The 288,358-nt window shown below is 37.9% G+C and overlaps 1 protein-coding gene across 5 annotated transcripts; it reads right to left on the bottom strand.

The window, feature by feature from the left end:
* Positions 1-56,521: 56,521 nt before the first annotated feature.
* PDGFD (platelet derived growth factor D) lies at positions 56,522-286,234 on the bottom strand. 5 transcript variants are annotated; one of them, XM_063092827.1, is made up of 7 exons: positions 285,736-286,234; positions 128,202-128,406; positions 124,331-124,511; positions 86,444-86,506; positions 82,082-82,280; positions 68,445-68,659; positions 56,522-59,052 (listed from the first exon to the last, which is right to left on the bottom strand). In XM_063092827.1, the coding sequence occupies exons 1-7, from the start codon at positions 285,857-285,859 to the stop codon at positions 58,927-58,929; spliced, it is 1,113 nt and encodes a 370-aa protein (XP_062948897.1). In that variant the 5' UTR covers positions 285,860-286,234; the 3' UTR covers positions 56,522-58,926. The 5 variants fall into 5 exon arrangements, 4 of the variants coding, with proteins under 4 accessions (XP_062948897.1, XP_062948898.1, XP_062948896.1 ...); XM_063092828.1 differs by having other exon boundaries at positions 128,202-128,388; XR_010023358.1 differs by lacking the exons at positions 56,522-59,052; positions 68,445-68,659; positions 82,082-82,280; ... (1 more) ...; positions 124,331-124,511; positions 128,202-128,406 and adding exons at positions 165,150-165,603; positions 167,239-168,604.
* Between the last annotated feature and the right edge of the window lie 2,124 nt (positions 286,235-288,358).

The following is a 288,358-nucleotide window of genomic DNA, read 5'->3' as shown; positions in this document are numbered from 1 at the left end:
CTAGGTACAAAGACTGTTAAAACTAAAATTAGTTGCCAAGGGGGCTGTTTGGTCTCTGTGTCTGGAAATCTTCTAAACTAGGGCAAATTGTCCTGTACTTGGTGGTTTGGGCATAGTTCTGCCTGAAGCCAAGGCAGAGACAAAGTGTTGTATTCATCCTTCCAGTCCTGTGATTCTGTGCCTAAGGAGGCAACCCGCCTATTGAATCAGTGTTCACCACCGGGCCCATTGCAACACTGAACTGTGTCTGTGAGAGAGAATAAGGTTGTCAGGATTCCTTGATTAAGACCAGTTAATATAAACACTGAAAAGCTCGTGTGCTGCCAGGAGAGCTTTTGGCAGCAACAACAGAAAGAAGAAAGAGCTGTAACAGAATAACAACAAAACAACTTCTGGTCCCTTCCTTCCCCTCCCCCCACCAAATCCCATTTGGCATGTGAGGATCTCAGTTGTGCAGAACTTAGATGCTTTTCTCTCACATGTCATTGTTGTGTTGAACCTTCCCTGGCGTGTACAGAGCTCAGGAGATTAACTTTCCGAAGCCAAAAGGCTTGACGAACTTGAAATCTATTTGTGGAACTTATTGTTATTTTCACCACTGAACCATGAAAAATAAGTTTAACAAATGGAGTCCTAATACCCCTGTCCATCACAAAGTATCTCTAATTTCTTGAAGTGTCTGAGAGGTAGAGAGAACTGAGAGAGGTATTGTTATCTTTGTCTATTTACATATATTCCTTTCCTTTTCCAAATCTGGGATATTTAACTTGAGACAAGAGTTGTTCTGGTGACTGTCAGTTTTTCAGGCTGATGTGGTTTTCTCATCAGAAGCCTCAAACACGTTTCCTTTTAACTTGATAGCAAAGAAAAATGACGACAGCTTTCTTTAACGTCACTTTAGACAGTAACAGACAGAACAAAACAAAAATTCTATAAACTGGTAGAACAAGAAGACACGACATGTAAAGAACAAAGCAACGATGTTCTTGATTCTAATGAGGTACATGATTTTCTTTTACCATTGACAGTTCAAATATCTGGTCTTGAACTTCAGTAAGCATTTATGACTTGTTGATCTATTTATAGATTCTTCTAACAAATATTGTCTCTACCTTTAAGTAATTCATTAAAGATTAAAGAAAATGGAACATTAATGTGAATATGACAGTCATTAAGAGCTTGTGGACACTGAAGAAGAGTCTCTGAATAAATGATCTAACAACAAAAGAAGGGTTATGAGTATTCTTCAGACTAATGACTGGGTATTCTGGAATATATTTTTGGTGAGTGGGTTCAAGAGCAAAATAATAAATATTAGTAAAACCTCTTACAATCTATAGAACCCCTTTTATTTAGATCATCTCACTTAACAGGAGGAAGGAGATGAGTATTTGAGAGTCAGTGACGTTCAAGCACACTGTGTGGCAGTTTTCATGTACTGTCTCATTAATTTCTCACATTGACTCTGTGAGGAGAAATGATACCTCAGTTTTATAGATAATCCTTAAGAGCCTCAAAGTCTTTAAGTGACTTGTCACTGCATAAGAATTTCCCCCAAATTTAGGAGTTTTAGACAACTCTTCACCCCCACTTCAGACTTCTTGGTCAGGAATTTGGAAAGAACTTGGCTGCGTGGTTCTCACTTACAGCCTTTTGGGTGGTGGCAGCCATTTGTCACTGGACTTCAGTCCTTTGAAAGTTAGACTGGGCTGGACTTCCAAGAGAAACACTCACATGACTGGCCAATGCTACTGGCTGTTGGTTAGGAGCTCCCAGGGGACTATTGACCAGAACTCCTACATACAGCTTCTCCAGCATGGTGGTCTCAGGTTAGCCAGACTTCTTACATGATGACCAGCTTCCCTCAGACTGAATTTTGCACAGGGCCACATAAAACTACATGACTCTTCTGACTAGCCTCAGGAATCCCATAGCCATCAAGTGTGCCATATTCTATTAGTTGAAGTGCTCAGAAGCCCATCAAGACTCCAGGGGAGGGGACATAAATCCTACATTTTGATGAGAGGAATGCCAAAATATTTGGGGGTCATATTTTAAAATTATCATACTTGCTCCAAATACAACAGCAAGTAAGAGCCCACTAAAATGTATTATAAACACCAAAATCTCCTATTACAACTCAGGGTGTATAGTGAAGGACTTTCCTTATTTGCAAATAGCAGAAACTTAACACCAATAAGGTTAAGACAAAAAGAGTTCATAGTTTTGTGAATCAAATCATAAGAAAGGCAGGATGAATCTGGCTTTAGTCAAGAGTGGCACTGGGTACCACTGTGGGAGCATTTTCCTTCAATCACATCTGATTCTCTCTGCATGATGGCTGCTTTTCATCCACTGCAGACCATTTCCTTCACAATACTCCAGCATTAGCCAATGTCACCTGAAAGGAAGGGACTCCTGCTCCTTGGTTCAAATTTGACATATTGCAGGGAACGATTCTGATGTCCAGTTTTTGTTGCATATGTACACCTGTTCAATCCTTGTGGAAGGTCCTATTTGAGTCAAGTGGTTAAAATAATTATTACTAGGAGATTGAGAGGTGGGAGGAATGGGAGGAAAAATAGTGATATATGTTCACTGTACAAATTAAGAGTGTCTACAACTACTTACTACCAACTTCTTTTGTTAAGAACTGCTTTGGTAAATTTCTCTAAATCTTGCACAGGAAGGAATCATTCTTTATCTCTCAGTAAACCTTTTGTTGTCCAGAAAATCCATAGAAAACTGAATGAGGGGCTATTTGATTGAGCTGATAGAGTAGTGAGCCAGAACTCATAGCGCACACACACCTTCATCTACACATTGCTTAGTAAGTAAGTATATTCACGTGATTATTTCCTTTATCCACCCAACAGCTAAGTGTTATAGGACAAGTTTTATCTTCATTTTACAGACAAGAAATCTGAGACCCAGAGAGTTTAAGTGACTTAATCTAAGTCACAAAAGGAATAAATAAATGGCAGAGCTTGGACTTAAGCTCAGAGTCCTCCTCCTGGTCCAGTACACTTTGAACTATGCCACAGATTCTCCTAATGTAAAACCTCAGTTTCTCTGATGGCACGATAGATAGGAAAGGTCTCCTCTACGGGAGGTTCCAATCACTCAACTATTTCATCTTGGAGTAACTTCCAATTGGAGCATTTTGGCTTCTAAAGACTAAACTAAACCTGACATTTCATGAATAAAATTCATAAAAGTAAAATTCTCTTGCCAAGATTATCTTTCTCAAACAAAACATGTCCTTTTATAGACACTGCTGATGACCTTCCATTGCACAAAGGATAGAGTCCAATCCCCTTATCAAGGTTCCCAAAGCCTTCATCAGGTCATCACCGCTCATGGTCAAGTTTGCTCTCTTACCCTCACCTCACCCTCTCCAATGGGCCAACCACATGGTCTCGCTTCTCAACGGAATCTCAAGGATTTCTCTGCATACCCTGCCCACCTTGCCAGCCACCCCTTTCACCTGGCAAAAAGGCCTCTATATAAGTCAAGAACAAAATGGACTTCCAGGAAAAACATCACATACTGTGCTTTGGGAGAAATCTTCTAGTGTGAGGAGGAAGGATTTTATTATTACAACTATGAGCAATGATTGCTTTAGTTTCTTGTGGATTGTTTTACCTTTTTACCTGTTTTTTTGTTCATATTTGCCTAGGTAGTAAAATATGCTTGGGATGCTTTCCACCTAAAACGGACACCTGAAAGGGCTAACGGGACCAGAAAAGAATCTAAGGGAGAAGGCGCGGTGAGCATATCTTAGGCCAGCTTTCTCTAGGCCTCACAGAAAATAAATAAATAAATAAGCCTTCTTTTTTCATTCTCTCATCTTTTCTTTTCTCATTGAAAGAGTAGTAAGGTTTGGGGGACCAAGATCAGGGTGTAAGCCTGAAGGAAAGAGCCTGAGTCAGTCTGCCTCTAGTCATAGACTGTGCTAAAGGAATAAAAAGGGATCCAGTAGACCATCTGCAAACAGAACAGCTCACCAGGTTTGGGATCTTCAAGGGCCAAAAGGCAGCTAGAACTAAAACAAGTTATTTTATTTTTGAGTGTCCAATGTGCATACATTTCTCCAGAAAACATGGAAGCAAGATAGATTTAGAGAGGAGAAAATGCAGCCAAGAGTAATGCAGCATTTTTGGTGCATGGAGCATTTATAATTTCAGACACCCAGTACTTTACTGGGGAAACCAAAATATACCCCAGAATTCACTGAAGTCAGTATCACATGTGTGTGGCTCATAAAAGTTTGTTGAATATATGAATTAACAATATCAAATAAATAAAATGCATTAGCTTTACTTCTCTGTGCCTGGTTCTCAAGAATACCAGATTTGGTCTGTTGGGGTCCATGGCAATGTAAGGAACTGACCTTGGACAGACCTCACAAATTACCTGCAGCTCCTGAAGTCAGATGTGGTTGGCTCAAGGCCATTTAGTAGGTTCTCAGAACCTCAGCTAAATGTGAAACCAAAAGATCCTCCCAATTTTCTAAGCTCACACTGTGAAGTAGGCTCTGAAAACATTTTGTTTGCATGTAAAGACACAATGAAAGGAACATATAACCACTTTTACTTCCACAGGTTGTGTTATAAAATATAACATAGGTATTGTTCTGCTTTTGAAAGATTTTTTTAAAAATCAAATGATTGAAAAGTAATTAATGGTAACTTTGATATAAACATAACTGTCATCGAGGGTTTCTTTATTGCAATTAAGTTTTGTTTTGGTTTGTTCATTTATTTTAATCCATGGGCACTTAGAAGAGTTTTGGTTTGGTTAACAGAAGCCAGACTAATCATCTGCCAAACTAGGAAGTCTGAAAAATTTTTCCTTTGGTGTTCCAAATCTCCCTTTCTGTACCCACTTTCCTTCTTCTGTTACTTCAAGTTCCTCCCTCCACTGGAAAGAAACTGTCCCAATAAAACTCATGGATGGAAATAAGGATGAAGGTGATGATGGTGGCATCTCCTGTTTATCCAGTGCTTACTATTTGCATGTTATTTACTCAGTGCTTATTAAGGGACCATGTCAGGCTTTACATGCATTATTTTGTATAAGTTTATCTACCCCATGAGATAGATACCGCCTTCTCCCATTTTACAAGTGATAAAACTGACACTTGTAGATGGAAATTACATGTAAAAAGTCCCACAGCTGGTAAATGGTAAGTTGAAATTCAGTTTCCTATTTAATGGAGTCCTAAGTCTGTTTCTCTTGTTATTTCGATAAATGTAATAATGGACTGCTAAATTAATCTATTACCTGTCCCTGTAACACTTTTATTTTAAAAGAGGACGAGCAGTAGAAAGTAGAATCTAAGAAAGAAGCTTAACAGAAAGTTAAGAATTAGAATTGGTGTGGTTCCTGGAATGAATAACAAGATAGTGCAAAATATATTTTCAAGTTGCTGAGAAAGGATTTCCTAGAATCTCCCAAATCACACCATGTAGAGAAATTTTCTGTGCTTTGCGTGATGGAAATGGGAATTAGGAGACCCAGATAACAGCACCAGTTATGTTATTACCTAGCTCTAGGCTTTGAGTTTCTCATCTGTAAAATGAGGAAGGGTGACAAGATCACCCACAGGGATTATTCCAGCCCCAACACCTGATTTGTGAAGGATTGATTACATGCTGAATGAGTATAGTGAATGGATCTTAAGGCTATTTGGTAAACCTAAAATCCTGCTTTCCTCTCCTTTAGGAACTCCAGTTTCTTGGGCTTCATGTAAGTCTTCTCTGAGGTGAGAGATATCCTGTAAAGCACCATGTAGGCAATTTTTCAGTGAATGTCATTACAACATTACAGACCTGACGCTAATTCATCTCTCAGTCTACTTTCCTAGGACTTGGTAGTAAAGACTTAATGTTGCTTCCAGCCCTTTTCATCTTCAAAGCTCTTACTAAAACATCTAATTAATCTTCAAAATGTCACTGAGGTAGGCACAATCCAAGTGCTGTCATTCCTCCTGCATTCCTTTCATCTGTCCTTGTCAATCATATTCTTTGAATGATGCCATAAGAGGAGATCTGGGAGGGTGCTTAGTTGAAAATCATGTCTGATGCTTGATTCCCACAAACATTTTTCCAAGCAGGGAATAATTTGGGGGTGTCTTCCCAGCCCAAAGGTTAAAAATTGCCCCCCATGGTCTAGAAATTGTTGTCCTACCCAAGGAAAACCCCACACAACTAAGTGAATACAGCATGACTCCCTGATCCATTGCTGTTGATTGAACAGCAGCAGAAAGCTGGGTCAATCAGAGTACCCTCCTCCATGACAAAGAATGAGAAGGAAGGTACTACAGTCTTGGTTTGGACTATTTTCTTGAATGCACTTGATAACCTCAGAAATGGTGTGAGCCAATTAGAAAAATAGAAATATGAAGCAGATGTGCCACAAGGAACAGAGACATGATCTGGAGAAAAGAGTACTCCCTAAATTTCCAGTCACTTTTCACTTATTGGTTCCAATCTCTGGCTAAACTTCTGCATTTGTGTCGAATTAACACCCTCACTAATACCTCCGGGCTGTTCTTGAATAGATCTAATAGTAAACAATTCACTAGATTTTTTTCCTACCACCTCTTACAACTCCCTGTTCTTTACTTTTGAGACTCTTTGGGTCCAAAGAACAACTTAAGATTCAAGATTAAAAAAAAAAAAAAAAAGATTCAGCATATTTTCTCCCTTCCTCCAGTTGTGATGGGGTGGAAGAAGAGATAAGGGGAAAAGAACTATGTACTTTCTCTGTACCCGCTGGCTTCTTTTGAATTCACTTTTTGCTGGTAGCATGCTGTTTTCTTGCTTCCTATCCAGGATGACTGCTACAGGATTATATCCATCCCCTGCAGTACTATAATAGAAAATAGAAAAGGTAACTACATAAACCCACAACCTAACTGATTTGCAGATATTCATATAAGTAGAAAGAAAAAAATTTTAAAATAGCAATGAGCGTTAATATCTTCCCACATTTCCAAATTTATAGTTTGACTTTTCTGCTTTAATCAATTCTTTAGGTTTTTAGAATGAGTCGAACCATGTCTTCAAATCATGAACTGTCAGGCTAAATCAAGAGAAGAACATTACTTAAAGTGTATACCACTGTAAATAACCCCTTCCTGAGTCCCCTGCCTGATGCAATTTGGACACAGCTGTCACTAAAGTCTTAAGAATGGGGTTTCAATTGGTAGCAATGACAACTTAATCAAGTCTAGAAATTAAGTATTTAACCCATGGTGAAGGTTTGAAATGTCCTTTTGCTTGACCTGAAACTGAATTGTCTTCACACCCGTTCTTCCACCTCCAACTGCACTTGTCTGGGTGTAGCCTAGGAGGCCAGGTCTAGTGATGTCACTGGAGGATGAGGTAGTGACAACACACGGCTGCGTCCCTCCCTGCAATTGCCATCAGTCTTCAGGATCAGCCTTGCCAAAAGTTACACTCTCACCTCTCCCCCAAAAGGGAGCCCACAGCCAACAATATGCAGAAGTAGAGAGACATAGGCCCAGTTCTCTTGGAACTCAATTTGAGACACTGGGAAGGACATTCCAGCTCCAAAACACTTGATAGTTGTAAATCAGCTTCTCCGTCTACCCAATCCTGCCTTTCTCACTTCCTTAAAGTTGTATCTCCTGAGAGCCAGCCCTCTCAAAACCCAATGCCCACCTGTCCATCTTGGTATCTGTTCTCAGAGAACCCAATCTAACTATCAGAAGCAGTTTGGGGAAGCAGTCTCTCCATGGGCTTTTGGAGAGAGACGATTCATTGAATGGCTGGTGATGAGGACTACTAGAGGGGATCGGATGAAGAATAAATAGTCCCTAAAAGGATGTGGCTGTGCAGTGGTTAAAACTCTCACTGGTGGTGAATTGGCATAGGATTTTGCTGGGAGAAAATACACTGACTAATGTCACATTTATGGTGCTGACAATACGTGAAGGAAATGATAGCCATAAGAACCATGGAATTGGTGGTTGATGCTAAGTATTATTGATGGTTAATTGAAGATGTATAAGTCTCAGAGAGATAATTCAACAATTCAAGACACAATGTGAAGGCAGGAGAGGACTCCCTGGGAGCATTTAAGGTCTCTCCTGTGGCTGGAGGATCAGACTCAAGATCAGGCTCAGGCTTTTTCCACTTAGCAGTGGAGCTTAAAAAAAGATTGAATTTTCTCCACAGAAAGCTTCCTATGCTGAAATTAGGAGTCTAATAGGGAAAGAGTGGGACCCTAAGATGGGACAGGGACAACTGAGTAGATGCATTTGAGAACCTTGAATTCCCAGATTCCCCCAAGTGCAGTGGGTGTACAGAAGTGACCCACTCACACTTGTTGGAAGATAGTGGCCCCTTCTTTACTTAAAGATAATGAAGAGGCCTCAGATGAGGCAGGTACCTTGCAAGATAAGTTTCACTTATGCCCCTCTGGAAACCATACCGATAAAAATGGTCAAATCCCAGCACAGCCCAACTTGGCAGGTGCTGGTCCTGCTAAGGAAAAATAAGAATGGTACACCGAAGGGGCTGAAGAATTTGACTAGCATGCTCTGGCAGGAACTGGAAAAACTGTATGGAATTAGATCCTGAGAGTTCTAGGTCAAGAAGGATGGCATATAAGGTTGGATGAGAGAGAGTTTTTGATATAGATGCACTTAACACCCATAGGACTTAACACTCTAGCAAGGTCTTTAGGAGATGGTGTTAACATGCTGCTGGAATGGCTCTGGAAAGCCGGGAAGAAGTTATGTTGCACACTAAGTGAAGTAGAAATGCCAGAACTGACATGGCTGTATGGCTGTAGAATAAGTAAACAAAACACTCAGAGAAGAGAGCATGCTAGAGTGGATTTACTATGTAAAACTGGAAAACTCATGAGCCAGATAAATTCCTCAGAGGAGCCCAGAGGATACTCAGTTTATCTAAGCAATATGCAATTAACCAGGTCAGGGTGCTGAGAGACCACTTTCCAGCAGGGTGGTGTGAGATCTAAGGCGTATGATGTCTGTGGATAGGGCCATAGTGAGGTGGTCACTGGGCTAGGGTGAGGCACGTAGACTTGCAAGGAACTGCATGTTCTAGACAGTAGCTGGAGTGGAGCACCGTTGGATTTTTTCTGTGTCCACTTCAGAAAGCTGTGTGATAGGAGCAGTGAAAATACAATAAAGCAGCACTCCTGAACCAAAGAGAAGCTCCTTTGTTCTGAAATATCCCTCCATCATCCTCTACTGATAAAGCTTAACATCATGCCCACTTTGGAGGACAAATTTTAAAGGGTCCAGCTCCACTATCACAGAGCAAGTGATGTATGATAGATTTGGAGATGAGAATCAATAAATTGATTAATAGCACAGTCCACTCCTTGACAACTCAGATTCCATATGTACCATTCTACACACATTTGAATTTCCATACAACAGTTAAATAACTCTATATTTCCACCCCAATAAGATACTGCTATCCTTACAAGTGAAGAATTCTCACCCTTTTCCAAAAGTGAGGAGATACACAGTCCCAACAGTCATTGTATCTGTTGCTGACTATATTAATGACTTCCAAATTACATCACAGTCCCACTGAACGTTCTGTTACCTAAAGAGTGAATTTTAAAGTTAACCCACAACAGCTTCATATAAATTTTCAAAATGGGACAAGAAGACAGAGTAAAATGGTTATCATACAAGTAAGTGCACATAACAAGCAAAGAGAAAACACTCAAAACTACTCCAGTTCTTATGCCCGTAATTGGTTAAATATAATTGATATTTAATTATTCCTTCTTTCACTACCAGTTTTGTATTTCCCCCACTCTTGGCAAGAATCTCAGCTGGTTGGGATTATTTATGGGGTTATTTATCTGGCAGAGTGGCCCAAATGTTAATTCCCAAAAGGTCTGAGTTATCAATTAACCTGCCTTTTTTCGTTGCTTTAGTTTTTATTAACTTTTACTGGGAATAGAAGTACTAAGAGGCACTCCAGAAAGTCCACTGGGTTCTAAACAAAATCCTCCTTGACCTCATTGTATAACAGTAACTCAATTTCCTCTTGGCATTCTGAATTAGTAACTCCATCAAGTACAGTAACTCCAACAAATACAGTAACTCTCTTTTTCTTGTTGGATCAGTAACTCCAAGTATAGTTACTTGTAACTGTACTTGCACAGTAACTTCAAGTACAGTTTTCTGCTTGTTTGTTTAAGTGTCATAAGGAGTCCAAAATGGCCAGGTGGAAGTCCCATCTTCCAATTCAATGGAAATATCATTGTGTCCCCCAGTGATGGAAGTATTCCTTTTTTAGGTACTAAGACCTCCAAACTCACAGAGCAAAAATTCTGTGAGTGGGTTATTTAAGCACAGTATTGAGTAAAAGCACCCTTACACCTTGATTCCTGGAACCATGTCTTCCTGCTATGGAGAAAACTGTTGTATACAGGTTTGTGATTTGAAGCACACACTGAATCCTATAAACAAGATACATTTCAGGTTGTGTTTCCCAACCTATGGAGTCACTGTGTAGTCCATAAGCAATCCAATATTTCAGTGATCCCAGCTGCTTCCAGGTGATGTGATGTGTAGCAAAATGAGTTAATGCCATAGGCATAAGCCCATTGCTGCATTTACTTTGCTGTGAAACGAGTTCCTTCATCCTATGCAATGCCATGCAGCATTCCATGACAGTACTTAAGGCATTCTCTGAGTCCATGGGTGATGATGTTGACAGAAGCATTATGGGTAGAGAAAGCAATTCTAGAATATAAATCTGTCCCAATGAAGATTAATGTACATGTTATAAGATATCAAATGTAATCAACCTGTCACCAGGTGGTTGGCTGGTCACTCTGGGGAATGGTGCCATATTAGGAGCTCAATTTTGGTCTTCGCTGTTGGCAAATTAGGCAGTGGCATTACCCAGTTAAGTCTTGGAAAGGGGAGGCTCATGTTGTTGAGTCCTTCTGTCCTTGCTACCATGGCCATTTTGTTCACTGGCTCATTGAACAAGCACTAGTATGGCTAGAAAGAGGCTAACTGATTATTATTTGAGTTTGCCACTTTATCCACATTATTTTACAGGGCCTCTTCTGCAGTTGATGGCCTTTGTTGGGTATTCACATGAAACACCAATATTTTCACTCTATGCCATTGTCAGAGGTGTATCCCCATAGCTCTTCCCTAGACCGCTCGTCACCAACTTTCCAATCTTGCTCCTTTAAAATCCCTGACCATCCTGTTAAACTTAGCAACTGCCCAGGAGTTAGTGTGCATCCACATTTACACATCTCTCACTCCAGACATAGTAGGCAACCAAATGTCAGGTCAGACAATACCCACTTTATGAGGATAAGCTCAGATCCCATGGTCACCTGATATTTCATGTTTAGGCATTCAGTTTCTACCAAGGCCCAACAGCAAGTCAGAAGCTGTTTTTCAAAAGGAGAAGTGTTACTTGCAGAAGTCAGCATAGATTTGCTCCCAAATCTTAGAAATATCTATTGTTATTTTCCTATTGGTGTTTGCAAAAGCTCTGTACAGCATCCCTATTTGTTATGGCCACTTCAAGTATCATTGGATTTGTCAGATCATAAGGACCAAGTGGCAGCTTGGCTTGTACTGTAGACTAAGCTTGTTGCAAGCCTTGTCTTGCTCTCATCGCCACTTGAAACTGGCAGCCTTACAGGCGACGCTGAGGATAGGATGAAGTAGCACATTCAAATGTGGTACAAGTTGCCTCCCAAATCCAAAAAGTCCTGCCATGCTTTGTGCCTAATTTTCATGATAGGTGATATGAGGTGAAGCAACTCTTCTTTCATCTTAGAAGGAATATTTTTTTTTTTTATTTCTGTCCTTTTTAAAAAATTTATTTCCTTATTGATTATGCATATTCATGAGGTACAAAGCTGACTGTTACTACCTGTGCCCAAGACGTGATGATCAGATCAATACTATCAGCATGACCCTTACCACAAATTGCAATTATTCCCCATGTTCCCCACCCAATCTCCCTTCCTCTTTCTCTCCTCCCACCCCCTGGCAACCCTAGGTCTGTTCTCTCCCTCTGCAAGTCCAACACAACACTGTGATCTTTCTTCCATTAGAAGGAATATCTTGACATACTGCATTCCAATGAACCACCAGAAACTTCACTGAGGTTTCAGGAACCTGCATTTTGTGGGGTTTATCTCCCATACTTTACTTGGCACATATTTTACTAAAGTATCTAGGGTACTTGTTAATTCCTATTTATCAGATCTAATGAGCAAAATGCCATTGATATAGAGGACCAGTGTGATGTTTTATGGAATAAGACAGTCGAGATCTCTGCAGGCTATTTTACCCCTTAGAGAAGAAATGATGGAGCCCCAATGCAGGATTGTGAGTGTCTGTTGTTTACCCTGACAGGCAAAAGCAAAGTTCATCTTGTGTTGCTTTGAGTTGGTACAGAGAAAACAGCATTGACCAAGTCAAAAGCTGCATGCCGAGAGCCAGAATTCCTGTTGATTTGTTCCAGCAAAGATAATATATCTGGAATAGCAGCAGCAATTGCAGTCACTATCTGATTAAGTTTACAATAGTTCCTGGTCATTCTCCAAGATCTATCTGACTTCATCACAGGCTTAACTGGTGAGTTAATAGCAGATGTAATAGGTGGTATTTGCACTGGTGCTATTTCCAAATCTTTGATGGTGGCATTCGTCTCTGAGATTTCCTTAGGGATGGGATATTGCTTAGTTTACTATCTTGACAAAGAAGGGATATTTCAGGGACTTTCACTAGTTATCCCTGCCATAATGACCTTCACTCTATAGTCAAAGAGTCAATGCAAGGACAAACTGAGGCCATTGTGAGTCATATTTGAAGTTAGACTCCATCTGTTATTTGATCACTGTAAGCCCCACTTTGACTGTCAGGCCACAGTGGCATTTTGGGTCCCCAGGGATTATCATCAATTCAGAACTATTATCTAATAGTTGCCCAAAGGTCTGGGTATTTTCTGTTCCCCAGTGTATTCTCTAATAGATGGCCACAGGATTCTGTTTACGGTATGTTCTTGCAACAATGGCAAAGAGTCCTTCCTCGGGTTACTCGGGTTACGTGGCCTCTCCTTCAATCAACGGGATCTGGGTCTGTGGATTGACCGAAGCTGGGAAACTCAGTGAGAGGCCATGACTTTTCACTGTGGTGACTCCAGTCAGGTTTTTGATTTCAGATCTAGAGTTTATTAAATCAGTCAAGAAAAACTGTAGTAGGTTACCAATCCACTTAATTCTTTGGGACACCATGATCAATTAGCCCACTGTCATATATCCTTGTGGGTCAAAGCATTTTGAGTACTGGTTCATCTCTGCTCTGCCTTATTGAAAATATTTCCACCTCGTCTTTGTGTCTAAGTGTTGCCACTTGGTCTTACAACCTAGAATTCACTCCTGCAGAAGTCTCCTGAGTTTCTACCCATGTGCAATAGCAAAGTCTTGCAATTCCTTTTGTATGTAAGCTATTTTGTTCTGGGTTATAGTGTGTTATGGCCTCTTGGTTCAGGGTGAGATTGGAGCCTAGTTGTGGGTCTAGTGGCAACAGAGCACGGTTGTAGAGTGTTTTCAGGGGAATGAATGTCCATTTTCAAGGCTTCTGCTCCAGATGAAATTATCACAGGATTTTCAAGCAGGATAGGCTATTTCCTCAGACATCATAGAGGAATCTAATTCCCTTGGTAGGGGAAGCTCAAAATGACACGGGCATTCAAAATTGTCAGCTTTATCTGGTTCTAGTCATAAAACATTCTAAGTTTTATGATTCCATTCTTTCCTAATCAATGTCCTAAATTTCAAGTGAGAAATTCTATGAGTCTGTGAATTTAACTGTTGTAATTCAGTAACCCATACAATTAAAGTTTGCATTTTATTGTCAACTATATTAGCCCTGTGGCTACAAGAAAAAGAAGATCCTTTCGAGGCTTTCATGGAAGCTCTCTGGTTCTCAGTTAGCAACTCAAACTTAAAGTTAAAGGACCTGAGCATGTCGTTTTCTTTTTGTTAGTACCCAAGTGCATTAAAAACATCAATCCCAAATCATAGCCCTTGTAGTCATTGTCATTGCCGTAAAGTTAAGTGCAGCAACAACTTGGGATCCTAAGGCACCTCTTTTACTCGGTCCTTAACTGCAGTCAGCTGCAGGCTATAATGCCACAGAATGCCATGGGATACTAGGATCCTGTTCCCCATCATCAAGGAGCTCAAAACAGCATTTCAGCCCAAGGGCCTGACCAAACCCATTCCCAAATCCCGTCATTTTTGTGACTACTCCCCCTACCAATTCTTCATCTGTTGGCTTCCAGTTAGGAGTCGGACAACACCACAGAAAGTTTAATATAAAATATTACTCACTACAATAGGGGAGTAACTGTGAGCAGCTATAAATATGTAAAGAGGACTCTAAAGAATTCCCTAGGCTGAGGGAGAATGCCTGAAAAAAGAACCAACTTGGAAGGGAGGTCCCCTCCCTAAGCAGGGATTTAAACCTCATTTAGGTATGATTAAGTCCACTTGCTGGCTGAGGCTGGGGGCTGAGCAGGCAGAAGGCCGGGCATGGGAGCCCCCTCACTAAGAGGGCAACGTGAAGCCTGGGCTGCTGTTATCCACATGGAGAGGGCTGTGGCAGAGTGGCCACCTGGCCAGGGTCAGGGCTGGGGCTACAAACTACCAAGAGAATGAGCACTTGAGTAGAGTGGCTGGAGAAGACAGCCACCAGATTTTCCTCACTTATCATGGCAGCCATGTGGTAGGAGCAAGAAAGAAACAAAACAGCAACACTCAGACCAGAACAAGAAGCGCTTCCTCTGCAGTATTACCCCACTCCTGGGGCCCTGTACTAACAAAGTTTAATATGTGCTCTCTGCAAAGTGGAAATGTTTAATAAAAGGGTCTGGTTTCCATTATCACAGAAGCAGGTAATAAATGGTGGATTTGGAGCTGACAGGCAATTTATAGATAATTGACACAGATCCTGTGAGGAAAATGGAGTAGTTTAGTCAGGCCCCCTGCCTCAGGTCCAGCTGGGTATGATTCAGCACATCCTTTGTAAACAAGTCGTGAGGGGGTAGAGTTAGTGCGCATGCGTGCCCATGTGCTCTTTGACTTGTCGCTATTATTGTGTACTCTTCGGTATGGAAGGCATAGGCTCTGAACCGCTGGTAGGCAGAGCTTGCGTCTAAAAATAAAGTATGTCGGAGTTTCAAGATGGCGGCGGCTGCGGCGGCTGGCGCGGAGTAGCTGAGGTGGAAAAGGTGGCCACTGGGCCTCAGGCAGTCGGGAAGCTTGTGGTCCTTCCTCTGGCCATCTCTTAAGGGAGGACTGCTGCTGCTGGCCGGCCGAGGGGGCTCAACGCCACTTTGCCCCCGGCAGGAGAGGCTGCCTCATTTACAGGCAACAGCTTTGAAGTGTGGAGCAGGAAAAGAACTGATTCTTAGCTGCAAAAGCGAGTCTTGAAACAGGGAACACGGCGCCAGGGCTGCGGTGGATGCAGCCAGGATCCCGGAGGCTGGGGCCGCACTGAAGGCGGCCAGCTGCCCTATTCAGGATTCGAGGTTTCAGGCCGGCATTAAAGAAGATTCCTGGGAGCGCCCGAGCGGCGCCGCGACTGAACAGCCCGAGGCGGCAGCACCGAGAACACGGAAGGCAACAAACCAGAGACAGAGCGAGCGCCCGACCTGGCACAGCACTGTGAGTGATCCCTGGCACAGCTCTGTTTGGGGGGTGGATGCCCATGCGGCTCCCGCCTGCACCACCAGGCCACTCATTGCCCCGGTGCTGCCTCCATTTTCCCAGGTGCGGGCAGCTCCGCCCTGCTCGGCCATCATTGAGCCCATTTGCTTGGCCTGGCCCGGGGCTTTCTGGACCCTGCGGGCCTGCCTCCTCTCCCACTCCCTCCGCGGTTCTCTGGCGGGGCTGGGGGTGTGGGGCGTCCCAACCAGTGTTGGGAGGGCTAGGAAGTACGGGCGGGCCGACTGTCACTCCACCACACCCTGGACTCCGGCCCCGGTAAACTTCCTGTTACTGGGAGGCAGATACCATCTCTGCGACCACCAGTTTGGAAAAAAGCCTAACGAATTTCTGGTTGGGAATAGTGTGGTAGGAGAGTTCCCAGGTCCGCTTGAACCTGCCGGAGAGCAGGCTGCAGGCGGGCACTAGACTCGGTTTATACCGGGGGGATACAAAGGTGAACAAGACCCGAGAAAGATCTACACAGTGCTACAAAGGCACCCAGAGAGACCGGTCGTCTGTGCCTAGCAGAAACCTGGTAGACTTCCTGGGCGAGGCGGTGCGGAGCAGGGTCTTGAAAGCCCAGCTGATAGACGAGGGGTGCAGAAGACACACCCCACCCCAGCACAGTGTGCACAGAGGGGGGAGACGTGCAGCCAGGGAGGCGGAGACTCGACAGAAACCACACACCCGGTGGGGTCGCCACTGCACGATCTAACAGCCTGGGCCAGAGCACACGGAACGGGGAGAAGTCCTGTACAGAAAGTGAAAGCTCAACAGAGATCACACACCCTGTGGTACGTGATCCACCAGCCCAGCAGAGTACAAGCTGACCAGAAAGGTGGATCCCCGGAGAAGCCCAAGACCCGAGGCAACCACACACACAAGACACTAGAGGCCAACTGAGCAGTCACGGCGGGAGCCATACCAAATTGGCAACCACAGCAACATCCTAGTTAGTCTTTAGTCTCAAACCGGTGGACTGTGAAACCCCCTGCCACAATGAATAAACACCAAAAAAAAGACACCAGAAATACAAAAAATCAAGAAAGTACACCACCAAAAGTTAATAAATCTCATACTCTAGATCCTATAGAACAAGAAGCCCTTGAAATAACTGACAAGGAATTTCGAGTGATAATTCTAAGGAAACTGAATGAGATACAAGAAAACTCAGCTAGACATCATGATGAAATGAGGAAAAGTATACAGGATCTGAAAGAGGAAATATACAAGGAAATCAATGTCCTGAAAAAAAATGTAGCAGAACTTGCCGAACTGAAGAAGTTATTCAGCGAAATAAAAAACACAACGGAGAGTTTAACCAGCAGGCTTGTCGAAGTTGAAGAGAGAACCTCTGAACTTGAAGATGGGCTGTTTGAAATAACACAAGCAGACAAAAAGAAAGAAAAAAGAATCAAGAACATGGAAGAAAATCTGAGAGAGATATCAGACAACCTCAAGCGCTCAAATATCCGAGTCATGGGTATTCCAGAAGGGGAGGAAAATGGAGATTCCATTGAAAACATATTCAACAAAATAGTGGCAGAAAACTTCCCAGGTATAGGAAAAATCACAGATCTTCACATCCAGGAAGCTCAACGATCTCCAAACGTATTCAACCCAAAAAGGCCTTCTCCAAGACATGTCATAGTCAAATTGGCAAAACTCAGAGACAAAGAGAGAATCTTAAAAGCTGCAAGAGAGAAGCGTCAAATCACCTATAAGGGAGCCCCAATCAGATTAACATCAGACTTTTCATCACAAACCCTAAAAGCTAGAAAGGAATGGGATGATATTTTCAAAATACTAAAAGACAAAGATTGCCAGCCAAGAATACTCTACCCTGCAAGGCTATCCTTCCGAAATGAGGGGCAAATAGTATATTTCTCAGACAAACAAAAACTGCGGGAGTTCACTACCACACGACCACCCTTACAAGAAATCCTCAAGGGAGTACTGGGTTTGGTTCCTGAAAAATAACTACCACTGCCATAAAAACCTAAGAAAAATCTAAACCCGCTAGTACAATAAAAATGGCATTCATGAAGAGAAAACAAGCTAACAAAAACACTATCTACAACCTAAGGAACCAACAAACAAAGAAACCAAACAGTAAATCAGAAAGCAAGGAACAAAAGACACCTAAGACAACCAAACAACCAATAAAATGCTAGGAATAAATCAACACCTTTCAATAACAACTCTTAATGTTAAAGGCTTAAATTCCCCAATTAAAAGACACAGACTGGCTGACTGGATCAAAAAACAGGACCCAACTATATGCTGCCTACAAGAGACCCACCTCACCCATAAAGATTCACACAGACTAAGAGTGAAAGGATGGAAAAAGATTTACCATGCAAACAGAAAAGAAAAACGAGCTGGAGTGGCTATTCTTATATCTGACAAAATAGACTTTAAACTAAAAACCATAAAAAGAGACAATGAGGGACACTACTTAATGATAAAAGGACTGATCCATCAAGAAGACATAACAATCATAAATATGTACGCACCCAATGTTGGAGCAGCCAGATTTATAAAACAAACTCTATTAGACCTAAAGAAGGAAATAGACACTAATACCATAATAGCAGGGGACCTGAACACTCCACTGTCAATATTAGACAGATCATCTAGGCAAAGAATCAGTAGAGAAACACAAGATCTAAACAAGACTCTAGACCAATTGGAATTGGCAGATATCTACAGAACATTCCACCCAACAACCTCAGAATATTCATTCTTCTCATCAGCACATGGATCATTCTCCAGGATAGATCACATATTAGGTCACAAATCAAGTCTCTATAAATTCAAAAAAATTGGAATTATCCCATGTATCTTCTCAGACCACAATGGATTAAAACTAGAAATTAATAACAAACAAAACTCTGGAAACTATACAAACACATGGAAATTAAACAGCATTCTACTTAATGACATATGGGTCCAAGAAGAAATCAAGCAGGAAATCAAAAAGTTTATTGAAACTAATGAAAACAATGATACATCATACCAAAACCTGTGGGATACTGCAAAAGCAGTATTGAGGGGAAAATTTATTGCATTAAACGCTCACTTCAGGAGAATAGAAAGATGGCAAGTGAACAACCTAACACTTCACCTTAAAGAACTAGAAAAACAAGAACAATCCAATCCTAAAGTTAGCAGACGGAAAGAAATCATTAAGATCAGAGCAGAACTGAATGAAATTGAAAACCAAAAAACAATTCAAAAGATCAACGAATCAAAAAGTTGGTTTTTTGAAAAGATAAATAAAATTGACAAACCATTAGCATGGCTAACAAAAAAAAGAAGAGAGAAGACTCAAATAACCAAAATTAGAAATGAAAAAGGCGATATTACAACTGATTCATCTGAAATACAAGGAATCATTCGAGACTACTATAAACAACTATACGCCAACAAATTTGAAAATCTGGAGGAAATGGATAAATTTCTGGACACACACAAGCTCCCAAAACTGAACCGTGAAGACGTAGAAAATTTGAACAGACCAATAACAATAAAGGAGATTGAAGCTGTTATCAGAAGGCTCCCAACAAAGAAAAGCCCAGGACCAGATGGATTCACAGCAGAATTTTACCAAACATTCAAACAGGAATTGACACCGATTCTTTACAAACTATTCCAAAAGATTGAAACGGACGCAAATCTCCCAAACTCATTCTATGAAGCAAACATCATCCTGATACCAAAACCAGGTAAAGATATAACCAAAAAAGAAAACTACAGGCCGATATCCTTGATGAATATAGATGCAAAAATCCTCACTAAAATACTAGCAAACAGAATACAGCAACACATACGAAAAATTATTCATCACGATCAAGTGGGATCCATCCCAGGGATGCAAGGTTGGTTCAACATACGCAAATCAATAAATGTGATACACCATATTAATAAACTCAAACACAAGGACCATATGATCATCTCTATAGATGCTGAAAAAGCATTTGATAAAGTTCAGCACTCATTCATGACAAAGACCCTCTATAAGTTAGGTATAGAGGGAAAGTATCTCAACATAATTAAAGCCATATATGCCAAACCCACTGCCAATATCATCCTGAATGGGGAAAAGCTGAAAGCTTTTCCTTTAAGAACAGGAACTAGACAAGGATGCCCACTCTCACCACTCCTATTCAACATAGTGTTGGAAGTACTAGCCAGAGCAATCAGAGAAGAGAAGGAAATAAAGGGCATCCAGATTGGAAAAGATGAAGTCAAACTGTCCCTGTTTGCAGATGACATGATCCTATATATCGAACAGCCTAAAACCTCTACAAAAAAACTGTTGGAATTGATAAATGATTTCAGCACAGTAGCAGGATACAAAATCAACACACAAAAATCAGTAGCATTTCTTTTCTCCAATAGTGAACATGCAGAAGGAGAAATCAAGAAAGCCTGCCCATTTACAATAGCCACCAAAAAAATAAAATACTTAGGAATTGAGTTAACCAAGGAGGTGTAAAATCTCTATAATGAGAACTACAAACCACTGCTGAGAGAAATTAGAGAGGATACAAGAAGATGGAAAGATATTCCATGCTCTTGGATTGGAAGAATCAACATAGTGAAAATGTCCATACTACCCAAAGTGATATACAAATTCAATGCAATCCCCATCAAAATTCCAAAGACATTTTTCTCAGAAATGGAAAAAACTATTCAGACATTTATATGGAACAATAAAAGACCACGAATAGCCAAAGCAATGCTCAGCAAAAAAAATAAAGCCGGAGGCATAACACTACCTGACTTTAAGCTATACTACAAAGCTATAATAACCAAAACAGTATGGTACTGGCATAAAAACAGACACACTGACCAATGGAATAGAATAGAGAATCCAGAAATCAACCCACACACTTACTGCCATCTGATATTTGACAAAGGCACCAAGCCTATTCACTGGGGAAGGGACTGCCTCTTCAGCAAGTGGTGCTGGGATAACTGGATATCGATATGCAGGAGAATGAAACTAGATCCGTACCTCTCACCGTATACTAAAATCAACTCAAAATGGATTAAGGATTTAAATATACACCCTGAGACAATAAAACTTCTTAAAGAAAACATAGGAGAAACACTTCAGGAAATAGGACTGGGCACAGACTTCATGAATACGACCCCAAAAGCACGGACAACCAAAGGAAAAATAAACAAATGGGATTATATCAAACTAAAAAGCTTCTGCACAGCAAAAGAAACAATTAAAAGAGTTAAAAGACAACCAACAGAGTGGGAGAAAATATTTGCAAAATATACATCTGACAAAGGATTAATATCCAGAATATATAAGGAACTCAAACAACTTTACAAGAAGAAAACAAGCAACCCAATTAAAAAATGGGCAAAAGAGCTAAGTAGGCATTTCTCTAAGGAAGATATCCAAATGGCCAACAGACATATGAAAAAATGCTCAACATCACTCAGCATCCAGGAAATGCAAATCAAAACCACATTGAGATACCATCTAACCCCAGTTAGGATGGCTAAAATCCAAAAGACTATGAACGATAAATGCTGGCGAGGCTGCGGAGAAAAAGGAACTCTCATACATTGTTGGTGGGACTGCAAAATGGTGCAGCCTCTATGGAAAATGGTATGGAGGTTCCTTAAACAATTGCAAATAGATCTACCATACGACCCAGCCATCCCACTGTTGGGAATATACCCAGAGGAATGGAAATCATCAAGTCGAAGGTATACCTGTTTCCCAATGTTCATCGCAGCACTCTTTACAATAGCCAAGAGTTAGAACCAGCCCAAATGCCCATCATCAGATGAGTGGATACGGAAAATGTGGTACATCTACACAATGGAATACTACTCAGCTATAAAAACGGATGAAATACTGCCATTTGCAACAACATGGATGGACCTTGAGCGAATTATATTAAGTGAAACAAGTCAGGCACAGAAAGAGAAATACCACATGTTCTCACTTATTGCAGGGAGCTAAAAATTAATATATAAATTCACACACACACATACACACACACACACACAAACCGGGGGGGGGGGGGGGAGAAGATATAACAACCACAATTATTTGAAGTTGATACAACAAGCAAACAGAAAGGACATTGTTGGGGGGGAGGGGGAGGGAGAAGGGAGGGAGGTTTTGGTGATGGGGAGCAATAATCAGCAACAATGTATATCGACAAAATAAAATTTAAAAAAAAAAATAAATAAAAAAAAAATACAGTATGTCCACTTTGCCAGTGGCTACTGGATTTTGCTTTCAACTACCTGACTCAGGACCTGCACAGGATAGAACAGAGGGGTTTGTGATCTAGCCTGACAGATCCCTATCTTGAATTGCCTTTCCTGCTTTGAACTTGACCTTTCACACCCTCCTTTGCTTCCCTTCTCCCACTCTCCACTCCACTGTGACCTTGGTGCAGCCACACTTACAAGTATACACAATGACGGCTCTAGTTTCCTGAGTCCAGTGACCCAATCATCTGAAAGGGGAGGTTAGAGAGGAAGTGGACGGAGGGAGACAGGCACAATACATTAGATTTTTAAACATACATAATTTCATTAAATGATACTGAGACTAAATCTCATGGTAAAAATTTGGTTATGACTTTAATTCTCTCTTTTTCCTACTCCTGTACTGTAGCACAGATAATGCAATTCTAAAAAACTGAAGATGTCTTTCCCACTCCTGATTTGCAGCAGCAATGATTGGAAATTTAGCCCAGAAATATTGTTATCATTAACTGATTCCCTGATGGCCCATGGAAGTGTTATCAATTTAACAAAAGAGATTCTACTAATACTGGCTGCCTGTTTATGTAGGTCCCAGAGAACAGGTATCTGCCCACGCAAAATCTGGCTTGAGTTTGCCTTAAGGCAAATCACTCAGGAAACCTTAAAGGACTTGTTAACGGGAGGTCATTACTGAGGAGAGCCTGCAGAAGATTTCCACGACAAGTCTTTTCTGTTAAATTGTGTCTTAATTTCAACTGCAAATAAACATTTTCCAATTTCAGAGTCAATAAGCAATGTAGTTTTCTAGGGATGGAAATCATGCTCTTGGACTCCCAAACTGAACCACTGCTATTTCTACGAGAGTGAATTGTATAGTAATTTCAGTGCTGTGCTTATTTCAGTAGATGGTATCTGACAGAACTGCTGTAGCAGGTAGAAAAAATTATATTGGAGTCTGGGTTCTATGTTGTAGATTTTATGGCTTTGGTGCCAGTGAGGGTTAAATGCTAGCCATTTGTTTTTCACTGCTCATTCTTTTCAAGTGACTCACATGATTTGTATCAGTCGGGGTTTTTGATCAGCCTGTAGAAAATGTCTGGCCATCTTAAGCTAAAAAGGGAAAATATTGGAAGGGAAACCAGGACTCACAGAACTAAGAGGAGACTGGAAGCCCAGAGTGAGAACATGAGTAGATTCCAAGAGTGCTCTGGAAGTTGGCAAGAGACACAGGTTGACCTGCTGCTGCCAAGAAAACCTCCACCAGCTGCAAGACCCCATCTCATTCACGGTTACATGAGAGTGGGCCTGATTGGCTGAACTTAAGACACTGTCCTTTGGGGAGAAGGACACTTGTTCTCTCCAAGACTGCACATAATGTGGGATTACCAAGAGATATCAGGTGCTCATAGGAATGGGGGACTAGATGCAAGACTGTCAAAGAATGACAAAGGTCTCCATGCAATTGCTGTTCATTACACTCCTTGCAAGTGATTGGGAGACACGGGTTCTAAGAATTATCCATTTAAGTCAAAGTATGGTGTATGTGCAAAAGGTCAGTTGAGGTAAGCAATTTTTAATCCTTCATTCAGTCAGTCATCTATTTTTCACACATGCATCCAATGTGTATAAAGTGCAAAATCCTGCTCTGGATCAATTGAAGCTCACTGCCACCCATGCGCCCCAATGCCTACCCTTCTCCCCTCATCCCTCTCATTTCTACTCTTAGATTTTTAAAAAATTTATATAATGGAGCTGATAAATCCTCAGTTATTCAGTCTCGGTCGATTTCATTAAAGTTCTTTTTCCCTGAACACTCTCCCTTCATCCTTCCTTGCTATTGCCCAGCCTTGGTCATTTGCAAATCAGTTTGAATCCCTATTCCAGGAAGGACAGGGAAGGGAAACAAGGCCAACCTGGACACATCTCCGGGACTATGTTCAACAGCTCTGGCAGGAGATTTTAACACAGGACAGCGTGTAAAATATGTTTTAGTGATTATTTTTGGATTTCAGTGACCCATGTTCTCCCTGGCCCCAATCATCAAAACTAAATTGGAAACTGGTGTTGATGCAAAGAGCCTGTTGGTTAAAGTGGCAGCCACAAGCACTCAGGAAGGCAGCCTGGTATAACGAAGAGTACAGAGTCTTAATTCAACTTCTGGCTGTGCCTCTCTCTAACTGTGTGAGCTTTTTCATTGCTTTTTGAGGCATGGTAACATATAATGTGCACATACAAACATTTGCACGCATGCATGCGTGGGTACTTTTGTAGACACCAAACAGCAGAAGGTAGCAGTTAAGCATGTGGGCTCTGGATTCAGATGGAGCTGGCATTTAAACCTGGCTCCACCATTTAACTAGCTGTGTGACTTTGGGCAAGTTACTTACCTTCTTTAGGCATTAATTTCTACAGATGTAAAATGGGAGTAGAGTGCTTATTTCATGAGGTTGTTGCAAGAATTAAAAGATATAATACATGTAAGTACTTGGCATATAACAAGCACCTGATAGTAAACAGTAGCTATTATTATATACATATACATATGAAGGTACTTCAAAAAGTTCATAGAAAGACTTGTATTATCTTTCTTTCTGAGTACCTCCATACACTTATTTCCTTGAATTACTAGCTTTGTGACCTTAACATCCCCCTTAACTTCTCTGAGCTGCCTTTGCAATTTGATATTAATAACCACCTCCTACGTTTGTTGTCTGGATTAAAGAAAAAGAGTAGCTAACGTTTACTGAGTCCTTACTACTGTACATGAAAGGGCTCCATACAACATGAAGTACTATCAAATATAACATTATTGTGCACAGTAGCTGGTTAGAGGATTCTCAACAGAAGAACAAAATTCACATTCATTTCACAATCACTTCTGATTAAAATGCCACTTGGGAAGTGCAGACCTTTCATTCTGAAATGCTCCACATTCCAAACAAAAGGTTAAATAGCAAGTCACCACTTTGACTTCGCAATCAAAGGTAAGTTCAATCTGTCAGCCTGTATTTATGAGGAAGAGAGGGAGCAATGAAATGCTCTGAAATGAAGTTCACCTTGTTCAAGAAACGCTTTTCTGTGGAACATAGAAAGCTAGCACTCTGAAGCTTCTGGCACAGTTGAACTCTCACTTCAGGTGAGAGAGAGGGCACAGAACCAACTAGGATATGTATGTGTGTGTGTATGTATGTACGTATGTATGTGTGTGTGTATGTGTCTATACAGCGAGAGAGAGAGAGAGAGAGAGAGGAGAGAGAGAGAGAAAGAGAGAGAGAGAGAGAGAGGGCTCCCACATTTGCAAGGAAGCTGCTGGTAAGTGCAAAATCTGCAGGGCAGGCTGGCAACTCTGGCAGGTTTTCTACATTGCAGTCTTGAGGCAGAATTCCTTTTTTTTCAGGAAACCTCAGTCTTTGCTCTTAAGGCCTTCAACTGACTCAGTGAAGCCCACCCACATAATGAAGGGTAATCTGCTTTACTTAAAGTCAACTGATTGTAAATGTTAATCATATCTACAAATACCTTCACAGCAACATCTAAACTAGTGTTTGACCAAACACCAGGGCACCATAGCCCAGCCAAGTTGACACATAAAATTAACCATCACAGTGGGGAAAAAGAGTGACTCATTTTGCTTGGGGTAGTTAAGGAAACTCGTAAAGAGGATGATATAGGAGTCTTAGTCTTTCAAAAGTCGTAGGAAATAGGCGATGTTTGTTTTCTAAGAAAACAAAGAGAGCAAAAAATTCCTGTCAGAAGGAGCCACGAACCCACAGAGGCCTGACAGAGAGCGTGCTCTGGGAAGAGGCAACTTCTCAGTGTGGCTGAGCAGTGCGGCCCATAAGCCAGGGGGAAAGGAGACTGGAAAGGCCGCTTGGTGCACCCGATTGTGAGCAACCCAGAAGCCCGTTTCCACCAGCTAGATTTTATTAACTGGACAACTGAAACCCACTTAAAGCCTTTGAGCATGAGACTGAGATGGTAAAATCTGAATTCTAGAATTGTGATTCTCAAACTTGAGTGCACAGACAATGATCACTTAACACGGTAAACATGCCAATTCTCAGGAGGCTCCCCTAGATCTTACTCTCCTGCAGGCCCCGTTTGAGGTCCAGCCTCTGAACGGTTTTTTAACACGTACCTAACGATTCCCGTGCAGGTGTTTTGGAGACCATCCTTTGAGAAGCACTGCTCCAGAAAGATAGCTCTGGCAGCAGAGCGTGAAATCAGTGGAGTGGAGCGAGGCGGCGGGCTGTGCTCACAGTCACTGGGCTTCACCAATGGGCAGGAGCTCTGCCCGTGAGCCTCAGGCCTCCAGGGTACAAGGGAGTGGTGGTCTCCTCTAGAGACAGAAGGTGACACCAGCTCACACACTCTCTCCCCACTTGGATGTTATCTTATTACAATGATATAGAGAAGTGTTCCATTTGCTTCAATGTCCTATAGTAACCCTTGCTTTAATTCTTTTGCTCAGAACCTGCCCCCTCAGGTAGTCCTCAGAAGGACAATGATGAGGGACAAATCCAAGGGACAGAAACCATGCTGAAAGGAGAATTCTTACCCCCACCCCATCCAACTAGTCTAAGCCTTCATGAATGAGCAGAACTGAGTGCCTCAATTCTCTTTTTATAGAGAGAGTTTGCTCCCAGATTCCTTGGCTCCTGATACAAATAAATTCCTTATGGTCTTTTCTACCAGTTCATCCAAAATGACTAGATATTTCTGAATCCCAGTGGAGAACACAGCTTAGGCTCTGGTGGGAACCCCCAGCTCATATAAATACCAGTAATTCTGTACAGTGTGTGATGAAAGGATCTGTCCTCCTGTCTTCCCCTATGTAGTTCCAGAGCTAATCTGGTACAAATCTGAAGCCTCAGACCCACACTTAAAATTGGTCTTGCTGCCAGTGTCCCTAGATTGAGCCCTTAGTTCAGGTTTACTGACCAAGTCTTGTCTTGGAGTTCTCCACGGTCACCCAGCTGTTGCTTGGGCCTTTGTTTGCTGATGGGGGCACTCATGATTTTTTCTTGAGACTGGAGCTCTGCCCTGAATTATATTCACTTCCTCAGACCCTTCATTTATAGCTGGCTCTCTCTCTCTAGCTCCTTCTCCTACAAGCTGGTTTCTGCTCCAAGCCAAGAGGGCCATCAGAGGCTCCATGTTGCAATCTGCCTCACTGTGTGCCTGTACCTGTCCTGGAACTGTACCAGATTAGAGCCCTTAGATGGTGATGTTGGCATGGTTAAACCATTTGCTTATTTTGTTCCTTAGGACACTATAGTTTGCATTTCTGATCACCCCACTCCACAGTTATATTAGTCTTCAGCTCAAATTCTTCCTTTTCCCAGTTCCATCCCTTTCAAGGCTCTGGAGAAAGAGGTAATGGGTCTTACTTCTAAGCCCAAAGGTGATGTAGCATCACATGAGTAATCAAAGTGCTGTGGCAATTCAAAGAGATTAAAGTTTAAAATTATATTTTGTCAATCATTATTCAAACTCATGTGAAATTTCATTAAATGCCTTAAAGAAAATTGAAACTTGTATATTATTTTTCTGGGAAGACCCAATCAGAGCTACCTCCATTTCTACTTCTCCGTTTGAAACTGGGCAGGCACAGCAGAATAGAATCTGCTCTGCAAACCTGTCTTAAATTCAAGGAAAGAGGAATAGGAATCTTTACTCAGACTTCCTGAGATCATGTGCTCCAGCACAGACTTTGTTAAAAAAATGATATTTTGCTTTCCATTAGGCAATTATCCCTTGTGTGTCCAGCTCTGTGGGTTAGGACTGCAGGGGGAGATGGGGGCAGTGGTAGGATGTGGGTACCAAAACCCCACTCTGAACTTTAAGATTATGCATGTGAATATAATTTGTGAAACCCAGAGCAGTCTTCAAACTGTGATGTCCCAATCATTTTAGACTCAACATAAATGAATCAAGAATGGCCAATCTGTCCTTGATGATATGGTCTATTCATTATGTCTCTGTGAGGTTTTGGATGTACCCCTAACTCAATCCCCAGAAGAAAGAGGAGATCGTTACTTTCTACAGAGTCCTGGAGAAGGTATAGAACAAGGAGACATTGTTAATAAATATTATGATCTCTTTGGCAGGAAGTGCCATATGAATGCTGAGTTTTGTCATCACTTTGCAATGTGCACAAAGGAATACCTTTGCACTGTCACCTTAGGGGCAGGTAATAGTACCATTTTATGAGCACCTGTAATGCCCTGCCACAGGTTCTTTCTCCAGAAAAGCTTTTGCACTTTGATAGACCATCAATCTCAGCTCTTGGGCAATTGGCCTCCACCTATGCTGATGTGAAAAATCAATCTTGATTCCCAGAAGGCAGAGCAGCTGTTACCAAAGGTCACAAAACACTCACAATTGCTTTTCTTCAGCGGCAAGTGTAAAAGGACTTCTACCAGCCTCAGATAAATTTGTCTTTCTGCTCTGCCTTCAGCTCCTCTCCTGGCCAATTTAGGAGAAGGAATGAAGGAGTCCAAATCACTAATGGTGGGAAAGTTGAAAAAAAGGGCTGTCATTTTTTAAAAACTGTAACAGAGGTTAAACTGAACTTAGAAATATGGAAAATTATACTATTTTGAGTTTCTCATATATCTGCCATAGATTCAGCGTAAAGATAGGTTCAATACATTGTAGGTCTCTTGCACACCCTGATTTCTGGAAATAACATTAGTATTCCAGGACAGCACTTATAATCATCAAAAGGAACTTTGTCTCCATACTTCCTTTACTTAATCCAATAGACAGCCAATTTCTGTCATTTTTCTTCTTCAGAACATCTCTCCTATGTATCCCTGAAAGTTTTCCTTTCTCCAAGGTGAAGTAATAATCCTGTACTATAACTAGATTACTGAAACAATGTGCTCAAAGAGCACTTACTTCAAGACTCTCCCCCTCCCGTCCACTCATTCAACTCACCACTGCAGGCCAGCCTTGTGCCAGGCATTTCTTTCTACACCCTGAGAGGTACATACTATATTTCCATTTAACTGAGGAAGTTATTAAGGCCTAGAAAGGTTAATTGTGTTGAACACTCAAAGTTACATGCCTAATACTTGCCAGGTCAGAATTTGAACCTGGTTCTGCAGATGACAAGTTTCTACTGTTTTCCATGCCACCACAACCATGTCCTAACTGTCTTCCCTACTGAGCTTCGCCAGCAAAACATTCATTATTTCAAACTCCCCTCAGAAATCTCCAATGATTCACCTATTATCAAGTTCCCCTGTCTGCTGTTTATATATCCCAGTGCCAAAGCCTATATTAGTCTGATCAGGCTGCTATAACAAAATACCCAGACTGGGTGGCTTAAAGAACAGAAATTTATTTTCTCACAGTTCTGGATGCTGGGAAGTCCAAAACCAAGGTGCCAGCAGGGTTGGTGTCTGGTGAGGGCTCTCTTCTTTGGTTGCAGACAGCTGCCTTCTCTATGTATTCATATGGCCTTTCCTTGGTGCATGCATGCAGAGAGAGAGAGCTCCTTAGTGTTTTTTATCATAAGGGCACTAATTTTATCGGATCAGTACCCGACCCTTATGACCTCATTTAACCTTAATTCCTTGCTTAGAGGCCTCATCTCCAAATATATTCACACTATATAGGTTGAGGATTCAACATATGAATTTTGGGGGGACACAAACATGCAATCCATAACAAAGTGTCCCAGTAATCTTGCATTCCTTGCCTCTTTCTTAGAAACTTTTCACCTGAAAAGCTGGTCTGCAAATTTGCCAGCCACCTTGGACAGTTCATGTATTTTGCCACTTCTGAACCATGTTCTTATAATTCCTCTTATAATTTGGAAGTGTTTTTCCAACTCCTTTCTACCTATTCAAATCATACCCATCCTTGAAGCCAAGCTTAATCCCACATCCTCCTAGAGGTTTTTATGAGTTTCCTGATTCCTAATGACTTTTCCTTACTCCGAACCCTGGAAGCACTTACTACCTCCACAGATGGCTGGATACAGACTATACAAACTTGTCTCATCGTAGGTCCCTCCTGGGGAGCATCTTGCCAGCAAATACTCACTGCTCATAGGGAATCTCTGTACGGACAGTTTGATGTTACTTGAGATAACGTGGACTAATGATTTTCTAAACCCTACTTCCTGCATTCTTACAACTTGCTCCTTTTCTCATGGTGTATATTTCACTGATTTCCATCAGGCTCACTCACACTGAGTCTCTTGGAATCCTCTTTCTCCTTCGTTCCCACATCCAACTCATGTTTAAATCATTACTTTTCCCCTGCTGTGTTTCAGTCTACTTGCTCCTTCTCTCCTTTTCCAAAACTATCATTTTAATTTCAGTTCCTTCACCTCACCTGGATTCAGTACCCGGAATTCAGTCTTTCCTTATCTTAATTTATTCCATATATCCCTGCCTGACAAGTCTCCCTCCAAGATGCCTGCTGTGGTCTGAATGTTTGTCCCCTCCAAAGCTCAGGTAGAAGCTTGATTCTCAATGTGGCAATGTTGAAAGGTGGGGCCTTTGGGAGGTGACTGGGTCATGAGGGCTATCTCCTCATGAATGAATTAATCCACTCATGGATCAATGGATCAATGGGTTAATGAACAAGTGGGCTATCACTGGAGTGGCACTGGGAGCTTTATAAGGAGAGGAAGAAAGCATTTTAGAGTGCGTTCTTGCTCAGTCTCTTCTCATATGTCACCCTGTGTTGCCATGGGATTCTGTAGAAAGTCCCCACCAAGAAGAAAGTCCTATCAGATGTGTCCCCTGGAACTTGGATTTCCCAGCCTTCAAAACTGTTAAGAAGTGAATTCTGTTTCTTTGTAAATTACCCAGTTTCAGGTATTCTATGAGGAGCAACACAAAGCAGACTAATACAATACCTTATTTTATTATAGTTTTAATGCATGGCTCGGCTCCTAATTTCATATCATCTGGTTCTCAGGTATGGACATGTTTGGAAGCCTCATTTGATATCACTGAATTGTAAATTCCATATGACCTGTTTCTGCTGCTGTTATCACATGGTTTGTGCTTCATAGAAACTTGGTGCTTGGTTGAACACCATTCTCATCATTTCACTCCTCATATCGAAGTCCTACAGCACACACATGGCCCATTTTAGTATCACCTTTCTACTTGCTCAGCTCATTGTTAAAATCTAGAATCAATTCTCTGTCTTCATATTTCAGTCATGCTTTGCCAAATTCCTTTCACATTTTTTTCTACTATGGCCTCACTGCTCTAAACAAATGAATCTGTGTACTCTCACTTACCTTTGCCTGCCTCTCACCTAAGGGGTCTCACCTTGTCTTCTCACCTAAATGTTCGAATTTATGATGTTCCAGGCAGTATGGGTGGTAGCAGTTGTATGCTTCTTGTGTGCAGCACAAAGACAAAAATAATCGCAAACCATAGTGAAACACGATAGCGTGACATAAACACACAAAAGCAAAAATTAACAGAATTTTTGTTTTATGTATGTTTCCTGATAATTCAATTAGGAAATGTCTTAATTGAGATGAATCCAGTCCTCAAACCAAGCAGAGCGGAGTCACATTTTACACAGGAGTTAGGTTTTAAAGACGGCATTAAGGTGGAAAGTATGCAGAACATTCCTTAGAAAATGTTGGATGGACACACAATCCCTTAGTAAGTTTGACATGGCAGTTTCTTCTATTTTGTTTTGTTATTTTTAATTGGAAACCAGATGGAGTAGCTGGCTTGAGTTTAGGACACGTGTCGTACAAAAAAACCCTGTAACTTTAAATAACTAGCATTATTCAGCTCAAAAAAATGCTCATGCTATAAAAGTTACATGAGAAACAACATAGGCCTTGAGAACAGCAGATTTACATTCATTTTAGAGTGTAAATTCATTGTCATGAATAGCAAGCTCTTTCCACTTTTTACTCCACACAGAGTTGGCTGCTACTTTTTCCAATGCATAGTATAGATCACATAGTAAGGACTCAGTAAATACCTGTGATTAAATTCATTAGTGTCACCTTTGAACTTGAAAAATCAGGCCTCTCTCTGGTCTCACACTCTTTTCCCCATTTCCCCACTTTTTACCATTAGTCCCAATGGCAGCGCAGACTTCATATTGCCATCACTTCCACAGCCTGGCAGAACACTCAGGGCTAAGTCAGGCAGGAGTATCTCCTGTGTGGTCTGGGGACGTGGGGATATTTATATGCATTTTCTTCATTCAAAGCTAGGAAAAAGAACTGAAGTCTCACCCAATTAGACTCCATAGGAAAGTGCATGCTAGGGAGAGAGTTGTTTATGGAAATGTTGTCTGTGGTAAAGCTCTTCAACAGTATCGTTATTTTAAGTCTTAGATAAAACACATTACCCTCATGTGATAAAAGCCCATTGTATTAGTCTGTTATTGTTGCTTATAACAAAATACCTGGAACTGAGTGATTTATAAAGAAAAACAAAAATTATTGCTTACAGTTTCTGAGACTGGGAAGTCCAAAGTCCATCTGGTGGTGGCAACAGTGAATCAGGGGTCTCACGTTGCAAGATGGTGGAAGCAGAGAGAGCAGAGAGAGAGAGAAAGAGAAAGACTTCCCTCTCCTTTTAAAGCCCCTGACCACCATTTTTAATCCATTCACTACTGCACAGTCCTACAATCCAATCACCTCTTCAAGGATCCACCTTTCAGTTACCATAATAGGATTTCCCACCCTCTTAACAGTCACAGTGGGGGCTAAGTTTCTAATACGTAAAACTTGGGGACACAATTCAAGCTTCAGTGAGTTTTGGGGGCATGTAATTCAATCCACTACACCTGTAGAGCTAAGGCTAGGGTCTGGAGCTCACAGCCCCTCAAGCCAGTTCACAAACCCTTCACATGCAGGTCTATGAGCTAGGTAACCAGCAAAAATGTCCGTGGAGCCTTGCCTGAAGTAGGAATAGTCTTTATTCAGCACACACACATCTAGGAGCTAGGCAGTACAAAGGAGAAACTCAGAAACTCAACTGCTACCAGCAAAGTCCAAAGAAAAACTGAGCAGCTGCCAGCAGAGTAAACATGCTCTATTTTTAGACATGAGCTCTGCCTGCCAGCTCTGCTTCACAAACTCAAGGACACACAATAACAATTAACTAAAAAGATACATTGATGCACATTTGTACCAACTCCACCCACACACAACTTGTTTACAAGAAATATGCTGCTCCACCCCCAACTGGGCCTGAGTTGAGGGAGCCTGACTGAACTATTCTATTTTCCCCACAACTATTATGGTAATTGAAAAGTGGAGTCTTCAAGATGTGATTGGATTGTAGGACCATGCAATAGCGAATGGTCAGGGGTGTGGTTGTGAGGGCTTTAATAGAAGAGGAGGGTCTGTCTTCCTCTCTCTCTTGCTCTCTCTGTTTCCACCATCTTGCAATGTGAGACCCCTGGGTCACTGTCGCCATCATCAGATGAACTTTGAACTTCACAGTCTCGAAACTGTAAGCAATAAATTTTGTTTTCTTTATAAATCACCCAGTTGCAGGTATTTTGCTATAAGCAACCTTAGAGAACTAATATAATAGGATTTCCCACCCTCTTAACAGTCAGTAGGGGCTAAGTTTCTAATACATAAAACTTGGGGAACACAAATCAAGCTTCAGTGAGTTTTGGGGGAACATAATTCAGTCGACTACAATGACCTTAGCTACCTTTTTAATGCTTGTGTTCTTTCATATGTCATATGGATATAGTAATATCTAACTTGCAAGTGGTAACAAATACAATTTAGTTGTTACACAGAAATATTTTAACTCATAGTAGCTAATATTATTATAACGCTGCTTTGCCTACTAAATTGTCATAAGAACTTGAAGACTTATGCAGTTTTTACAGGCAGGAAGCTTTGCTATTGTAGTATTTCTTTAAATTTTATGTTTTATATATTAAAACAAAGTACAGGCAGCTCTGGAGAGAAAGAACAGAAAGAATTACTTGGAATGCAAAATATGCATGTTGCACCACCCTTGCTTAGGACAACTCTGCTGACCCTGCTAATGATGAGCAGCATCTTCAAAAGAGAGAGACTACCCTGGTCAGGGCGTAGGTTCTGAGTTGCTTCTGCATTAGGGACCTGGGTTGACCAGAACCCCCCATCCTCATGAAATGGCCTATCATTAAGATCATTTGTGAGATGAAGGTGCTGAACCAGTGACCTTGTCTCATTCATCCTCAACATGATCTCACCTCTCTCATCGACCTGCTGGAGATGCTGCCCAAGCCCACCTTCTGCATGCTAAATTTAGCCTCATGGAACTTTCAGCTTAGCCTCTTTGCCTTACAGGCAAACCCTCTGTTTCTGATTGTCTTGTGCTAGGGAATCCTGGAAGTGATAGCTATTTCCTATCTCACTGCTCAGAGCTATGTCTGCTGCTCAGAGTTCTGTGTTAAGTCTTCAATCCTCACTTCCCTATCAACCTGGCCATTTCCACTAACCTCAGAGATGTGGAAGTTGCAAGAACAGTAAGAGCCCTGGGAATTGATTAGTCGGTGTAACTGAAGAAGATGTTGGTGAACCCTCCTCTTTCTAAGCTTTTACTTTGGAGAAGCCCATGTGTCACATGTATGATAGAGAGATGACAGGTTCAAGGCATGAGGTGGTGCATAATCACATACAGCCTACTGCTCAGGGGAAAGGGCACTGGGTTCCTAATTAGGAAAACTGGGTTCTAATCTGTCATTGCTTAAGGTATTACCTCAAGCAAGTACTTAATCTCACTGGACTTCAATTTCATTATCTGAAATAGAAATCATGATTCCTGCTCCAACTATTTCTGTATTGTTTCCTGGATCAAATTAGATAACAGGTAAGAATATATTTTGAAGAAACACTGCCTATTAAGCAATCGTAAGGAATTATAATGTTCATCATCACCATCACTATAAAACTATTCCATAGCCTTTTAGCTTGTTCTGAAGACAAATGCCATGCTGACCTCCACAGTATGTCAGCTACTTTCCCAAAGGATACACTGACCTTTTTGATACAGTTTTCTATTTCTTGGTCTATTGCATTCCCTGTTTATTGGCCTGTGACGTGCTTTACCAGCAGTGATCAGCTTTCAGCTTTATTTATAAACTCCTAATTGCACTTATTTTTCTTTTACTGTATGTTGGCATCAATTAATAAATGTTCACTCAGTACCTACTATATGTGTTAGACACTTTAGTAGTTCTGGGAATACAAAGATGACCAAGGCACAATCTCTAAATTAAAGGAATTTAAGTTGCCACGGTAAGGGAAGGAAGAATAGGAGGTTCACAAATGTTGTTCTCCAGGGCTATGTCTAGGAATAGTTTTTATCACTTCCACAACCCACATACAGCAATAAAGGAAGGTTGGAAATATGCTCTTTCTGTGTGTCCAGGAAAACAGCAAAACAGAATGTGCTGACCACTTGGCATTGTCTCCGCTGTATGATCCTCTAATAAAGTGATATTGACTACGGCGTGTACATGGCACTAAGAGAGCAGAGAGAATGCAGTCATTTCAATCTGTCGAAAGGTTGGGAAAATGGAAGTTGAAATGGATCCCAGAAAGACGAGAATGCTTTGCTAGGTGAACAAAGTAGAGGAAGGCACTTTTCACAGAGGAATAGTGTGGGATAACTGTTGAGCATTGAAATACTCATGCTTTTTGGGAGAACAGCAGACTTATTAAGTTGAATGCCATAGCTTCATGGAATACGGCATAATATGAAACTGAAAAGATAGACTGGGGGTAGATTTCTAAAGTCCTTGAAAGCCAGGTTGAACTTTAAATTCATTGTACCATGCCATGGGAAACTACTGAAGATTTTTAATAAGAAACTTTAACCTGATTTGAAGAAAAAAAAATCCTCTGATGGCAGAGTACAGAGGAAATTGTACAGTGGGAGACTAATTTAAAAATGAGTTATACCAATGGTTTTCAAACACAGCTGCACACTAGAATTTCCTGAGGAGCTTTGAAAATATAGATACATTGAACCAACTCAATCAGAATTCTGGGGTAAGTACTGTATTTTTCAAATGTGACCTGGTGATTCTCATGTAGAGCTAGTGCTGAGAGTCATTGATCTACGAGTATACCAACAAAATTATAAATATTTCAAGAGAAGTCCTATGTACCAGACATTTTTAAATTCTGAATTTGGCAAATAAGAGACCATGATACTTTAATTGGCCAAGTATTGAATACTTCTGGTTACCAGCAGGGTTTGGCTAGCCCCAGGCTGTGTAAAATCTTGTTTCGGGCTCTGTTCATAGGAATAAATAACTCTGGACAACAGTGTACATCACGTGGGAGAAGCAACTACTATGTGCAGTCATGGGCTAGGCATTGCACATACAATCGATGTCATTCGCAAATGCTCTGTGTGTGTGCATTGTTAGATATTTTAAGTGTAGAATCTCATCAGCAATATTCAAACATCTTCTGAAGTATTGCCTGTTTTTAAATATCTAATTCAATAACAAGAAAAAAGGACTCCTCGGCTACTTCCAAATCATTTTGACACTTTATCAGCGTCTTCACACCCTCCCCTTTAAGGAACTTCGTGGGGCTGTTACCGTTTGCATCCCTGACAACTCCCCCGAGTTCTGGGATCTCCAACCCTCCTTGTCACCATTTTCCTTTTTCTGGTGGCACAACTGCTACCCTACCCAAGAGTGCTCACAATCAAAAGAGGAGTGACTTGCCTTTTCCCCTTAAGAATGGGGTTCACTAAGCCTGGGGCCCTCTCTGGAAACTCCTTAAACAGATGGGGGGTCTGGATGTTGTTAAAGTGCACCTTTTCCCCTGGGATACCCTTGCAGTCTTGAACTTGTCTCCTTGGATGGTTCTTGCTACCCTGTTCTACTAGCTCCCACATGGCCCTTTTGCTCACTTACAGTTCTAAATAGTTCCCAATAGCCGCGTTTAGCATCTGGTGCACAAGCTCTCTCCTCGGCAACTAGACCCATTGACGACTAGACTGCAGTCTTACTCTCTCAAGACCAGTATCTTTAAGGAATTCCCAAGAGAGTTGAAGTGCTGCCCAGCTTTGAAACAATAAAATTCTCCTACACCTTTATAATTTCATTAGGGAATCCAGCCTGCATTGTGCCACTTGGTCTCACACTCTGGGCTGTCCCCTCAGCACCAGGATGCTGTGCCCTGGTTTGGTAGCAGAGTCCTCTGCCACTTTAGCACCTACAGTCAAATAGAGCCAAGAGCCACATTATTCTTCACATACTCCCTACAGGTCACAGGAAACATATGCACATATTGGCTGCATGGAACACCAACAGGCATTTCAAGGTTCCCCACAGTTAAAATTCAATAACACCCCTGGTTACAGCTATATTTCTCTATTAACACACCGGCTTCTTTTGCAAGGCAGTTGTGTATTTTAGGATTTGTACTATATTTACAAAATATAAAGACTCACTGAATATGCTTTAAATAAAACATGGTCACTAAAATTACCTAAATTTTTCTTAGTGATGCCTGGAGGACTGTATTTGCTCTATGAAAATAACAATCTCTGTATGAAGAATGGTGCCAGATGCTGCTGTGGCTGCAGAATTTGCAGCTGTGTTTTAGTGTTCAATAGCTTGTGACTGGTTGTCACTTCTGTATGGCTTTTCTCCCCTCCTGGGAGTGTGAGATGCGGAGGAGAATTGCAGCTGTTTTATCTCCAGAGCTCTGCGGAAGTAGCTCAGTGCCTACTGCTGTGTTCGGGGGTTGCATATCAGCTGCAGTGCTGAGCAGCTGGAAGTAAAGCTGCTGAGAATTTTGACTGTGGTTATTCAAGAAGTTATGGGTCTTCAAGTCCTGAGCCTTTTGAGAAAACACGAGTGGAATACAAAAAGCTGACATCACACTTACATCTCTTGCAATCTTTCAACACTGCTTTCAAAGCAAAACATTTCCACTTCACAGGGATAGGAAGCTGGCAAGTGTGGAGCCCGGTGTTCTCATCTGCATATCTGTCCCAGAAGGCCTTCCCAGCCTCAGCTCTTCTGAGCTTGCTGTTTTAGCAAGAATAAACAAAGGCTGAGGTGTCTCTGTGCTTTTTCAGTTTTGTATAATTTGTACTTATGATGTGCAAATGAGAGATGTAGGAATTTTTCTCATTGTCCTAAGCTTAGTGTGACTTCAAATGAAAAAAATGAGAGTTTGGAACAAGCAGAAATGACATCATGGTCACGTATCACCCTTTGAAGTAACATTGGAGTGTTTGGATTCTAGTGACCTCCAATCTGTTTTCTCTTTCATTTCAGTTGCGTGTGTTATAGACTCAATGATGTTGAAAACTGGAAAGGACTTTACAGAGCTTCTAACCTAGGGCACTTCTAGTCAATGGGTCATCATCCTCTGCTGCCAACTCTGCTGTCCATTAAGTGTCCTTGTTATTTGCTTCCAATAACAGCGGAAGTGAGCATATAGTCAGCAGGGACCATGTCTCACTGACCGTTCTGCCATCACCACCTTCCTTAAGAATGCATGACTTCAGAAGCATCAAATGTCTACATCTCTGACAAAAGTGAAATGTATACTTTTCTTGATCTTGATTGCTATTTTGGTGGGGGGGGGGGGAGCTGGCTGGATGGTACAGGGATTCGAACTCTTGACCTTGGTGTGATCAACACTGCTCTAACCAACTGAGCTAACTGGCTAGCCTTTGATTGCTATTTTAAAGGGAAGAAAACTGAGGCCAGAATGGGTAAGGCTTTCCCAAGGTTTTACTGAAAGTTGGAAGCAGAATCAAGATATAAACCCAGGTCTCCGACTCTGAGATCACTGTTCGTGCTGCACTCCATGTGAACTGGCCATGAGCACCTACCATGTGTGGGTTACTGCCCAGGTCTGAGGATACAGCAGTGACCAAGAAAGAGACAGCAAGAGAGTTTTACTTTCAGGGAGCTTATACTCTAGCAGCAAATACAGACATTAGTTACCCGTAATTACAATCAATGATGAAGACTGTTATCATATTTAAGATAAATTGATTTTTTTGGTCCTCTAACTTCCAAGGAAGGAAAAATTCCCCTGTATTTATTGTTCTTGTGGAATCTAGACAAAACATCTAGTTAGTGAAATACAATACTAGTGACTCAAATTCCAAGAAAGATAATGATTTTCAGGACATTTCATTGATTGCTTAATTAATTCAGTTGACTGACCACCTTTTATTTGTCACACACTGTATTAGGCATTAGGAATTCAAAGATAAGAAAGATAGGATCTCTACCCTAGAGGGCACAGAGATCAGCAAGAGAGTCACATGAATGAGTGGATAATTAGAATGAAATGTCATGAATACTATAGGAAGTAAAGGCTTGTAGAGGACGCCATGACAGCACAAAAGAAAGATCAGTCCAGAAGGTGAATGGAAGGGGGACGAACAAGACTTTGTCAGGTAGTGGCATTCAGCCAGACTTTGGAAAATGTGAAGTGGGATGGTGGGCATGAGCTGAACTTCAAACCAGAAAAACAGCACGAGTGAACTACGGGCGCATAGGGTTTGTTCCTGCCCCTCAGTTTTGGTCTGTATTCTGCTGTAATAAATCCAGCTGAATCTATTCCTGGAGTAAGGAAAAGAGACCAGAGGAATGACTTCTTCAAGGTCTGTGTGGTAGTGTAGCATGGTAGTTAAAGGCACAGGCTCTAAAACCAGACTGCCTGGGTTTAAGTTCTGACTTTGAACCTTTTGAGCTCTGATCTAAAATTTTCCGTCTCCTAGTTTTCTTATCTTTAAAAAAGACATAGTAAAAGAATAAGGTTTTGTAAGGGTTAAATGAATTAATGATGTGAGGTACTTAGAACAGTTCCTAGCACACGCTCTATAGACTCAATATATGTTAGCTATTACTGCTTGGACTATGATGAGAATTACTAGTATTAAATGCTTTGGGGTCCTGCTGCCGAGGGCATGTATTGTAGTCTCTTCTCCCAGGAGCCTTGAAGGAAAGGTCACTATTGTGGAGATCATGGGTCAGTCAATCTACTCTGGGGGATACGGGAGAACTGTTCCTTATTGTTTGAAAACCATGTGCTTCTATCACCTGGGGCTGGGGCTGGCAGGGGTGGGAATGTGTTTTTCCTTTTCTCCATTTCTAGTTTAGCTCATTGTTTTCAACAACACCTATTTGCAAGGTATGAAATATCTGAATAAGATTTGTGGGCAGGTCAGAGTACCCACCAGAGGGAAATTTGGGAAGTGACAGGTCTCATCAGCTCTGCTCAGATCAAGGAGACACGGAGGATACCCCACTTCCTCCCTGTCCTTCCCAACCTCTCCAAAATATGTTTTTGTTTGGTCTGATTTGGCCTGTGGCATTCTTATCCCACCTTTTACGGTCTTTGGTCCATAAAAAATAAGATACTCTCTGTAAGTCTGTCAGAGGCCTGGATTCCTATTTGGCTTCACAACAAAACTATTCTCATAGCTGCTGTCCGAAGCCTAACTCGGGCCATGGTCTTAGTCTGCTTGGGCTGCTGTAACAGAATACCATAGACTGGGTGGCTTAAACAGCAAACATTTATTTCTCACAGTTCTTGAGACTGAGAAGTCCAAGATCAAGGTGTTGGCTGATTCAATGTCTAGTGAGGGCTCTCTTCCTGGTTTATAGATGGGTGCCTTCTTGCTATATCCTTACATGGCAGAAAGAGAATCTCTCTTGTATCTCTTTCTAAATGGTGCTATGGACTGCATGTTTGTGTCACCTAAAAATTCATATGTTGAAGCCTAATCCTCAATATCATGATATTTTGAGGTAGGGACATTGGGAGGTAATTAGGTCATGAGGGTGGAGCCCTCATGAATGGGATGAGTGACTTTACAAGAAGAGACCTGAGAGAGACAATCTCTCTGTCACATGAGGACTCGGCATGTCCATGTGTAAATAAGGAAGATGGTCTTCCACCAGCAATTGCCACCTTGATTTGGAATTCTCAGACTTCAGAACTGTGAGAAATAAATTTTTGTTTTAGTCACCTAGCCTATGGTACTATTATTACAACTAACTCAAACTGACTAAGAAATAAGGGTATTAATCCCATTCATGAGGGCTCCACCCTCATGACCTAATTATCTCCCAAAGCCCTCACCTCCAAATACTATCACACTGAGGATCAGGGCTTTCATATGTGAATTTTGGGGAAACACAAACACTCAGTCCATAGCAGGGCGATCTTCCTGGACTGGCCTCTTCTATCTGGGTGCAAAGCTCCTCATTCGGTTCTTTGTTCCATTTCCTTTCCTCAGAGCTCCTTCTATTCACCTCCCCGTAATCTCCTCAATATTACCATTCAATGTGCCAACCCAAATTTTCATCCAACTAAAACAACACATGCTACAAAAATTATATTCACAATGTCTACATCTAATAATTTATATTAGATGGAGCAACGCTTCTTTAATGCAGAGCTTGCATTTTCTTATTGAACCATAATTGATTGTACATGTCTGCGGGGTACATCATTGAATATCAATATCTGTGTGCAATATGTGATGCTCAAATCAGGATAATTAGTATATTCAACATTATACCATGTAATCTTTTTTTTTGTGGCCCTTTACCAATTTCTTGCTAATCCTCCTCCTCCTCCTCCCCCTTTCCCACCTCTGATAGTCTCAGTTCTATTCTCTCCTTTTGACAGTTCAAAGAATTATTGTGATTGTTGCATCTTTCATTCTTTGTTTATTTTTTTAGCTCCCACTTATGAGTGAGGACATGAGATATTTCTCTTTCTGTGCCTGCCTTATTACATTTAACATAATTTTCTCTAAGTTCATCCATATTGCTTCAAATGGCACAATTTTATTTTTTTTATGGCACAGCAGTATTCCACTGTGTAAATGTATCACATTTTTCTTATCCAGTCATCTGACGATGGGTATTTAAGTTGGTGCCAACTCTTAGCTATTGTAAGTAGAGGTGTGATACACATGGGAAAGCAGGTATCCCTTTGACATGATGCTTTCCATTCCTTTGGGTATATGCCCAGCAATAGGATTGCTGGATCGTATGGCATTTCTATCTGTAGTTGTTTGAGGAACCTCCACATTGTTTTGCAGAATGGCTGTGCTATAATTTAAAGTCCCACCAGCAGTGTAGAAGAGTTCTCCTTTCTGTGCATCCTCACCAGCATTTGCTATTCCCTTTTTGGTAATAGCCAGTCTAACTGGGGTGAGATAATATCTCAGTGTGGTTTTGTTTTGCATTTCCCTGATGGAGCTACTTTTATCTTCATCAATTTTTAAGTTTTTCATAAACTCATACCTAATTAAAGGACTACTAATTATTTTTAAAAAGAGACCAAATATACTTTTTATCAACAATAATTTCCTTCTTTGGACAGGACACCCGAAAACCTAACAACTCGGTTTTCCTTGATGAGTTGCTAACTCTCGCATACTCTCGGTGTCTAGCCATTAGCTCTTCTCAGATAAATTTTAACACAATCAGTAGCCTCTCTACAAATTAAATGCTTGATCTTGGCCATTTAGGGGATAATTCCAAATAAAGATATAATTTTACAGAGATTGAATATTTATCTTTTCATAAGGATTTTTAACTATCTTTATGCAAGAAAGATTAGGTTCGCTATATACATACTGACAGCTTAACACGGCTGCATTTCATCAGCAATACAGAAACACAAAAATCCTAGAATATATTCTATCTGGAGAGATAACCTTGCTTTGTGCTTTACCAAAAGATGACTGGTTTATTTTCCTTAAAATGGTGAGCACTATCTCACTGAAAAAATGGACTATTTGTACAAGATGAGTTTTGAAGAGGGAGCTTCTTTGAAATAGTGATGAATCACATAACAAGTAAGAAAAATGATTAAAGGACTCAAACATAATTATAAAAACTCCTTAAGCCTAGTACTTTCAGGAGAGTTTTGAAGCCATGTTTTCTTGGACAAGTAAACAACTCCAGCACTCAGTGTTGGTTTTCCATTCTCTAAAGGTAACTTTGAATGTTTACCTTAATAGCTTTTCCCGAGTAGATGAAAATCATCCCCGGCCTGCGAAGTCAGAGATACATTGCACCCCCCTTGCCCCGCCCCACACAGACACACACGCACTAAAAAGAAAGCCAGACAAAGAACTCCAGCACATAAGCCACCAGATTCCCCAGGCCTCCTTTTCCTACTCATTTTTATGTCTGGAGAGTCCCATCTCCTGGCCTTCCGATCCATCACTCAGCATTTTTCAGAAGCTCTCTGGCTTTCGTGCCTCCCAGTTCTAATGCAAAATTGCAGTCAGAGCACATGTTCAGGCAACAAATTTACCTTATGAATTGTACAGTAAGTCTGGGGAATAGAGTTGTGTGATAGCCACATGATGAGGGCTTGTGCTGAGGGGGTGAGCTGTACACAGGACACAACTTGGATCCCCTGTGCCTCTGGTCCCAGTCTGGTCTTTACCTCTTGTCTAATCTTAAATGCATCAATTAATCCCTCTGTTAAATATGATTTTTGTTAAATGCAAAGGAGAGAAAAATTCAATGTCCCTGACTACCAAGACCAGTTCCACCACTAAGTGACTAGTGAGAACCTAACTTTTATAAGTTGTTAAATACTGTAATGGGGCTGTCATTTGGGGGGATCTGGTTTATTATTTATACTCATATAGAATCAGAAATTTCTTGATGAGTTTATGAACTTCAGAAAGTATAGAGAGTTAAAAACTTGATTTTATTTACTTATCTCAATAAAAGCCATTGTATCATGAATAGAAAAAAAAGGGCAAGGAATTGTATCACAGAATTTATGAGTTTAGACAAATTGAATCTTGAAAGCAACCTATCTATGTTAATTTTTGATAGCACATCATTGAGAATTTCCAAAATTTAAGGGTATAAGCTGAGTTTATCTATCCCTCTTTAATTTTTATTACTCCTGTGACATTATTAGCTCACTAAAATATCGATTAATCAGGAAATACGTTGTTATGGTTTATTGATTTTTCCAGTTTATTACAGGTTATCTAGAAAATGGCTTGTGCTTCAAACCTTATCGAAATTCTTACTAAAATGCTCACTTTTATGACATAATATAAGATCATTCACTTATTATTGAACAAACAGTGGTTGAGGGCTTGCTCTCCTATGAGCCAGGCATGGTACTGGGCACTAGGGACACAGAGCTGGCAGACCTGTCCTCCCAGAAGTCAACAGGACAACTTGCCTGTGTAACACAGTGGCTGCAGGGTCTGGGCTGTATGACTCACAATGTATACCAGGGGTTCCCAGAAGGGAGGCATCTGCTCATACTGGGCACTGAGGGAATGAGATTCATTGGAAAAAGGGCCTTCCAGAGATAGGAAAATGCCATGTGTGAGGCAAAATTGTATTCAGGGATGTGAATAATCCAGCAGGTCTGGAGTGAGTTAAGAGTGGGAAATGGTGAGAGGTGAGAGTGGAAGGTTGTGCTAAGGATTATTCTCTTTATTCTAAAGACCTTGGGCATGGATCCTTGTGTTTTAGCTGAGGAAGTAGTATAATCAAACTTGTATCTTAGAAAGATCTCATAGGCAGTCTTGTAGGAGACTTCTAGGGAGGGACAAAACTAGGAGTAGGGAGATGAATTTGGAGAATGTGGTGGCAGTTCAGGCAAATGTTGTGAGGGTCTGGACTTGCTGGGGATGGAAAGGGAAAGTAGGATAGGAGAAATCTCTTACAAACCAGTGATTTCCAAAGTGTGGTCCCATTACCAGTAACATTAGCATCACTTGTGAACTTGTTAGGCATGCAGATCCTCGAGTCTCACCGCAGAATGAGTTAAGAATCAGAAACTCTGGGTGTGCAGCCCAGCTCTCTGTTAACAATCCTTGCAGGTGATTCTGATGCATCATAAATTTTGAGAGCCAATGAGCTAATCTCATTCCCTTCCTTCTAATCTCTTATTGGGCTTCGTCCCACTGGTCAAACCCAACCAGAAACTAGAAGAAACAGAAGCTAGTTAGTTCTGTTAAGATCACTCTCCTGAGACAGAGGGTCTGGTGAAAAATATTGGAGAAACACTTGCCAGGTTTCTGGTTTCTTGCTATTCCCTGATTTCTTAATGAAGGGTGTCCCAAGGCTCAATCCTTAAGTGTCTTTTATGTCTACTTTCACTCCCTTTGTGATTTTCTCCAATCTCCTGGCTTTAAATGCAGTCTCTACACACCAACAAACTGTCAAATCACAACTCCATCCGAGATTTTTCCTGAACCCTGGACTGATAAATCCAACTATTTACCTGACTTTTCTACACTTACGGTTAACAGGCACCCCTAACTTAACATATCCAAAGTTAAGCTCCAGATCTCTGCAGAGCCAAACCTCTTCCTTCCTTAGTATTCTTCATCTCAGTTAAAGGCAACTCTATCAGACCTCCCTCAACCCCCAATCCTTCAAGTCATCTTTCATTCCATCCCTTTCTCCCATATCCTGTTTCTAGCCATAAATAAATCTTGGCAGCTCTATTTTCAAAATATATCCAGGATCTGATCACTTTTTACCTTCTCTACTGCTCCCACAGTGTTCCAAGCCATCTTGTATTATTGTTACAATAACCACTTTCTAATTCATCTCCTAATCTCTGCCCTACCCTCTTCAGTCAATTTTCAACATAGCCAGAGTCTTTTCCATATGAGTCAAGTGGTGTCACTCCTCACCTCAGCATCTTATAGAGACTTCCTGTACCAGCCAAACCGGGTTATGCTGCACTGTGAGAAACAGAAACAACATCGGTTAACACCACATATTTTTATTCCTTTTTCATGCTGTATGTCTAGTGTGGGTCAACAGGGGCTTCATATAGTCACTCAGGGAACCAGGGTGCCAGAGGCTCTGACTGGACATGTCCTTGCATCCTCATTGCAGCAGGGGGGAAGAAGATGGGGAAATATATAGTGGCTTTTAAAGATTTTGCTCCCACCCAGAACTGACAAACCCTGCTTCCACTCTCATTTTGTTGGCTAAAGTGAAGTGCCTTGCTGTGCAATAAACCACCACAAAAGCTCAGTGGCATGAAACAATTAATATTTATTTTCCATTTGTCTGCAGGTGAGCTAGGGGTAAGGTGATCTAGACTGAGCTAGGTTGGGTGGTCTCCTTGAACAAGGGTAGCTCTGCTTATCATGTTTCTCACCTGCCTCCTGGATTTAGCAGGGTAGCCAGGGCATGTGGTTTTCATGGTGGCAGCAGAAGCTCAAGAGGGCAAGCCTCCGTGGGCAGGCACATCTCAAGCCCTTGCTTGTACTATGTCTACTTACATCCTGTTGTCCAAAGCAAGTCACATGACCAAAACACAGCCAAGGGGTAGAGAAGTATATTCTGTCTACAGTGAGGTCAGGGCATGTGTGTAGATGAAAAGAAAGGGTGAAGAATTGGAGCAAATAACCCAGTCTATCACCAATGGCCACACCTCACTGTAAGTGGGCAGGAGACTATAATCCTCCTGTATGCCTGGAAGGACAACCGGAAATATTTGTTGTCCACCACTAAACATCTTCAGTGGTCAAAACCAAAGTCTTTACAATGGCCTAAAAGCTTCAATAAAATCTGGCTCCTGCTAGCTTCCTAACTTGATCTCCTACCATTTGACCTACTTCACACCATTCCCGCCCCATACCAAGCAAGCTCCTACCTCAGGGCCTTTGCATGTATTGTTCCCTCTGCCTGGAATACTCTTTTCTTAAGATATTTGCATGGCTTTCTCTCTTACATTCCTCAGGCCTTTACTCTAGATGACCACCTTATGTAAAATCGAATTTCCCTCCATTGCTGATCCCCTTTTCCTGCTTTTATTTATCTATAGGCTTACATATTTCCTTCTCACATATTATATACATTTTACTTATTTGTCTGCCTTCCCTCACTATAAGCTACACAAGGACAGGGGTTTTGGTCTATTTTGTTCACTATCCCCAGCACCTATCATCGTGCCTAGCACATAGAAGAGTAGGCATTTACTCTTTTTTGTTGAAAAAGTGAATATTCCCAAAGTTCATATTTTTGTCATCAGAAACAGTTATTGTCTTTGTATTTTGAAAATTGACTGAGGGATTCAGATGTTTTCTAAGCCTAATTCAGACCATTCTGATGGGCTGACCTCTCCACATTAACCTCAGATGCCTCTCCAAGAAACATCATCTGGGCAAGGCCCCTTTATAGAATGCATGAGGAGACCTCGGTGAAAGAGGATTTTATTGCTCATATCATCCTTTAAAGCCAGTGGTTCCCATATGGGCATGAATTTTTCTCCCAGGAAACATTTGCCAAAGTGTGAAGACATTTTGTGATTGTCACTAATAGGGGAAAGAGTGCTACTGGCATCTAGTAAGTAGAAGTCAGGGATGCTGCTAAACATCCTGCAATTCACAGGACAGCCCCACAACAAAGAATTATCCAGCCCAAAATGTCAATAGTGCTGAGCTCGAGAAGTCCTTTTGTAAGGGGAACATAGAGGCCCTGGTCTCAGCGCTTCAGATAATGTTTTACTATCCATTAGTGTCAGACTGTAAGTACTACAGGCAAGAATTAAAATGATATCATTCATTGGTGCATTCTGAGTGCCTTATACGTTGCCTGAAATATACTAGGCTCTCAAAAAAAAATTGTTGAATGCATTAATTTAAAAAAATGTCATATCAAAACACTAAATATATTCTAGACACCGTGCTGTGCTGATGATTAAACTTTGCCTCACTTCCTTTATTCTAGTTTAAGCTCAGCTATAGACCTATAATATTCACAGCTCCATGGCTTTTAGTATGTTTTCAATTACTGTGAGAAGAAAAAGGAACATCATAGTAGTCCCAGTCTTGTTCAAAGGCTTATATATTTTGTTAAAATGTCTCCTGGGGAAGTCTGCTTCCTTGTATGGATAAAACAGGAAATGATTTTAGTTCCTATAGAACCTAATGTGGTGAGCTGGAGGTATTGAAATTCAGAGAGTTATTTTTAGTTTGTTTTTTAATTCATTTTTGGGTAAACAGTTAACCAAAAACTTTCCCCCACCCCCCTTTTTAGGAAATTAATACACTTGCTGACTGGGTCTGGGCTTTTCTCCACTGCAGGCTTTGGGTGAGTGCAAGCTATATTTCTCACCAAAGCTAATTTGTTCACCTCTTCTTGTAGAGCTTTATATTATACCCAAGTGTCTTCATTTAGACATGTGTGTATATGTGGACAAGTAAATTTTCAAATAAACCTTCAGTTTTCATTTATGTAATAACCAGGATTGTATTTAGTGTTCAGATAAAATTTAATTGGGAAAAAAATTAGTTTTTTTTTTAATGTAGTTTTCAGTGAATAACCAAGGTGATTCATTCCTATGTATTGAGGGCAAACTTTCCCAGGAGACCCAGAAATTAACTTTTTTTTTTTTTTGGAGAGAAAAACCGACCCCAAGAATCTAGGATTTGACTAAAGACTGTGAAAATCTGAAGTAAACTGTGGATTCTCTCATTGTACAACCCTCTTTCTCTGTCTTCCTATTGAGGCAAAAGACTCCACCGTTCACATAGGAGTCCAGCCTGGATCTTTAGCTATGTTCTTGATTCCTCTCTTTCCCTACATTTAGAGCTTTGCTTTTCAGATGTGCCCTATACCTGCCTGCTTCTCATATTCTCCACTGGGACCTCCCAAGATGAAGCCTCCTCTTCCTTCTGAGCCTGTAAATGGTCTCTTAGCTTCTCCTCTTGCTCTTGTACCATCAATTCTCTATAACACAAGAGATCTTTAACAACTTGTTAAATTATTTCATTCGCCCACTCAAAGCTCCCAAAGGACTTCCCAATATATTCAGAATCCAAACTCCTTACCACGACTTACAAGATCACATATGAACTGGACCCGCCTACTTCTCTCACCTTTTTTCTTACCATTGAGTTCCTTGCCTCCTCCAACCTCCCAAGAGGTTGCCGATCCTCACACCATTCCCAGCTTGTTTCTGCCTCAGGGCCTTTGTATGTGCCATTCTCTTTGCTAGGAGTGCTCTTCCCCATTACTCCCTCATTTCATTTAGGTCTCAGCAAAAGTGTTGTTCATTATCTTGCTCATTGTCCCTAGTGACTAGAAACATGCCTACCACATAGGAGATATCAATTACTATTAATTAAATGAATAAAGCATGACCAGAATGTTCAAAGATGACCTCAGGGTCCATGCTTGGGATTGTCCTGTAGGTGAGAAGACTTTTTAAAGACATTCTTTAGTTCTTCCTTTTATCCAGTGATGCAGACAGATGGTGTTGCAATGTGATTCAAGATATGGGTTACAGAGGCATTGTCTGGAGTTTGCTACTTGCTAAGCTTGAACTCTCTGTGCTTCACTTTTTCATCTTTATGAAACATAATAAATATAATAACATGGCTCTATAATAAAAAGCTTTTATATATATTAATTTATTTCATTTTCATAAAACCCATCTATCATTGGGTTATGATGACAATTAAATAAATATAAGTAAGCTTCAGAAAAATTCCTGGCATGCTCAAATGGGCACTATTATTTACAGTCAATATCCAGTCAAAACTTCTGCATTTGCAAATTTGCCTAGTCAAAATTTACTTGGATCCCCAAATCAATACACGTGGTATTTTTTCATGTGCAGAGCCATGAAAAATCTGTGTTGCTCATGTTCCCAATTGAGGTACAACGAGGTGATACTCTGCTTTATTGTTTCAGCTTTCATCACTGTCTGTCACCTCTCCCTCAGGGTGATAGAGACGCAAAGGATTACTCAAAGCCCATTTCTTCTGAGCAGTGAGAAGTGCTGAAGGGGTTAATTTCCAGGAACCCTCAAGAGAGAGGCATTCCTCCTTGGAAAATAACACCAAACTAGGGTCTTCTTTCAGTATTTATACTCTAGGCCAGAAAGTTACAGAAAAGGAACATAGGTGGTTACAAAAAAACAGTAAGATAATTGTCATGGCAGCAATCATTAGGTTTGGCTGCACCAGTGACATCTGCCCCTAGAGCCAGCAGTTTTGCTGTGTTACAATTCTTTATCTAAAACAGAGACTTTAGCCTGGGGAAAGTTTCCTGCCTTTTGCAAGCTTAACATTTCTATGTGTAATTCTAAAAGTTAGGCTATACCTGAAACCACAGGGCCTTGGAAGCTAGGCCCTGTGAAATACATTTGCTTTATTAATGTTAGTATACTCCACAACTGTCCTTTTCATGGCCTATTTAGTGCCACATTTTTTCACATTTTTGTGTTTTCTGCTGGAGATTTTGCTGTTTAAAATTGCCCTCAAGCATAGTGCTGAGGTGCTGTCTAGTGTTCCTACATGCAAAAAAGTCTTGATGTGCCTTACAGAGAAAATACATGTGTTAGATAAACTTTGTTCCGGTATGAGTTATAGTGCTGTTGGCCATGGGTTAAATGTTAATGAATCAACAACATATATTAAATAGGAGTTCTTAATCAGAAACACACATGAAGTTGTGTATTGATTGGTTGATGAAATATTTTTGCTATGAGCAGTGGTGCCATATTTGCTAATTCAGTGGTTGTGGAGACTTTATAGAACACAACTGCTGCAAACAGTGAGAACTGACTGCATTTTCTCCTTCCACTCACTTTTCAACTTCTGCAGAGTGGTTTCACTCAAAACCTCTGTTCTGTCACTATTCTTCCCCCCTACAATTTCTTATCATCTGACATCTCCACCAACTGACATTCTCAGAAAACCAAAGGACTAGATTTGGCCACACATCAGAACCAGTGGGTGCAAGGAGCTCCCTCAGGACTCTCGGCTACTTTCTGGGCATTGCTGTCTTTTTTCCTTCTCTCTCTTTAAAGATTTAAATCCTCTGGATTTTCTGCTCTACATGGCAAGAATGATGGCTGCGAATAGACACTGATTTTCACATTCTACCACCTACATAACCAAAGAGAGACTGTCTGAATCTCTTCTCAGATCCATTCGTCCAAGAAAGCTTGAATCAGGTGCCCTTACCGTAAATATTCAGCTGCAGCTAATGTGTGTGTGGTGCTGTGAAGTGGTAGTTCTGGCTACAACTCTGTGGGTGACAGCCAATTGTCTGATGCAGTAGCCACTAGTCACATGTGACGATTTACATTTAAATATAAGTTAATTAAAATCAAATAAAAGAAAAAACTCATCAGCTTCAATAGTCACATTTCACATGCTCAACAGCTACATGTAGCTAGTGGCTATAGTACTGGTCAGTGTTGAACAGATGCAGAACATTTTCATCATTGCAAAAAGCTATAATTGACAATACTGCTATAAATGAAGAGGTGTTTCCCAGAAAGGGAGTGGAGGTGGCTTAGGGAGCATTGTTTCTGGGCAGATAAATCAGTAGGTATCTTCTACATCTTCTCTGCAATCATTGGTAAAACCGACCCAGACCCCTTGAAACAATTTCTTCCTCTGGCAGTCAGGACATTTTTATGTTCTTGTAATTACCCTGTGATCCTTTCCCCTGTCAATCTTTGCTCTCTCCTAAGTGTCTGGACCACTCTGGAGGCTTTAAATAGCTATTTGTTGATGATTCCTAGGTTTACATCTCATTCTCAGACCCCTCTTCTCCTGAGCTTCAAACCCAAAGACTAACTGCTTACTTAATATCTCCAACTGGATATGTCAAAGTACTCTTAGCATTAATATTTCACATTGAATTTCTAAGCTACCACATATCTCCTCCTCATCCCATCTTCCCCATCTCAGTAAGTGGCTTCTCTAACTGCTCAGTTTGTTGTGCCAGAAACCTTAAAAAAATCCTTGACATTCTCCTTTGCCTTACTCTAATCCATCTAATCTAATCTAATGGTCAATTAAACACTCAATACATTTCTTTAATCTGGTCACAGGCTTGTTTTTTTTTTTTTTTTTTTTCGTTTCTAATACCACCATCTCTTTTCACTTTTCCTTCTGTCTGACACTCAGCTTTCTTTTCCTGCTCAAATGTCACCTTCTCAAGGAATCCCTCTCTGTTCTCTGATCTAGATTCCACCTTTTACTACCACATTTTGCGTTTTAGACACCACGTTTTGCGTTTGCTTTTCACAAATATAATGGATTCCTGGGTAATTATTTGTTTAGTATCTACCCTCCCTCTTCTAGTTTGAAAAGGAGAAGAAACACATCTGTTTGATCATTCTGTGAATCTGTTGTGCCTAGCCCGGGACTGGGCACTTAACTAACCCTCGGTAAGTACTTAGCAAAGTTTTGGACCCATTTTTGGGAACTCTGTGAACGTGTCTTCTTTCCTCATGTATAATGATGGATGTCCTTCAGGTTCTGTCCTTTATCTTCTCATGGTTTCAGATTCACCACTGTAAAGATGACTCACAGTCAACATTATAAGCCTGGGCTCCTCTTCTGAGAGACATGCTCTCAAAATTGGCCTCTGCTTCCTGCCTCCATTGTTTCCCCAGGAGAATACTCTTGAAATTCCAACGGACATGACTCCTTCTTTCAGGATACCCCAAGCCTGCACTCCCTGCCCCATCCAATCACTAAGACCTTAGAATTCTCTTGTTAACCTTCCTGTAGTTTTAGTTCATGCAAATAGCACCCCCTAGATATCTGCAATGCTCAGCCTGCACAACCACAGGAGCCACACATCCCTTCCTGTCTCTGAAATCTCATTTCCTCCCTACTGTCTGACCCCTAGAACTTCTACGAGTCTCATAACTCATATCCCTATCCACTTCATCCTGTAGATTGCCATTTTCCTAAATGCAGAATCGAAGATTTGTTGTGCTGGAAGAGTCCTATGTAACATTGTACATATCAGATTTTATAAAGGATGAAACATAGGTCTGGAAAGTTGAAGACCAGTCCCTATACCCAACACCTTCTAACTTTCTGTCTGGCGCTCTATGACATTTAGAGCCCTCACTATGCTCAGAAGCCCCCTGGCTTCCTCTCCTTAATGTAAAAGACTAAACTCCTTTGCTAGCCATCCAGGCAAGATGTTGTGTACTTAGTTGCTTATCTACTTTTCCACGCTTACCATCACTTGTTCCACTACAGATTCTTTTCCTTTCCTTTCTGCCACTTTACTCTGTATTCTTTCAGCTGCCCACATTCATTCACCTTGTGCATTTTGCTGGGGGATGTTTGTTCTTTCTGTTTATCCCACCTTCGATTTTATCCTCTGTTTGTATCTTCCTTGTGTTTTGAACCCCAAAGCATGCCTGATACATAGTGGGCTTTAATGCATTTGTTGTTGAATGAATGAATGAATGAAACATTTAGTTTAGTCAGTTTCCCCCATATTGACTGTGGCTAAATTTCCTTTGATAGAATCAATAAATAGTCATCATTATATTCTAAAGTTTGTACCAAAATGGACAATATTGGAAATTATTCACTTGATTTTTTCAACTCTCAAGAATCAGTATTTCTTAAAACAGTGGACAATTTTACCCTATTAATCATTCATTTGGGAAGCTGTGCCTTTGAGCTTCTCAAGTGATCTACCTTCTGTGCCTTCCCAAAAGCAGACATTGATCCTGGTTTTCTCTGCCTTGAAGACTGGTGGGTAGAGGCTGGTGAGAAAGGGGTGGAATGTGGAAGTCAGAGGGAGAAAAGGAAAGCCTAGAAAAGACTAAAAGGCTAGAAGAGAAAGAATTTGTAATATGGCCTCAACCAAAGAGACAGAGAGTATAACCCAGGAACTTTAGTTCTGAAAAGAAAATTTATATTGCAGGTATAATCTAAAATGTAAATTAAATCCAAGAACGACTTTAGAATTTGGTTTCTGGCCACTAAACCTGTTAACCAGTATCTAACAACTTCAAATAATTGGAAAGTCAAATGATTTTATTAGGAAATAAAGATTTCTTGGTCCATAACTTGCTGCACTGAGTACATTAACCTTTATTATGGACTTAGCTCCATTCTCTTCTATTGAGATCTGCTCAAGAATATTTAGACATCTCTGCAGAAATAAAATTTACTCAAAAAAGATACAAAATAATCTGTAAATTCAGAAATATAACTTGAAAAACAAGCATAAAGTCTGAAATTAAACAGTTAGTTGCTCACCCTTTGCTAATGTCTATTTTATTTGAGATATCCTAGTGTGCTATGTTAAATTTTGAAGACCTTGTTTGTAGTCTTTAACTTGATCTTTAAAAACAAAAGAATTGTCTTACCATTTTGAGCCCCGGCCGCTTCAAGGCTGGAGCTGGTGAGTGCATGGAGCTAGAGCTGGCAAAAACTACAGCTGTGTCCTTCAGATGCAGTTGCTTGGAGACTGTAAGGGAGAAGAGAGCCTTGGTGGCCCCCAGGTCAGCAAGACTACTAATAGGGTTCCCGTGGACCCACATAGAAACAAGGAGCCACAACAACTGAAAAAAAAAGAGCCACTCAGAGGCCAGTGAGTCATTGCAAGGGAATAGCGCATGGCCCATCCCATGGGAAGTGCTTAGAGTGCAGGCAGAGGAGATGGACCCACTGGTAGAACACTGGGGCATAGCAAGGACAGTTGATCTGCCCCCAATCAGTGTAGGACCACTCAGTGGAGATTGGTCAGGAATATAGAACTGCAGGGGGTGCAGTTTGCTGAAAAGACTCAGGTCCAGACCAGAGTTTCTACACAACCCAGGTGTACTGGATCTCACAAGAGCTGAAAGTAACTATAAGGTCAACCATTAAAACCTGAGCTGCATAAAAAGCCTTCCCCAGGGAATCAGTAGCAAAGCAACAATTTAGCTCAACCACAGAGCTCAAGTACTGGTCCCCACAGGAAGTTCCCCCATTTTAGAAGTAAGCAAAGGACAACAAATTAGTTCTAGTGCAGAGTTTAAGTGATAGGAACAGCAAATAACCCAACACGGAACTGAAAGAAAAAAACAAAATACCCACAAATCAGAGACAAAGTTTGATATTAACCAGTAAAGGTCTCATATCACCAAAGAACACCTATAAAACCTAGAGGGACTGGAAGTCCTCCCAGCTACTAAGCCAGGGAAGTTGGAGGGCTGGGGGGACCTCAGCCATGCCCCACCAACACTCGCAACCAGCCCAGCAATGATCACCAAGTCACCACAGGAAGCACCCTGAGCTGGGGTGCTGGGGGAGTGTGGGCTTCAGCCACACCCCTCTGACATCTGCACCCCATTCAGCAATGACTGGGCCACTACTGGAAGCTCCCTGGTCTCCCCTGCGGGAATGAGGGGGGTGCCATAGGCCTCAAGCCCACCCCTCCACCTTCCTCCTTCTCCCACCCTATTTCCTTCCCTTTCCCCTCTCCCCCTCTGCAACATCATAGAACGTAAAACATCATAGAATGTAAAAAAAGTTAATAAATAAACTTAAATAAATAAAATAATAGTAATAATGATAATAAAAAATGTTTAAAAAGTGAAAATAAAGAATTTAAGTGAATGTCAATAAAACCAGTTGAATTGTAAATATTCTGTCTGTCCATATATTTGATCAGGGATGTCAAAAAACAAAATTGTCATTCCTAGGATTTCAGGCGTGAATACTGATCTATGAATTTTAGTTTAATGTTCTACCAGGGGACACTAAAAGAATATGAACAATTTGGACATCTGTTGAGTTACTCTTAGAGTAAAAGTAGACACATGCATATTTCAGGAAATGAAATAAAATTCTTAATGTACCTGCATTAAAATGCTGCTTATATATGGCCACTATGACTTTTTACACAAAAACCTAACTTATCTGAATTAACGATTATACACAGGATTATTTGATCCTTTTCCCATCCCTCCTGCTCACTTTGACTCACACTTTAGCTGGTATTTCTGATGATAAATTTGATTCTTGCCACAGAATATGTCCTCACTCCCATTCCCTAAGCAACCTAAAACCACTAAACTCAAGTGGCAGAGTTTCGCCCAACACTGTGCAGCTGCTGTCCTCTCCGGTGGGATGATAATAAATACAAAGCTACAGGCAAAAGCAAAAATTCTTACAGCTAGAAGAGTTTTCTTTGTGCTTTGTGCTCTCTGACCCTTTTTGAAGGGTCACAAATAGTAAACTAAATGCTACAGGAGTGTAGCCCCTACACTGGTCTTCCAGAACGGCTTGCTGGGTTGTCCATCTACATGAGAAGAGGGGACAGGGCGGGCAAAAGGGAAATGAGGCTGTGATGTCAATTTCAGGCTCCAAGGAGGAGAGAGGATGTGAACTCTCTCAGGTGAGCAATGTCAGAGGAGAATATAACTCATTAAAAGACCTACAGGGAAACAAACAGCCATATGAAGAAGCAACAACAACAGCAACAAAACAACAAAACCCAAGTCCTATCTTACTGTGTGGCTGCAGAACAGGGACAGAACAGAAGCCTGTAACTGGGGAACAGGGTGTTGCAACACTCTCAGCATGATAAGAGGAAGCCCTGGGAAATCACCCAATCTTGTCATTCCAAACAGTTGGAAGCATTTGTGAAAGTAAGTTTGTAACACTGTGCACTTTAAAAACCGTAATTGAGTACTAAATAATGGAGTAGTTTTGTTCAAAAGCAATATTTATTTTTCATGAAGATAAGAGGCATATTACATTTGCTGTAGAAAATGCTATGAGAGGAAAAAGCTGCATGTTACCGATATGCCAAAAACCATAAAAACCTCTGCTCATGGAGGTGTTCTGCCCTATAAGAACATATTGAATGAAAGGCATTATTCCAGGAGAGTGAGCCATGCAGAAATGTGAATTTATTAGGGTTTGTTTTGAAATGTGTAATTTGTACGGTGAGCTTTTTATTTCTTGATGGAATGAAACAGATTTATTGGCTACATGTTGGAAGCGCAAGAGATAACAGATAACCACAGGAGAAGTTTTAATAAAACACTCAGAAAGACAAAGAAAAGTGAGTGAATATGCCTACTTACATTTCAGCTAATAAATAAGAAGTACAGATAGGGCTTTAACTGAAAACCGTCTGGTTATTGCAGCCTGGAAGGTTTACTGAAAATTGGGTAGAACACTCTAATTTTTCACATTTACAGCTATGATGTAAGCAATACAAACTAGAGTGATGTAACACACATTTTGATTTTGGTATAAGAAGCCAATGTTTTCACAGGAAACTTGCAAGCGGCCATGTAGGGGAAGAGTGATTCCTGATTATTAGTGACTGCCCAGGCTATTTCTGATTTTGCTCTGGGATTTTGGAGAACTAAAAAATAGAGTATTTAATTTTACCACTCACTCCCTGAATAAAAACACTGACACTTTTAGGAAAGTTTTGGAAGATACATCTTCAATAAGCATAGGTGTTTCATTTCTTCTCAAAGAGCTGGAAAGAAATGAGCTACTTAAGGATAGTTGAGAACTTGGACCATACTTAGTAATCCAAGTATATTTAGGCCACTCATCTGACACTGGGACTTAACCAGCCCAGTCACATACCTCCCACACAAACTAGCTAGTCAGTAGGGCCCTGGACTCACAGAAGAAATCGGCTTTCCTTTTTACTTTCAAGGCAGGCAGAAAAATGTAGTTCTCTGTGAGCAGCCCATGAGCTATCTTGATTTCAGCACCGCTTTCTTAAGCATCTTACTTTGGAGAATGATGAATCACTTCCTACTCCTGGAGTCAGTCTCCTTTAAAATAAACATGAAGGAGCCAGGGAGGAAAATTTAATCTAAATACTAATAACCAATGCAAAACAGTTTTCTAGTGGGAGATCAGGGCCAAACTTGTGCTCCCACAATTTACAGATGGCTTCTTAGAATGAGCTACATAGATTTAGAAAGAACAAAGTCCCCCAGATCTGATTTCACTTGGTTCAGAAACAGGAATTCAGGATGGGGAGTGAATATGTGATTAGGAATTTACATCAAAAAAATTTGGTTGTTTTACTAATACACAAAAGCTTTTAGGCTATAAATAATCCATGAAGGCTTGCTAAATATAAAATGCCACTGTAAATCCATGTCTATATATTGAAGATACAGGAACACAATAGCAAGATACATAATATTAATTGGCACAGTTTGGAGAACTTGAATCCATTATTAAATATAGATCATATCAAATACTCTAATTTCCAGTTATGTCAATGTTTCAATGCTCACTTTTTTGACTTTCAACAGCCCAAATCTTCCAGTGAACACCATTTTGAAAGGTTAATACAGAATCCCCCCCACCATCCTCGAAAGGATTTGCTTTTGTGGAAGGGTTTAGGAAAAAAAATTCAAAATTCTGCTACAGCTTATAAATTGTCTCTTGTAGGATAATAATAAACCTTCTGAGTAATTCTTTTGGGACAGGTGTTAAATGAATTAACATGCTTCAGCAAAATGCATAGAAAGAAAACTTAAGGATTTAGTTTCCAAAGCACCTATATTATCATGGTTAGGTATTTTACCTTTTTCCCAGAACCATATTTTTCCTTTTTTTTAAAAAAGTAATCAATGAAGATGTATACATAAGAAAAGCTCATCTTTTGGTTTTTAATGTACAAGATACTTTCTTTAAGAGAGCAAAACCCAAAATTGTTTCATGACTCAAAATTGAAAAATAAACAAAGTCGTCATCTTAATTTTCTAAAGACATGTTTTGACCTGTCCCTTATTTTGTCAAAACATTTTAATGGTTTACATCACTCAACCATATGTAAGCTCTGCTGCACCTGGTGATATATACTGAATAAACCATTTAATCTATTTACACATAGACATGGAGATATATATATATGTGTATATATATCCTCTCAGACACTATTATTAAAAGCAATCCTATAGTCTTGGATATAGAACTTGATGATTAACCTTTCTACTTGTCATAGCACTAACAAGGCTAGGTTGAAACCAGCAACCACTTCTGTTCATTGCATTGCAGGCTAGTAGTTACTTAGGCTGCTCTGGTGGGAAAAGGGTCTCTTATCACATTCTCCTTAAACTAAAGGTTCTTTCATGCTTAATGTACATATGTGCCCATTATTTTATCGAGGTGGTCTTGAGCTGCAGATACAATCGCACCGCTCATGGTGATCCAACTGGATGTCAACGAGAGCCATGTTCTTAGCTCTGCCCCGCCTCCTGAAGCTGCCAGGCTCAAACCTTAATACCTAGGATGAGAAGCATATTTCCTGTTAGAAAGTCTTTGAAATTTAACTCAGCCAGAAGCCACTTATTCCCTTTTGACGACTGGTTCTTAACCTTTTGAAAATCCCACAAAAGCTACGGGCTTACTATTAGAATGCACACATATACACATTTTTATAATTATTGACTCACTGAAGTGGAGGAATCCACTGATCACAGAGTAATGCCCCAGCATTGCTCGTCTGAAGTCCCAGGATAACCTCAGGTGTCTTAGCAGCAATTTACTTATAGCTTTCTAAGGGCCTGCTTTAGGCCAGGTGCTGTCTCAAATACTATCATAAAGATTCTCCCGACCAAGCATCTGAGTATGTGTTATAGATAAACCCAATACTGAAGATATTATCATCATAGACAGGGAAATGAATAAAGTCATAAACATAATATGCTAGACTGCTTAAACGTTTGGTTGAAGTAAAACATTTTGCCCTGATTAAGGTCATTAGTGGCCATAAACAAATAAAAATGTGTTTATATTCTTACATATTTGTTAAGATATAATACCCTTTACAGTTCAAAACAGATCAGGCTCCACTAAAATCTTTGTATGTTAACACCTGTGTATCGATACAGCATTTCTTAAATCAACAAGTATATCCCCAATTTTTAAAATTAAGTTTAAGCATAATTTCTTAAATTAGTAGTTTAAATAGAAGCTAACTCTTCTTCCCTGCTATGGCCTTCACTAGTCAAACATTAGCCATCACATGGACAAAATCTTGATAAAATTATGTACTTGTTTTCAATTATACTGTATAGTCAGTTTAATTGCTTCTTTTATGTTCTTAGATTCCTATTAGACTTTACTTTAGATTTTGTTCTGTTTAGACTCTAAACCTCATCATAGCACTACTGTATAATTCTGTAGCATTTTACAGTTTTTGAAGAATTTGCAGACACTTTTTTTTTTTTTGCCCTCAGACAAACCTTGTCATATAGTGGAGAAGGTATCATTATGCCCATTCTATAGATTAGGCAACTGAGATTCTAAAGCCTCCTATAGATAAGTACCCTGTCTTGGGTCTTCTGGTGACTTGGACCTGGAATGAGAGTTTTGTGCTCTAGGCTCCTAGCACACTCTGACCAAATGCCTCTCTAACATGCCTACAATTTCCTTTTGTGTTTCAAAGGTATTCCTGGCCCCATGTGTGAACAGGCATGGGGACATGTCTACACTTTGCTTGTTATGCTTTTGTCCTAGGTGAAGGTTAGATGTAGGAAAATTTTGCTTTAACATCTGCATACCTTTTCATGGCATCCCCACAATTCTTTACTATGCGTTGTGTTCCCAGCAATTTTCTCATCATTACATTATGTGTTTAAAGTCTTAAATAAACCAAAACCATCTACTAGGAAAATATGCCTGGAGTTCTCTGCGACTCGGCATCATAGTCTGCGCACCTCTCTCATTCGGCATTTAGCCATGCTGTTCCATGGGAGTTCCAGTGGAAGTCACTGCACTTGTTCAATGTTCAATCAAGCTAGGGATCCTGGACTCTGCTAACACAGAATGCAACTGGAGTCCCACTTGCAGCAAAGCTTCAAAAGAATTGTGAGTGCAAAATTGGGGGGAAAAGGAACACCATAAGAGAGTTCATGAGAAAGGTCCAAAGATTCAAAAGTATATGATATTGGTAAAGCTAGCTCAAATGCCAGTTTTGATAGCTAATTATATTGTCATCACTTTCTCCTACAATTCTGCTGTACTTACAATATGTATCATAAAATTTCACATGATATATTATGCATTCCCTCCATTAATTGGATTATAAGTGCTTTGAGTGCAAGGATAATCAATTGCTAACATTATTGCTAGATATCAGACTTTGTAAGTCATATGTGGCTTTGCAAATATTAAATTATTTGGACTTCACCACAACACTATGAGATAGGTACTTTCCTAATTTAGTCTGTAGATAAGGAAAGAGGAAGATTAAGTTACTTGCCCAAGGTCACGGAGCTAGTAAGCAGTGGAACTAGAATTTGACTCCACGTGTCACTCATTCCCTTACCCATGAAATCCAAGCTTTTGTTTGCACATCTCAGCAGCAAGAGGCAAAACAGGCAAGGAAGTAAAGCAGGGGCCAAAAGAAAGTTTTAATCCTTTTACAATTTTGAGATATATTTTAAAGTACTGAGAGCAGAGTCATAATGAAATTTGCCTTTTTCTGCTCCCATGTTCTCTCCTGCTGGGTATCTATAGAAAATAAAAGACATTGGTTCTCTATGAAAAAGTAAGTAACCAAAGCAGTGGACAAAGAATGTTTTACATTTTGGGGCATCCTCTGCCCATGACATATGAAAACCCTACTGTTTCATATTTACTAAAAGTGCCTTGCAAGGAAGGGGTAGGGGGTTGGAACCCCACAGCTTTGTCAAGAATTTCTCCAATATGAATTAGTAGCTATTGTCCAAGGCTATCTGTGTGTAAACCTTATTTGAGGGCTGGGGGATAGAGGAGGGGAAGCTGAGCACATGATAAATATTCTTTGTGTAAAGACCATTATCAAGGCCTAATAATTTGTGATGACTGGCACCTGTGAAATCAGTGCTCTGTCCATTTGCTTTCTCATTTGATGGCAAATAGAAGTGTGTGCTTTGGGATGTGAGCAGAAGCCTGGGCAGTTTTTCTCAGTGGTCTTCTGATTGCTCAGGGATTTTTCCCTGTGTTTTATATTAAGCAATGTGAGCACAGTATATATGTGTCTTTGCTGATAAGAGGAGAAAAATAAATTGGCAGACACTTTTCCCAGACAAGACAGGAAAGCACTATTTGAACAAAGTGGAAATTGGACTGCTTTACTGGCTGATCACAGCACTGATGTTCAAAGCTTTCAGATCATGTAATAGTCTTAGGTTCAGGTACACAGCCTTGAAAGAAGGAAGAAAGCAAGGCTGATTTGAGGCAGCATGAAAAGTTAAAAGAAAGACGAAAAGCCTTTATCTGAGAAAGCAAACTGGCTGGTTATGGGTTATCTGGTCACCTTTAAAGGGAAGGAACCATTGAATTAATTACAGCAGCTGAAGGACACTTGCTAATAGGTTCCATCACAAAACTCTTTCCTATTTTCCGAGCTATGACTCACAGCTGCTAGTGCACGCATGGAAATACAAATCCACTGAGCGGCAGCTGGCTATTTCTTAGCACCTATGGGTGAAAATCAGAATCTTGACTCCTCTCTGCACCCTAGGAAACTTCATGAAGCCAGGGAAACTTGACCTCTACTAAATGGAGAGTGACTGAGCCAGTTAGTAGTTTTCATACCACTATACAAAATCAAAGATACTCTGTTTTGCAAATTACCATGTCATGAAAGCTTATTTAACTAGTTGCTCATGTTGTTGCCAATAAACCACTGAATGAATCTGCCATAAAGCTATTACACTAATCAAACAATACCAGGCAGAAAAGCTATCTGCTGAATTGGGTTCTCATTTATTGGAAACATTAAAAAAGAATGTTAAGGCCTTGTAACGGTTCTCAAATTAATGGCTGACATAGGAATACAAGTACATATTTCAGGACAAATGCATTGTATAAACTTGAATCATTAAGAGTTTATTTAAGATTCTACCCAACTTCTAAGCAGAAATTATTCAGCACACACACATTTCTTAAGGCAAAAAAAAAAAAAAAAAAAAGCTTTCTATTTTTGCTTTTATTTTGACTTCTTTCATGCTTATAGACTTTATGAAAAACAGAGTTAACATTTTTAAGAGATGATATTGGATTATTCAGAAATCTAAGTGACTATGAGCAAAAATATTTTGAGAAGGCAAAACATATTATTTTCTGCCTGCGTAATTACTCAACTTGCAGGCAGTAGTCACAGCAGAGGCTGAGTTTTGCAACAGAAAGACTGATATCAAGTCATAAGACACAGCAGTCAACAAGAAAGACATAAATGACAAACAGTTCAGCAGCGTTACGCTAAGAAGTTAAGTTTGAAGATGACAAAAGTCTGGCTTACAGTGGAGGTTTATATAAAATGCTCATGAATTTTAAAAATGCAACCTTGACATCTGTGGATATTCACTTCTAATGGAAGTTTTCTGTGAGCACACTAGGGTTACCACGGGGTGTATTTAGCTGCAGTCCCACTTTTACACAACTAAATAGTTACTTAATTTTGACAGCACCTTAGAGGCTTAATGACTACATATCCAGCCTACCCATTACAGAAAACTTCATGGGAGGCTGGCTGGGCAATACATTTCAGAATATGACATTAGCATTGGGAATCATTCGTGACACAGATAGGCTTTGGCTGCCTGGCGAGCATCTTGCTTCATGACAGGTTTGCTAAGCTTTGGCAGGAAGGCCTGATGTGAAGCTAGAGAAGAAAAAGGATGTGCACATTTTATAGTGCATAAATGAAGAGTCCATTCGCTTGGTAAGTGAGTCATCAGGGCTGAAAGGTAGTCAGAACCGAGAAAGCCAGACCAATCTCTCAAATAATTACATCCACATCTGTCCTGTGCTTCACCGTCTTCAGATGCTTTTGTTCACCCAGTATCCCCATGGGGTAAGAAGCACAGTTATCATCACCATTGTAAAAATGAATGAATTTACTTTTTCATAAGCAGTCTATAAACATTAATTGTTCCAGATCATCTCTTTATTCTTTTGCATTTACCTAGCATTTCAGCTACCAATTTGTTTATATTCCTTACCCAATTTCAGTAAGAAAAGATTTTGAGGGTAGGAGAGAGTATAAAGTTAATGATATCATATCATTTCAGGGCTGCGTGGGAATTCAAAATTGCAGGTTATTGTGGGGATTAAGTGAGGAAACCTGAGGCCCTGGGAAGCGTTAAGTAGTGGGCCCCCGGTTGCCTCCCCATGTAGCAGAGCTGAACCTGAAACCCCAATCTTCTCTCTTCTAGTCCTTTGATTTTGCTCCTTTATTGCCCTCTCTCTCAGCAGGAAAACATAGGCAAGGCTTGACTCATGGTCTCACTGAAAGGTGGAGAAAGGGAAAGAGGCAGGGAGACTCTCCACAAGCTCTAGAAATGCTGTTTCCAGAGAAATAATAGAAAATAGATTTTCCTGATTTTTGTTATCACCCCAAAACTCACCGTCTTTTGCCACAGAATAGAAACTCCTTGAATTTTTTTTTTTTTTTTTTTTTTGTCTCTTTGGTCTCAATTTGCAATTTCAGGCAAATTCATTTCAATAACAGATGTTTAAAACATGTAAAAACCAAAAGTACTATTTTTTTAGCTCAAGTCTGAAGGTCAACACTGTATTATTCTAATTAATTTAATGTTTCGTATATAAATACCTACTTACATCTCCTAACTCTTAAACTGTAATGGAATGCAAATGTTTAATACAAAATTCTACATTAAAATAAAAAGAATCCTCTAGAGTAACTTTTTCTTTGTTTTGCCAGAGACAGAAATGATTCTAGATGCTGTAAATGTGCCAGAAACGGGGATGGGTCTAGGGTTGTGCTGTCCAATATGGTAGCCACTGGGTGTGTGCGGCTATTTACATTTCAATTACATGAAATGAAATAAAATTAAAAATTCAATGTCTATTTGCATTACACACATTTCAAGGGCCCAATAGCCACACATTGCTAGTGACCACCGTATTGGACAGTGCAGATTTGCAACTTTCCCATCACAGCAGAGAACGGAGGTGGCTACGTCAGCATCTTGAAAAAACCATGAGAGGAAGGACTTCCTCTTTCTGCTGCTTCCTAGGTTTTTAGCTTTTGACTGAATGGACATAGCCTGGGGACCAAATGATGAAAAACAGTAAATATTAATTTAAAAGGTCTCCATATTCGTAGGGAATGTTCGGTTCTTTCATTAGGCATTATCAAGGGATAAAGAGAACTGAAGTTAGAGTATCCACTAATTATCTACACAATATATTTTCTGGAACCTTCTCTTTTTAATAATCACTACCAAAAAATATCTTTTATATCCTTTGATGGGATTCAGGACACACCACCCCAAAATATTTTAGGCTGAAGGAATGTGAGAAAATGGCAGGAGGAGGAAGGTCACTCTGATCTTCTCTCTGCCCTTCTCCTCTGAAGTAGGTCATAAAACCTAGGAAGGATCTTCTGACTTTCCCATGAAGCAGGATATAAGATCCTCATGAGAGAGACGCCCTTCCTATTCCCAGAGGTAAGGAGCATCCTTACCTTTGAAGACAAAGGAACAACAGAGAAGAATCTGAACAAACAAGCCTTGCTAAGTGTCTCCCAGTTTGTTACTATTAGATTCACTATCTTTGCCCTATCATATTTCTCCATGACTATCCACTCTTCATCAAAACTACTATAAAAACACACTCAGGTTGAACTGTTTTTGGGGGGCAGTCTTAATTTCTTTGTGAAGGCTTGCATGTCCCATAAAACTTAGACTAAATAAATTTGCATGCTTTTCTGTTGTTAATCTGTCTTTTGTTATAGTGGCCTCAGCTATGAACCTAGGATGGAGAGAAGAAAAGATGTTTTTTTCTCCCCTCCACCTTTATATTCCAAGAGGCATGGGACAATTGTTAAGAAAGAAGAAAAATACTTTAACAGGGACCTACAAACTTTTGAGAGCAGGAAATAAGAGAGATGGTCACATTTTATTGCATGGTGAAGACTGCTCAAACCCTTACAGGAGAAGCAGCATGACCTATGAAAAAAGCAGTGCTATTCACTTCATGAGGATCTTTCTAATTTCTCAGACTTTAATTCCTTAATATTAAACACTGAAATATTTGATGAGAATCACATAGGCCTGCTATGTGACAAGTTCTCGTTACCCCTTTAAGGGTACTCATCTCTCTTAGCAACTCATTTCACATCTCATTGGTTGCAGCCGTGAGCTGGAGAAAGTGCTTTCTCATTTCTCAGAGGTAGGAATACAGGCAGAATGAATAGGATAAAGGACTAGGATTTTTTCCTAAATGAGACTAAGCTCAAGCAACCCCCATTTGTGGAAACAGAACAAGCCTTCTGCTATTTTCCACTGGGCACTCAACAGTGATAATTGTGACACATTTCAAGGGTATTTTAGGAGTCGAGGAGAAATATGACAAAAATGTTTGTTCCAGGTGTGCAGCTACTGACTGAGTGATTGAAGCTGTTTTGTCCTATAGTCCAGCACTTGACAGAGTGATTTTGTACAGAACTTTGCGGAGTCCTAGAAGTAAAAAATATTATGACACAAGTTTTAAAGAGATGCTTGAGAGTGCAGTTTCAAAAGGATGCCAGTATTTAGACCCATTCACGTGACCGGACAAAGAGATCAAAGGGTTTTCCCCTCTGGACATTAATTGTGAACAGAAACTTACAGGTAACAGCTATTGTGTACAGAGATGAGAAAGGAACTAAGAGAAGAAGGGTAGCTGGGCCTTGCAGAGTTCTTCAAAGTTAACTGTCTGGGAGGCAAGAGTCCTTTTGGGTGTATGTTTAAGTCTGCCATTTATTTCCACAATAAGCAATTTTAAAAACCAAGCTGAAACTTCTGAGCAAAGAGTCAGGATAAAATAAGGCACTTCACAAATACATCAAAGGTCTGAACTCAAATATTCTTCCTCAGTTATTACTAGGTAGATCGTGATCTTGTCACTTCCTAGATTATCTTAACTCCAACCAGATTATTGCATTCTGTATTTATTTCCAGGGAATGACTAAACATTACAAAATTCAGGTTCTTAGAAGTGAAGGACAACACCCAATCTAGAGTTCATCAGTGCATACAAAAATAAAACACAATGAGCACAGACGATAGCATTCTTTAGACATGAGAACATTTTTTCCCTTTGAAAACAGTGGGGTGGGGGGAGTAAGCAATTCTATGACTAAGAAAATATGTCCTATGTGGGCCTAAAATAATGTGTTTCCCTGCCTAGGGTAAGCATGGTCATGGTGGCACAGGCTCCTACATTTCCTAAGTTGAAAATATCAGTTATTATGTGCCTGTTTTCATTGAGCTCAGAAGCTACCTCCTAATTTATTATTTCTGTTGTATTGTTTTCAGGATAAAAAAGAAACAATCAAAAATGCCAAAAAACCAGTTTTACAAAGCTGGAGATTTTTATTTAGAGAGAACGAACTATTCTTTTCTTTTGGTGGATATTGATGGAAAGCAACTCAAACAGTAATTCCTAACAATAATGTTTGCTTCATATCTTAGTTTATATTTTTAAACATATTTCTGTATGATGCTTCACATTTTATAAAATGCATTTAGTATGCATTACTTTATTTGATCCCCAGAACAACTCTGGAAGGGGTTATCTGATATAATTTCTTAGTCTCATTTCCCATATGTGAAAACTTAGTATCTAAACTTTAGTGATTTGCATATACTCCCACAATCAGTAAGAAATTAAAGCTGCCATCAACGTCAGGAGCAGCTCTAACTCCTCTTAAGTCTACTGCCTTTTTTTTTTTTTTTTTTTTTAATGCTCAATAAAGTGCTCCATATTTAAATCGAGAGAGCACAGAGCACAGTATTGCTAGTGATAAGAACATAGACTCCGGAACCATTTGATTGGCGTTCAAGTCTAGGCTCTGCGATTTGCTGACTGTGACATACTGGTTAACTTATTGATCATCCTAGGCCTCAGTTTACATACACATAAAAAGAGAACAGAAAGAGCAACCTCTCTACAGCATTGCTGACAAGTTACTAAGTGAGCTAATGAGTACTTACTATAGTGTCTGGCACCCAGTAAATGCTCATGAAGGTTTGCTATTACTATTATAGGTAGATTTTTTGTTCTTTTATATTTATTTTTACTTTTGCATAATCCAAGAGCTGATTCCCCAGGTGGCACTCCATAGTATTTAGGGCGGGGGGGGGGGGGGAAGTATTTCCAAAAGAAAAATACTTTCATATTTAGAAAATGAAAAAGTTTCTGATGATTTATATTTTGCTGTCTTTAACTGTTCTTAATTTTTTTAAGGACTTAATTGAATTAAGGTTGGCTCATCATTTTCTTATCACAACCTAGATTGTCTGGTCATATCCTGTAAATTAATACCATCATATTTCTGCAAGTAGACCAAGTAAGCTCTGAAATAACTGTATCATGCCATCTGATTATCTCTTCTAACAAGGCTGTTGCTGACCCACCTTGTGTATTGTGAGAATTAGAAAAAGTGGTCCCTTCTTCAGGATGGAATTAGCCTCTCACCAGAACACTTGGCTTGTCAAGCCTAGCATGAGCAGAATTTCAGCTCCCTGTCATCCCCCTGGCTGGGTGCTCTTATGCAGTGAACAACCCAAACAACTGTATGCAATGGCCCTGCCTTCCAGTATCCTATCTATTACGTAACTGACGCAGCTAAAAAGGGCTAAGAGCAGTAATGCAACAATGAATTTGAGAATGACATACCTCATGATACTTTTTTACAGTTTTTCCTGAATTGCACGTGCAGGACTTCCAGTTGACTGTTCCACAGCCACAATTTCCTCCACAGCGCTGCACGAGGAGGCAACGTGGGAAGAAGACCACATTGGTCAGCCTTAGCTCTTCTCTTAAATTGACGGAGTAGTTTCTGGGAGTGCAACTGTAACGCTTGACGTCATCATTGAGCCTGTCCAGGTCAACTGTAAGCAAACACACACATGGTGTAAGCCCACACAGAGCTGTAGGCAAAAAAGCTCAGCATTAATTTTGGGGAATGGAGTGGGAAGGTTCTGTGAGAACAACCTTAACCCAGGGATTAAACGTGTCCTTGAGATCTAAATTACTGGGCACCTAAGGTAGAAAACCTAATTTTTCTTTTGATCCTATCTGCCCTTCAAAAGTGAAAACAAAAACAAAGCAAAGCAAGAACCTTGGCTAAAATCTTTATCTTGGCTCAAATTTCCTTGCACTTTTTCTTAATGCCAAAAAAAAAAGTTCTCAAGAAAAAAAAAATGAAACATTCGGCAATTTAAAATAATTGTATTTATCTTAAAAAAAATTGCTTCTTGATTCTAAATAAATCCTGACACTAAGCCATTACTTAGATATAATATGAATTATATTGAGGACACATTAGAGGGATAATCACTCTAATATATTTGACAGTGAAATTTTACAAGTAAGTGTGAGGAAGAAAAAGGTTTTAGTTTCATTTTAACTCCAAAGTCAACCAAAATGTTGTGGGAAATGGCATTTTTTGTTGTTGTGAATATGGTGCATATTTGTGCACGGGGTCCTAGGTGGCAGTATGCATAGTGGTTAAGCACTTGGGTTCTGCAGTCAGGCTGCAGCTGCCTTCACATCATGGCTTTGCCTCCTTTTAGCTGGAAAGTTACTTAACAGTTCTGAACCTCTGCTTCCTCATCTATAACATGCAAATATTTGAAGGACTAAATGCAGTGTGCCAGGCACTCAATTAATGCTAGCTATTATTATTCATCTTGACTCATTTGATTCTCCTCCTCCCACAAGTTTTTCTTTAAAGCCCAAGGGTCAAAATTAAAAAAAAAAAAAAAAAAAAAAAAAATCAGGTCTTTCTCCCTCTCTATTTTTCTCTTTTGGCCATTACTCTACATAAATAAATGATTGTTAAGAGGTATGGGTAGTGAGACTTCTATGAATTAAGAGCATCACACCATTTTCAAATCTAGGTCACAAATATTTACATGAATTAAATTCATTTTATTGTGTTACAGAAACAGTATTTTAATAAGCTTTCTCAATATCCATCCAATCATCCATCTGTCATCCAAACTTCTGACTGGTGTGCACATACGCAAATATCTTCTCACAAGAATGAAGTTAGAAGAAAGTCCCTTTGTCTGCACAGGTTCCACCATTTCCTGGAGTGCTTCCTTCGTCCACTAGCCAGGTCACCAGAGGAGGGATCCCACTGATGTCAGGCAGATACCACAGCGCCTGTCCTGGACTCCAGCCCCAATAAACATCTTAGTCATACTTCACAACTGCTTGAGGAGCAGTAAGGAGTGGTCTTTGGGGGTAGAGGTCAAAGGCTAAGGACAATGTCAGTAAAATGCATCTAAGGGAAAGTGATAGAAAAGAAGGCACAGTGTGGGCCAAGAGACCATTACCCCCATGAAGTCAGATAATTTCATTGAGGGTAAGAAAGGGAACAGCCATATGGCCAGATGACCTCTTGAATAGAGAATTAAATGGCAACTGGATTGGTGTCCTATCCTGTGTGGCTTTTCATATGTGCAACTGTACTTTGATTCTGAAGGGCAGGATTTATCCCTGACTATTATATGCTGAGCCCAGGATACTGTGCGGACTGAATAAGTGCTAAATAATCACTGTGCATAATTTATTGCTGTTTTTTAGTTCCTTTGTAAAGACATGTCATAAGTTTAGCTATAATCAATCCAGATTTAAATTGAATGAACTCTGTCCTGGGAAAGGAACCATTTTATTGTGGCAAAAGCCCTGAAAATAACTGCAAGCAAAGCAGGAAGGATTACATAAATGGATTAAGAAGTGCAGCAATCATCCATTACAAGTGTCACCTTGAGATAAATACTGAAGCTGGCCTGTGCATTACTGGGCTTTGGACAGGGCTGCTGCAGAGGGCCAAATCTGCTGCCTGTGATCATGGGAATGGATTTGTCTAACATGGAGGAATAGAGAGGTACTATTAACAGGAAGGGATTGTGATGCGTGGGAAGGCAGAGAGGGACAGGAAGGAAGTGACACTACTGAGTCTTTATTTTATAGTTCAGCCTTCTGCTAGGTATCTTACACATATGATTATATTTAGTTGTTCCTCACCCTTTTCAGGTGGGTTTTATCTACCCAAGTTGAATAGTAAAGGGTAAAACTGGAATTGAAGACTTTCTCTGTTTTGTTCCATAGCCTCTGCCACGTCAAGCAGAACAGGGGAATGACAGGGAACCATTTGAAGACTGAAGACCTTCACTGCGAGGGCTGTAACAGGTTCTCCTGTAGGATGATGAGCTGGTGTTGGGTGGTGCATGGCTCCAACCTTATCTCCAGGAGATATCCAAGCCAAATTACAGTGTGCTTTCTCTATGGGAATTTAGCTAAACCCCAAAGTGCCCTGAACAAACCAGGACAAAGCACTTAGGCTTCTTCTCCTTGAAACCAAACTCCTCACACTGTCACTGTTTTACTGACTAGCTGTTACTTCCGTTCTTACCCGCCATGAAGAGATTTATAATTCTGTCAGTTTTATGCATCAATTCACTGATGTGACTAAGAACTGTGGCCCAGTGTGACTGCTGTAGAATCCAGCTGCCCTACTTATCAGGGGATTGAAACCACCGAGGCACTCAATTTAGAACTAGAACTAAAAGGTTCTTCTGACTGGATGCAAATAACTTCAAAGCATGATCGGAGACTTTCTGCAGGGGATATTGAGTTTCCAGTCAAAGAAGGCTGATTAGGCAGTGCAGCAGAGCAGGGAGCCAGACAGAGGCTGAGCAGCAGTTAAAGTTTCCAGTGCTCTAGTTGGAAGGGGACGCTGCTGTGAGATTTCTGGAAGGAAGACAGGCCAAGTGGTACAAGTCCAGGCACAGGGCCTGCCCTTTCCATTCTTGCATCAATCTCCATAGCTGAACATTACAGAGAGCAAGGATGTTCCAAATTTAATTCAAAGGCCCATTAATTTAATCTAATTTCTTTTATTTCACCCAGATGTCCATAATGTTGTAATCCCTCTTTTGCTGTCCTTTTGAATTTGGGTCTTGCTTTTTCACGGATCTTTGATGTCGGTTAACTTTTTTGGGCACTGTACTGACAATCTTCTGGGAAGGCTGAGGTGGCTCCATTGTTGTCAAAGTGTCTGGATGCAGTGGCCTAGTGTAGGACGTTGGGGTGCACTGGGGAGCACCCTTCCTTCTGCGGCCCCAGCTTCAGAGTGCAGCCCAGTCACAGAGGTTCTTGGGCTGGGATAAGAATTCTGGGATCTGAGCACTGGGGTGGGAACATGAATGTACATCCTTGTTCAGTTTCTAATAGGTTAGGGCTTAGGTGTAGAAGGAAGGAGTCAGCCCAATCTTTGAGATCTTAGCTATCTAGACTAAGTTCCAGGTATTTGAAAAGTTCTTCACATATACGATTGCATGAAATCCTCATAAATGCTATAAATTACATTTCATGATTACCCTTTCTTTTACATTTAAGAAAATCGAGCCTTTGTGAAGTTAAGAAAAAAAGTGTCCATAGTGATAGAGCTGAGGTTTGAATCCTGGCTTTTTCATGCCTTTTGTATTCATGAGCCCCAGTGTGAAGATATGAAGGAGGATGTGAAGAGTAGCTTCTATAAGCCATGTTGGAGTCCTCCCACCAGAAGACCACTTTCTGTCTAAATGACTTGGCTTCCTAGGTGCACGGAGAGGCACTGACCTGTCATTTTCAAAATGTTGTCAATTACACATTCCCAAGCATGAGCTCCTGCACACACTGATTCATCTATTGGGTTCTACTGGAAAAGTATACTATGCTCTGACCAATAAACCAGGCAACTATACATTGCCTACTTTGTTCTTTGGAACTGTAACACTGTAAGTTTCATCCTTTCACTTGGGCCAAGGTGACCTTGGCTGATGTAATCTCTTCATTTTGTTTTCATTTCTCCTTGAACCCCTTCTTGCCTTCACCTACTTGTAGTCTTTGTCATGAAAACCTATCAGAGGATTGATAGCAATAATTTGTCCTCAGTGGGAATGAATGCTAGAATCCTAGAGATTCTAGTTTCTATAGGTCTGATAAAGACAGTATTATATTTCGCATACTTGGCAAGCACAGCACAGGTGGTGATCAACTTAAGATAAAATTTTAAAAGTCTATTTTTTTAAAGTGGTGCATATTTATTATTTTATGTAAGTTATATGTTCTGGAGGACAGTTCAAAATGGGTCTCACCAGGTTAAAATCAAGGTATATAAGAACAAGTCTGTGTTCTTTTGTGAATACAAAAATTCATTGTGAAAGACAATAATCTCTTCACTTTGAATATGGGAAAGCACTTTTTTTTCTCTCCACGGATGTTTAGTTCACAGCTTGTTTTGTTCAGGAGGAGGGTTTCCTTTGGTCAGTCAAGCTATCCATCAGCTTTCAATGTGCTGGTCGTTCATCAATCGCTATTCTGATCTATGTGTTATCAGTCTTTTTTCTTGTGATCTTACCAAGTGTGCTAGAGTGTCCAATTAAATTTCCTCATGTCCTTAAAGATAGTAATCATTTTTATAACAACCAGATCTAGCCTTTATAATGTTAAAATTCTTTATAAAGCCTTTTAGCAGGCATGCAGCAGCAGCCCATGTGTTAGTGCATGGTTGGCACATGGCAGTGGCATTAGAAAAGAGAGCACTAGAAGCAGGTCCATGCTCTTTTTAAATACCATGCTTCTGTCACTCTGTTTTGCCTCTCTGTCCTTTCATCCTGCTACATCTTTTTAATCTACTAGGGCCCAGGTAAAAAGCACATTCACCCTACATCTTCTCTGACCATTTCTCTGTATACTCACCATATTCCTCTGCCCTTGATTACAGCACTTACTTCATAGACCTTGCTTTATGTTTTTTTTAAAGACGGTTCCTGGCTTCTAATGGTTCAACTTAAAGAGTTTTCAACTTTATGATGGTGGGAAGGAGATATGTATTCACTAGAAACTGTACTTAAGTATCCATAAACAATTCTGTTTTTCACTTTCAGTATAGTATTCAGTAAATTATATGAAATATTCAACATTTTATTATACAACAGGATTTGTGTTAGATGATTTTGCCCAACTGTGGGCTAATGTAAGTATTCTGAGCATGTTTTAGGTAGGCTAGGCTAAGATATGATGTTTGGTAGGTTAGAGTTATTCAATGCATTTTCCACTTATTGATATTTTCAATTGATGATGGATTTATAGGGATGTAATCCCATTGTAAGTCAAGGAGCATCTGTATTTAGGTGTTTCTCTTCCACTGATCTCTAAGTTCTTAGAAGCAGGGAGTTAATCACTTTTTTTTATCCCTCCTCTTCTAGTGCTTTGCGTCTATATGGAAGGACCAAATGCAACTCATTTTAAGTCCATCTCTTCTAAAACCATTTGATTTCAATAATTAGAAGTATGGTGCTGCTGAAGGAAACAATATCATCATCTTTGTGCCAGATTTTCTTTGCAAGAAATAGGTCCTAAATAACTACTAGCTGAATGAATCAAATAAACTATTTTTCCTATTTAACTTTTATTTTAATTGAAATTTTCTTATAAAGAAAGGGAGAAGCAGTTCTGGAGTGGATAGATTATCACCTCACATGTCGCATGTTTGGCTTTTATCTCAAGACTAATCTGGATTGCGGTGAAGTGGAAAAGTGTTAGGCTAGAAATGAGAAACTAGGGTTCTAGAACTAGCTCTACACAGATGAACCATGATGCATGAAGATGATTGGCACTAAGACTCATGGAATCTAGGAGAAGTGCCACACAGGGTAGACATGGCATCAAGAAGACAGGCTCTCAGACACATAGGTCAAGGTGCTAAGGAACATATTCTTTGCCAAATAGAGAATGGTGAGGGGAATACATAATTGTATTATTATTATATCAAACAACCAGGGACTCTCAGCCTTTTTCAAGGTTCAATTCACCAGGAGAAGGTTCTTTGTCTTTATGGACATTATAACCTCACTGTGGTTTTAGATTTCCCTCTTCTATAAATCAACACATAACTGGGAAAACTGTTTTCACATTTCAACCCCACATTGGAAATGTAAATAAATCTGGAAAAAACAATTGTCTTATAATTTTTAATGAGGAAATATTGGGATATTTTAAACTTGAAATATTGAAATACATTCAGTTTCATAAATACGTTTGTAGGTTTAACATCTAAAGATGGAAATGTTTATCACTTGTATTTATAAAAATTAACCTAAATCACAGAAAAAGGTTCTCTGTCAGAGAATTTCCAACTTTTGAAGTTTAAAAACATTGTGAAGCAGTGAGTGACTGAAAATTTGCTGAGCACCTACTATGTGCCCAGCACCGTGTGAGATGTTTTCACAATGTTTCAAGTCTCATTATAATTCTCATAACAAACCCTCATCTTAGATACTACTATTCCCATTTGATAGACGTGGAAACCATGATGAAGGGGAGTTAAGTGACCTGCCTAACATCACTGGTCAGATAGTAGACATTCAACAAATACGTGCTGGAAAATCAACGGATGACCGAATGAATATGTGGAAGGCATTGAATTAGGCATGAAAGCAATTGACACTATCATCAGGCGATTCTCCGAATCCTAGGGACTTATGACCTGGGGGGATATATGAAGTACATCTACCGAAAAAAAGACAAGAAAATAAGTTAGGAGGTGAATAAGAATCAAGGAGGTCTTTACATGTCTCTTTTTTACTCAACTGTGAGTCTCTAAGCTTTAAATGCCATTGAGTTCCCTCCAGAGTGGGCTTTGTAGCCAACAAAGCCAGGTGCATGTCACAGCTCTCTACTTTCTAGCTGTCACAGAACCTTTCTGAATTTGTTTCTTTTACTATGTAAACTGGGAATAACAGTACTGTCCTGCCAAGAAATTTGTTAAGATTGAATGCGGTTAGAGTGTTTGAAGCACAGATCCGTATCTTAGCTCTCCGTAGGTATGCCCCACAATATTGCTGAAGTGAATAAAACAGGTCAGTGAGGTAGGGTTAAGAACAGAATCATCTAGAAGCAGAAGTATCTGAGTTTCTGCAATCGGTGATCACTAAGGAAAGGAAGGTCATGCCTACTGTGATCTAAGTATCAGAAAGCAATGATCATGTGTGTTCAGTTTAATTTCATGGGATTTAATGACACCCGTTGTGGGTAAAGATGCTTAATGAGCCAGCTATCTCAGCACCAGTGGTTCCTGCATAAGCGTGTGCTCTAGGAACAGTGCAGTGTCTCCTTAAGTTGAGTGGGGTACAGAGAGAAAGGATACTGTAATGGTTTCCCAATGCTTCACAGAAAAAAACGGTGGGCACAGAAAACAAAAAGCACATGTTTATCTTTAGCAAGAGTGATTGCAATGGAAAAATGCACATTTCTTTAGCCAGACACTAAAAATTACATATGGCTTTCCATCGCTAAATGGATTTTTTTCTATTGATCTGCTTGAATGATACGCCTAGATCTGAGGAATAACTTTGATGATGAGAGTAGGGTTAGAATACCCACAAAGATGGACAGCCCCATCTTGGAGAAAACCAGAGGCAGCACTGGCACTAGGAGGAAAAACAAGGTCCTTGTCCCTCTGCTGAGATTTCCGTTAAACGTTTTATGTCTGTGCCCTTGATAAAGAACAATATGGCTTTTATTAATGCTTGCTGACAAGCTGAGTAAGTGGAAAATCTAGATATTTACAAATCATATGGGTCATAAACAGTGGCTAAAGTCTAAAAAAAAGCTCAGCAGAGAAAACATCCAACAAACAAATGGTGCCAGGAAGTTTCTGGGTAAACAGTATCACAGAAAAGTTTACTACTTGGTGATTATTTTGTAAATTTTAATGAGTGAACTGATTATACAGATACTTAAAAATGACAATATTTGGATACTATGGGATGAGGCACTCCAGATTATTGATGATTATCTCAGAGCCTTACAGGGAAGAGAGCAGAGGAGTTCATAGAAATACCTTAGTTCCGCATAGAGTTTGTTCAGCAATTCAAGTAATAATGGTAGCGATCATTTGTTGAGGGCCCACCAGGTGTTAGATACTCTGCTATTATTTAATCATAAGACAAAATGGAAATAGGCTCATAAGCCACCCAATTGAAATTTGCATGTCATCACGTTCTCAATGTCTGCATAAGACTGACAAAACACTGTCTGTAAGATGTGAACCCTTGACCGTCATATTGAAACCTCTGGGGCTGATGCCCATTCTGCTTTAAATTTAACAGCAGCATTGGAATCACACATTTTTGTTTCACCCTAATGCAGGATTTGAGTTACAATTTTACCACAAATTTGCTTGATGCCAAAGTCCATGTTCTTTTTACAACACTCTTTTTTCTTTTATTCTATTTCTATACATGTTTTTGGTAAACAATTTTAATATTGATGAACAAAACTTTTGCTTGATGTATGCCACATGGTTCAGTAAAACCGATGAAGGTAACCTTCTTTCAATAATAGAAATTAGAAAAATAAATTCATTTTGATTTTATGTCCCTAGTATCTTTATTTGCTTAACTTATAGGGAAGCAATTATAGAGGGCTGATATCTCAAGACTGACTTATCTGATTCATCACTGGAGTCAGCCAAAAGCTTTTTGCAAATTCTCACCCATGCATCAAATACGTAGATAGATAAAGTTGCAAGCACTCAGTTTCTAAAATATGTTTATGTCTTAATACACTCTAAAATTATTTCCTACATTCTAAATCATTTTTGAAAAAGCAAATATCCCCCTGGGTAGCATGCAGTGACATGACAAAGAAATAGCAATAAATGATTAATTTTAAAAAATAAAATGTATTCTGACCTAAACTTATTCTGACCTAAAGCCAATTCAAACATCTTGATATGAAATATATTTATTTCATTTGTTCCTGTTTCTTATGCCAGTTATTTATCTATACATACTTTGCAAATCAGAGTCAAGTGTTTTAGATCTTACAGCAAAATGTCATGTAAAACATCACAGAATTGGTATTACATCCTTGGAAATGGGTTGGAATCTGTTCCAGAGTTACAACATTTAGCCACTTAGAGTCTGTAAAAATCATTTCAAGCCCCATCATTTGGAATTAATATTAAGATATTCACTGCACTCAATATTAAAATACAATTTTTTTTTAAAAAGAGGAGTACATGTCAATTTCGGAATATGTATCTAAAAATGATAACTCTTTGGGGAAGAATGTATTTTTATTAATAGTTCAAAACTACTAATTTAGAGTGCCCCCCAAATTCTGTTCATATTTTAACCACAACAATTACGAAAACAGCCTTCTCCTCTTTCCATTATGTGTTAGATTTTTCTATGGAAAATATGCTATCATTTTGGAAAGACAAGCTTTCCTGGAATCAGCAAAAGAACAGATCCCACTTAACATTGTTAATCTCCATTAATCACCTCTCAGTTACTGTCCAGTCTAGTAGAGCTCAGGGCTGATAATTTCTTAATTTAGAAATGTTGAATTTTATGCTATAAACTTCAATACATATACACTGCCCCTAATTTCATAGGTACATCTTTTAAATAAATCATAGTTTAGTTTTAGTTAAACTACAATGGTCATATAATGATTTAGGTAGTAATTATGTAGCTTACAGTAAGAACACTCATATTTTACCTAATTTTGTGCATATTTGCTATACTCATTAGCATGCCCATCGAAAAAAGCAAATGCAACCTGAACATTTTTTTTAACTGTTGGACAGCTTTGAGTTTGAAAGCATGAGGCTGAAATTATTGGCAAAATTGGGTTTTGGAACTGCAGTTATCTATACATGCCACCCTTTTCCCCATTACCCTCTAGGAAACTGAAAGTTGGATATATTAACTTGTTACATTATCTTCAGTCCAGAAGCTTTTACAGACAAGTTTGAACTTGAGACTTTTTTTTTTCAAAAAGTAGATCTTATGTGTTGGAGTTCTGGCTTTTCAATACTGGGCAATGTTTTTTGTCTCTCTCCCTTTTCTCCCCAAACTTTTACTGTCCTCTTGCTTCTCATTTTCAATCCTCTTTTTGAAGAGAAGTAAAACTCACTATCACCTAACCTCCCTTCTACTAAATAAAATGGAGAAACAAAACGTAAAATTTAATTTAAAAATATGATCTTTTTCTGCTTCACTACATAAGTTCTTCACCCAGTGCGTTTGGGTTATATTTTAGAGTTTATAAAACTGTGTGTTTTGTATATTCACATTCAAGTGTCATCTCTTCAAAATCCTGCTCTTCAGAATCATGAAAATTGCCACTTTTGATCAGTTTGAGCAAATCAGAAGAACAGATGCTCAATAGATATTCATAGATGACAAACTTGCTTCTGCACAACAGCACTAAGAAACTATTATATTGATAGTAGGAAACTTTTCTGGAGATCTTAAAAAGTTCATGTTTTATCTGACACCTAGAGAACTCCCATGATTTGTAACTATTTTAATTTTTTTAATCTTTTATTCACTGCTCCTTCCTCATACATCAGGATACAAGCCATGAATTTGTATTTTTAAATTCTAAGAGCGGAAAATACCAGCTGAAATACTAAACCTGACTTCCCTTGCTTTTGTGATGCATGGAGGTGGTTCAACATCAGTGGAATGATAAACAATTAAATCAGCACATTTATACAAATGCAGAGATGGTGGTGACTTGGCGGGATTAAATGAAATGGTACAAGGCTGCCTTACGGTCATTTTAAACAAGAGATTAAGAAATGGAACCTAAGCCAACAGGGGAGAGAGATGATGTTTTCTCTCACAAACATCAAGTAGAATGTGGTCTCGAATGCTCTTGCAAGGTGATTTCAGTATCCAAAGGCATTCTTAATAAAGCTACACTCCTTAGTCTATGGGGTGGGTTTCCGTAAATGGTAGAAATATACTAGTGCTGGATTATTAATATCTTCAATTCTACAAACATTATTGAGCATCAAAACCAGATATTGAGTCAAGTGCTAGAGATATAAGATGAACAATCTCTAAAACAGTGGCTCTCAACCGTGGCTGACTCTAAGGATGGATCTTTCAGGAGCCGTAGGACATCAATACCCTAGCCCTGCCATCCAGAGATTCTGGATCCATGTGTCTGCGGTGGGATTAGGCATCTGTAGTTTTTTAAAGCACCTCAGGTGATTTAATATACACCCCATATTGAGACCCATAGGAAGTCTTGGGATTGCACGCACACACACAAAAGTACAATAACTGTGCAGTACTAGGACACATAAAGTGCTGTGGTATCCCAGGTACTCCTAATTTTGCCTGGGGAGGGGGAGTATCACAGGAAGAGGACAAGGGACAAGAAAGCCTTCCCCAAGGAAATGATGCAAGCATATTTCAAATATCTAAGTAGCTAGAGCTAGCTAATAATTCTCCAACAAGTATTATGTGCCAGGCGCTCTTAATGGCACCACAAACAGTCCCCAGAAGTAAGTAATATTATACACACATTGCCAATGAGGAACCAGACTTAGGAAGCGTTGGTGACTTACTGAAAAAATTGCAACATTGTAAATGGCAGGATTAGGATTTGAATCCAGGCCTCCTGCCTCCAACTCAACATAGCTTTTTGGGGAAAAAAAAAAAAAAGGTAATGGATTTAGGTGATTTCTAAATTTTAATATTTGCAGAAATGAGGTGCCAAGTAGGGCTACCAGTTGAATAGCTGTAGTGGTTAACATGTTTGAAGACAGAGTCAGACTTTATTGCTTCTTTCTCCAAAACCATTTTTAATATTTCTTCTAGAATTTTTAAAACATGTTACTATTTTACTTTCCCTCAGGTTGACCTAGTAGAGATCCAAATACAGGAACACCACACAGAAAAGCAATTTCTTCTTGGAATTGGATCCAATCTGATCCCTGGGGAGATTCAGTTTGAGAGTTACTCATACAGTGATATGTATATGGCATATCTCTGTAACATCAGGGCCAGCAGTGACTTCTTTTTCTCCTCTTAGCTGTGTATTTTAGGTTTATAAGATTTATAACCTAGGCCATAAGCAGAATGCCCATGCAGGAGTTACCTAATTAGTCACTTTGGATCCAATTTTTTCTTTTCTTTCTTTTTTTTTTTTTTTTGCAGCTGGTAGATACAGAGATCAAACCTTGGTCCTTGGTGTTATCAGCACCACACTCTAAGCAACTGAGGTAACCAGCCAGCCCCTGGCCTAAATGTTCTAACTGGTTGTACTAAAGCAGTCCAGGTTCACAGTTCTTAAAAATATCCTTGATATTATAAAGTGTAGGAAATAAGCCCTCTCATAGCTAAATATCTTCGCATCTATGATACAAGCTCAGCCTTATAAGACTTTTTAGTGAAAATTTTAATGATAAAACTTATCAAATGAAGCAAGGATATGACAGACTAGAAATTAGAGTTTGATTCAACAGGAGGTCATTACATGTTATTTCTCTATTAATTTGAGTCTCACATTCCAATAAACATTTTCATCCTAAGATCATATCACTCAGATATGGATATTTATACTTTAAGTACTATTGTTTTAAGTCATGATATTCTCTCTGCCTGAATGTTCCTCTGTCTTCTCCCCTCATTGTGCTTTCCTGAAACATCCAATTGAGATGTGCTCTCACACACCTCCAAACTATCCCAGACCTTCTTTTCCTCTCCCTTGGGACATTTATATCATAAGCACCTGAATCACCCAGGTAACGAGTACACAGTAGATCCTGATAAAAAAATTTTTGAAAGGGAGAGGGGGAAGGGGAGTTAGGGAGATATTGGTAAAGGGCCACAAAAAATGTTTACATTGTGTAATGATAAAATTTAAAAAAAATTGAAGAATGGACATCAAGTGGGTAGAGTTGAAATCTTCCAATAGGATGCTGGCTGTTGCTTTAACAGGAGCATCTCCTGCCAACATTGACAGTCCTAGACTAAACCAACCCTCATATCTCAGAGAGTCATGGTAGACTATTACAGAAGCACTGTCATTGTAGAGAAGAGACCATGGCTCTCGTTTCTTCTTCATTGCTAACTAGTCACGCAGCCTTTGGCAAATTATTTACCTCCCTTGACTTTGGTTATCTCCTCTGCAAAATTTGGGCTAATCATGCCTTACTTGTCTAGAAGCAAGAAGCTGGTCCAGATGATTTCACAAGCATTCTTTGAGCTCCAAACTATGACATATCTGTGACTAGATCAAACCTTTCTTAGTCCCATCCAAATAACACAGGTCGGACAAAACATAGAACTTCATTTGAAAGTGCTGTGAAATAAATAAGTGATAACAGACTGATAGTAATCATCTGATTTAAGTGAATTAAATATGTTGCATGGCTAGTTTTTACTTATTATTGCTATTAACACTCCTGTCTGGTTATGAAGAACCCCCGGGCCTCTGTTTCTTACCTTTTGACTTCCGGTCATGGTATGACCTGCCTCGATGGTGAGCCGTGTCCAGATACAAATTCTCCAGATCTTCTTGCCATGAATCTGGGTGGAAGTGCTTGAGCAGATCTTCCACGGTATCAAATTCTGCAATTGTTTTGTCCAGAGCATCCGCCGTGAGATTGGGATCCGTTACTGATAGAGAGTGATAGGCTACCTCCTAAAAGTGACATATAGCATAGTGACATACTCAGAAAAAGTCCATTGCTATAAAATACAGCAGCCACACAACTATATGGAAGGAAGACAAACAGGCTCTGACTATAAGACATCATATGTCTAAATATCAGGTAAAAGCACTCTGCCGATGTCTTGCCATATTCTTAAATAAAAACAATTAATTGGTAAAGGTCCTTCACTTTTTTGCAATCAAAGCCAAGTAGATCCTAAAACTACTGGTTCATATAAGCTATAATCACGTAAAAAGATACAGGCTAGATGGAAATATCAAAATTAGTTCATCCAGTTTCTTGGTTCAAGGTCCTGAATTATCCATATATCAACAAATAATGGTGAGAATTAAAATTCCAAACTCCTTCCATGTAAATTTTGATCATTCATTCCATTCTCCCACATTTAGGTTCTGTATCTCCCTTTTACATGTCATCTAGCATTGCAGATGATGTGTGAGCAGTATTTGAGTCTGCTCTAGAGACATTTTGAGAAAATTTGGCACTTTAACCAATTTATTTACTGTTAACAAGGATAATTAGCCATAAAACTGGCTCTCTTGACTTCAGTGTGGAAGATTCATATGGGAAGCATATTAAAAAAGTGCTGCAGCTTGCTGGTGATCCCGGTTGCAATTAAAACATTCTTGGAAAATACTCTTTAAATGAGAAAGCCAACATCACTGTAAGTCTGGAAAGGATTTTGTATTTGGCCATGGAATGCATCCCCACACAAGATTTCTAACCACTTACTTCACTAACCCTTGTACAATCTAGAGGTAAATGAACCATGATTCAAACATCTCTGTAAAAATTCATGACCCATTAACAAGGAAATAGAGAGCACACAGCCTCAAATGATTTCTGAATGTCTTTAAAGAAATTGCCAAACAAATAAGCTCCCCCAAGGGTGAATATCTCTTATCACTAAGGGAAAATGAAAATTAATGAAAACTTGCTTTCCTGAAACTTAACTGCAGTATCCTATGGAGAAATAATATGTGCTACAGATTCTTAGGCAGCAAAGCCCACAGTTTATATCCTCACTCTCAGGTAATGTTTTCATGTTTTCTCTTCTAAACAACCAAGGTCCAAAGGTCAGTAAGCCATTCGATGATCACCTGCTCTCAGAGGAATGGTCCCTCTTTAGCAAAATTAAGGGGTATGAAAGCATTCATCTACCATTGGTGTAACTCAAGAGCAGTTTCAAATATGCCCTGTAAGGGAAAAGGAGTGGGGGGAAGATGGGAGTTGGAACGGAGGATGGGAGACATGAGATAAATTGGAGAATGGGTCAGGCTCTTCTTAAATTTTTATTTATTCTTTATTCATTTAGAGAAACCATTCACCTAATTTTCAGTCAGCTCTTGCAGAATAAGTAGACATCCTCATCCTGGACCAGACTTTTCCCACCATGCTACTTGCATTACCTCCTAATGAGTTCACTCTATATTCTGCACAGGTGTATCCAGGTAATACACTCAGTTATCTGGCATGGTCTCTGTCATGTTGAGTACGTTACTGAACAGTCTAGGGATTTGTGAATAGTTCAAGCCATGTTAAAGACAAGCTCTACAGTCATCTCCTTGATAGGATATGGATCCAAACTAGGTGCAACCATATTTGTTCCTTCTGTTTTTGATAGGCCAGCTCTTTAATCTAGGTGTGTGTGTGTATGTGTGTGTGCGTGAGTGTTTGTATCTGATGTGAGCTAACCCCTACCCGAAGCACATAATTTCTGTCTTTCCCATCATTCTGGGTATCACATGCTAAGGGTAGATAATACTTATAATTCAGTAGTATAATTTCAAATCCTCATTCAACTTATATCATCTGGCTCTATATAGTCTACTAGGCTTATTTTCACCAGATGATTTATAATTAGTCTGATATCATAAGAGTGCAGGTCTAAGATCCAGAAAATCAAAATGAGCTGACCCAAGTTAGGAGCATGGCAGCATATAAAAGCCTTGAAATTAAAATGCTTCCTTCTTTTTTGAAATAAAAGCAAGGATATCGATCAAGCATTCCTACACAAGTGGAAGCTTCTTGTGATAGCTCTGGGAAAAGTGGCTGCAAGGAATTTTCTGGAGTGGCACCTAATAGTGCCTACAGTGTAGTGTTCCCAGATAGCTCGCCAAGAGAAACCTGTGGGAGGCTCTCAGTCCCTGAGGGAGAGGGGGAAATCTAATCTCTTCTAACCTCAGGCGAAGAGCAAATTCAAACCACAGGTAAAATGTAAAACTGTCCTTATGTATGTCCTTACTGCTGTTTTCAAGATTTTACTTAGGGCATTTGGCAGAACAGCGGTGATGGTTAAGAAAATATTTATGAGTGATTAGTTGACAAAATAAACCCACGAGAACATTTTTGTTTCTGAGGTAATATTTAAAAATTATTTCTGACAGAAAGAACTAATTGGGTGTGCCTACTTCAGCTGCATTAGAAATATGATCTCATTCAGCTTTTGTTATATGAGGATACTTCAAAAAGTTCGTGGAAAAATAGAATTAAAAGATAAAGTGAATCTTTCAAGAACTTTTTGAAGTACTCTTGTGTATTTATAGAAATCAGTTCTAAAGTTAACTAAATTACTTTAAGATGATAATGATTTGTAAAAAATTATCTGAAAACTGTAAGTTGCTTTCAACAAAAACAAAGTATGGTTTATACAGAAGGTAATGGTAGGTCCAGTGGCCATTGCTCCTACTCTAGAAGGTTCTTGAAAAACCGAATACTGAAAAAAGGAGCTAAGTTGCCCTGATCTTCTAAGAGTGCTAAGCAGTATCTTGACTTGGAACTCAAACCAGAAGAGTTTCTAGAGGATATGGACCCAGGACCGAACTTCCTCAGATACTCCAAATGAACGGGATATCCCTCTCTTTTAATGGACATGGATTATATTTAATTAACTAAAAGTCCTTCCAGGCTTGTAATTCTGCATGTGGGGCAGGAAGGATTGGACAGCTCTCATGTATATGTGTTTGAGAAGCTGGAGGATCCCTTGACAGGAATAGCACACTGAGTCTTGGTTGCAAAATCTGCGGTTGGCAGCCACCTTGAGTCCTCAGCCTTGGGCTGTTAACTGCCCAACCCTCCTGCTTAGCCTGATCAGCTCCTCAGTATTACCTGCCTTATTTTAATTTTCACTGAACTAAGAATGATTGCCTACCCTGAGCTAGGTTCACAGCATGCATTCTGCACTGTCAAAAACAAACTAAGCACTCAATATTACCATCAGAAACCTCACCGATCTCTTGATCAGATGATTTTTTAGTCCAGCAATATACGAGGTGAATTAAATAGTCACAGAATCCAAAGCTGAAGAAATCCTGCCATAAGAGGGAATTAAAAAAAAAAAAAATCTCCCAGAAAGCAAAAGATAGCATATCACTGTTGGAAAAAAAATTCAACTCTGATTCAGCCACACAGACCCACTTTAGAACCGTGGACAAGCATTCTCCATGCTGTTGACCTTTTTATGAACAGCTGCATTTGTTATCGTGTATTTTCTCACTACACAAGTGCCACGCATAGGATTGGTGAAAAGAAGGTCTGCTCTTTCTGTGCAAAGTAAATAAGGAGACAAAATACTGAGCAGTGACTAAATTTGGAGAAAAAATTGGGGCATGAACCATGTTACAGCTTCAGGGTGAGTTATGTTTTATATCCAAGTCAAATAGAATACATGCCTGATTTTCACTTAAGTTATCTTACTGTAAACATTGGGATTTTTCAAGTCTGAAAAGACCCTTGAAAACGCAAAGGTTAACAGCTTCTCCTGGAATATTCAAAAAGCTATTTCGAAATTCCCCACTTGAGCATGGGCCATGGACAAGTTTGCTACGTTTGACATGTCTGGACAGTCCTCTTATTGGAATGCTCTGCTTTGAGACTGATGAATATTTAAATCAGTGTCTATCCTGAGTTCCTACAATAGTATACTGTAATTCCTGGAAACTTTTCTGAAAGAGAGGAAAAAAGTGTGTCTGACATAACCCACGGTAACCTGAATGAAATGATGGAACACATTCTGCTGAGATCCAGCTTTTGCTCAAGCCACAGGTCCTTAACGTAGCTGAAGTCCTTCTGGGGTTGACCTTAGCTATTCCATCAATTTCTTCCCCTGGCAACAGAGTAATAAATTACTTACTGAGATAGAGCTTGTCACTGATTCCCAGTTGGTTTCTGAGTCTGCTGCCGGTTGGAAATCTTCCTAAAAGGCAAAGAAACATCCATGTGAGTCAGTCAAACCTCTGTTCAATTCATTAAGTGCACAGTTTCCACATCTCAGCCTTCTAAATCTTCCAACTAAGTGACAACAGAAATAGGACTGTATTCCTGCTGAGCAGGTCTTCATTTGTCTTAAGCACCTCTCCTCAAGAACCCTTCTCTTTCCAGACTTGGACAGCTGCATTAACATTTTCTCGTAAGCACTGATGAAATGGGAAATGTGCAGACAGGAGTTCAAATTTTAACTCAGCCATGTACTAGCTATGAGACCCCAGGCAACTGACTTAATCTCTCCAATCCTCCCCTTCCTCATCTGCAAAGGCTGGATGGAAAGCTTACATTACAGGGTTGTTCTGAGAACTGAATGCATTAATCACATAATTATAACTGGCACTTAATAAATTAATAAAAATTAATAAAGAGTAATGATATTTTTATTATTGATGTTCATTTGGTTTAAACTAGGTTCTACATCATGTTCAATCTTGCCTGCTGAGCTAGCCCACTCTATCAGTGATCTTTTCAAAGCTAAACTTAACTTTCAAAGGGCTGTTCCTGACTCTATCAAGAAACGTCAGGAAGAAAGAATGACGGGGAAGAAAATCGCTGGGAATGACAAAGTACTGCCCACTTGAGGAAGAAAGTAAAGGCAGAGCTGAGAAAGCCAGTTATCTCATACAAACCTGAAAGGATTTGTGATAGCAATGGACCTCACAAAAAGAGACTTCTCGTAAAATTGTTTCCCATTTGTATGTGACTTTTATGTTAATTACTCCAGCACCAGTAAGTTTAAAAAATATAACGGGAAGGAAAGCTGATTCTACCATTTTTACATGTCAGGTGGCTTCTTGACCCTGCAAAAATAAATCACCTTGGTGAATTTCTTCCAGCCTAACCAGGGAGTGAGAGGTATTTTGAGATGACGCTGGGAAATATTCAGCCACTCAAGACTGACAGCTTATTTACCCAAGTATACTTACTGAATGAGAGCTAAGTATCGGGTCTAAATTTGATTAACATTTTGAGGAGCTGGAGGTGCTCCTGTTAATTGCTCACGATGAGATTGGTTTATATATGAATGCCTGTGTTGAAGAAAATTTCAGCTGTTTACCAAGAGAGAACTGAGTCAAATGTGGGGCTCAAGAAATGAACATACATTAAAAATGGACTAGACATCATTATTCTAACTTCAACCTCAGAGAAGATAGGAAAGAAACAGAAAATGTGGTCTCTGCACTCTGCAAAACAGAACATACATGAAACAGACATTGAATTCCCACAGCAGAAGGATGTGTGCAAACAAATGAAGGCTGGCATTTATATAGAGAGAATTCATAAGCAGGTGAACGTGGGCAAGAGGCAAGAGAGCCAGTGGCTTCTCCATGTCTTGACGAGACCATTGGTGGGATGACATATGCCAGGTAGGATAATGACATCAGCAATCTGCAGATCATAGAATTTTCATTTTCACTCGTTCATTCAATATGAATGTAATACATTCTAAGTTTGAGGTAGGATCCTGAGGAAATAAGAAACTATCCCTGCTCTTGAAAAGTTCAAAATGTAAACATGTAATAGACAGGTGCAAAAAACTCCTGTGGGTGCTCTGATAACCAGTCTAATCAGCATACCATAGCAGTGAGGAGACGATTGTTCCTGGAGAATTAGTGAGCTTGCAAAAATTTCGTATCAGAAGCTAACTTGAGTGGAGTCTTGAAAGATAAGAACATTATTACTTGCAAGAAAGGTGTATTAGTAGAGTTAAAGGGGGAGAGATGCTCAGACCATGCGAGGAAAGTATACCAAAAAAGGAGTCAGTTACCGGTTACTGGAGAAAGTTAACGAGTCATCTTGGATGTAACATGCTTGAGGTGCCTACACAATACACAGGTAGAGATGTTCAGGAGGAAGAATGGTCCTCATGAGAGATACTTCAACTTGAGATACAGATTTGGGAATTTTCAACACAAAAATGGCTATTAAAGCAATGGATTATGTTGACCACATGTGAAAATCAACAAAGAGTTTTAAAATCTTGGCAATAGTTTTAGGATTATCTAGTCCAATCTCCTTTTAACATTAAGAAAACCAGTTCTCAGAGAGAGAAATGGTGGGCTCTGTGCCAGGTAGCCATCTTCTGGCAAAGCGAGGACCCTCAGGTCTCATTCCTAAGTAGAAACTGTGTGGTGGTCTTTCACATCATTACAGCTGGCTTGCATAATGTGTGCCTGGGGGAAAAAAAGACCGAACCGCATCCAAAGGGGAGTCAATACAACTGCAGGAAGGGCTTAAGGTAGAGTATTGGTGGAAGGTTCCATGAGGACATCTTTTAAGTATTCGTAGTTACTTAGATTTGAGATCTAAACTTACTAAATTCTGTGACTTCAGTTCGTTTGCTTGCATAGACACATGGTAAACATACTTTGTGAAGCTTTTTTAAGTACAAGGGGCCTTCTGAGCACCAGCACCTAGACAAATGTTACACAAAGAACTTTTAGCTCTTCACTATTGGGGCTATAGGATTCCCGTCAGAAACTTGAATAGGATCACATGATAAAGGATTTCATTAAATTCCAGATAAAATGTAACTTTATCTTTTCTTAGCAACATGAATATTAGACATTGAAAAGAAGCCAGCTTTCTTTTATGTTACTTCAAAAGTTTGCCATTATTTAGAAATGACATATTTAAAATGAGCTTATCAATGGGAAAGATATCCCTTATGAAAATAAAACCTTCAAGGTTTTAGCTCTGAAAGGAGAATCTCAGCACAGGGAAGAACATTGTGATTTTAATTCTAAATATATTCTCGGTATGATCATTTCTCTTCTCTTCACCATAACCTCCCAAGTCCAAGATACCAGATACCACTGGCAAGTCTCCCAGCTGCCTGTTAGCATTCGCCCTAGAGTTCACATTCCACATGGCAGCCAGAATTACCTTTTTAAATAGTAAATCAAATCACTTCTGTCTTTTGCTTAAAATCCTCCAATAGCTTTCCATTGTACTTATGACCTGGCCTTATAAGATCTGAACAATGCTTGCCTCTGTGACCTCATCTCCTGGTGTCTCTCTCTGATCTGATGTCCTACATTTCCTGCTCCTGCTACACTGGCCTTCGAAGAGTCCTTCAGCTAACACTCTAACCTCCTTTCCCTTTTAGGTTTATTTTGCTGCTGTTCCCTCTGCCTGGACGCACTTTCCCCAGTCGTTCCAATGGCTGGCTCCTCATCATTTAGTTCTCTGCTTGAGTATCAAATCTTTAGAGAACATCTTTGGGTGCTCTGTTTAAAATACCCCCACCCTTGGCCACTCTATCTACAAAACATGCTTAATTTTCTTTAAAGCATTTATGGTTATCTGAAATGATTTTATGTTTGTTTTACTGTTGATTAACTCTTTCTGCAACTAGAATGTATGCTTCAGAATAGCAGGGACCTTGTTTATGTGTTCTCTACTCTATCTTAAGCTCCTAGTTGAGTATACACGCTCCAATTTCTTTGGCTTCCGGTGTGTATGTAGGATGAAGATGTTCAGTGCTACCCAGCAGTACAGGCCAACCTGTACATGTTTGTTTACTAGTTTGTCATGCTTTTAATTTTGTTTTTGATATGCTGTGGATTTAATCAACATTTTGTATATGAAAGGTGTATCAGCGTTTGTTTTCTGACTTTAGTATTCATACTTAGAAATATCTCTTCCACTCTATGCTTATATAAAAATTCATCTGTATTTTCTTATAGTACTCTAAAATTCTTATAGTAGTTTATAGCCAGAGTCCATTCAGTTGGTGCCTATTTCATACTATTTGTTATATATTTTTAGTATCATCCTGGGTATATGCTTGTTTTTTAAGCTCCAGGCTAATGAAAGACAAACTCCTTTTTTGTGGGTGCCTTTAGCAGGGCATTATCCTTACTATTAATTTAATGAATGCTAAAATAGAACAATCAGTAATTAATCATTTAAAATGTTTCAGAACGGTCCAGCTTACAAAGAACACATTTCAATTATGTTATAGAAAACTCATACAGGTTCTTTAAAAGCCATGTCCCATTCTTTGAAGAGAGAGAACTATTTTCTGGCTTCAAGAAGTTGGTACATATTCAGCTCTTGATTTCCTTACCTCAAAGGAGCTGATATTTTGTTTACTTTCTTCTCTCAGTCCACATAGGGAATCTTAGCACTTGGGGGCTGTGTGTACCTTACTGAAACCATCTAGGGGGTCCAATGACTTCCCCTGAGAGATGAGCAAACTGAAGCTCAGAGAGGCAAATGAATTGTCCAGTGTCCCCAAACTAGCTATTCCTGGAGGCAGGACTAGAATCCAATTAGCAATTGTACATCTTTTAGTCACATGCTCCTCCTGGGCCACCAAATAATGTTACATATCATTCTATAATTACAGGTGTCTTAATCTGCATTGCCCTAATCTAATTAGAATTAATTTATATCATTAAAAATAATGATTTATTTTCAGCTTATGTCCTCATATTAAAACAGTTCATAATTACATTTTGGCAGTGAAACTCCTTATTTGGCATTTTGAAATGAAAGTCCCTCATTCTCTGCATTTTACTATTTGGAGGACTTTTGAAAATATAAATATAATTCTCAGATCTTCACTTTTTAAGTAGCTCAGTATGCATAGTTTGGTTTGTATGAGAAAAGTGTTATGAACTAGAAAGTTGGAGAGGTATGTAAAAGTAAAATTTTAAAGTACTATAAGAAAATACAGACAAATATTTATAGAAGCATAGAGTGGAAGAGGTATTTCTAAGTATGAATACTAAAGTCAGAAAACATAAATACTGATACATCTTTCATATACAAAATGTTGATTAAATCCAAAGAATATCAAAAACAAAATTAAAAGCATGACAAACTAGTAAACAAACATGTAACGGATATAACAGATAAATAGTTAATATCCTTAAAATAACATGAACTCTTATAAACGAAAAGGTCACAGAAGAGTATGTTCCATATCATACAATTTTGCTAGAAAAATGTACAGATATCTGATTGAAGCAGGACTGAAAATATATTCACAAAAATATTGATATTGGTTAGCCCTGAGTGAGATGACTTTTATTTTTTTCTTGTTGTTTATTTATATGTCCTAAAATTTTCATAATAAAAACCTAGTTTTAATAAGAAAATGGTAAATTTCTAAAACAACAATGGAAAAGAAAAAATGGATTGGGGTATACATGACCATTTACCCCTAAAGCTTTGTCTGCTATATTATTGTATTACTCATTGAATAGTGTCATTCATGTATTCCCTGGTGGAAAATAAAAGCCTTCTTGTAGAAATGCTTTTCCCCAATTACTAACTAAAGAAGTGTCCAATGACTGGAACATAAACTGCTCTAGAATGATCACACTTGGCTCCACTTAACACATGGAAAACGCAATGCAAACTTTTAATGTTTGTAAAAACAACCATAGAGACATGCAATTAGGCATCATTATCAAATGACAGGCATTTGTCAGGCTCTATTTGAGAATGATTTACCCACACGCTGAAAGCGAATACAACTAGGGATAAAATAACACTGTAGGTAATGAATGTTTTCGATAACAATCCTTGCTATTAAAGACTAAGATATGAGTGGGAATTTCCATTTTCAGAAAGGATATCTTCAGATAACCCTTCCTTGTCATTGGTCATGTTGAGCCCATCACAGAGAGGGCAGTTAATTTATTACAAGCTAACAAACAACTAACCCATTCATTCCTTCACTAGAGCAAGCCTGCACACATTTAATCAGGAAGCACCTACAATGGATGTCCAAAGGAATCCCTCTCCTGTCACTTGACAGTAGAGCTGGGGACTCTTGTCTTTTGAGTCTTTGGAGACAGCTGTTGCCAGACCAATATTTCAAACATTTGGGATGATTAGTGGTACCACCTGTTCCTGCATCTCACAGAAGATGGCTGTTCATTTTTATCTCAGGTGATTATGCTGTATGTGAGTAGATGAGCCATAAACTATTCATTGCTAGAGGGATGTATTCTGCCATCCCTTAAAACAAAACATATGGAGTTACTTGGAGTTTTTAAAAAGCTGTCAACCAAAACAATCTTTAACTTACCAAGGATGACTTACTTTGGGAAAGTTTTAAAAGACATTTGTCAGAGTATTTTTTCTTATTTTGAAAGATTTTCTTCTGTCATTTTACATTCATTCCTCAGAGGAAGAAAATAAAGAAATCAGTTTCGTAACTGTATCTGTACTTCTTGATTGAATTAATTCTTAAAGGTGTTTCTTTTGAAATTCGAAAGAAACACAGAGGGATTTGTGAGATTCATAAAACCATAATGAACAAATATGCTGGCAACCTCTATTCCTTTAGTGCATTCTTCGTTCATGACACTGCTCTGTTCATGACATACTGAGGAAAATTCAAATAATGCTAAACTTGGAGGCCTGTGCTCCGGGATCATTCTACAGGGTAGAGACTTTAGAACAAAGGCTTTTGATACTTCAGAATCTGAATTTCTGGCATGCAGTCTAAACAACATATGAGCATGCAGAAATGATAATACACCAGTGTCCTAATGAATATAGGAATAGAATAAAGCAAAAATTAAAAACTCTTAGGATCAATCAAACTCTGTGATCCAACCGAACCTTTACAAGTATACCTTGTTACGGATTCATCACCAAGCTAGATCTTCTACAAATAATATGAGAAGGCCTGGACAGGAGGCCAGGTTTTACTGGCAAGAATATTTAACACAAGGATATCAAAAGTCTAAGAATCAATAATTAACAAGAATCAAAGAGCATCCTTCAAAGTTAGAGAATTTGCCTGTGAAATTTAGTAATGTTTCATTCTTAGAGTTATAAGAAACTCTGGACATGAGCCTTCTGTTATTGGAAAAATATCTTTAATTAAATAAACATACCTCTAATAACAAATACCCTTTAAAGACAAGACAAACTTGCAGATTTCTACTGATTTAAGACTTAATTTGACAATTTTTTATTTATCATTATTGACAATAAAATACAATGTTTTAATTTAGAGTTCTAAATTAAGGTAGACAACGCATGTGAAACTAATTGGCCCAGGTGGACATTCATTACATTCTTTCCCAGACTAGCACAGTCTTTTAAATATATGTTTTTTCTACTTGAAGTATGGCTGTGTTAATACCACCACAATGGCAGGAATCACCTGTTACAACTTCTCAAGTAACTGCTAGGATTCATCAACTACTTGTCCACATAATCTTGGTGCTAATGTCAAGTTATTTTTTAAATGATTATTTTTCTTTTTATGTTATGAGGCAAAAAACTTTTTACATTTGCTAGTTTCTAATTTCTTCAGACTGAACTTAGTCTGGGAAGTTGTTCTCAAAACGCCAAGCAAAGATTAAAGCAGATCCCAGTCCAGTGGGTAAGGAAGAATGTTCCCCCAGCGAGTCAAGACGAAAAGGGGCCAACTTGGAAGGGTTATGTGAACATTACTCGAGAGCAGCAGAAAGATCAACGTGCATTGGCAGATAGAGAGGGGGCATCTAGTCAAACCAAAAAAAGATGAACAACCTGAAATTGTTGTTCATGTACTGTGAAGAAAACAGAAAGATCCTGGAGAGGAGAGACGGCTGATTAGAACCTATGTTTGCCACACAAGGAAGTCTTAGCAAGGGGCTGCACAGAAAATTGCAAATTGCAAAATACAACTTTTCTAATAGCTTCCATTGTGTTTGATACAGAACAAATGAGAAGGGAATGTTTAACTTACATCTACAAGATACTGTCAGAGGTCTCTCTACATTGTGTTGCTGAAAAGCTAGGTGCAGATTTAGATTTTGTGAAAAGTGGTTTAGTCATAAGAAAACTCTGCGATGAATTATTTTGCAGTAACAGTTGCCATGTATGAAGCATAGATTTTGTGCCAGGCACTATGAAACCCTTTCTGTGCATTATCTCATTCATCATTTCTATAGTAGCTTTATTTCTTTTTGGGGGGAGGGGGGCAGTGGGCAGCTGGCCAGTATAGGGATCCGAACACTTGCACTCTAACTGACTGAGCTAACTGGCCAGCCCTACAATAGCTTTAAGAGATGAAAAAGCAGAGAGGATGCTTAAATAACTGGTTCTTATGGAAGCAGCAGGTCAGTGATAGGCTCTGAAGATGAACCTGAGGCTGACTCTCTGTACTCTTTCATCTTTGCTAAACTATTCCTCTTTTCATTTGTAAAGGGTCCCCTTTAAAAGATAAACAAACACCCTTGATTCGTGTTAAGTGCAGGTGTTCATAAATTTCTTAAACGCATTTCAAAGAAAACACTTGGTTCAGTTCACTGGTAGCCTGGAAATTATTAAAAGACTGTACTTTTGATACCACTAAGTCAATCGTAAAGGCTATTTATACCAGCTAAAATGGATGGCTGAGGAAATTATTCTGCTACCTTAGAAAAATTACCAATTTTAAATGAAAACAGGAAATATTGATCTGAATTATTCGTATTTTAATTTCCTTGCACTTAGCACAATGCCTGGTACATAGTGAGCACTCTTTTTGTTTGTTTTTATTATTGTGGTTGAGAGAAAACATTGTTGCATGCTCCAAACGCAGCAGACCATTTCACAATTCTGTGCTGAAATTTAAGACTCCCAAGAACTGCTAAATTTCTCTGTGATTGACTGATGTTATATAAATAGATTATCCTCATCATGGCCAAAAGCTAGTTACATTATTGAAACTAATATTAGAGAAAATGGAAATTACAAACAGTACAAAGATTAAGGACATATGTCACCAAAATCCCTTAGCTAAAATCATTGCCTCTATAAACTCAAATTATTCCACTGCTGATTAAAACTCCTAAGATGTGACTTTAGGGAGAAAATACCATTTGAAGTCCAAAAGACAAAGCCACAGTCAACACAACTTGCATAGTACCAGGAAAAAAAGCACTAATGACACATTATTTGGCAAGTGATAGGTTTATAAAGAAAAGAGGAAAATTTTATAAGAAAATCAGGAGCAAGACAGGTCATAAAGCATTCAGACTGTTTATTCTTTTTAAAAATAGGAATATTGCCAAGGGAGGTGACTATATGTTGTTTGTGACAAATTTTCCCTCTACACATTCATCTTCATCTTTACACTCAACCAGTATGCATTAATCAGAGCTGCCACCTATCATAATTATCATTTGGCACTATAGGCTATACCAAATTTAATAGCCATGTTGACATTATAGAACTATGTAAATGAAATAACAGTTAATTCAAAGTAACTTTTTCTTGACCTGACCCCTTTCTAAGGGGATTTCCAGATTCATTTATGTGGTTAAACGAGAGAGACAGTTGATATAAAGTTTGAAACAAAAAATGTAGTACCCATACTCTTGCAAATCAGTCCTCTGACAAAAGGTTAGATTAGTACATCCTTGACCTTGCAGTTCCTCTTTCCACTCCCCACTCAACCAGTGACTGATCAAAGCAGTTTGCAAGTTTCAGATCTCAAAAGCAGGCTTGCTGTCTGGGCCCATCAGCAGAGCTTGTTGGAGCTGAGTGCCAAGCTCACAGACTGTGGTTTTCATTCAGATAAGAGTTGGTAAAGCTTTGCGTAGAGAAAAACTCAATACTGTTGCCAAACTTTGTGGCTAACACCAGTGAAAGAGACCTCCTAGGAATAAATACTTGGCTCAATTTATGTAACTTCATCATCACTGCTGAGTAAGTAACTCACAGTCTCCTACCGGCTGGGAGGATCACTTCTGAATAGGATAAATGGTGTTTAAATGAGAGAGCCTGCAATTTGCATCCCATTAGTTCACGTTTATGGGCTTTCACAATTCCTTTTTACTTTTGGTTATCATCAGTTAACCTGTCATTACATTAGCAATATTCATCATAGTGTTTTATGAGTGGAAACACTAGGCTTTGCCCAGCAAAATTTTAATCCTAGGTTGGCTCACCTTTGCTTCTTGCTATGCTGTTTCGTACCATCACATGCTGTGTACTTAGAGAATGCAAACGCATTGCCATATTCATCTAAGCTAAATATAATTACAGAGGTAACTTTTGCTGCCAGAAAGAAATTACAATGCATTTCAAAGTCAAAGGGAAAGTATTCTAGAGACTGAGTAAATCGTTGCTTCTCCTCTACTGGATCGGGAAAATACAGAGCTGATTATGTTGTTGCATAGGCCCAAGGATTAGCTGAGATACTGTTAAGACATGGATTTTGGGGGGGCAGGCCCCATGTCTCACACTCACACCTAATTCTTTATTCTCTTCATCACAGTTTGGGAACTGGAAAGGATATCACGGATCACTAAATTCAAAGTTCTATCCACTATTTGACTAAGACTTTTGAATGACCCAAGTATGTAACTCACTGAGCCAGGTGCTGGGTAATGCACAGATGCATAGGAAACAGAATTGCCTTTAAGGAATGTGTCATCAAGAATAATCCTAATTCCCTACTTTTCTTACTCCCTTTTACATAAGTAACTTTTATTTTCTAATGGTTTACCATTATCTAAAATTATCTAGTGTCTGAGTCAGTTTGGGCAACTAGAAAAAATTACCATAGACTGCATGGCTTATAAAGAACAGAAATTTATTTCTCACAGTCGGAAGGTGAAGTCCAAGATTAGGATGTTGACATGGTCAGGTTCAGGTGAGGGCCCTCCTTCTGGTTTGCACATGGACATCTTGCTGTGTCCTCATACAGAGGAGAAAGAGACCATTTCTCTCATGGGTCTTCTCATAAGGGCACTAATTCCATCATGAGGCTTCTACCCTCATGTCTTAATTACTGCCCAAAGGCCCCATCTGTAAGTACCATCACATTGGGGATTTGGGTTTCCACAAATGAATTTTGGGAGGACAGAAACATTCAATCTATGGCATGTTGTTCATTTACTTTTGTACTTTTTTTCAAGTTTGTCTTTCTCTATTAGAATGTAAGCCCCTCGAGGGTGGAATGTTTTCTAACTTTCTCACTGCTCTACCCCAAGCACCCAAAGCAGGGCCTGTTAACTAACATGCATTCAATAAATACTGGTTAAATGAAAGAATGAATAGTCATTGGTTTGCTGCGAGGATCAATGAGATGATTCATGCAAGGCCATAGCACACTGGCTGTTACACAGAGGGTGGTAATAACCATCTGTGGAAGGCATAAATAATAATACAAGACCTGTAGAAATAAGTGCTCTCTTAGGGCTGTAAGCAAAGTCCCTTAGGTCTCTGGAGGAAAGAATGATTTAAGTCCACTTTGGAGTGCTGGGGGAAGGTCTCAGAAGAAGTGCCCTTGGAATTGACCTCTGAATAATAATCAAAGCTTTTGGCAGTCAGGAGTAGGAAGGTGGAGAGTACATATGCGGACAGAGTGGCATGATCTTGAATCTGTGAGTGTGTCAGGTGCCCCAAGTACCAGGAAGGAAATGAGGCTGAAAAGGAAGGAGTGGGACAAATACCAGACTTGGAATTCTTTTTTGAAGGGCATTTAATCATTCATTCAACAGGTATTTATAGACTTCCACTATTACTGACTACATGGTTCGAGATGCTGGAGAAAAAGAAATGAAAAGAGCATCAGGGTCGCTGCTCTCAGGGAGCTTTCATCATGACCAGCCTTGGCCTACATACAGGGAACTAAGCTCCCAAAGGGTTAAGTGTCAGTGTCCCTGTCATTGGCAGATCTGGTGCTTGGAACTTAGGTCTCTTGGCATAACGTACTGCCTTGCACTAACTTGTAGGAAGCTGGTTTCTAATATAGCCTCATCCTTCCCTCCCCTGCTCACACCCCTCTCTTTCAGCGTGTATGAAAAAAGAGAAGAAAAATATGGACATTTTATCACTTTGAATTCAATGAATTTACATATAATGGAGTTCAATGAATTGAAGCATAATGGAGTTCCTAGAAAACAAACAGTAAATAGCTATTCTGAGAGATGAGAGTAGCAAAAAAATTGAAGACAAGAAATACAGTTCTGGTAGTTTGGAAAAACTTTTAGAAATGTCCTTAATCTTCTCAGGCAATCTTAGAATTAGGACTCATTTCTTGTTTTTGTAATCAAACCCCTCAAATGATAATAGCATTTTCCACTCAAATATAATCTAGTCCTATCTTACTCCTCAGCAGGGTACAAAATTACCTTTCTTCTTCAAAGAAGAGTTAGAATGTTTGCCTGCTCAGAGGAGTCAGTGGATGGGAATCCCTTAAGTACTTTACGATGGCCCCTGAGGTTGGTCAGCAGGAATTGATGTGGTGGGATTACTAAAAGCTATCTCTAAACCCAGCAGGGATCACGAAGATGCTTGAATACAAATGGTCCTAGATGGCTTTCATCAGAGGATCTCTACAAACAAAATGAAAGCAAATCCCATGCCTTTAAATGAAGAGCAGGGAAGTTGAGAAATTCCTTTGCTACTCTCCTTGCTGAATAAGGATTGCAGCAGTTTCAGCTGGTAGAAGAGATTTGATAATCAACGTGTTAAAGTATTTTTAAAAAGGCTTTGGAGACAGAGCACTCAGAATCAAATTCCACGTGGAGCACTGACAGTGTGACCTTAGACAAGGTAATCCCTTTATGCTTGAGATTCCTGATTTGTAAAATGGAAAAAAAAATACCTGTTTCCCCCCACAGGGTTAGTTTGAGGATTAAGGTAGACAACACATGTGAAACTAATTGGCCCAGGTGGACATTCATTACATTCTTTCCCAGACTAGCACAGTCTTTTAAATATATGTTCTTTCTACTTGAAGTATGGCTGTGTTAATATCACCACAATGGCAGGAATCACCTGTTACAACTTCTCAAGTCAGATTCTCCAGATTCAAATCCCAACTTCACCACTTCGCAGCTAGAGTCCTTACACTAAACTTAATTTCTTTCTCTGTGCCTCAATATTCTTTTCTGAGAATGGAGATAACTCTTATCTCAAAGGGATGTTTTGAGGATAGATCACCACATGTAAAGCTATTGGAAAAGTGCTTGACACATAGCAAGTCAACCTTGACACATTCTCACATTTCTCTCCTTGGAAAAAAATGGTAATTGGTCAATCCAACCTACAATGAATAGTCTAACATACTATCTCCTAAAATGTGCATTGAGGTTTTGAAATTTTCTGAATGCTTTAACATCTCCCATTTTACTTTGCTGTCCCTATCACTATGTGATCTGGGTACAGGCACAGATACATTGGATAAAATAATAGTTTGGGTCTACCCAAAGAGGAGTTTTTTTTCTGATTTCCTGACCGGTCATTTGTGCCATCATTAGACAAAAGGCTGAGTAAGCTCTAAGAAGAGCTTTTTCCTCAGGAAAAAAGGAAATGGCAAATACTCCCTCAGTCTGTAATTACCTCCAATATCCTCCCTACAAAAGAAGTTTCTCCCTATCCTTGCTCTTTGCTAAGCATTGGGAATATGTGGTAAATAAGCCAAATATGGTCAATTTAGTCATATGAGATAGAAACAGATGTACATAAAAGTACTTTGCCAGATGTACTGTTTCTATCAAAATATCAAACAAAAATTTTAAGAGGGCAATAACTTGCTTTAGAAATAGTTGAAGAAATGTAAAGATAAAACCTACAAATGCCTAACAAACTACTCATTCATGCAGGAGGTCAACCTGTTCTTGGACTTTTATCTTTTTTATCCGGCTTCTTATCTCTTGGCAAAATATTTCTACATTCAAACCAATTATTGCTATTTCTAACTCATGAATTAAAATTTGTAATTTTGGAGCTGGAAGAGACTTTACCAGTCACTTACCAGAGCTTTCAACATACAGATGTCGTGTTGCTCCTCTCTATTGGGTCTATCCCTTCCAGGGCTTCTCCCCCTGGTATTTCTCGCCCCCTTGATGTCAGGCTTGGCCATGTGACTTGGTTTGACCAATGGTATGTGAGCAGAAATGATAAATGTTACATCTGAGTAGAAGCTTTAAAACACATTGTGTGGTTCTACCATGGTTCTTTGCTCTGCTGCACTAATAGCAGGTTATTAGCAGCTGATGTGTGACATGAATGAGAAGTAAACCTTTGTTTTTGTAAGCCACTGAAATTTTGAGGTTGTTTCTTTATGCGGTATAACTTAGCAAACCATGACTATTTCAGGAATCAGGGTCCAGAGCTATTACTTTCCAATGGAGATGCTCAAGTGAGAGCCAGGACTAGATACCGTGTCTCCTGCTTTACTCCAGATTTTTTCCACTTTAGCACATGCTTTAAGAAAAAAGGGTCCTTTTCTTAGTCACACATATTTTTCTTCCCCACATCCACAAGTGGATACTGCCCTACCCTGTGGTACCCTACTAATCTCTCCCCAACCTGCCCCAAATCTATCAATTTTGAAGGAAAAGAAGGGACAACCAGAGACTACTGCTACTTTTGGAGGGGTCAGCTGCTGTCCTGAATGAGGTGACAGGGAGCAGGTGAGATGCACGTGGAAGACAGCAGAGGCACCAGGACTGCTGGTCCAGGGTGAGGGTGAGGGACTCATTCACTTTGAATCCAAGTGCTATTTTGAAATGTATCCCAGTCTGTACTCCGATCGAATAGATGGTTGCAGTACAGTGTAAACTCCTCATAATATTTTAGCCAGTATTATCTCAGGTAATATTTATATTTATGTTTAAAAAGGTAGAAATAGTCCACAAGGTGGTGAAATGGGGAGAGGGCAATCCCATATTGGGTGTATTTGAAAAACACTAGTTCTTCCAATATCAGATCAACAACATGAGTACAAGTTCTCTCAGGAAACACAATTGGCATTTAAAATAAACCCTCTGTAAAGGAAAACTTTATATAAAATGATAACATAGGCCTTGACACATGGACAGTGAAGTACATTCACTCTGCTCTCTCTGCATTTGAAATGTGAGAAGCCAGGGGAAGCTTCCTATCAGTTAAGATAACTGAACAACTATCTTTTATTTTTTACTTATTTTTTTTATTGTAACTTAGTTAATTGTACATATCTGTGGAGAACAGAGTTAAGTATCAATCCTGTGTGCAATATGTGATGTTCAAATCAGGATAATTAGTATTTTCAACAATATACAATGTAATCATTCCTTGTGGCCCTTTACTGTCCCCACCCCTGGTAACCTCAGTTCTGTCCTCTCCTTTTGGAAGTTCAACATACTATTGTGATTGTCTTTATCTTTCTTTTCTTTTAAAGTAATATTTTGAAGCTATAGTAAACACTATACAATCAGATTATCTTTCCTTTTACATAAAAGAATACGTTAGAGAGGACATTAGGGGTATCTAGTTCATATTCCTACACAATGCAACAATTATTTATTATCAAAAGTGGTCAGCCAGGTGCTGCATCTTTATTTCCAGCTATGGAAGCTCTATTTTAAAATAAATCCAACAATTGTAAAATTCCCCCTTGATTTTATTTGACTTGGATGCAAAGTTTTGCACGATATTGCATGCACTATTGTGTTCATAGAATACTTATGGGTAGAAATAATACAATGGAAATTCAAAGATCTTATCTATGTGCAGAGAAGAACCTGGTACCAATGGTGGGGGTGCTGCTGGAGTGTTAGCTGGGTAGAATTGCAAGTCCTCCTCATACCATCTATGATGTTCAAATGCTGACCATGGTAGTCTGGATCCTAATGTGAAATTAATTGCCCTTGAGAGGTCTTTGGTGAACTCTTGTCATTCTGACCAACAGGTTTGGAGAAGGCCTCCTTAGTAATAGGAACACCTGTGCTAAGCAAAATGGAAAACGTTGACACTTCAACAGCTTCCTGGTATCCAGTTTGAGGGACGGGGAGGCTCCCGCACTCAGCGGATGGGATAGGAAGCTGTGTGGCTGGTCTCGGGTTCTCTTTTCCCCACCCTGATGTAGCAAGTTGACAGTACCAAGTGCTCCTGCCTTTAGCACATACCTATTATCAAAGAGAACAAGGAAAAGGAGGGGACCTTTTTCATATCTCCTTACAATGTGGGGAGAGATCTGTGCAATAACATTGAATATATGAAAGCCAAAAACTATTTGACTTAGGCAAGAAACATCTAATTAGAATCACTTTATTCTCAGTATGTTTCGGATGCTTCCTGACAAGTTATGCAGGACAGAATAGGGGGTGTGAGGGGGAGAGGGAAGACTGTTCAAAGCAAAATAATACTGTATTTAATCACAGTGTCAAATAATGCCGGTTTAGGGAACATAGATATTTGCTTTGCTGACACTTTCTGTGGCTCCATTCATTTTGCTCATTTTTTTTTTTTTTTCCTGAAATGGGTCTAGTCAACCTCTGCAGTTATTATTCAGGCAATGCATATATTAGGTTTTTCATCAGGATAAATAAAAGAAAAACATCCCCAATAATCCTGTGTGGAGAGACGAAGATACTACATTTTTAAGAGCACCACCAACAAAAAAATGCCATAAACTTTTATAGAAGATAAGAATATAAGGTAAGAAGAATCTTTGCTCTCAAGAGAACACTGCATTATCTTCTGTCAACTTCTTATTTTGCTGATGGGATCAAAAGCTGACGATTTATTGTAAACAGTGAAAAATATTGCTTTCGGGAGCGTCTTTAGCCCAGACTCCATATTCTCTTCAAAAATAAAAATGCAGCACTAAATTGGATTTCTGACACTGATCAAGTGTTTTCAGTCCAAAATCTATTAAATAGATTAATTTTTAAATGAGGCACCATAAGCACAATATCATTTTTGAGAGGCTATTATTTTGTGACGCCTTCCAGATTCTGGAATCATTGTAGACACAACACTGACACCGTTGACACCTTCACTGGACACTCACTCTTCCGGGCTGTAACCAAAGCTCTACTCTCCTCGGAAGATAAGACTTCCCTCCGGGCTTAAGGGATGATGACAGCTCCCAGCGTGAAAACCCTGCGACGCTGGGGAGACGTGGGCCTGGGATGCTTCTCCTCTGGCTTCATCCCGGCACTTCCAAACCACTGATATTTTTAGTATAACACATTCATATGGTCCCAGACCTAAAAGTTATGAAATGGACGCCACTCAGAGGCAATCTACATCACAGGTTTCTTACAAATTCTTTGGAAGATATTGTAGGCACATACAAGTAAACTCACATCCAGTCACTTGCTCTGAAACTCAGGCCAGTCAACTATTCTCCCTGCTTTAGCCCTCCTATTGCTGCCTCTACTGAATTCCTGCTCATTCACCAAGACCATGGCATCTGGGTTCCTGTACTTGTCTTTACCTCTTGTTACCCTCGTCTTGGATGACGTTAGCATCCGTGTATACAGCACAAAGGATACCCTCGGTTTGCAATCCTTTGGCTCTTGCAGATCGAATGACCCTTCTTACATACCCCAAATCTCTCTTAGATGAATTCTCTTGCTCCCATCCTCTCTCATCAGCTGTACTGAACCCTCCAGACACTTAACCCATCCATATTCCCACAAGTTATCAGCCTCCTATTAACCTGAGAGACCTCATAATCCATTACTTTAAGCTCTCTCTTATCAATACTCCCTTACGAATAGGTTGTTCCGTGGCACCCATCCTGCAAAAGCGCTACTCTGGGGCAGTGCAGTCATCAACGTGTGGACTCCATCTGGACTTCTGCTGAAGAAAAATGGCAAACACAGCACACCGTGTTGCCTTTGTTTTTCCTGTACCTTTGCCTTCGCCTCTCTTGTCTGTCCCTTGTGACCTACAGAAAAATATTTGTAACACTTTAAATATTTTTTGATTCTGATCTCCTCTCTAGGCATCAAATCTTTAAATCCATGTCTCTTTATAAGCAAGCTTCTTGAAAGTTCACCCTCATTCACTGCAATTTTGATTTACTATTCATCCCACAGCAGCCTGGTTCTTGCTCTACCAAGCTGATGAAAAGATGAATATTTTTAATAGCTTCTGAATTGCCAAAGCCAATTTACCCTTTTTAGTCTTTGTTTTACATGAAGCCCTCTCCCTTCTGGCTTTTGTGATATTATGCTCTGGTGTTCTCATTTTATCTATTTCTTCTCTGGATTCCCTTCTTTTAATGTCTTCTCAATGTCAGTGTTTTCCCAGGATTCTGATACTCAATACTTGGCACCAAAGTAAAGCCATTGACTTCCTTGGCTTTAGCAATAATTAAGACATGAATGATGCCTGAATCCATATCCCAGGCCAGGAAATCTTTGCTTAGAATCATATCATTCCCTCTGGCTACTTCCCCTTGGATATCCTATAAGCTCCTCAAATGCAACGTGTCTAAAATGCTACTCATCAATTTCCCCACAATATCTACTCATCGTCCCGTGTTCCCTTTCCTAGAAAAATACCACCAATTTTACCTAATTGTGTATATCATAAACCTAGAATTCAAGCTGAAATACTTCCAAATTAGTCACTAAATCCTTCAGATTATACTTAATCTTTCATAACCATGTCTTCTAATTTATGCTTTAATTCAGGAGTTTATCACATCTACTCTGGATTACTATGATAGCCTCCTAACTAGTCTTTCTCCGTTCTTGCCCAGATGTAAACTGTCCTCCATTGGCCTGCCATATCGGTCTCCAAAAGTACAATCAATTAAAAACAAGTAATATACTATCCATGTAACTTCAAAGGCCCCAGTCCCTCAGAGGTTCTGAACAGCCTGCAGTCCTTTGATAAGTACATTAAAACCTTCATGATCTGGCTTCTGTCTTCCTCTCCACTGTTACTTCCAGCCAGTCACTCAAACTTTCCCAGAATTTCAGAATTATTTTATGCTTTATCAGTCATCTTAATTTTGCATAGGCCGTTCCCTTTGTTTGGAAAGTTCTCCCAACTGTTGGCCATTTAGCTAACTCCACTTCAGCATGTAGAACACAAATAAAAATCACTTCCTTTGAGAGGCATCATTAGATATGATGTAGATGCCCCCTTGTCTGTACCCAGAGTATACAAAGACTTTTACAGAGCATTTTTTCATTAACTTTCATGCTTTCACAGCAGCCAGTATTGGGCCTGGGACATATTAGGCTCTCAATGAAGACCTGAAGAACAAACAAGCTCCTAGGGCATGGTGTAATACTTGTTCTCAAATTCTTAATGAAGATCCACTATCTATCAGCTGGGGGTTTGATTAGTTTAAAGACCATATTTTCAGGTGGCTAGTAACTCATTTTTTAACTACCTTTATTCTTATAGGGAGCTTAAAGTTAAATAAAATTTGGCTTACAGGCTAATATTATTTCTATGCTTATACATTTTTATATGTGTGACAAATAAAGGGTCTATAAAGCCACTTTTTTGGCAGCAAGACAGCAGTTAACATTTAGTTTTATCTCCACAGGTGTTTCCTCTTCTTCATAAACTACTGAGGTATCACCCTTTACGTGAATGCTAAAAAGGTCGACAAGCAGGTGATTAATTCAATTATTTTAAAGCTATGGGAAAAGAATATTTTCTCTATATTTCTGTCTTTTGATATGTCAGAGCTACTTCTTCAGCAGTATTAGCAACTTTAGTACTGAAATTCAAGATATCACAACAATTCTCAGAGATTCAACTCTGCTAACAGAGCCAAAGTCTTTTAAAATTTATTCACTACCCATATTTGGTTTAAGATAAAAAATAGAACCTCGTAGCAATAAAATACTCAAGACAAAACAACAACAGTGGTTTTTGCAATATCATTAATTCTGGAGGGGGAGAACTCTAAAATTTGAATGTTGTAAAAAGAAAAGATCATCTTAGAAGACAGGAACATTTATATTTGAAAATAAAGACTTAACGAATTTAAAAGAAAGTGGAGTTCCCTCACAGATGATCATGGCTAATCAACTTAAAAGAAACAGTAAAGATGTCTGTGCTAATTACAACCACTATACATTTCAGGAGGGCTAAATTACCCACTTGACAAGGGTCTCTCAGTATTTCAGTAACTTGTGTAATTTACATGCATAGGGTCTTTGTGGGGGCAGATTTAGTGGAGTATTTTAGACATTCTTTACACGAAAAGTTGATACTACATTAGTTAATAGACCATCTAAAAGTTGAGAGAACATAGAAATTAGTGAAACAATTTTTCTAAGTATCCATAATTGATGTAAAGTGGCTATTACTGTATATCATATAAAGTAGGAAGTAAATGAGTTTTAATAAAAGTTGTTATGACTTCATTAGCATCACTGAATCTAGAAATGTAACTGCTTTACCTGAAATTTTGAGGGAGAAAGTTCTACTATGAAATATAGGAAGTGATGAAAAGCTCTGAGGAACCTGTGAAGAGATCTCCAGGGTGCCAAAAGAAGAGCGATGGTCTGAAGCTAGGAAGCGATCGCTGATCTGTGCAGTGCATTGATAAGACGAGAATTAGATTACCAAATCATTTGCAGGTACTTTAATATAAGATGTGGACAAACTTGAGGGAATTTAGAGAAGAGCTGATTGATTAACAGGCTGGGAAAATGACGTATGAGACAAGGTTATAAAAACTAAATATATTGTTCATCGACTAAGAAATTAAGTACTTGATGTACAGTACATATAAGATTTTTCAGAGAGTGACTTAGAGGGGTATGATACACATTTCCAAGAATTCAAAATGCATCACCATGAAGGGAAAGAATTGTTTATGATGCTCTCTGGGGGCATAACTAGAAGTCAGGGCATGAAATTGAATAAGAGAAAATGTAGACTCCATATCTACAAAGTTTTCCCAGTAGTGAAATCTATTAAATTGTGGAATGGCCTCACAATAGAAGTAGTGGAAAAGCCATCCTGTAAGTCATTTCACACAAGAGTGGACAAAGTATTCAAAGATATACCTTTGGAAAGAAATCAACCCTACTGCTATGATGGAGAGTAAAATGAATGACCCACTGGAGCTTTCTATTTCTTCTTTTCGGGGTGTTATGTGTTTTAACTGAGCATTTGTCTTCTATTGTGTATATATTCATGTCATAGCTTTGATTTTGTTTATTATTTCAATCTTTTTTGCTTTCATTTTTCTAAAAGTCCTTTAGTTCATAAATCTTTTGGTTTGCCTAGAATATATTTTATGAAAATCACATTTGTTGTTAATATCCTCAGCTCTCTGTAGGTAACTGCTCTGAGGAAAAAGAAATAAAAGCAGTCAGTATTTTAATCCATTTTACAATGTATCTCAAAATGTATATGTCCAATCCTAAACTAGTAGCCCTTGAAAGCTGATGAGAAAGCAGAAAGAAACTTCCATATTTTATTTATGGCTATAAATCACATATTAGAAATCTCTTTCAACCACTCATGTGTGTAATTTCTCCATATTTTATTGAAAACAATTCTTTTGCTTATGAGTGTTTATTAGTGCTAATTTTCTCTTATGTGACAATTTATGAAATAAGTCAGAAATAGGTTACAAGCAATGGGCATAAAGAGAAGAAATATTTGAGAATTTCTGTACATTAAAAATAGCTGCTTAATCATTTATGCTAATCTTGGCTATGCTACACATATGTATATCCACTTACATGTCATAAAATAAAATACCTAGCTAGTTGAGAATTATAAATTTCAAACAATTGCTGAAAAAAACAAGAACCTTGGATATTATTTATGTGGAAGTGCTAATATTCCATTTCATGTGTAAAATCCATTTAAACCTAATAAGGAATTCCTCACTGTAAAGCTGTTTTTTAGTTCACAATTATTATACCAGCAAAAACCACTTTAGTTGTATTATTGACCACACCCACAGTTACTATGTTAATTATATCAATTTCACATTGACCACTTTGGCAATACCCATAGCACGATCATATAGCATAAAGCACGCTTACAATGGATCCTGAAGGAGGGTTGTAGGAGTGAGAAAATGGTGAAAGGAGAATGTGGTTTGTGCAAATTCCCTTCAACTTTCTCGTACATTACATAACCCTGCCCCTTCCCACCTTCTTGTTTAAGTCCTAAACACGTCCTCTATTTTTCCTATTTTTCCTCGAACCCCTATCTCTAAAACACTCCAGGAAATCACAAGGGTAAGGGTAACTTTGGGCAGTAAAATGTGTACAAATGGCTTAGAGCAGGGTTTCTCAAACTGAGCAAGATTTATGATTTGGGTTGCATAATTCTTTGCTGGGACAGGGGAGGGGTGGCCTGTACATTGTAGAATATTGACTAGCATTCCTAGCCTCCACCGACTGACCAGATGCCAGTGAGCACCCCTCCCCCAAGTTGTGACCACCAAAAATGTTTCCAGATATTGCCCAATATCATGAAGGTGGGGGGTACAAAATCATCCCTGGTTGACAATCGCTGCTAGAGCAAGGTGGCAGAGGGCAAGAGGAGCCATTTGTCTCACTCTCCTTTTTAAGAATTCTTTCTCTTTTGCATTTCCAAGGGTCTATGGAGAAGTTGCTAGAAGGCTGGGCTGGGACTGGTTGCTGAAAACATTAGTAGTCAATATCCTGCCACATGACATTAGGGAATGAGATTTTGAAGCTCAGTTTTGTGAAAATTCAACGAGATAATAGATAGGCTAAGGCATAGCATCCCTGAGATGAGGCACCCTATACCCCCTTACTGAGAATGTGTCCATGATAGGTTCACATGTAATTCTATGAACTAACGATGGGAGGTAGAATGAGATGATAGAAATCTCAACACATGTTAATACTAATGAGAAAAAATATTTACCTGGAAGCCCACTATCTAGTAGCACAAATGTGGGTACAACACTTCCATGTTATGGACTGCAGTGCTCTCAGCCGCAAGATGAGGATTTTGTGTGGAGAATTCTACAGGCGGCTTTCAGTTTTTGTTTGTCTAGGTTCAATGAACTGTCCAACATCAAAAGAAACTTCTATATAAGTCTGGCAATAACAATTTTTCATTTAACTAATATATACATATATATATCAACTAATATATATATATTCATTTAACATATATATATCATGCTTGTCAACTGTGTGCACTGTGTATGCACAGAAGAATGCACACATGGTGCACAGAGGAGAAAGTGGTCACTTCTAATTGGGGTGTTAGAGGAGGCTCAATTCAGAGATGAGGCTTGCAAAGGAGTCCTGAAAGATCAGAAGGAGGTGAGAATCCTGGACACCTGCAATGTGCTGTCCTCTGTACTAGGAAACATTATCTTTGGCCTTGACAAGAACACTGCAACTCACTCTCTGTGAGAAAACTCAGGCTTGGATAGCTGAAGGGCCTCCCTGATGGTTCTGCACCAAGTAAGTCTGGATTCAAATTCCAGAGCCTTTATGGAGACTCCTCTAAGCAAAGGAAGTAGCATTCACTTGCAGAGTCTGTGAACATGTCACACCTATTCCTGGAAATACGTTATGCTCAGGGTGGCTAGAGACAGGGTAAGAGGTGGGTCAGGGTAAAAGACAGAACTAAGAAGCAGGTAGGGACAGACTCCAAAATATTCTGCTGCAAAACTAGTCTTTGAATTTTATCACAGATAATGGGGAGCCTCTGAAGCCTTTAAAGAAGAGGAATAGCAGTTGTTTGAATTGAATCTTAGAAAGATCGCTTGGGCTGCTGTGGGCAAAGGCAGTTGAATGACAATTCCACAGGCAGACACACCAGGGAGGAAGGAGATTCTTGGCTATTGCCCAGAGAAGATATTATGGTGGTCCTATCCAGACCAAGAGAAGAAGAGAAAGAAAAGGGGGCTCATAGAGAGAGGTATTAAGGAGTTAGGGAGGTAAAAAGGAGGTTGCTCAATAATGAAGAAAAATCTCAGCACGATTCCAAATGAGCAGAGAAAGGACAATACCTATACCCTTATCCCCAAGTTTTCTTCTACTGCCCAAACTGCACCAGGATGGGATGGGGACTAATAATGATGTGACATCAACATCCTGAGGTCCTGCCACCTCCTCCAGTGAAGAGAATTCTGTCCACCCTTACAGTGACCAAATAGCACTTTTCTGCATTTGTCCCATCCTAACTGATAATACTGTTAAGTGTTATTTTAACTCTTCTTCAAAAGCTGGGCTAGGTCCCCTGAATCCCCCCAAGTACCAAGCACACAGCAGGGCTTCAAAATTATTTGCTGAGTCAGCCACTTCAACCCCGCCTTGACAGTTATATCAGTATAAACAGATGAATCAAGTAACACACATATTTCTTCATTCTACTTTGACTAAAATATACCAAGTGTGTTGAGAAGGACCCTGTTTCCCTATAAGAGGAAGGGAGGACTGGGCGGGCCACTCATCAAGTATTATGTATTTGAGGGTAATGCGATCTATTGAGTATAGAGATGTTTCTTTTCTTTTAAAGATGTGGTTGCTAAGGCCACCAGTCCAAATAATAAGATGAGGCAGTTGACATCCAGTCTGAAATGTGTTGAGGAGCCATTAAAGCAGAGGTTATGACATTATTAGAAGAGGAGAAAAGAAGGCTGATACTGTCCAGCAAGTGCTTGGGAAACAATGTCGCACCAGCCCACAGCACCAGAGAGGCTGGCGAGGGGCCGCTGCAGCCCCACTATCAGATCTGTCACCATAAACGGTCTCATTGCCACTACTAATAGCTCCATTTAGTGTATTTTTCTGTGTCAGCAAAACTTCCTAAAATAAAATTGAAGGAATTTTCTCTTAATTGAAGAAACAATGGTGTCTTCAAAATGAAATCCAGTTTACCAAGGGAAGAAAATGGGTGATATATGAGAACAGGGATGGTGTTCGTAAGATGCTGGGGCTACTTCATTTTCTTTCTTCATGAACATATCAAAGCATGGATATTGTCTTTTACAGTGGCCGCCCTGGATATTCCATCTCCTCTTACTCCCATACAGAAAATTAACTAATGGAAAATGTGAGCTAGAATACTGTTTGATTTGAAGGTAGCATGTAATTAAGAGAAACAAATAATTGAGAGACGTGTGTGTGTGTGTGTGTGTGTGTGTGTGTGTGTGTGTGTGTGACTTAAGTGTGTTTACATTGATGTAGAGTGTGCAGGCAATGAGAGAAACACTCCAGCCTACTGAGTTTTTTCATGGAATTAAGAAGCATTCAGTAGTTTATTACAATACCTCAAAACTATGTAGGTCATCTGCATTTTACAAAGTGCTTTCCCATATCTAATCACATTTAATCCTTCATGTGTTTGGTACACGGGGATGTTTTAGACATGTGCAGAGATTTTCCAAAAGCTTTTTGAACAAAAACATTAATTCGTTGAGGAACGTATGCTGAGTAACTATCTCGTGCCTCTTAACTAAGTGATGTCATTGTCTTTCAAGTGTTCCTAGTCTGATGACAAAGCATAAGGGCTGTAACATAGGGACAGTGAGCTCAAGGCTGTCGAAGTGGTGAGACAGGCGGCAAATATGAACTTGGGGATGGTATTATCACAGAAGGGGATGAATTCTGGGGCTCTGATTTATGCATTAAGAATTCCTATCAAAGGAAACAGTTCTTAACAGAGCAGCGTATCAGAATCAGTTGAGGAGCTTTTAAAATCGAGTCTTGCGGGCCTTTCTCCAAGAGATTCTGATTCAGTAAGCCTGGATCAGTTCTGGGCACCTATATTTAAAAAATAAAAATAGCAACAACAACAAAAAATCCTTAAATGATTCTAATACAAATACTCAGTTAATCATTTTCCTAACATTGCGATGCCTCCTACTGTCTACATTATACAGTTGTCTCACTATCTGTGTGGGGGGTTTGGTCCCAGGATCCCCACAGATAAAATCCACTGCTGCTCAAGTCCTTTATATAAAATGGTGTAGTATTTGCATATAACCTATGCACACCCTCTTGTATACTTTAAGTATACCAAATTAATTAGAGAATTAATTTACATCCTGGTCAACATGAAAGAGCTGCCAGTTGTTTTGATCTGTGAGGAAAGAATTTTGGGGGATTTGTTGAGGAGGAATACAGGTGGGATGGTCAGGTCTGTAGATGACTGCAAGAGGAAACTGGGGCCACAAAAGATAAGTTCTGCTTTGTCATTCTGCCGGTAACTGGCTGTAGAAATAAATATTTTATATTCGTATTGATGGCGTCTATTTTTTGGTATACCAGGAATGTTTTTCAGCAATGTCAAATGAAAATCAAATTATTTACAGTTGTTTATTCTAATTGTAACATGAAATCAAAATTGGTACTGGACTGAAATTTTAAATTAGAGCTCTGCCTTAATAACTCTGATTTTCCTTCACAAATGACTTTTTGGTTAAGACTGTGATTTCACATTTATATAATTTTTATCAATTAAAAAACATTTCCCTATTTATGTTCTCCTTCATGGGTTAAATAATTTTGTGTCAGTTATTTATATTTATTTTTTTGTCAGTTATATATTTATTATAGATATTAAAATACTAGGGGATTTTAGTGCATTTTTTTTTTCCTGGTAAAAATACCTGGTTTTAGCATTTCGGGGAAAAAGAAAAAGCCAGAAGATCACATGGAGTACTTGGGGCCTTGAATACTTCAGAGACCTGGCTTGTCTTTGAGCCAAAGGAACATATTAAGGGCTATTTGTATAGTGTTTTGTAGAATTGTGTGAAGTTGAATGCCTTTTTACAGTAGTGACAAGGGACTTTTCAAATCCAAATGTACTATTAAAATTCGAATCTTAATATCAAATGTGTATTTCATGATATTTCCATGAATAGTTCAAAAGGGGCTGACCAAGGGAAGGTACATGTACTGTAGCACAGCCGAACAGAGCCAGTTATAGTTTTTGGAATTCTGGTCCTCCCAACACTGTCTCCAGGTTGCAGGTTTCTAACTGGAAAGTGAAATCACACAATATTACAGCTCCTAGGTAAGATCTTACTCTAAAGGTCTGCCTAGTGTTTATATGGTTCCAAGGCCTCTTAAAGGACCCTGGACACTACTGTGAACTGAATATTTGAGTCCCCCCAATATTCATTAAAATCTTAATCGTCAATGTGATGTTATGAGGAGGTGGAACCTTAGGGAGTTAATTATGTTGGTGGAGTCCTCATGAATGGGATTAATGTCCTTCTAAAAGAGACCCCAGAAAACTTTCTTGCCTTATTTCTGCCATGTGAGTATACAAGGAGATGCTGGCTATCTTCACCCTGGAAGAGGGCCCTCACAATAACTCAACCCTGCTGGCACGCTGATCTCAGATTTTCAGCCTCAAGATCTGTAAGAAATAAATTTCTGTTGTCTATAAGCCACCCAGTCTATGGTACTTTGTTACAGCAGCTTGAACTAAGGCAGATACTTAATTTGATTCTAACCCTTCCAAGACATTTAATGGTAACAACAATAATAGCTCTATCTGCTGTGCACAGATTTTGGACCAAACCCATATATTTTAAAGATAATCCTCAAGTAGCCTTATGATGCAGATGGGTCTTCCCTATCTTACAAATGAAGAAACAGCAGCATGGACAGTTCAAATGACATGTCCTACATCTCACAGATAATACATACATTTGAAGCTGAGGTTTCTGACTCATACATCCTCTAACCTGTACGCAAAACTTCAAAAAAATCAAATGAATGCCTTCGGAGTGTCTTAAAAACCTGGAAAGCTCTGGAGACCTCAGTGAAGACTCACTGGAATGATAGACTATTGGGATCCCAGAGACCTTTTACAGTTATTTAAAAGCTCTGCATCTTTCAAGGCTGCTGTTGTTCATGAGGATGGTCAGCTCAGCAGCCACATCAACAGAGGACCCAAATCTTGTCTGCTCTGATGTCACAATTATAGTGTCATGTAAGGTCAGGCTGTTATTGATGCAATTATATGTCAACTTGAGGTTAAAATGTGCAGAGACAGACTTTAGAATCAGAATGCCTGGTTATGTGCTATGTTTCTATTCTATATTTCTCCTGACATTTGACCCCTACAATATCCCCCCTCCCTCAACTTGTAGCCTCACGCCTCTGCAAACCTCACCCTACCCCCTCCAAAATCCAGTGAGTCCTGGAGAAAGGCATCTAAGAACCATTGGTATGTTGGTATGATTGCCACATCAGAGTAAGAGGGAGCAAGTCTTTCAGGTTCTCATACAGTCATCCTTTGATACCCAGTATGAGTGAGTGATTGGTTCCAGGACCTCCTCCCATGTATAACAATATCCATAGATGCTCAAGTCCCTTACATAAAATGGGTAATATTTGCATATAACCTATGAACATCCTCCTGTATATTTAAAATCATCTCCAGATTACTTATAATACCTAATATAATGTAAATTCTATGTAAATAGCTGTTATACTGTATTGTTTAGGGAATAACAGCAAGGAAAAAATTTTCAGCACATGTTCACTACAGACACAATTTTTTTCCTGAATATTTTAAATCTGAGGTTGATTGAATCCATAGGATGTAGAACCCATGGATATAGAGAGCTGACTGTAAACATAGTCCATGGTCTGTTAGTATATTTTCTCCTTATACATCATTAGGAGTTGCCCTTTATTCCTTGTATTCCAAACTATCAGATGTGTCTTAGGCACTCAATAAATGCTTGATGGTTCAGCTCAATTAAACTTTTTTTTTTTTTTTTTTTTTTTTTTTGTCTTTTTTGTGACCGGCACTCAGCCAGTGAGTGCACCAGTCATTCCTATGTAGGATCCGAACCCGTGGCGGGAGCGTCGCCGCGCTCCCAGCGCAGCACTCTACCGAGTGCGCCACGGGCTCGGCCCTCAATTAAACATTTTGAAGCCTACTTAGAGCAATGTACTGTGATAGACTCTGCAGGTGTAATCCACTCTCTACTTTCAAGGAGCTTTCACTCTAGTAGAAATAGTGAGACATGTACATGGATTTTTATGAATTGAGAAGACTGGAAAGAAATGTGCCAGAATATTCATGGTGGTTGTGTTTGAATGATGGAAACTATGATCTTTTTTTCTTTTATTTTCTATATATTTTCAAAAGTATTTGAAATATGTGTACATTATTTTTTCCTTGGAAAACCATCATGTTGATAAAAACACTAATCTGGGTGCTTAGTGTTTGGAAGGAGAGAGTCTATGTGACTGAGGACTAGTAGTATTTTTCACATGAATATGACTTTGACAGTGAGAGGAGGGCTTGGATTCTTGAGAAAATATAAATTTAATTGCCAAGGACTAGAGGTGGAAAATCGTGAGGTGGTTGGGCCATCAGGGAATAATGCTGTCTGGAGTGAATATGTGTAACAGAGAAGGAAGAATTATTGCTACAGTGTTAGACTGGGGTCAGAACGTGGAAGGCTCTCAATATCAGAGCGAGGTATGTGGACATTTGTCCACAGGGAACTGGGAGTCATTCACAATATTCCAGCTGGAAACTGCTATGATCAGAGCTCTACTTTAGTTGGCAACCATGTGCAGGACAGACTGAAGGTAGAGGAGACAGGAGCGAGGGAGACCAATTAGGAAGTGGTTAGCAGGGCCCAGCCAAGAAACATGATGACTTGATTATTTATTCATGTGTTTCTCCTTTTCAGAGGTGGCTCTGTGCCTTTCCAATCTCTCTTTTTAATGTTTTGCCTGTCTGGCTCCAATTTTCAACTGCAGAATAAGAAAATAGTCACTTTAAATCTGTAGCTCAGTTTTCTCACAGGTGAAAGAAACACTCTTGAACGGAGGTCAGCCTTCACCTGTCACATTCCCACGGACGAAGGGAACATTAAGGACAGCTGTTCTCAAGGCTGGATGAGTCCCGTCTCCACGATTGATTTCTAATTCCTTCCTTCACCTGGGAGAGGAGACTGGAGTCTCTCCAAAGTTCATGGGATCTTTAACTTCCCAGTCAGAATGGATGATTCTTATAGAGAATGGAGCCAGCTAGGTGTCCTCAGAACAAGAGTGGGTAGAACTGAATCCCAAAGACTGTTACCAAAGACGACTGATGGAAAAACAAAACAAAACAAAAAAATAAAAATCACTGTGGGCTTGGACCCTTCATGGGCACACAGCCACTTGTCTGCTCCTCCAGAGGGGAAATCCTTTTTTCCCTATTACTGCCTCAATCCACAGATGTGGAGACATCAGCAAACATTTTTGGTCTCTATCTTTAATTGTTTCTTCCTTTTATCGCTTCTTCCATCCTCCCTCCTTCCGCCCCCCCTGACTCCTGTTCCCCATTCCCCATTTCTCTCTGAGCTGCCTGCTTTTAGCACCACTCATGGGGACAGGGCCTAGCTCTCCACCACTTCTTGAGTCCTTGCCAGCTCTCTTGCCTGTTCATGACTATTTATGCCCATTTGTGACTAGCGCTGTGATGTTCCATGCAGTGGGAGAATTGTGTTAAGTGTACCCACATCTGTTTTATCTACCTTGGAGCCCTCACAAGAATCCTTGAGTCTGAATTTGTGTCACAGTAGTAGTACACACCCACTATGGCTTTTTGTCTCAGCCAAATTCTTGATTCTAGTTTTACTAGGAGTTCTGGGCTTTGGCATTTTTAGACCCCCATTAATAAGGCTGCTATTTTGTTGTCCTTTTAGCTTTTTGTACTTCTCCTAGCTAGAATAAAGAAAAAGAAGAGTATGTGGTTAGCATCTTTAACCTGCAACACTTTATTAACTCATCAGGATATTCTGAAATGCCTTGCTTTTTCTAGCTTTTGTGACTTTATTTAGGCAATCCTTCTCCAGGGGATGCTCTCCCCTCCCTGACTCAGCCCAGCAATCCTGTCTTGTGAGGTTAAGTGCCCTTCTTCCCTGTGTGCCCAAGATACTCCGTAAGCATTTTATCACTGCAATTCACATTGTTTTATGATTGTGCCCCTTTCTCCCCCACAGGACTATCATTTTCTCTTATTATCCATAGTAAGTCTTCAGAAATATTTGTTGAATTTATAAGTGAACATTAGGTGGAGATATTTTTTACTTCTTCATTACTTTTTAAGAAAGAAATACTGCTCAGTCTTAGGCATATCTTAAATATGCAAGCCATTTTCTAATACAGTTAAATAACTTTTCCTTCTTTTTTCTCATTTTCTTCATCTAACAAAATATTAGTATACCCAAGAGCAGAGTTATAGAGGAAAGGTTATATGAATATGAAGAGGCACAGTCATCTAAAATCACTACATCTTTCTGGTTTTCAAGGATAAAAGTTTACTTGAAGCATGCCCATATAATTAGATATGAGATAAACAGGATACTGGACTTTCCAAGTCATTAAACAGCGTCCCTCTCAAAGCTGAAAATATGTTTACTCAGCATGTAGGGGAGTCATCTACACATGTGGTTAGCAAATGGGGTTTATGAGAAAAATTAATTACAGTAGTAAAGTATTATTTTAAATACTGCTTCTGTCAGAAAGGACGAGTCATCATGCAAGAAAACATTCCCTACCAGATAATACGTGCAGGCAATATGTGTGGGATTCTTCACTGCATCTGTGGGTCCACTGGTCATCATGGATGAGACTCAAGGGGCTCCCTGAAATTTTATGCACAACTTTGGATATATTTATTTTTCTTTGGAGTGGGTTGACAGCTTTCATATCTCAGGGATAGCACATAGTAGAAGCTCTGTGACCACAGGAAGACTCCTAACCTCTGCATGTTCATTGCCTCATTTATAAAGTTACTTAACCTGTGTTCATTGCTTCCCAAGCAAAATAAGAGGGTTGGTATAGGCACTAGGTGTCTAAGATGTTGCAACTCTAAATTCTGTATCCTTCCGAAGCCAGTCTTCATGGGGATGCTTTAATGCATGGTTTAATAGCAGCAGATTATTTACGACTTGCCAGGCATTGCATTGAACATTTCACATACAATGTCTAATACATTTAATTCTCACAGTAATCCAGAGTTAGATCCTATTATTATTCTTTTATTATTATTATTTTATGTTTATTATGATGATGATGATCAGGACCTTACTCCCCAAATTATAAGTTCTATAATGGCAGGAGCCTTGTCTGTTTTATTCACTACTCTATATCCAGTATTTATCATAGTGTATGACACACAGTAGGTGTTCAATTAAAAACTGTTGAGCAATGCATTACAAAAAATGTATGACTAGGAAAGGCCAGACAATATTATCATGGGATTTCATTCCACCTTGCTTTCTTGTCTCCTCCTGTTCCTTAACATTTTGTTACCTCTCTCTTCCTCCTCTGCTCCCTCCCCCCAACTTTGCTTTATTCTGTTCATCGATCACCATATGCTTCTGGACCTAGCCGTATCCTGTGTCAAATTATCCTTTGTTCCAGGATGATATGAAATGTTGCTCTTCCCTCTCCTATGAACTCTATTAAAGTTTTCATTATATATTCAGGTTTTAGGAAAGCAAGGTGATTACAATAACTGATTCACTCAACTTTTCCAAAGAGAACACTAATTCATCAAAATGGTCTCTGTCATTGGTAAAATTTTAAAACATTTGTGAAACATTAAGTTAGAACACTTATCTACCCCTGTCTATAAAATTCTGCAATAATGAGACTCTGTTCATAAAGATTATGTGTTGCAACTAATATCCATTGACACTCCTAGGCTTGCCAGCCTACTGCAAAAACATGTACTTAGGGGTTTGGGAACCACCCTCTTGCTCTGCTATCCTCTCTAACTGACAATATCCATGGTTTTCTTTCTGTCCTACTCTTTTTAGTTCTTGTTGACACTTTTTTAGTGTCTGACCTTAGGTTACCCTCTGGCTTTAACTACCTTATCCCATTTAAGCACTGAAAGATTTGAGAGATGTCCAAAACAGGATGGGTGGAGGTAAGGATAAGAAGCCTCCTTCCTCACCAGGAGAGGAGTTAGCTACTGTCCGGCTTCCTTCTCTCATGTGCTCTTCCTTCCAGCAGCCTGAAGGCCAGGCACTGAGTGAATCATTACCACCAAAAGAAAGGTGCCTTTTCTTTTCTGTTCCAGGGTCTCAGCAGTGGCGCTTTTGCTTAAGGCAGTCTTCTCCCATAGCTTTGCATGGTAGCCACCTTCTAACATTTCAGGCGTCAGTAGAAAGTTTACATCCACAGATCTTCCTTGACTCCCTAGCTGGAGTGAGCCCCTTCCCAATCATTCTCCATTACATTACATTACTCTCTTTTATCTGCCCTTACTGAACTTCAAACAATTTATACTTGTACGTATGTTTATTGCGTGCTTCATCCTACTACCATGCAAGTAACTGAGGGCAGCCTGCCTGTCTTCCTCACTCTTGTATCTCCAGGGCCCTGGACATGCCTCGTCTGGAGCACAGTAGGCATTTACTAAACTGTACTGCAGCTCTTATAGCTCTCAAACCTCTGGTAGGATACATTTGGGGGGAAGAAACCGAGGTGAACAGAATCTTCTGTAGGAATCACCACACCACCTCAACAGTCCCTGGCACTATATGCAGGCCTGGGTGAAAGTGGATATTCAAAATGGTCTCCAATTTTATTTGGCTATGCAAATAAAGGCAGAATTTCCACACTTTTTAGAGCAAGTGAATGAATTCCTTTACTCTCTAGCTTTGTTTAGGAATTCAGCTTAGGAGGACGAGGATGAATTGCCCACCTTTATTTTGTTGTTGGTGATACTGTTTTTTTTTTTCCCACCAACTGTTAAGTTTTAGGTGAGCAAATTAGAATCTGCAAGTTGTTATAGTTGTGAATCTTGTTCAGCTCTTGGATTTCCTCCTCCTCCCCCTTCACCTCCTTCTTCTCTTCTTTTCCATCTTCATCCTTTTCCTCTTTTTTATTTTAAATAATTATTTTTATGCAAAACCATGCTTCATTTGAGTTTTATTCTCAATGGAAATCTTAACTGCACCACTCAAAGTTAATTTAAACGGCAACTGGTCTGACAAAATAGCTTTTTTATTTTATAAAGTGTTTATAATGGATATTAGCAAATTTAAATTCATGAAATAAATTAGACTATTAATAAAACAAGGATAGTTTTGAATAGCTTTTAAATGACTTAATTTTTTATTTTCGAGTTTTGAAAAACCGTACCTTGCATTAAATACACACACACACACACACACACACACACACACACACACACAAATAAAATGAAAGTTCTATGTTTGTTACATTGTACAACAAAATATTTATACATTGGATGAAGAAAGTGAATTATGGTGAGAGTGCAGGTGCATATGTGTGCACACACAAAGTGGGCTGTTTGCACAGGATTACCAAGTTTACCTGTCACCTGATATAGTAATAATAACACTAGTGATAATGATAGTAATAAGAGCAACAGATATTGGAGTAATTAATAAGTTCTAGGCAGAGTGGTTTATAAAAGTTATCTTATTTAATCGGCACAACCACCTAATGTCAGGCAGTATTATTTCCATTTTACAGATGAGGAAACTGAGCCTTTAGCCACCAAAAAGCAGAGCTGAAATTTATACCCATATCTGTTCACTTCTCTGCACACTATTGGAAGCCTTGAAATTAGACACCTTTCCAATTAATCTACTTAGAGGTCTTCAAAAAAAAGATTCCTAACATTCATTTCCCAATAAACTGGATTTGCCGTGGAAGATCCTAATTTATTTTGATAATCACATCTTGCTACCAAATATTTTACAGCACTATCCATTCTGCTAACTTGTGCTCTTTGAAGGTATCTGTTCTCCTCAATGGTGTGAAATTATAAGAGACAGCATAGTAGGAGAACAAGAAAATGAAATTAGGCAGTTCTTATGAATCACATCTTCTCAGGAAAGGGTCAATTTGACAAACACATTGTCTAGGCATGTATTAGGCACTGTGTAGAATATGCACAGGGATAAGATATTTGTCCTACACTCAAAAAGTTCATTACCATTTATCTGGAGGAAACACATATACATAATTTGTGATGGTAAAGGTAGGATCATTGTCACCATTTATAGAGCAGTTACTATATTCTAGGCACTATATGCTAAGTATTTATTATTGTTTTAAAATCTCATACCAACTCCAATTATTATCATACCAACTCCAATTATTATCCCCATCTTAAAGATGTAAAAGTAAAGGGTGAGAACCTTGTTCAATATCACATCATTAATGACTGGTAAAACTTTACTGCAATCCTGAGTGTCCTTTACTGAAAAGCTCTGGTCCCACGTGGCTATTGTGCCTTGTCCTAGGAAGAGATTGCAACAGGTGCTGGAAAAAAGACAGAAGACTGAATCCCTAGCACATCAAGCAAAATTGTAATGTAAGAATTATTCCCAACCAAACATAAGTTACTTCGATATCATCCATCAGTCTTCCACAGTCTGCTGGAGTAAAAAATTGACTAAAAGTATACACTGTGCTTTTCCAATAATGTTATGAGCATGGACCACGTACGTTTGATTCTAGTATAATGGGCTATTGTGATCCTAGGCATCTACTATGTACAGCCTCAGGAGAAGTCCCTGTACACCTGGAGAGTCACTGAAGTGGGAAGAGCAGAGCTGATCAATAGGAGGCATGGAGGTGGGAAGGTGGAGGTGAAAAGTGAGATGATCTTGAACTATTCAAACAGTTGCTTTTTTCAAGAGTACTTTGACTCCTCTGGAACTATTCTTAAGGATGACATTTCCCTAGCACCTATCATTCCTTAAAGTAGGAGTTGCAAAACAGCTGCATCCAGCCCCTAGGTATTCAGCATTCTAAAACAATTATTTAAATGCACTTTAAGAGATCTTGCCATTTTTAGTCCCACTGACTCCCTGTTAATTTATACCTGGCCTACTTTCAGTTTCAAGCCCTGTCTCTTGAGTTTATAAACCCTGCTTTAAAGTCTTTCCAAGTAAAACTTAACCATGAATAAAATGATTTTCCCAATGCAGTGGCCAAGACATATGTGATCTTCTATCCCTATGGAACAAGAATCAAACAGGAGTTTTGTCAAAAAGCCACACAGGTCTAGAGTCTCTACATACCTGGAAGTTAAGCTCATTCTGCCTCTTGGAATTTAGCCTCCAAAGCACTTTGGCCCTAGTTGACCACAGTGACTGCCAGAGGCCTGTTAGGAGGAGAAATAGAGTTTGTAGCTATTCCTAATGGATGCAGACCAAGAGGCCAGTAGGGGAATAATACAAAAATGTTATAACTCTCATTTCTAAAAAAACACAATTGAATGTACTGGTGGAGGTAAATAAGTGAGTGGAGTAATGCCAAAGAGTTTTCATCCGAATTACAGAGGCGGCCTATATTCCACGTAACATTGGCCGGGAAATGAATGACGAGTCTGTACCGTAACCCAGAACACTCCAAACCTGAGTATTCATTCTTCCTTAAACCCATACTTGTACTGCCTTCTGTGAAAGGGGTTGTTTGGCTTTAAAGACATTGTGTTAGAGTTAGGAAGCTGCTATCTGGCTCATGCACCATTTAAATTAGTCATAATCAAAGCATCACAAAAAGTACATACATTAACACTAATAGTCCTTGAGGGGCAAAAGATCCTTCACTCAGCCTGTCCCTCACCATTCTAACATGCCAAGCCTGCTTTGTCCGTGAACAATTGAGAACAGACGCATCACCGAACACATTGAAAAGCAAGAAATGTAGAAACCAAAGGTTCACACTTCAATTTTAATGCTGAGCAGCACTGTATGAGTTTGCAATAATGTAAATCATGCTTGATGGATTATTTTCAAATTAAAACCGGAACCAGTGTCACAGCATGCTAGTTTTTCATTTGCAACATTTCCACGTAGAATTCACTCAGCATCTAATAACTCACCGTAATGCAAAACCCGTTAGGTTAAAAAAGCAAGATTTTTTCCTCTTCTAAATGTAATTCTTTAGAGAAAAACCAAAACCAAAACCCAAACAAATTGATACCATTTACAGTACTGCATTCTATTTTGGTTCTATTTTGGCATCCAAAATTTGAAAAGGGATAGAGGCAGACCTAATGAGAGTAAAAATTGTTGCTAGAAGAACAAAAGGCAATATTCTATAAACACTTGAAGGATTCAGAGACATTTATATATATTTATATACATTATTATTTATATACTTATATATTAAACTATATTATTGTAGGTGAAATTATCCCAGCACCTCAGTGGACTTAACCTATAGCACCGAGTCCTTGTGTCTTCTTATATTCATCATTCTCAGATGTTACTACTTTTTAATTGATTGTCATCTCCACCAGACTACAAGTTCCAAGAGTTCAAGGACTCTGTCTTTCTTACCTGTGTTATCTACTACCTCTATCAGAGTGCTTGACAAGGAGCAGAAACCCAATTTTTTTTTTTATTAACGAATGAATGAATGAATAAAGAAGACACATGATTGAGTGTGACTCAACAACTAGAATTAAATAGAGGGTAGATTTTGGCTCAATATGAGGTTAAACATTTTCTAACAGTCAGAACCATTTAAAGTTGGAAACGGCTGCCGAGGTGTTTAAGCAGAGGTGAGACTACAACCAAGCATGAGTGTAGTAAACAGGATTCGTTCTGCTGGGTCTTGAGTTGGACCTTGATCTTGAAGATGCTTGCCAACTCTGATGCTCTATTATAACAACAAAGACGTAACATATTTTAAACTAAAATCATCAGGACTTTTTTTCTGTGATGGAATTTCTAGATAATTTTTCAAACCAAAAGAGAAATTATTTTCTTTAGCTTTAATTCTTAGAACCTGTTCAACTCTCACATACCTTCTATTTAGGTATATGTTTACTTTGCTTCCATTGAATCAAAGGTAATTTAATATCTGCTTTACTATCAACTATTTTCCTATTTCTATTTACTATACTCTTTTTAAGAATGCATGGCTCAAAGGTTGACTTAATAGGTCTAAAATGGTATTCCTTACTAATGAAGGCTTTAACATTCGGGCCATAAGGAAGGAATAAACTATGCCATAATGAAGTTCATTCACCCTCACACCACTGCATTTAATCATAGAAAATGATCTTTATACTTCATGAAGCCAGTGTCTGCTTTTAATCATAGGCTGGTTGAACTACTTACCACAAAAGAGTAATAAATCTTGAATCCGGGTTTAGCCACAAAGTAGTCATCAGACTTGAATGTTATTTTAATTTGGTTTGTTCTCGATGTTATCCTTGGAGGAACTTCCTTGTGTCCACACCATCGTCCTCTAATAATGGTACTGGTTTCAGATATATCTTCAACTTCCACAAAATCATACCTGAAATCAATTTGACATAAATGAACATATTTTGATTAGAGTAGATTTTGAAATTCATACTTTCCCTGAGAAATTAAAAACTAACGTGATTTCTCATGATCTACCATCTGAAATGAAAATTATACCTTATGGAATGTTAAAAAGAAAGCTAGTTTTCGGATTAGGTTTTCCAAATTCAAACTGCAGTAACATGTTATGAAAGAACTCTTACATGCATCTAGTCAGGACTGTTCCCAGATCATCAAAAATCAAAATGGGCTACTTTTTGAGCATCTGGCTTAGAAAGTTTTCTTGGAAAAATGAATAACTGTAATCTGTTGGCAAATTTTAGGAGATGTAGCTCGAGTTATATGTCCAAATATTTCCTCTATAAAGTTTTTCAAACAAATCCCTACTTTGAACTAATTTACCACATTCAGTGCTTCCTTGAGAAAGGAAATGATCTATATCTATGTCGTTTGTAGAATCCGCATTCTCATTACAGAAAATAAATGGATATAGAAAATAAATGGATATAGACATGATTCGCTATATTTTATTTTTGAAAACTGTCTTTTGGAAGGATCATATCATAAAATAAGGCAATTATCAGAAGGAAAAGCACATAACCTTGGGGAAAGATGGATGCTACCCAATAGTGGAAAAATATGAGCTGGTTTAACCATGGTTTGAATGAGCTTTAGGTCCTAGGTTCACTTTTGGCATTTCGGAAAAACACAGAATTGCAGGATTAAAGAAGACAGCAAAGGCCTCTTTATTCTATGTGACTATTTGATCCTTGAAGTCCCTCCATAGCATCCCATCATTCCATCACATAGTAGGACATATTCAGTGACAGTGTTTACACCTTCTAGGGATCACTTTTTCTATTTTCAGACTCCTAAGACTTGGAACATTCCCTCTGATTGCTGAACTATCTGTCTTTCAGTTCTGGTTTTCGGTGTCTCACTCCTCCACTCTATCTCTTCCAAAACGACTTCAGATGCTAACATCATACACAAATGATGGGCATTCAGAGTGAACAGTGATAGAAGTCTCACATCCATCTTACATTTTTGTTGGGAGTACCAGAGGAATCAGCACAAGAAATCTGAACATGAAGAAAAACCAGTATGGTTTTCTGCATCCTGCCCACGCACCTCAGAGCTCTTATTGGATTGGGCAGCGTAATTCAAGGAGTAGGTGAAAAGCAATGACATTGTGACTAAATTTCTTTGACAGTGATTTACGAGGCTCTTGTGTCCTATGCCTCAGTTTCCTTAGGGATAAAGTAAGAAGGCTTATATAATTTTACCAGCTGGATATCTCTTGGGTGCTGTGTAAACTAATTACTTAATGTTTATATGGTGCTTGGAAGGTGTGAAGCACTAACAATGAATCATTATTCAAGCAATAAAATATTATAGTGTAAACATTAAGAAGGCTTTGGAACAGATGGTAGGAAATCAATTGCATTTCATTTTATATACAATATGTGTAAATCATATTTATTGCACAAAGCACGAGTTACCTGAAACTTTGTTAGTAACATAGTAGGTCAAGGCAAGTCTCTGACATGTCTCTTTCCCTTTTTCCTCTCCTCTTTCCACCTCTTACTCCTTTATTTCCTCCCATAAATTTTGAGGAGCAACTAGATTGATGAAGGGTCCAGAAGAAAACCATCCTAAATCTTCCTCTTCTCTATTTTCAAGGCCAAGATGCCAAAAGGACTCACTGCCAGGAGCAAACCCCAGCTCAGTAGTGGAGATGTTGCTTCTCTTCTGTGATACAGTGATATAATAAGAAATATATATTTGGTCTCTGTCCCTGGTTCCTGGCACAGAGTTCCCCAAACCCTTGGAATTTCTGAGTGATGGAGTGATAGGAGCATCTTTTGTTGTTCAAAATAAGCTCCTGTCAACTATACCTGTTTATGCTAAAGAGGTGACTCTGGGTGCTGGACACCAGAAAGACCAAGGCATGATGAGAGGGTTGAAACTTTCAGTTCTACTCCCAGACTTCTGGAAAGAAGAGAGGAGCTGGTGAATGAGTTCAAACACCAAAGGCCAATGATGTACTCAGTCACACCTGTATAATGAAACCTCCATAAAATCCACTGTTTTGGGATTCAGAGAGCTTCCAGGTTGGGGGCTGCTGAGCACACTGAGGTGCTTGGAAGGTGGGGCACCCGAAGAAGCTGCCCTCCCACATGACTTCCCAATGCATCTCTTCTGTTTGTCTGTTCCTCAGTGACATCCTCTGTAATAAATCGGTAATAGTAAAGCATTTCCTTGAGTTTTGTGAGCTGTTCCAGCAAATTATCAAACCCAAGGAGGGGGATGTGGACCCCTATGATTTACAGCAGGTCCATCAGAAGTATGGGAGTCTGTGGACCTGCAATTGGCATCTAATATGGGAGCAGTCTTGTGGGCCAGCTCTTAATGTGTGAGATCTGATGCTAACTCCAAGTACACGGTGTCAGAATTGAACTGGATTGGAGAACACCTAGCTGGTGTCAGAGAATTGGTTGGTGTGGGGAACCCCACCCCCATTTGGTGACAGACGTGTTCTGTGGGTAGAAACAGATCATGATCTCTTTCATGTCATCACCTTTAACAATCTTTTATTAGTGGGGATTTTTTTTTTTCTGTGATTTTTTTTTACCAGTACAGAAAATTATTTTTTCCTTCCAAGGTTGAAAAGACACAAGATCAGCTTTACTTTATTCTCTTTGTAAATATTCACTAGCTCTTCCTGCATGTATGTGTCTCTGCTTTCTGGCATACATTACCCTCTATGGTCCTAGAGAGTAATAGTCACTGCTGTTGTTCTCAGAAAAATAGCAACATAATAAAAGCTGTCAGCATAATAAACATGCAACAAAGGACAACCAAATTTGAGGCACCTCTTTTTATTATTCAATGGAAAATAAACCTGCTGAAAGGATTTAGCAGTTCAGTAGTTCATTGGCAATGCAGAACAAGCACGTGCAGTAAAGTACAAAAAGGAAAGAAAAATCCTCCCTAGGTCTTATACATGCTAATTAAGAGAGTAAGATGCTGTGTGCGGACAATTCAAAGAACAGCAGCCAGGGCTTTCTCTGATAGATATGCTAAGAAGGGAAAAGATTATCAACACAGCTTTCATCTTTTCTGCTGACCCAGAAAATACAGGAGACAGACCCTTCTGAGGAGCATAGGAACTCTGGGGTTACCTTCTCTTCCTTCCTATATATATCTGAGGCCTTCAAATTACGAATTCAGGGTAAAGCCATGATGAGGTCCTCCCAGCACTGGGGGAAATCATTATGGTTAAAGTGGCCTGGGTCACCTCCTGGTGCTGAGCAGGGGTTTATATCCCCTATGCCCCTGGCAGGCTTTGATCAGGGCCACACGATGTGGCTGCAGGTGACCCAGGATGTAGGATGTATCTACTTGCTCAGGCTGTTCTGTGCCTGGAAAAGACAGGGACCTCCAGATCACGATAGCTGAGGAAGTGAGTTTCTGCGAGTCATACCAGGTTATCAGGCCCTCTGCAGCAGCAGTCTGTGCTGTTCGTCTGCTAGCGCTGACATAAAGGCTTTTAGAAAAGGAAGCAACACATCTTGAGTAGGTCCACAGGGCTCAAAAGGAACGTTTAATGTGATGCTTTAAATTCATCTTTTTTTGCTTTGGAACAGTACCCTAAAATAGATTTTTTTCTCCCACTTACCTACAGATATCATTTTCTGCCTCCTCTAATCCAAACTGATTGTCAAATGCAAGCTGTATCCTTGTTTTCTCCTGGGAATGGAGCCGCCAGGTCAGAAGCAGATTCCTGGGGTAGCTGTTCGGGAAGCGAGGACTCTGCACATGGCCGTTTCCTGTCACCTGGATGGTTTCATCTCTTCGGTACAAGTCTGTGAGGTGATTGCTCTCTGTTAGTAGTCACAACTTGTAGAAATTAGTATGTTGTTCCAATTACAGGAAAGCAAAAACAGAACAGTTTATAACACGTCACATTTCAAAGCACGTCTTGATTTTGTTTAGAAACATATGACCAAATGGTAGCCTTCCACTTAAACCAACATTTATTTCTTCTATTATTCCCACCTCCCCAAATTCTTCATAAATCTGCCTAATACTTTGTACTCTGGGGACTCTTTTATGTAATTCTTGACAAGCAAAAATTAACAATTTTCTCAGAATTCAGGTTCATTTAGATTGGAATTAAAATCAGCAAATAATATCAAATAGTTCATTCTTCCTCTTTTCCATGAAATACGAATAAACAATTTTTGTTATTATACTGACAGTGTCACAGTGTATGTCCAGTGACTATCATGGGAGGTACTCAATAAATATTGTTGAATGAATAAACAAGTGAGTGAAAACCAAATGAAAAAGACTCTAATGGTGTTCAATGACCATTTGTTTTATATTCAAATGACATTTTTCCCAGTGTGTTTCTCCACCATAAAAATCACAATTTTTTTTTTTCCTCCTTGGTTTTCTGTGACTTAAACAGGTCTAGTTTTTATTGTATTTTCTGTATCCTGGCTTCCTGGGACGGAGAGTCTAAACCCTGGGAATTCTTCAAGTGATAGAGATGTCTTTGTTATTTGTGGTGGGCCCCAGGAATATATCTGAATTTATGCTAATGAGGTGATTCACTATGGGCCCATAGATGGTTTCAGGGTGGGGACTCACCATGCCAGAAAGACCAACCATGTGACTAAAGGTTCATGTGATATCAGCCTGACCTCCCAATCTCTGGGGATTGAAGCAGGTTGGAGATTGAGTCCAAACACATTGACAGTGATTCAGTCACTCATGCCTGCATAATGAAATCCCAATAAAAACTCTGTACAACAAGGCTGGGGTAAGCTTCCTGGCTGATGACACACATGGATATGCCAGGTGAGTGATCTGTCCTGAGGACATAGAAGCTTCATGCTTGAGACCCTCCCAGATCTCACCCTATGTGTCTCTTTATTTGGATTCTCATAATTTGTATTCTTTAACAAAACTTTAATTGTAAGTTAAGTGCTTTCCTAAGTTCTGTGAGTTGTTCTAGCAAATTATCAAACCTAAGAGGTTTGTGGGGGGGACCCTCAAATTTGTAGCCAGTTGGTCAGAAGTGCACGTAGCCTGGGGTCCCCCAGACTTGCAGCTGGTGTCTGAAGCGAGTGCAGTCTTGTGGGGCTTGTGCCCCTAACCTGTGAAATTTGACCGAACTCTGTGTAGTTTGCATTAGAATTCCATTGTACAGTGGATTCCTTTTTCATATCTCCCAATATTCAGAGTTCTTTGCATTTTCAATTTTGGCTTTTTAGACTCCGCCATAAACAGACCTCCAGCTGCAGTCTATTTGTGTTGTTCCACAGAGAGTTTACTTTGAGGCCTGTAATTCAGTGAGGCTGGTCAGGGGGGCTAAACTTGCTGGTGGAAACCGCTGTAAGGTAGGGCTGCTGAGAGTGGCTGTTAAAGCTTCCAAAATAAGAGAGAGAAGATGAACAGGAACTGGCGCATGAAATACAAAAGCCTCTCTCTTTCATAGATGTTTCTGTGCATACGGGAATGTAAACTGTCTTTTTTTGACTCATCCAGTATTTAATGTGTTGCAGCTTGTCCAGCTAGACTTTATGTGGGAGAGGGTCCTAGGAAGGGCAGTGGGTAGTTGAAGGAGCCAATGTCCCCACTCCCTGCCTCTGGGCAAGAGCCCTGGCTCTGCAGTCTTGTTCCTACCTCCAGCCAACACAGCAACCAGATGACCTACTGGGAGCCAAATAACATTTTTGCCAGTTGACCCTTTACTCTTCTCTTTCCTTGACATTACGCTAAAAATGTAGGTATGAAAATTAATGTCTGCTCATTTTGCCATAAGGGGCTTTTAGGAAGTGGGTCTGAAGGCTATTTCCTATGTTGGTTGATGTGAGCTATCAGTCAACAATTATTAAGTGCAGGATCTATTCCTAATGTATCGCAGTATTTGTAAGCCTTCTATCTATTGTATTTTCAAGCCTTGTATCTGTGGTGAGAGTATTACTCTTGCAATTTTTGCCATATCATCGTACCTCTACTACTACAGTTTGCTTAACATTTCTCTGTAAACTAACATTTTAATCAAAAGCAAATTTATTCTAAAATATCTTTATACCAATAATGTAATAATGTATTATTACCAGTAATATAGATACTATTTGTATCTAGTCCCACATATAGAAGATAACCGTAAATCCAAGTACATAACCATTAAATTTTAAGCTATCTATCTCAGGTGTTCAGATTCCTCATTTGTATTAGGGAATTCTGTGCCACATTTTTCTTTTTTTTCCTTTCAGTGATTCTGTGTGTAACCCTCAGTGGTTCTATGTATTCTTCCTTTACTGTTCCAGATGCTGTGCTAGATTTGTGTATAGTTTGAGAATATTTAAAGAATGGTTCCCATCTTCTCACACCTGGAAACCAAAGTTGATGCATACCGCACACGTGTCAACGAGGCGCAAAGGAATATTAGGTGCTGAGTGCCAAGGCAGTGGTTGCTCAGAGCTGGGAACAAAGGGCTAACATGAACGTGAGGTGTGTCCATAGGATCAGAGCAGAGTCCACGTGGGACCCACGTGGGACACATGGGGGGCTACAGGCTTTCGAGGCAACCGATGAAAGCATTTGAAAGCCAGGCTGATGAGTCTGCACTTGATAGGGGTAGAAACAGGAGAGCCTGGAATGGGTAAATGGCTTGTTGGAAGGAAGATGGCCTGTTGGTGCTACAAAAGAAGGGTAGGGAATGGGCCTGCAGTGGGGACTAGGAGGTAGTGGCTGCGGTAACAATGGTTCTGACCTGGAAGGGCAGGTAGCAGTGAGGCCACATCAGGGGAAGACACCAAAAGGAGAATTAAGAAACTGGTGCACAGGGATGTGTCAGTGGTAGCGACAACATGCTAAGCCCAGGGACTGGGCCCCATGTGGTATTACTGATGCACAGGGGTGCTGCGGGGATAAATGTTTCTGAAGAAATGCAAGTTTGGTTTTGGGGTGATGATGAGGAATTCAAGTGGAAATACTAGCAGGCTTTTGGGGTTATGGGCTAGAGCTGAGCTGGGAGAACAGAACCGATGTGAGACCTCAGCTCAGAGAGGGAAGAGGAAGCCTTGGGGATCACTGAGTGCTTGACGAAGTATCCTGAGAAGGGAGGGTGAAGCTTGGTGCTGGCTGACATGCCCATGAGGGGCAGGTGACAGACCGAGTGCCTGGGAAATCAGAGAAGCAACGGCTGGGAGGGAAGCTGTGTCTAAGTCAGGCTGCCCAGGAAACGGGCCATTTCAAGGGCAGAGTGGTCAATGATGTTAAATGCAGAAGCAAGGCCGGGGGACAAGAGACAGAGAAAAGACCACAGAACTCGGCAATAACAAAGTCAATGGCATCTTTTAAGTAAGAAAGAGATCTTTGTTTTTTCTAAAACATCCTGAAGGTCTAGATTGTCTGAAAGGGACTAACTCTGGTTGTAAATAAAATGCCAGTTAAGAAGGCTGTGGAGGAGGTGAAGAGAGGGGTTTTCCTTCTTATGTGGTTTGATTAAAGTAATACTTGTTTCCAATTTTATAAATTTACCACAGACCTATGCTGTACTATGTTGAACTAGAGGAGGAAAACCCTGATTTTCTAATTTATTTTTCCTTAAAGACAAAATTCTGCCAGCATATACATATACACAAACTAAATATGGATAACAGCAAACACTTCTATAGTGCTTATTTTTTTTTTTTTTTTTTTTTTTTTTTCACAATCCTTCTTTTTTTTTTTTTTTTTTTTTTTTTTAAATTTTATTTTGTCGATATACATTGTAGCTGATTAATGCTCCCCATCACCAAAACCTCCCTCCCTTCTCCCTCCCCCCTCCCCCCCAACAATGTCCTTTCTGTTTGCTTGTTGTATCAACTTCAAATAATTGTTGTTGTTATATCTTCTTCCCCCCCCCCCCCCCGGTTTGTGTGTGTGTGTGTGTGTATGTGTGTGTGTGTGAATTTATATATTAATTTTTAGCTCCCTCCAATAAGTGAGAACATGTGGTATTTCTCTTTCTGTGCCTGACTTGTTTCACTTAATATAATTCTCTCAAGGTCCATCCATGTTGTTGCAAATGGCAGTATTTCATTCGTTTTTATAGCTGAGTAGTATTCCATTGTGTAGATGTACCACATTTTCCGTATCCACTCATCTGATGATGGGCATTTGGGCTGGTTCCAACTCTTGGCTATTGTAAAGAGTGCTGCGATGAACATTGGGGAACAGGTATACCTTCGACTTGATGATTTCCATTCCTCTGGGTATATTCCCAACAGTGGGATGGCTGGGTCGTATGGTAGATCTATTTGCAATTGTTTAAGGAACCTCCATACCATTTTCCATAGAGGCTGCACCATTTTGCAGTCCCACCAACAATGTATGAGAGTTCCTTTTTCTCCGCAGCCTCGCCAGCATTTATCGTTCATAGTCTTTTGGATTTTAGCCATCCTAACTGGGGTTAGATGGTATCTCAATGTGGTTTTGATTTGCATTTCCCGGATGCTGAGTGATGTTGAGCATCTTTTCATATGTCTGTTGGCCATTTGGATATCTTCCTTAGAGAAATGCCTACTTAGCTCTTTTGCCCATTTTTTAATTGGGTTGCTTGTTTTCTTCTTGTAAAGTTGTTTGAGTTCCTTATATATTCTGGATATTAATCCTTTGTCAGATGTATATTTTGCAAATATTTTCTCCCACTCTGTTGGTTGTCTTTTAACTCTTTTAATTGTTTCTTTTGCTGTGCAGAAGCTTTTTAGTTTGATATAATCCCATTTGTTTATTTTTCCTTTGGTTGCCCGTGCTTTTGGGGTCGTATTCATGAAGTCTGTGCCCAGTCCTATTTCCTGAAGTGTTTCCCCTATGTTTTCTTTAAGAAGTTTTATTGTCTCAGGGTGTATATTTAAATCCTTAATCCATTTTGAGTTGATTTTAGTATACGGTGAGAGGTATGGATCTAGTTTCATTCTCCTGCATATCGATATCCAGTTTTCCCAGCACCACTTGCTGAAGAGGCAGTCCCTTCCCCAGTGAATAGGCTTGGTGCCTTTGTCAAAGATCAGATGGCAGTAAGTGTGTGGGTTGATTTCTGGATTCTCTATTCTATTCCATTGGTCAGTGTGTCTGTTTTTATGCCAGTACCATACTGTTTTGGTTATTATAGCTTTGTAGTATAGCTTAAAGTCAGGTAGTGTTATGCCTCCAGCTTTATTTTTTTTGCTGAGCATTGCTTTGGCTATTCGTGGTCTTTTATTGTTCCATATAAATGTCTGAATAGTTTTTTCCATTTCTGAGAAAAATGTCTTTGGAATTTTGATGGGGATTGCATTGAATTTGTATATCACTTTGGGTAGTATGGACATTTTCACTATGTTGATTCTTCCAATCCAAGAGCATGGAATATCTTTCCATCTTCTTGTATCCTCTCTAATTTCTCTCAGCAGTGGTTTGTAGTTCTCATTATAGAGATTTTTCACCTCCTTGGTTAACTCAATTCCTAAGTATTTTATTTTTTTGGTGGCTATTGTAAATGGGCAGGCTTTCTTGATTTCTCCTTCTGCATGTTCACTATTGGAGAAAATAAATGCTACTGATTTTTGTGTGTTGATTTTGTATCCTGCTACTGTGCTGAAATCATTTATCAATTCCAACAGTTTTTTTGTAGAGGTTTTAGGCTGTTCGATATATAGGATCATGTCATCTGCAAACAGGGACAGTTTGACTTCATCTTTTCCAATCTGGATGCCCTTTATTTCCTTCTCTTCTCTGATTGCTCTGGCTAGTACTTCCAACACTATGTTGAATAGGAGTGGTGAGAGTGGGCATCCTTGTCTAGTGCCTGTTCTTAAAGGAAAAGCTTTCAGCTTTTCCCCATTCAGGATGATATTGGCAGTGGGTTTGGCATATATGGCTTTAATTATGTTGAGATACTTTCCCTCTATACCTAACTTATAGAGGGTCTTTGTCATGAATGAGTGCTGAACTTTATCAAATGCTTTTTCAGCATCTATAGAGATGATCATATGGTCCTTGTGTTTGAGTTTATTAATATGGTGTATCACATTTATTGATTTGCGTATGTTGAACCAACCTTGCATCCCTGGGATGAATCCCACTTGATCGTGATGAATAATTTTTCGTATGTGTTGCTGTATTCTGTTTGCTAGTATTTTAGTGAGGATTTTTGCATCTATATTCATCAAGGATATCGGCCTGTAGTTTTCTTTTTTGGTTATATCTTTACCCGGTTTTGGTATCAGGATGATGTTTGCTTCATAGAATGAGTTTGGGAGATTTGCATCCGTTTCAATCTTTTGGAATAGTTTGTAAAGAATCGGTGTCAATTCCTCTTTGAATGTTTGGTAAAATTCTGCTGTGAATCCATCTGGTCCTGGGCTTTTCTTTGTTGGGAGCCTTCTGATAACAGCTTCAATCTCCTTTATTGTTATTGGTCTGTTCAAATTTTCTACGTCTTCACGGTTCAGTTTTGGGAGCTTGTGTGTGTCCAGAAATTTATCCATTTCCTCCAGATTTTCAAATTTGTTGGCGTATAGTTGTTTATAGTAGTCTCGAATGATTCCTTGTATTTCAGATGAATCAGTTGTAATATCGCCTTTTTCATTTCTAATTTTTGTTATTTGAGTCTTCTCTCTTCTTTTTTTTGTTAGCCAAGCTAATGGTTTGTCAATTTTATTTATCTTTTCAAAAAACCAACTTTTTGATTCGTTGATCTTTTGAATTGTTTTTTGGTTTTCAATTTCATTCAGTTCTGCTCTGATCTTAATGATTTCTTTCCGTCTGCTAACTTTAGGATTGGATTGTTCTTGTTTTTCTAGTTCTTTAAGGTGAAGTGTTAGGTTGTTCACTTGCCATCTTTCCATTCTTCTGAAGTGAGCATTTAATGCAATAAATTTTCCCCTCAATACTGCTTTTGCAGTATCCCACAGGTTTTGGTATGATGTATCATTGTTTTCATTAGTTTCAATAAACTTTTTGATTTCCTGCTTGATTTCTTCTTGGACCCATATGTCATTAAGTAGAATGCTGTTTAATTTCCATGTGTTTGTATAGTTTCCAGAGTTTTGTTTGTTATTAATTTCTAGTTTTAATCCATTGTGGTCTGAGAAGATACATGGGATAATTCCAATTTTTTTGAATTTATTGAGACTTGATTTGTGACCTAATATGTGATCTATCCTGGAGAATGATCCATGTGCTGATGAGAAGAATGAATATTCTGAGGTTGTTGGGTGGAATGTTCTGTAGATATCTGCCAATTCCAATTGGTCTAGAGTCTTGTTTAGATCTTGTGTTTCTCTACTGATTCTTTGCCTAGATGATCTGTCTAATATTGACAGTGGAGTGTTCAGGTCCCCTGCTATTATGGTATTAGTGTCTATTTCCTTCTTTAGGTCTAATAGAGTTTGTTTTATAAATCTGGCTGCTCCAACATTGGGTGCGTACATATTTATGATTGTTATGTCTTCTTGATGGATCAGTCCTTTTATCATTAAGTAGTGTCCCTCATTGTCTCTTTTTATGGTTTTTAGTTTAAAGTCTATTTTGTCAGATATAAGAATAGCCACTCCAGCTCGTTTTTCTTTTCTGTTTGCATGGTAAATCTTTTTCCATCCTTTCACTCTTAGTCTGTGTGAATCTTTATGGGTGAGGTGGGTCTCTTGTAGGCAGCATATAGTTGGGTCCTGCTTTTTGATCCAGTCAGCCAGTCTGTGTCTTTTAATTGGGGAATTTAAGCCTTTAACATTAAGAGTTGTTATTGAAAGGTGTTGATTTATTCCTAGCATTTTATTGGTTGTTTGGTTGTCTTAGGTGTCTTTTGTTCCTTGCTTTCTGATTTACTGTTTGGTTTCTGTGTTTGTTGGTTCCTTAGGTTGTAGATAGTGTTTTTGTTAGCTTGTTTTCTCTTCATGAATGCCATTTTTATTATACTAGCGGGTTTAGATTTTTCTTGGGTTTTTATGGCAGTGGTAGTTATTTTTCAGGAACCAAACCCAGTACTCCCTTGAGGATTTCTTGTAAGGGTGGTCTTGTGGTAGTGAACTCCCGCAGTTTTTGTTTGTCTGAGAAATATACTATTTGCCCCTCATTTCGAAAGGATAGCCTTGCAGGGTAGAGTATTCTTGGCTGGCAATCTTTGTCTTTTAGTATTTTGAAAATATCATCCCATTCCTTTCTAGCTTTTAGGGTTTGTGATGAAAAGTCTGATGTTAACCTGATTGGGGCTCCCTTATAGGTGATTTGACGCTTCTCTCTTGCAGCTTTTAAGATTCTCTCTTTGTCTCTGAGTTTTGCCAATTTGACTATGACATGTCTTGGAGAAGGCCTTTTTGGGTTGAATACGTTTGGAGATCGTTGAGCTTCCTGGATCTGAAGATCAGTGATTTTTCCTATACCTGGGAAGTTTTCTGCCACTATTTTGTTGAATATGTTTTCAATGGAATCTCCATTTTCCTCCCCTTCTGGAATACCCATGACTCGGATATTTGAGCGCTTGAGGTTGTCTGATATCTCTCTCAGATTTTCTTCCATGTCCTTGATTCTTTTCTCTTTCTTTTTGTCTGCTTGTGTTATTTCAAACAGCCCATCTTCAAGTTCAGAGGTTCTCTCTTCAACTTCGACAAGCCTGCTGGTTAAACTCTCCGTTGTGTTTTTTATTTCGCTGAATAATTTCTTCAGTTCAGCAAGTTCTGCTACATTTTTTTTCAGGAAATTGATTTCCTTGTATATTTCCTCTTTCAGATCCTGTATACTTTTCCTCATTTCATCATGATGTCTAGCTGAGTTTTCTTGTATCTCATTCAGTTTCCTTAGAATTATCACTCGAAATTCCTTGTCAGTTATTTCAAGGGCTTCTTGTTCTATAGGATCTAGAGTATGAGATTTATTAACTTTTGGTGGTGTACTTTCTTGATTTTTTGTATTTCTGGTGTCTTTTTTTTGGTGTTTATTCATTGTGGCAGGGGGTTTCACAGTCCACCGGTTTAAGACTAATGACTAACTAGGATGTTGCTGTGGTTGCCAATTTGGTATGGCTCCCGCCGTGACTGCTCAGTTGGCCTCTAGTGTCTTGTGTGTGTGGTTGCCTCGGGTCTTGGGCTTCTCCGGGGATCCACCTTTCTGGTCAGCTTGTACTCTGCTGGGCTGGTGGATCACGTACCACAGGGTGTGTGATCTCTGTTGAGCTTTCACTTTCTGTACAGGACTTCTCCCCGTTCCGTGTGCTCTGGCCCAGGCTGTTAGATCGTGCAGTGGCGACCCCACCGGGTGTGTGGTTTCTGTCGAGTCTCCGCCTCCCTGGCCGCTTGTCTCCCCACTCTGTGCACACTGTGCTGGGTTGGGGCGTGTCTTCTGCACCCCTCCTCTATCAGCTGGGCCTTCAAGACCCTGCTCAGCACCGCCTCGCCCAGGAAGTCTACCAGGTTTCTGCTAGGCACAGACGACCGGTCTCTCTGGGTGCCTTTGTAGCACTGTGTAGATCTTTTTCGGGTCTTGTTCACCTTTGTATCCCCCCGGTATAAACCGAGTCTAGTGCCCGCCTGCAGCCTGCTCTCCGGCAGGTTCAAGCGGACCTGGGAACTCTCCTACCACACTATTCCCAACCAGAAATTCGTTAGGCTTTTTTCCAAACTGGTGGTCTCAGAGATGGTATCTGCCTCCCAGTAACAGGAAGTTTACCGGGGCTTGAGTCCAGGGTGTGGTGGAGTGTCCTCACAATCCTTCTGACCTTTTGGGTTTTAAGCAGGAGGTGTCAGAAAAGTTACCACAGAGTTAACTGAGGCGGCGCGCGCGCGGCCCGGTCCGGGAGCAGCGGCTCGCGTTCCCCCGCCCTCGGCGTCGCACCCCCAGACCCCGTTCGGGCCGGGCCCCGCTCGGTTGCTGGCGGCCGAGCCTATAGTGCTTATTTTGAAGGCATTGTTCTCAGCACTTTGCATGTGTCATTTATAGTCTAATCATTTTATGTGTATGACCTCCTGTGTGTGTGTGCACACATGTGCACATACGGGGACATATATACTTACAGCCACTCTCTGAGATAGGTAGTATTATTACCAACATTTGATAGATGAAGATTCTGGGGAACAGAGAGGTCAAGTAACTTGTTCAAGGTCACAGAGCTAGTGAAGGGTGGAGTCAGAATACAAACCTAGGCAATCTGGCCCCAGAATTGATGCTCTTAACCACTGTACTGTAAAAGGTGTTCCTCCTTCTCAGTCTGAATTTGTGAGAGGAAATTTTATATTCTTTGTTATCTGTAATCCACTTTGACTTTTGAATCACATTGTTTACATATAATTTATAACTTTATGCCAACTCAGGGCTATTCTCAGCAGAAGAGTTAAAATGAATTATAGATACAGAGAATAACCTATCAGGTTAAACCTCAGATAACTACCAAAGTATTATATACAGAGTCACATTTCTGAACAAAGGCATTCACTTTGGTGTTCTAATAATAGCTAACATTTATGGAGCAATTATTATGTGAGGCACTCCAATAAGTGGTTTAAAACCACTATTTCATTAATCCTCACAATAACCCTATGCAACTGGTAATATTCCCACTTTACAGAGGAAGTTCAGGAAGTTTAAGAAACTTGTGACCTCAGGGCACGAAGCCAGTGGCGGAATCGAGATTTGACCCTAGGCAGTCTACTTTCAGAGCACACAGGCTTAACCAGAGCACTGTATTAGCTGTTAAATCACACAGATAGTAAATAAATCACTTTTCATAGGTAGGGAATAACTTCTACGTATGTTTAGTGGAACGAATACAAAGTTTATTTTACATTTTAATACAGAAGGAGGTACACATCCTCATAAACTCTGAGCTATGCATTTGACTTTTAAAAAAAGGCCAATTAAAACGGAGAATAAAAAAAGCCAATATATTATATTCATCTATTCTGTCCCCAGCCCTTTAACAAATTTGGCTCACCCAACCAAGTATCCCAGGAGCTCATGAAAAGTCAGTGCAGGGACTCTAACTTGTCTCTGGAATTCATCTAGACCATCGGTTCTCAAAGTGTGAACCCAGACCAATATCACCGGCACCACCTAGGAGCTTGTTAAAAAGGCAGATTACCATCCCAGACCTACTGAAGCAGAAATCCTGGGGGTAGAGCCAGCATTATGTATGAATTATATGTCAATAAGCCCTCCAGGTGAATCTGATGCACCCTAGACTTTGAGAACACTGACCACCTCACACTTTCTACTATCTTGCTTCTTATTTTCAACTTCCCTGGTTCTTCCACCTCCTTGCTTTGACTCCATACTTCACATGTGGTTTTTCATCTCACCTCCTTGATCGATGACCTGTCTTGGCCTCGTTTTCCTGTCTTTGACCTCGGAACCTCCTTCAGGACATCATTTCTGGTACACAATGATCTAAAGGCAAGAGCCTACATATCTGTGTGCACTTGACACTGTGCATCTGAGGCTCATCCCTTATCTCAACTTTCCCCATTCATGGAAAAGTCATCCCTGATCCCAGTATATATATGTATTTGATGATCCATAGTCACCTAATAATGCTTAAGGAGACATGAAACTATCAATAATGGTAATACTTTTATTTTTTCTGCTAGAACATATTGTTTATGACAACATCAGATAGAAAGGGAAAATGCTCAGTTGTTGAAATAAGTATTAAAATATTTGATCAATGATTCTATAGGAACAAACATCTAGTTGCAGGATGTGCCACCTCACACAAATTTGGTGGAACAGTGCAGACACACCCATTTGCCTCACTGTCCCCATAAGACAGCCAGGAACAAATGGCATGACTGATAGTCACAAACCCTATATTCTTCAGCTACAAGCCAAATGCAAAGCACAGTTATAGAGTCAAGAAATTCCCAACTTGCAAAGGGATGTATTATAAAATTTCATTTGTGAAATGGCTGTTTTATGATCATACAATATCTCATAGAAACAACATTTGCCCAGAATGTAGCTAAACAATATGTGAACCATACACTTCCATTTCTGCTGCTAAACAATCACAATAAGCTCACTTAATTTGCAATACAGTTTATAAACATCCATTTTGTACATCCATCATAAAAATAAATAGGAAGTAAATATCATTGCTTTCATTCTTTATTTTTATTTTTATTTTTTTTTATTACCTTAACAGGTAAGAAAAGCAATAGAGAGAAGTTAAAGTGATTTGTGGCGAGAGGAAAGAGCTGGGTTTTCAATTCAGCTCTACCATGTTCTAGACCTGGTAACTTTCCCCAGTGCTAAAACAGCAGTACTAGATGCACCATGTCATCTTTCTAGATTCTGTTTGCTAAACTAATACTTGAGGGGGCTGGATAATGTGGCATTTAAAATTCTTTTCAGGTTCGAATGACATGACACCTCAACAGTTTTCTTTCAAGGGACAGACTTGCCAGTGGTTTGACCACAGCTAACAGGCAAGATAGAAGCACTTTTGCCATCTGAAAATGATATTACCTATAATTGTATACTATCATCTAAAATAAGAGTACGGATGGATGATTTCGACGAGTTGTTCAAACACATATTGTTTAGGGAAATCTTTATTTCTTATTAACTAGAAAAGTGTCCCAGGCACATAATTAGCCATTTACCAATCCATTTGTGCTGAACACATTATGGAGGAAATAAATCTTTTAATGTAGAAACAATGTATTCTAGCTTTTGCTCTCTTTAAAACAAAAGACTTCTCTCTGAAGCTGGCTAGGTATAAGAGAGAAAAACTGAAGATACTCAAAGGTGCTTTATAATTCCTTTGGAAGTTTCATAGGAAAGTGAAAAAAAAAAATCATATTGCAGAATGTTAAAGCCCTGAGGGAAAGGACCATTTCTCGTTCATTTTGGTAACCCCAGTACCTTTCCAGTCTGGGCATCTGGAGATAACTCAAAATGTATTTGTTAAACACATTCATGGATGAATGGTCATTGCAAATAATGCATATTCAGAGTTCTTAAAAACTGAAAGACATTTTGAAGTAAGAAAACAAGTAAAATGCAGTTTTATCAGCAATGAAACAGTAAAATGCCCCAAATATTTTATTTCTAAGAAATTCAACATCAGTGTAGCTGGTGGGCCTGACATTGTGAGGACACATTTAACATGAGCATTAAAGGATTATTTTCGGAGAGTTTCATTGAAATGATCCTGCTTGCCATCTGGTTTAGATATTAATTTTGAAATGAATACCTCTTATTCTGACCTTGATCCATCAAGTAACCTACGAGCTGCACCAGAGTCAGTCAGGCCCTCCCACACTTTAAAAAGTTGTGATCCAGAAAGAAAAGAAAAGAAAGTCTGGAATAAAAGTAAGAGGCTTTGCTGTTATACAAGTATTTGGGGATGGCTTTCAGATTTATTAAGCAATATATGAAATCAGGTGACTAACTAGATCTCACAGGTTTTCATCCTATGCAATCATCTCATTTAGAATAGCAAGCTCACCAAGAGGAATCAAAAATCAGTTCTGTGCTTTGCAAATGTATTATTATTATTATTACTAATTAACCCCCTAAATAATTTCTGCACTCTCTCTCAACAAATAATAACATAGTATAGAAAAGCATCCCAGGGCGCAAAATAGTACCTTCATTGGTGAGACACGGTGCAGTGTATTGCTGAAGAGGCAAAAAGGAAACAAGGGAGAGATGGAGAATATAAAAGAGAGTAAGAAGTTCCTAATTTAAAAATGAATAGGTTGATTTGTAGAATAGACCCTAAAATACACAACTGGTATTAAATTGAATTTAATTAGATAACTTTCCATAAATTACCTTCTAACTTAAAAAATACAGGGTTGGAGTCTCACCATGTGAACTGATAAAGGTGAAAATTAGACTTTAACAATTTTAGTTTAAAAATCAGCATGAAAGCTTTTTCAAAATGTTTTTCTCTCAGTGTTTGCTAAGGCACTGAAACTTGCAATCAGTGAACTAAATTCCTCCTGGGGCTATGAATGGGACAATCTTCATTAAGGAATTTTTGGTTAACACATGTTCCTAGTGAGAGCCACTCTTCCAAATGCCCACATCAGCTTTCTAAAAACAACATCCACCTGTGCTCCATCTAAGTCCAACCTTTCAGAAATTCAAGAGCAAAGCTCATTCAACGTCAGACAATTATTTAGGATTCTTTAGCAGAGATTTTTCTAAGAAATCAGTAGTTCTCAGGGAGGAGAGAGTTGGTAATTTGCCAGTTCCATATCTTTTTTTTTTTTTTTTTAAATTACGGTTCCTTTTGGCACAAACCAAGGTGTTAACGTTTTATAAACAAACTTCTTCACAGTAACAATTTGGAGACAGTGTTTTTGGAGAGTAATCACTTGTTTATTCCCTGAGCTCAAAATCATTGCTCAAGAATCTGAATCCACCAAAAAAGACAAAAAAGACAAAAAAAAAAAAAAAAAAAGTACTGTAAAGTCCTTTGAACATTTCCCAGAAACAGTCACCAGGAGAGTAGTAATGCCTGAAGTACTATGCTGATTATTATTCCTCACCTCACTAGATCTTTTAATGTACGAGGATTTGTTTTGTTATCATACAGCAGTGAGAAATCATATTGTTTCCTTCGAAATAGCTTGTATTTTATACGTAGGTTATACAGTGATTGTAAAATTATATTAAATTGGAAATAATTGACCTTCCTAAAATAATTTTTAGTCTATTTTTAGAAAATTAAAATCTGGGTAAATAAAGATTGACATAGAATATCCACGCTCTATTTTATCACGTTACGGCAGTTCATATTAACTCATTCTCTGATAATTCTTTTTTCTTCTACTGTAGTCTTATTATGTTGTGATATTGTCATTTACATGTTAAGGATATGAAAAAAATGAAACAATAACATTCAGAATTATAGTAAATGGGAAACGGAAATGTTGGCTGTCATGACAAAATATCAGAGTCAAAGGCTTCTGAACAGAGGGATCCTTTCAATTGTACTAACTTAACACCCCAAACAACAAGACAACCATAATGACAATAATATTTGCTTTAACCACTGCCAACATAGCCTAGAGATACAGAAGATAACAGGCAAAACAGAGAGAAAAGTCTTACCCAGGAGTAAAACTGGATTTAGCATTTTTTTAAATATAATATTTATTATAAGAAAACCAACATTCTTAAAAATATTGTCAAGGAAGACTAAAGTGTGAACTTTAAGCATTCACAGAGAATGAAGATTTTCTGGTATTATTTTACAGGGTAAGTTTTAGGAGGAAGTAATCAATCCAATAAAGCTGATGTGGGATTGAACAATGTGAAACAGAGAAGATAATTACGAGATATCCTAATGATTAAAAAGTTGACCTCCATGGACAAACACAAAAGCATTTTCTTAGTCACGTCTGACCAAAGGACAGACCAATTCCTAGAAAAAAACTGGGAGTTAATAAAAGAACTATGTGGCTTATTATTCATGATGTGTATATATCTAAGTCTGTATTTAATATGTACATTAGTTACATATAATATAATAAATACATTATGTATGTTTATAATTAAATTAAATGTTTATTAAAATTTTAGTTTACTGCTGTTATGGATTCAGTCATTTTTCAATACCAATTTCACTGAATTCCAAAATACTTTTTTCACATTTTAATATTTTTAAATTTGAGAAATATGGTGATTTTTTTTATTAAAAGTAACTGTCCAGTTGTTAGGAAGAGGAGCAAGTTGGGACATGTTTTCATAGCTTTTTGGTGTGTGATTTTGTTGTGTGTGAACTTAGCTTAGGAGATAATTGTTCATCTGATTTTGACCTCAGAGATTTTATTTGGTAGTACCATACATGGATGAATTATAACATATCTGGATATTTGTCACTTGTAATGTTGTACTATGATGCAGCATGAAAATAAAAAAAAGTCTTTATGCAGATAGATGAGTATGAAAAAGAGATAAAAATGTAAATATACTAAAAGATGAGAGAAATTACATCACAATCACATTCGCTGGTAGAGAAATAATCAAGTGCTTTATGGGATTAAAGCTGGGAACTTGTAATATACAAGCAAAACTGTATTTTGATTTGTTACTGATACTCTGGAAAATAAACTCCCTGCCTACCTGAGAAAATAAAATTAAAAGCAATAGAAATTACAAAATATCTCAAAATAGGTAATTGCTGTGAGATTAATATCAATAATTCATACACTGTGTTGGTGCTAAATATCCACCTATCAAAAAGCTGGTGAGTTTCAAGAGAATTATTTAATGTCTAGTGATATGTAACTCAAGTAAGACAAATAAGATGCAATTAATTATATAGAAAATGCAGATGAATTCTCAGCATTCCTTGATATTCCTTAAAATTCTTTTCTAAAAGTGCTGAGCTAAGCAAATCAAGATTACACATACTGGTTACGAAAAAGGTCATATAACCTTGAAGCTATGTATCAATACTGAAGGACAGAAATGATTTAGAAGACTTTTGGAGCTCAGTGTGGAAAAGGCTTGGATTTGGACTTTCGCTGGGATAATGAAATAAAAGAGATCATACTTTTTCTGGATAAATACATGCTATTATAATTTTATTAAAAAGAGTTCTGTGTACTTGTAATGCAGATCTTTTTTTCTTCTCCAAACTATTACTAAATCAATGCTAGGTTATAGAATGGATGGTGTTTTAGAATGAAACAAGCCTTTTGCCTCCTTGTCAATTTTCATGCTAAAAAATCTCTTCAATTTTGTTATCTGGATAGCTGAGCCACCTCCACAGACTCTTCCCTTGGACTATCTACACTGATGGAGTGGTATTAGTCAGGAGAGGGTAGGTTGTACTAGCCTGAATCTCAATGGTTTTAACAATGGAGTTTTATTTTTTGTTCATGCTACATGCCCACTTTGAGTTGGTGGGGCTTTGCTTTCTGTTTTCCCACCCTGGGACCCAGGCTAATGAGGTTTTACCATCATCATATTAGGAGTCATGGCGCAGGAAACCAGGAGATGAATTGCCCATTGGTTTTTAAACTCTTATGGTTACATTTTATTGGCTTAAGAAAACCAAACGGCCAGACCTAACTTCCAACAGAGTAGGTGCCTGGAAGTCAAGGAGAACTGGGAACTGGTCAACAGTTAAATAGTGACTACTGCAGTGGTGTACTTGCTTCCATACACTGAAGTGTAAGATGTGACTTAGCTTTCTGTTTTCCAATGGGTAGCATGATCTATCCATATATCAAGTAACATCTCATTGATATTTTACTTAAATCATGCAATGGTGGTGGGAGAGATGGTCAAGAGAGAAACAGAGGCAGAAGATTCATGGATGAAGACTTGATGACTACAGAGGAAGAAAAATTACACTGAAGTGCCAGAAAAATATATTTGAATAAGTGATACTGATTTTCTTTAAAACTTGTCTTGCTGGGGATGGCAAATAGTTTTTACCCAGTAAATAAACTCAGATAGTGATGGTTTCCTGCAGCATCTTCTTAAGAAGGATTCTGAGCCTGTGTCTACGTTAAATGAGAAAAAAAATGGAAATGATTAATTAACAATGTCTAGCACGGGCCCTGAAAAATAGAAACAGAGCATGTTTTTTACTTTTATTTATATCACTACTGAATCATATTCTGTCTCCTTGTTACTGTATATTTTTTTTTCCTCTTGTCTGTTAACAACAAGATTGTAAATTTCTAGATGGCAATATTGTTCACAGTAGGTACTTAATTACTTATTGAATGAATATTTGTTTGGAAGTAACACAGAAAAACTGGGTGGTATACTTATCTAGAAACAAAGAAATCTCTGGACAAATTAAATTTATATTTACATATTCTTCTGAATCTCTGAGAATATTAAATTAAAATAATAATTTTCACAGAAGCTAATATTTACTAAATATGTTCCAGGCACTATGATAAGTATTTAATGTTTATTGATCCATTTAAAGCTAAAAGCAACCCTATTGTCCTCATTATTACCAATCATTCAGAAATAGGAAGTAATTTCAAGTAGTAGAAATCTGATTTCTGTAACCGATTAGGCAGATCAAGAGGGAAGAACTGAAAAAATGAGGTTCCTATTTACTGGATTTTATCCTTCTCCTCATCTCAATACTTTATATAACCAGTTGTGCTAGTGCTGGTCGACACACAAAGACAAGGTTATCTATGATTCTAGTATATTAATGACAATCAGATAATCTCTTACATAACCAGCAGAAAAGAAATTTGAAGTTATTTTTTGGGAAAAGACCCAAAGTAGTCCATCACTCTATCAGCATTTACTGAGATCTTATAGGGTGTCTGGTGGAAATTAGGACCTGCATTTTGATAGTGGAATAAATTCATGCTTTCATCTTAGGTATGATGCTATTAGGTAGAATGGGCAAGTTTTTGTTTCTTCTGTTGCTATTAATTCTGCAAAGGAAAAGATAGAACTTCCTATTCCCATCAGCTGAAGGCTTCAAGGATATTGCCAGTCTATCTGTCGCTCCAAACTCCGTTAATATACTATTTTTTATTTAATTTATAAACCAGGAGTACTTGCTTTTAAACCTTAGTAGATTTTATTCTGAAGCACATTAAATAAAATTCTAAGTTTTAAATTGACTTAGAGTTGCTAATCTTCTGTGAGATTGCTACAGATGCCATGCTATGAGGAGCCAGCAAGTGAAACAGCATTCTTTTTTCTTCGTAGATTGACAGGTTACTGCTTGAAAAAGAAATGCAGATTTTGTTTATTCTCAAGGGGTCTCAGGTGAGAACAAAGATACATTTTAAGTTAATCTGAGAAAAGGACCAGTTTCAGAGGAAAGAAGAATTACAGGTCATCTTTTTTAGTACTTCAAAAGAAAAAAAAGTAAAGACAGCATTGCCTTTGCATCCAGAACACAAAAAAGCATTTTAAAGCACCTGCGCACATAGGAAAATCATCTATTTCACAATTCCCTTAAATGAGGCAATACGGTAGAAAGCATGATTTTCTAACGAGTACATGTCTCTGTATTAGACCTAGTAACTACGTACTGAATAAAACAGGGTTTTGGGTAAGTATGAAAACTGAATAAATTAAAAAGTACCAGAGTATTAGTATGCATTATATTCTTCAGAATGGCATATTTCACCAAATTATAATATTGTGTGAGAGTTTTGCATGGCTGTCCAATTTAGCTACTCACATGTTTTTCCATTTCTGTTTTCACTTTTAGTTAAAAACAGAGACACAGACGACCCCTTCATGCATACAAAGAGCTCACATGGAAAAACACTGAATACTAGCTGTTTTTACTATCAGTTTCAAGTTTGTGCTACAGAGCACAAAGCCCCAATAGAAATACATTCTCTCTCGATTTATCAGTTTTCAAAGTGTAGTAAGCTCTCAAGAGCCAATTGTTGAATAAATCCTTCTGAAATTTTGCAGAGGGAGAGGCCTTTTACTTTATGTGTGCAGCACCATGATATTTAATCAATCCAATGATCATGTAGGCTAGTTTGGGCTGCAAGTAACAGATGACTTTAAGTAAACTCAAAGTAACTTTAACAATAAGAAAAACATGTCATCTCACATATGAAGTCTGGAGGCAAAACACTTTCAGATTTGGTTAATTCAGGGCTTTGTGATGTAGTCATGCCCTTTCCATCTTTCTGTTCTGACATCCTGGGTATGCTGGCTGCTCTCCTCAAAACATAACAGCAGCTCCAGCTATCTCCTCACAGTGTTGGATTCACAAGCCAAAGAAAAAGCTTTTCTCAGGCAGGCTGGTTAGCTCAGTTGGTTAGAGCACAGTGTTGTAACACGAAGGTTAAGGGTTTGGATTCCTGTACCGGTCAGCTGCCAAAAAAAAAAAAAAAAAAAGGCTTTTCTCCACATGACTTTTTGAAGGTGGAACCATTCTGAAATCCTCATCCCCACTCTGTCTCCCTGGGCAGAATCTGGGCACATTCCCAGGTCTGTGCCAGTTCTGGCAAAGGGAATGAAGCTTCCAAGACTGACTCAGATACACAAAACGCACTTGCTGGGCTAGGGGAAGCTGCACCTTTGCTGAAGCCCATGTCCACCCACCAGGGTTCTGTTAGTAAGAAAAGAGAAGGAGGCAAGCAGCTGGAGTAGAAATGAATGGCAGTGATTTAGCAGCTACTGTGGATGTCTGTTTTATGTCTGTGTATGTTTATGTGTTTATGTGTATGTCTGTGTATGTCTATGTTTTTATGTCTATGTTTTTAGAAGCTACTGTGTATGTCTACGTTTTAAAAGACCACTTGAAGTATACATTCAACCAATATTTCCTGAGTATATGCTACTTCAACATGAACAAGGAACCATAACCACTGTTGGAATGAGAAAATTAATATACAATTCCTGCTCTGAAAAAGGTCTTTATAATCTGTTTGGTGTGAAGGGACATTGGTAGGACAAATCTTCCCTTCCACCTATGGCATGTAGAACCACTTGAGAAATGTTGATCCCGTTGAAGTGAGATTTGTGAAGAAATGTTCCCTGACTTTTTCAGTCCTCAGAAATCTCTCTGTGATAGTTTCAATGTTTGTGTCCATCTAAATTTACATGTTCAAATCCTAACCCCCAAGGTGATGGTTATTAGGAGGCGGGGCCTTTGGGGAGGTCAGTAGGTCCCAATAGGATTAGTGACCCTAAAAGAGACCCCAGAGTGATTCCTACTATTTCCTTACTAGGTCAATAGTGATAACACTAACTTCTTCAGGGGGGTGCTATAAAGACCCCCCCTCCAAAAAAAAAAAGTGGAAATGTTTTTACGAAATGTAAAGCAGTTTAGAAATGTCATAAGCTAAACAGACACATGGAAAAATAATACAAAGAAATAAACAAACACCAAATGAATTTCTAGGCAGGAAATATTTTAGGAGTTGAGAGGATGAAGAAGCAGTTTTTTAGGAGATTTATTGCTTCATAGAGGAGAAGTTACATATGTAATAAAATGTAGAGATGAAGATATATACTTAATACTGTATTTTAAACTTGGCTTTCCTTGACACTTTTTCAAGAAATGTTAGACCCTGGAGTTATTTCATTAATTTTTTTTGTAATAAGTTTGAGATGACTGTGACTGTTGACATAATACACTGAAAATATAAACTCCATAAAGTATGACCTGATTTTATCTATTTAATCTCTCCCAGAGATATTACAAATGATTTATTGATAGCTTCTAAATGAAAATAAAAAAAAAAATGGAAAAAATGTTCCATTATAAAAAGAATAAGATAATATGTAGGACAAAGAATATAAGTATTAATAATAGCAATAATTATTTTATTTTATCACAGCTGTATTTTGAATAGGTATCTTGTACACATCAAGGAACACAAAAATGTTTCTAGAATATGTAAAAAGAGGCAATGAAAAACATTTTTCTATTTAGATCCAGGGAAATGACTATATTTTAATAGTACTAGATTTAGGGAATGGTTATATTTTGTTCTCCATTTTTCTTCTGCATTTACATAATTGCTAAATTTCATATTTATTCTAATATGCTATTTCATGCATGAACCTAATGGAATGGTTTCAAATAGATAGGAACATTAATGCCAATATAAAGGTACTGAATTCATTATGTTTTAACTTCAGTTCTGGGGATTTGTATAATCTACAGTTAGCGAAAGAATTGAAATCCTGGATTAAGGGATACATTTTCCTAGACAAGCTCTAGGGCAATGCTATTCAAAGTGCCTGTCTGCTATGTGATAAGGACCTTGAACCAGGTTGAAAACGTACTTGCTTCTTTCGTTGACAACTCCTTGCTAAAAAAAACAATTTTAGCAAACTAAACAATGTCCTTAGGATCACAGCTAATCTACATTTGGTACAAATTCCTTATCTTGTTGTGGAATGAAAACAAAGGTTTCAAGCAATGGCAGCTGGCTCATGGATCATATTTGAACTGCTTTGGTTTAGGGAAAACTAGAAATGCATTGAGTCTCTTCAGGCTGACCTGCTGAATAACTAGTCTTACTAGTTGGAGAATTATCCTAGAGTTGCCTTGAACAGAATCGCTTTGAGAGAGGAAAGGGCTGTGAGGCCAATTCTCAAGGCATACTATGGTAGATTGCATTATTGTTCTTCATCTTTTCAAGTTTCCACATTCTTTGTAGTACTCCCTCTACAGTTAACCACTTTATTTTCCTGTCCCATTGACATGGGGACTGAGAATGTAACTTGATTAAAACAATAGAATTCAGGCAAAAGTGCTGGTAGCCAATTCTAAGCTGAGGTCTTAGGGGTTATCTGGTGTTTCTTAACTCTCTTGTGCTTCTGCTACTGCTGTGAGAAGCACATGTACTGGGTAGCGTGGTAAGCCAAGGATGAGAGACACATGGAGCACATCGAGGTCAACCTGAATCTAGAAGCCAGCACCATCCGAGCCTAGTCTAGGTCTGTCAAACCCCATTTGACCCCAACACAAGAGAGAGAATAAATGATTTCTGTTTTAAGCCACTGAGCTTTGGAATGGTTGTTACATAGCTTATTATGCCAACAGCTAACTAATGCACATAAGAATCATACTTTCCAAAATTCAAGGTGGAAGAGGGCTGCTGACATGGATAGTGTTGGTGGGGGATTGCTCACATCTTGGCTAGAGGCACAGTGGAAGAACTACTATTCCCCTTCAGGGCTCTGATGCAGGACATGACCATCCTTTTGTATTTTCTACTCCAGTTAGTGTAGCCAAGAACGAAAACAGAATGTAATGCACAAAGGCCAGTACTATGTAAAGGAAAGAAGAATGCTTCAAACTGGGATATGACAGAGACTTTAATCATTCACTAAAGAGTAGAGATTTTAAGATAATAATAGAATGCATGCAGGCTGAAATATATTAAACTATACTCTTTAGTTTGCTTTCTTAAAATAGGCTAAAGTAAAAGTAGAATTTGTATTTCACAGTGTGGACTCAATTGATCTTCCACTATTCTTTGTATTTTCCTTTCAAGTTCTAACTTAATGGATCCCATCAGGATATTGTTCAAGATTAGTAATTGGACTCAACAGCCTTAAAGGGACAACTGCATTAATTTATGTCGTCTCTGTGAGTAGACTGAACAAAAGGACTGCTTATAAAATAATGCTTTCGTAATCATTGTTTAGAAATGTGACATACCAGTAACATATACCTTCTGCAGCACTAATAAAGAATGGATTTTAACATACCAATTTCCTAAGATCAATTTCCAAAATATTTGGTCTCAACCACACTATGGGAAAGAAAAAATTTGACCTTAAAATTTATGAAGTTAACAGTGACCATATTTTATCTGTTTCTGTTTTTACTGTTAAGCCAAAATTTGGTGTATATATCCAAACCTTAACAAATATTTAGTTAAATGTAGACACATACACACACACTAAATTTGCAGACTATTTTTGTTGTTGTTAAAGTTTCCCGGACACTATGTGGGTAATAACTATATAAAAATGTAAAAATTGTACTTTTTTTCCTTAAAGATTTATTGGTTTGTACCTCCAGATAGTCAAAAATGAAAACTATGGAACAACTATCGCCCAAAGGAGCAAAAGATACACACAAACCTTTGATTTAGTAACCACAGCCAAATTCTGCAGTAGCTCACTTAATAAAAGTGGTTACAGTCATTCTGGGGGGCTCCCCAGGGTGAAATGTTCCACTTTTTATAGCTTTGTATATAATTAAAAATCTGCTGCAACTATGACCTTGAGCATCTTCTGGAAAAAAGGTATAATTAAATAACTAGAATCTCTAGTAAATAACAGCTGCAAGATAAGCAACAAAAATGCCTTCCGAGCAGTGTTTTATTTACATCTTTCTGAACTGAAAACTTTTTTGCTTCAGTGCATTTCAAATAGAACATCAGGAACGTTGTCTTTTCAGGGAGCTCTTGATCTCCATGGTTTGCAATTAAGGTGAAGATTCTTCCATCTCAATTCACCAAAGAAAGACATATACAATCATTCTTAAAATGCTTCTTCCTACTGGGCAACATTCAAGAAGTGTTGAGTGTAAAGGGAAAAAAAAAGATGACACTGACTATTCTTATATCAATAGTTCTGGCTTTAGCACATAAAAGCACACTATTGATCCATGCTTAGTAAATTGCACAATTTCTCCAACTGTCCAGTCTTAATATTATGTAAAGACAATCCACTGTTATAAAATGCCACATATCTTTTTCATGAAACATGTTATATAGCCATAGAATAAAGATTAAGTGAACATGATCTGGAGATTTGATACGTGGATGCTCAGCATTTTTCTTTCAACAATGAACTAGTATTATAGCCACGAACTCTCAAACGAAATTTTACAGGTTGGGAAAAAGACTATTACAACTTACATATTTACTGCAGAACTTCTCTTATGAACGATTTCCCTGTTATGTCTAAAAGTCACATTTGGAGTGAAATTACCACAACACTTGTCTCTAACAGTAGCCATATTTTAATATACAAAAAATGCTAACCTAAGAAAAACAGGTGTACAAACTTGGGACAAATTGACTAGTGTTAATGTGATTCCAAACATTTCTTCAGCATCTCTGCTTTTTTTTTAAAATTTTTTTTTAAATTTTTAATTTTTAATTTTTAATTTTTAATTTTTTATTTATTTTATTATTTTTTTTAAAAATTTTATTTTGTTAATATACATTGTGGCTGATTATTGCTCCCCATCACCAAAACCTCCCTCCCTTCTCCCTCCCCCCTCCCCCCCAACAATGTCTTTTCTGTTTGCTTGTCGTATCAACTTCAAATAATTGTGGTTGTTATATCTTCTTCCCCCCCCCTGGTTTGTGTGTGTGTGTGTGTGTGTGTGAATTTATATATTAATTTTTAGCTCCCTCCAATAAGTGAGAACATGTGGTATTTCTCTTTCTGTGCCTGACTTGTTTCACTTAATATAATTCTCTCAAGGTCCATCCATGTTGTTGCAAATGGCAGTATTTCATTCGTTTTTATAGCTGAGTAGTATCTACACAATGGAATACTACTCAGCATCTCTGCTTTTGACAACTCCTTATAAGCTTAAGCAAGTGCATCACAGGTGTAACATTAACAAAGGCCCTGAGGGAGAAAAAAATCACATGACCAAAGAGGTGCTTTCTTTTGGAACCCTAGTGAACAAAATAGTTTCATAAAATACATAATTTAGCATTTAGTGTCAATAAGAAATTTTCACTTCGAGCTATAAAGTAGAGTAATAAAATAGGTAAATCAAAAGGATTAATATCTCCAAGTATATGCTTTAAGAATACATTTGAACATGATGATATGATACAAAGACCTGAGACAACACTTTCATTCATTAGCTATGCTGCTAGTCATATCTTGCATGCAAAACAAAGGGTCACAGTGTATGCATTTTCTTCAAGGAACCTCAGTAAGTTGACTGAACTGCATACAAATATCTGATACTTAAGTCACTGTCTTTTCTAATGTTTGATAATATTGTCAAAACAATTAGACACATAGGCCTCTGTCAAAAATGTGCATGCAAATGATCTATTTGCACATATAAGTGTCAAATCTGTATACTCTCTATTGAAGAACTGATCTCAAGAAGTTGTGGGCAGAATGTGGAACATGTCCTTACCAAGTTATATTGCTCAATTTAACTGAGTATCATAAGTGATTGATGCTTTAAAATAAGCCCCCAAATCAATGCCAAGTGGATTTCTCAGGATATCAACATTGAGATTGTTCTTTAAAATTTAAAGAAATTTATGAACAGAACTAAAAGTGTCCAAGTGGGGCATCGAACCTTAGAATACCCCAAGTCCATGTCTTTAAGACTTATGCCAAACTGTCTCCCTGATATGTTTTATTGTGTATTATAATTACCGAATATATAAACCTATAAAATCTACTGACAGGGCATGTTTAAATCTGAATCACCCAGTTTAGAGCAACAGTTGAGAACCCTGTAATAGAACATGTAGAATTAATAACAGCTACACACCCACATGGAACCCTGATCCAGGCACCAAGATTCTGTCCAGATGTTGTGAGGTGCAAATTCATTGTGTTTATCTTTCTGTAAAATCTACATGAACTGTTTGAGACTCTAGAAAAATTATCAGAGAAAAACAAACCCAACACAATGGATAAAATATGTAAACCCCACTCCCTACCACCAAATTCAGTTATCGTTTGTTTCTCTTCAGAAGCTATTGCTGAGACAAAGATGTGCATGCAGGCAGTTATATTTGGGAGGTCAACCTAGGAAGCACAAGTGAGAAAGAGGACAGACTGAGACAAGGACAAGAACTTGAGAGTTGCTGAGGAGGTTTCAGCAAGTTGCCCAGGGGCAGAGAAACCAAGACACAAGGGCACTGGAAATGGGAAGTTGTCGGCATTTTATCAGAACACAAATGTTGGCTCAGGGGGAGGCAGTGAAAACTCAACAGTGCCTGCTTCAAAAGTCCAAGCATCTGTCTGTTGGCCATTTGTATGTCTTCCTTTGAGAAATGCTTGTTCAGCTCCTTTATCCCATTTTTTTAATCAGGTTATTTGTTTTTTTTACTGTTAAGTTGTTTGAGTTCCTTGCATATTCTGGACATTAATCCCTTGTCAGATATATAGTTTGCAAATATTTTTCCTATTCTGTAGGTTGTCTTTTTGCTCTATTAATTGCTTCATTTGCTGTGCAGAAACTTTTTAGTTTGATATAATTCCATTTATTTATTTTTTCTTTTGTTGCCTGTGCTGGTGGGGTAATATTCATAAAGTCTTTGCCCAGTCCTACTTCCTGAAGTGTTTCTCCTATGTTTTCTTTCAGGAGTTTTATAGTTTCAGGTCTTATATTTAAGTCTTTAATCCATTTTGATTTGATTTTGGTATATGGCAAGAGGTACAGGTCTAGTTTCATTCTTCCACATGTGGATGTCTGGTTTTCCCAGCAATATTTATTGAAGAGGCAGTCTTTTCCTCAATGCATGTTCTTGGTGCCTTTATCAAAGATCAGTTGGCTGTTAAGTATATATGTGTTGATTTCTGGGTTTTCTATTCTGTTCCGTTGATCTGAGTGGTGTTTTTATGCCAGTACCATGCTGTTTTGGTTACTATAGCTTTGTAGTATAATTTGAAGTCAGGTTGTGTATGTCTCTGGTTTTATTTTAATTTTTTGCTCAGGACACATGAAAAAAATGCTCAAATTCACTAAGCATCAGGAAAATGCAAATCAAAACCACATTGAAATATCATCTTACCCTAGTTAGATTGGCTATTATCAACAAGACAGAGAATAACAGAGGCTGGCAAGGCTGTGGAGAAAGGGGAACCTTCCTACCCAGTTGGTGGGACTATAAATGAGTGCAGCCATTATGGAAAACACCATGGAGGCTCCTCAAATAACTACAGATAGAACCTGCCATACATGGCATTCCAAAGGAATGGAAATCATCATGTTGAAGGGATGGATACCTGCACTCCCATGTTCATTGCAGCTCTATTTACAATAGCCAAGAGTTGGAACCAACCTAAGTGTCCATCCAAAGATGGCTGGATAAGGAAAATGTGGTATATATACATAATGGACTACTCTGCTATAAAAATGAATGAAATTCTGCCATTCACAGCAATATGGATGAAAATTAGAGAAAACTATGTTATGTGAAATAAGCTAGGCACAGAAAGAGAAACACCATATGTCCTCACTCATAAGTGGGAACTAAAAAAATAAACAAATAAATAAAAAAAGAGAAAGATACAATAATCAGAATAATTTATTGAACTTTCATAAAGAGAGAACAGAACTGAGGCCACCAGAGGTGGGAAAGGGGGAGTAGGAGGGAAGGTTAGTGAGAAGTTGTTAAAGGGCCACAAAAATGATTATATTGTGAAATGGCAAATGTACTAATTATCCTGATTTCAGCATCCCACATTGCACAGGGATTGATATTCAACACTGTACCCCACGGATGTATACAATCACTTATGTTTCAATAAATAAAAGAAATAAAAAAAGAAAAGTACAAGCATCACAAAGTTACAGCATTGTTTATCACCAGCACTGTCTTTCTAAAGAACTGATAAACTTTTCCAGCAACTAGGAAGCAGAGGCAAAATCTTTCTACATCTGTTTTCACCTTTCCCACCTTTTGTCTTGGACCCCACATCATCTGACTTTCAGGCACCACATAGATTCTCTACAGAGCCTGTCAGATGCTCTTTGTACATCTGCCCCCTATGCCAGGACAGCAGGTGGGGAGGCTAGGGTAGGTAGAGGTGTGTTTATGCTGCTCCTGCAATTATACTGCAATTATAAAGCATCTTTGCTCACAACTCCATGGCTGCGGCCGTCACCCATCTTCACCTGACCTCCACCTACTGAATACTGTATTAGGAGTGATTGGTCTCAGCCCATGAGTGTGCCATTGTACTTGTGGTGCTCTGCAATGTCTCTCAGACTATGCTTTCTTTGCCCCCCTATTTTGATCCTAATGCATGCCATCTTGAGAGGAAGCCTGCTCCTTGGCCATACATTCAAAGCATCAGAGACTTAAATCATCTTCTAATAGTCTCAAAAATGAGGTTCTTGCACCTTAAGGTCCATTGGTAAGGGCAGGAAGAAAATATTAGAAATTTTATTTGTATTTATTTTAACTGACCTATTTATAATTTCTACCCCTTTTATATCTTATGTTATACAGTACTACAAATAGTTTTTAAATATCCATTATTGAGTGTAATAATTTTTTTTTTTCATTAATGAGGTGTACTACCAAAAAAGTTTTGAAGCTCCTGCTCTGAGAGACTCCATCTGTTGTCCCATGGCCACAGGATCTGTCTCAATCCAAGTTCTTTAGGGGAACTTCTGGATGGCTGCTATCAAGTGTCTAGAGAAGTTCCCTAGGTTTGCAAACCTCATGGCCTCATGGTTACACTGTCCAGTCAAAATGACTCTGGGTATCTATTCTGAGTGTCTGATCTGCTCAACTTTGTAACTTGCTCTGAGGAGTTGGTTTTAAAAAAGCGTCTGAGGAAAGTGCAGTGTGGAATAAGTCTCCCTCATCATTCCATCCAGCAAGTGACTGTCCACAGCAGTGATTCCAAATCGCAATTTACAGGAAAAACCATACTTATATTCTTGATGTCAATCTCAACAGTTTGGGTGCACACAATACAGACAATACTAACCTGATTCAATATGCAACACTTTTGCACTCTTACTTATGGTAAATGGATGGTCTTTTCACTGCATTCTGTCTACTCAATGATTCTGTGAATACCTTAAGAACAGGAACCTTGTTGTCTTTCTTTAACCTCTAAGAGCACCTTGCAGACTGCTGTGATTAAAAATGGCATTCAGTAACTAGCAGGGACCTTGTTGTCTACTTTCTTTAACCTCCAAGAACACCTTGCAGGCTGCTATGATTAAGAACGACATTCAATAACTTGTTAAAATAGTACACTATTAAGGGATTTGCCTATTCAACTTTTGAAGAATACTTCCTGGTTTTGAAACAGATTTGATCAAGTCTTGATATTAACTCTCTGGGACATCCCAGAATGCAAGGCTGAAGGGGGCAGTGACAACAAGCGCCCAGCCCAAGTCAATAAGAGGTTGAAAATTAATCTAACATATTTCCTTTAGGATTTATAAATTATACTCTTTCTTCTTACTTTTCCAGGTTACTCATTATTGTATTACTCATATGAGGAAAAAATAACTTACTTTGCTAGAGTGCTTTTCTATTACAAGATAAATTCCAATTATTCCTTAAGTCCACATCAAAACCTTACGGAAAAGAGATTATTGCCATCATCCCCATTTTACATAAGACGATAAGGAGGCTAAGATGTTTTGTCCAAGGGCATTCAGATAATAAACAACAAATCCAGAGAACTAAAATTCTACTTTTCTACCTTCAAAGCTACAATAGGCTTTCTTTGTCAATGATCTGTATATTTCACCCATTTCTAGTGTGTGTGTGCACGTGCACGTGTGCATGTGTGTATATATATGTGCGTGTGTGACTGTTTTTCTAAAACTGTAGATAGAGAATACTGTCATTTAATATAATGATAGAATAACATATCTTCATTAAATTTTTGATACCAGTGTTTGAAGATGCCTGTATTTTATTGACAATATTTTTTGGTTACAGGGGCAAATTGAGTTGATATTTTCAAAGATCAGACCTCATGGCCTTCTTGGCAAGAAGTGATGAATTTAGAGCCTATTGTATTAAAAGTATAGCGTGAATTCTTTTTTCTAATTGAGGTATCTTGTATCTTGGATGATTCTAGTTATTTTAGATGAAAAATTCAATACCTTAAAGGAATGATCTTACTTAGGACTATAACAAAGAAGGTAGAAACCTGAGGCTAGCTGCTGGATAAATTTGCTATATATCCATTCCTACAAACACAAATCACACCTCCTATTTGTTGTCGTTTCTTTTTTTTTTTTTCTTCTTTTTTTTTTAGGTTGGCTTGCTGCAAATTCAGAAGCCGATAATCTTGTTTGCTTTAAACTTCCTATAAAGAAATAGTTTCAGATCCCAATTTTAATATCAGAAAACTCAACTACAGTGGTGTTTCACTTTTTGATGTCATTCTTATGCCAGTATATTTAATGCTGTGTAAATGGTAATTTACGAGTTATCCTTAGAACATTGCATCCAGCCACAGGCATGAAAGGCCCACCACAATTCTACATTCTAAATGAAAAACTGCAGTAGAACTTGAAATAAAACCAAGTATTTGTTCAGAGTTAATAGTGTTTTAAGTTGTTTTGAAGTTTAAAAAAAGGGATATTCAGAAAAACAAAAGACTGAAAAACACTTTTGTTGGGGTTGCTTGAGAAATTTCATTTTATATACTGTTTGTAAAGAAAAAAAATCAATGACACTCTCTCTTTTCTCTTCAGCATCATAAATTAGGTCCTTGATTTTGAAAGCTAGGGTACGTGGTTACTCTGATTAGTTCGTGTCCTCTGGAGGCCTCCAAAGAGGAACTTCTGTGAATAAGCGGCACTGAAATATTTTACCAAGACACGAGTAAACAAGAACGTATCAGCTGTTAAGCACATTTTATGAGCTCAGTGAAGTAGAATATTTGTAAGTGGAATGGAAATGATAACGCAACAGAGAATTGGCGTGTGAGTTCCGTGTGTCTCAGAACAGAGAGAGCCCACGGAGACATTAATGTTCCCAAACCATTCTAGTAATAAAAAGGAAAATTCATGGACCTGATGTAATTTACATGGTCTAAGAAATAATTCTTGTATTTAGGCTGTTAAATTTATTATTTCTGAGAAAAATAGGTGAGTTGGTTTATCTTTTGTTATTTTAAAAAATGAAGCTTTTGTTTATCAGGCTTTGTTTCTCATTTTCCTAGTTGCAATACAATTAAATTCTATAGACAGATGGGCTTTAGCCATGCTAATTACCATGGCGATCAATTAACTCAGCTGCTGTTTAGAATAGAGAAAGCTACACGAACAACAATCTGGAAATTTTGTCTTTTGTAAGACAGTTGTAGAAACCTCACCAATCATACATAAAATTCATAACATGTCCAAATGTCCATGTTGTTGTGGTACAATGGGTTTTTTATTTATTTGAGATCTTCCAATATACGTCTGTCCTGTCAAGAAACTAACATACACTCGTTCTACAAAGATGGACCAAAAATGTCAACCTAAATGAAGTGACTAGCCATATAATTAGATTTTGAGGCTTCTTGGCTGGCAGCTGGAGGCATCAGATCCTTCCTGTTCAGGCAGACTGTGTGCAATTACTCTGTACTCTGTTAGGAGAATCATGCCTCGGAGGTGAATTTTATTAAAACTGGTTACTTTTGGAAAGTTTTGTATTGTAACGCCATCAATGCCTTCTTTAAAATTAAAGTATCATATCCATTATTACATACATTCACATGAAAAGCACTCACAAAAACTTCTGGAAGTCTCCGATGCAGTCTCTATGCATTTTCCAGTAAAATATCTCCACAGGCTAGAGAATAACAAAAGCTAAGACTGATGAGCCATGTAATGCCAAAGTCTTGAAGCAATCTTCACTAACTGTAAAGCCTATGAAGGTGAACTGAGAAAAAAAATCTATTCAGATTTCAATTCTGGGCACTGTGTGGGCTCTTCCTCATGAAATAAAGACCACCTCTTAACTACTGAAAAGAAACACGGACATTGTCAGTGTGCGTGAATGTTGGGGTTGGGGAGACTGCTTTCTGAGAAGGCTAGATTACTATTCCTTCCCTGCACCAATCCTGCAACCTTAATGCATCCATTTGGTAATAGCACCTACCTTCCCAAAATGGAAAAATGTATATGCATGTGAGAGAAAGAGGTCAAGCAGGTGGTATGATACATCAAAGGAAAGGACTACTCCTTGGAACCCAGGTAGGTACAATTCAACCATGGCTGTGTCCTAAACATTCTTCCAGGCCCACTCCAGTGGCGTGTTTTCCAGTAAGCGTTCTGGATAGTCCCGTCCACTCCCTGTACCCCATCCCACTCCAACAAGTTACTTTACCTCCTCTAAGCAACCACAGCATTTTATTTACACATCTATCATGACTTATTAATTTCTATTACATAAAGTAATTCAAAGTGCATGAGTTTTATCTCCCGTAGTATATGTCTTGTTCTTTGAAGGAGGAAACTGACTCCTATGCATCCTTCTGTCCTCAAAGCCCCTAGCTCAGTGCCTTGCTCATAGGAAGTGGTCATTAAATATTTACTGTGAGAAGTTATTAACATGTTTCTGAGCTCATCTCCAAACCTCAGAATGCTTAATTAATTGTGTAAATACTAAACAAATCTATAATTTTCCCAATACATATACTTCTGGGAAATTAACGTGACCAAGCCAAGACACTTCCAAATAATGATTCTGCCATCACTGGTTTCCCATTAGAATGGACTATATGAGGAAAGACAGAGCACAAAAACCTAGAAATCACAACTAAATTAGAGCCAAATAGAAAAAAAATACAAAGTGGTTTCAAACTTTAGCGGCAACCTCCTGGCAGCAGTGAGAAAGGACTCGTGTAGACGAATAATTTTAGTGTCACTTGTTTTATGCGAACTCTTACCTAATGTGTAGGCCTGTGGTTATTTTGCCATTCATTCAAGCATTTTTGGGTATACATCATGATCAAGACTGTATTAGGAAATTTGGAGGTTTCAAGGTTGAATAAGACAATGTATCTGACATTAAGAGAAAAAGAAAAAAGTCTAATGGAGGACAAATCTCATACAAATAGTTTTAATGAAATAAAAATATAATTTCTAAAATAAAAGTACAATAGAGATTTAATAAAAGTGCTGACTTGCAAACCCCTTTGTGTTTTCCTCCCATTCAATGTTTTAGTCTTATGTACATTATTGGTCTTGGAGGTTAAAGAATATGCTGAGAAATACATGTCTTTTCTATCAAATATCCTAGAAGAGACAGGCACCTACAAGGTGCTCAAAAGGTAACTCTGTTGATTGAATATTAACACCACATGAGAAGGAACTAGCTAATTTTCTCATTTTCAAGATAACACGTGATAACCTAAATGCAATGATGAATTCATGTAGATACTAACAATATTCTGACAAAGAAAATGTATGATGAAGTTATTAAAGTGTATTTGAGTTTATGAATAGGCCACAATGATATTTCTAAACTATATAACAATGTTTCTTAAATGAGTTGATTACAATTTACTCCAAAAGAGTAAACAAAAAATAGTTTGAACGATTTTTCTCCATCTTAGCTGACTTCAGAACCTAAGGCCCTACTATTATTACTACTATTTTTGTGTTACATGGTTATTCTCCACACAGCAGGAATACGTAAGCATTCCTTTTCTAAGGTAACTTGAAAGTCAAGAAACAGGCAAATGTCAACCTACAAAGTCATAATTCTTTTTTATCCTGTTTTTAATTTGCTACACTAAATTTGTTTAATCTATAAATGTTTCTTTCACAAATTATGAATAATCTTTAAGCCTTCAATAACAAGGCATGAGCCCCACAGATCAATTTTTACAATATGATTAAGACATTAGAAGCTACCACAGAGCACAAAATCATAACAGCAAATGTTCCTAAAAACAAATAAGTAAATACACACACACATATATGTATATATAGACTTGGAAAGTATATATTTTAAAAATGCCAAAAGTTGTCAAGAAATTACACATTATTTTCAACATGCAATATATAACTTAAAATGAATCACTTTTTACGATACATTGTTAAAACTACTAATCTATAAAACACAGCAACAAATAAATTAAGTGCATTATGAAAATATTCCCTGCAGGAAAATGACAAAATCTTTCAATTGCACTCTCAGAGTAATTGAAAAGATGTCCTGTAACTTGCTGGCTCTCAGTGTGTGTGTGTGTGTGTGTGTGTGTGTGTGTGTGTGTGTGTGTGTGTGTGTGTGTGTGTGTGTGTGTGTGTGTGTGTGTGTGTGTGTGTGTGTGTGTGTGTGTGTGTGTGTGTGTGTGTGTGTGTGTGTGTGTGTGTGTGTGTGTGTGTGTGTGTGTGTGTGTGTGTTGCCAGCAGAGTGATACAGACTAAATTCTCAGGTCTCATGAGATTCTTCAATTACATATCTCTTTCTATATTTAACAGGTCTTACCATGGTTTTTGAATGACAATGACTGGCAATACTAAGTCTTTTAATTTCATACCTTTTTATATTCCAAACATAAAAATAAAAGCTTGAACTTTCATTACATCATTTTTAATGTGTCTATTAAATAATTAACTATCCGAAGAAATACATGCTACTCATTCATGATTGTTCTGGCATAATTTCTTGCATTATTGAAAGCAAATGAAAGAACAGTAAAAAAATTAGTTGTTTAACCTAAGGGCACGGCTTTAAAAATTCTGCACTTTTCCTAACTTACATTGAAAATCACAAGTGATAATTTAACTGTCTTAATAACTCTCTATTACACTTTAAAAGTAATACCAGGCACATATTTAAAGGAAGGAATCCCGATGTAGCAAGAAAATATATTTGCTTAACAGGATTTAACTATTGTATATGTTACATAATGACATTTATGCAGGTACTCAATTTTTTTTCACAGAAAAGATTTATTTTGCTTTGTAAAGCAATCGACAGTACTTCAAACATCAACTCACTGACTAAGTGAAACCATCGATTAACTTGGATTTTTTTCTGCATTAAGTTTTTAGCAAAGGGCAAATTATAATAGGTATTATTGTCAATTTATTGTAAAAAAATAACATTGGGGTTATTTACTTGGCCAGTGTGAAATCAGTGCCATCTCTTCTATTTTCTGAGTATTTAGGCTATACAATAAGAATTGATTTTCTGAGTGATAGCCCTGAGACCCTGCAGGAGTCTCACATAGCAAAGAAAGATTCAATTATGTTCTTACATGGTACTTACCAAGGAAGAAAAGTAAGGGCATATACTTCACAAAGAACTCCTCAAGAAAAGATGCAATAACCTTCGGTTACCTACATTAATACCCCCAGAAAATTCAGATCACCCATTTCTCAACAGTCTGTGTGAGAGGGACTTATGATATAACATCATTTTATGTTTGGAATGCTTATGTATACTCCCAGTGACTTTAAAGTTGATTACATAATAAGAAGAGGTTTTAAATTATAACTTTGAGTCAAGAGAATTGTATTTTTAGTATTTGAATCACCAACAGTGCTGAGTAAAATGGAAGAATCAAACAATGTAGAAACAGAAGTACTAAACAGCCCCAGGAGACTATGTTTATCTTTTCAGATTCTGGAGTGTTTTGCAACAGAGGTTTAAGGCCTGAATGTGAGGCCGGACTACAAGATCCAAAAGATCCCTGCCAGTCCCGACATCCTGTGATCTATGGAATAACGACAGTTAATTGGCCAGATCCCGAGGCTTTTTGCTTTCCAGTTTGTGTTCTCAGTAAAAGGTAAAATAATAAAAAGCACATAAATGCAAAATGCCACCACCAAAGGTAAAGAATTACAGCAAGATAATAAAACATATCACAAAATTTAATTATATTCAGTATCAAGACAATGGTTATATGAAAAGTTTCTTTTAATGTGAACCCTCAATTTTTGCTTTATCAAAAAAAAAATAATAATAAAGGATATTCTACAAAGATAATTTCATCCTGTATTTTTAAAAAAAGCCCTAATATTATCTCCTTAACTTTCTCCAGTTTTAAGAACAAACTGTCCAAAACTACTTGGGGGTTAAAAAAAGAACATGAATTCAAGTCTTCAGCAGAGTAGTTTAGGTGTGATGTCTCACATCACAGATGTTCTCAGATTCAGGAAAAACCACTATTGATCTGTGATAAACCTATTAGGTTGCTAAGAGCCACAGAAGAAATTGAATAACTTAATGTGGTTGGGTCAAAAGGTCACTCATCTCTGTATGTAAGAGGGTACTTCAAAAAATTTATGAAAATATTTGTGTTATCCTTTAATTCTATTTTCCAGCAACTTTTTTTTTTTTCTGGTTGTCTTGAAAATTTTCTTTCTTTTTTTTATTTATTTAAATTTTTATTGAATCAAAATTAATTATACATATTTTTTGGGTTCAACATTGAGGTATCTTGATCAAATTAATATTACTAGCATATATATTGTTACAAATCGTAATTATTCTTTATGCACCTTGTCCAACCTCTTCCCATCCCCTCCCCCCTTCCCTCCTCTAATTACCCTAGATTTCTTTTCTCCTTCCAATATTATATTCTTTCCCCCCAATATTATCATAGAGTAGATGCTTCTTCTGTCACTCTAAAATGGGCTTTATGGAGAGACACATCTTCTTCTTTATCTCTGCTGGTGACTCTGCTTTTGTCAATGCACCTCAGTGGCTGGTGGACAATATGTGTGGTGGTTGTGGTGTCTAGCTGCTTTCACAGCAGCCATTGTTATTTTGGTGGCTGTGGTGGGCCACCCACATGGGGGTGATGTTTTTGGCATGCTCCTTGGTACTGGAAGTGTGACCGGTTGTGGAGAGTGTCTGATCCCCGATTCCAATCCTCAGGTACCCAGGTAGTCCCCGAGGTGCTGGCATGGTATGCCTGGTTGTGGGAGGGGTCCAGTAACTTTTTGAAATATCCTAGCAAATAGTGAAAAATATCTTTAAACAATTCAATTCATAATTTTGTATTAGGAAAATTATGATGCTAACCTTTTTCCACTAAAGTTTTCTAAAATCCTCCATATCATGAAGTGCTGCCTTTCCATTTAAAGTCTTCTTTCCATCTTCTTTCTCAGCCTTTGCTTCTCCACCCAGTCTTTTCGCTGTGGTAATTTTTTTAGTCCCCTGCCCCTCGTGTGTGTGTGTGTGTGTGTGTGTGTGTCCTCTTTTACACTGTGAGCTCCTTTCAGAACATAGCCTGCATTTACCATTATTCATGTCTGTATCCCTAGAACTTAGCACATACTTCACCCATGCTGGGCGTTCAGTCAACATCTCTAATATAAATGAATATGAGTATGGAAACATTATGATAATGACAGCAGTGAGTGAGACACGGTCTTCCATCTGAGACAAACACACATGAGAAACAGGAGCCAAAAAAAAAAAAATTCTTTAGGCTGTTGCAAAATCCTTCTCTTTGTAATGGTGCAAGCCTACTGACAAAACTTGACAAGGGGTGGCGGCAGGCAGAGGATGCTGACTATCTTTTGGTTCCTAAGCAGGTATACCCGGGAGGACCCAGGGAAGCACGTGCTCTTTACAGTGCAAAACACTTTATGAAACACAGAGAAAAATAACTGGCCCTCAAGGATTTCTACCCAATCACCATTGCCCTGAAGGACCTTTTATTCTTTGACTCTGAGAACCTCTGCTCTGGTGTGTGTGGAGGTTGGGGATGGGGGGAAAGGACAGGAAGGGGCTGTGCCCTAGGGTCAGAGAGAGGCATATCTAGCCTCCAGGGTGGCATTTGTAATGGATTTTACTCCAGAATCGATGTCAAATTGGTCACCTCAAGGGTTCATCTCACTCACCCCTTTCAAGGCAATGACCTGTTTCTACTCAGTCTCCCACCATAGAGACCCTCTGTGTTATCCACACACTCCGTTTCTTTTACATTCCCCACATCCAGTGGGTAAACAGACCCTGTCTATCCTACTCAAGAAACACTTTTCTTCCCCCCTGCTGCAGCTTTAGTCCTCCTTAGGTTTTCAGAATCTAGCAACAGCTCCCTCTTCGAACCATTAAAAAAGCCTGCTAACTGGCCCTCGCACCACCACCTGTTCTCCATGTGTCACGAGCAGCCTCTTTCTTAAATCAGTTAAATGAAAATAAAAGAAAAAGCAGAAATACCTGCTTTAAATCTTTTCTATTTCCTTTCATCTCTCTTTTCCTTCCTTCCTTTTTCTTTTTCTTTTTTTGGAGGGTGAGGGAATTCTTGCAAATTAATAATAAACTCGTTGAACTCACATACAGCTCTATAAACTGGCTCCAACCAATGTTTTACAGCTTTATATCCTGCCACTCAAATTCACGTACAAATTTCTCCTATTGCATAGAATGTCTCACCCATCTCTAGAAATAGCAGGCCTTGGCATGAATTCTTGCTTTCATACATGCGATTCTTTTATCCTGGAGTGATTCTCACCACTTTTCACCTGGAAGTGGCTCATCCTTCAACACCCAGCTTGTCTCCTCCTTAGAGAAACATCCTCTGTTCTACCGGTAGTACTAAGGGTAGTAAGATGAACATGTCTTTGTATAAGTACCTACCTCCAGGATTGTGATTTACTCATTCACCATCTATCCCCTTCCAGAATATGAGATCCTTTAGGGCAGGCACGAAGTCTGACTTGTTTTTTCTACCAAGCACATGGCAGGGAACTTGCAAAGTCAGAAACAAGCCCTCACTGTCCATGGAATAAATAAAAGTAAATAGGATATAATTCTAAAATGAACAAAAATGAATGTTAATATGTTGTTTAGGAAGAGTTGAAATCATCTTTTTCATATCATGTGTTAAATGGCTTTGAAGGGCTGGCCTTGGAACCTAGTGGCCTTGAGTAACTTTGTTTCTATGGGAACAGGCATCCTAAGTTCCATAGAGCACACGTACAAATGAGCTTTGGAACACACGTGTTACCTCAGGGCTCCACGGGCCCAGCAGCTGGCACTGAGGCTGGGTGGCAGCCCCCAGACTGGTGAGTGTCTGTGCCTATGAGAGGTGAATGAGCCCCAGCGACACCCCAAGTCGTGAGGAGCAGCTGAGCCACCAACAGAGACCAGCTCCAGCCAGCCAGTGAACCACCCTCTGCCCTCTGCCCACCTGGCCCTCCCGGGCCCATGCCATGCTGATCACCGTGTACTGTGTGCGGAGGGACCTCTCCGAGGTGACCTTCCCCCTGCAGGTCAGCCCTGACTTCGAGCTCTGCAATTTCCGCGTCCTCTGCGAGCTCGAGTCCGGCGTCCCGGCCCAAGAGGTCCAGATCATCCACATGGAGCGACTCCTCTCGGATGACCACTGCTCCCTGGGCTCCTACGGCCTCAAGGACGGTGACGTCGTTGTTTTGCTTCAGAAGGAGTACGTGGGGCCTCGGCCTCGGGAGCGGACTCAACAGCAGCCTCGGGCAGATGTCAGCGGCGCGGCCGTGCCCGGGACGTCGTCGAGCTCCCGGCGGCCACAGCACCGTCCGCCGCAGCCCCACGGCCCGGCCCCCGGAACGAAGGCGGCATCCGCTCGCGGTCTGGGCAGCCCCGGCCTGCTCCGCAGCATGCTGCTGTCCGATGCCCACCATCTGTCCCTGCTGAAGGAACGCAACCCCCGCTTGGCAGAAGCGCTGCTCAGCGGCAACCTGGAGACGTTTTCTCAGGTCCTGATGGAGCAGCAGAGGGAAAGCGCCTTGCGGGAGCAGGAGAGGCTTCGTCTCTATTCCGCTGACCCATTCGATCGGGACGCTCAGGCCAAAATAGAGGAAGACATCCGACAGAAGAACGTTGAAGAAAACATGACCATAGCGATGGAAGAGGCTCCTGAGAGTTTCGGACAAGTAGTGATGCTCTATATCCACTGCAAAGTGAATGGGCATCCTTTGAAGGCTTTTGTTGACTCGGGCGCCCAGATGACCATTATGAGCCAAGCCTGTGCGGAGAGATGCAACATCATGAGGCTGGTGGACCGACGCTGGGCTGGGGTCGCTAAAGGCGTGGGCACGCAGACGATTATTGGCCGCATTCATCTAGCTCAGATTCAAATCGAAGGCGATTTTTTACAATGCTCTTTCTCTGTGCTGGAGGAGCAGCCCATGGATATGCTTCTAGGGTTAGATGTGCTCAGGAGGCATCAATGCTCCATCGATTTGAAGAAAAACGTGCTAGTGATCGGCACCACCGGCACACAGACTCACTTTCTTCCTGAGGGAGAGCTACCCTCATGGGCTAAGATGGTGAATGGCCCTGGGCAAGAAGAGTCTTCAGACAAGGAAGTAGCAGATACTATTAAACAGTCAGTCAAGGATTCAGGACGAAAAAAGTATTAAAGCAGGTAGTAAATATGCCACCACCTTGAAGGAGCTGCAGGTCCCAGGAAATTATAAGACATGAGCTCACTGGCAATGTAATCATTAAAATCATCAGTAACAACTAAACCTGGCCTTGGGACTAAGTTCTCAGATGGGTAACTATGTAGATTGTGAGTGCTTGATCTCGCCTCCTCTTGCATTTTCCTTATCCAGAGATCACTGAACCTCATCCTGGGAAGACTCTGGAGGCTGCAGCTGATTTCCAGATAATCCATGAAAAGGAAAACCAGCCTCTTCCTTTAGAGACACTACCCTAGCAGATTATAGGATCGCCAGATCAGTTGCTGATGTGCAGAACTCCCTGGAAAAAGCCATTGTTGCAGACCTTGCAAGGCATCTATACAAAACTATTACACATCAGCACTAACATTTATATTCAGAGAAATATGTCTATTTTCACAGATTTTGTTTTCTTTGGGAAAGGCATTAGAAATGGTGGGTCAGTTATATTCTTGAGTTGACTAATACACAAAGGTCTGTTTGGGGCAGGATAAGGGCCAGTTTCCTCATATTTTATATTTTCTCTTTCCCTGGATTCCCCTGGAGTCATGCTCACTTAACCCATCCACCCCTAAAGGCGATTTTTGCCATATTTGAGAAAGCAGATTTTTCTCCTGAAATGTCCTAAAATAATTTTCAACTAGGCATTTAAATTAACCTTAGTTGTAAAATGAGGGCAATTAATTACATTTTTTTAAAATTATGATATTTCTTGGGAACCTAGCACTTGTGTGGTGGTGGGAGTGGGAGGTGGGGGCAGACAGTGGTCCAGGTCCCTAATACTCATTTTGATTAGATCATCTCCTTTAAAAAAAAAAAATCTGCTTCATATATTAAGTTCCTGCTACATAAATATTGTTTGAACAAAGGGTTTCACTGTTAAAACAACATGTGAAAACTTCTGAATGAGAAGATCTAGAAGGCCTCATGGAATGATCCATTTTGACAAAGCCACTCTCCATTACTACTGATCATAGGAAATGGAAGATCCTAGACTTAATTACAATCCATGGCTAAAACACCCTGAGAAAAAAGGTTCAGCTGCCTGAGGCCATCAGATGCAGTGGAAATGTTTCAGGGTAATAATTCATCAAGACTGGTATTAGAAAGAACAGCGTATTCAAAGTCAAGAAGTGAATGTTCTAATCATAGCTCTTCTCATTCAGAGGTTAGACAAATCAGTTCACCTATTTTACAACTCAGATTCCTCATCTATAAATTATTTCAGAGGGAGAAAGCCACTTTTCAAGTGCTAAACTACATTAGGAACCAAGACATTATTTAAGTTATTCAGTTTTCCCAACAAGATCTAAAGACACTCAGAGCATTCTCAAAGGCTACAGGGAAAAAAAAACAAACAAAAAAAATCCCCCTCTGTTGCTGTGGATTGGTCTCGACTGTGACTGTGTTAAGAAGGCGGGAAATCCTGTTGAGCAGTTGAAAGGTGGGGCCTTCAAGAAGTGATTAGATTGTGAGGACTATGCCCTAATAAATGGATTAATCCATTGATGGTTTAATGGTGGTCATGGGCGTGGTTCTGAGGGCTTTAAAAGGAGAGCAAGTGAGGAGTTAGCTCTCTCTCTGCTCAAGCCATTTGCCATCTCACAATGTGATACCCTGCACCACTGAAGTCTCCACCAAAGAATATCCTCACCAGATGTGTCCCCTGGACTTTGGACTCCCCAACCTCTGAAACTGTAAGCAATCAATATTGTTTCTTTACAAATTATCCAGTTCCAGGTACTTTGTTATAAGCAATAGAGATGGACTGATACAGCTGCAGTCACCATATCCCTGTTTTGGTTTGCACGTTGGTTAGACTAATCACCTACTTTCTAAAGAAAGTCACCTCTACCCTTCCAGCCACAATAAGTTCACCTCCCAGTTTTCTTCTTCCTTACAGATGTTCCCATACTCACATTCCTCAGCCTTGTCTACATTTGCACCAAAGTTTACACTCAGTAGAACTGCTAAAACTGACCCAATAAACAGATTTCCTTTCTACCTTTGTGTGTAATTCAGCACACAAGACAAATAGAAAAAAATAACAGAAGGAAGAATAGAATAGAATAGAAGGAAGACATTCAGAGTAAAGTCATGCATAAACAAAACTCCTACTAATAGATGACTCCTACTAATAGATGGAAACTGACCTGGACTCAATTTTAAGTTCCATTTATTCACATGCACGCGCGCACACACACACACACACACACACACACACACACACACACTCTTATTTGCATATGCCACATGGGACTCTTTGAAGTCAAGTACAAGTTTAGTATGTGGCCTGTCAAGATTTCTTGCCCATAAAAGTCAGTTTAAAAATCACAGAATCTTTAAGGTAAAAGACAGTTTACATAATATCAAATCCGACCACACCTACCCTGCCTTCTCAGACAAACACCTCTTCTGAGGTAGCTATAATGTTTTGGGATGAGTCTCAGGTATAATTCGTTGTTTCTTATATTAAGCTGAAATCTATTTGTCCCATAACTTCTAATAAATTGGTCTTCATTCTTACTTCTGCCAAGGACACACTTAATCTTTCTGGAATGAAGCAATCCTTTCAATATATGAAATCAGTGTCATACTCAATATTCTTTTTTGTAGGCTTTCCCCAGATTCTTTAACTATTTCTTCTAGAACAAGTTTGGAATCTCCTAAAAATGTCTGTCATGTTCCTTTGGACATATTCCAACTTCTAAAAATATTACTTGAGAAAAGGGATGGGCAAATTGAAAATACTTTTATTGAATTGAAAAGCAATGACCTCAAAGTAAAATCAATAAACAAAGTGAATAAATTAAACAATGCCCTTATAGATTACTTTTCTAAATCATTGCCTTTCAAATCAGAAAGTATTTTAAAAATGAGTTTTGTGAATTTAATATCTTAATGTAATTCTGTGTATACTTGAAAGGGTCCTAATTAATTAAATTTTAAATGAATTAATTTTGGTAAAAGGCAACATGTTTTGTCTTCTCTGTAAATCAGGCACTGTGCAAGATACTTTGCATACATTACTGCCCTACTGTTAATCCTCATAATAAACTTTCAACATTGTTATCATTAACCCCATTTTGCAGATGAGAAATTTGAGGCTCAGCATTATTAGAAACATTCAAATATCCAAAGATAAGTGTTTTTTAAACTTTTTTTTTACAACAACCTACATTTTACTTTGTGAGCCAGTTTTACGCTTATACACACTTGCATACGTATGTTTATATATGTATCCCTATATATAACTGAAACAATATGATTCTTGAAATAATAGGGAATGTTTTCTCCTATCCTAGTCTATTTACTTTAAAATTACATTTTATAATTTTAAAAATGTCTCAAACATGTCCCACTAAATGAATCCTGATCCAAAATTTACAGAACACTACCAGATTGTTTACTGACCTACCAGATTTCCTGATTCAAAGCTTTCGGATTTCAAATGCCAAGTTCTTTCCACGATGTAATTTTCCTTACCTGACACATTTTTATCCTAGATACTGCTGCAAAAGGTGCAAAATTGTTACAAAATTTTATTAATGCCAACAGAGTAGCCACAATCAGAATATACTCAACAATTATTTACTGAATTCCCATAAAATAAGCACCTCGCCAGGTTTTTCTAAATAGGAAAATGAGTAAGTTACAGTTGTAGATCTCAAGGTGATTATAACCTAGAAGACTTGTAAATCAACTAAGAACAAAAAGGGTAGACAAAATTAGTACTATGTTTGTACAAAAAATAAGTTTTATTTTTGAGATTATTTTTAAAGTAAGAAGCAAGCAAGCCAGTAAATGCACTTTCCATATGTCTAAAATGTCCATAACTAATGCTGAAAAAAATATTCACCCTCCTCTTAAAGTTAAGATTGCTAACATACAACTTATAAATATCTACCATTGGGGATTCACTACCTGGAAAAGGAGCAAATCTTTGTTTTCTTTCTTCCTATTAGAAATCACAATAAAGTAGACCACATGGTGAAATAGACCTAACTTGTTTAAAATAACAAGCCATTTAAAAAATCCATTAAACCCGTGGTTTCACTTAATGCCTATTTAAATACTCATCTTACCTAGAAGATCACTATTGTGATAAGAATGTATTTCAAGACTACAGTTATGCATTCTGCAGCAGTTAAACTGGAAGACACATGTTGTTTGAGATAAGTAGAGCATATAATCTTAACCTCTTAAAATATCAGGTCAGAAAATTTCACTTGTTTCTAGAGGGAAATCTATTTCCCCAAAAGAAAAGGACAAATGGATTACCACATGTATGAATTCTCTTCACTGCAGGTACTAAATGTTACCTTTTTCATTAGGAGAACATTGTGCTTCTTGCAGAATGCCAATTATAAGAGGGTCATTTGCTGACATCCAACTTTGAATAAAGAAACACTTGAGAAACTGATTTGGATGCTCTGGGATTCACACCAGAAAACTGCTGGTGATGATATTAATCGACAGTAACATTCCTAGCTATTCTTTGAGATTGGCAAGAGCCTGGAACACTAAAGAAGAGGAACAAAGGTAAAGATGGGCAGAGAAGAAAAAAAAGAAAAAACAAAAAACAGAAATCTGGGTTGTTTTTAACTGATTCTCTTGGTTTAAGTCCTATTTTATATGGTGGGGGTGTGAGGCTGGGCTGAGATTATGCATTAGCTACAGTTCCACAAATACTTTATGTGTCACTGGTGAGTTATGTAGAAATGAAAATATTTTCACTATTTTCACAGTACAGCCTGAGTCAAGCTTGCTTCTGAACCCCAGCTTGTGTCCACACCTGCGTCCATCTGTTAGAATCTCAGAATTTCTAAGGGTTCTGTTATCAGAAAAAAAAAAAAAAAAAAGGAATCTTTTTCTTGCTGTGCCTTCTTCAAAGGAATCATTTAACAGGCTTTTGAGATGGGTGAACCTGGGGTGGCTTTGTCTCGTACTACTGCAGTAAATGTTTTCTGATGATTGCTTTCTTTCTTTTTTTTTTCTTCTTTTTTTTGAGAAAGACTTTTATGAATCCAGTTTTTCTATATTTGTAAACAGTGAGGCTTATTTTAAGAACATCATTATAAAAATCATAATTTCCTCTAACATTCAAGTCCATAGGTGGCAATGGTGGGCTATGCTTCAGATGAGGGTGAAGAGGATATTTTTCTACTGTTAATTGATGTATCAGTGCTGTGTCCAAGTAAAATAAATGACGATCACCAACATAAGCATATTCCAGGTAAATAATCACTTAAATCCTTCAAATTCCTATCCTACAACATCAATCACCATTCTGAAATCTTATTCTATCAGGGATTTACTACAAGAATCCCTTGAGATGAAGAGGAAAATTAATTTAAAATTGCATAATTCACATTTAGTCCCTTTCAAACTCATGTCATGTCTAGGGATTCAATTAGTCTATCAGTCAAAAAGCATCAGTGGTTTGCATTCACCAGTGTCATTAAAAATTCTGTTTCAAGAGTCTTGTCATTGTCCTATGTCATGCAGAGACAAGGAAATGTAAGTTAGTTTTAGCCTTCAGAAAATTTAGAAGTCTAGTTAGAGGAACCAGGGAAAAAGTGCAAAGTAAAATATTCAAAAATAATATTTAATTCAATGCTGAATCATGAAATACAGAATACAGAGGTGAAGGAAACAGACTCCTGCTCCCCTTTTGAGACACTACAACATGACAGAATCGATTCAATAAAATCTTAGTGACCACCTGCTGTCTGTCAGGCACCCTTTTAGGAGCTGGGTTTCCTCAATGCAACAACTGATTTCTGGTGCTCCACTGGCACTGTGAACTGTAGCCAGGCATATCAGAGAATCTATAATCTCCTTAAAGATAAGTTATCCAGGGTCCCATTGTTATGACTCAGTTTACCAACCCAGAGTAAGCATATAGCTGATTCTCTAACTAACTTCAAGGTGAAGTTTGTGGTCTGTTTCTGCCTTGGCCCAGAGGGGCATTGCGCTCAACTTTCCCCTATTATGGGCTTAAATCTTGGAGTATAGTTAAGCAATTACAAACAAATACTTCTGTCATAAAGCTAATGGAAAGGATTTGGGGCTTACACAATAGAGGAACAACTGGCAATTACAAGCATACGAAATTAACTACGAGAGATGAGAGATGAGTCAATCTGATAAAACATTTGTCACATAATTTAATTCCAAGGAATTAAAAAAAAAAAAAACGAGTTCTCAAGGACAGTGAGATACCAACCAGATAGCAATGATACAAATGTTTGGGTATTTAGAAAACCTAGAATGAGGCACAGAATGACGAAAATCAAATAAGTGCTGGGATTTTCTGGAGTAATCATAATCTTTCATAATCATATCTTTAGTCCTTAGTATGTTATGTGAGGCAAATGGTACCTGTTTAATAAATATAGATTACATGAAAGAATAAATGGACAAAGTCCCACATGTCATTAAGAAGCTGATATAGAGAAAAACATTTTTTTTTTAACTTTAACTTGTTTTCTATATAAAAATTTGTAAGGTAAAACTAAATCATATATAGATAGTGGGATTCTCTTTGTATAATTAGAATAAATGTGTTGTGGGTTAACAAGAAACTGATATTTACATATATAGATTTCAATGTGAGTGATTTATAAAATAAACCCTTAAAATACTTTTACGTGGTAAAGTTGCCAATGGTTCCACTCTAAGGGCAATGTAACTAGTTTTAGTGGTGGCCAATTCATCCCAATTTGACTGGTGATGCCCTGGTATTAAAACTGATATTCCTGCATCTCACAACCCAAAACGTTGGTCACCTGCAAGTGTTGGAAGTGCATTTTTAATTTTATGCTCATGGGCATGCTGTGCACCTCCAAACAAGATATAAATTTAATAAGCCTGAAAGATCAATGATCCATGTTATCAGTATATGTCCAAATGTTGAAAGAAGAATGTCCTAGCTTATTTGTGCAAGAGAAATGACCTTATTTAATCTCATTCATCAAATATTTCTGGATGGGAAAGTTAATCATTTTTAAAATTATAAGAAAACCACATTTTAAAAGAAATACTGAAATAATTTAATGAAAGAACTCTATAAATTTTTTCCAGAAAATTCACACCAGATATGAAGTTGATAAAACTGCTTTAATTTTCAAGTTTCTTGGAAATCGTATATATTTATGCAACTAAAAAAAGTGAAATAAGTAGAAATGCACATTAGAAAATGGGGACATAGGATGCTCAAAATAAGTATTTAAATTATCTATGACTTGGATTATCCTGGAAAACCACTGATAAAACAAAATTATACCGTTTTATAAAAAATGTTTATAAACTATAAACCTATTCATATAAACTAATAGTAAGGATAGTGATAGACTGCATTTGAGTCTCAAAGTAAATTCTAAGTTTTGAATTTTATGGGAATATTTGTACAAAGGAGCAGAAACTTCGGAAGAAGCATAAACAAATAATGATGTTACCTTCACATTTAAGTTGTCATGGAGCTATCGACCAAGTCAGTATCAGTCAAGATGCAACGAACGGAACGTAAGGTAGGACTGCACAAATGGGAGCAAGGTTTTGATAGAGATGTGCTTGCAGAGAGCCAATGATGCCTAGAAAAAGCAGCTTTGCTGAGTGTCTGGTTCAGGAGAGGAAGAAGCATGGAGGGTCCATGACTCTGTGGTAGAAGCTGTAGAGAGTCCAGGGACTGGGAAGTAAGGAGAGGAGGATATGACCATGTTGTCATGTTACCATGGAAGCACAGGCCTGAGAAAGTCCTAAGGAAAAACAAGTCAGCCACTAACATCCAGTGTGCCAAACAATGTAAGAAAATCAAGATGGCAAAATGGCAAAGTGATTCCTTTATCTGTGCCACTGGAAGGACAATAAGACCTGTGACAAGGGTAGCTCTCATAGAAGCGAGGAACAGTGGTGCAGAGAAGCTGATGACATGAGCAGAACATCAGAAAAAAAAAAAATATATATATATATATATATATAAAGTATCTTTCGTTACCAGTTGAGCCAGGTCTTCAATTCCCTGTCTAATAACTTTACTTCTAGTCTATCTCATCAAGAGTTTAGACTTAAATGATATTAAGAAAAATTTTGTACAAATATACTGGAGCTGGCGCTATAGGCTTCATTCTATCAGAAATAATTGCATATAAGCAACAGATGGGCAGTTAGAGTAAAACAGAAACAAAGATATTCTATATTCAGACAGTGCCAACTGCCATCACTTGGATTCCAAAATACTATTTGACAGAAAACAATCTTACTGATTCCATAGCTATAGGAGTTTATGTCCCCATATGGCAAAGCCTCCACGGTCAAAGCCTCACTATATAATGAATCTTATGTCTGGTCTGAAAATATCTTCATAAATACGAGAAACTACAACAGTGCTTGCTCTTTTAAGTAAGTACTCAATAACAAAGAAATCTGTTAAGTTTTATGAACAAAGCAAAAACCTTCTCAGGCTATCTATTCTCAGTGATTTAGGTTAAATGATTTTAAAAAATTAAGCAAAAATTCCAAAGCAAAAACATTAAGAATATACTTTAAAATTCTTTCTTCTTTTGAAAAACATTTTAAACATATTTCAGGTTGTGGTGAAGTGCTATAAAGGCACATGTAGGAGTTTCGAATTTCCATTGCACTGTAACTTTCAATAGTTTTGTGAAGGTCTAACAAATTTGACAGCCAACAAAATGTTAAAGCCCTGCAGCAAGTTCTGAGAATAGGTTAGTGATTGAACATCTTTTGGCTGTGATGCCACGGAGAATGGGTGTAGGTGACTGGTCAGGTTGCATGTATTATATTCATTCATAGTTGGCCAAATGATGACAGCATTTAGCTAAGGTAAATTTGCTATATCTTTGATAGTGACCACAAGTCACTGACTTATTTTAGTCTACCAAAATACAAATGAATAATCTAGCATACATTTTTGGAAGGACTGCAGAAATTCCTGGACTTCGTATGTAACATCTCATCAATGACAAACCTATGAGGATTTCTTTTGTAGGAGCATTTTCTGTATTATATTTGGCTGTATTTTAGTAGCTTTACTTGATACTCTAAAAAGCACAGCCATTCAAAATCTCTATTCTTAGGAGACCATGTCTTCATCTTGAGGGTAACTATTGACCCAGATGAATCTTACCAACTAGGGAGAAATAAAATTCAATTCCAAGTAGAAAATATTAAAAGATAATTTTCCCAAGAACATTTATGATTATGGAAGCAAGCAGATAAAGCTAAATATTAGAACCACAATTCTAATTCTGCTATTCATTGATTTATTTTTCTGCTATTTTATTCCATGAATGAACAAGGTTAGCTCTTTTAACTTATCACTGTTCTGTCTCCTAGTTCACCTCAAACATTCTATTATTTTCTTGTTCCCTCCACAGCATCCATATCAGTGGAAAGGTCTTAACACAAACAAAAGTAGTTGCAGAGTTACTAAAACTGTACTGATAGCTAGAGCAGATGCAGATGTTTTATTTGACAAGTATTCTGAGTCACTTCTTCCTGACAGACTAACCTTTGCTACTGATACTGGCTATTCCCAAAGCTACCTTGTTTTCAGGCCACAAATACAATTTGAGAGTATGCTGAGACATAAGTCCAATTAGTGGCAAGTCATTCATTTGCTCATTTTATAACTAGATATTGAGTTTCACACAATGCACCAGGCACTGCTTCAGGGATTAGAAAAATAACAGTGAACAAGAATGACAAGGTAGTTATTCTCTTAGAGCTTATTGTCTGCTGGAAGCTTCAAACAATAATAAAAAATAATTATGCTTATCATTTACATGATAGAATAAATGACCAGGAGAGTCATTTATTCTAAACATGTCATACATTTTAATTCATTTTATCATTATAACAAACTAAGTATTAAACAACATTTTCATTTTAAAGATTAGGACACTGAGGAACAGGGCGGTTAAGTGACTTGTCCAAGGTCTCAAAGCTAGTAAGTGGCTGTATCCAGGACTTTGGGATCCAGAGTCAATATATTTAATCACTTTATCACACTACCTCCCAATAACAGCAAATAAAGAAATATGTAATGTCAGGTAGATGTATGTTCTGTAAATAAAGGTAAAGTCCTATAAGGGAACAGAGTGATGGAAGCGTGGAGCATATCAGCTTAGATAAAAGAGTCTGGAAGGGCCTCTCTGAGGAGGAGATACTTGGGGAGAAAACTGAATGATAAGAGAGAGTAATGCTTGAAAAGAGCAAGGTGAAAGTATTTCAGGAAAAAAGAACACAGACCCCAAGGCACAAATAAACGAAGAGTGTTCAAGAAAGAGCAATAAGGCTAGTGGTTAGGGTGGAGTGAAAGAGAAATGTAGAAGAGGGTGGGTAATATAAGGCCTTGTAGTTTTAAATAAAGGGTTTGGGTTTCATTCTGAGTTTCTGGGAAGCCATTTAAGGGGTTTTAAGCAAGGGAGAGACATTTCATTACTTTTTTAAAGCTTCCTCTGGTTGCTTTGTTAAAAACAGAAGGGCTGAACAATGGGCCCCTGAGAAGTCCTGTATCTACAGGTTGAGCAGAGGAGAAGCAATGAGCAAAGGCATCTGAGAAAGAGTAACTGATGAGATTAGGTATGAGGGAAGTAAAGACAATCACGTCTAAGAAGCCAGATGAAGAAAACGTTTCATGAAGAATGGTGCAGTCACTGTGTCGAATACTGGGAGAGGTTAGGATGAAGGCTGAGAACTTCTGGCTGGACCTGGCAAGGGGGAGGCTGCTGGTAGCTTTGATAGATCTGAAGGAGGTCGAGGAGCCAATTGGACTGGAGGAGCTTGGGGAGGTGGGAGAGCAGGTGCCAGAAATGCTCTGGAGAAAGGGTTCTTTCAGGGAAGCAGAGAAACGCCATAGTAGATGAAGAGGCTATGAGAGCATTTCTTTTGCAATGTAGTTCCACGGGGTTAGACATTGATGGGAGTGACCCAATGGTAGGGAGAAACTGAAGAAGCAAGAGAGAACAAAGGACAATTCAAGGAGCACAGTCCTTGTGTATAAGGGATGAACCAGGTTTTAGGCAGGACCAGGAAGAGTTCACTGCTTGTAACAGGAAGGCAGGCAGAGCACAGGGTATACATGCAGGTAGGCTGGCAGGTTTGATGGTGTGAAGACAAGATTGTTGTCTTGTATCTTCCACTTTCTCAGCGAATAAGAAGCAAGGAGTGGAGGGAAGTAGGGAGTGTTGAAGGACTGGGGAGTAAGGAGAAGGTATGAAGTAGGCACTTTAGAGCATTAGAGAGTGAGTTGCATAGGAAAAGGTCAGTGGATTTTGGATCAATCCTGAGGGCCCACTTAAGATTCTAATCTAAAAATTTCAAATGAAACTAGCTATGCTGACAAAAAGAGCACTGGACTAGGAAAGTGGATATTTTAGTTCTAACACTAATGGTGTCACTTACTGGACATGTGTCTTTAGGCAAGGCACCAAACCTCTCTGGGCCTCTTTTTGCTCATGAAGTAAAGTGTGAAGGTTGTGGATTTGTCCCACTTTCAGGCACCCAGAAATGTGTGGGGCACCCTAGCATTCTCCAACTCCAACGGTGCTTGGTGTCCTTTAGAGTACAGAGGTGTCCCGAGAGACAAACGACTGCCCATGTCATCTCCAGCAGTGCCAACTCCTGGTGAGAAACATAGGGGCAGAGGATCACATCGAGGGTCCTCCCAACTCTAAGACTCTGATTGTAACCTTAGGTGTCTATGTCAGGGGAGGCTGATGGATAGACCACATATCCATTTAATTCACCATTATCAATCCTCACTCACATCTCCCACAGTATTTTTCTAAACTGAAAATAGGCTGCTAGCCAGGCAAAATGAACAGAAGCTGAGTGTGCCCTTGTTATTTCCTCAGGCTTTAGAGGCACTAATGAGCAGTGAAACAGTCTACAGATTACAGCCAAGAAAGGAGTAGCCAGCACAGAGTGATCCAGAAATGAAAAATCAGCCCTCCATTATTATGGAAACCATTGTCATTAACTATCATAATGATTAAACACAAGTGCTGCCAGTAATATCACCCAATAGTAGCAAAGAAAGTTTGGTACCCAGGTATCGCCGTTGTGGTACTAGGTAACATCTCAATACTATAAAATGAGAAAAATTAATTTTAACTGTATTGACCATAAGACCCCCAACATGAACTGAGAATTAGTTGACAAGGACAGGGCAATTATTAAAGGCAATATATCAAATTCTACTCCAATGATCAGTGGGGTGCTGCAGGCATTGCTGTTAGCGACCTTTCTAGCTGACACCTTCATTAATGATGTGTGAGAAGATGATCAGCATGTGAATGGATTTTCAAAAATGATTCTACTGTGGGAGTTATTCCAAGTGCAAGCTTCCAACATCACAGTAATAACTTAAATAGAAATGAACACAGAGGTTCCTGAGAAGATTTAAAATTCAATGCAGGCAATTGTATAGTTAGGTTAGACACATAGATGGGAAAATTCTGCCATTTTAAAGGTGAAAATCTTTAATAGTAGGATGGTAATTCCTGGAAAAAAAAAATCAGTGATTACACAGTTCTTAAATAGTTTCATTACTGATAATTATTGGATATAAATGCCTGACGGATATTATAAACACCACTGTTGCATCTATAAAATGTAATCAAATAGAGCAAAACTATGAAAAAGATAATGTGCTTTTTTTTGACTTCTTAAAAGATTAAAAAAAACATTTTTGGTACAATTATTTTAACTGAGGTTAAATTTACATAACAAAATTAACCATTCAAAAGTGAGAAATTCAGTGGCAGTTAATATATATACAATGTCTTACAACAACTACCTCTATCTAGTTCCAAAACATTGTCTGTCATTGCTCCAAAGGGAACACTACACATTAAACCACTGCTCCTCATTCCCCCTCCTTTTTGTCCCCGGCAAGGATTTATGTATTCTGCCTACTTTGTTTAAATAGAATCATACAATCTGTGACCTTTTGTGTTTGGCTTCTTTCACTTAATATAATGTTTTCAAGACTCATCCACGTTGTAGTGTGTAACAGTACTTCACCCTTTTCACAGCTGAAGCCAATGTACGTTTGAAGTACAATATTAATTTCAGAGCATGACATGAACCTACCCCCCAGTTCTGAGTGGGCAACAACAGCAAAACCCCAGCAGAAATCCAGCAAAACTTAGTCTATCTTCATTAATACAATTCTTAAGGAAAGGAGAGCAGAAAAGAAATTATTTTATTAATTTCACTACCAGGAATCCTTCATGAAACTGAAGACGCTACTGTTAGAGACCTTTCCTTACTTTTTAAGTGACATTTAGGTCTTTACTGATGAGACACATTAAGTATTCATTAATTATTGATGAGCTGGAAGGTTTGGAGTTCCCTGGTATGCTACCTATGTGAATTCCAGAAGGGATAAAAGAGACCGTACGGATTTTGGGTGTGTATTTCTTTCTGTCCAATTGGAGCTCATGCAGTATGGTTCACATGGGCAGATATAGTTGTTTCTGCTTCTCGTTTCAATTTCATCGATTCTCAGAGTTGTCATGAACCGTTTTCTAAACCGATTACCCGCATCCACACCTGGGCTTGTGGCACTGGTTGTGTTTGTATGAAATGTCCTGAGTAGGCTGTAGACAAAGTCAGAGATCTTCCTTTTTACCCCTTTTAACTTATATCTCCAACATAACTTTCCTCCTTCCCTGATGGCTTATTATCAGAAAGACTCTGTGGGGCCTTTATTCTAACTGTTTCTAGTGCAGAATTTTTATATTTTTATTCACTACGAGAGACAGAGTGAAGTAATTTATCAAGTAGAATATTGGTCTTAACTGTGACTTTCCATCCTATCATTTTAATTCATACTTTTTCTATTATCTGGTTTATACACTTTTGATTTAATTGAACAAATACTTCCTTCTAAAAATCTGCTATGGTGAGGTGAACTCCTCTGAAGAACCTCAGTCTACTGAAATGCAGTGGAATAGCAATCTAACTTGATTTCCTAATGATAGCTTTGAGGGGAAAAAATAGGCCCTTTTTACATTGCAAGAGTTTTCAGAAAGAATACTGAGAAGCTGAGTCTATTTAAAATGTATAGATTTTCCTCCAAGGAAACATTGTTTTGTTCTCGCTTGTATTTTAGATAGTTGAGCAAAAGCACTATGCAAAATAACTGAAATTTCATCAATGGGTATTTTAAAAACTGGGGACATATCACTTACTCACTTAATTCAAGTGAGACGGCAATTAATTCCTACAGAAATTAATAGTTTCCCAAAGAGCTTTTAGAATATAATTAGCTTATTACCAAAATGCTTTAGATTGGTATACTGTTTCCTATGAAATTGTGTTAATTAGCTATAATAGCTATAAATTGAAGATACATTATTTAGATCCTTTAATGTAATTGTAGTCATCTATAAAATCAAATTGCATTCACATAAAAATAAACTTGGGGGGGACAAATTAACTATTTGGAACATAGGTCATTATAGAAGATACAGAACAAGAAGCACATATATTTAACAGAGCAGGATTTTATAAACGCATAATACAGAGAAATCAAATCACATATAATGCTGAGACACAAAACAACACATGCTCACTGTAAAATTTGATGCATGTACAAAATTGTGTGGAACAATAACCCAAACTCCTGAAGCTTCCTAATTTCAGGACAGTCTTGGTTGTGATAGTACTTTGCTACATACCAGATAAAAGAGATTTACAGTATAGCAAGAGGCAGAACAGAGACATTTACGCAGGTGGAAGATTCATGAATTATAGAAAAAGCAGAAAAGACCAGCTAAAGAGGAGGCATGATGTTTTTTACAAGATAAACTTGCTGGAAGCCTACAGCATCCACCATTCCAACACAACACTGTGAGACACACCAGTCAGTCTCCAGAGAGCTTTATACCAAATATTGCAGCAGCAAACACTAGCATAACTGGATTACATGTTTATTTCATAACTGGATTTTGACTATTGGGAAATGATTCCTGCAAAGGAGGAGGAAAGCTTCATGTTGTGGGAAACACAGCTTTGGTAAAATGACAGCTGCATATTTACACAATGTCCTTCATTGTTTGGCAGCTCCATGTTCTCATCCACAAATACCCTGTTGACCTTTACCAGACATCATGTATTAACTTCTTAATTCTGCCCTATATTGGTCCAAGAGTGATGAAATAACCTATTCCCCCCATTGAATATGTGATGATTTAAAAGAACTAAGTTAACCACAACAATAGGCAAAATACTAGAACAAGCAACACACACACATAGATGGGAAATGGGTAAGAAACATGAAATAATGTTCAATCATATGCAAAATAAAATCAACACATGGTATTTTTAGCATCAGATTGACCAAGTCTTTGGAAAAGACAATTAGAGTAGAAAAGGAGAAAACAAGATGAAAATGGTGGGAAATCACCAGGAGAGGAGAAAGTAATGACGGCAAATGTAGAGAACACTTTCAAATAGTTTTGCTTCAGAGGCAGAGAAATAGAGAACTATCTGGAGGGAAATAGAAGGGCAAAGGGAAAGTGTTTATTTGTTTTTACATGGAAGATACTTGTGCAAGTTGAAATGCCAAAAAGAAGCCACTGATAGGGAAACAGGCTAGAGATAGGAGAGACCAACATGGTGCCAGAGTAAGAATCTTGGGAGAGAAGGAGACGGCAAGCAAGGTCTAGGTGGAGGGATGTGTCTTAGGTAACAGGAGCCTCAGACAGAGCAAGTGTCAACATTTCTGAGGCCTTCAGCAAGTACCTTAACACTCCTGCCTAATTTCTTACCTTCAAACTGCAACATTTCTGAGGCCTTCAGCAAGTACCTTAACACTCCTGCCTAATTTCTTACCTTCAAACTGCAACGACAATACCTACCACTCAGAAAATCTTATGCAAATAGCATCTGGCACATACAAATTTATATGTGCCTACCATCAACTTTTACTTAAATACCATGTATGTTCAAAAGCAAATTCTCTGGCAGGAAAAAGGATGTGCTACCACAAAACAATTTTATTTCAAACAATTTGTTTCAAACAATTCATTTATAAGGAATTCACAGTCTGGCAGACAGAGTCAGATTCAGCAGTAGATATTTATTGGAAAGAATAGGAAGTTTACATTCACACAGATGTGCATTTGAATTCTGGCCCTGTCGGTTTCTATGTTGGTCTTATTCATGGCTGTGTGTTTGATACTCAGAATAGTGCCTGGCTTAATAAATATTTGTTGAATGAGAAAATGAATAAAATTTCCTTCACTTCTTGAGCTTTGGCTCCCTTATCTGTAAATGGGACTAATAATAATTCTAACTCAGGTGTATTACGAGGAAGAGAAAAAAACATAATGAAGTAGTAATGCAATGCCTAGCACTTAGTTGGATCTGTGTAGTAAGTATCCACTTTTTAGTAGTAATAGTAAAACAAACAAAAAAACCAATTATTTGAAGAATGAAAAGTTAAATTCATCATAACTTTATCATTCTAAGGTCCAAAATACATTGTAAAGGTCATCAGTTTAAAAATTTTTTACTTGGAGAAACCTTTCCAGAATTCATGCTAAAACAACATAATAGATATTGATGTGTTATTTCCCCAGTTTGAGTCCTTGGGAGGTGCCAACTACAATGATCCAATGTGCTATAGAAATTACTACTGAAGCACAAGCATAATGGCACTGTTGCCATAGAAACGATACGTTGCTACTCTACTGTCTTCATTTGAGTGTGCTTCCTTCATATGAGGGTAACACACACACACACACAAACACACACACACAAAACACTGAGTGCACTTTCTATTTCTTATTTAAGTATTCATTTTTTTCCTTTAAATAATATGCCTAATAAGAAATAAAAATCAACTAGCAGAGACAGAATATTCACCCCCATTTCAAAGTTAAAATATTAATCTATAATATGACATAAACTTGCTAAAAATCCTCTTAACCCAAAACTTATAGCTGCTTTTACTCATGTAAAATCTGTCAAACAGTAAAGATTAAAAGAAAAAGAAATGGAAATGGAAATGAGGGTCAAAGTATCCACCATATACATTGCAGATTATCTACAGGTATGAATATATTATATGTCAAAGTTGTGTCTTTTCTACATTCTTTACCTATGTTGAACAATGACAAATATTTAATACGGAGCAATGACATTATTTTCACAGTTAATCTTTGCCTGGATATTTGTAGTGTGTTGAACAGTGTCTCTCTAAAAGATATGTCCAAGTCTTAACCCCTGGTAACTGTGGATGTGAACCCACTTGGAAATATGGTTTTTGCAGATGTAATTAAGTTAAAGATCTTGGGATGAGATCATTCTGGATTTGGGTAGGCTCTAAATCCAATGACTGGTGTCATTATAAGAGAAAGGAGACAGACTTTTGGGCACAGAGACACAAAGGAGAAGGCCGTATAAAGACGGAGGCAGAGATAGATTGGAGGGATGCTCCAGGCTACAAGCCAAGGAACACCAAGGATTGCTTGGAGCCACCAGAAGCTGGGACAGAGGCACAGAGCACATTTTCCCTCAGAGCCTTCAAAAGAAACCAGCCCTATCAACACCTTGATTTTGAACTTCTGCTTCCAGAACTATGGAAGAATAAATTTCTGTTGTTTTAAGCCACTAGTTTGCGGTAACTTGTTATAGCTGCTCTAGGGACCTAATACAGTAGTCAGCAAGGAAAGGGAGATAAAGGACCTTTGTTGAGCCCTGACTAGTCTCTAAAGACCCTGCTAAGTGCTTTGCATTTATTACCTCATTTAATTTCACAAAACCGTGAGAAGAAAGTATAGTCTTCTTTTCACAGAAGAAGATGCAGAGAATGGACTTAACTATTTTAAGGTCGCCCAGTAATCTGAGGTAAAGAGCAGAGATTAAAGCCCCAGGACTGCTTGATTTCCGAGTTAATTTTCCTTTTTCTCCAGGCTGCCTCTTCTGAGGTTACCCTAGTTTTAACAAAAGATTTTTCACCTTTCACAAAGGTTTCTAGTGGGAGAGGAATAGGGACAACTGGGGAACATGGCCTAGAGGTTTAAAATAAAAGTAAAAATTAAAAAACAATTTCTCCAATATCATCACCACTTTTAGATTCTAGCAGAACACTGGTTCTGATTAATTATGGATTAGAGTGAAAATATTTTTGTTTGAGTGTTAGTGACTATCATATGCCTTAAAAACATATTATTCCTTCATAGCAAGACAGTTGCTTCCAACTCAACTTATCAAAAATCGCATTTTAAAACAATTATTTATTTTTATACTTATATTTTAACAAAAAGTTTAAAAAATTATTTCATACAAAAATCAACTGCATTTTTTATATGCTAGCAATGAACACTCAGAAATTGATTTAAAAATTTTCCAATATTATCAAAAAACACAAAGTTCTTAAGAATAATGCTAACAAATATGAGCAAGATTTGTAAGCAGAAAACTATACAACTTTGAAAATAAAAATTAAAGAACACTGGGTTGGAAGACCCAATACTGTTAAGATGTCAAGCCGTTATAGTTTTATACATAGAATCAAAGTTATTCCAATCAAAACCCAGCAGGAATATTTTTTGGTAAAAGTTGACGATCTGATTTTATTATTTATGCAAAAAAAACAAAGTATCTAGAATAGCTAAAATGATTTTGAAAAAGAAAAGCAAAATTGGAGGTCTCACAATACTTGACTTCAAGACTTATAATAAAGCTGCAGTAATCAAGATAATCTGACATTAGCACAAAGATAGCCATATGCATCAATGGAACACAAGAGAGAATCCAGAAACAGACCCATACATATATATGGTCAATTGAGTCTCAGTAAAGATGTTAAAATAATTCAATGTAGAAAGACTAATCTTTTCCATTTTCACTAAATGTTGGTACAACAGGGAATCCACATGCAAAAACAACAAACAAACAAACAAACAAAAACTTGGACCCTTACCTTGCATCATACCAAAAATAAATAAATAATTCGAAATGGACCACAGACTTAAATGTAAAGCCTACAAAACTTCTTGAAGAAAACACAGGAGAATATTTTTTTGACAAAGATTAGGCAACAATTTACTAGAATACAAGAAGCATAAACCATAAAAGAAAAAAAAAATGATCTCATCAAAATTAAAAACTCATGGATAAACACTTTAAGAAACTGAAAAGATAAAACTTCAGACTGGGAGAAATTACTTGCAAAATGTATATCTGATAAATATTAAAATATATATTTATAACAGCTTTTACAATTCAGTGATATGAAGAGAACAACTCAATACAGGATGGACAAAATATATGAGAGACAGTTCACTGAAGAAGAGTTATGAATGGCACATAAGCACATGAAAAGATGTTCAACATCATTAGTCATTAAGGAAATGCAAATGAAAGCCACAATGATATATCAAGGTATATCTACTGAAATTGCTAAAATTACACAACAGCAACAACATCAGCAATGGACAACAGCGAGTTCTGACAAAGATCTGGAACATCTGGAGCTCTCATACACTGTTGGTGAGAATGCACAAAAAATCAGCCATTTTGGAAAATGGTTTGGAAGTTTCATATAAAATTAAAATACATTTACCACACTTGTAGGTATTTATACCAAAGATACGACAACATGGACCTGTATACAAATGTTTATAGTTCATAGCAGCTTTATCCCAAAGCTGGAAAAATCCAAATGCCAGTGGGCATTTGAATGGCTAAACAAATTATAGGATCTCCATGCAATGGCAAAACCACTCAGCAACACAAATGAATGGACTATGAATACATGCAACGTGGATAAATCTGCAAAGCATTATGCTAAGAGAAAAAAGCCATGCACACAAGGCTGCATACTGCTTGATTCTACTGATATGACATTCATGAAAAGACAAAATTAAAACGACAGAAAACAGGTCAGTGATTGCCAGGGCATGAGGATGGGGGAGAGGACTGACTACACAGGAGTACTAGGGGACATTTTCAGGAGACAAAAATATTCCATATTTTTTTTTGCGGTGGTGGTGGCTACACAACTGCTTATATTTGTCAAAATTTGACCCCAAATAGTGACTTTTACTAGGTGTAAGTTATACTTCAATAAATCTGTCTTAAAAAACTTCAATGGCAAAAAGGAGTATTTGGAGCTAAGGAGTTTTGGAGTAGTTGTGAAACAGAATTTGTTCTTGTGAAGTTGTACTAAATTAGGTATGCTCTTCAAAATGTCTGACATTAGTGAGCAAATACAAATCCTAAGCATTCATAAACAAATATAATCTATATGTGCATCTTTTACTAAAAAATAAAGACCTTTTTCTTGTTATTGTCAGCAGTATCATTAGAACATGATTATTAAACATCCTTATACTTTTATCATCCATTGTTTTGATAAACTAAGCACAAAGTGCCTCTTTACAAGTGCAACACCCCCTTCTCCAAGTGAATATTTCCCATAAACATTTTTGCTATAGATTGTTACAGTATTGTTATTTTAAGATGAGTTCTTTCATATCCAATTCTTTAATTAATTTATTGAGGTTTTCCAATTTTTGTTATAAAAACTCCACTTTATATCATTTTTCCTATGCCAAGCTACTTTTTTTTCCTTTTCTGAGACTTTCTCTGCCTAAGGAACTATAATTAATCCTTCAAGACCACTTAAGCAGCCTTCTTCCCTGAATACTCTGTAGCTGTATCATGTAGATCCACCAATTTCTCCCCTGCACTTCAGGGCACCTAATCCATTTTCAGGATAGTACCCCTCTGACATTTATTTGTCACTTCTCCTTAAAAGAGAACAGGAATTCTAACTTATATATCTTTATTTTCCTAACCCTTAGCAAAGTGCCTAACACCTAAAAGGTTCTAAATACAAGTTTGCTTTGAAAATAAATCATTTTGAATATCAGTTGCCTTTTCACTGTTTGGGAGATTTAGCCTCTGCAATACACTGGCCTAAATGGGCAATAGCCCAAGGAGAGACTTCAGAATGAAATGATATTTGAAGGACAATACACTAAATCTTAATTTGATTTTGTTAGCTTGCCATTTGTTTCTTCTTTGTAATGGCATTGTGTCATCCCAAGAGACCGACTAATGGGTGTTTGCATCAGAAACATGCAATATTAGAGCTGCAAAGGACTGTGCAGATCCATTACATTATAAAGCACATTCTGACTGTGTCCTGGCATCTTCACTTCTAGATCTGGGTTTTTCTCAGTTCAGCAACCCAGAGACACTCCAGGTGTCCAGGTGCGCTCAGTGTAACTGGACCTTTCACCTTATAGGTTCAGGTTGACTACATTCTGACCCATGTGGCTTCCTCCCTCCTGGGCCAGGCTTTACCACCCCCTTAGACCAGGTGAGCATGATTCTCAGGACCAGATGGCTTCCCAGAGGCCTGGAGGAGCATAGCTCTCTTTAAAGTGGGCCTTGGCGCCCAACCAGGTGCCATGAGCATAGAGAAGGTTACTGTACTTTCTCAATGAGGGGTGGAGAAGGGCTGAAAGAAAGACTGCTTCTGGGTTGCTAATTTGGATCTAATTACACTGCTCATTACAGACTTTGCAGAGGTTGACAGCCAAGAGGATCTGGACTGTTTAGTAGAGATTCTTATACACGCTTCTGCATGTCCAGCTTATTAGCAGAGCAATAAATATTTAATACCTATACCTACAATGTGCCAAACCTGCTCTAGGGACCACATTTCCAATATGGTGTATTTATGTGTGTATTTTTTAAAACAGTTTTATTGAGATATATTCACATAACATATCATTCACCCATTTAAAGTGTACGACTCAATGGGTTTTTGTATATTACATTATTAATTTTAAAAATCATGGTGAAATATATAGAACATAACATTTGCCATTTTAACCATTTTTAAGAACATTCAAAATGTTGTGCAGCACCACCACTATCTATTTCCAAAATTTTTCATCACTTCAAGCAGAAACTCTGTAAACCATTAAGGAATAATGGTTTTCCATTTTCTCCTTCTCCCAACACCTGGTAACCTCTAATCTACTTTCTACATCTATGAATTTGCATATTCTAGGTACTTCACATAAGTGAAATCACACAATATTTATACCTTCATGTCTTGCTTATGTCACTTAGCATAATGTTTTCAAGGTTTATCCGTGTTGTAGCATGTATCAGAATTTTATTCCTTTTTATAAATGAATACAGTCAAAATACAAAAGGTCAATCTGCACATCTTATACAAGAAAACAAAGAATGTCTTCATTACATTGAGGCAGGCAGAGAGTTCTTAGCCAAGACATAAAATGCTATTCAAAAAGGAAAAAAAAAAAAAAGTTAAAATTGAGCCAATTAAATTAAAAAACTTCCGTTCTTTAAAAGTCACCAAAATAAGAGAGTAAAAATGTCTAGTCACAGGGTAAGAGATTTTGCAGCCCATACAACAAATAATGTGCCAGTATTCAAACATACTTTTAATACCCATATAAATAAGGGTGAAAAAAGGACATACAGATGCCCTAATTTTAAAACTGGCAAAACACCCAAGTGTCCATCCATAGATGAATGGAAAAACTAAATGTGGTATACACAGATAAGGAAAAGGGTATGCATTTATTTGACACATTTTAAAATACGTTTTTCTGATGTTTTGTTGTTCCAACTAACCACTGAAGTTCAGGTAGGTACTGACCTCTCCTATGCTAGTATAAGGAGGGGCTGACTATGCCTTTCTTCTCCCTTCCCATTTTCTGTCTTGTTTCACAGAATGTTTCCCAATTGAGACACCCTCCCCTCTAGTCAAAGTTAGGCTTTTCTAAGTGGGGTCGGGGGAGAGAAAGCTTTTCAATGACATTTTGCTTGGAACTGGGGGACAAGGTCTAGCAGCTGTTGACACTGTCCTCACAGTGAACCTCATCTAGCTCCCAGACAGCACTCAGTGTCACACAGAAACAAATCCCTTCAACCAGCAGTCCAGTTACGACCTTGGGCCAATTCTTCCTGGGGTGTTTCTCATTCCTGTTCTTCCTGGACACAAGAAAGGCAACCTCCTCCATGTGTTCTTTCCAAGTCTGTCCTGTGGTCTGGCTCTATGTGCCCTTCCTCCCTGACTCCATCTAATAAAAAAGATTTTTCTGAATTCAAATAAAGTATGTGAAACTATGTAACCGATGTTATCAATCTGATGTGAAATGGCCCATTTAAGTTTTAAATTAAATTAACTTTTTTTGTTAGACTGCAAAAATATCCAGGTGCCAACTAAATACCTCAGAATATCTTAAAAATAATTACTTATATTAATTAAATATGCTTATCCACCCACTTAAATCCTCAATTTACTGCAGCATTAACCAACTGAGAGTTGACGTACTAAGGGAATAGATTTACTATGTTACTACAAACGTCCTCTAAATGGCTACAGTAAAGAGAGAGAGAGAGAGAGAGAAAGAAAGAAAGAAAAAAGAAAGAAAGAAAGAAGGAAAGAAAGAAGGAAAGAAAAAAAGAAAGAAAGAAAGAAAGAAAGAAAGAAAGAAAGAAAGAAAGAAAGAAAGAAAGAAAGAAAGAAAGAAAGAAAGAAAGAAAGAAAGAAAGAAAGAAAGATAGATAAATTTAAAGCTACTTCCAGGTGACAAGAGGACATGTTTGAAAATTCATATTAAGAGGAGAAAACAAAAATGTCTTCAATTAGATTAATCACCATTATTCACCACAGATATGCTAATGAATTGCTGATCAGATATGCAGTCTTCTCTAGAGATAAAAATATAGAGTATCTGCCAGTGTTATTAATTTTATCTCCCACATATTCTTATAAAACTTTGTGAACATCTATCTTCTCTGAACAACAACAACAAAATAAAGCAAAAAATCTCTTACTTTGAGCCTCCTTGTTTTTAGGTTATATAACTATTCAGAGGAGCTTCCCCTGAGATCCAGCAAACTAGGGCAATTGCCCCAGGCTCCAAGCTGGGAAAAGGACTAACAGACATCCATTCAATTATGCTGCTAAATATTACAGAATGAGGACAGCCTTTTGGGGTAAGGAAGGTAGTTTTCTTTCAAAGCAAAAGATCCTGAGGTCCTCCTTCTCCAAAAACACACACTCAGGCAACACACACCAACATCATCATCATTAGGTAAAACAGGAAAATTCTCAGAGTCTTTAATGATTTATCTTCCCTTCTGTGATGCTGTTTTAAATGTGTGTCTGTGTGTGTGTGTGTGTGAGTGAGAAAAAGAGAGAGATAATTTACTTTGATAAACAAGCAGAAGGAGAAGAGTAATGAATCTGCATTCTATAATAATTTGCAGGAGATCCTGGGAACATCATTGAATTGCAGACTCCTCATCCTTAAAATCAGAGTGGAATTTATTTTTAATCACTAAATCCAGCCCCATCAAAAATTCTGTGGTGCCTCAAAAGGCAAAGAAAAAGGAGAGTAGAGGACCGATAGAAGGAGGAAGAGAAAAGAAGAAAGAAGCAGGCAAATACAGAAAGCCTGAGTAACTTGTTCAGGGTTTTATGGTAAGTGGTGGAGACTGGATTTGGGGGTCCAGTCTGCTGGGCTCCAAAGCCTTCGCTCTGAATCTACCCCATGCAGACCATGACTTAGTGATTTTCCACATGAAGTTGGTGACGTAAGTATAAGTACATTCATAGCATCCGAGAAATACACCTTCATGGTTGACTTTAAAATTTATAAAGTAGAAAACAGAGTACTGTCTCTTTACAACGTGCCCTCTCCTCCTAAGCTCAAACACTTCATAGATGTCAACTAAAACTATCTTGATGTTTTGGTTTTATTCATTCAATCACCATGTAATAAATACCTTGACTGGACTTACAAGGCAATCCAGTAGAAGTGCTGATAAACATTCTGTATGAATTATATTTCCTAAATATAGTATTCTTTAGACAGATGCCAAATGAACTTCAGAAGGATGTGGGAAAAATTATACAACTATCCTTTCTGCAGGCAGGTAGATGCATTCATAACACTTGCAAAGACAGAGATGCAGAATCAGTTAAGATGCCCAAAAGGTACAGGTATCCCTTTGACATGATGATTTCCATTCCTCTGGGTATATTCACAGCAGTGGAATAGCTGGATCATATGGTAGATCTATCTTTAATTGTTTGAAGAACTTCCAAACCATTTTTCCATAAAGGCTGCACCATTTTGCAGTCCCACCAACAGTGTAGGAGGGTTCCTTTTTGTCTGCAACCTCACCAGCATTTATCATTCTCAGTCTTTTGGATATTAGCCACCCTAACTGGGGTGAGATGGTATCTCAGTGTGGTTTTGATTTTCATTTCCTGAATGCTGAGTGATGTTGAGCAGTTTTTCATGTGTCTGTTGGCCATTCATATATCTTCCTTTGAGAAATGCCTATTCAGCTCCTTTATCCATTTTTTAATTGAGTTACTTGCTTTTTTGCTGTAAAGTTGTTTGAGTTCCTTGTATATTCTGGATATTAGTGCAGCACTATTTGCAATAGCCAAGAGTTGGAACCAGCCCAAATGTCCATCATCAGATGAGTGCATATGGAAAATGTGGTATATCTACACAATGGAATCTATTCTGCTGTAAAAAAGAATGAAACACTACCATTTGCAGCAACATGGATGGACTTAGAAAAAATTATATTAAGTGAAATAAGTCAGGCACAGAAAGAGAAATACTACATGTTCTCACTTACTTGTGGAAGCTAAAAATAAATAAATATACAAACAATGGGGTGGAGTGGGGAAGAAGACACAACAATTACAACAATTCCTTGAACTTGTTAAGACAAGTGAACAGGTATGATGTTGATGGATTGGAGGGGGGAGAGGTCAGGGGAAAGAGGAATCAGTAAAGGGACATGAAAATCAACTACATTGTATATTGATAAATTAAAGTTAAATAAATAAACAAAAAGATGTCCAAAAGGTAAACACAGAATACAGACAAGACAATCAAATCATATTCCATAACTGGGATTTCACTTCCAAGAAAGTGTTTTGGATTGTGATGAATTTAAAATATTGTGATCCTAAGGGAAAAGAGGCAAAAAAAAAAAAAAAAAAAGTAAAAGAGAAGAGAAATGGAGTAAGGGAAGGAAACGATAAGAGAAATAAGAGAGAGGGGACATGTAATGACTGAATATCCTCCTCAAACTCATAAAACTTGACCCCCACCATGACTTCTGGGAGGGTAGGAAACCCTATTATGGTAATTGAAAGGTGGGAACTTGAAGAGGCGATTAGATTGCAGGATTATGCCGTAGTGAATGGATTAATACTAGTGGTCGTAGTAGTGTTTCTGAGGGCTTTACAAAGAGAGTGCATGAGGAGGTTAGTCTCTGCTCTCTCTCTGCTCTGCCATTTTCGCAATGTGATACCCTGCCATCACTGTCGCCGCCACCAAGGCTTCCGCCAGATGCGTTCCCTGGACTTTGGACTACTCAGCCTCAGAAACTGTAAGCAATAAATTTTGTTTTCTTATAAATCACCCAGTTCCAAGTATTTTGTTATGAGCAACAGAAACGGACTAATACAGGACATCACTCTATAAAGAGACGGCACTCTGGACATCAGCCATGTTTTGGTCACACTCTACTTTCACATTTAATCCTGTAAATGTTGTTTCTTTTTACATTCCACATTCTGATTTTGACTTGAAACTGAGGCAATGTACAATTGTTCACACTGTGAATTAACAGCATCTAAAGTTAACATAAAATACAGTAGCTGGGGCACTATTTCTATTCTATTCCAGACCTCAGTTGTGCATTTTACTTATTCAGCTTTAATGAATCATTATTCTAATATTATATCTTAGTAAAGGTACGAATTTTCTAGAAAGTTTTCAGCATTAAAAAAATTCTCATTATGGAGCATGGGCTTTTAAACTACTTACAAACATTTATTTATTTATAAAGAATTGACGTAAGGGTTAATGGCAAACAAATATAAATAAAATAAGAATAAAATACACAACTTCTTAAAATAGAATTGGTTTTTTAAAAATCTGTCAAAAAATTAGCTGGCAATGGAAAATTCCTCATTGCCATTAACTACTTAATCAAATTCAATATGACAGTAAATATTCAAATGCAACCTTTGGGTAAAGTTATTTTTAATGTTTGTATAATTCTTTGTTCCACCTTCTGTATCAAGGTGTTGTGGAAAATGACCCTCAAATCATTTGAAAACATAAAGCATTATTAACTCCTCTGTATATTTTACCTTGTATATTTGCTACAGCAAAACTTTAACATGCTAGAGACTTTTTATTGTCCTAAAGGATCTCTAGAATATATTTAAGAAATACTGCAGAGATAAGAAAAATAAATCAGTTTGACCAGAAAATGAAGGGTAGAAATGCTATTACCTGAATTGTTCCAAACATTCTAGATAAAGTATCCAGTTGTTTAAAATATTTTAATTTTTATTGGTGATTTGCTGTCATATATACAACTTCTCACAAGCTGACAAGATATAAAGTGGAAAGTTATTTATTGCTGAAACATAAAGAAACGGAGCAACATGGCCTAGTAACAATGGAGAGAAATGACCAACTTTTGTGGAGGAATGCCGTAGCATCCTCATCTTCTAGAACTTTTGATACACCCTGACATAAATTATAAACCACGGTTTGTTAAAATCATCAAAAACCCTTTCTCTGGGGTTCTAAAACAAAAACATAAAATAAATTTTTAAAATATTGAAAAAAAACCCAACTGAATTGAATTAGATGAACTGTTTTGCCATACGTAGTCATAGCGGCTAGAAAAGATCAGAAACTTTAAAGGTAAGGAAGTGCTAACAGTGTATTTCTTTCAGGGATCTTCCTTGCATCTGGTCTCATTACTGTAAAATCTGAAGAGTGAGAACTCATTAAAATTTCTAAGTGAGTTGACACAAACACCGTCATAGTAGCTTTTAGACAAGTGATGAGAAGTATTCCTTTACACAGGCGGTAATACACTCCTTGACCTAACACCCAGAGATAATGCAGTATAAAGAAAGTGTTAGGGTCAATTAATATCTGTTACAAATTTTAGAATTTATAAAGAAATGCCGAGGGTATTTTGAGCACATTCTTAAACATATCTCAGAGGGTAGTGATATAAAATCCTCTGGTATCATTGCATAAAACTCTAGGCTCAATCAGCGTTACTGATTGATCCCAGATGGTACTGACATGATTCAAATGATCAAATCACATGATCACATACCCCTTGCCCTTTGAGGATTAGCTCAAAGTAAAAGTACTTACACTACCAAATTTCAGGAGAATTTTGGTTTATACTTCTCCAAATACTCTTCCATCCTAGGTCGTTTATTTCAATTCTTCCCACAGTTACTGAGGACCAAATATGGGCCAGGCATTGTGCTAGGTGCTGGTGGGCAAAATTGAGTATAGTATTAAGATTATCAGTCTCATCTCAAGACTATGAAGAAAAGGATTCAGTCATTCATTTAGTCTTCTCCATAGAATATATGTTGAATACATAAGTGTATTGAAAATGAAATAAAATAAAATCGACAAGCGTCATGTCAGCTCTCAGGATTATATACATACTTTTAACTATTTGTCTAGAGACTAAAGGAGATATTTCCATGTGTGAACATTCTGGGAGTGTGACAGATTACTTTTGAGGCAGAATCAAACAAGATCTTTCTAGTGTTTCTCAGTTATACTTTGAAACTCATTTCTTTTTAAATAGTACATAACTGCTAAATCTTTATTAAGGGATTGAACACTTATTCCAACAATATCAAACAGTCAGTTAAAAAGTGTACTGAGCAATTTTTCTTGTTTTACATATACTAAGAAAGAGGCAAACGTACTTCAAATTTGAAAATATTTCTATTGTAATTCAATCAAATTAAACACACACAATATTACCAAATGGACATAAAGAATCTCTTGACCTTCCATTAGTAAGATATAAGACTGAAGAGAACAAGGTCAGCCAGGTGCATTGTCTACTTTAGCAAGCAAGGCTAATTCTAGGAAATATTAGATTTAAGTAGAAAAACAGAAATTTTGAGATATTTTGAAGGATAAATGGCCTCAGCTCATGCCTGTCGTCTAACTAGAACTAAATGAATTTCTAGTCTTGAATTTCCTGCAGACGCCATTCTTTGATCAACTACAAGATTTTGAGTACACAGAGCAGTTAGGCTCATCTGGTATCAGCAGCAATGGCAGATAAGAAAATTGTATTAAACCTGAGTTAATTAAAATGCTTTTGCTTTATTTCTTTGGTTGTTTCATGGGAATAACGCTAATAAGATTGCAGGGAAGAGAGAATTATATGTGTGAAACTGCCACGAAAATTTCAGTTAAGTGAAAGAATATAGTATATTATCACACACTTAAATGTCAGCACATTAAAGAGTAAGTTTCTTTTCCATGTAATTGCTTCTAACCTATGAGATCAGAAAGCGGTTGATTTGGTCATACCATTCTCTATTTAGAAAATTGAAGCTAGAACAATAATGGCAACCCTGTGCTTCCTTAGGTTATCTTGTTAAGCCATATCCACACCCAAGGTGGCAGAATTCAATGTCTCCATTTCAGTGATTAAGTACAGAATCAGGATTTGAACCCAAATATGTCTGGTTCCAAAGTTCCTGTAATCAACCACCAAACTGCTTTGTTTCCTCTCTACTTTCTGCAGAGAGCGGACACATGCATTACCCCAAATGAGGAAATAACATTTTCATTGAAGTATAATCAAAAGCTAATGATTATTTTCTTCTTTTTCTGTGACTACCTCACTTCATGTAGCTTTTGCAGTTTGGGATTAAAAGAGGTGTCTCAAGACTTCACTGTGTACAGACAGTTTAATATTGCTCCGAATCAGTAAATAGCTATCACAGCTCTTACATAGTTTCTTCATTTCTTATGGTATTAAGTTGGGATTGACCAATACTGATTAATTTATCAAAGATATTGATGAGTAATGGGGAAAAAGTGTATTTATATATTTGTGGATCTACCCCTTTTAAAAATATTTGAATATAATTTCAAAATTACAAGAATAGTACAAAGAACTTATAAATACCCTTCACCAAGATTTTTACATTTTATGACATTTATTTTCTCCTCTCTTTCCCTTTCTCCTATATGCCAGTGGGTGTGTGTGTACTTTCTCCTGAACTCTTATGTGTGTATTTTTTCCTGAACATCATATCCCCATTACCCTAGATATTTTTTGAAAATGTGTATTTTCTAAAAGCAAGGAATTCTGTTACATAACATAGTGCAATCATTAAAATCAGAAAATTGACATTGATACAATACTGTTATCTAATCTACAGATGTTAACAAATCTTATTCAGTTTCTAAGTTGTCCCAATAACGTCCTTAAGAGTGAACGAAACTCCAAGATCATGCATTGTATTCATGACTTGCAATGTCATGTCTCTTTAGTCCTTTTTTATCTGAAATAGTTTCCAAATCTTTCTCTTGTATGACACTGACATCTTTAAAGAATACAGGACACTTATTTTGTAGAATAACAATCAATTTGGGTTGTTCTGATGTTTCTTCATGATTATATGCAGTGTGTGCACTTTTGGTAGGAATAGCACAGAAGCACTGTTGTGTCCTTTTCAAGCCATCACTATCAGGGGGCACATGCTGTCAATTAGACTTGTCACTGGCAATGTTACTTTTGATTATTTGGTTAAGGTGATATCTGTCATGTTTTTCCACTTTAAAATAGTTATTTTACCTTAATGTAATTAACAAATATCTTGTTAAAAGAAGTAATCTGTTACTTCTAAAATTTTCACCCATTTCTTTAGCATCCATTCATGTTTCTTGCCTAAAACAATGGTTATTATGTTGGCTGACAAATGGCAGTTTTCTAATTCCATCATTCCTTCTTCATTTATCAGATGACTTTCTACTGAAACAAGAGCATTCCCAGTACAGGCGCATGGATTCTAACTTTTAATATTTATAGTCCTCTGCTATCATAATTTTCATGTTTATATTATCCCAAATTTGGCCTGCAGACAGCCCTACATGTGGCCCCTGTGTCCTTTTGACATGTCCCCATCATGTCTTAAACACTTTCCTTACCTTTTGACACACAGACTAATCTTGGACTTTTCTTGCCCCAGCCCTGGAATCAGCCATTTCTCCAGAGAGCCTTGGTCCTTTTAGCAGAGAATGATAATTATAAACCAAACTGCAGGTACTAAGTGTGTTCATTCCTACTATCGTGTCATGGGTTTTAGGCCTTCTCAGAGAACAGAGCTAGGGAAGAGATCCACCTAGCCATGTATATTTCAAACCACTAATTCACACTGATACCTCAAGTACAAATCCAACACCACAGGGTTCATTCTGTCCTTCTGTCTGCCTGTATTGTAAACTGCCTTCTCCAACAGTGAAAAACCTGGCTCCCATAATACACAACACATTTGGATATATTTGCTCAATACATAGAACGACATAGAATGAACAAAAAGTAGGTTTAGAATTGCTGGCCCATACCTCTAAAACAAAGAACATACTAGATTTCAATACATGCTTAGAGTTCTTTTTATCTTTAGATTGAGAGGAAATATCAAAATTACTTGGGTTAGTTTCTTCTTTCTCTTCAGTGAAATCACACTATTCATTTGTAAAACGATTTCATTTATTTTTTTTCTGCTTGAATTCAGTTTTATGGGTTTCCTTGATTCTTTTTTTATTTATATAGTTTTATTTTTGTGTATATGAAATATTAACATGGTCCCAAAAGTCATGACTATACATAAAGGTAGATTCAAAGAGGAGATAATCCCATTCCCCAAGCATTTATTTAAAACTGTCCATTTCATTTTCATTCATGCTCTCTAGGTAACCTATCTTATTAGTTTCTGGGATTTCCTTTAATTATATGAGGAAATACACATATGTTTTCTTCTTTCCCCTTCTTTCTTACACAAAAAATAGAATACCATATATATTCTTGTGCACCTTATTTCTTTTTTTTTTTACTTAATATATTCTGAAAATCACTTCACATTGTTTCATAGAAATCTTCCTTATTCTTTTTTTTTACAGGTGTGCAGAACTCCACTGTATGAATATATCATAGTTTATTCATCCACTCTCCTATGTATGGACATTTTAATTCTACCCAGTGTTACGGAATTACAAACCATGTTTAAATGAATACCTTGTGCATAGACATTTTAATTATTGTTGAAGTGGCATCTTCAGAATAAATTCCTGGAAGTGGGTCTGCTGGGTACAAAGGTAAAGGCATATGCAGATATGTTAGATATTGTTAAATTCCCCTCTAAAAGAGTTCACCAATTGTTAACTCCACCAGCAATGGATGAGAATTCCTGTTTCCTCACAGACTCACCAATAGTGTTGTTATTCTACATACGAATATATATATGTGTATATGTAAGAAAACGCAGCATAGCGTGAAATCTACCCTCCTAACAAAATTTTAAGTGTACAGTATAGTATTGTTAGCTATAAGCATAATATTGTACAGCAGATCTCTTGAATTTTTTATCTTGCATAACTGGAACTTTATATCCATAGGTAATATCGGTATGTCACAGTAATTTTACTTATATTTCTTTTCGTGAGTCAAATGTAATCTTTTCATATGTTTAAGAAGTATATATAAATATTGTAAATGTACCTATGAGCATATGCATTACATGTACGTATGTGCATATATACACATATATATGTATTTATATGTGTGTGTGTGTGTGTGTGTGTGTGTGTGTGTGTGTGTATAAATTGTTCATGCCTTTTGCCTGTTCTCCTTCAGGCCTTTAAAAATAATTTTTCCTCATTTTTAAAGCATTCCTTATGTATTAGTAATAGTATCCTTCTATCTTTTATAAATATTGCAAATATATGCTCCCAGGTGCCTTTTTTTGTTTGTTTTTTTTAAGCTGGCTGATACAGGGATTGAATGTCGGACCTCGGTATTATCAGCACCACGCTCTAACCAACTGAACTAACTGGCCAGCTTTCTCCCAGTTGTCTTTTATCACTTGACTTTTGACTTTATTGAAATTGCTTTTTGGCACGCAGACATTAAAAGTTTTTTCCATTTAGGTGATCAAATTTGTCAATCTGTTGTTAAATCTGACTTTTGAGTCATAGTTATTAAAGCCTTTCCCTAGACATTTGGGTTAAGAAGAAATTCACCCATGTTTTTATCTAGTGTTGTATGGTTTAATTAATTAATTAATTAATTAATTAATTATTTTTTACTTTTTCCACTGGTTTCAGCCCCATTTATTAAAAAGTTCCCTCTTTACTCTAGAGATTTCAGATGCCACCTTTATCATATATTCCACATGTACTTGAGTCTATTTCTGGACTTTCTATATTATATTCCACTGATATATATTTATATTCATGCATCAGTTCTACACTGTTTTAATTATAGAGGCTTTATAATACATTTTAATGTCTGGTAGGGCTATTTCCCCTTTACATTTTTTTAATTGAGGTTTTTAATTTTTTCTTTGTTTTTCTTGTATGCTTATTTTTCCATACAAACTTTAATATCAGCTTGTTTAGTTCCACTAAAAAAAGTTTACTATTGATTTTGGAGAGTCATTAAATTTATAAAGTATAATAAATTAATAAATTAACTTAGTATGAACTGACATCTGACACTGAATATCCTACCCCAAAATAAGATGTTGCTTCATTTACTTAAATCTACTTTTATGTGTTTAAACAGTGTATTAAAGTTTTCCATACATAAATGTTGCAATTTCTTGCTAAAATTTTTCCTGTTTTTATTTTTTTGCTGTTATAAATGCATTTTTATGCAATTATATTCTCTAGGTGCTGTTTGTGTACATTAAGATATTGGTTCCTGTATGTTAATTTTATAACCTACTTTTCTATTGAATTCTTTTATTATTTGAGTTACCTTTATCACTAACATATATTTATCACTGGATATATTTGCTCTTTCAGAAATGTGTGAGCTTGGATGAAACATGTATACAATATCTAATACTAAAGCATCTTTGTAATTCACTTGATGTTTTTTTTCCAAATTTGGTAATATGTGATTTAAAAAGAACTTTTTGGGTTTTTTTGACTGGGAAGGAGATCACAACCCTTGGCACAGTGTGGTCCACACCAAGCTCGGCCAGTGAACGCACCAGCCATCCCTATATAGGATCTGAACCCATGGCCTCGGTGCTACCAGTGCCGTACTCTCCCAAGTGAGCCACTGGGCCGGCCCCAAATACAAAAATATATTAATTCCTTATCTTTTTCCTTAACATTCCAACCCCATTCCTCTCAAATCAAGAAATAAATACATGTATGTATAGAAAAATTACATTACAACATTGGCTTTTACAAATATTTATACATTCTATACATGAAATCAGGTTTCAGGAAGCATAATTAGATGATATAATGTGATTACCCTATAATCCAGTTTTATCCTCCAAAATTAGCATAAAAAGGGATTCTGCTATATAAACCACAGTTGAAGACAGTTCATGCTACTAATTTTCTAGAGCTATCAGGAGTATTGTAATTAAAAAAAAAAAAAAAGTTCCTGTACATAGCAAATTGTTGTAATTAATTACAATTAAAAACACTACATAAACAAACAGGATTCCAGCTAACCCAAGTTTTACATTGATGATCAAACTGAAGAATACCAAGCAAAGAGTCATCATGGTACTATTTCTAATTTTATTTATAGGTTAAAATAACAATCTTTTCCTTGAATATAAGTATATTTTGGGTTTTCTAGGATAGAAAGGCCAATTTCTAGACTAATTTAAAACTCTGTCTCTATTCTGAGAAGAACTGAAACACAGAATGTTGTAATATTGTGAAGAAAAGCAACTTTTAGTATGTAAATATTTTGTCCCTGTATGTTTTCATTAAGTACTTTATAATTATTCGTGTCATCCATCACCGATTCTTCTGGTGGTTTTGTATCTCTCTACCAGGGATTATAAAACACAGCGCTGAACTGGCTTTTACTTCAGGACGCTTAAGTCTATGACATTATGAGAGTTGGTACATAAATGCTCGTGCACTTTTGGCTGAAGTCATACTGATCATTATGCAGTTACCTGGACTTCTGAATTCTAGCTAGTTTGCAGTTACATGGCTAAGGATGGCATATTATTCTGTTTTTCCTTGTCTCCAGAATCTGGATCAACTTTCAAAAACCCTTGGGGAATGAGTTTCTTTTTATTGACATATTCATAAGTCAAATGAGAACTAATCTTTGATTTTAAAAAAGTGTGGCAGATTGATTGTATTAACAGCTGCAATTTTTTGATACCTCTCTGTGACCACATTTGTTGTTAGTGCACCCTCCTCCAGTGACTCTTGCTTTGACCAATGGACAACAGCAAACATGACACAGCAAAAGAACAAAAAAGTGCTTGCTCATTTCCATTTCCTCTTTCGGATCCCTGCTACCACCATGAGAACAAGACTGGGTTAGTCTGCTTAGACGATGAGCTGGGTAGTCCCAGATGAGTAGATCCTAGACCAACCAGTCCCAGGAACCCATTAGTTAGCCACATACACCTGTCTGAGCCAACTGAGAACAGTCAATTCAGCCCAATCAGCAGAAGAACCCAGCTGACCCGTGAACTTGTGATAACGATAAGTGGTTGCCTTTTTAAGCCTTTACATTTTAAGATAGTTTGTTCTGTAGTAGTACTGCAGCAACAAACAACTGATACAAAGTGCCCAAAATTTCCTTTAAGTAAGGACATCTTCAGTGTTTCTTGGTGTCAAGATCTCTAAAATGCTGTGCTATTTCTAATAGAGCTTTTTAAAAATCGAACTTGATAATGTGATTATACAATTTTAATACATGAATAGAAAGCAAAATATCTGTGAGTAAGAGCAGATATCAAGACTTATTATGATGTAGTGTGGCCCTGGCTCAGCTAATACACAAGCAACAGAGGAAGACTGGAAGAATGAACCGCAGTGTGTCCACAGCAGTCAGTATGTATGAACCACGGCAACAGGCAACCACATGAACAAATCTTAGCAAAACAGCACTAAGTGACGAAGTAATTCCAGAAATTATCCACATTATGATACCTCTTTTATATACAGAACTTGCAACAAAATCATTCAAAAAAGAAAGCAAGGAGGTGATAAGCAGGAGCACTCAGGAAGCTGATTACCTAGGGATGGAGCAAGCAGGTCAATGGGGAATCCTTACACAGTCATTGTAAACTAGCTTTTGTTTTGTGTGCTGGGTTCAGAAATTCTTATTATATTACTAAAAACCTAAATAAACCAATTAAAAATAAATGACTAAGTAAATGCAGTCCACACATGGACTAAAAATACAATGCTCTCCTACCTAAGAAAGCTGGGAAATGTGCTACAATATGCAACATGTACTGGCTGCCACCTAACTTTCTCTTAATGACCCAGGGTCACCATTTTGTAATGCGCCAACATGAAAATGCAGCTTGCAAATATGGCTGGGATAAAAATGGTCAATAGTCACAGGAAGGGCCTGTAACTTGATCTTTTAGAAGAGTCCATGTATCTTAGCCATTTCTTCATCACGTTACTGATGAGTTTGCAAACCTTATTGCTCTAACAAACCATTAGCTGTTTCTTGGCTTTATGAGCAGAAGCCTTTGGCAAAATATACTGTCTATTTGAATTCAACTTTTGAACTTTTCAGGTTTTTTTTTTTAAATCTGTACTCAGTCTGAGTGGCACTTTTTTTCTTGCCAGTTGTTAGCTCTTACAGCACAGTATTTATGTGGCTGATACTTTAAAAACCTTGGTAGATGTCCCCAGATGGAGTTATCCTATACCTGCCCCTCCACTGTGCCACCATTACAGAGGTATGTGTCCCTTCCATGTCCACTTCCAGGTACTATGACTGTCTCTCTGCTCTCCTCGACCACCTCCATGACAGTGTCTCCACGCCTTGTCTGTCTTTATAGTAATAGTATTTAACACCAGGATTATTGCAAAGTGCTTTTAACAGGGCTTCTTCCTAATAGCTCTGTGCTCTATGCATACACCATTAAAACTGTCCCCAGAGTTATTTATTATTACCATTTGATTTAAAATTTTTTTAGTGTGACCACATCACCCTAGAGCTTACAAACTTCCAAATGTTTTCCATTAGAGGACAGATTAGTGTTTCTCCAGCTGCTTGCACAGACAGGTATCGGGAGTCTGTAAGTTCTAATATAAGAGTTTTTGAATTTTGTGTTTTCACTTCAAATTCATCTTTTTAAAAACACAATATAAACTTATTCTGGATTATCTAGATCAGTTTTTCTTAACCTTGCATAGTACTAGAATCTCCAAGAAAGCTTTGAAAAAATATCAATCCAAGGAGGCTCACATCCAGATACTCTGATATATTTGTTCTGAAAGGTGAGCTGCAACACAAGGAATTTGGACTATAGTCTCTAGGCAGTGGGTTGTTGTAGAAGGATTTTTGAGGAAGGGGATAGACAAGATTAGATCTACATTTGAAAAAGCACTCACAGCAGCTCTGTGGATGGCCTGCCTAGTGACAGGCCTGGAAGGCAGGGAGGTCAAGAAAATACTGAGGTCAATCAGGTGAGAAATGATGAGGGTCACATTTTAGGCAGTGTAAGTGGGGACAGAGTAAATTATGAAAGAGAGAGATGTGAAAGAGTTAAGGAAGTAGAGTTAGAAGGACTCTGGCTGGGGCAACTCTTGGTGATTTCCTCCCAAAAGAGAACAGGAAGACAAGTGGAGACTTGGAAATGCTGATTTGTGAGAGGAGAAATAATGGCTTCAATGCCAAATGCAGGTTTTTTAACATGCATGTAGGACATCCAAGTGGAGAAGTCCAGAAGAGAGTTAGCATTAAAAATGTATAGAGAAAGAAAAACCTTACTTCCAGTGTGCATGGTTGTACAACATAGCGTAGCTTCGTTACTTCTCTGTCATTGATCTGGATTTCCTCATGATCCCCCATCCCAAAGGGCAGCAGGGGAAAAAAATTATCTTGCTAGTTAAATGCATTTCAGTGTTTTCCATGGGAGTGTTAATTTGTTCTAATAAATCTATTATAGGTAAATATTCAATCAATTCAAAGTTCACATTCACTAACAATGTTATGTTTTTTCCTACCTTTTCCCTTCTTTTTCAAAATGGCATCTGATGAAGGGAAAACCTTATGGGGCTTGGGAGAAGGGCTGGGGTCTGATCCGTGCTGTCCTGTGGTCTCTGCAGACATGTCTCTTGGTCCCTTTTGTCTTGAAGCACTGGCCACAGGAATATGCTGGCGATGCTGTGGTCCTTAGAGGCCTTTGACTTAGGTTTGAACCTGCTGCTGTGGACTTTGGAGCTTGCCAGTCTCAGTGTCCTCCTTTGCTGACCACAGATCTGCACTAGTCAGCGAGTCCACTAAGCTCTTCCTTGTCTCCACAGACAGTGGGTGGGTTGGGGGCTACGTAATGGGGAACATCTCCATCAAGTGCATAGCACATGTGCACCATCTGACCAGCAGCATTAACTCAGGCTAGGTACATGGACATCTTCTTCCATTAGTGCTTCCCTACTGCTTCTGAGACATGCGGGACAGGGTCTTTCCAGACTTACACACCCACCAAAACTAGCCCCCAAGACCAGCCACTAACTGTGAATTTCTCAGATTCCTCCTTGTCTACTACAGGCTCTTTCTAATCTGACAATCTTCCCTTCCTCTTCTTTCTTACTCACTCCCTCTCCCCATCACTTTCTCCATCTCTCCCTGGTTCAGACTTTCTTTTACCTCACTCTTATGTCTCATAGGGGCTCTCCCGTATTTACCTCCTTCCCAAGATGGTGTTTTCCTTTCTCCCTCCCTGGGGCCACATGGCATATGAGGTACAGGATAAAAAACAAACTTACCTGTATAGACAGATACTTCTGGACGTATTTAAAATTCAAAATTATCCTTACCATCCTCACAATAACTTGATAAGGAAAGTATTTTAATCCTCGTTTTACAGATGAAGAAAGTGAGACTCGTCATGACTAAGGAGCTTCCCACTTTTGCAGAGCTGGAGCCAGAAATGAAACCAGGTATGCCAGATTTCAAAGGGGAGTTATTTCCACTGCCTCATGCTATGTTTGGTGCGTCACTGAGGTGGGACCTGGCTGGCTGTGTTGCTTGAGCTCCACCACTTAACCATGTATAGGAGGAAACATCACAACTTCAAAAGAATTTTATTACAGCACTGGCCACTGCCCCTCTCACGTGTTCTGTTGCCATCCACACATGGTGAAGATGGATTTGTGCCTTCACAGCCCCAGCATTTTAGTGAACATCTGCTCTCTCTTTTGTTTATCACTCTGTGCTTTGAAAGTACCTATTTCTTATTTCACTTTTTTCTGGATAATTTATTATGTATTCCATGTGGTTAGCTCCTCAACCTGAAAGTCCTATATAAATCTCGTCCAAAATATCTGTGAGCTTGTTAATATGGACGAGTCAGTATGTGATTCATGTTCATTTTGAAAACAGCCCACCAAAATGTATTTCCTTTTAATAGGCTGATTTTCACCAAAAAAATGGTCTTTAATTATTATTCAGCTGTTTACCAATGAGGAAAGAAATACTATGCCACTATTTATTTACTTTACATGTTTTCTAAATAAATGCAAGATTTAACATTGTGTAGGCTTACCTGTACTTAAAGAAAGTTTCCACTTCGCAATTGTGCAGGTTAAGAAATGTATTTTTCTTTTGATGCTCTTTAATGTCTATTTTGAATATTGCTTAAAAACATAATTGGTTAAATTGCTATTTCTGTTTTAGCAGAAATCATTTATTTTTTCTCAATTCTGACAAGATCAAGAATAGATCTGAAAATCTGAAAACAAAAAAACTCATCCAGTGAATTCAAACCAACGTAAGATGTATTAGCTGAATGACGCAGGCTCCACTATGCAGGAAGGAAATGAGTCTGTCATAGTATCACCTCAGCAGAATGTGTAGGTGAAAGTATTTACTCAAGAAAGACCTATGAAATTGCAATAAGCGTCTTCCTCACCTCACCCTCCTGAAATTATCAGGTAAGTGCCCTGAATTTCTTGAACAGATATGCTAATTACAGGCTAAAGGCCACTTTCAATGTCTGTTGACAATTCTCTTTAAGAATGCTCTGTCCAGTTTTACCCATACATATATAGCAATAAAGTACCTGCAATCTGAAAAATTAATCTTTGCATAAATACCTATATATTACCACATCCATGAATGAATTATTAGTGGCAAAGATATAAGAAAAGGCTAGAAATATATTTAATGGCATTTATATATACTATAAACTTACATTTTTGCATAGAGCGATGAATGAGCCTCTAACAATTTATATGTTTGGTACATGCTCTGAAGTATATGTCATACTCTTTGAATTAAAAGATAATGGTGCTGCCAGTATTATTGCCTATGCATACAAATGTGGCCCAAAAGCTCAATGAGCTATTTTTAGTCTTTCCCACTAATTCTACACTAACTGGGACTAAATGAAGTAAAAAGAGGATTGGTACAGTGTGTCCTCTACAGAGAGAAAAACAGGGGCATTCTGTTTCTGGCTCATAAAAATCTGTTGTTAGCACTGCTCTGATCTGAAGGCAGGATTTCCAAAGACCGCAATCCATTACCTCTGGTCTTTTAACACTAAAGTCTTCCACTGATGTCAACAAGGGAATAAATGTTATGCTTATCAACAGTAAATAAATGATATTGTTAAAAAAAAAAAAAAAAAAAAAAGAAGCCACAAGTAATACCAGCCATCAACAGGTTTGAACTAGAGGCCAGAAATTCAAGTACATTAAAACCATACACATCATTTGATACTGCAGTTATGTATGTTCCCTCTAATTCATTCACTCATTGGACAAATATTTTTAAGCATCCGCTCTTTTCAGGCACTGTATTAGATGTTAGGAATACCATATTGAACTAGGCATAGTGCTTGGCCTAAAGAAGGTTAGAGACTAGTGGGTTTTCAAAACTGAAGTAAATTCCATGCGAAAAGGGCCAATTATGATGCTAAATTCTTCACCTTAAAAAAGGAGAGAAGGAAAGAAGGGAAAGAAAGCAGGGAGGGGAGTTGATTTGGATGAAGCCATTTAAAAAAAAATAAAAACAAGCCTCTAGTAAGAGAAGCAAACTATTTTGGTAGTTCACAATTTGTGCAATTAAATCAATCAACAAAAATGTACTGTATTTGGTGCTACAGGGAATCTAAAGAATAACCCTGTATTACAATATTTTATTGTTTAATTAGGAAATAAAGAATTATTCAAGGCAGGATTCAATTAACTGTTAAATAGGTGGTACAAACACTAAAGCACTACAGAAAATAACAGAGTGATCACTGGTGTTCTTTTATCATAATAAAAACATGGGTATGACTAATATTTCTGCCAATGAAAGCAGGAAGGCTGAGGATTACATGAGAATGAAGAACCAAAGTAGCAAATCTTCAATGTATTAAAACCAATTACACTCAAATCTAAGATTGATGAATGACAAGTTGCAGAGTTGGACTTTTTAATTTGTGAGTTTTCTCTCTGATCAAAGAGAATATAGAAAAGTATGGACATGAAACGTCCTACTTTCACATCACAACAGCTTACCATAATTATAAAACAACCACGTATGTTACTTATTGAGTACAGATTTATTCCCCTACATGCATTCAACCAATCATTACTGAGCCTCTTATGTGGGACTGTGCCATGTTATAAGTGAATATTGGTAACTGTGATAAAACAAAACAGAATAAATGCTATAGGAGGGATTTCAGAAAAGACTGTTGTTACTTCTAACATATTGCCAATGTCTCCCTCTCTTCACAACTCCATCCATCCCATGGCCTGCACCCCACCCAGGATGGACAGGAATTGGCAAGAGAGGGTTATGGAAACCATATGGAAAGGCTTTGTGGAAAACAAAACATTTAACCTTGCTTTTGAAATATGGAAGGATTTGTACATATGTAGATGAGAGTAATTTCAGGTGAATGAAACAACACTAAGCTAGATATAAAAGCAAAAAAAAAAAAAAAAGAAGAAGACTGAAGATTTATGGGAAACACATTTAAGACTTAGGTACCACATCTCAGAATGAAGCATGGAACTGGGGGAAGCAGAGCCCAGCCACAATTAGGCAAGCTGCTGCCACTGCCCCGGGGCCCCACTGGGGTCCTGAGGTATGGAGCTGGGTGCAGCTGAATCCAGCCACAACCAGGTAAAGTACACACCAAAAACACCATTTTTATGCAGGTAGCCCACCATAGCCACCACAATTGCCATGGCTGCCACAAAGGTGGCTAGTCTATATAGCAGCAGTCACAGCCACCATGCAGATGGCACGCCAGACTCTCAATTGCATTGACACAAGGAGAGGCACCAGCACAGACCAAAAAAAGAAAAAAAGAAAAAAAAAGAAGAGGTCCTCTCTCTCCACAAAACATACTCCAGAGTAATAGAAGCAGCATTTGATTTATGATAATAGGGGAAGACTTGATCACACCTGTCTCAGCAGTGGACAGATCATCTAGGCAACAAACCAACAGAGGAACAGTTAATCTGTCAGAAGGAGAGAACAAATCTGTGGTTATTGAAGGGGGAAGGGGAGAGATTGGATAAGGTGCATAAAGAAGAAGTATGATTTGTAACAATGAATATGTTAATTAAAATAAATAAATAAATAAATACATGTACAAATTAAAAACACAAAAGACTGAAGATTTATAGGAAACATATTCAAGACTTGGGTACCAACAAAGAATAGTCTGACTTTGTACTTATTTAACTTCAGATATTTAAAGTTAGTCAGGCAGCCAAATGTTCTACAGGAAAGAGTTTTCTAAAGGAAAGTGCTTCTGAAATTTCCCTACTTATGAAGCATTACAGGTAGAGAAAAGTAAATGTCTAGGCAGCCTGACCTAAATGTGATTTCTTTTTAAAGTTTCCTGGAAACTTCATTTAAAATTTGAATTTACCTCTATAATATATCAATGATGTCTTAGTATTGAAATGAAGGCTTAAAGTACTTTGTGGAAGACAAATTTTGATGTCATTTTGGGCCAGACATACTTGCACTAAGTTTAAAATGTCTGGAAATTGGGCTGCATTAAAGAAATTTGACACTCACTGCATGTAAGTTTCAGGACCTAGAAAATTTCCTGGTTCCATATTGGTATTATAATATTTCAGGAACACACTCTGGCAAATGTTGGAGGAGCCAGCCTCCAGTTGCACCTCCATCATGATCCTAGTTTAATTCCCTTGTGCAGTACTCTCACACACTGGTGACCTGTATGACCAACAGATATGGAAGAAGTGACAGCATGTGACTTCTGAGAACCCGTCATAAAAGATATATTGCAGTTTCCACACTAGCCTCTGGGATTGCTCACTCTGTTATGAGGCCACTCGAGCACCTCTGGGGAGAAACCCACGTAGGGAACATGTTGTCCTCCAGTCAACAACCAGCACCACCCTGCCAGCTATGTGAGTGAGCCAATGGAGAAACAGATCTTCCAGCGTCAGTTAAATCTGCAGAGGACTCACTGTACCTGACACCTTAGCTGCGATTTCATAAAAGAACCGGAGTCAGAACTGCCCAGCTAAGCCAACCTGAATTCATGACCTACAGAAACCGTAAGAGATAATGCATGTTTCTTTTTTTGTTTGTTTTTTAAAAAGACTTAAAAAAAAAAAAAGCAGTTCTAGATTCATGGCAAAATTGAGCTAAAGTATAGAGAGTTCCCATATACTCCCTGCTCCACACATGCACAGCCTCACCCATTGTCAACATCCCTCACCACAATGATACATGTGTTAGAACTGGTAAACCTACATTGACACAACATTATCACCGAAAGACCATGGTTTGCATAGGGTTCATTCTTAGTGTTGTACATTCTATGGGCTTGAACAGTGTCAAATGACATGTGTCTACAATTACAGTATTATACAGAGTATTGCTACTGCCCTAAAAATCCTCTGTGTTCTCCCTATTCATTTATCCCTCTCCCCTAATCCCCAGCAACCATTGATCGTTTTATTGTTTCTATAGTTTTGGCTTTTTCAGAACATCATCTGAGTAGAGTTGGAATCATACAGTACATAGCCTTTTCAGATTGAATTCTTTTGGTAAGTAACATGCAGTTGTTTCCTCCACGTCATTTCTTTTTAGTGCTGATTACCACTAATTTGGCATTGCCTGGATGTACCAAAGTTTATTTATCCATTCACCTACTGAAGGACATTTTGGTTGCTTCCAAGTTCTGGCAATTATGAATAAAGCTACTATAAACATCCATGTGCAGATTTTTGTGTGGACGTGTGTTTTCAACTCCTTTGAGTAAATAAATACCAAAGAGCTTCCTGTTTTTACAAGGCACTAACTTTTAGGTATTTTGTTATACACAATAGATAATACACAAGTGGACACAGATGGCAAATCATTTTTCACTTCTTTAATGACTATGTCAAGGTAATATCCCCCAAACGTTGTGTATAATCCTAACAATAAACTGATGAAGTTATATTTTCAGGCTACTGTTATAGAAAATTCATTGTTAATCTTCTTAGTAAGAAGTGATATGGCTTGTTTTATGTGACATACTGAAATATTCCATGAATCACTATTCAGTTTTTTTTTTAACATCTTGGAAAAATAAGTCATCAAAAGCTATTTTTCTTTCACCGAGAAATTTATAATTTCTATCAAATCCAAACAAACTGAGAACTATTAAGAATACATAGTCCCTATAATCAACTCTCTTCATCCAACTATAAAATTTCATTTTTATTGTAGTGATGTTGATATAAACAATAAAAAACAGTTCTGTTTTGCAACTGTGGCTGTTGATAAGAATATTCAGCTATAAAAATCTAAAAATAAACCAAGTTTATGAGAACAATGAGATCAGCCATTTATCCAGGTCTTTGCCTTTTGTCATGATATTCCATATTTTCCTTTTCAGAGAAAAACAATTCAAACTAAGTTTGGACATTTTAAACACCTTTCTCACCTCAACATATATACCCAGAGAATAAGTTTGTAGATTCACCTTGTAATTCATTAAACATTTATCTAAAATGATAGGTATTTGAAACAGCTGATTTTATAAAATATACATATTTTTAAATCTCATCACATTGAAAACACTGACAGAACCAGGGCTGAATTCTTTAAAGCAGATAATTTTTAAATAAATGTAGCAATAAGCTTGATGCAGTCTATTGAGCTCCCAAAGTTTGCTTTGTATAGAGCTGCCGATATTGTCAAACTTTCAGTTGCTTGTCAATCAGACAATATGAAGATTAATACATTTGTTTTTTTTGTTGTTTGCTGATGTTATTATATATATGAAGAATAAAGTCCATTAAAGTGTTAACTTTGACATCCTCCAAATCATACAGATGTATGGGCAAGAACTCAAGCTCTCAACTTGTTGTTTAGGTGTACATTCACTTATGGTATTAGAGAAGGCTGTTTTTTTTCTGAGCAGTTACCTCTTTTTGATCCAGAAGAATCTCAACCTTGCACATAAGTTTCACCAAATCTCCCATTCTGTGAACCTCACTTTCAAAGGTCATTGTGAAATTGTCTTTGAAGAAAGTTCCAAAAGAGGTATTATTTTGGGGACTTGGTAGTATTTTTCACAATATAGGTTATAGTCATGATTTTTGTCTTTTTAGTTACCAAATTCTAGTGACTTTTGTTAAAAATTTGCATGCTTGGATTTTTGTTTAATCCATTTTAAAGATCAGTTCAAAACATGAAGGTGTAGGCTTATTTGTATCACCACAGTTCATGAAAACACACAAAAATGTTTTAAGAACACCCTACCATTGTCTTTTACCACCAATATACTAGTCATGACCAAGGTAAGGTCACCATCTTCCTTAATGTCAGATTCATTGTGAAGATCCTCATGGTCCTCTTTTTGTCAGTCACAAACCTAAATATTTCTGGTTGCTATGAATCACCCATATAATGTGTTAGTTTTTGTAATATATTGATATCATATTGCTGCTAGCAGAAAATAAAACTTATATCCATGAAATTTTTAAAAGTTAGATGAAGAATGGTATAAAATTTTCAAAAATATCTTAAGATCTTGGTCACATTTAACTCGCTGCAGGAAAGAATGGAACAAACAATAGATGCTTGTTTGCAAACACAATATTTTGTCTGGTTAAAGGTGGGGAAAAGCTAAAATGTTATGTGGGGGCAGTATTTTTTATAAGAAGTTTAAAGTACCTGGCTTAGAAGAGACAAGACCATTGTTTAAAAATCTGTGAAGGTTTCTGAGGACATCTTAAGAAATGGCACATTCCAGAGAAGGCAGAAGTCCCAATAACTTTTATTAATTTCTTGGGCACTGATCACTTTTACTCTATAGCTAGTGCTAATACCACTAGATTCCAGCCTTTACCTCTGGCCACCACTGATATGTTTTCTATAATTTTCTCACTTTGAGAATGTTTTGTAAATTGGCTGTTTCTTTTCATTCAGCAAAAGGTTCTTGAGATCTATACAAATTGCTGTATGTATCAAAAGTTCGTCCCTTTTAATGGCTGAGTAGCAGTCCAAGTATGAATGTAGCACAGTTGTTCAGCATCCATTGAAGAACATTTGTGTTGTCTTTATACACCTAAAAATTACCGAAGACCCCCAAAACCTTTTGTTTTTATATACAATAGATATTGATATTAACCATGTTAAAAATTCAGAAGCATTTGAAAATATTTATGTATTTATTCACTTAAAAATACATAACAAATTCATTGCATGTTAATAGAAATAACATTTTTTTGTGAGAAATACTGTATTTTTCAAAACAAAATAAAATCAGTGGGAAGAGTGGCATTGTTTCATATTTTTGTAAATCTATTTAAGGTCTGGCTTCATAGAAGACTTCTGGATTATCGTATCTGCTTCTGCCTTCAATATGTTGTGATTTCACATGTCACGTGACATCAGAGAAACTCCTCTGAACACTCATGACAGAATAAGGGAGAAAAAATAAATAACATCTTAATATTATGATAAAAAGTGTTTTGACCTTGGGGATCATTGTAACGGTCTCAAGGACTCCAGGGTTTCCTGTATCACTGAGCACCACTGAGTTAGGGTCTTAGATGATGAAGAGGTTGGATTTTAAGCGAAAAGAAATCCACTGTAGAGCTTTAAGCTGGGAGTGACATGATTTGATTCATACCTTCTGAAAGATCACTCCCCTGACTTCTATGCATTTGATGAATGTCTAGGGTGGCTGGTGACAGCAAAGGATATAGTAGAGGGGTCTAAGACAGCAAAGGATCTAGTAGAGGGGTCTAAGTGGTGTGGAGGGATTGACTAGCAGGCTACGGATGCTCTCCTGCCAAGAGATTGTGGCAGTTTGGACTAGATGGGTGGCAGCGAAAACAGCATTCATGTAGTGCATCTTTGGTCAGTAGAGTCTACAGGTTTTGCCGATTGAAGCAGATGTGCAAGATGAGGGAAAGAGGAAGCAAAGAATTCAGGTATTTTACACCTGAGAACTGCTGTATGGCCTGGAGGAGCAGCAAGTTTTAGGATGCATTTGGTAAAAAAGAGAAAAGAGTGTGCATGGTACATGTGCTTTCTGTTTTCTTTTCCTACTTCTTCCAAAGCTGCTATTAAATTGATGGTGTATCTTATAGTCAATGACATTTTATATCTAAGGGACTACATTTCTTCTGTATTCCAATATAGTCTAAAAACAGATTAGCAGTAAGTATAGATTTTAAAGGCAGTTTTATTACCAGGAATGCACAAGTGTTTAATGATTCCATTTTTCTTCTCCGTGTTGCTGGTACCTTGGTTAGAAACAAACATTGCCTCAATATCGCATAGTTCGGACCAAAGGATATTAACTTTAGGTAAACATATCACCCAAACACTGTAATAATACTCACTTTTCTTCCCCAATACTCATCTTGCTCAATTCCCTTAGAAGATACTATATAAACAAAATTACTTTATTGAAGTGAAAACTGAAGCAAATGTTTAGACTCTGATGTAAACAGAGATGCCTCAGTATCAGCAACAGATAATCAGAGTGTCCCCTGTGTACCAAGTAATGTTCTTACAACAGATTCCAAGCCACAGAAGAAGTAGTGTCTAAATCTTTCAAGAATAAATTGTAAAAAGAGAGAATTAGTGGACTTTAGCTTGTAATGCAGTGCCCATCTCTCAGCTGATTGAGAGAGAGAGGTTTGCTTTTGTATCTAGATTCACTGGCCTCCCCCCCCCCCCGCCCACTTCACATTTTCAATGTATCTGATGCATGGTCTAAAAAACAAAATCTATTTTAAAATTATCTTATTATAATCACACAAAATTCAAAGTCAAAGCATCGGCCCACAGATTACAGTTATCTCACCACTTCCTTATCTTCCCCTAAACAACTATTCAGTAAGATATTAGGTTCAAGATGCCCACGGACATTTTTTGGAATATTTTCCAACTTTGTTTCTGTTTAGGTTTTTGGCAGATGCATTGGTTCTGTGCCCCAGGCAGGTAGGTATTAATTAGCTGTTAAAAAAAAAAAGACCTATACACATTTTCATCTAGAATAACTGGCAGGGAAACCTAGACTAATGCAAAATGAAATTCCATGATGGAATTGTGCTATTCTATTACATTACATTGTGCTAATAACTGCTTCTTCACTATACTCAAAGGAGTGTAGTGATGATTGTGAGTTTATGACAGCGCCCGTGTCCGGTTTCTCTCTATGCTACCTGCAGCTAGAGCAAACCCTGTGCATGATAGTTGCTCAGTCCATTTTCAGTTAAAATACATGCATATACACAATTTTACAGAAATAATTATGGTTAAACAAACAATTACAAGTTTATCTGTTTATTTTGCCTTACTAAAAAGTCTCCAAAGGTGAGAATTATGTAAACCAAGTGTCCATACATACCCCATAGGGCTCAATATACCACTTACTTATTGAATGCTTAAGAATTTGCTTTTAAGCACTCAATTCATCCCTTCATACTGAAAGCCTTCATTACCTAGAACAATGCAAAGGGAAAATGCATGGATACATAGAAACATAGAAGCTTTCTGAAATACAAGGGACACCAGGCTTTTTAAATATGACATTCCAAATTAAAATTCTTGAGATTCGACTTCTTGTCTGGCTGTTTCAACTCAGGAGGAGCCACACCTGAATAACAGACTCTTCCTCTCTGTGAAGGCAGACTGATCCAACAAAGCAGAAAACTTTGGGAAGGACTCACAGGGAAAAGTGATGGAGAAAGGCAAGACCTGCTTGGACCAACAACCAGGTCAGCCTTGATGATTGCCTCGACGATTCAGGAGGCCAGATTACTCTCTCAGCTGGGTAGGTACTCTTAGAACTCACTGATCCAAAATTCTCCCCTCTGCATCCAGGAAAGTTCTAACAGTGCAACTGTCTATTGTCTCCTCCAAGTAAACATGAGCATTAACATGTGATACAGAACTGCAGGAAAAAATTCATCCAGAAAGAAAACAAAAAATTATAAGATACTACTTCTATTCTTTAAGAAACTCCAAAACTAAAGTTAGGGAGGCAGGATAAACCAGCTAAGTAAAGAGTAAAAACGTATGAATCCACAAGTGGTGAACTGATGAAGTATGAATCAGAGACCATCTTCAAACATGAAGCAACCAATGGACTTTAGGAGTCAGAGGATAATCCATGAAGAGATTAGGTTTTAAATGGGACCCTGAAATGTGGGAACAATTTGAATAGGTGATACATATCATGGTTCCTCTGGGAGTCAGGGAATTGATTTATGCTGATTTTGGAACCACAGGAATTAGGAAAAAGAAGAACCTAGAGAGAATCTTCTCTCTCTGAGGTGCACATACGGCTTGAGTCCCTAGGAGGCAGTAGTTACTGAACTGCCAAAGCCAGAATCATTCAAAAGCAACACTGCTGAGCAAACAGGTAGCCACAACGTGGTCCGTTTTCTAGGTACGGAGGATCATACCTTTTTTTTAACGTGGGTTTGAGATTGGAAATCCCAAGTATATACAATGTAAAAATTCACTTGTAAGAATAAAATAATAACTTATAGAACTTTAATCCTATTGGCTCAGAATTTAGAGTTTAGCAAGTGCTATTGCAAGAATCACATCAATTGATCTTCACCAACCCTCATGGGAAGTTTCTATTTCCACTCTATAGATGAGAAAAAGGGTCTTGGCAAGGTTAAGAGGCTTGTCATCTATGACTGGCCAGCCAACAGGAGCACAGAGACTTGAAATTGTATGCATTTTCCATCATAAGATGCAGCCTTCCTAGCTTTAAGAATTTACCAAAACACTACTTTAAATAAAAGCCTCCCAAATATATGTGAAGTATAATCAATTTGTCATAACAAATTTGACACAATTTATCAGTAACATATCTATCACAATATAGCAAAGGAAGCACAAATTGTACAGATTCTATCAGCGTTGACTACTGCTCCCTAAAGAGATTTAAGAGCCAGTTCACCTGCCTCAGATCCAGGAGGTAGACAGAAGAACGTACCACTCCTCTCCCCACCTAAAACAATGAAAAATGATTAATGTCCCTATCAATCAAATCTATAACATAATGTTTAGAACATTGATTAGAGTGTCATCTTTTCCTGGAAAGACAAAGAAAGATAGAAAGAAAATGAAAAAAATTTAATAATATTTCTTCTTTTCTTTCTTCAAAACACTTTTCTTAGAACCATATTATGACACCAACAACAATACAAAGCTATGAATCTTACAGAAATAGATTTTCCATTTTTAACACTTGGGTTTGTGGCTTCCAAGCTTGTATAAAATTTCCAACTAAAACTCAGCATTTGTAAGATCACTTTTAGTGCTTAGTAAATGTTAAAAACCAAGGTACAGCAGAACAAGGCACTGTGGAAAATCTGTCATTAATTGAGAAGAATAAGAAAAACAACACCTTTTTAAAAATATCACTTTACAAGAAACATTTGCCTGCAATGAAGAAAGACAGAGAAATGGAATAAATGATTCTGTTTTTCTCTTTGTGTTCCACATCCGAGACAGGCCCAGCAGCTAAAAAAAAGGGCCTTCCTGCAATTCTACCTGGAATGTGCCACATTATTGATCTCCTGGGTCCCTCCCAGGAGCAGTTCACGCAGATGCTGCAGTAATCACTGGGCCTGCGATACAGTTTATATTATGGCTCTAAAACAGATGTAGTAACTCGGCCTGTAACTAGTCTCTCTCAAAAGCCCCTTAGGCAAACTACCAGGCCTAACGTTGCAATCTTAAAGCATTCCCCAGGGCCCCAAAGCCAGCTAAAACAGTATGATTTACACAGCTATACAGCTGATGCCTTAGTTGTCAAAAGAAAGAAGCACGGCAAATTACAATAGAGTCTCTGACAGTCTTCGGCCAAAACTATGCTTGCTTATATGTGCATAAGCAAATTGTAGAAACTATTTTACAAATGGCTTTTCAATTGAACATATTTAAAAATTAAAATCATGTTGATAATTTATTTTTCCTTTCTTAAAAAAGAAATACTTGATACTGCAGAACCAACTATGAAACATTTTCTTTTATTCTATGGGATAGATAACATAAGGTCCCTAATCTGTATCTACAGAAGAGATGCATCCTTCATTCAATATATTTCAGTCCTTCAGCCCTTTCTACTTCTGCGTGAACAGATAGAGCTACTGTTGCAGGAAACCTTTTACCCAGTGTGATTGAGCTAACAGCCTCTAGGGTGTATATTCTAAACTGATTCACATTTTATTCACTGCGGCAACAGTGATCTGAGATACGGCACTGTGTACTTGCAGGGGAAAGGTTGACAAGCTGTCTTTAATGAGTCAGTTTTCACAGCTTGCTGAAAAGGTTCTCTGACTTCCTTTCAATAAGGAGTAAGCAAAGACTTACTCCTTAGGAGTCGGATTTTATGCACTTAGAACAAAGCCTACACTGTTCATGTAATAAATACTTATAATAACTACTATATAACTAATGAGTTCATAATCTTGATCTTGACTTGTTCCAAAATCTACCCCTCATTCTGAAAATGATCTAATATTCAGGGACTTATAGGTGCGACAGACTTCAGGGATTGAATAAGCTGTCAGAAATAACTACATTTATATCTATCAGAATGGAAACAAATCTGGCTGGACATAAAGCAGAAGCTGACATTATACTAGTGCCCCCAGAAAATGATGAACATTATTATACAATGCTTTTCCATATATTTTCTATACACCACCCCATGTAATTGTTACAATACTCTATGAAGTAAGCATGACTATTTCTAGTTTATTTCTCTAAGTACGAAGAAATTAGCACTTAGAGAAAAAGTAGGGTCTCCAAGCCTAAGGCTCAGAGAGCAAGGTGATTTTCCTCTGATCCCATGGTAATAAATATCCGTGCCAGAATTTGAACCTCTGGATATCTGTCTCCAAAGACAATGATTTTCAACTACATTATGTGGCCTGACAGTCAATTCTGAAGCTTTTTCATATGCTTAAACTGGCTTATGATTTCTGCTTACTAGGCAATAGCCTAAGTGTTTTGGCTTTATTAACTTATTAAATCCTCAGAACAACCTCATGAAAGAGACCATTGTATCATTCCCATTTTACAGAAGAGGAAAGAAAAGTTCCTGTAATCAAAACCAGCAGAGCACTCCAGAGCCTACTCCCTTAACCTCTACGTTATCCCCAATCTCTAGGTACAAAGATAGAAAAACAGAACACAGACTGCAAATTTGACCTGTTGCTTTTACAATTTTAAAATCAAATGGAATGAAATTCAGACAAATAATAGTTTTTCTCACAAATTAGAAAATGTCTCTGCCAAAAGACATGTTTTTATAATTAAAACATGTCTCCAAAAATATGTACTAATTCTAGTCTTAAAAGAAACTATACTATAAAGAATTTTATCACTGGCACATGGATAAGTAATTATTATCCTAATTTTGAAAAACACAGTCCCCTTTGTAAAAAAGGTACACAGGTGATGTTGGCTTTTCTTACATATGAGTCAATGTACTGACCTACATAAAAAGTAGAAAATCAAGAGTGCTTCTATGGAAAAAAACAGAATGTTATCATCTTGGGGTTTTCAAAATTTGTCCTGCACTTTCATTCCCTCTTATATTTTTATGATTGACCCAGGCAGAGAATGAGTCACTCCACAGGTGGGCTGAGAACATGCCAGATCCTACATTTTCCTGTGACATTAAACAGTAACTTAGGAAAGCAAATTCAATCTACTACAGCATTATAAAGTAGACGGAGTTTGCCGTGGTTCTTTTCCCACTATCTGAGTCACTCTTTTCTCTACTTGTTCCCAGGTCCTGATGTGGTCTTGCTTTCTGCTAGCTGAAATCTAAATGCTTCTAAGTTTCAGAAGCAAGTAGGTCTTCCAGGAGAATTTGATTTTTCATGGGGAATTCTGGATGCCTTTAAGATGAAAAGATGCATCTTATTGATAAAATTTCAAGGAAAAGTGATGGGGGGGTGGTGATGGGAGATTTGAATCATTCTACATGCAGACACACACATACACACACAATCTCGGTCTCTGGAGAAGCCAAATGCATTTTCCCTAGGTAGGTGTCTTCAAACCAAGTGCTTTGGAGCCCGAGGGGTCCTCCAGGGCTACCCCAACTGTGGAGGGAAAACTGAATGGGCAATCCTCTGCTCCTCCTCTCTCATCTTCAAACACAACTTCTCTTCTTTTATCAGTTTCATATATCAAGGTTTTGTGGAATCATTATCAAATGGACACACTTCCCATAACATCCTCCTAGTAAGCTTGCTCTTTTCTCTCTCAAACCTTCCAAACCCTCCCAACCCCCCTCTTTAGCTAATGTCTTTGCTTCTCTCCTCACTGAGAAAACAGAATTCACAAGGCTTTACCTCCTTCATCAAATTATATCACCAAATTATGAAATGTTATGTCTCCACCCATCTTCCCCTTCCCCTTTCCTAACAAAGGCCCATCCATCGTGTGCCTCCAAATCCCATTCTTTAACTGTCTTCTGCAAAGTCTTTGCTCTTCAGATTATCTTCTCTCCTTCTGGTCCTCTTAATCTCACAACCTCCTCCAGCTATTGCCTGATTTCTCGCTTCCTTTTCAGGAAAAAAAGTATCTTTAAAGAGTTATCTACACAGCTGTCTACACTCTCCCACTCCCCATCACTCCTCACCTCACTCCAGTCTTGCTTCAGCCTCTGCCAATCCACCAACTCTTCTTATCTTAAATGTGACATGATCTTCATGTTGTTAAATCTAATTTGGACATGCTTTGATTCATACATTACCAGTGCTGTCAGCAGCATTTGGCACATTAACCACTCCCTCTATCTTAACATCTCTTATCACCTTATCAGCCTAACTTGATTTTCCTCCAGCCTGTCCCGGCTTCCTCCTACCCTCTTTCAGGAGTACCTGCTGGCTCCTCCTCCTTTAACCCAGCTCTACCTGTTGAAATTCCTTGGGAATCAATCCTAGCCCTCTCTTCTCCTCTGTCTGAAAACAGTCTCCCTAGGTTGCCTCCTCCATACAATATAATTTCTATGCCCCAAATTCCAGAATTTATATCAGAGCATCAAAATCATATATCCAAAAACCTACTTGAAATGGAAGCATCTCAAACATAACTTTTCCAAAATCAAACTCCATACCTTCTGCCTCAAAGCTTGTCTTCCTGTTCAGCAAATGACATTATCATCTACCCAGTCACTCAAGACAGAAATCTAAGGTTCAGCCTTGAGATCGTCCTCTTTCTCACTACTCTCATCCAATTGTTTGCCAATTCCTATCCATTCTATTATCTGGACCTATATCCATATATATGATTTCATTTTTTTTCCCAACTGTACTGCCAAAACTTTAGCCATGCATCATCCCTTACATGGACAAACGCAATAGTCTCCGACTAGGTTTCCTGATTCACTTTTTTCCCCTCCCATCCATATTGCTAAGTGATATTCTTAAAATATACATCAGGTCTTTACACTCTACTTTTCACACCCCTTTGATGACTTTCTACTAAATCGTAAACAAAATTGAACCTTTTAAATATGCCCACAAAACTGCACAATCTGACTCCTGCCTAGGTTTCCAACCCTCTTCCCAGTTCACAGCACAAATGCATTGAAATCTTTCTTGCCTAATCATTCTTTTTCTTGGAGGTTCCTGTACCTGGAAATGTCTTCCCTCTACTTTTAGCCTCATTCACCTCTACTTAAGATCTCACTTTAAACATTACATCCTCAGATGCCTTCTGTGACCACCCGCCTAACCTAAATTAGAATTCTCAGTATTCTCTTATCACAACTTATTTATTTATTTGTTGGTTCTCTTTTTACTCTTTAGTTTCATCCAACTAAACTATAATTTCCTTGATGGCAAAAATTAGATCTTTATTTGTACAACACTGTATATCCAGCACTTAGCACAGTGCACACAGTTATTAATAACTGTAAATTAATAAACAAGAAAGATTTTGATGATTAAAAACCATTCATCCCACTAAAGTTGGCAGCCCTTTCAACCTTAATATGGCCCCTATAAGTAAGAGGTTGGAGGCAGATATACAAGCTCTTGCTTTCAGTCACAGTAAGACTCTGACATCCATGCCTATTATAATTCCTATTATAATTCCTATTATACCATCTGATTCCTGTCTCACAGTCACCGACTGCCTTAGAGACAAAAAGAGAAAAGAAAAGGAGAAGGAGAGGGAAGAGGGGAAAGGAGAGAGAAAGATTTAATTTTTGTAGTTAAAGCACATTTGATATGTAAGAAATATTCTCGCCATTTCCCTTTAAGATTTAGCCTATAAAACACACTCCATAGAAAAGCCTATCATCTCTGTAATGAATACCTGCACACACAATCTCCATTACTGTTAATGTTTGGAAATGCCAAATATACAGCTCCAAGCTTTAGAAGGAAGTATCCTACAAACTCAAGTATCATTTATCTCACACTAGAAACTAAATCCCTCTAACTGATATATGAGGAGATAAAAATGTGAGTTAGCTCTATTAGTTCTGGAGCCGATTATTCCACACATACTTTGAAACAATAACTCATTCAATACTCCCCCAGTGACATGAAAGAATACAATCTGCAGATGTGACTAAAAATACTCCCAAAAGAATTACTTAGGCACTTGGAGAATCTGGTATTAAGTTCTAAATCTCCTGTTATTATTACAGTGAAGTTTTCTGCAATGTGTTCCTTAAAAGACAATAATTTCAATTTAAAAATACCAACTGAAGCTTATAAAATGAGCTACAATTTGAGATTTCTCTAAGCAATTCTTCAAGACTCCGAATGTCCAATAGCTGTTTTATTTTTCCTGGAAAAAAAAAAAATACAATGCAATTGCAACAGCAAATGGAGAGCATTGCATTTATTGTGTAATTTAAGGGCAAATGTTAATACAAAAATGAGAATTGTGCATGAAATACTTATTCAACTCTTGATTTCAGCCTAGAAGGAAGAGGAAGTAATGAAAAAATTATAATTAACAGTAGTCCCCAAACTCCATATCTTCATTCTGTAAGCATTTTTAGAGTCTGATAAACACAAAGCACTTAGCTTGGAGTGAGAGAGGATATGCAGAAGATTCATTCAATACATATCATGCATGTAGTCATTCAGAGTCTCTATTACACATGTTTTATTCTGTAGAGGTTTCCGGGATCACTGATTTTGTTGCCTCATTCATGAGTGCTCAACATTTAATAACCCAAACAAGTCAAGCTATCATTTGTAAGCAGGCACACATCTGTATATGGGACTGGTGTATAATGTTAATGTGGGAGAAGATAGCCATGGTACAGTGTTATCCAATGGTTTGAAGCTACTTCTTCAAAGGGTGCAAAACTGGAATTGTGCAAAGGAGTAGTGATGTGGCTAGATTGGTTGAAAGGGGATGAATTATATGGTTAGGGTTTGAATAATCACAAGTTGACTTAAGTGAGGTCACTATTTATTTCCTCTTATCTCAACATACAGCTTTTCATACTAAATAGTTTTGTTCTTCAACATGTCGGGCCTTACAGTACTTCTGGAAACCATCACTCCTCTACTCTTGAAAGAGAGGGTAAACAAGGTCAAGAGGTTCGCCCCAGAACTCAGCAAGAGCTGCACACTCAATGGAGCTGTTAATTCTTTGTGCAGTGCTTAGATGATAAACTCATATGGTTTCAAAATAAAGTTGTAAGCACACCAGGTCATGCACCTCTACCAACCACGCTATCTGTATTGGGACATTTATTATGGTTTTAGTACATTAATAGTTTTATACTACAGCAATTACAAAGAAAATTGTATTACATTCATTTGAGAAACATGATTTGTCACATATAAAGGGATTTCCAGCCCTTTAAAATGCAGTAGTCAGACACGAGCATTTTCATACTACCCAGACTTTACTTTTCCCTGCTCTTACAGTTCACCTGTGACAAAGAGATAATGACACCTACCCATTAGGGTTGCTGAACAAAGAACATGAGGATCTCCAACAATGCCTGGCATATGTAAGGTGCTTGGTAAATGGTTGGGATCCATTCACCACACACTTCACAGGTGCTAATAGAGATTACGTTGACACTTCAGTAACAACAATAATAACTTAATATTTGTACAGTAGTAATTGTGTTCTTCAATTGTGTTTTACACAGATTTTTCTCACAATCTCCATACCAACTCTATGAGGAAGGTACTGATATTATCTTTATTTTACAAATTAAAAAAGAGAGGCTTAGTGGAACTAAGTAGTCTGTCCAATTGGTAAGCAACTGGGCTTGGACCAGTGCCGGGCACATCTGAATCCCCTGTTCTTACTTTAAAACATAACTCTACTGCCTCCCTCAATTACAAACCATTCCTGAGTGGGGACTACTAAAATTCTAGAGCAAATTTCAGACACTTACAATGGTGGGTTTATCATCTTAGAAGGAAAACTCCAACTTCCTTCTCCAAAAGCCCTGAACACCTTCTTGCATAAAAATCACTTTCAATCATTAGAAAACAGGATCTCCTCTTTAAAATGCCACTACAGATAGTACTTTGCATGAAAACATTTCTATCATTATTGAGATGGGTCCTCAACTTCTACTTGAAAACAGTCCACTTCAACCACATAATTTGTTTGAACTTGTAACAAATATAAAGGTATCCACCTGGTGCTTACTATATGCCTGGCTCTGGACTAAGCATCTCTTCAGTGAGGAGAAATGGAAGATTAAACACAGTGGCTGCTCCTGTCCAGTTCTCATTCCTGTTTGCTGTGCTTGAGGCTGTCTGAGATGCCAAAGAACCTGGGCGCTTCAGAAGAAATGAAGGAAAAGGAAGAAAGAGGAAAAGAAATGCATGGTGTCTGTGGTAGTGGAGCAGTTTCCTTTAACTTACACTGTTAGCTGCTCTGATAAAACGTATTTGCTAATTCAAAGCAGTCTAAGAGGCTGCAGATCATACATACACAGGGGAAAGATTTTCTTTCTGTTTTTCTTAATTTTATTCTCTGCATCCAAAAATGAAGAAAAATGCGGTCTGTTATACAGAAATGGGCAAGCCACAAAAGTTATAAAATCTGTTGAAGATCCTTGCATTATGTTTGAAGAAGTGAAATTCCTTATATAAATTATTGAGTAATTTTTTAAAAATGGCCTTCTTAGTTAAAGCAGCAGGAAGACACTGAAAATTAAACAGTAATACTTGACACTCACTGAGTGTTTTCTCGGAGCCAGTTCTCAGGATAACACTAGTAGGTGGACGCGTTGGCATGTCTATTTCACGGACAGAATTGAGACACGAGGAACTCAACTAACTTGAGCAACAACACATGGTGCAGTCTCGACAGTGGGAAGGACCTGAGTGCTTAAATGAATTAATTTACACAATCCTAAAATACACTAATAAATACTCAAACAAACAAAAAATTTTAACTATTGTTTAACATCTGGGGTTGAGAAGGTGAAATCTGGATTGTAAAGGATCTCAAATTTTCCTTCTGAATGCTCTTTCCTTTCCAAGATCTATCATAAAGAAACAGATTACCAAAAAGAAAAGTCAAGTCATGTGGTCATTAGAATTTAAATCTCAAATTTAGATATTTGAAACAGAACCATCCTTGCTCAGAGCATGAGTACAAACAGAGGTAGACACACGGTGCAGCAAAATATTTAAAAGTTCTAAATGAAGCAAATGAATTATTCAATGAAATACATTTCATCTTCCTACTTAGAAAACAACACTTCCTTTATTTAATATTTTGAACATTTAATTAAATCATATTAAATCTGTAATTATTATAAAAAATAGAACTACTTGTAATCTTAGTATTTAATATCCATCTAGCCATCAATGTAGATGTCACACTTCATGCATGTTATGTCTAAGCTTATATGTGTAATTTTAAGGGTAACATACATTGTTTTATTGTGCAAAATGCTAATTAACAAGTTTTCGATACCACACTAGTTCATTACTACATCTCATACCACAAATTGGAACAGAAAGAGAAGCAAGAAAATGTATGTGCACAACTAATACAGGGCAATGCTTTTTTTAAATGCAAAAATGTACTGCATATATGACCCCTGAGAAGGGTTGGAGGGGTAATTAAACTTGTGCCTTAAGCACTTCTGCTACTTGGATCCTCAGCTCTCACACCTCAGGACAGATGCATATGCTCTGATGAGGACTCCAGATATGAAATGCCCTCAAGTGTTTCCTGGCACCTGAGCAGGTTGTAGGTCACACAGCACCAGCACAGAGCAGAGATTCTCCAGGGACCAGGTGCCCAGGTGCTCTTAGGCTGTTTAACACACAGGCTAGGGCAGGGGTCTCGCTTGCTTGGCTCTAAGGGGTTTATTGTTTGGAGATACCTGAAAAGATCTTTTTTTTCTTTCTTTCTTTTTTTTTTTTGAATAGCACATTGGCTAAAAGCAAGGGCTCTGGATTCACCCTACAAAGCTTCAAATTCTTGTTCTCCCATACTGTGGTCATGTGACCAAAAACAAGTCACCTATCTTTTCTGTGCCTCAATTTCCTCATTTGTATAATGACAATATTAATAGTGTCCACCTCACAGAGTTGTCTTACGAGGGTTAAATGCATTAATATACATGAAGCACTTAGACGAGTGTTGGCATATCGTAATGCCTACCTAAATGTCACCTTTTTATTTTTGTAAATATAGCTAGTCTTTTTTTTTTCTCAAGTTTGCTCCGTAGGTCCATTAAAACCCTACTTGCAAATATCCATTTGTATTTAATCTTTCCCTTTTTCAATGAGCAAAATATCCAAAAAAAGTAGAAAATTATGTGCGCATATATGTATATATCGATATATGTAGACATATACATATATTTACATATATATGAAAGAATTGGCCCGATATTGTGAAAATATTCCATTAATGATTTCACACACACATACACAGAAACTTCTTTAAAGAAGAAATGCCCTAAGTCTCTGAGTGCTATGCATCACCAGAAACAGGTGGTAATATTCAAAACTACTTTGTAAAATAGCTGTTTGTTACTTCAAACGCTGATACCATATGCAAATTCACATATATCTACAGGAACACGACATAGGAAAATTCTTATTTTTCACTAATAAGGACTTCCCTCTTGCTGCTCACCATATATACCAGAATCATGAAAGATCAAATGTAATGATAATAGTGTTCATTTAACATTTAAGTGAAACTTACGCACCGGGTACTCTGTTGACACTTTCCATGCGTTATGCATATAAGCCATACAGTCATGAATGGGAGCTCCACGATTATCATTTCACAGGATGAGGAGACAGAGATTAAGATCACTCAGAAGGTAACTAACTTGCCCAGAATCACAGAGTTAACTGCTGGGCTGGTGTTTGAACCCAGGTCTCTAATTTGAAGCCTATGGTCTACAGGAAGGAGAAGGGAGAGCTAAAATAATGCCCATAAATTTTTGTCCTCATTATGACCCACTGTTCATTATATCATGTTTTGTTAGCAACTAGTTTTCTCAAATTACATGAGCTAACAAACAAGTCACAGGCCCCAATAAAATGCCTGCTGGATAAAGTCACCTCACTTAGGCTAAGAGACCAGGGCTGAGAATAAACCATGGAAAGAAGAAGAAAAATGAACCATGTTTACATGGGTAAAGGAAAGTATTTGCTCAGTTATCTATCCAACTCACACAAGACTATTTCTGTAAAAGAAAAAAGAATGTTTGTATCTCCAGTTATTCAAACAATCTGGTTGTAAATGTTTTCATATTTTCCAAATGCTTATTCAGCTCTACATGCCATTTTTCTCTGTGTGGAGTCAGTGATATTCTCTATAGAGGTGATGGCTCATAAAATTCAGCTGTGCAAGCTCATAATTTTCAAAATGACAGTAGGAAAATAATGTCCCAAGAAGATAAAGGAGACGGACAGTAAACGTGGATGAAGTACAAAAACTACCATGTAAAAGAACTCCTGAAAATTCTTCTTGGGTTTTGCTGGAGAAGACTTCATACTTCTTCAAAGGAAAAGTAAGCTTCTAAATTTGTTACATACAAGTACACGTCAATATTATCATGAATTAGAAAAAAAGAACTTGAATTTGAGACAGGATTACAAAGAAGTCCAGAATAGTATGTGAGGTTGTCAGAAATTCCTGACAATGATTGCATTTAAAAAAAAAAAAAAAAAAGGTTATGTTTACAAAAGAATTACTTTAGAAATATTGTTAAATATTCACTTAAAAAATTAAACCAGCACCACAGGAAGTTTAAATCATACATATATTAGAAACATACATTTTTGTACTGAGGAGCAGAATAAATCATTGGTAAACAACTTAAAAGCATTCTGACAATGTGCCTTAGCAAGCTATGTAATCTCAAACCTCCATGCAGGCCAGTTGTAAACAAGATGAGGTAATTCCAATTTTTTAACACTTTGGCACTATTTGTTTGCAAAATTCCTTTTGAGCCCACTAATTGATAGCATATGCTTACATCTGTTAGCTCTGAAGAATGTTAGCAACCATCAAAAAGCACAGCCAAACTTACCATAACACATGGCTGTTAATGTTTTCTTTCCTCCCCCAGGGACCAAATCACTACCTCTGCATCAGCATAACTTCCAAATGGTGATAGCAGAGACCTCTGTTTCTGTTTCTAAAAATAGTCACAGCTGATATTAATACAGATCATATGCCAGTAAGGGCTCTGGGTGAGATGCTGGAATTGACACACAAAAGATAAAAAGCCCACACTCATTCAGTCATTCAGCAAATATTGACTGCCTATTCTGTGCAAGGCATTTTGTTCTGTGTAGTGGGCCAAACAATGACTCTTAGTTCTAGGCCTTTCACAAACTTGAGGTATAGCAGTGGAAATAAAGCAAGTCCTCCTTAGAAATTGTGGTAGCCAGAACTCTAAGGTGTCCTCTAATTACCCACGCCTTTGTATAATCCAAGCCCTGTGAAGATGAGGATATCACTTCCATGATTAAGTTACAAAACATAGCAAAGGTAAAAAATTTTGCAGATGTAATTAAGGTCTCAAATCAATAAACTTTGAGTTAATTAAAAGGAAGATCATCCCCAAAAGGACCAAATCAGGTGAGCCCTTTAAAAGAGGGTCTACCTATAGATAAGAGATCAGCAGCAGGGACACTCTCTTACTGGTCTTGAGGAAGCAAATAGGGAGGTTATGTGGCAGGCAGTGGTGCCTGAGGACCTCCATCCAGCAACCACAAAGAACAAAATTCTGCCAACCAACAGTGAGTTTGGAAGAAGACTCCAAGTCCTCAGATGGGATTGTAGCCCCCACTGACACCTCAATCTGCATCTGACCAGAGGATCCAGCTAAACCATGCTGCGACTCCCAAGCCACCAAAACTGTGAGATAATAAATGAGTGCTATTTTAAGCTACTAAAGTTGTGATAATTTATTACACTGAAATAATGAATGAATACATAAGTCATTGTAAACTAAAATTACATAGAAGAGATGAAGTTCTGTGAATTTCAGAGACTATGTTTTTCCCCTATTACAAAATTCACCACTATTAGAATAAGAAACTCTGGAGTCAGACTTCCTAGCTGTGCAACCTTTGGCAAGGATCTCAACTTCTTTGTCAGTTTCTTCACTTATAAAATGGGAATAATATTGAGTGTCTGTGAGAGTTCAGTGAGAGAGCGCATCTCTAATGTTAAGTCCAATTCCTGTGACATAGGAGGCTCCGTAAAATATTATTGCTGATATTACTGTTATCACTATCATTATTACTACCATCATTACTAATTTAATTAAGGAAAATATATGTGTATTATCTACTATATACCTAATAGTTAGCCCAGGCTGAAAAGAAAATGAATGAATGAATGTGACAGAATTCCGAAGTGCTTTACAAAGATTGCAGATGAACTGTGATTTTTGCAGTTAACAGTGCTTTTAAATCATTGATTCATTTTTTAAAAAATTGAGCCCTTCAGAATCCTTTTCAGTACAATGTCCAGGGCAGGTACTTCCAAGCAAGAGGTATTGACACTTGAGATGAAACTTACACATCATACTGGAACTAGAGGCTAGGCTGAGGAAATCTAGAAGAGCTTGAAAATTTATAAAGACTCCATAATGGTTTGGTTGTGGTTTCTATGGGTGTAGGAAACTGTGAACCAGATACTCCATGCTGTCTTTACCCAAGCCCTTTATCTGTTGCTCTCTAACATTCACTGCAGTGATGTTTCAGAGCTCTGATCATGGCTTGGTGATAGCAGCATCTATGAGGTTAACTGTTCGGTCTATTTGCATTTTTCCCCCCTTCTCAGTGGTAAGAAGATTATGAGAGTTTTAGAAAAGAGTCTAAGAATAACTAAAATCTCAGGATAAAATATTTTTTATGCAACTGGAATAGAAGTTATAAAAGCTTAAAAAAATTATCTTTAATCATTACATACATTACCAAAAATGCTTTGCTACCCTACTGCAAACAGTTTCAATTCAAGAAATATATTATTTCTGTTTATTGGGTGAAATTCAGCAGGAGAAATATGTTCCCACAGTGTTTATTATTTAGAAGTATGCAGTGATTATTATTTAGAAGTACAAGAATGTTAGGTATTTATTAATATAACAATAACATTGAATGCAACAACACAGAGTATGAGTCTTTTTTTTTTTTTTTTTTTTTTTGTCTTTTTCGTGACCAGCACTCAGCCAGTGAGTGCACCGGCCATTCCTATATAGGATCCAAACCCGCAGCGGGAGCATTGCTGCGCTCCCAGCGCCGCACTCTCCCGAGTGCGCCATAGGCTCGGCCCAAGAGTATGAGTCTTAATAGACTCAGAGTTTATTCATCTACATTTCTCCAATTTTTAAAATTCCCATTCAGGAGAAACTAAAATTCTATGCCTGAACACTATTAGTAACAAATCCATCCTATATCGTCTGTGTATTGATCATTTTTCTGTGAACAATTAAAGCCCTTTCTATAATGTTCTAGGTTCTGGATAACTTAGGTAATACTCAACTGAGAGAAACTCAGGCTGAGCAAAAAAATGAAGAGATGGTGGAGATGACCAGGAAGGAACAAATTTTAGGCATATGTTCATTCTGCAGTTTAGATAAATTATCCATTTTAGGAGTTTTAGTAAAGTAGGGTAAACAGATGACTTCTTGAAATGTAGAATTCATAATTACATGGAAATTATAAATGTAAGCATGGTTATAAGTAATGGTAAACAGCTCAGACATTTAAAATCTATTATTACTGAATCTATACCTATTCCAAGAAATAGCTTGTAACAGATATTGCTAATTACAGAAATATTACTTCTTCAGAAAAAGAATTTTATAGGTCATATCCCAATTATACTTCAGTCTCAGGAATGCAAAATCATTGTACTTTTTCAAACAATTTGGTCGTTTGCATGATGGCCATCATTGCATAAAATTATAAATGCAAAGATGTTTATTGCACTTCCCAACTAATTCAATTAATGAAAGAAAATGAAAAGCAGAATTAGTAAGATCAAACCAATGGCGTGATTTTTAAAGTTAGGATAAGAACCTATAATTTAAAAAGGACACTATTTTGTCAGAATGTTTGGCTGGCATTGACATCATTTTTCTAGGAGGGGCAATTTGAAAAGTCAATTTCATGGGTGAAATTGTCTATACCAAAGATTACATAACCTCCCCAGAAAATCAAGAAGATATTGTTAACTCATTTTTTAGCCATTAAGAAAAAAACAGTTATTGAACACTCTTTTTTGGTGAAAATTGTCGTGAGCACTAGGGATGTAGCTACATCCAAATAAAAGCTCCTGCCCACATAGAGGGAGGACAGACTATAACCATGTAGCCCAATACAGAATAACAGAGGAATACATGTAATATGGAAACATAACACAGGGTATGTTAAAACCCAAACTAATTGTGTTATATGTAATCCTATAGCTGATCTATAGGGATTCTAAAAAAATCTTTTGCCAAACTAGTGAATATGAACTTTATAGCACTGTATCTACTAATGCTAGTTAGCAAGAATCAACAACACTAATATGAGGTGTTGTTAAAGACTAGAGAATAAGTACATTTTTTATAAATCAAGGAGTACACCAGAGATTAAAAAATAAAATACAAATATAATTCAATTCAATTAAAGTAAATTTCATTAGGGCAGAAATATTTATCAGCTTGGTTTACTGCTATGCCTCCAAAGCTTGGAACGATGCCTGACAAATACTAGGTCTTTGAATACTCACTGATTTAATGAATCAATTAATCAATGCAGCAAACAAAAAACTGAATATCTTGTATTTATACAAAACATCAAGAATAAGGCAAAAACATACAGGAGGCCATCCCTTCCACAATGTAACTTACAGACCATTCAGGAGAAGCATAACTATTTATAAAAACACGACAGAACACAGTAAGCATAATTCTTTGCAATCATAGTGAGAGAGGAAGAGGGAGAGAGAAAGGGAGATTTACTGATTGATTGATTCCATTGGGAAAATCAAGGATGGTTTCAAGAAGGTGGTAGCATTTAAATAGACTGTGGAAGATAGGTGGGATTTGAAAAGGGATGTGAGGGAGGCAAAGGGTCTTACACACAAAAAGAACAGGATATATAAAAGTACTAAGATGTAGCAAGGCCTATTCAGGGAGGAATGAGTAGTCAGTTGTGACTGAGATAAATGTACTACATGGGGCAGGAGGGGGAGACATGCCATGACGGCCCTTCGGTGCCACACCGTGTAATCTGACATTTAGACTTAAGAGATTCTCAGCTGGAGCCACTCCATGTTCCTTCGGAAATTTACGAAGACAGAGTAAATTCTCAATTCTAAGTGGCATCCAATAGTCAGATTTAAAGCAGGCTTACCACTAAGTATATTTCAGAATACACGACTTGGACCTAAACAAACTAAAGGAGAGCAGGTGCATACTTGATATGAAAAGAACCCATCTGTTTTGCATTGAAGCTACTACACATGGTCAATAAAAGCTACTTTTGAGTGATAACTTCTCATCTTGCTTTCATCTAGTGGTTTCCAAAATTTCATAACTTGAGTTTGATAAACATCCCTGCAACTGCCCCATGCCCCATATCATCCCTCTAACGATAAAAAAAAAAAATCAAATATTAGTCTAAATGACACATTTATGATATTTTTGAAATTCTAACTGTAAGGATTAAAAATCCAAGTAAATTAGTTAATTGCATATGCATACGATCAACAGAGAAATATAGGAACACTTAAAAATACTAAATAAAGCTTTGTAATCCAGAGGGGAATTACCTACTCAGAACTGGTGGCACATTTTCTTTCTCTGGGCCTCATTTTCCTTAGCAGTGACATGCAAGATCTACGTCTGATGTTTCTTAAGACAACATCCGGCTGAATGAGTCACCACGTCTGTGAACCTTTCCAGCCATGGCTACATAGCACTGCTCCATTACTTCAACTTTCATTAGAAATCTTGCTGAATATATTTCTTTTTCTATCCCAGGTAACGCTGTTCTCTAGTTTTCCTTCACATTTGAAAAAGTTCTGATGCTTAAGTTTAGCTAAATGACAGATGAGTAAGAATGTACAAAGTGACCTACTTTAAATCAAATCATGGCTACCACGAAAAATGAATGAAAACCAAACAAAAAAAGGGAAACATCTGTTTAAGGACGTTTGTCCTAGTCAAATCCAGAGAAAGCACACAAGAAAGCTTCTTCAAACAGAAACAGGCCAGAAAACTATCCTAGTGTAATGCTGAGTCTTTCAAGGTCAAGGAGAGTAGCCTATGAAAATAAAAATTTTGACCATGGGATATGACCCATGTTTCTAAGTTATTTCTATATTAAGAATTTCAGAATTGTGTGTTGGAAAACTTTAAAACCCACAGAATTACTGAATCCTGCCAGTGTACAGAGTCATGTCGTATCAGAGGTGATTTTACTGTGAAGCTGATAAATTTTCAGGGCTCCTCCCTTACATGGGCTCCTTCCAAGGCCTGGGGAGAGATCCTAGTAATGAAACGACGTGGCCATGTTTTAGTAAAATATGCAGAAGTAGAATATTTTGAATGCAATCAATTAAGATTGCTGTCTTTTTCCATTCTCATGTTCCATCTTGCTTCCCTTTATGTTAAGTGGTGATGGAGTGTGCAGAGGCATTGGGAGATCCTACCAAGGGGACACTGAGTAGGAGACACATTTAGTTTGGATGTAATAGGCTATATTCATGTGGTTCACAGTCACTTCCTTATATAGTAAAGCCATTATTATCTGCCCTGGTGTAGGAATGGCTTCCAGAAATGCTCCTACAACTCACTCTGGGTGACTCACCAGGCACCTGATGTCAGGACACATAGCTGCAAAGCCAGAGGTTCTACAGACATGTGAAAAGGTCCTCCGGTGCCTATTATTGGAAGAACAGAGGTAGTGGAGGAGAAGTAAGATTTGTAGTGTACGGAGCCAGCAGCTGGACTACGGAAAAATCTTCTAAATCTGTCAGCTCATATATGGAAGACACTTAATGGAGGTTTGCAACAATCTTAAAAAGTTACATGGCATTGCTAATAACAAGATGTGACAGTGACAGAGACTTTTCCAAACTTTCAATAAATGAAACAAAAACAAAAAGCAAATTTTGATTAGCCATGCTAGAAGAAAGATGCTTGATCTTTCTATTATCTCTACAGAAAATGATATGGCAAAATCATGGTCATATGAAGAAATGATCCAAAAGTGTATAGTCAAAAGTCTATAAAAAGCATTATAAAGGTATGTCAGCCATTTAACTATTAAAATATATTATTTTTCTGGGCTTTTTGATATGAATGGTACTTATTAGCATTTTAAAGTATGTAATTTGTTGTTACTAATTCGCTCATTCTAATACATATTCACTTTCATAACTAACTTTCTATTCTTTCTTTTAAACAGAACCCCCCAAATTCTATAAGCTTGAAACCAGACAAAACCTGGATTATTCCTTGTTCTCTAATTTACAATTCATCTCTCTCTTGATGATTTCGTATAAGAAAATCTGACAGGTAATTCTTTAGTAGACTGTTTTTAGAGCAATTTTACGTTCAGAGCAAAACTGAGAAGACACAGAGATTTTCCATATACCCCTTCCCTCCCCGTGCATAGGCTCCCCCATTATCAACATCCCCCACCAAAGTAGTATATTTGTTGCAATTGTTAAACCTATATTGACACATCACTATCACCCAATGTCCATAGTTTACATTTGTGCTCCCTCTTGGTGTTATATATTCTATGGGTTTGCACAAATGTATAATGATATGTATCTAACATTATAGAATCATGCAAAGAATTTTCACTGCCCTAAAACTCCTGTGTTCCCTCCAACCCCTGGCAACCACTGATCTTTTTACTGTCTCCATAATTTTGCCTTTTCCAGAATGTCATGTAGTTGGAATCATAAAGTATTTAGTCTTTTCAGATCAGTTTCTTTCACTTAGCAATATGAAGGGAAGTTTCCTCCATATCTTTCATGGTTTAATAGCTCATTTCTTATTAGCACTAAGTAATTTTCAATTACCTGGATGTACCACAGTTTATTTATCTTTTCACCTACTGAAGTATATCTCTGTTGCTTCAAAGTTTTGGGAATTATAAATAAAGCTGCTGTAAACATCTGTGTGCTCGTTTTTTTGTGGACATAAGTTTCAAGTTTTTTTGATACATACCAACAACCATGATTGCTAGATTGTGTGGTAAAGTATGCTTAGTTTTGTAAGAAAAACTGTCTACCAAAGTGGCTGCATTATTTTGCATTCCCACCAGCAATTAATGAGAGTTCCTGTTGCTCCACATTCTCATCAGCATTTGGTTTTGTCAACATTCCAGATCTTGGCCATTCTAATTGTGGTATCTCATTGCTGTTTTAATTTGCTATTCACTAGTGACATACGTGAAGGACCTTTTCATATGCTTACTTACCATCTGTATATCTTCTTTGGGTAGGTGTCTGTTAAGGTCATTAGTCCATTCCTTAATCTGGTTGTTTGTTTTCTCATTGTTGAATGTTAAGAGTTCTTTGCATATTTTGGATAGCAATCGTTTATCAGATATATCTTTTGCAAATATTTTCTCCCAGTCTGTGTTTTGTCTTTTCATTCTTTTGACAGTGGCTTTCACAGAGCAGAGATCTTTCATGTTAATGAAGTCCAGCTTATCAATTCTTTATTTCACAAATCATGGCTTTCTTTGCTATTACATTTAAAAAGTCATCACCATATCCAAAGTCATCTGGATTTTTACCTATGTTATCTTCTAGGAATTTTATAGTCTTTCATTTAACATTTATGTCTGTGATACATTTTCATCTAATTTTTGTGAAGGGTGTAAGGTCTGTGTCTAGACTCTTTTTTTGTGTGTGTGGATGTCCAGTTGTTTGTTAAAAGACTATCTTTTCTTCATTGTATTGTCTTTGCTCCTTGTCAAAGACCAGTTGACCATAGTTATGTTAATGTATTTCTGGGCTCTCTATTCTGTTCCACTGACCTATTTGTCTACAGTTTCACCAATACCACACCATCTTGATTAGTGTACCTTTATAGTAAGTCTTGAAGTTGGGTAGTGTCAGTTCTCCAACTTTGTTCTCCTTTAATATTGTGTTGGCTATTCTGGGTCTTTTGCCTCTCCATATAAACTTTAGAATCAGTTTGTTGATATCCACAAAATAACTTGCTGGGATTTTGACTGGAATTGCATTGAATCTATAGGTCAACCTGGGTAGAACTGAAATCTTGACAGTATTGAATCATCCTATCAATGAAGATGGAATATCTCTCCAATTATTTAGTTCTTCTTTGATTTCTTTCACCAGAGTTTTGTAGTTTTCCTCATATAGATTTTGTGTGTATTTCATTAGGTTTATAACTAAGAATTTTATTTGGGGGAGGGGGTGCTAGTGTAATAATAATGTGTTCTTAACTTCAAATTCCAGCTATTCATTGTTGTTATGTAGAAAATTGATTGAATTCCATATATTTACCTTGTATCCTACACTTGCTCTAATCATTTATTAGTTCCAAGAGGTTTTTTTGTCAATTCTTTTAGATTTTCTACATCGATGATCATATCACCTGTGAACAAAAATAGTTTTATTTCTTCCTTCCTGCTATGAACTAAATGTTTGTGCCCCTCCAAAATTCATACATGAAGTATAATCCCCAATGTTATGGTACTTGGAGATGAGGTATTTGGGAGGTAATTAAATAATGAAGTTAGATCCCTCATAAATGAGATTAATGCCCTTATAAGAGGAGACACAAGAGAGCCTGCTTCCTCTCTCTCTGCTCTAGGCCATGTAAAGATACAATGAGAAGACAGCCGTCTGAAAACCAGCAAGAGGACCCTCACCAGATACTGAATCTGAAAGCACCTTGATTTTGGATTTCCCAGTCTGCAGCTGTGAGAAATAAATTTCTATTGTTTAAGCCACCCAGTGTATGGTATCTTGTTATAGCAGGCTGAACTGACTAAGACACTTCTCAATTACTGTACCTTTTGTTTCCTTTTCTTGTCTTATTGTATTAGCAATAAGGACTGCCAGTACCATACTGAAAAGTGGGGGAAAGGGAACATTCTTGCCTTGTTCCTAATCTTAGTGGGAAAGCTTCTAGTTTTTCCCCATAAAGTACTATGCTAGCTGTAGGATTTTTGTAGATATTCTTTACCAAGTTGAAGAAGTTCCTCTCGATTCCAAGATTACTGAGAGGTTTTGCTGTTGTTGTTGTTTTAATGTCATAACTATGTGTCAGATTTTGTCAAATGAGCTATCTGCATCAACTAATATAATCACGTGATTTTTCTTCTTTAGCCTATCAATGTGATGGGTTACATTGACTGATACCAGGCTTGCATACCTTGCAAACTACAGATATTGCTCTGTAGTTTTCTTTTCTTATAATGTCTTTGTGTGGTCTTAGTATTAAGTTAATTCTGACCTCACAGAATGAGTCAGGATGTATTCCCTCTGATTCCATCCTGTAGAAAAGATTACAGAGAATTTGTGTAATTTCCTTTTTAAATGTTTGATAGAATTCACCTTTAAACCCATCTGGGCCTGGTGCTTTCTGTTTGGGTAGGTTTTAAATTATTGATTCAATTTCTTTAACAGGTATAGGCCTCTTAAAATTGTCTATTTCTTCTTGGCAGATTGTGTTTTTCAAGGATTGGCCCATTTCATCTAGGTTATCAAATATGTGGGCATAGGAGTGTTTATAGTATTTTTACTATCTTTTTAATGTCCATGTGATCTGCAGTGATATATCACCTCTTTCATTTGACTCTTTCTATTGATTTCTTGTTTTTAATTTCATTGATTTTTGCTTTAATTTTTAGTATTTCTTTCCTTCTGCCTACTTAGCATTTAATTTGCTTTTGCTTTTAGTCTCGAAAGGCAGCAGCTTATATTACTGACTTTAGATCTTTCTTCTTTTCTATTATATGTATTCAATGCTATAAATTACCATCTAAGCACTGATTTCACTGCATCCCACAAATTTTGATTAAGTTGTGTTTTTGTTTTCATTTAGTTTAAAATATTTTTTAATTTCTTGAAATTTCCTCTTTGACCCCTGTGACCCAAATTGTATAAGCTTATCACCAGACAAAACATTGATTACTCCTGGTCCTCAGGTTTAATTTATGGTTCCTATCTTCCCTGATGACTTCATATAAGAAAATCTGACAAGTAATTTTTTAAGTAATTTTTAATTTCTCTGTGGCTGGTAGATGAGTGTGAGAAAAGGGAAAGGTGAGTTTATTTCTGTTGCTCTCAATTCAGCGATGGATTGTATTATCTCATTTCTGTTGCTTATAACAGAATACCTGAAACTGGGTAATGCATAAAGAAAAGAGGTTTATTTCTTACAGTTTCAGAGGCTGGGAAATCCATGGTCCAGCAGGCACATCTGGTGAGGGGTTTCTTATTGGTGGCTCTCTACAGCAACTCGGGGTATCACATGGCAAGAATAGATTGAACAAGAGAGCTAACCTCATTTGCTCTCCTCTTAGAGCCATGAGAGCCACACCCATTATTCCATGAATGGATCAATCCATTTACCAGGCTGCAGTCCTCACAACCTAATCACCTCTTAAGTGCCCCACCTTTCAAATACAATAATTGGATTTCCCACCTTCTTAACACTAAAGAGATCAAGTTTCCAATACATGAACTTTGGGGGGACACATTTAACAAACAGCACTGATTAATTAACACTTTGGGAACAGAGTATTATTCCTGAGCCCAGGGGAGAGCATATCCTCCTGACTAAAATGGTGGTTGTACTAGAGTCCAGAAAGGAGGAAATAACCATAAAAGCATGGTAAAAAGCCTTTCTGTTTTAGTTTTCCATGGCTGCTGTGACAAATCACAATAAACTCTGTAGCTTAAAAACAACAATAATTGTTATCTTACAGTTCTAGAGCTTAGAAGTCATATAAAAGAATTAGAAAAGTCCTATACTAAAAACATAAGTTTAATTTTATTTTACCCACTGTTTCTGAACACTTATACATGGTGCTTTTATTTTATTTTATTTTTAGTATGACTAATTAATATTCTGGAGGACAATCTTTGGGAAATAGTGCCTTAAAATCTGCTTCTTCTATGCCAAATGAAGAATCTCCCTGAAATTCGATATTCTAACCCTCCTCTCTGTCTACTTCTGCCAATGCATCTGTTACACTTCAAGTACTACTTCTGTGTGAATGATCCCCAATTTTTTTTTGTAATGATATTAATCATGAGTTTAAGGTCCAAATCATCAATCATCTCATTCTCTCTAATCAATGTCTACATTGATATCCCATTGCTAATTCAGGATAGTGTACCATTTAAAACTGTACTCACCATCTCCCCAACTGAAAAAAAAATAAAGTTCCCCTTGACTTGCTTATTTGTTATTCATACATAATATCCTATGATTTTCCAGATCATTCCTTCCCTAGCTGCAGAAAGTCAAGGCTGACTTCTAGCACTTTCCCTTATTGTATTAGTTCTTTCTTTAGAAGGTATAGCACATTTTCTCTTATATTGCCACTATCACCATCCCAACCAAAGGCTTTCATTACTTGACACCTAAATTGTTGCACCCAATTGCTGCAATTGCCACCTACCTGGTTTCCAATTATCCTCTCAGTCTAATTTATCTTTACTATGACTTCAGATTAATCATACCAAAACATACCTCTTTAATTGCCATTCTCCATTAAAAAGTCTTCAGTGAATCCCTATCATTTACAGGACAGAATAAGTTCAGCCCTTTAACCTGGTACCCAAGGCTTTCAACCATCTGTATTCTTCTGAGTTTTTTAATATTATCTCTTGGTATTTCCCTAACAAACATTGGCAACCAGCAAAATATCTGGAAAGATAATTTTATGTATGTTTACTATCTTTGGAACTTGGTGTTGCTCTTCTCTCCATATGGCCTGCTCTCTTTCCATTTTCTTTTAATCAAGTCTTCCTCTCATTAAAGAGTCATGACAGCGGGGAGACCTCCATTCCTCTTGAAATGGCACTTACCTCTTCTGAATTCCTTTAGCAACTACAATCGTCTTCTCACAAGGAGCCAACTATTGTGATTTTTCTTTTATTGTTTATACTCCCTACTCCCAAAATAGATCAGAAGTCTTCTGAAAGCAAGAGCTAATGTTTTGTCTCTGTTCTTCTTCATAGCTCAAATGCAAAAGAGCCTCGTACACAGTAGGCCCACAATAATATTGCATTGATTGACTTGACCACCCATGGCCAGACACTTAAATTATAAGTGGGGTTTTTGAGAAATGAATGATTTCCTTTTTAATCTAACAAAAGCAACTGAAGATACAAAGTGACAGAACAAGTCACTATTGCTTTGTAGTCTCCCACTGTTTGTTATTAAAAACATATCTTTGAAATCCACATAGATTCAATTTTAAAAGACAAATTAAAGTTTAATTTGATTATCAACAATGCAGACACATCATTCTTTTCCTTAGGCACCTATAATGTCCTTTTTAGTCCAGGTGACAATATGAATAAATATGACGGGGTGCATATTTGGAATTTTTATTTAGTGATTTTCACTCAAAAACATCTGCATCTGTTGCAAGCACATTTCACAGTTCTCTGAAAATAAGTGTATATTCAGAATTACAGAAATTTAGAGTTAGAAAGATTATCTTAGAGGTCATCTGGTCCAGTGATACTAAACTACCTGTGGTGAAGGACCAGCTTTTTATTTATTTTTTTAAATTTTCAATGCACCATAGACAATAACTTTCTAAAACGTAGTAAAAAAGTGGATTGCTATAAAATGAAATAATAGAAAAAAACCCTACAGGAATATAAGTTCTAATTTTTTGTTAATAGATTCAACAGACATATAATTATTCTGGCAAATTACGTAAAATTTGTGCATGTGCACTCTCAATTTCTGTACTTATCTCACTATGGACCAGAGACTTCATGGTCCATTACTGGTTCTCAAACCATACTTGGAGTAGCACTAACACAGTCTCCTTATTTTACAGATAAGCAAAGTGAGACCCATAATAATTTCTCTTTTATTTTGGGCTCCAACTATGCACCAGGTGTTGATCTAGATTCCTCACACGTATTATTTATTTTTGGTGTCAAAAAATCCTTTTTGGGTAAACACTATCCTCATTTTACAGTTGAAGAAACTGATGCCCATAAAATATGGCACATGTGATAACACAGCAGCAAACCTGGAGATCTCCAAGTATCTTTATTATGGTCTTAGTTGATGCTTAAAAAACAACTTGCAATATATACAATTTTGTTCTTTTCTTCAGCTAATCAAAAGTCTTGTGAAAGGAAAAATAAACTTAATTTCAATTTTTAGACTACCAGTCTTGGAATTTGTACATTGCACTGTTGATCTCGGCTTGAGAGCCTGATGATCTTGTACATGTAAGGGGAACATGGAACAAAAGAATACACGTAGAGAAGCTGACGTGAGAAGCGATAATCCCTATTACTCCAAACCTGGACATGCAAGGACAATGACTGTTGACGCAGGACCCCGGATCTCCTACCCACTACACACAGCTGTGTTTACATATTTTCCCTACTGATGTTAATTTCAACTGGGGAATTTGAGGAGTTTTGTTATTTTTCTCCTTTTTTTTTTTAAAAAAAAAGGTTTTCCTGGGAACTTCCATGGTAGTGAATATTTACTAAATATGGTTTCCTATTGGGGAAATAATCCATTTTTGTTTCAACGAAAATCAGGAACTAAAACAAACACAAATATAAAATAAGTAAAAGATCAGCAGTGCAGCATTTTTTAAACTGCTGACCATAACAGTGATTATTTGATACCTGGGAAGTAATGCTTAAGTCCTTATTATTAGTTGGTAAGCTGTTTTTGAATGACGGCTTTTCCCCATAAGATCACCCTAAAAAAAGAAAGAAAATTTTACATGCTATCTCCTTGTCCGCATATGAAAAGGAAATAGGGCACCAGGGTAACAGTCTAGACAATTCAAGTAAAAAGTTCATGAAATGTCTAGTTACTTGTCCCAGGCCACTGCTTTACTGGTCTGTGGAGACAAAAACTATGGTTGCCTAGTGAATGTTAAATAATGAGTACAAGCATCTATTATTAATAAGTATTTTATCAATTTTTAAACCTAGTAAACCATGAGTCAATAAAATCCTGAAGCCATGATTTCAACTAATTAAATATGTTCAAAGTGGCATTCTTTTGTCTTTATTCTGAATTCATGAATTCAAAGGAAAAATAAATAACTTGTTAGTAAAGCTTGCAATTTTAATGCAGACTTTCAAAGATTTTTCAAATGCCTTTGTTTTCTACATACCTATGCTCCTTCATGTTGCATTCCTCATGGGATTTTGTATTTCTCACATACTACTTTTTCCTTTCCTCTGTTTTAGTATCTGCTATAGTCATTGGGTACTGACTCCAGACAGTCAAGAAAGTAATAAATAATTTGCTTCTAATTGGCAAAGGTCCATCTACCACAGTCCTTGTGGAGTGATTCACTAAGGTACAAAACACAGAAAGAAGAGCATATTTGGCAGAAAAAAAATTTATTTATTTTTTTGTCATGTTGAATTTATATGACATGGTGAAATTTACATGATACCGGTGAAATACGGAAATAGAGGTGTCCAGTAAGCAGTTAGATATAAACATCCGGCAGAGTAGGAACATTTAGGAATCAATAATATACAGATGGTAATTGCAGTGATGAGTACTAATAAGATCACTCCTACTGAAAATGTTCAGAGTGGGAAGAGTGGAGGGGGCCTAAACGGAATCCTGGAGAACAGTGACCTTAACTTCATCAAGCCTTTTCCTATGTTATGTTAACAGTGTTTTCCAGTGGACCATGCCAGGCTCCAAATGCTGTGTTCCTCAGATATTTAGTTTGCAAGCTCAAGCCAAGGAAAATCCTTACCTTCCTCCTCCCCTCCTATCTCAAGGCAACAGAGAACATCTGTGCCAGTCACTCTAACACAAATATAACAATTATAAAAGACAAAGAGCAAAATAAATGCCAGTATATTTTAGGAGTTGTCAGAGAACGGGGAGGAAAGGTCCATCTTGCATATGCAGCTGTTGAAACAAATGCCAGAGCAATTTGTGGACATATCTAAGAGGTAGAGCCCGCTTTCAGTGACAAAAGGACTTTCTTACTATTGAGCCACTATGAATGTGCTGTATGATATGGTAGAGTTCCCCTTTATTAGAAGTCCTGGATCAACATCCATTAGAGTGGTCACAGAAGAGATTCCTTAGAGTAGAAACTAACAGATATTTAAGGACCTCATCTCCACTAAATGCATATTCATTAAATCAGCTGTGTTCACATTTATTCCGAATAGGTTCTGAAATTTTATTTTATTTATCAAAATGGCTAGAAAAACTTCAGATGCTTTTTACTAGTTTACAGCGAAGCACAGTTTTGAAAGGCAAATGCAATTATTTTAATAACTCAATGAACTTTTTTTAGTATTGCTGCTAGCCCAAACCATACTGTTTCCTAAAGACTACAAAAATGAGGGTTTCACTCTCCGGAAAAACTGCGCTGTACATGCAGCCTTTCCTGTTCACGTGAACTGTTTAAGGATTTAAGATAAAGGATCTTAAAGAATCCAGACAAGTCAGTAAAATAACTTTTTGTACATCTTCAAGTAGAATACAATAAAAATGATATTTTACCTAGCATTTATTTTAAGCCAGATGACTCAGAAATGCTGGCTTTTAGATTTATCTTCTTTTACTGTTAAAATTAGTACAACAAAGAAGTACTCTGATAATGCCTATCTTTACATCTGGCTTTTTTATTGACTAAAGAATTCCCACTTTACCCTTCATTTGTTAGTCCTGCTAAACTTCAGGAATAGCTGAAACTTAGTAATGTCTTCCATTAAGCAGCAATAGGACAGAAAGATAGGTATGAAAATAGTAGTTGGTTACAAGCTTCCAGGTCAAGAAGCATGTGTTTCAAAGTCTGAATTTCCTGCTTACCAGCTATTTGACCTTGAACAAGTTACTTCACCTCTCTACATTTCAGTTTCTTTATCTGATAATAGGGCTAAATACATACCTCACAGGGTTGTTTTCTGGATCAAAAGAAGTAGTACATATAACAGACTGCACAAAACAAGAAGACACTCATGTACCCTCTTTCTTTTCATTATAACTGTTACATTAAACTGACTGAATTTCTACCATAAGTGCTTGTAAGCGATCTCAATTTCAGATTTTTAAACTGTTCATGTGAAAATGTTACCATATATTTACCAATGACTCTTCATAAGAGCACAAAATATTCTCGTAATTTATTTTGCAATAATGTCAAACTTTCTATAATTTTGTTAGCAAATGCATGACATGAGTACCGCCGATGCTGAAGTTAGGAAGCAGGTAAAGTCGATCATACTATGACCAACAGTGATGTCACTGTACATTTAAGGTGCAAGGTGTTCATTTCAGGACACTAGAATAAGCGTGACACCATTACATACAGCAGGTGTTCATAATCGTATACATGTCATACAATACAGACTAAAGCTTGCGGGCTGAGGCTGCAGCACTGCAGAGCGACCCACTGCCGTCACAGTGGTGGAAGTGGGGGTGAGTGGAGAAGAATCCTTTTCTGCCACTCCTGACATTTTCTTCCATGTGGGTAGAGCTCCCCGAGCCTCATATCCCTAGCCTCTCACTGCTCCCTTACTCATCCGCAAAGAAGAATAGCTTGGTCTACACTCAACGAGTTTGGAATGAAAAGATGGGCATGCATAATCCGTACTGCCTTTCCTCTTGGGAGAGTGAGCAGCCTGCCAGCAGGAAGCACAAACTCTGCTGGACCCCTCCCTGCCTGGAGTGCAAGGGAACAGGAGACACTACCCCAGTCCAACTGTGCTAGGACCTAAGACTGTGATTTTTTAAGCAGTAAGAAATCTCACCTTTGAAAGACATCATCAATACTAGTTTTACCAGTATTATCTACCTTGTCCTCTTGCTTGTTTCTCAGTGGTTTCCAAAGCCAGGTGGGAAAGACAAGTACTATTCATTGGGTCTCTTTAAACTCAAACAAGTTCCAATTGTTATCCAATTGATTTTTAAGGAGAAAAACCACCTTTGTTGAGTATTTACTATGTGTCGTTCATGTATATATGCTAGATGCTAAAGAAATAAAAATAATTAAAATGCAATTCTGTTCTTAAGGAGATCAAGGTCTAGTAAGAGAGGGACACATACATAGAGCATAAAAGTATAATGTGGCAGGTGCCATACAACTGACAGCTCATGCCAATCATCTGTACAATTCTCTGCTAACAGAGGCTGAGAGATGTGCTTATTCACAGGCACCAGCTACAATTCTACCCCTTTCCTCCTACACAGCAACACCTGCTGGAATGCAAGTAAAAGGAGATACTACAGGAATAGCTGTGAAAGCACTCAAATTTAGAAAAAAAAAATCATTTGTAAACTATAGTACTACCGGAATAACAAATTATAAGAGTTCTCCCAACTGCACAGGAAGTCTTGGTACTTGAGGGGAAGTGAACATGCTACCGCAGCAGGGTTTAAACTCTGCTCCATGGAGTTCTTTTTTTTTTTTTTTGGAGGGGAGAGGACATTCATAAAGACCTTCAGGGGCTTCATACTCACCTCCACAATAACTCTGCTTTTTCTTATTTTATTCCACAAAAGAGTTCCTCAAAAGGAAAAAAACTAAGGAAAGAAAGAAAGCATTATGTAAGGACATAAGTGTGAGGTAGAAGTGGCTGGTGCTGAGGCTGGAGTAGGAGCTGGAGGCCAGGCAACGCGGCCAACTGTCTTTTAGGCGAGGAATTCCCATGTGGCTGCACATCAGAATTGCCTGGGCATCATCGGAAATACGGATGCCGAGATCCCCCCCAGACCTTTTGATCTAATTAGGATGGGATGTGACCTGGACTTAGCGAGTTTTTCAAGTTTCCAAGTAACTCTGATGTGCAGACAGTCTCAGAACCACTGTCACGGGCAAAAGGGGAGCAAAGTGACAAAGCCAGATGCACTTTTCAAAGGGGTTGACTCTGTGTTGAGTGGAAGTGTGAATTCTAATCTGGTTCTAACAACCACTTAACATTACACATTTATTAAATTCTAAACTACCTATGCAGAGGCAACTGCACAGAATAGCTTTTAATATCCCTTCCCAGTCCTGACATTTGTATACTAGCCATGCCTTTGTTTTTGGTTTTGTGAGCAATAAAAATGATTATTGCTAAATTTAAAAATATGAGTGCTTGTGTATGTGGTATATACATACATATACACATATACATATACATATATATATGAAGGACACAGAGCTCAAAAAATGAGAGAAGAATATTAACACCCACCCAATGCTAAGAAGAATGCTAAGAAGGACAGGACCCTCAGGGCAGCTCTGAGAACTTCAGCACAGATATTTACGGACCTTCTCCTAGTTGACAGCACTACCATCTAGTTATTTAGTTTTTAGTATTAATAATGGTATTTAAGAGTTCCAATACATTTAGTCCCTTTCTATTACTGTTATAAATTCCAAGGAGAAAGTTATTAGCCCAGCTTGGGTCATACCAATTCCTACAGGTCAATCAGTCATGACCAGGAACTATTGAAGAACTAGCAGGAACACAGCAACCAAGAGAAATGTTATGAAAGGTCTGCAGCATCCCAGCTCCCAAACCCCTCCCCCATTCCCAGTTTCTATCCTCTGCAACTTTAAATGTTCAGTCTACCCTAGCCCACCTGAGAAGGGTAGAGGAGCATAAAGGGACACTGGGATGTGATATCAAACATGGTATAGGTTGGTCATACCTTGGTAAAGGATATGCCCTCCTGAATAAAGAAAAAAGGAGACACATTAATTGGTGATTCACATAGAGATGGACTAATCTATCAAAAATGCTTCAGAGTTTAATTTAAAATATGTGCTCTGCCCAGAGAGCAGATGCCCCAGTCTTTGGCTCGTGTACATGAAATGCCAGTGGTACCCTCCACTCATCAGAGCAACCAAAACACCACTTGTGCTTCTGAGATCTACCAGCTCCTTTCTGATTAAGAGGTACCCCTTCATTCCTTCCCTTCTCTAATCAGTCTTTCTACTTTCTTCCCTTCCATTCAACAATTCTGATTGGGCAAGACAGCCTCCTGGTGATAACCACCAGGTGAAACTCCCAATCAGTCCTAACTAGTTTTGGCTGGATCAGGGAGTTTGTCCACAAGTCTCAACTCTGCCCATAATTTCACCTCCTGACAACATAAGGCCAACCCCCTACATTTTAACTCTTAAATCTCCATCCCCAGGAGAACATGGGTTGCATGTGACATAAATTACACTGTACTGCACATGCAAGCTCATCCCCATGTGAATGTGCATAGAGATAACCCACCCCTTGTTACATATGTAAAAGCTCCCTTAGCTAGATCCTTAAAAGGTGTAACCCTCATCTACTTGGGGAGCTTCCTCTGGGATGAGACCATCTTGCCACTGGTTTGCATCACCCAAATAGAATTCCTTCCTATTGAATGCTCAAACCCCTTGTCTTTTGTGTTTCTTTTGTTGGTGGTGGCTGGCTGATATGGGGTTCCAAACCCTTGACCCTAGTGTTATAAGGCTGTACCCTAATCAGCTAAGCTACCTGGCCAGCCATTCTTTTGTGTTTCTGTTGGCATACACAATAGACAAGAACCATGTGGGTGTTTACCCAAGAAGAAGCTTCCAAATGCCTCTAGAGTGGCAGTGTCACCCTCACTTGAGACCCTCTGGGTACATCAAGAGTCTGGCACAAATAGAAGACTCCAAGCATAATCCTGTGTGTATCTCTCCTTTTTTTTTTTAGCAAGGCTGCCATAAACAATGAATAAGAGATGTTATTAACAAGTACTGATTCAGAAGAGGCAGTATAGATGTGGTTCTGTAACAAGAAAAATCTGGTTTGGAATTCTGGCTTCTTGTTTGGGAAATTTATTTTACCTTATCAAGTTTCAATTTACTGAACTTTAAAATGAGGGCAAAAATCATACCTACCTGGAATATTTACTGTGAGGATTAAATGAGATAATGCACATAGACAATAAAGTTCTTGGCATTGTCCTGCACATACAAATGCTTAGTGAATGGCAGCAATTATTATTTTTGCTGTTGCTGCTATTGCAGCTGCTCATAATTCTTAATTACAATATTGCATTCATAAATTAAATTATCATCGTGGTGACCCAGAAATGTAAACTCCACATATCCAGTAACTTAGCAGAGTTCCCAAATTAATGCTGTAATGACCATCAGTCTTATAGTGAACACTGCAAATGTTCTGCAGGTGTGTCTTAAAATTTTTGAGATAAACGGGAAACCTTCACAGATTTTTAAAAAATATAAGAGACACCGTACAGTGCAAGGAATGAGGCAAAGCACATACAGAGCACTGCCTCCAATTGCAGCTCTATATTTTTCCAACTAAGTTCTCACTCTGTCACTGCTCTTTTTTTTTCTTTCTTTCTTTCTTTTTCCTTTCTGCAACTTCAAACATTTTTTTTATCCCTACAGGTAGCACTATGTGGCAGCTATTTAGGCACCCTGGAGAGTGGTTTAATGATGAGGAAACTGACACATAACGCAGCATGAAGATCTGACAGCGCTTCTTTTCAACTTGCCCCTTCACCTGCAATGTTTCCTTCTGTGATCATCTTGAATCATGAGCAGCCACATGGAAATAAATACATGCCTTCCCAGTCACGTCTCTAGGAACATGTTCTTTTTTTTTCTTTCATTTTTTTTTTTTTCATTTATAACATAGAGGAGAAGAAGAAAACAGTAGAATAAAACTTTGCCTTAATGGTCCAGGCACCATTGTGCACCGACATCAGACACCTCCTTGAAGCAGTAGGGCGCAAAAATTACTATCTTAAAAGTTGGCACCAGAGTTCCTCCTAAAGCAGAAACTTCAAGTTAAGTACGTTGGTCAGTTTCGTGGAGGTGGAAGGTGAGACATGAAGGCAAGAGTTGAAAGGAGATAATAAAAGGAAGAAAGAGCTAATACACTCAGTTTAGGAAATGAAAAGGGGGTCTGGGGGGCGACAGCACATAGAAAATGGAGAATGAGAGGGAGGGAGTTGGGGGCTGAGCAGCGCAACAGAAGGCTACGATCTGCAGAAATTCAGGTGGAGGGAGGTGCAGGAGGGGTACACGACAAGGCAGAACGACCTCCGCATTCTAAATTCATTTTTAATTCTCCCTTTCTCTCCCAAAGCTTGAGCAGAGTCTCATGCAACCACATGTCCTTATGAGATGAGGCTATAAAGTAGGCACCACCATCACCAAGAAACAGTAGGAACACTGCAATGAGAGGGTGAGAGGGGAAGATATTTGGGTCTCTAGGTGGAGACCTGTTCCAATGTGAATAAATAATGGCCACAGCAGTGTAGAGAGTGGAACAGCAAAGCAGCAGAACTAACCCTCTGTGGGCATGAGATTAGCCCACTTTTCTCCAAATGGCCAGAGAGGTGATCTTAGCTACCAGAAAGACAAAATCTGAGTTATATAAGTTAATGGCTCTAGGGTTGTTGAAACATACAACAGAAGATAAAAATATCCTTACGTCAGCCTTCACTACACTCAATTACGCTTGTACTAGTCTTCGCTGCTCGAATGAGTCACCCGTGTTCACCCTCAGGACTCCTGACCTTGCCAACCCTCTTGTTCTTGAATGTTCTTCTCACAGTGGGCTCATTTCTGTCATTCAAGCTTTGGCTCAAGCATCCTCAGGGAGACCTTCTCAGACCACCTATCTGAAGGACCCCCTACCCTGGCTCCAGCCATTTTCTATCACTTCATCATGTTTTATTCTTTCCATAAACCTTCTAATCAACTGATATTTTTTTGGTTTATTAATTACATTACATTGAATCTAAAAAGCCATCAATTTAAAAATGCACCATTATTTTGTGTACTGCTAACAAAGCTAAATGTTGCCAATTAAACTATGACACAGTATTTTCTTACCATTTTGAATTTTGATCGTATAATTAATTAGAAGAGCTCTTTCGGGCTCATGCAGACATTAATTTTTATTATATGTCATTCTTGTACATACATAAATAGGAAAATATAAATTAGATAAGTTTACTGTTTTATAGTAAAATATGACGTTGTAATTAGTCATTCTTTCAAAAATGAGTATTAGCTTCATTAATACCAAATTTAGGTCCACTGTCCTATTTCTGTCCTTTCTGCAGCAACAATAACTTTAGGCTTCATCGTCAAATCATACTGTAATCTTTTCAGAGACATTTTAGATGGCAATTAAACTCAACCTGTGTACACTAACAATGCACACAAATGAACTGAAGTTGGCAACAATATACCCCTCTTCAAACAAATTTGGGCATAAACAGGAAATGACAGCTACATCACTACTGCTGCCCGGCTAATGGGGAGGAAGACACCTCTCACTGTGAGCAGCATCTGACTTAAAACTTGCTAAAATATGAGGAAAATCTATATCTTTGAGTCAGTGCAATAAGCTAATTGATTATTTGTTTACTGTCTCCCCCACAGCTCTTGCATCACTAAAATAAAATATCTATGAGAGCAGGGACCTTGCCTATCTACCCTTAGAGCCTAGAACATAGTGGATTTAAAAAAATATTTATTCAAAGAATGAGATATTTTATCCCTTAAAGATGGTGTTTTACCACCCAGAATGATGTAGGATAGAACAACAGCTGTATATGCAATTCCTCTGTCAACTTACAACAAGTAGCATTTCTGGTCTAAGTAATTGCACCTTGAAGGTTTGCTGCCACCAATGAGAAGAAATGCTATCTAATCTCCTTAGACAGAGACACTGTCCCAGTGTTTTCCCTTAAGTATCCTAGATGGCAATGAACTGTAAAAAAAACATGGGATGCTTGGTGATCTACTCTCTGATGAGATAACCTCTAGGCTGAAATTCTCATTTGCAGAAGCCTGGTAAAGTGGAGATAAAACTGACAAGTGGCAGTGGGATGAATCTTTGGAAGTATGTACCAGAGAGGCTCCATTTAAAAATATATTATCCCCTTCAGGTCCAGGAAATGCAGAGATTTAAATGCCCTGTGACTTGGTGAGCATGCCAAAGGAAAGGAAACTATCAGAAATTCAGGTAACACTAGATAGAACTCTCATCTTTTTTAACCAGTTGTATGAAATTCGTATCACTCATTCTTAGGTCAATGTCTCATTGTTTTTTTCAATACTCTTTGTGTTCCCTCATTATAGTTAGCTATGTAAAACTACTGAAAAGATAAGAGTTCTAATAAAATGCAATTAAAACCATGTAACTTTTTTCACAAATTCTGCACAAATAGCATAATCTTGACATGTACATATATAGATGAATTTCAGCTATCACTGTAAGAATTTCTTGCTCTCTTTTTTTCTTGCTCTGTACAGAGATGTAACAATACACTTACCTACTTCCCTATATATTGACATAAGGTACTCAATGACCTCACTTTGGGCTCCTTATGGCCTCTTTTGCAACCTCTTTATCTGAAGGTTCCTCTTTCACAATGATTTTTCCTGACCTCTACTATTTGTATTATCTTTTCTCCTCTGCTCCTTATACTCAGTAGAATGAGTAAGGCAGGCTTATAAAACCATTTGGTAAGGAAAGTAGACTGATGAGCTAGTTACTACAAATACTAATACATTTTTACATCATTATTTTAAATAATTCTCTATGCTGAATATTTATACTTTTATTGAGACCGTTATTTTCTTTTCATCTAACGAGTGATTGGTTTCACATGGAGATTATAAGAGTACAATGAGCTGATATTTCAAACTAAAACATACCTCCTTAATACTAAGCCTAATTTACCATTATGTTCTGAAAATATAACAAATGAGCAATGTGATTGCATAACATAACATTATGCAGAGACCAAATTAGTCAGGATAGGATAGACTATGCTACAGTAACAAAATAACCTTGACATGTCAATAGCTTAACTCAAAGTATTGTTTCTTGCTCACGTAAAATTCAAAGCAGTTTGGATGACCCTCTCATAGCGCCACAATTTGGAGCTCAATTTGTAGTAGGGGAAGAGACCAATGGGAGAGGCATACTGAGTCAACTGCCTCAGCCCAGCATTGACAAATGCCACTTTCACCACTGTCCATTAGCTGGGATTAGTAATGAAGATTAAGTAAAGAATAACTCATAAATTAATGCCTAGTCCACAGTAACATTCAATAAGTTTTAGTTATATTATTATTATATGTAAATATTACCATTTTGATTCATTGTTATTATATTAATATAATATCTAAATATTCTCATTTTATTATTATTATAATTATCTCACTATATTTAAATAAAATTGCAGATTTATGGATTGATTTTGAATCCTGGCCATTGAGTAACATGGTTAAGAATTTTCCACATCCTACTTAAATAGTAAACAAAACATATAAATGTTCCAATTCTACCCTTTATTAGTGAACCACAACTAACAAAGAATAAGTATTATATAAGTTCTTGTAAATATTAATCAACTTTTATCAATCATTTTCATCACAATGCCCATATTACCATCAATAATGGTAAAACATGAAATGGAACTTTAATCTAACCATCCTTGTAATATCTATAGTGCACATACTTGGAATCGTGCATGACTATAGAGTCTCCAAGAACCACAAAAAGAGGAGTCATGTTAAAATTCTCAGAAGAGGCGTGCATGGATTGGTACATTCCATAGTATTCTCTAACACATTTCCTCAAAATCCACCAGAAGAGGTAATTCTACCTAACACTCCTAAACACAGTCTAGTCTCCTTCCAATTATAGTTGAGCTGACTATATCTAAAATATCTTAGAAAAATACCTTAAAAGCAATCCATTTCAAATATGACTTACTTTAGTTTGTTAACAAATAAAGGAAAGAATTACTAATATTTGTGAGACTCCACTTCCTGTCCACAGGATGAACACAAACAGTTATTTTGCCCTTACTGTTATGACTTCATTTACATCAGATCAAGACACTTCTGTCCTTAGGTCTCACATCTAACCCATTGGCAAGTTTTGTTGGCTCTACATCCAAAATATAATCTGAATTCATCTTTTGCTCTCCATTCTACTGCTTCCATCCTAGACCAAGCCAATATTATTCCCTGCTTGGATTAGTTCAACTGGCCCCTAACTAGTTTGTTTCCACTCTTCCACCCATATCCCCTCTCCACCATAATCTATTTCCTCCTGTCAGCCAGCAACCAAACTGATTTTTTTAAAATTCCCCAAATCAATAATTTTCCACTGCACTTAGAATAAAATCCAATTCTGCCTATCAGACACTTCAAAGATCTGCTCACCTACTATTACTCTAGCTCTCACTCACCATGTGTATTGGTTTCTCAAGGCTGTGGTAAAAGGCTACCTCAAATTTAGTGCTTAACACAGGAATTTATTTTCTCACAGTTTTGGTGGCCAGAAGCCCAAAATCAAGCTGTCAGCAAGGCCATGCCCCCTCCCAAGCTCTAGGGGAGAATCTGTTCCTTGCCTCTTCTAGCTTCTGGTGGCTGCCAGCATTCCTTTGCTTGTGGTTGCATCACTCTAGTCTGCATCCATCTTCACATCTCTTCTTCCTTTCCTGTGGGTTGTCTTTTCTTCTGTCTGTGTCCAATCTGCCTTTGTCTCTCTCTTATAAGAACACTTGTGATGGCATGTAGGGTCCGCTTAGATAATTAAAAATAATCTCCTTATCTCAAGATCTTTAACTTAGTCACACCTGCAAAAACTATACCATATATAGTAATGCTCCCAAGATCTGGGGATTGGGTCCAACATGCTTCCGTGCACTGATCTTCTTTATCTTCTTCTGCCTTTGGGTGTTTGCACTTGTTTCTGCTGCCTGGAATGTTCCTCCTTCCATCTCCACAAAGCCTATTCCTTGTTATCATTCCAGTCTCATTTCAAATTTCATTTCCTGAGAGGTCATCCCTCTATAATCCACCTAATGTTGCCACCTATCCACCCTAGTCACTGTCACAACTCGTTTTATTTTCTCCATAGTACTTCTAACTTTTGGAAATCATCCTGTTTATTTATTAGTGTCTTTGCTTCTCCTCCACCAGAAAGCTAGTTCCATAAGAGTAGGAAATTTGTCTCCATTGGCCATTATTGTTCATCAAGCCCTAGAAGAGAGCCTTGTTTGGTACTATGGTAAGCACTCAAATACTTGTTACATAAATAGGAGATTAAATGATTGTCAGTGTCCAATAAAATGGCATCCAACAATGTCACTTTTCTAGTTTCCATTAATATACTGTCTTTAGACATCATGAATAATTAAATAGGATTTATGAATATTTCACCAAGAAGATTTTGGCACAATTTTATAAGACAAGGCAGTTTTTTAAAAGCTAGAGGAACTTCTGTAGGTGAACTTCATTTTGGCTGCTTTTAAAAAGTCATAGTGATAAGCAAAGTTTTAAAGCTCTCATTATGTTTCAGCTTCAATATTGAGAAGAGTACAGCAAAGATGCCCAAACATATTTATGCACTTGGAGTTGTCTGGTATACGTGATGGAGAAGCTCCAGCATGTTCAAGTGTGATAGTGTTATTTGAGACAAATGCTCTAGTTCTCTGCAAATGCTCTCCTCGTTTAAGATCTTACTGACATGCTTCCCCATGTGCATCCAATTTTTAATTCATAGCAACTAAACAGCATTCCTTGCGTTAAACAGCAGTAACAATCACTAGCATTTACGGAGATGCTACTACATGTCATATAATGTACTAGACAAGGCTCATGAGGGCAAGAGTGTTATGAGCTCCATTCTATGGATTGAAAAAACAAAACAGAACAGAAAGAAAACTGAGGCCCAAAGAGGCTCTGTAACATGCTATTATGTGGGAGAGTCCTGAGTCCTGGTGAGTCCTGCTTCCACGGTCTGGTCCATGCATAACATTCACCAGGAACAGGATCTGGGAAAATGGAAGATATGTAGTAGCCACCAGAATGAATACCTCTTAACTGCTAATCAGCCCCATGTCAAGACAGACACCTGTGCAGATCACACCCACGCTTACTCCTTGTTTCACCTAATGATTCTCTGACAACTACACACATTTCTGTAGCATTAATCATTCCCGTGAGCCACTAATGAAATAGGAAGCATGAAAGTAGCAATTACATTTTTGAAAGGATCTGTTTCCATTACCCTAGGAAAGTAATATACACGCAGCTGTATATACTGTACAGCTGCGTGTATATTACTGGGTGTTTAGGGGTTACACGCACAGAAATACATATATACATTCATGCCTCAGTATTTGAGGGGGATTAGTTCATGGACCTCACTCAGATGACAAAATCTGCAGATGCTTAAGTCCCTGATAATTTGCATATAATCTATGTACATTCTCCTGTATACTTTAAGTCATCTCTAGATTACTTATAACATCTAACACAATGTAAATGCTATGTAATAGTTGCAATACTGTATTGTTTAGGGAATAATGACAAGAAAAAAATTCTGTACATATTCAGGACACACACAATTTTTTTTTTTCAAATACTTTTGATCCACAGTTGGTTGAGTCCACAGATGCAGAACCCATGGATACAGAGGGCCGACTCTGCTCACACACATGCAATACCATCTTTGGAGTACTACATACCAGGTCACTGCTGAAAATCAAGCAATGGATTACACACACTGAACACTAGCTTTAATGTTTTTTTGAGATACTAAGTATCTCTAAGGAAGGACTTCCCATTAATCATCCTTCGAACATCCTAAGTATACTATTAAAAGAAATGATTGTGTTGGATTTGAAAGTTTATCACTTATACAAAATGGAATTCCAAACTGGGACCATAAGCCTCAAAAAAAGCCCAATTAATTCAAGTCATACATCCCCAGGAACTCTGGGTGTTAGGAGCCACACTATGGCTTTTGAGTCCACAAGACTGATTGATCCAGTCATCCATTCATTCATGTATTAAGAGCCTCCAATGTATCAGGCCATGTGCTAAGCTCTGAGATCTTACACTCCATGTCTTCAAGAAGCTTACAGTCAGGACCTTGGTTAAAACTAATATCTTAATTAAGAATAATTTGGTTTCAAGTAGAAGAGCCCACTCTTTAGATTAGGTGAAAGACAATTTAGGGGCATACATGTCTCCTGTTTATTCACGCTTCATGAGGGGCTGAAACCCTAACCTGAAACTCAAACAGATGTCTGCTCTCTTCCTCCCTAGGCACCATGGGCTGCATATCACCTTTTTCCTTTCTCTTTCTAACTGGATTTTACTTCTTTATGCATAAAATGGAAAACAGCTATTCTTTCCAACTTGGCTTTCATCGACCTCCTGTTTTACTAGAGTTTCTGAACCAAATTCAAGCTTTCTACAAGAGGTAATCTTATTAACCCAGGCTGATTCAAACATCTGTCCTTGTTCAATGACCTGAGGCCAGTGGTGCAGGGCAGGGGACACACTGTCCTCTCAACAGGGGCTGTAGTTAATCTGTCAGAGAAGGGTCATGGGTATAAAGCAGGTAAACTGACTACTATGTCTGTTATATTACTAACTAAGTAGACAATCACTTAGATGGTATAGTATTTATAAAACACTTAGCACAGTACCTAGCACAAAATAAGTTCTAAATAAATGGTGGCTAACCCTTCAGTTGCTATTAGACCACATGGTCTTAGGTGTGATTGGGAAAGTAAGCCCAAAGGCCTGAGGAGCCCAGTGCAGGGGCACCCCTCTCAGTTTTAACAGAATCTAGAAAGGCTTTTGGGATTTGCTGGTAAAAAATGAGAAAGTATGCAGGCAATGATGAGTGTTTCTGTAGGCAGTGGGGGAAGAGGGTATGCTGAAATGGTGCAGTCCATGTGAAATTCCGGAGGCGAGAGAGAACATGCTATTTCCCAGAAATTCCAAGTGGCTTAGTATGTCAAATGCTCAGGCATTTGGCTTGTGCAAATGCTGGGCAAAATGAGGCTTTGAAGAAGTCAGCTCTTGGGTCTTATTCAGTGGACTGTTTGGTGGCATTGAAGAATTTTAAGAAGGGGAGGGATCTGATCTATTTCCACCTGCTCATGGCAGCATGGAGGATGGTGCATTAGAGGACAAAGGGAGGTGGGGAATGTCTCTTAACAGGAGTGCTACTCACCAAGACGGAGTACTGAAGGAAAAGCTGCTTTAGAAAAGACTGAGATGAGTTTAGTTCTGCACATGGATTAGAGGTATCTGAAAGACAGCTATGAGGTGTCTACCAGGGAAATGAATGTAAGGGACTGAGTTCAAGAGAGATGTGTAGGAAATGGGTGGAGAACTAATGAGAAAATATATAAAACACATGCACCAAGAAGTGTGAAAATATTAGAAGTGGGGAAACCAACTCTCCAGAAGCCTGGGGAAGGATTCTCAAAGAAGGCAACATCAGTTTGCCATCCAGAAGGAGCAGGCCTCCAGGCAGACAGGTGAGATGGGATAGGGAGAGAAAGAGGGACGTCCCTAGCACAGGGATTCCATGCAAAAGCAACTCTGTAAACCTTAGCTTTGGAATCTGACAAAGGAGGACACTGATTACCACTCAGCTCCACACAAGAAAGGATCTCAAATTGTCTCTATGATTCAATCCTTGCAGACTGGACAGGCAAGAGAGCCAAGGCTATCTATTTGATTTAATGATCTAGCTACTGTCCTACAAAGATTCTACAGAAACAAAAGTAAAACATCTGTAAAATCACATTCACAGACGTCTAGTGAAGCATGACAGATTGAACAAGTGTGTTTACTATCCTTTCCTTACAAAATCCACAAATCAACATCTGGTGTAAAAAGATAATAAATAATGTCTAAAACTGACAAATCTAGAAACAGTAGTATATGCGAAGAAATAACAAAAATGCTAATCAAAGAAAAAATCTGAGTTCTCTGGGAATTGGGACGTGTACATACGAAGGGATTAGAAGGACTACTGTTCATCATAATAAACCCAGAGGGACTTCTGGTTGATTTTTTAAAACTATATACCTGTATTACTCTGAAAAAATAAACATCTATAAATTATAACATCAATGCAGTGAGAATGAGGTTCAGCTTGCATGTAACTTTTCATAAATATAACTTTTCCGATAGTAAATAACCTGAAAAGCATGATTATGCCATACTAAATCTATGTCAACACGCCTCTGCCAGGCATGTTCCTCCTGCACCAATACTAATCTGTCATCACTTTTATATTTTATTGAAGATGTAATAAAGAATAATCCTGCCTGCCAGACTAAGTACTTTTAAGAAATACTCAAACATTTGGGTCAACTCCCTAAAACATTTCACAGTCACATTTTACTATCATACATCATAGAAGTAGAAGGGACTTTAGAATGTCATTAATCCACTGTCTTCATTTTGCATATGGGAAAACTCACTACCATACTAGAGAATTTGCTAGAGATCCACCAGCTCGTCAGTGGCTGTGTTCAGACAACCCAGAGTTTCTCCTTTTCAGTCTACTGTTTGTTCCACTAAACCAGTATTTCTTGAACTCTGGTCTATTGAACACTAGGTCCATTATACCAAATGGCCTGCATAAAACATTAATAGAATTGTTAATATTAAGTGCTTTTTAAAATTTGTCTGTAGTTTAGAATTTCAATGATCCTTAAACACTGGACCAATACAGAAGTGCATCCTAAATAAATAAAATGCCCTGGTACTACTCTGATGACATAGCAGTGAATAAGAGAAATTCAATCCATGCCCTTCTGTAGCTTATCAACATCCATTCCAGCAGGAGAAAGGGGGATTGAGACAGAAAATGGATTAAAGTGTGATGACTGGCCCTAGAAAAACTTCATGGGAAGTGGAATACATTGCAAAGACCTGAAATCACAAATATGCCTGCAGATAGAAAATGTACAGTGTTGCTTCTAGAACAAAAAAACTAAAGCATATTTGGTAAATTTCATCATTAGTACAAGGAAAAGCTACTGTGCTCTAAAAAGTGCTGAGCCTTTTTAACATTCCATACATTAAAAAGTTACGGTTGAGTTGGCAGATCTCACTCTCTTGCCATAGACTATCTTATTGACAGGATGGATTGATAGTGCTGCTTGACTCCCACATAACAAACTCTGTGATAACTGATTATAATCTTCCATTGTACCTAAAATTATTCTGTAGCAATATAGATCACCTTTTTGTGCATTCTCACCTACTGGACATCTGGATTTCTCTGTCTGGAATTCTGTCTGTCACTCCTACCCTTAACACTCAGATCAAGCTGCTTCTGCAGGCTCTGTTGCTGACACACACACCCTCCCAGACCCACTCTTACCCAAAGCACAGAGCTGTCTCTCTGCAGAGAGATGCCAGGGTTTCCCATTGCTTGCACACAAGCCAACCACCCCGGCAGAAAATGAGCTCCTGAAACCAGAAACTGCATCTGCCCATCTTGTACCCTCCACATTTAGCCAACACTTGCTAGACTATAGGAACCCCACAACTTGGCCTAGGTTACAGAGGTGAATATTTTCTGAGCATTTTCTTATTAAGACAAATGATATAAACCCATAAGTTATGATAGCTAATGTATTGTGATAATTCCATGAGTTAAAGAAAAATAAAATAATGTGTATGAGGGTACTTCAAAAAGTTCGTGGAAAAACAGAATGTAAAAATACAAATCTTACCACGAAATTTTGGAAGACCCCTCATATTATTCCCAAATTACTATATTTACTGAATAGAGAAAACATTGACAGCCAATTCTAAACTTATACATTAACTTTTTCTCCATTAGAAATTTTTAAGAAAATTTAATGAGGAAATTCATACTTACGAAGCAGTTATTTTAGACAGAAATTTGTATTACAAAAGGTTTCACTATATAACCCATTTAAACAGAAAATTTCCTTGTTAGACTAATTTTGTTTTCCACTTTTCAAAATGCTATGATTCCTTAATTGGGTTAAATAAATTCTTATGTTTCCTCCTAGTCTTACGCACATTACAGTAAAATTGTGGTCCCCAAATGAGCAGTATAAACATTACCTGGAAGCTTGTTAGATGCAGAATCTCAGGCTCACCACAGATCTCCTGACTCTGCAAATATCTGCATTTTAACAGGATCCCCAGGTGATTATATGAATCACAGTAAATTTTGAGATGCACTTTAGCCCACCTGACTTTTTGGTCTGAATGTATCACCTCAAAATATAATGACTAAATACCTATGGGATTAAACATACAGTACAGTTATACCATACATTTTCTGGTGCTTTAAATTTTTTCAGAGTCCTTTTGTACACACATGCTCCCATTTGCTTCTTCCATTATCTGCTCTAACAATACTATAGAAAACTACAGAATTGTATTCTTTCCAATTCACAGATAACCCAGAAGGATTATGCAGTTAGTGAGAGGGTTGGAATGAAGCACAGACAGCTGATTCCTCATGCAGGAATCTGATGCCCCATTCTGCATCCTTGGAGCATTCTGAGAGAGTAAAAGTAACAGATAATCAATGGGAAAAGGTGAGCACCAGGTGTGCTGGGAGAAATTACTATCTGATAAGTGGTGAAAGAACAGGTTTATATGGGTCTAAACTGAGCTAGAAATAAGCTTCTGGAATAACAATCCCATCACAAACACTAAAGACTAAAGATAAACACAAAAATTATGTGTAGAAACTATTGCTTTCAACTGGATGAAGGATAATCCAGTGATTTTTTACCTGAAACAACAAAAACTTCACAAACAATGGCATTGTTGGAATCAACTGCATATTTTCTTGATTAATAAAGAAAACTCTTCCCTGAAAACCTGTATTAACACCGCAGACAGTGAAAAACTTTGGACTTTTGCCATGTCTTAATAAATAACTTTCTACGAACAAGAAAGCCAAAAGAAATATCAAGACGACAACTACTCAGGCTGGTGTACAAATTAAATCCTAATTAAACCATTTGAATATCAGAACAAATATAGCACAAAATTGTAATGCCAATTAGCATTTTGTTTATCAGTCATTACCATAATACAAAGAGCAAATATAACCATGTTATTTTAATAAGGTCATAATTAGAGAAAATTACTTTAGCACAAAATGCAAAGATTCATAGAAAGATTCACACATCAGTATTCCGGTAGGAAGAATCACACATCAGTATTCTGGTAGAGAGACGTAAAGAGATTGAGCTCACATGCAATCACTTAGCGCATGAAAAATCCTGTGAATCTAACAATTCTCTGTGCCCATGAACAATCCTCTGTGTTAAAAAGTGCTCAAAAAATGCACTTTTTGAAATGTAAGGTAACATAGGACTATTAGTCCTCTTTTTCTTTCTAAATTCTACAGGAAGGAGTCCCCCAAGATTTTAACTTCAGAGACATTCTCTTCCCCTTTCCTTTCTCCCTTTGGGAGCCTCACCCTTCAATGCAGATAATTCCAATGCCAAGCTCTCTCCAACTCTGCATTTCTTAACTACACCCCCCTCTGTACATCATACTGACAACTGAAGCAACATATCCAAACTCAACAATCATTTCCACCTTAAAATCTCCCTATTGTTAATGACCTAAACTTTTCCCAGTTATCTAGGCATTTGGAATTATCTTTAGTGGAATTTAAAGCCAATCAATTATAAATTCTGCTTATTGATTTTTACTACTGAAATCTCTACCTTCCTTTCTATTCTCAAGGCTCACAGCTATTTGTAGGCTTTTGTGAGCTCTTTCCTGGGCTTTGTCAATAGACTTCTATCTGATTCTCACTGGCTTTCCAATTCATTTTCATGTGGTTGCCCAGGAACAAAGGGCCTCCACAGACCATCTCTCCTTATCTTGGCTACCTTCTATCTCTCCTCTCCTCCAAACACAATTTATGCTGCTCCCTGGTGACACTCATCCTTGTTACCCAACATGCCTTTTCTTTCCCGCCTCTACATCTCTGCTTAGTCTAGTTTCTTAGCCTATAATGCACTCTCCAAACTCAGCCTTCTGAAACATTCTCATCTGTAGTGGGGTGAATGGTTCCCCCTCCCCCAAATCAATGTCTGCATTCTAATCCTTGGAACTTGTGAATTCACCTCATACAACAGAAGATGTGATTAAGTTCAGTATCATGAGAGGAGGATCTTATCAGGGATTGTCCAGGTGAGCGCTAAATACAATCTCAAGTGTCCTTATCAGAGTGGGGCTGAGGGGCATTTGGCACACACAGAAGAGGAGAAGGCAATGTGACCGGGAGGGCAGAGAATGAAGTGATGCAGCCAAAGCCAAGGAATGCCGGCAGCCAACAGAAGGCAAGGAAGCTCTCCTAGAGCCTCCATAGAGTGTGTGGCCCTGCTGACAATTCCATGTTGGACTTCTGGCCTTCTGAACTGTGAGAAAATAAATTTCTGTTGTTTGAAGCCACCAAAGTTATAGCAGTTTGATACAGCACCCAAAGAAACTAATTATACCATTTTTGTAGTTTGATCCAAACGCCACTTTCAATTCCGTAAAAGGATGCCTGACTTTCTGGGGTTGGTGACTGTCCCCAATTAGAACTATTCCAGTAGCATGTTTTCACACTTACCATACCAATTAACACCACATATTAATGACACTACTACAAATACAAGAGTACTTCAGAAAGTTCATGGAAAAATAGAATTAAAAGATAATGCAAATCTTTCCACAAACTTTTTGAAGTACGCTCACATTTACATCATGCATGAGCATGTTTACAATATACATAACACATAATACATCTAAATATATGTGTGAATGTGCGTGCACACCTATATACATATATATGTTAAATATTATCATGCATCTGGATATATGTGTGTATGTGAATATATATGTAATACACGCACGCACACACACACACACACACACGCAAGGGGTCTTTGGAAAGTTCACGGAAGGATTTGTATTATCTTCTAATACAATTTTTCCACAAACTACTTCAAAAAGTTCATGGAAAAATAGGATTAAACAAGAATACAAATTTTTCCATGAACTTTTTAAAATACCCTAATATATACGCATATACATATATATATATATATATATATATATATATATATATATATATATATATATATATATATATCCACAGATAATCTAATAGATTTTTTTGAATCTCCATCTTATCTACCTAGAATAGTGCCTTACTGACAACAGATGCTCAGTAAAAATTTGTCAGATCAATTAATGGGTTTTCAAGTTTTCTGTGAATTCTCTTATCACCAAGTTTCCAAATTCTTGATGTGGCTAAATGACAGTTTGGAGTTGGTAGTACTTTAGAAAAATATAAGACCCTGGGCTGGCCAGTTAGGAAAGAAAAGAAAAATATAAGGCCCCAAGCACTTCTTTGTGACTAGAACAAGGAAGAGTGTTTCCAGGAAGTGATGTTGCTATTCTAAAATTGTCTAGAAAATGCAGACTGTTTATAAGTCACCCCAACACGGTCAGTGCCTTCTGTGGGACTCAACACTATCACCCATCAGGGGGCAATGATGTAGGCCACGGTACTGCATCTCCACTGGGGTTTCAAAGCCACTTGCACTCAGGATGTCCTGAGGGAGGCCAGTAAATCACTCCATAACTACAGGAAATGCTCCAGGGGAGAGAGCTGCTCTCTGACAGCACCATGTCTCTGAGGTTTTCTCTAGGGTACTGCTCCCACAGCTTACTGAAAGATGACGGCCTGGTTATTTTTAGGGAGCTGTGGAGGTTTTCCTTCTAGTGTATATTTTCATGACCTATGAAAAATAGGATATTATCATTAATATTTTGTAAGGAAAATGAATTGTTTTCTCTATCAGGCATGCAATTTTAAAAGGTCTGCTATATTTTTACTTGTTTTTTGTTTTGTATTTATTTTTTAAATTTTCATAGGAACCTCTGACTTCCTCTTTGGGATGTGGAATACGTCCATATCAAGAACTGTTTGCTGGGCCTGTTTTAGAAAATCATTGATTAGATATTAATATTCATAATAAAACCAATATCCAGTATTATGTCTAGCCTACACACTTCTGAATGTGAGAAAGGAGAGCAAACACAAATTAGAAGGGGATCTCGAACCAATGCTTGTAGAATAAAGCAGAAACTCTGTGATTCTTGGAATTCTCACTTGACTTTGACCTCCGTGACAATATAAAATCTGGCAGCTGAAGGTCTGGTTTAACCTATCTATTTCTATACTTGGAAGCACCATTTACATTTTAGGGCAACTCAAGCTTTTGGGGGAAGCCTTAACCTTCCCCTGGTTCTGGGGCAGAGACCCCTCCAGGGTGCTCCGCTGGCCCTGTTATCACAACACTTACTCTGGAGCAAATAATCTACTGGCCTTGAGGGTCTCTAGACCAAACAGGCTACATTAGGGAGGAGAATCATGTCTCTTTTCCTATCATATCTCTAGTAATTAAAGTGCCTGGCATATAGTAGGTACTCAGTATATTCAGTAAATGACTGATGAATCAAGTGAAATTCACTTCCAAAGCATTGCTTCAAAACCAGAGGATTTACATTTTTTACCTTGGCTACATTGTAAAACAAATTTGTCTACTTTTCAAACACAGTTAAGACTACTTAAGACAGGTTAAGTTTCCATCCTTTTTCTTAACACTAGTTTGTATTAGCATACAAATTGCTTTTAGACATAAGGAAAGCTTCAATTGGCAAGTCAGGTGTGTATTTTATCCTGGCTTCCAACTTTATTTAGATTTATTTAGAAAGCAGAATGCTGAAAAGTCAAGCCTCTGGTGAAGAGACTGCAAACTTCCTTGATCTACAACTTTGACTGCAACATACTCCAGCAAGTGGAACACTGGAAGTTAAGAAATAAAATGAACAACATCTAAAAAAGAAAAACCACAAATTCTTGATTCTTATCACTACTTTTTTATTCAAAATGCTAAAGAAAATTATAGCCTCTTTATTTACCATAAAAAAGTCCAAAATGAGCACTACTTTGGAGGGAACAGGCAGACATATTTATGATACAATGAATACAGTGTTAGTGAAATCCTTTTTTTAACTCTTATCACTGATTTTTCCTGAGACTGGCAATTGTCATACTTAACAGTCAGGAGGCATGTGCAATACTATGGAAAAAGCAACAGAGGAGATGCCAGAAAACTTATTTTTAAATCCTGACCCTGCCACTGATACACTGTGTAACTTTAAGCAAGTCACTGCACCTCTCTGTGCCATTGTTTTATCAACCATAAAGCAAGAAGATGGTTCAGACTATCTCTAAGAAGGTTTCCAGCACTAATATTTAGTGAGTCTACAAAGTCATCATTCAAACATATCGTAGATACAACTGTTACTACCACTTGCAGTAAGATGTAACTTTTATTATTTAAGAAACACTTTGAAAAAATGTGGAAACATGAAAATACCTCCTACCCAATAAACAATTTAATACTGATATGTAAATGTCCTATCATATATTAAGGACTATTTCCCCAACATTGTGTTAAGTGCTTTACATACAGCAACTATCTAATCTTCACATTCACTTCATAATAGAAGCGGTTTTGTTGTTGTTGCTGTTATTTAATCTCTAAATCCTGAAAGGGGTTGAGCAATTTCCCAAGAATCCATAGCTAGCAAGTGGTAGGGGCAGGATATCTGCTAAGGTCTTGTTACCCTTAGTCATTATTCTATACGGTCTCTCATTAGGCTAAATTTTCTTTTCAAGTTAATGAATTTCATTAACCTCTGTTGGTATAAATTGGATGCTACATTGTACAATACATGCATCTCTTTAAGACGTTATGTTTTTCCATACACACACCGGAAGCCCTCTTATACAACACAGTTGAAATAGTAATGAATCAATTAATTTAAAATGCCAGTTAAAATGGGAAGTTTACATTTTATTTTAGCTTAAACGTCGAAAGATGCATTCCTATGACCAAGTTCTGATGAAGTACAAAGACCTTTTCTTTGAGTATGTCTCATACTGGTAAAATTGTTTATAATCATTCTTGCATAAACCTTATCCATAATTTCCAATTTCTCTTTCTTGAAAGTAGAGAAAAACTTAAAGACATATGTGAAGCAAGTTTTTCAGACTTTTTAGATTTATTTGACTTAATTTCCACTGTTTGCAGAAGAGTTCAGTTGTCTATCTCATACTTAACTGTTATGGACTAAATTTTACTCCCCCAAAATTCATATGTTGAAGCTCTGACTCCAAGTGTGACTACATTTGGAGATAGGGCCATTAGAGAAGTGATTAAGATTAAATGAGGTCATAAGAATAGGGCTCTAATCCTATAGTAATGGTGTCCTTACAAGAAGAGAAAGAGACACCAGAGATCTCTCTCCCTCTGTGTGCACAAAGAGGAAAGACCATGTGTGGACACAGTAATAAGGCAACCATCTGCTATCCAGGAAAAGATGTCTTACCAGAAATCAAATTTGCCAGCACCTTAATCTTGCACCTCCCAGCCTCCAGAACCGTGAGAAACAAATGTCTGTTGTTTAAGCTACCAGGTCTGTGATATTTTGTTATAGTAGCCTGAGCAGGCTAATACACTAACTCAGCAACATTTTTTTTAAAGCGACTCACTGTTAAAATTTAGATGAAGCATTGAATTAAACACTTATAGAGAAAAAACTTTTTTTTTTTTTGCATTCGTGTTTTGCTGTGTCACACAATATTTTGTTAAATTATGTAACTACATTTACATGTACAACTGGAAGACATATGTTTGGGAACAGACACAACAGAGCTTTGAGATATATATGTCTCAATGGTGGGAGCAAAAATGCGCCCCAGGGAAGTAACACAAGAGCTCTGCAATCACTGTGGGCATCAGTCAGTCAGGATGTTCTCTGTTAGACTAGACAATGTGGTTAATCCTTCTCCTGGGGTAAGAGAGCTCCTGCTGTATTCAATTGTTCATCTGATAGAGGGTATTTTCACTTGTTTCCACATTTCTTCAGAGCAAACTTCAAATGAAAAGCTAGGTACCTTAATATCAGGGAATGATCCAGATTTTGTGGAGTCCAATGCTTGTAAAATGTGAGATCCCTTTTTAAGAAAAAGAACACAAAATTATGAATATAAAATTAGATAACAGGACCTTGAAAGGGGCCCATCAAGGGAGAGAGCCTGAAGCTTAAGCCTCATCAGCATGAGTTAGTCCACCTCTGCTACCCACAGACATTTTCCTCCTGCTACAATTTTGAGCTTCATCTTGATCAGCTCTGGTGATATTCATTCAATCATTCAGCAAATATGTACTGAGTACTTCCTATACACCACATACTATTCCAGGAGCCAGAGATATGGTAGGGAACAAAAGATGCAAAGTCTTTATCTGCACAGAGCTTGTATTCTTGGGGAAAGATAGGACATAAACAAATAAAAATAAATGACATAATTTCAGGTAGAAATAAGTGAAAATAGTGCATACAAGGCACCAGGGCATACTAAAAAAAACAGTTGTTTTTAAAAACACTTCTTTGCTGAAAAACAAAAAGTGCCTTTGAATAAAATATTTTCAACAACACTGGAGTCATGCTGTGTCCTGACACATATAAAATTGCTGAAAAGATTCTGAGCTGGTGAAGGAGTTTCTTCCTTAAAACAAGCCTTTCCGATCTCACGTGCTTGTTTTGCAAACTAGGTACACTGTACTATGGTTCTTCCCGTGATAAGACATCAAAATGCGCAGCTAAGGTTTTCTGCACAAATAGAAGCAATAATTTTGCAGCAATGAAAGTTTTACAGGGCATCATCATATATGAGCTGCTCATGGGAACACAGTCCAATGAAATGTTTCTGAATTCAGTTAAGGAAAAACAGTACACTCTTACTAGCCATTTTACTTGATAGAATACTTTTGCTTGCCCAAATTATAAAAAAATTAAAGGCCATGCCAACCAAAAGCTTGGTTGAGATATGTCACTTAACAAAAGTAGGAATAATTTATATTTTTGTAATAATGTATATTAATCACCTTTAAATTCTGGGCCACATAATGGGAGATTTGAAATCTTAAAATGCAGAACAAAAGTTTTCAAAACATTTAACATTTTCCTAAAAAGTCATGCTCCTAAAGCCTTTAAGTCCAAAAAGATATGGGTTACTTAGTAAAAATCTGTTTCAAGTATGTAATAGGTTAACCGCCCCCCACCAAACAGATGGCAGCATTCTGTTTCTCACAAATCTTTTACTGATCAGCCAGAAAGAAAAGTTTTAAAAATGGTCAAGTAATAAAAAGGGACATACCATTGCCTAAGTCAAACTAAGTTGTAAATTAAAAGGAATATCAATGCTGGTTAAACAGTTTTTCCTGATTCATGGCAAAAAAATGAAGAAGTGTCAGCTGCTGTTTTCTTAAGAAGCTTCTCTAGTATCAGCAATTTTGCACCTGGCATAAAAAATGAGTAGCTTTGGTGACTGTAAGTTTATTCTATAACCTTAAGTTGTTAATAGTTTTTAAAAGAGAATACATGAAAGTAACCCAAAACATCAATTGTACCAAAGTTGACATTATAAGAAAACAAAATATAAATCACATTAAACTTGTTCATGCTATGTTATTAATCTCCCTAAAAAATGACTCCATCAATGTCAGCAAATTGAAACAAAGAGATAGAGAAACAGCTTTCATAAATTAAATTTTTTTATGATGGAAATAGACTAATGATAACTTGTGTTGATTTAAATAAATGATCTTAATATCTTAGAGCTGTGCTGTCCAAATTGGCAATGACTGGCCACATGTGGCTATTGAATATTTGAAATGTGGCTAGTCTGAATTAGGCTGTGTTATAAGTGTACAATTCATACCAGATTCCGAAGACTTAGGCTAATAAAAATAATTTTAAAAGAAATATCAATAACTTTCAAATATTTATTAAGCTTTTAAAGACAATATTTGGATATATATATACTGGGTTAAATAAAATATATTATTAAAATTAATGCCATGCTTTTTTTTTTACTTTTTTCAGTGACTACTAAAAACTTTTAAATAACATTGGCATGTATTTATATTTCTTTTGAACAATGATGGCCTAGAGTGGCAAGAGTTGGGTTCATTTATAGCTCAGAGCCCTTGGGCTCAGATATTCAACTGTAATTCTCTGATTCTGCTCTGTGCTCCAAATTTCCAATAATCTGAGTATTTGAAAATATCTCATCTAGATGTATCTCTTCAATGTTCTCATTTAATATACACTGTCATCACTGTACTTACATAGGCATACTCTGCACACTAATAAATACTCTGTGTATGGTAGCTATTATCAAGTAATTATCACAAAGTTAATTATCAAAACAATTATCACATCACTTTCAGTGCTTTAGTCTCAGCACAAAGTACAGAACAGGCACATAGTGGACTCACAACAAAACATTATGGAATAAGCAAATGAATAAACATATGAGCCAACAAATAAATGAAGTACACATTGAGTTAGGGAAAATTTTTAAGAATCAACTGTAATATAATGAAGTAGGATCATTGCCCTCTCATCATCTAAGGACTTCACCTCATCTAAAAAGTTGGTAAGATTTGGAGCCAACTTTCTAATATGGAGCTAGGGCAGAAGTGAGACTTGTCTTACAAGGAAATTCTCAAGGGTAGAGATCTAAATGCACCATTAAACTGCCAATAGTGATTTATCGGCCAATGAAATTTTATAAATGATTGGAAAACTGGGCTCAACAAACAAGCAAGTTCAACTATTCATCTTTCATATCAAGGACCCTATATTAGTTTCCTGTGGCTGCTGCAACAAATTGCCACAAATTTACTGACGTAAAACACATTTATTCTTTTACAGTTCTGGAGGCTAGAAATCTGAAATCAGTTTCAATTAGCCAAAACCAAGGTGCTGTCAGGGCTATGCTATCTCTGGAGACTCCAGGGGACAGCCTGTATCTTGCCTCTTCCAGCTTCTGGTGGCACTGAAATTCCTTGGCTATGGCTGTATTACTCAAATCTCTGTCTCTGTGATCATACTGCCATCTTCTCTTCTCTGGGTGTCAAATCTCCCTCATCTCTCCTGTAAGGACACTTGTGATTGCCTTAAGGATCCAACCAGATAATTCAGGTTTATCTATCCATCTCAAGATCCTTAACTAAATCAAATCTGCAAAGTCTTTGCCACGTAAGGTAATATTTAAAGGTTCCAAGATTAGAATATAGTATCTTTGGGGGCCATTATTCAGCCTAGTATGGACCTCTATACATGGTTTTCCAATCTCCCCTAAGCATTTACTAAAGATGGTCATTTTTGTATACCTGTACTACTTTGAAATTTTTATAAAGCTGAAAAAATACAACTAAATTTCTTATGTGCAGCAATTATGGGCTGTGGCACACTCACAAACGATTACTGTTCACATGTTGGTAGTGAGCTGCAGGTTTCGTGTTCTTACACTTTCACATGCTCGCCACTCTGCCCCATGTCTCCTTTAGAACTCAGAAACGGCAACATTCTGAAAAGCTTTCTCACTTCTGCTATCATGATAATGCTTTTGTCCCCCAAAGTAATTTGTTTTTGATAAACCCATTCACCAGGCAAATAATAAAGAGTCTTCACAGACTTCCTGAAAGTCTAGAGTGGCCAACCAGGAAATGTGTCAATCCATGGCAGTGCACATGCAATTGTTGTTCAGAAAATTATTTTCAACTAATCAATGTTTCTAAGTTAGATTTTCATAAACTTTACACAAGCATACAAACTAGATGTGTAAAGAGAACAAAGCAATAAAATAGTCTAAATTGTTTCAACATGTTTTAATTATACCTAAAATTTATTGAGGTCATACAGAATAGAATAATTGTATATTAATGACAGATTCCCATTATTTATAATTTTTTCAATGTATTTGGAAAATATGAGAGTTCCCTAGTTTAATTTACATTTCCAACCAAGAAAAGGTGGGAAAAAATATATTATGCACAAAGCTGTCTTTACCTATTTCTACCCGGTTGTTAATAACCATATTGCATATCATATATTAAAAAGTTAAGTCATAGTGGGTTGGTAACTGAGTCCGCATTTTTGCTTTTATGGTTTAGGAATATTTAGCCTAAAATCTGAACACACAGAGGAGAAAACCAAGAAAGTGTGACTCACAGCCCTATAATTAAAAGTTACTTTTCTGATCAACTTTTTAATTAATATAATGAAAATACTAATAACTTAATAAAGGATTTGTCTTTTAATCTTCGAGCAATATTGTACTCAACAACAGCTAAATGAATATAGGTATTTTTTCTGAACTAAATATTAGGATAGATGATTTATGGTTATAGTCTAACCAATAGGACAGAATCTTGAAATAGAGATTCTTAAAAAACGAAACAAAAAAACTCTAGGTCACATAATGGTGGCACACATATGGGGCTGATTTGTCCTATGTTTATTATATATATATATTTTTTCTCTTTTCAGCCAAACTTTAAGCTTTTACAAAGCAAAGACTGTGCCTTACCTTTAAGTGTTTCTGCTCCACAGTACTTCATCTAGAGCTTTGCAAGTAGTACTCAGATATTTGCTGAATGAATGAGGAGTGTGTATGTTTATTGCAGTTGGGTTTGGTGGAAACTAGTAAACTAAAGAATCAAAACAATAATAATGCCACAGTAGATTTTCACCAGGTATTTAAATAATCTCTCCATATAATGTACTTAAACTAAATTCCAAATTGCGATTACCCTATTCTATTTTTTTTTTAACTAACGAATGTTTAAAAAAATTTAAATTTCATGTTTAGCAACTTTGTCAGTGAGGTTTATGTTATTATAACAAATGTATACTTTTTTAATCCACTGAATAACAACTCTCTTGTTTTATCATCAGTAAAATAACATAGTGTAAACATGTTTCTCTATAGATAAATCTATAAAAAGAATGAAGATGTATTAATCTTTTCTTAACCTTCTATAGTCTAGTATCCAGACTGACTCTTAAGATTTGTTTCCTGACCTTAATTTATTTTTACCTTCTTCTTTTCAACACTTCTATTAGGTAGTAGGAATTTCATGTGAAAGTACTCAAATACTATTATTTGAAAGGTATACCAGAAAGGATCCATTTTAGTTAGTGTTATGTGTGGGGTTTTGTTTTTGTTTTTGTTCTTGAGACAGGTGAAAATTCTCCATGTTTCATTGATATTAACCAAAATTAACCCAAAATGTCATGCTTATGCCCAAGATGGCAGTCTAAAAGTGTGTGTAATCTTGGGATTCTCAATAAAGTCTTATGGAAACATAGAACCAATTCTTCACACCAAACCACTATTTACAGTGGCTATGAGAGCACTTTGCCATGTAAAAAGTACTTGAGAAATATCAGTTATTATTATCATACACCCATAATCATGAATATCACCTACTTTAAAACATGATATCAAATAGTTGATTACCTCATGTTCACTGTGCATGCATTTCATGTAGATATGTATTTGTCTCTTGCCTTCCTGCCTCTAGGTCTCTCCACATGGATGTCACACAAGCTCCTAAAGCTTAAAGTGTCCAAAGATTAATTTTCTATCTCTGTAACCTCCTCTTATCTGCTCTTCCTCTTATAGTACCTATTCTGGTCAATGATATAACAGTCACCCAGGCAATTAAGTCAGAAACCTGATAGCAACCCTAGATTCTGAGTATAAACACCTTCCTTCCCGTTTGCTTACAATCTGATAGTGAGAGGGCTCATATGGCCCCAGATCTGTCATAAAAAGAGGACAGTGATTGGCTGATTTACTGATTTATCAAACCTTATTGAGCTTCTCCCATGTGCCAGCCAATGAAATGTACAATGATGATAGCTAGCTGTATTTAATAGAATAAGTACATACACAAGCAGATGTCAGATATATAAATAAGTATTATTGTAGGCTTTATGATAGAAATATAGGATAAGTAAAGGAGTAGTCAATTCTACCTGGGGAGGGTTGGGAGTCAGGAAAGGCTAAATAGAGTGGTACAATTCCTTTATCTAAAATGTGATGCCTGATCTGTGCATTTGCTCAACAGTTCATTCAAAAACAACTGTGATGCACCTGGAAGAACAGCAAAAAAAATGATTAACACTGTTAAGGAATCATCATTGGAAGAATAACCTAATATTTTAAAAAACTAATTATTTTACGCTATTATTTACTGAATTGGAATGTTTACTTTAGGTACAAGTGGGATCACTCATTATAGACTGCAAGTGGTGAAATAAAAAGACAAGTCTAGGGCTCAGTGAAGAGGCAGAAGCAGACAATGTAGATTTATGGGGCATTTGTGCATAAGCAGCAACTGACCCTTTGGATAAAGTAAGAGAGGAGTAGTGAGAGAAGTGAGAAGAGAATGCTGAGGTCAGAGCCTTAGAAAACATACCAGTATTTACAGGGCAGACAGGAAGATGCAGCCAAGGAGACCCAGACAAGGAAACCAAAAAAAAAAAAAAAAAAAAAAAGAGAAAGAGAGAGTATTCAATGATACAAGAAAAAAAAAATCTGTGTGTGTTCAATGTCATATTTCTATAGTTATAAATATCCTTCTATTTAAAAAAAAATTATGTTTTATCCTCCAAAATGTTACAGTTGTAGAACTTGATAGGTTATAATATGACATTTTTATCTTTTAGCATTCTTTCTTTTTACAGTAACAGGATCCCTGTAACATTCTAAAATCTTCCCTATCTCTTGCACTATTCATAACAGTTATAGTAAAAGAATAAAACATAAAATGCACTTTTGAAGGTTTTCTCTAATCTTGCTTCGCCAAAGAACCTAAAATGAGTAGTGTGTTAGTTTTGGCTTTATTTCTACCGCCATTTCAAGCTTGTCATTTAGGAGTAGCTAAGACAAAGAAAGAGCAGTGTGAAGGCAAAGGGAAAGAATGTTCAAGAAGAGAAGGTCAATCACAGAGGAGACCACAGTCACAGTGACCTCACCCAGAGAGGTTCTGTGGAACAGCAGAGAATATTTCTAATTGCAACAGGTACAGGAGTGGAGAGAAAGTTGCAACACTGAGTCGTGGTGAAATTGAGGAAGTTTATATGATGAGAAAGTGAAGAGAAACAGTAAAACAACATGTGTGTTGTGAGACTGTGCAAAGGAACTTGAACACATTCGTTGGCTGAGCAGATGGAGCCAAGAAGAAGGGAAACTATGAATTTAGGTCATGGGGCTAAAGGAGTCAGAAAGAGGTGGAATCTTGCAAAGGACAAGGACCAAGAACACAACACACTCAGATACGAACTGACCAGAACAGTCTAATTTATAAGAAAACTGCTGCCTCCCTGATTTTGACATAGCATTAAAGCTAATACCAGGTTTACAGTGTTGTTGTTGTTCAGCAGCTATGTCATTTGTTGAAGCAAAAGCTTTGTTAAGTAAAGCAGGAGATAAAGATACATAAGGATCTATCTGTCTATCCAACTATCTATCTATAATAGCATAAGCTGATGTTAATCCAAACATTTTGCTCTCTAATTATGCAGTTGCTTTTATTTTTTAGCCAAAGAGCTAAACTTTGCATTTACTGCTGTTGAATTTTATCTTGATAAGATCAGCCCATCATTCTACCCAAGAACATGTGGATTCTCTGCAAACTATGGCCTGTAGGCCCACCGCCTGTTTTTCTAAATAAAGTTTTACTGGAACACAGCCATACACATTTGTTTATGCAATTTCTATTACTGCTTTTATGCCACAATGGCAGAGTTGAGTAGGTGCAACAGAGACCATAGGATCTGAAAAGCCTAAAATATTTACAATCTGGCCCTTTACAGAAAAAGTCTGCCAACTGCTGCATATGATCCCACCTATAAACTATTCTTTCCAGCTAAAATATGCAAGTTTGGTAGATGTGTTTACTATGTTCACGTTATTACAGATTTTGAACCTAACAGGGGCTATCCAACACACCAATAAAATCCCTGCTCACTACCCTCTTGACTAACACAAATTTACTAGTTACCATTAGAAAAATGATAATAATAGCTTATTAACATTCAGGCTACAATCATTCTTTCGCACAGATTTTTTGTAATAAACACTATCAATTTTCTGGTTGAATTTCATATTACACTTAAGCTAATACCATTTCCAGGTTATGAAACTGTTAAACCTACCGAATATATAATCTTAACTTTCCTTTCTGGGTCAAGGACATCATTTTAAAAAATCAACCACTTTACTGGGCTGTAATGTAGTAATTCCCTAGTGACACATAGAGATAGTTTGGAACTATTTTCATCTTATTCAATAGAAAGCTTCAGCCAGCTGTGCTTGCTTTGGTCTTATAAATATGACAAGAGGCAGGAAAACTACTAGCTGTCACTTCTCAATGCTAATAGTGTGAATAACTAGAGCCAGTCCTCCTGCCTATTCTAATACCAAACTCCTGTTCTATTATGAACATGGGAACCACATAAACAAGTGTGATGAAATCACAGAGAGAGTAAAGACAAATGGTCTTTTAGTGTCTACAACACGAACCTTAGGAACTCATTTATATACTTGGTGACATTAATTTTAGCTCACAAGTGGATTTGTTGTATATTTATTAGTTCATTTGGTTGTGTTTTCCATAGGGCAGGTTGCTAAATATAGCTAAATTCCATATAAGTGGGTTGACGCTATATTGCTTATTAAATGTTTCAATGAAATGCAGAACTTGTTATATTTTTCTCTGAAATGATTTATTCACAACACAGTACATTCAACCTCTGCTCACAGCTCACACCCAGAAATTGTCCCCGAGCCCCTTCAGTCCAGAGAAGGCTGGATTTCAAATTTTAAAATCAGAGTCCTAATATATACAACATGGTGACTATAGTTAATAACAATGTACTGTATTCTTAGAAATTGCTAAGAGAGTAGATTTTAACTGTTCTCAGCACAGGGAAAATGGTAAGAAGTGAGGTAATGCATGTGTTATTACCTTGACTTAGCCATTCCACAATGTATACATTTCAAAACAACATGCTGTACATGATAAATATATACAAATTTTATTTGTCCATTAGAAATAAATAAACAGGGTTTGGATCCCCATACCGGCCAGCCACCAAAAAATAAAAACTTAAATTAAATTTAAAAATAAATAGATAAATAAATAATACAATAAATTAAAAAATTTTTAAAGATTTATATTTTATAGTTATATTTACATTTATTTATATTTTTATATTTAATTTTTTTAATATATAAGGTTTCAAATCATGTTTGGTCTACTTTTACAGGCAAAGCACTGTGTCTAAAACTATTTGTCTTCATAAACACACTCTACAAAAATGTGCTCATGTAAAAAACCTAAAATCTAGAAAATATCACTTGTCATAATGAAAGACAGCTCACATGTCTGTGCTATGGTGCTTTCACAGATCTCCCGACCCCCTAATTATACAAAAACCACTAAACTACACACCCCCCAAGTCAAAAAATAATACAGTATTAATCTATCAATATTAAAGCTAATATATATGTCAGCATACCAGGGTGAAGATCAGGGAAAAGATATATTATTATATGCATCATCAATGCTTGTAAGAAGCAAGGAATGCTTCCATCTTGTTCTGGAGAAAAAAAAGTCCTCAGAAGAAAATATTCCTTGCTGTATGCGCACTTGTGCACTTTAGTGTCCTGCGGGCTTATTCCTTTATTTATGACTTACATTTGGTGGTGAAATAACGTATGGGGAGGCAGAACATTTTTTGCTGCAGGATTTGTCTTGGATTCTCCTCTTTTTACTATATATTATCCCCCCCGTAGCTTTTTGTAGAAACTGTCCTTCACATAAAAGTTAATATAAAAATGCTCCCTTTGAAATTGCATTAATTCTGAAAGGCAGGCTTTTGAAATAACTTAAAATGTTGTCAAACACTAGACAGGTGTTTTCATTACCTTATTGAGACCTCAGATACAGTTAGTAAAATCCTATGTGCCATGCTGAGCTGCAGAGAGGCATCCAGGGTGTGGGGACCTTAGAGATATTATGAATCACTGGCCACCTGGCATTTGGAGATTTTGAACTTGGAAAGTCACTTATGTCCTCTGCTATCATACCAAAAATGAAATACTTCAGTCTGTGTCCATGTTCCACAGGTAGTGGGGATGTAGGAAGACTGACCCTGCTCCCATCACAGGCCTGGCTGATTCCTCAGAACACTAGCACTCAGCATTCACAGAATGGGCCATGTCACTCTCCCAATTACATCTTTCAATGGCTTCCCACTGCCCTCAGCATAATGGCCAAACTCTCTAAAATCACTTCCCAGGCCTTCCACTAGTGGACACTTGCTTACCTATGTTCTCACCTCCAAATCTTGGCAAGTGCTCTTCTCTCCACTGTGAAACACCACGCTCCTTCCTCACTGCCCCCAACTTCTTAACTCTTATTCATCCTTCATTCCTCAGTTTAGACAGCACTTCTTCTGGGAAGCCTTTACCAATCCCTCAAGTCTGTATTAGATACTCCTTGGGAATTTCCACACCTCAGTGCATTTCTTCCACTAAAGCACCTTTCACACTAAACACTGCTTTCACACTTTGTGAAATGCACTTTTTTTCAAAGAAACATCTTAATGATGAACTCAAATATGTGAAACAGAAGCATGAAGATACATGTGGAATTGTTCTGTTGAAGAAGGGGTGGAGAACCTAAACCTACAATATATTCAGCCTCCCTGGTACCCATGCACTGACCTCTAAGGCACTTCTGGAGAATCCCGGCACTCTCCAGAATTCATCTGAAAGATAAATAGAATACATTGGAACTGACTACTTATTTGTCTATATTGTCCACTAGACTATAGGTTCCAAAAGAAGGCAGAAACCATGTATGTTTCATTCATATTGTGTGAGATAACCAAGGATCTAGTGCAGGATGTGGCCAATATTAGGGATATAAGAAATAGTCATTGAATAAACAAATAATAATTACAGCAAGGGTCAGCAGCAGAGTTCAGGATAAAGAATTATTTATGTGTTACCTTTTACCTTTAGAAAATAGTCCAGATCAAGTAAAGATTGACCTGAAAAGAGAGAGCCTTGAAAAGAGGCCAGGTAGCTCAGATACTAGCTCACTTCCACCCTAAAATCATCTTGACCTTTGTGAAAAATTAATGTATTAGCTAAATGACATGGCATAGATGAGTTAGGAACATCCTACATCTGCTTCGCCAAAAAGATTTTCCTATTTTAATAAAAGGAGAGATTTTATTATGGTGTTCAGGAACTGCCTTTTTACACTAATCAGATGATTTCAGCAAATAAAGTTCAAGAGTAAGTTCCAAAGGAAAGTAATTTGCATTATGACTCAGCTCTCAAGGACAGAGACAGAAATGGGCATATTGTTCTTGACTCTTAGAATGACGGGTCTGGGAGACCACATATGTTCGGAGTCCTGTGTGATAGTATGCTTATGCTTACCCCTCGTCATTAGACATCAGTGACTCTGTGGGCTCTGCTCTACTGTTTGACCCTAACGTTCTTAAACAATACAGTTTTGCTTTCATTCACTGAAAGAGAAAATCCCCGTAGACAAAAATGACTGTCAATCAATGATCTTACGATGGTATTTACTGTAACTCACAACCTAGCAGCATGCTGCACTACATGGTATACAAACCTGGCTGAGCTCTCCTACTTAAAAAAATCTCTGTTAACTAATATTACCCATGGTGGCAAGTCAAAGCTATGTTGCATTTAAAATATGTAATCACTTATGCTTTATAAGATTATGAGGCTTTAATATCCTTAGAGTTGAATGGAAAATATAAAACACAGAAGAACATAAAATTGAGACACTGATCTGATTCTTAGCTTTCGGACACCTTAAAAATAATTTGTATTGTCCTCTGTTATTGTGCCTTCCCTGTAAGGTCTGACTTTTACACTGAAGTCAATGTGCTGTCTGTCATCAAAGATGACAATACAAAGCCATGTTATTTAAGAAACAAGCTTGATTACTTTAAAATCTAAGGCAGCACAATTACTAAAACTGCAGGCCTATCACTAGTTAATGATAATATAAAAGACGATTCAAGTACTAGTATATCAACCAAACAGAACTAAATTCAGAATTGCTTACCACCAACACCTGTACTTCCTGAAAGCAACTAAGGTCAAGAAAATGAAGAATGCATCTGTATTCTTAACTCTCAAAGCAGGAAGTTCTATCTAGTTAGATCTTAAAATATAAGTAAGTAACACTCGGTTAATTGCTATGTTTACACTTCTTGATCCACACTCTGAGCAACAACTAGTTGTGACCAGTTACTATAACAAAAGTACCAATTGCATTGGCAGTAAAGTAAGAGTATCTAGATGCTATTGCTAAATTAAGATTTTCTCCATGTCCAGAGGAAGACACGGTAATCAAAAGTATATCAATTTGAGCAGGAATAATAAATAATAAGTATGATATAAGGAAGAGTAAGTACTCAATTAAGTACTATAACTTATTATATTTAAATCTTTCTTAGCTATAAAACCTAGCTTCTTCCTGGAGGGAGGGATCACATCCAACCATTCTCCTCCACTGGGCCACCTTTAGCTGTTCTGCAGGTGGAGGAAAGGCTCTGAAGATATCCCTTTAGAACAAGAATACATTGTATGGAGTTCTGGAAGGCTGGGATAGAGCAGCAGACCAGTCTCCTACAATGGGTAGAAGAGGACTATCACTTCGCAACCCTAACACTATTCATTTCCATATCATTTCTTAGCTACTCCAGTTATCTGGAGCTGTTTGGCACAGTAGATCAAAAACAAGTTTTCTGTAGCCAGCTGGATGGGATCCTACACACCTAATGCCCTGGACAGGATGTATGTCCTCTTTGTTCCTTTCTTGAGCCCAACATTAGGCAGCAACTATCAGAGCTGGCAGAAGCAACTGGATGGCATTCAAGTGTGAAGATGGTCCCATCATCAGATAATAGTTTCTTAAACCTATATTCAAGGGTCACATCTAATTTGTTATTGTGATTTCCTACCATAATGTGAGAGCCAGATCTTCTTTATTTTTTGAAAGCCAGATCTTCTAAAGGACCTGAATTAATGTTTAGATGCTTTTATTTTTTATATTTCCACTGATTATATTCCCATCCATGTCCTCCCCAAGCTTACAGCCTGTCCTAATATGACAAATGAGCAAGAATATTGTCTTCCTCAATAAGCCATTAGGAAAATATGGGAGAGCAAGATGAAAATGTTTGAATTCAGAAAAAGGGTTTAATTTGCTAAGTTATAACTGTCAGATAAACTACTGCCATTACGATTTTCCAGATTATGTCTAGACTCTTTCAACAACCCTTTATTCTTTCTCTCTCATCAAAACTCTACGGCAATGTCTCTCAACTTTTTTTTTCATCATCGCCAATGCGCCCCCCCCAACTATTGAGCCCTTTTAGACAATGTTTTTCTAATCACCCACCTACCTATGAAATGACAATACCACAAATTTCACCCCCTTGGGGGCAATAGTACCCTTCTTTGAGAATGTATGCTTATTTATGAAAAAGCTGCCATTTGAAAATTTCACAAGCTAACAACCCATTATGAGTGTTAACTTTTCTTACTCTACATAAAACACATTTTCTAATGTCTAACTACCTTCTTTTCCTTCCTAGTCTTGCTTGTAAAATGAGTTTGACATTGAGAAAAGTACTGAGCAATCAGAACTAATCAAAGTGTGTGTGTGTTTGTGTGTGGTACGTGGACTGTTAGAGTAATTATTAAACAACTTTGGCTAAAATATGAAGAAATCCAGAGTAATTTTCAAAATTTTGACAAAATAAAGAATTTGCCATATAGACTAGACAAATGTAGAGTTTTGACAGTAAAAACTAAAATGAGATTATTCCCTTCCAAAAAAAAAAAGCCAAATTTCTGAGCTACATGACTTGGTTTTTGTCAGAATTCTGGGTTAATGGGCAATGGTTACATACTTTTCATTTTCCGTCCTTGACTTCTTGTAACTGATACTCGGGAGGCTAAGGATTACAAAATTATGGCTATGAAGTCATGCAAATTATAAATGGAATTTTACTTTATGCAGCTAAAAGGGCATATAAAGTACAAACATTCACAAATGTAAAAAATCAACTAGGAGAAGATCTGTCCCTACTAGAAACATTATGAGTGAAACAAAACCACAAAAGTTTGGGTTTGAGCCTACACCTTTTTTTTTAAGTTTAGTTAAAAAAAAAAAAAAAAAAAAAAAAAAAATTAAAGGGTTATCAAAAATGCACTTCTGGAATATTTTACATAAAAACATTGTTATAAAGTAAGGTACACTGTGGCTTTCCCCACCACACACTTATACCACTACAGGTGACTTGAACACACTGAAATCCACAGTCAACATGTCACCCAAAAATATAATAAAGTTTTTTTTTTTTCCTTCTAAGTCCAAAAGTTTTTCAGTGAGGTCCAAATTAATGACACATCATTTAAGGAACTGATAAAGGATTAAGATGGCTAATATGAATTTACCAAGTAAGACAGTCAAATGTTGCCAGCTCAAATAGAGAAGCCATTAAGAACAGCCTAGTGGTCTCTTTGAAGGATGTGTTAGAGCTTTAAACAAGCAGGACAGAAAGATATTGATATAAGAAAACAAAAAAAAACAAAAAACAAAAAAAAAAACCCTAGAGTTGGTTCAGGTACATGGCAGAAACAGCTGCAAATTGCTGGGAACATCAGCTGCAGTTGGGAATTGAATAAATCAACTTCAGATCTCGGTGGAAGCCCCAGAAAGTAAATAAACTCAACTTACAGTCTCTGGGACCCAGTGACCCAGGTGTCCTCCAGAGTAAAGGAAAACAAACAAGTCTGCCTGGGACCTTGCTTACAATAGTTATTTCAGGAGCATTGCTCCTTGCAAACACTTGGAAAGTCTTTTGTGCAAGGAAAGTAACAGCAGAAACCTAGTCCCCCTGTGGTATAGAAGAAATCCCAGAAACCCTAGTCTCCTAGGCTCCGAGTTTCTGGGCCACCCTGTAATTCAACGGGAAAGTCACTTAAGGGATGTAAAGGGCAATATGCTGCACACCGCCATCTCCTGAAAATAAATAATATATAAATAAATTGTGTGGTTCCAGATACAACTGCGGGACTAAAAAGCATCATTCCTCCTCTCCCAGTAAAAAAATAAAAATAAAAGTAAATCTTCCAGAGAAAACCGCTCTTGAGTCCCTCCACCTATCTCAAATGCCAGGTCTTTCCGCGTTTTCAATCTAAAAGGTTATGAGCCTTGACCGAGGGGCGGCGCAGCCTGCAACTTTCTCCAACTCCGGGGTAAGGCACTGCATCCTGGTATCAGAGACTACTGGACACCAAAATGACTTCTCCAGGGTGCAGCGAGATGGGCCACCTGACCCATCCTCTCCCCTCCGGCACGTGTCCCATACCCTTTCAGTCCCATTCCGGCAGAAGGGGCTCTCCCAGGACTGGAGTCAGGCCTGAGACCTCCTCCCCGAACAATGCATTCAGCCTGGGATTTAGACGAAAACTTAAAAAACAAGGAAACAACAACAGAAACAACAGCGACAATAAGAGTTGATTTTTTTATATTAAAAAAATGAAATGAGTCCCTTACCATCTCGCCTGAGGTTGGCGTTGCGCAAAGCTTTGATGGATGCGCTCTGCGGAGTTGCAGAAGTGTCCCGATAGCTGCAAAAGTTTGCGCAGACTACAGTGTAGACGAAGATGAGCCGGTGCATTTGGGATCAGCGACCTAGGGACAGAGGCGCTCCAAGAAAAAGCCGGGTTCCGCTCCCGGGATGGCCGCGCCGCCCTGCGCTCTCGCCCCTGCGCTCGCCCCGCGCGCTGGCCCGGGCCGCCGTGCTACTCTCCGAGCTCTCCCCAAACTTCCTGCATGCTGAACTTTCTCAGCGCGTGTGGGTGCTGCACTTCCTTGTGGTGCCGAGGGTTGATAAATGGTGACGACGGGACAAACAACAGGTTGACGTTTGTACGCCCCCTCCGGTGGCCGGCTGCTGCAGCGCAGGCTGCAGGGGGCGGGCGGCGCCGCGTCCGGCCGGGCAGGGACAGGCGAGCGAGCAGCAGAGTTCTCTGGCTTCTCCGCCTTGGATGCCCCCGAGCTGCGCGCGGTCGGGCTCGGAGCAGCGGCGCGAGCAATCCAGCTGCCCAGGCCCGGCCCAAACCTGCTCCGCCACTGAGCATGCCCAGTTTGACAGTGGGACAGGACTCTTCCACAGCCCTAGGCTTTGTCATAGTTGTTGGACCAGAAAGGGAGCAGGGAACAAGGTGGCCAGGACGAAGTGGGAGAGGGTGGAATCCTAGTACTTCTCCAGAGGTGACTGGCGCATCCACCCAAAAACCATAGCTCTTGCCCTGGTGATGGTGGGGTGTTGGGTCCAAAAATTTTAAATGGACTTGGGAGCGTTTGTTTTACAATCACCGAAATCAGATTCTACTTCAAGATCTCATCATCTGTATAGTGAAAAAATGCAATCGCAAAGGAGCTCCATTCTGAGGTTCCCTTTGGGTTTCCGTCAGTGTGACCCTAGTTGAGTCAAGGTTAATGGGGGGGCGGGGAGGGGGACAATGCGTCCTTCCTGTCTCACAGGACTGTAGCTGTGATGGGCCCATGTGGTGAAGTGTACAATAAGTGCAATAATAAAACTTCAAGGGGGTTTTTTATATCCTACCCTCATCCCCTGCAGGGTAGAAGGAGCTAGAGGACACAGTGGGGCTAAGCAGGACAGGCAGGGCAAGGTGAAAAAGTTGTATGAGAACATTCTGTTGCTTTGTTCTCACAGTCCATAGGAAGAGGCGGGGGCGTTGAGGCCTTTGGGGCCTCAATAGGTGTTCAATAAAAATATATCGAGAGGAAAAGGTGTGATACAAAGATATAGTATGATTGTTTTAATTTATTTTTCATATGAATTTCAGACTAACTTACCAAAACATTGCATTTGCCATTATATTTTAAATGCTTATAGGTCAGTTAGAAGAACATGAGCCAACACAATGAAATCAGATTTATAAATATTTATTACTGTTCAGACAATGTGCATCAACTATTCTATATTTAGCCGTTGTTCCACAACATTCATATAAACTAAAAAAGGTGCACCTATTTTTTAGAAAAATTTAAAAAATATAAGAGCAACTTATAATAGGTTCATGTATAATGGCATTTATCCCAAACAAATATTCTGGTGGTATGGATTTGACAAAAGGGTAGGTTAGGACACGATGCTGTTTTCATCATGTACTCTTTGTGTTACATTTGTAGGACAAAAGAATGGTGTTTTTTACTACTTTTTAAAAATATTCTTTCCTTCTTTCACTACTCATAAAAAGCCGCCACAGAAAAGGAATTAAATGTAGCGTGACCTTCTTGAAGCCTTCTCATCTCTGCAAGTATTTCACCCCTGTGCTATTTTTTTTTAACTAAACTTCTACCAATTTTTAACTTGTAACTCATGCAGAACCTTTCTCTTGACAATAGTAGTCATTTTATGAAGTTTACTCCATTCAAAGAGGACTTTCTTCTCTTATTCATCCTCCACTAACTAGATTTCAGAAAAAGTAAAGCACTGTGACATGACAATTTAGTTTCTTCTCTGCCGATAGACTATTGAGCTTGGTCAATGTTGAACCTTCATGCAACTTTGATCCCTCCTTGTAAGGTGGGGGTGTTATATTAGATCACCTTCAAGACTTCTTTCAGAATTATAAGTATTTTATTTTTTAAGTCTTACCTTTGCTCAATTTCTCACTAAAGGCTATATATGTAACTTTATCAAACTCAAATACATTTTAAATAGTTGTTATAAAGTTTAGTTATATACAAGAATAAAAGGTTTTTACAAAATTTAATAAGCTGATATTTTGAAATTTTAATAAGTAGTACATACTAAAACGATAGCTCAAATGTTTGTTTGCCATTTAATGTTAACAGTTATTTTACTTTCAAAATTATGTTTTCTTTTAAAGAAATCAATTGCTCAAATGTATAAAAATCTAGATAAGGAGAATACGTTTTAGTGGTTGAAATAACTGAACAGGTGAAATGCAATTGATTACAATTATGATGTAAATTTAGAAGAAAGACAAAATTAATTTTAATGCTATAAGACAATCAGTGAAATGATTTTGACCAATGATTTGGCTCAGAAGAATAAGGTTAAATTTAGTTTATTTTTAAAATTAAAGAAAAGATAATGTATGAATATCCTGGGTGCCAAAGA

This window comes from Cynocephalus volans, chromosome 4, assembly GCF_027409185.1.
Source record: "Cynocephalus volans isolate mCynVol1 chromosome 4, mCynVol1.pri, whole genome shotgun sequence".
Classification (NCBI taxonomy): domain Eukaryota; kingdom Metazoa; phylum Chordata; class Mammalia; order Dermoptera; family Cynocephalidae; genus Cynocephalus; species Cynocephalus volans.
This window is presented reverse-complemented; position numbering and strand designations above follow the sequence as displayed.

Excerpts from the sequence above, each read along its gene's own strand:
- PDGFD (XM_063092826.1), bottom strand. The coding sequence starts at position 285,859 with ATGCACCGGCTCATCTTCGTCTACACTGTAGTCTGCGCAAACTTTTGC. Across the intron at positions 168,605-285,735 it reads CGCCAACCTCAGGCGAGATG|GCTTGGCTCATAATGGTCAT; the intron begins GTAAGGGACTCA and ends CTCTCCGCACAG.